Below are 243,793 nucleotides of genomic sequence, written 5' to 3'. Positions count from 1 at the left end.
GCATTAAAAACATAGACCTAGATATACATAATATGCTGTTTACAAAAAAACACCCTAAAACTGAAAAGTTGAAATTAAAAATGTAGAAAATATATACTGTGCAAACACTAACTAAACAAAAACTATTTAAGCCATATTAAAATATGTTTTCTTGTTTTGTTTTTTAAATTTTTAATTTTAAATATTGTTTTTACACTAGGTCCTTGTTGGTTATTTAGTTTAAATATAGCAAAATATCTGTTAAAGCAAAAAGAATGCTAGAAAAAAAGAGTTACTTCATAATGACAGCAGACTGAACTCTAATGAAAGATAAAACAATTCCAGATTTACCTAGTTACTTATATTCAAAATATATAAGGCAAAAATTGACAGCTCTACTAGAGAAAATAAACAAGTGCAAAAGCATAAAGAGATTTGGTACACTCAGCAATTGATGGAATCTGATCCTCTTACTCCTTCAATGAAGATGATGGATTTAACAATCGTGAGAGTAGTTTTGAGTTGCTTCATTTTTGCAAGTTCCGAGTGTGAGAAGCAGCTTCTAGGTTGGCTCCCAGTGATCCCCACCTCCTCTTCTTCACACACTTGTGTGACTCCCTCCCCTTTGGCGTGGGTTGGACCCAGTGACTTATTTCTAACAAATAGAACACAGCAAAAGTAGTGGATGTTACTTCTGAAATCAACCTATGAAACAGTGTGACATTCGCCTCACACACTTTGCTCTCTTTCTGTCCCTTCTTGCTCACTCAGGGGAAGCCAGGTGCCCTAAGGAGAGACCCGTGAGCCAAGGAACAGAAGGTGATTTCCCACCACAGCCAGTGAGGAGCTAGGCCCTCAGTCTAACAGCCTGAGAGGACCTAGATCTTGCTGGTGGCCCCATGAATGAGCTTAAAGGAAACCCTATCCCCAGGTGAGCCGCTAGATACTGCAGCCTGTGACTGACCCCTAGCCAAAAGGCCCAGCTAAGCCACACCTAGATTTCTGTCCTAAGAAAATGTGTTAGATAATAAATGCTCATTTTTTTCTTTTTATATAAATTTATTTATTTTTGTCTGCATTGGGTCTTTGTTGCTGTGTGTGGGCTTTCTCTAGTTGTGGTGAGTGGGGGCTACTCTTCATTGCAGTGCACAGGATTCTCATTGTGGTGGCTTCTCTTGTTGCAGAGCACAGGCTCTAGGCTCGCAGGCTTCAGTAGCTGTGGCTCCTGTGTTCTAGAGCACAGGCTCAGTAGTGTGGCCCACAGGCTCAGTTGCTCTGAGGCATGTGGAATCTTCCCATCCCAGGGCTTGAACCCGTGTCCCCTTCATTGGCAGGCAGATTCTTAACCACTGCACCACCAGAGAAGCCCAATGCTTGTATTTTAAACCACTCAATTTTGGGGTAATTTGTTATGCAACAGTAGCTAATTCATACACCTAGGATGGTCAGTTCACTATGGTATTTGATAAATGATAGATAGATAAGATGGATGGATGGATGGATAGACAGACAGAGAGATAGGTATATATATGGAGAGAGATAGCCTCTCAGTGAAATTTTTCATCTTAGCATCCTCTTACATGCTGGCAAAATAGTTTGAGCAGTGCATTTAAATGCAACTTTATGGAGCATTGAATAGATATATAACTTTGTAATGGGGAAGAACAAATCTGACTCCATATTAGATCTGTTCCTTTTCCTGTGCTTAGTCATGCTGGCTCTGCACCTTTCATAAAAGAATGTTGCCTATAGCCTGAAATACATAGGATAGCCCATTCTCAAGACTCTGACCTTTAAGGGCATTAACTCCTTTCCATTCATATAGAGATAAAAAGTTGCAGAACAGAGAATAACATTTGTCTTGTTAGAGGTTTACAGGAATATTGTGACCTGACCCACGTGGACAGCCGCAAGAACAAAGGATTACAACACCAAGAAATCTACAACAACAAACCACACCCCTCCCTCACCTTGCCTTTAAATGTGCTTTGCTGAAACCCTTCAAGGAGCTTGGGGTTTGGGGGACATAAGCCACCAGCTCCTTTCTTGGCCCTGCAATAAACCTTTCTCTGCTCCAAACTCCGAAACCTTTTGCTTCACAGAGCGTCACGCACATGGTTGTTCAGTAACAACTTTATGTCTACACGATGGAATTCTGTGTAACTCTTTAAAAAATGCAGGGAGTTCCCTGGTTGACTAGTGGTTAGGACTCCATGCTTTCACTGCTGTAACCCTGGTTCAATCCCTGGTCGGGGAAATGAGATCCTGCAAGCCACGTGGTGCAGCCCAAGGGGCGGAAAAAAAAAGATGCAATAATGATGATGATCCTGATGATCATTATAATGATGAACATTTATTCTCTCCTAAGTAAGAATCATTATTATCAGCTCCATTTTTCAGATGAGTAAACCAAGACTTTAAGAGGTGATATAGGGCTTCCCTGGTGCAGTGGTTGAGAGTCTACCTGCCGATGCAGGGGACAAGGCTTTGTGCCCCGATCTGGGAAGATCCCACATGCCGCGACGCGGCTGGGCCTGTGAGCCATAGCCACTGAGCCTGCGCATCCGGAGCCTGTGCTCTGCAACGGGAGAGGCCACACAGTGAGAGGCCCGCATAGCAAAAACAAAAAAACAAAAAAACAGGTGATATAATCTTTCTAAGGTTACTCTTTAGTAAGTGTTGGAACAGGGATTTGAAAGCAACCAAATCACACCCAAGATTGTCATTGTCTCCTGCATCATCCTTTGGGGTTTTTAGGTTTATAACACAGGAAGGGGGAAAGAGCTGTGAGTTTGGATCCTTGTCACTCTCCAAAATTATTAATAAATACTCAAGTATTAATAAAGTATTAATTAATTAGCAACTCAGAACTATACTTGATTTTGTGCAGAAGTATAAATAAATGTGAATGTATAGATTTCTAGGCAGTGACGTCTGCTCATAAAAGCGGAAGTCACTCCTCCTTTCTCCCCACCTCCCTTGGTAAACAACTAATTAGATAGAATTAAAGGAAAAAAAGTGCTGAGCACTCTAGGCCAAGGGACTCAGAGGGCTATCCAAATATATATCCACAAATAAACAAATAAGGCCTTGGTAAGGGCTGTGGATCCAAGGAGTCAGAGAACTTTCCCTCACTGGAGAGTTCTGACCTGGGCAGATACTCACAGGCAAGAAAGATTGTACAAGCCTAGCCTGCCTGGAGAGAGAGTCCAGCAGGCCACTGGCGTGGGACAGACAGATGGGGACATCAGGAGTGGGAGGACTATGCCAGAACGTCCCCCTTCCCAGGACAGTGCTGCCTGGGTGGCAGGAGCTGTGACCTCTCCCAACGAGAATGTGGAAAGTGGTAACCGCACAGCTACCCAGCTGTACAGGTCATGGTTGGAGAAACCTGTTTTTCTCCATCAGAACCCGGGTCTCCGAGGAGGGACCTCCATGACTGGGCGGTGGAAAGAGCAAGGAAAGAAAGCAGATAGGAATGCTAGAACATTATAGGAGCAGGTTCCTGTTGTCTGCTTCAGAAGTCAGCATGGGATCTGCCCACTAGGCTTGGATTACCCCACACCAGTGTCTGCCACCCGGGCTGCAGATGTCCCCAAAGCCTCACTGCTAACCCCACGCCTCCGCCGACTCTGATGCCAGCTTGTGTGTGCACCCCTAGTGCCTCCGTAGAGACGCATCCAGGAGACGGGGAGCTTGCTCAGAAAACAGGCTGCAATCAGTGGGCAAGGGAGAAACCACAAACTTGACTTACAGTGCCACCTTCTGGAATACAAAATAAATGTTTCTAATAGCCCACTTGGTCCATTGTAAGAACCAAAGTAAACATAAATCCTTACCTAAGAAGGGTGTCTGCTACTTCAAATGTGATAGCACAGTTGCATATATTTAAACACTATAAAAACCCAGGGAAATATGTTATCGCAAAGAGAAAATTCTCCAGCAACTGAACACAAAGGCATGGAATATTATGATCTAACTGATAAAGAATACAAAATACCTATTACGAAGAAATTCAACAAGCTACAAGAAAACTCAAAAAGGCAATTCAGTAAACCCGGTAATAAATATAAATGTAAGGAAAAGAAGGACTTCCTTACCAAAGATTTTGAAATTATAAAAATATTGTGGACTGAAAGACTCAATGAATGAATGAGATGAAGAATGCAATGGACAGCATGTGCGGCGAGGCAGACCAGGTGGAAGAATGGGTGACCTGGAGGATACAACCGTAGGAAGAATACAGTTAGAAGAGGAGTGGAACTAAGATTTCCTAAGAGTGAAGACAGCCTGAGAGAGCCATTGGTTTCCTTCAGAAAGGCGAATATCCAGCTAACTGGGATTCCAGAAGAAGAGATGAAGAAGGGGGCAGATAGTTTCTTTAAAGAAATAGTAGCTGAGGGAATTCCCTGGCAGTCCAGTGGTTAGGACTCGGTGCTTTCACTGCCGTGGTCCCGGGTTTCATCCTTAGTCAAGGAGCTAAGATTCCACAAGCCACATGGCATGGCCAAAAAAAGTAGCTGAAAACATTACAAACCTATAAATAGATTCTCTTTTTCAGATTCTTTTCCATTATAAGTTATTCTATGTTGAGCATATTTTCGTGTGCCTATTGGCCATATGTATGTCTTCTTTGGAGAATTGTCTATTTATGGCTTCTGCCCATGTTTCAATTGGGTTATTTGTTTTTTGTTATTGAATTGCAGGAGCTATTTGTATATTTTGGAAATTAATCCATTGTCGGTTGCATCATTTGCAAACGTTTTCTCCCAGTCCGTATATTGTCTTTTCTTTTTGTTAATGGTTTCCTTTGGTGTGAAAAAGCTTTTAAGTTTGATTGCCCATTTGTTTATTTTTGCCTTTATTTCTATTGCCTTGGTAGACTGGCCTAAGAAAACATTGTTACAATTTATTTCGGAGAATGTTTTGCCTATGTTCTCTTCTAAGAGTTTTATGGTATCATGACTTATACTTAAGTCTTTAAGCCATTTTGAGTTTATTTATGTGTATGGTGTGAGGGAGTGTTCTAACTTCATTGATTTGCATGTGGCTGTCCAGCTTTCCCAACTCCACTTGCTGAAGAGATTGTCTTTTCTCCATTTTACATTCTTGTCTCCTCTGTCAAAGATTAATTGACTGTAGGAGTGTGGGTTTATTTCTGGGCTCTCTATTCTGTTCCATTGAGCTATATGTCTGTTTTTGTGCCAATGCCATGCCATTTTGATTAATGTAGCTTTGTAGTATAGTCTGAAGTCTGGGAAGTTTATGCCTCCAGCTTTGTTCTTTTTCCTTAGGATTGCTTTGGCAATTCTGGGTTAAAATGGACTATTTTATCTATTAGATGTTTTATATAATTCACAAAATAACCACAAAGCAAAAAACTAGAGTAGATCCACAAAAGGCAAAGAAAGGGGAAACAGAGCGTACCACCAGGGAAATTAAGCAATTTATGAAGTAGGCTGAGAAAGACAGGGAAAGAAACTATGCAAATACAAAACAACAAGAAAGCAAGTCATAAACTGGCATTAGTAAATCCCTACATATCAATAATTACTCTAAATGTAACTGGATTGATTTCACCATTAAAAGTCCCAGAGTGGCTGAATGAATTTAAAATAATGACACCCAACTGTAAGAAAGACCCATTTCAGATTTAAGGACAAACATAGAATCAAAGTGAAAGGACAGAAAATTATATTCCATTCACCTGGAAACCAATACAAAGTGGGAAAAACTACACTTATATCTGACAAAATAGACTTTAAGTCAAAAATACTAACAAGCGACAAAGAAGGCGATTATAAAATGATAAAGTGGGCTTCCCTGGTGGCCCAGTGGTTTAGAATCCACCTGCCAATGCAGGGGACGTGGACTCGACCCCTGGTCTGGGAAGATCCCCCATGCAGTGGGTCAAGTAAGCTTGTGTGCCACAACTATTGAGCCTTCACTCTAGAGCCCACGAGGCACAACTACTGAGCCCATGTGCCACAACTACTGAAGCCCACACACCTAGAGCCTGTGATCTGCAACAAGAGAAGCCACCTTAATGAGAGGCCTGCGCACCGCAACGAAGAGTAGCCCCTGCTCACTGCAACTGAAAAGAAAGCCTGAGCACAGCAACTAAGACCTAATGAAGCCAAAAATAAATAAATTTATTAAAAAAGTAAAATGATAAAGTACTCAATCCATCAAAAAGATATAATAATAAACACATACACACCCAACGCTGGAACACCTAAATACATTAAGTAAATACTAACAGATATGAAGGGAGACATAGAAAGATTAACAGTAGGGTATTTCAGCATCCCACTTTCAACAATTGACAGATCATCCAGACCAAAAATCAGCAAGAAATGATGAACTTAAACCGTACATTAGACCAAGTGGATCTACCAGGCACCTATAGGACATTCCATCCAACAGCAGCAGAATATACATTCTTCTTAAGTGCACACTGCACATTTCTAAGGATTGATTATACGATAGGACATAAAACAACTCTTAGCAAGTTTAGGAAGATTGAAATCATACCAGGTATCCTTTCGAACCACAATAATTTAAACTAGAATCAACAACAAGGAGGAAAGCTGGAAAATCCACAAATAAAGGAAACTAAACAAAACATTCGTGAAAAAATCAATGGGTCAAAGAAGAAATCAAAGACAGTCTCAAAACAAATGACAATAGAAACATAACTTACCAACACCCCTAGCAGTCCACAGAGGGAGGTTTATAGAGAAATATTCATAGATTAACATTAGAAAAGCCTAAAATACACAACCTGGGGCTTCCCTGGTGGCACAATGGTTAAGAATCTGCCTGCCAATGCAGGGAACACTGGTTCGATCCCTGGTCTGGGAAGATTCCCACATGCTGCGGAGAAACTAAGCCCGTGTGCCACAACTACTGAGCCTGTACTCCACTCTAGAGCCCGCGAGCCACAGCTACTGAGCCCATGTGCCATAAGTACTGAAGTCCACATGCCTAGAGCCCATGCTCTGCAACAAGAGAAGCCACTGCAATGAGAAGCCCACACATCGCAACGAAGAGTAGCCCCCACTCACTGCCACTACAGAAAGCCTGAACGCAGCAATGAATACCCAATGCAGCCAAAAATAAATAAATAAAATAAATAAATTTATTAAAAATAAATAAATAAAAGAAAATACACAACCTAACTTTACACCTCAAGGAACTAGAAAAAGTAGAACAAAGTAAACCCAAATTTAGCAGAAGAAAACAAATAAAGCCCAGAGTGGAAATAATGAAAATAGAGAGCAGAAAACAATAGGAGGGATCTTTTATAAAAAATAAACAAAATTGAGAAAGCTTTAGCTACATTAACTAAGAAGAAAGAGAAAAGACAGAGTTAGAAATGAAAGAGGAGACATTAAACTGTTAATCCAGAAATACATAAGATCATGAGAAACTACTATGAAAATCTTTATGCCAACAAAAAATGACCTACAAGAAATGGGTAATTACCTAGAATCATACAACCTACCAAGACTGACTGAACCAGGAAAAAAATAGCAAGTCTGACAGACAAATAATGAGGAAGGTGATTGAATCAGTAATCTAAAACCTCTCAACACAGAAAACCTCAGGACCAGATGGCTTCACTGGTGAATTCTATCAAATGTCTAAGGAAAAATTAACACCAATCCTTCTTCAAGTCTTCCAAAATTTGAAGAGGAGGAAACATGTCCAAACTTTTTCTATGATGTAAACATTGCTCTGATACCAAAGCCAGATAAGGACAGCACGAGAAAAGAAAACTATAGGGACTTCCCTTGTGGCACAGTGGTTAAGACTCCACAATCCCAATGCAGGGGGCCCAGGTTCGGGATCCCTGGTCAGGGAACTAGATCCCACATGCATGCCGCAACTAAAGAGTTTGCATGCCACAACTAAAGAGTTCACATGCCACAACTAAGTAGCCAGCAAGCCACAGCTAAGACCTGGCACAACCAAATTAATTAATTAATTTAAAAGAAAACAACTATAGACCAATATCCCTGATAAACGTAGATACAAAAACTCTCAACAAAATACTCGCAAACCAAATCCAAGAACACATGAAAAGGATCATACACCATAACCAAGTGGGATTTATCCCTGGGATGCAAGGAGTGTTTGATGTATGCAAAATGTGATACCCCACATTAATAAAGTGAAAGACATGGGCTTACCTGGTGGCGCAGTGGTTGAGAGTCCACATGCTGATGCAGGGGACATGGGTTCGTGCCCCGGTCTGGGAAGATCCCACATGCCGTGGAGCGGCTAGGCCCATGAGCCATGGCCACTGAGACTGCGCGTCGGGAGCCTGTGCTCCGCAACGGGAGAGCCCACAACAGTGAGAGGTCCACGTACTGCAAAAAAAAAAAAAAAAGGAAAAATAAAGATTATACGATCATTTCAATAGACGCAGTAAAAGCTTTTAATAAAATACAACATCGCTTCATGATAAAAACCCCCAACAGACTGGAGATAGAAAGAACACACCTCAACATATTAAGGACATATACAACAAACACAGAGCTAACATCATACTCGGTGGAGAAAAATTGAAAGCTTTTCCTCTAAGATCAGGAATAAGATAAGAGTGCTGACTCTCTCTACTCTTATTCAACATAATTCTGGAAGTCCTAACTACAGAAATCAGCCAAGACAAAGAAATAAAAGACATATAAATTGGAAAAGAACAAGTAAATTTTTGCTATTTGGCTGATGCTTTGACCCTATATATTAAATATTCCAACACAACTAAAAATCTGTTGGATGTAATCAATGAATTCAATAAATTTGCAGGATATAAAATCAATGCACAGAAATCACTTGCTTTTCTATGAACTAACAATGAAGCATCTGAAAAAGAATTAAAGAAAACTCACAAAAAGATTCACAATAGCATCAAAGACAACAGAATACCTAGGAATAAATTTAACCATGAAAGTGAAAGATCTGTATAACCCAAACTACAAGAATTTCTGGAATCAAAGAAGACACAAATAAATGGAAAGACATCCATTTATTGGATGGGGACGGCAGCAGTACCCGGCAGGGAAGGAGACAGCCGCCACCGCTGGGGGTGACAAAAGGAGAAGGCGGAGCGGGAGACAAAAAGCCTACAGCACATGGTATTCTGAGGAGCTCTCCCATCCAGGAGGTCTACCCATCCAAGTACTAACAAGGCCTGACCCTGCTTAACTACCGAGATTCAAATGAGATCGGGCCCGTCTAGGCTGCTTTGGTAGTAGGTGTTGGTGGGTCGCGGGCTGCCTCTTGAGGCGAAGCTTAGCAGGCCCTTGCGCCTTACCGCAAGCCCAGCGTCCGGCCCACCCTGGCAGGGCCCCGCCACCAGCCTAGACAGAGGAACGGAGGTCTCGGGGACCGGGTGGTGGCGGAGGTGTTGGCGACCACCCAGGCCAGGGCGGGCGGGACCCAGCAAACTTTTCGGTGCTTGGCCTCCCACCCCAGATCCCGCAGATCGCTCACAGGGATGTGGCCCCGGAGGCTTCAGGGCCCGGGGCCTGCGGTCCCTTGAGCATCCCACCTGTCCGCCCACGCTACGCTAGGCGCAGCCCGGCCACAGAACGGGCCGGTCCTCCTGCCCGACAGCAGCTGGCCCGAAGCCAGTGGGAGCCACCATTGAGTTGGCAAAGCCCCTTAACCCAGCAACGCCACCCTAGCCCCTACACCACCGTCCGAACCCAGGACCCCGCCCCAGGTGGCCGGCAGGCCCGGGAAGCAGCCTGGGCCCTCGATCCTGCTCCGGCCCACAGCCGCGGCGAAACGGCGGAGGGGGTGCTTTTTCCGGATGGAGCTTTGGAGAGATACCCCGGAAGACAGGTGGCGGCGCCGGGGCTGGGCTCCAGTGGCTGCGGCCAGGTGCAGCTCGCGGGGCTCGCGGGCCGAACGGACGGCACCCAGGTCCGCGGCCATGTCTGGGTGACGACAGGCTGCCCCCGGAGCGTCTGGTGTGTCGCTGCCTTCCAGGGACGCCTTCTGGCCGCCTGGCCGCTCAGGAAGGTGGGGAGTGCCCCATCAGACGCTTGCTGTGGTGGGAGGGGCCTGAGGAGGTGGGGCCTGCAGCGGTACCTGGTACCCGGCGGGGGCGGAGATGGCCGCCGCCGCCGCCACCGCAGGTGAAAAAAGGAGAAAGCGGAGCGGGAGGCAAAAAGCCTACAGCACCCGGTATTCCCAGGAGCTCTCCCATCCAGGAGGTCTCCCATCCAAGTTCTAACCAGGCCCGACCCTTCTTAGCTTCCGAGATCCAGACTTGATCGGGCCCGTCTAGGCTGCTTTGGCTGTAGGTGTTGGTGGGTCGCGGGCTGCCTCTTGAGGCGCAGTTTAGCAGGCCATTGGGCCTTACCGCCAGCCCAGGGGCCCGCCCACCCTGGCAGGGCCCCGCCGCCCACCTAGGCAGAGGAACAGAGGTCCTGGGGACCGGTTGCTGGCGAGGTGTTGGCGACCACCCAGCCCAGGGCGGGCGGGACCAAGGAAACATTTCGGCGCTTGGCCTCCCACCCCAGATCCCGCAGGTCGCTCACAAGGATGTGGCCCCGGAGGCTTCAGGGCCTGGGGCCTGCGGTCCCTTGGGCATCTCACCTGCCTGCCCTCGCTGCGCTAGGCGCAGCCCTGTCGCAGACTGGGCCGGCCTTCCTGCCCGACAGCAGCTGGCCCGAAGCCAGTGGGAGCCACCGTTGAGTTGGCAAAGCCCCTTAGACCCAGCAACGCCACCCTTGCCCCCACAACACCGTCGAGCTCTGTACCCCGGCCCAGGTGGCCGGCAGGCACTTGGAAGCGGCCTGGGCCCTCTATCCCTCTCCGGCACCAAGCCGCGGCGAAACGGTGGAGGTGGTGCTTTTTCCGGATGGAGCTGTGGAGAGACACCCCCCGGCAGACAGGTGGCGGCGCCGGGGCTGGGCTCCAGTGGGGGCCGCCAGGTGCAGGTCGAGGGGCTCGCGGGCCGCTTGGACGGCACCCGGGTCTGCGGCCATGTCTGCTTCGCGTCAGGGGACCAACGGAGCATCTGGTGTGCCGCTGTCTTCCAGGGACGCCTTCTGGCCGCCTGGCCGCTCAGGCAGGCGGGGAGCGCCCCATCAGACGCTTGCTGTGGTGGGAGGGTCCTGAGGAGGTGGGGCCTGCAGCGGTACCCCGCGGGGGCGGAGACGGCCGCCGCCGCCACCGCCGCCGCCACCGCCGCCACCGCCGCCACCGCCACGACCGCCGCGGTCGACAAAATGAGAATGTGTGTAGCGGGAGGCAAAAAGCCTACAGCACCTGGCGTTCCCAGGAGCTCTCCCGTCCAGGAGGTCTGCCATCCAACTACTAACCAGGCCCAACCCTGCTTAGCTTCCGAGATCGAGTCGAGATCGGGCCCGTCTAGGGTGGTTTGGCCGTAGACACTGGGGGGGTCGCGGGCTTCCACTTGAGGTGCAGCTTAGCAGGCGCTTGGGCCTTACCGCCGGCCCAGTGGCCCGCCCGCCCCGGCAGGGCCCCGCTGCCCGCCTAGGCAGGGGAACGGAGGTCTCGGGGACCGGGCGGTGGCAGAGGAGTTGGCGACCACCCAGCCCAGGGCGGGAGGGACCCAGGAAACGTTTCGGCGCTTGGCCTCCCACCGCAGATCCCGCAGGTCGCTCACAGGGATGTTGCCCCGGAGGCTTCAGGGCCCGGGGTCGGCGGTGCCTTGGGCATCCCACCTGCGCGCCCACGCTGCGCTAGGTGCAGCCCAGAAGCAGACTGGTCCGACCCTCCTGTCCTACAGCAGCTGGCCCGAAGCCACTGGGAGCCACCATTGAGTTGGCACGGCCCCTTAGACACAGCAAGGCCACCCTTGTCCCGACGCCACCGTCCGAGCTCAGGACCCCGCCCCAGGTGGCCGGCAGGTCCGGGGAAGTGGCCTGGGCCCTCGATCCCGCTCCTGCCCACGGCCGCGGCGAAGGGGCAGAAGGGGTGCTTTTTCCGGATGGAGCTGTGGAGAGACACCCCGGAAGACAGGTGGCGGTGCCGGGGCTGGACTCCAGTGGCTGCGGCCAGGTGCGGCTCGCGGGGCTCGCGGGCCGAACGGACGGCACCCGGGTCCGCGGCCATGTCTGGGTGACGTCAGGCCGCCCCCTGGAGCGGCTGGTGTGTCGCTGCCTTCCAGGGACGCCTTCTGGCCGCCTGGCCGGTCAGGCAGGTGGGGAGTGCCCCATCAGACGCTTGCTGTGGTGGGAGGGGCCTGAGGAGGTGGGGCCTGCAGCGGTACCTGGTACCCGGCGGGGGCGTAGACGGCCGCCGCCGCCGCCACTGTGGGCGACAAAAGGAGAAAGCGGAGCGGAAGGCAAAAATCCTACAGCACCCGGTATTCCCAGGAGCTCTCCCATCCAGGAGGTCTCCCATCCAAGTTCGAACCAGGCCCGACCCTGCTTACCTTCCGAGATCCAGACTTGATCGGGCCCGTCTAGGTTGGTTTGACAGTAGGTGTCAGTGGGTCGCAGGCTGCCTCGTGAGGCGCAGCTTAGCAGGCCCATGGGACTTACCGCCAGCCCAGCGGCCCGCCCGCCTAGGCAGAGGAACGGAGGTCTCGGGGACCGGGTGGTGCCGGAGATTTTGGCGACCACCCAGCCCAGGGTGGGAGGGACCCAGGAAACGTTTCGGCGCTTGGCCTCCCACCCCAGATCCCGCAGGTCGCTCACAGGGATGTGGCCCCGGAGGCTTCAGGGCCCGGGGCCTGCGGTCCTTTGGGCATCCCACCTGCCCGCCCACGCTGCGCTAGGCGCAGCCCTGTCGCAGACCGGGCCGGCCTTCCTGCCCGACAGCAGCTGGCCCGAAGCCAGTGGGAGCCACCATTGAGTTGGCAAAGCCCCTTAAACCCAGCAACGCACCCTTGCCCCCACACCACCGTCCGAGCTCAGGACCCCGCCCCAGGTGGCCGGCAGTCCCGCGGAAGCCGCCTGGGCCCTCTATCCCTCTCCGGCACCCGGCCACGGTGAAACGGTGGAGGGGGGGCTTTTTCCGGATGGAGCTGTGGAGAGACACCCACCGGCAGACAGGTGGCGGCGCCGGGGCTGGGATCCAGTGGGGACCGCCAGGTGCAGGTCGAGGGGCTCGCGGGCCGCATGGACGGCACCCGGGTCCGTGGCCATGTCTGCTTCGAGTCAGGGGACCAACGGAGCATATGGTGTGCCGCTGCCTTCCAGGGACGCCTTCTGGCCGCCTGGCCGCTCAGGCAGGCGGGGAGCGCCCCATCAGACGCTTGCTGTGGTTGGAGGGGCCTGAGGAGGTGGGGCCTGCAGCGGTACCTGACAGGGGCGGAGACGGCCGCCTCCACCACCGCCGCCACCATCGCCGCCACCGCGAGCGACAAAAGGAGTAAGCGGAGCGGGAGGCAAAAGGCCGACAGCACCCGGTATTCCCAGGAGCTCTCCCAGCCGGGACGTCTCCCATCCAAGTTCGAAACAGGCCCGACCCTGCTTAGCTTCCGAGATCCAGACTTGATCGGGCCCGTCTAGGCTGCTTTGGTAGTAGGTGTCGGTGGGTCGTGGGCTGCCTCTTGAGGCGCAGCTTAGCAGGCCGTTGGGCCTTACCGCCAGCCTAGCGGCCCGCCCGCACTGGCAGGGCCCCGCCGCCCACCTTGGCAGAGGAACGGAGGTCTCGGTGATCGGGTGGTGGCGGAGGTGTTGGCGACCACCCAGCCCAGGGAGGGCAGGACCCAGCAAAAGTTTCGGCGCTTGGCCTCCCATCCCAGACCCCGCAGGTCGCTCACAGGGATGTGGCCCCAGAGGCTTCAGGGCCCGGGGCCTGCGGTCCCTTGGGCATCCCACCTGCCCGCCCACGCTGCGCTAGGCACAGCCCTTTCGCAGACCGGGCCAGCCTTCCTGCCCGACAGCAGCTGGCCCGAAGCCAGTGGGAGCCACCTTTGAGTTGGCAAAGCCCCTTACCCAGCAATGCCACCCTTGCCCCCACACCACCGTCCGAGCTCAGGACCCCGCCCCAGGTGTCCAGCAGGCCCGCGGAAGCGGCTTGGGCCCTCTATCCCTCTTCGGCACCCGGCCGCGGCGAAACGGTGGAGGGGGGGCTTTTTCCGGATGGAGCTTTGGAGAGACACCCCCCGGCAGACAGGTGGCGGCGCCGGGGCTGGGATCCAGTGGGGACCGCCAGGTGCAGGTCGAGGGGCTCGCGGGCCGCATGGACGGCACCCGGGTCCGCGGCCATGTCTGCTTCGAGTCAGGGGACCAACGGAGCATATGGTGTGCTGCTGCCTTCCAGGGATGCCTTTTGGCCGCCTGGCCGCTCAGGCAGGCGGGGAGCGCCCCATCAGACGCTTGCTGTGGTGGGAGGGGCCTGAGGAGGTGGGGCCTGCAGCGGTACCTGGTATCCGGCGGGGGCGGAGACGGCGGCCGCCGCCTCCGCCACCGCGGGCGACAAAAAGAGAAAGCGGAGCGGGAGGCAAAAAGCCTACAGCACCCGGTATTCCCAGGAGCTCTCCCATCCAGGAGGTCTCCCATCCAAGTTCTAACCAGGCCCGACCCTTCTTAGCTTCCGAGATCCAGACTTGATCGGGCCCGTCTAGGCTGCTTTGGCTGTAGGTGTTGGTGGGTCGCGGGCTGCCTCTTGAGGCGCAGTTTAGCAGGCCATTGGGCCTTACCGCCAGCCCAGGGGCCCGCCCACCCTGGCAGGGCCCCGCCGCCCACCTAGGCAGAGGAACAGAGGTCCTGGGGACCGGTTGCTGGCGAGGTGTTGGCGACCACCCAGCCCAGGGCGGGCGGGACCAAGGAAACATTTCGGCGCTTGGCCTCCCACCCCAGATCCCGCAGGTCGCTCACAAGGATGTGGCCCCGGAGGCTTCAGGGCCTGGGGCCTGCGGTCCCTTGGGCATCTCACCTGCCTGCCCTCGCTGCGCTAGGCGCAGCCCTGTCGCAGACTGGGCCGGCCTTCCTGCCCGACAGCAGCTGGCCCGAAGCCAGTGGGAGCCACCGTTGAGTTGGCAAAGCCCCTTAGACCCAGCAACGCCACCCTTGCCCCCACAACACCGTCGAGCTCTGTACCCCGGCCCAGGTGGCCGGCAGGCACTTGGAAGCGGCCTGGGCCCTCTATCCCTCTCCGGCACCAAGCCGCGGCGAAACGGTGGAGGTGGTGCTTTTTCCGGATGGAGCTGTGGAGAGACACCCCCCGGCAGACAGGTGGCGGCGCCGGGGCTGGGCTCCAGTGGGGGCCGCCAGGTGCAGGTCGAGGGGCTCGCGGGCCGCTTGGACGGCACCCGGGTCTGCGGCCATGTCTGCTTCGCGTCAGGGGACCAACGGAGCATCTGGTGTGCCGCTGTCTTCCAGGGACGCCTTCTGGCCGCCTGGCCGCTCAGGCAGGCGGGGAGCGCCCCATCAGACGCTTGCTGTGGTGGGAGGGTCCTGAGGAGGTGGGGCCTGCAGCGGTACCCCGCGGGGGCGGAGACGGCCGCCGCCGCCACCGCCGCCGCCACCGCCGCCACCGCCGCCACCGCCACGACCGCCGCGGTCGACAAAATGAGAATGTGTGTAGCGGGAGGCAAAAAGCCTACAGCACCTGGCGTTCCCAGGAGCTCTCCCGTCCAGGAGGTCTGCCATCCAACTACTAACCAGGCCCAACCCTGCTTAGCTTCCGAGATCGAGTCGAGATCGGGCCCGTCTAGGGTGGTTTGGCCGTAGACACTGGGGGGGTCGCGGGCTTCCACTTGAGGTGCAGCTTAGCAGGCGCTTGGGCCTTACCGCCGGCCCAGTGGCCCGCCCGCCCCGGCAGGGCCCCGCTGCCCGCCTAGGCAGGGGAACGGAGGTCTCGGGGACCGGGCGGTGGCAGAGGAGTTGGCGACCACCCAGCCCAGGGCGGGAGGGACCCAGGAAACGTTTCGGCGCTTGGCCTCCCACCGCAGATCCCGCAGGTCGCTCACAGGGATGTTGCCCCGGAGGCTTCAGGGCCCGGGGTCGGCGGTGCCTTGGGCATCCCACCTGCGCGCCCACGCTGCGCTAGGTGCAGCCCAGAAGCAGACTGGTCCGACCCTCCTGTCCTACAGCAGCTGGCCCGAAGCCACTGGGAGCCACCATTGAGTTGGCACGGCCCCTTAGACACAGCAAGGCCACCCTTGTCCCGACGCCACCGTCCGAGCTCAGGACCCCGCCCCAGGTGGCCGGCAGGTCCGGGGAAGTGGCCTGGGCCCTCGATCCCGCTCCTGCCCACGGCCGCGGCGAAGGGGCAGAAGGGGTGCTTTTTCCGGATGGAGCTGTGGAGAGACACCCCGGAAGACAGGTGGCGGTGCCGGGGCTGGACTCCAGTGGCTGCGGCCAGGTGCGGCTCGCGGGGCTCGCGGGCCGAACGGACGGCACCCGGGTCCGCGGCCATGTCTGGGTGACGTCAGGCCGCCCCCTGGAGCGGCTGGTGTGTCGCTGCCTTCCAGGGACGCCTTCTGGCCGCCTGGCCGGTCAGGCAGGTGGGGAGTGCCCCATCAGACGCTTGCTGTGGTGGGAGGGGCCTGAGGAGGTGGGGCCTGCAGCGGTACCTGGTACCCGGCGGGGGCGTAGACGGCCGCCGCCGCCGCCACTGTGGGCGACAAAAGGAGAAAGCGGAGCGGAAGGCAAAAATCCTACAGCACCCGGTATTCCCAGGAGCTCTCCCATCCAGGAGGTCTCCCATCCAAGTTCGAACCAGGCCCGACCCTGCTTACCTTCCGAGATCCAGACTTGATCGGGCCCGTCTAGGCTGGTTTGACAGTAGGTGTCAGTGGGTCGCAGGCTGCCTCGTGAGGCGCAGCTTAGCAGGCCCATGGGACTTACCGCCAGCCCAGCGGCCCGCCCGCCTAGGCAGAGGAACGGAGGTCTCGGGGACCGGGTGGTGCCGGAGATTTTGGCGACCACCCAGCCCAGGGTGGGAGGGACCCAGGAAACGTTTCGGCGCTTGGCCTCCCACCCCAGATCCCGCAGGTCGCTCACAGGGATGTGGCCCCGGAGGCTTCAGGGCCCGGGGCCTGCGGTCCTTTGGGCATCCCACCTGCCCGCCCACGCTGCGCTAGGCGCAGCCCTGTCGCAGACCGGGCCGGCCTTCCTGCCCGACAGCAGCTGGCCCGAAGCCAGTGGGAGCCACCATTGAGTTGGCAAAGCCCCTTAAACCCAGCAACGCACCCTTGCCCCCACACCACCGTCCGAGCTCAGGACCCCGCCCCAGGTGGCCGGCAGTCCCGCGGAAGCCGCCTGGGCCCTCTATCCCTCTCCGGCACCCGGCCACGGTGAAACGGTGGAGGGGGGGCTTTTTCCGGATGGAGCTGTGGAGAGACACCCACCGGCAGACAGGTGGCGGCGCCGGGGCTGGGATCCAGTGGGGACCGCCAGGTGCAGGTCGAGGGGCTCGCGGGCCGCATGGACGGCACCCGGGTCCGTGGCCATGTCTGCTTCGAGTCAGGGGACCAACGGAGCATATGGTGTGCCGCTGCCTTCCAGGGACGCCTTCTGGCCGCCTGGCCGCTCAGGCAGGCGGGGAGCGCCCCATCAGACGCTTGCTGTGGTTGGAGGGGCCTGAGGAGGTGGGGCCTGCAGCGGTACCTGACAGGGGCGGAGACGGCCGCCTCCACCACCGCCGCCACCATCGCCGCCACCGCGAGCGACAAAAGGAGTAAGCGGAGCGGGAGGCAAAAGGCCGACAGCACCCGGTATTCCCAGGAGCTCTCCCAGCCGGGACGTCTCCCATCCAAGTTCGAAACAGGCCCGACCCTGCTTAGCTTCCGAGATCCAGACTTGATCGGGCCCGTCTAGGCTGCTTTGGTAGTAGGTGTCGGTGGGTCGTGGGCTGCCTCTTGAGGCGCAGCTTAGCAGGCCGTTGGGCCTTACCGCCAGCCTAGCGGCCCGCCCGCACTGGCAGGGCCCCGCCGCCCACCTTGGCAGAGGAACGGAGGTCTCGGTGATCGGGTGGTGGCGGAGGTGTTGGCGACCACCCAGCCCAGGGAGGGCAGGACCCAGCAAAAGTTTCGGCGCTTGGCCTCCCATCCCAGACCCCGCAGGTCGCTCACAGGGATGTGGCCCCAGAGGCTTCAGGGCCCGGGGCCTGCGGTCCCTTGGGCATCCCACCTGCCCGCCCACGCTGCGCTAGGCACAGCCCTTTCGCAGACCGGGCCAGCCTTCCTGCCCGACAGCAGCTGGCCCGAAGCCAGTGGGAGCCACCTTTGAGTTGGCAAAGCCCCTTACCCAGCAATGCCACCCTTGCCCCCACACCACCGTCCGAGCTCAGGACCCCGCCCCAGGTGTCCAGCAGGCCCGCGGAAGCGGCTTGGGCCCTCTATCCCTCTTCGGCACCCGGCCGCGGCGAAACGGTGGAGGGGGGGCTTTTTCCGGATGGAGCTTTGGAGAGACACCCCCCGGCAGACAGGTGGCGGCGCCGGGGCTGGGATCCAGTGGGGACCGCCAGGTGCAGGTCGAGGGGCTCGCGGGCCGCATGGACGGCACCCGGGTCCGCGGCCATGTCTGCTTCGAGTCAGGGGACCAACGGAGCATATGGTGTGCTGCTGCCTTCCAGGGATGCCTTTTGGCCGCCTGGCCGCTCAGGCAGGCGGGGAGCGCCCCATCAGACGCTTGCTGTGGTGGGAGGGGCCTGAGGAGGTGGGGCCTGCAGCGGTACCTGGTATCCGGCGGGGGCGGAGACGGCGGCCGCCGCCTCCGCCACCGCGGGCGACAAAAAGAGAAAGCGGAGCGGGAGGCAAAAAGCCTACAGCACCCGGTATTCCCAGGAGCTCTCCCATCCAGGAGGTCTCCCATCCAAGTTCTAACCAGGCCCGACCCTTCTTAGCTTCCGAGATCCAGACTTGATCGGGCCCGTCTAGGCTGCTTTGGCTGTAGGTGTTGGTGGGTCGCGGGCTGCCTCTTGAGGCGCAGTTTAGCAGGCCATTGGGCCTTACCGCCAGCCCAGGGGCCCGCCCACCCTGGCAGGGCCCCGCCGCCCACCTAGGCAGAGGAACAGAGGTCCTGGGGACCGGTTGCTGGCGAGGTGTTGGCGACCACCCAGCCCAGGGCGGGCGGGACCAAGGAAACATTTCGGCGCTTGGCCTCCCACCCCAGATCCCGCAGGTCGCTCACAAGGATGTGGCCCCGGAGGCTTCAGGGCCTGGGGCCTGCGGTCCCTTGGGCATCTCACCTGCCTGCCCTCGCTGCGCTAGGCGCAGCCCTGTCGCAGACTGGGCCGGCCTTCCTGCCCGACAGCAGCTGGCCCGAAGCCAGTGGGAGCCACCGTTGAGTTGGCAAAGCCCCTTAGACCCAGCAACGCCACCCTTGCCCCCACAACACCGTCGAGCTCTGTACCCCGGCCCAGGTGGCCGGCAGGCACTTGGAAGCGGCCTGGGCCCTCTATCCCTCTCCGGCACCAAGCCGCGGCGAAACGGTGGAGGTGGTGCTTTTTCCGGATGGAGCTGTGGAGAGACACCCCCCGGCAGACAGGTGGCGGCGCCGGGGCTGGGCTCCAGTGGGGGCCGCCAGGTGCAGGTCGAGGGGCTCGCGGGCCGCTTGGACGGCACCCGGGTCTGCGGCCATGTCTGCTTCGCGTCAGGGGACCAACGGAGCATCTGGTGTGCCGCTGTCTTCCAGGGACGCCTTCTGGCCGCCTGGCCGCTCAGGCAGGCGGGGAGCGCCCCATCAGACGCTTGCTGTGGTGGGAGGGTCCTGAGGAGGTGGGGCCTGCAGCGGTACCCCGCGGGGGCGGAGACGGCCGCCGCCGCCACCGCCGCCGCCACCGCCGCCACCGCCGCCACCGCCACGACCGCCGCGGTCGACAAAATGAGAATGTGTGTAGCGGGAGGCAAAAAGCCTACAGCACCTGGCGTTCCCAGGAGCTCTCCCGTCCAGGAGGTCTGCCATCCAACTACTAACCAGGCCCAACCCTGCTTAGCTTCCGAGATCGAGTCGAGATCGGGCCCGTCTAGGGTGGTTTGGCCGTAGACACTGGGGGGGTCGCGGGCTTCCACTTGAGGTGCAGCTTAGCAGGCGCTTGGGCCTTACCGCCGGCCCAGTGGCCCGCCCGCCCCGGCAGGGCCCCGCTGCCCGCCTAGGCAGGGGAACGGAGGTCTCGGGGACCGGGCGGTGGCAGAGGAGTTGGCGACCACCCAGCCCAGGGCGGGAGGGACCCAGGAAACGTTTCGGCGCTTGGCCTCCCACCGCAGATCCCGCAGGTCGCTCACAGGGATGTTGCCCCGGAGGCTTCAGGGCCCGGGGTCGGCGGTGCCTTGGGCATCCCACCTGCGCGCCCACGCTGCGCTAGGTGCAGCCCAGAAGCAGACTGGTCCGACCCTCCTGTCCTACAGCAGCTGGCCCGAAGCCACTGGGAGCCACCATTGAGTTGGCACGGCCCCTTAGACACAGCAAGGCCACCCTTGTCCCGACGCCACCGTCCGAGCTCAGGACCCCGCCCCAGGTGGCCGGCAGGTCCGGGGAAGTGGCCTGGGCCCTCGATCCCGCTCCTGCCCACGGCCGCGGCGAAGGGGCAGAAGGGGTGCTTTTTCCGGATGGAGCTGTGGAGAGACACCCCGGAAGACAGGTGGCGGTGCCGGGGCTGGACTCCAGTGGCTGCGGCCAGGTGCGGCTCGCGGGGCTCGCGGGCCGAACGGACGGCACCCGGGTCCGCGGCCATGTCTGGGTGACGTCAGGCCGCCCCCTGGAGCGGCTGGTGTGTCGCTGCCTTCCAGGGACGCCTTCTGGCCGCCTGGCCGGTCAGGCAGGTGGGGAGTGCCCCATCAGACGCTTGCTGTGGTGGGAGGGGCCTGAGGAGGTGGGGCCTGCAGCGGTACCTGGTACCCGGCGGGGGCGTAGACGGCCGCCGCCGCCGCCACTGTGGGCGACAAAAGGAGAAAGCGGAGCGGAAGGCAAAAATCCTACAGCACCCGGTATTCCCAGGAGCTCTCCCATCCAGGAGGTCTCCCATCCAAGTTCGAACCAGGCCCGACCCTGCTTACCTTCCGAGATCCAGACTTGATCGGGCCCGTCTAGGCTGGTTTGACAGTAGGTGTCAGTGGGTCGCAGGCTGCCTCGTGAGGCGCAGCTTAGCAGGCCCATGGGACTTACCGCCAGCCCAGCGGCCCGCCCGCCTAGGCAGAGGAACGGAGGTCTCGGGGACCGGGTGGTGCCGGAGATTTTGGCGACCACCCAGCCCAGGGTGGGAGGGACCCAGGAAACGTTTCGGCGCTTGGCCTCCCACCCCAGATCCCGCAGGTCGCTCACAGGGATGTGGCCCCGGAGGCTTCAGGGCCCGGGGCCTGCGGTCCTTTGGGCATCCCACCTGCCCGCCCACGCTGCGCTAGGCGCAGCCCTGTCGCAGACCGGGCCGGCCTTCCTGCCCGACAGCAGCTGGCCCGAAGCCAGTGGGAGCCACCATTGAGTTGGCAAAGCCCCTTAAACCCAGCAACGCACCCTTGCCCCCACACCACCGTCCGAGCTCAGGACCCCGCCCCAGGTGGCCGGCAGTCCCGCGGAAGCCGCCTGGGCCCTCTATCCCTCTCCGGCACCCGGCCACGGTGAAACGGTGGAGGGGGGGCTTTTTCCGGATGGAGCTGTGGAGAGACACCCACCGGCAGACAGGTGGCGGCGCCGGGGCTGGGATCCAGTGGGGACCGCCAGGTGCAGGTCGAGGGGCTCGCGGGCCGCATGGACGGCACCCGGGTCCGTGGCCATGTCTGCTTCGAGTCAGGGGACCAACGGAGCATATGGTGTGCCGCTGCCTTCCAGGGACGCCTTCTGGCCGCCTGGCCGCTCAGGCAGGCGGGGAGCGCCCCATCAGACGCTTGCTGTGGTTGGAGGGGCCTGAGGAGGTGGGGCCTGCAGCGGTACCTGACAGGGGCGGAGACGGCCGCCTCCACCACCGCCGCCACCATCGCCGCCACCGCGAGCGACAAAAGGAGTAAGCGGAGCGGGAGGCAAAAGGCCGACAGCACCCGGTATTCCCAGGAGCTCTCCCAGCCGGGACGTCTCCCATCCAAGTTCGAAACAGGCCCGACCCTGCTTAGCTTCCGAGATCCAGACTTGATCGGGCCCGTCTAGGCTGCTTTGGTAGTAGGTGTCGGTGGGTCGTGGGCTGCCTCTTGAGGCGCAGCTTAGCAGGCCGTTGGGCCTTACCGCCAGCCTAGCGGCCCGCCCGCACTGGCAGGGCCCCGCCGCCCACCTTGGCAGAGGAACGGAGGTCTCGGTGATCGGGTGGTGGCGGAGGTGTTGGCGACCACCCAGCCCAGGGAGGGCAGGACCCAGCAAAAGTTTCGGCGCTTGGCCTCCCATCCCAGACCCCGCAGGTCGCTCACAGGGATGTGGCCCCAGAGGCTTCAGGGCCCGGGGCCTGCGGTCCCTTGGGCATCCCACCTGCCCGCCCACGCTGCGCTAGGCACAGCCCTTTCGCAGACCGGGCCAGCCTTCCTGCCCGACAGCAGCTGGCCCGAAGCCAGTGGGAGCCACCTTTGAGTTGGCAAAGCCCCTTACCCAGCAATGCCACCCTTGCCCCCACACCACCGTCCGAGCTCAGGACCCCGCCCCAGGTGTCCAGCAGGCCCGCGGAAGCGGCTTGGGCCCTCTATCCCTCTTCGGCACCCGGCCGCGGCGAAACGGTGGAGGGGGGGCTTTTTCCGGATGGAGCTTTGGAGAGACACCCCCCGGCAGACAGGTGGCGGCGCCGGGGCTGGGATCCAGTGGGGACCGCCAGGTGCAGGTCGAGGGGCTCGCGGGCCGCATGGACGGCACCCGGGTCCGCGGCCATGTCTGCTTCGAGTCAGGGGACCAACGGAGCATATGGTGTGCTGCTGCCTTCCAGGGATGCCTTTTGGCCGCCTGGCCGCTCAGGCAGGCGGGGAGCGCCCCATCAGACGCTTGCTGTGGTGGGAGGGGCCTGAGGAGGTGGGGCCTGCAGCGGTACCTGGTATCCGGCGGGGGCGGAGACGGCGGCCGCCGCCTCCGCCACCGCGGGCGACAAAAAGAGAAAGCGGAGCGGGAGGCAAAAAGCCTACAGCACCCGGTATTCCCAGGAGCTCTCCCATCCAGGAGGTCTCCCATCCAAGTTCTAACCAGGCCCGACCCTTCTTAGCTTCCGAGATCCAGACTTGATCGGGCCCGTCTAGGCTGCTTTGGCTGTAGGTGTTGGTGGGTCGCGGGCTGCCTCTTGAGGCGCAGTTTAGCAGGCCATTGGGCCTTACCGCCAGCCCAGGGGCCCGCCCACCCTGGCAGGGCCCCGCCGCCCACCTAGGCAGAGGAACAGAGGTCCTGGGGACCGGTTGCTGGCGAGGTGTTGGCGACCACCCAGCCCAGGGCGGGCGGGACCAAGGAAACATTTCGGCGCTTGGCCTCCCACCCCAGATCCCGCAGGTCGCTCACAAGGATGTGGCCCCGGAGGCTTCAGGGCCTGGGGCCTGCGGTCCCTTGGGCATCTCACCTGCCTGCCCTCGCTGCGCTAGGCGCAGCCCTGTCGCAGACTGGGCCGGCCTTCCTGCCCGACAGCAGCTGGCCCGAAGCCAGTGGGAGCCACCGTTGAGTTGGCAAAGCCCCTTAGACCCAGCAACGCCACCCTTGCCCCCACAACACCGTCGAGCTCTGTACCCCGGCCCAGGTGGCCGGCAGGCACTTGGAAGCGGCCTGGGCCCTCTATCCCTCTCCGGCACCAAGCCGCGGCGAAACGGTGGAGGTGGTGCTTTTTCCGGATGGAGCTGTGGAGAGACACCCCCCGGCAGACAGGTGGCGGCGCCGGGGCTGGGCTCCAGTGGGGGCCGCCAGGTGCAGGTCGAGGGGCTCGCGGGCCGCTTGGACGGCACCCGGGTCTGCGGCCATGTCTGCTTCGCGTCAGGGGACCAACGGAGCATCTGGTGTGCCGCTGTCTTCCAGGGACGCCTTCTGGCCGCCTGGCCGCTCAGGCAGGCGGGGAGCGCCCCATCAGACGCTTGCTGTGGTGGGAGGGTCCTGAGGAGGTGGGGCCTGCAGCGGTACCCCGCGGGGGCGGAGACGGCCGCCGCCGCCACCGCCGCCGCCACCGCCGCCACCGCCACGACCGCCGCGGTCGACAAAATGAGAATGTGTGTAGCGGGAGGCAAAAAGCCTACAGCACCTGGCGTTCCCAGGAGCTCTCCCGTCCAGGAGGTCTGCCATCCAACTACTAACCAGGCCCAACCCTGCTTAGCTTCCGAGATCGAGTCGAGATCGGGCCCGTCTAGGGTGGTTTGGCCGTAGACACTGGGGGGGTCGCGGGCTTCCACTTGAGGTGCAGCTTAGCAGGCGCTTGGGCCTTACCGCCGGCCCAGTGGCCCGCCCGCCCCGGCAGGGCCCCGCTGCCCGCCTAGGCAGGGGAACGGAGGTCTCGGGGACCGGGCGGTGGCAGAGGAGTTGGCGACCACCCAGCCCAGGGCGGGAGGGACCCAGGAAACGTTTCGGCGCTTGGCCTCCCACCGCAGATCCCGCAGGTCGCTCACAGGGATGTTGCCCCGGAGGCTTCAGGGCCCGGGGTCGGCGGTGCCTTGGGCATCCCACCTGCGCGCCCACGCTGCGCTAGGTGCAGCCCAGAAGCAGACTGGTCCGACCCTCCTGTCCTACAGCAGCTGGCCCGAAGCCACTGGGAGCCACCATTGAGTTGGCACGGCCCCTTAGACACAGCAAGGCCACCCTTGTCCCGACGCCACCGTCCGAGCTCAGGACCCCGCCCCAGGTGGCCGGCAGGTCCGGGGAAGTGGCCTGGGCCCTCGATCCCGCTCCTGCCCACGGCCGCGGCGAAGGGGCAGAAGGGGTGCTTTTTCCGGATGGAGCTGTGGAGAGACACCCCGGAAGACAGGTGGCGGTGCCGGGGCTGGACTCCAGTGGCTGCGGCCAGGTGCGGCTCGCGGGGCTCGCGGGCCGAACGGACGGCACCCGGGTCCGCGGCCATGTCTGGGTGACGTCAGGCCGCCCCCTGGAGCGGCTGGTGTGTCGCTGCCTTCCAGGGACGCCTTCTGGCCGCCTGGCCGGTCAGGCAGGTGGGGAGTGCCCCATCAGACGCTTGCTGTGGTGGGAGGGGCCTGAGGAGGTGGGGCCTGCAGCGGTACCTGGTACCCGGCGGGGGCGTAGACGGCCGCCGCCGCCGCCACTGTGGGCGACAAAAGGAGAAAGCGGAGCGGAAGGCAAAAATCCTACAGCACCCGGTATTCCCAGGAGCTCTCCCATCCAGGAGGTCTCCCATCCAAGTTCGAACCAGGCCCGACCCTGCTTACCTTCCGAGATCCAGACTTGATCGGGCCCGTCTAGGCTGGTTTGACAGTAGGTGTCAGTGGGTCGCAGGCTGCCTCGTGAGGCGCAGCTTAGCAGGCCCATGGGACTTACCGCCAGCCCAGCGGCCCGCCCGCCTAGGCAGAGGAACGGAGGTCTCGGGGACCGGGTGGTGCCGGAGATTTTGGCGACCACCCAGCCCAGGGTGGGAGGGACCCAGGAAACGTTTCGGCGCTTGGCCTCCCACCCCAGATCCCGCAGGTCGCTCACAGGGATGTGGCCCCGGAGGCTTCAGGGCCCGGGGCCTGCGGTCCTTTGGGCATCCCACCTGCCCGCCCACGCTGCGCTAGGCGCAGCCCTGTCGCAGACCGGGCCGGCCTTCCTGCCCGACAGCAGCTGGCCCGAAGCCAGTGGGAGCCACCATTGAGTTGGCAAAGCCCCTTAAACCCAGCAACGCACCCTTGCCCCCACACCACCGTCCGAGCTCAGGACCCCGCCCCAGGTGGCCGGCAGTCCCGCGGAAGCCGCCTGGGCCCTCTATCCCTCTCCGGCACCCGGCCACGGTGAAACGGTGGAGGGGGGGCTTTTTCCGGATGGAGCTGTGGAGAGACACCCACCGGCAGACAGGTGGCGGCGCCGGGGCTGGGATCCAGTGGGGACCGCCAGGTGCAGGTCGAGGGGCTCGCGGGCCGCATGGACGGCACCCGGGTCCGTGGCCATGTCTGCTTCGAGTCAGGGGACCAACGGAGCATATGGTGTGCCGCTGCCTTCCAGGGACGCCTTCTGGCCGCCTGGCCGCTCAGGCAGGCGGGGAGCGCCCCATCAGACGCTTGCTGTGGTTGGAGGGGCCTGAGGAGGTGGGGCCTGCAGCGGTACCTGACAGGGGCGGAGACGGCCGCCTCCACCACCGCCGCCACCATCGCCGCCACCGCGAGCGACAAAAGGAGTAAGCGGAGCGGGAGGCAAAAGGCCGACAGCACCCGGTATTCCCAGGAGCTCTCCCAGCCGGGACGTCTCCCATCCAAGTTCGAAACAGGCCCGACCCTGCTTAGCTTCCGAGATCCAGACTTGATCGGGCCCGTCTAGGCTGCTTTGGTAGTAGGTGTCGGTGGGTCGTGGGCTGCCTCTTGAGGCGCAGCTTAGCAGGCCGTTGGGCCTTACCGCCAGCCTAGCGGCCCGCCCGCACTGGCAGGGCCCCGCCGCCCACCTTGGCAGAGGAACGGAGGTCTCGGTGATCGGGTGGTGGCGGAGGTGTTGGCGACCACCCAGCCCAGGGAGGGCAGGACCCAGCAAAAGTTTCGGCGCTTGGCCTCCCATCCCAGACCCCGCAGGTCGCTCACAGGGATGTGGCCCCAGAGGCTTCAGGGCCCGGGGCCTGCGGTCCCTTGGGCATCCCACCTGCCCGCCCACGCTGCGCTAGGCACAGCCCTTTCGCAGACCGGGCCAGCCTTCCTGCCCGACAGCAGCTGGCCCGAAGCCAGTGGGAGCCACCTTTGAGTTGGCAAAGCCCCTTACCCAGCAATGCCACCCTTGCCCCCACACCACCGTCCGAGCTCAGGACCCCGCCCCAGGTGTCCAGCAGGCCCGCGGAAGCGGCTTGGGCCCTCTATCCCTCTTCGGCACCCGGCCGCGGCGAAACGGTGGAGGGGGGGCTTTTTCCGGATGGAGCTTTGGAGAGACACCCCCCGGCAGACAGGTGGCGGCGCCGGGGCTGGGATCCAGTGGGGACCGCCAGGTGCAGGTCGAGGGGCTCGCGGGCCGCATGGACGGCACCCGGGTCCGCGGCCATGTCTGCTTCGAGTCAGGGGACCAACGGAGCATATGGTGTGCTGCTGCCTTCCAGGGATGCCTTTTGGCCGCCTGGCCGCTCAGGCAGGCGGGGAGCGCCCCATCAGACGCTTGCTGTGGTGGGAGGGGCCTGAGGAGGTGGGGCCTGCAGCGGTACCTGGTATCCGGCGGGGGCGGAGACGGCGGCCGCCGCCTCCGCCACCGCGGGCGACAAAAAGAGAAAGCGGAGCGGGAGGCAAAAAGCCTACAGCACCCGGTATTCCCAGGAGCTCTCCCATCCAGGAGGTCTCCCATCCAAGTTCTAACCAGGCCCGACCCTTCTTAGCTTCCGAGATCCAGACTTGATCGGGCCCGTCTAGGCTGCTTTGGCTGTAGGTGTTGGTGGGTCGCGGGCTGCCTCTTGAGGCGCAGTTTAGCAGGCCATTGGGCCTTACCGCCAGCCCAGGGGCCCGCCCACCCTGGCAGGGCCCCGCCGCCCACCTAGGCAGAGGAACAGAGGTCCTGGGGACCGGTTGCTGGCGAGGTGTTGGCGACCACCCAGCCCAGGGCGGGCGGGACCAAGGAAACATTTCGGCGCTTGGCCTCCCACCCCAGATCCCGCAGGTCGCTCACAAGGATGTGGCCCCGGAGGCTTCAGGGCCTGGGGCCTGCGGTCCCTTGGGCATCTCACCTGCCTGCCCTCGCTGCGCTAGGCGCAGCCCTGTCGCAGACTGGGCCGGCCTTCCTGCCCGACAGCAGCTGGCCCGAAGCCAGTGGGAGCCACCGTTGAGTTGGCAAAGCCCCTTAGACCCAGCAACGCCACCCTTGCCCCCACAACACCGTCGAGCTCTGTACCCCGGCCCAGGTGGCCGGCAGGCACTTGGAAGCGGCCTGGGCCCTCTATCCCTCTCCGGCACCAAGCCGCGGCGAAACGGTGGAGGTGGTGCTTTTTCCGGATGGAGCTGTGGAGAGACACCCCCCGGCAGACAGGTGGCGGCGCCGGGGCTGGGCTCCAGTGGGGGCCGCCAGGTGCAGGTCGAGGGGCTCGCGGGCCGCTTGGACGGCACCCGGGTCTGCGGCCATGTCTGCTTCGCGTCAGGGGACCAACGGAGCATCTGGTGTGCCGCTGTCTTCCAGGGACGCCTTCTGGCCGCCTGGCCGCTCAGGCAGGCGGGGAGCGCCCCATCAGACGCTTGCTGTGGTGGGAGGGTCCTGAGGAGGTGGGGCCTGCAGCGGTACCCCGCGGGGGCGGAGACGGCCGCCGCCGCCACCGCCGCCGCCACCGCCGCCACCGCCGCCACCGCCACGACCGCCGCGGTCGACAAAATGAGAATGTGTGTAGCGGGAGGCAAAAAGCCTACAGCACCTGGCGTTCCCAGGAGCTCTCCCGTCCAGGAGGTCTGCCATCCAACTACTAACCAGGCCCAACCCTGCTTAGCTTCCGAGATCGAGTCGAGATCGGGCCCGTCTAGGGTGGTTTGGCCGTAGACACTGGGGGGGTCGCGGGCTTCCACTTGAGGTGCAGCTTAGCAGGCGCTTGGGCCTTACCGCCGGCCCAGTGGCCCGCCCGCCCCGGCAGGGCCCCGCTGCCCGCCTAGGCAGGGGAACGGAGGTCTCGGGGACCGGGCGGTGGCAGAGGAGTTGGCGACCACCCAGCCCAGGGCGGGAGGGACCCAGGAAACGTTTCGGCGCTTGGCCTCCCACCGCAGATCCCGCAGGTCGCTCACAGGGATGTTGCCCCGGAGGCTTCAGGGCCCGGGGTCGGCGGTGCCTTGGGCATCCCACCTGCGCGCCCACGCTGCGCTAGGTGCAGCCCAGAAGCAGACTGGTCCGACCCTCCTGTCCTACAGCAGCTGGCCCGAAGCCACTGGGAGCCACCATTGAGTTGGCACGGCCCCTTAGACACAGCAAGGCCACCCTTGTCCCGACGCCACCGTCCGAGCTCAGGACCCCGCCCCAGGTGGCCGGCAGGTCCGGGGAAGTGGCCTGGGCCCTCGATCCCGCTCCTGCCCACGGCCGCGGCGAAGGGGCAGAAGGGGTGCTTTTTCCGGATGGAGCTGTGGAGAGACACCCCGGAAGACAGGTGGCGGTGCCGGGGCTGGACTCCAGTGGCTGCGGCCAGGTGCGGCTCGCGGGGCTCGCGGGCCGAACGGACGGCACCCGGGTCCGCGGCCATGTCTGGGTGACGTCAGGCCGCCCCCTGGAGCGGCTGGTGTGTCGCTGCCTTCCAGGGACGCCTTCTGGCCGCCTGGCCGGTCAGGCAGGTGGGGAGTGCCCCATCAGACGCTTGCTGTGGTGGGAGGGGCCTGAGGAGGTGGGGCCTGCAGCGGTACCTGGTACCCGGCGGGGGCGTAGACGGCCGCCGCCGCCGCCACTGTGGGCGACAAAAGGAGAAAGCGGAGCGGAAGGCAAAAATCCTACAGCACCCGGTATTCCCAGGAGCTCTCCCATCCAGGAGGTCTCCCATCCAAGTTCGAACCAGGCCCGACCCTGCTTACCTTCCGAGATCCAGACTTGATCGGGCCCGTCTAGGCTGGTTTGACAGTAGGTGTCAGTGGGTCGCAGGCTGCCTCGTGAGGCGCAGCTTAGCAGGCCCATGGGACTTACCGCCAGCCCAGCGGCCCGCCCGCCTAGGCAGAGGAACGGAGGTCTCGGGGACCGGGTGGTGCCGGAGATTTTGGCGACCACCCAGCCCAGGGTGGGAGGGACCCAGGAAACGTTTCGGCGCTTGGCCTCCCACCCCAGATCCCGCAGGTCGCTCACAGGGATGTGGCCCCGGAGGCTTCAGGGCCCGGGGCCTGCGGTCCTTTGGGCATCCCACCTGCCCGCCCACGCTGCGCTAGGCGCAGCCCTGTCGCAGACCGGGCCGGCCTTCCTGCCCGACAGCAGCTGGCCCGAAGCCAGTGGGAGCCACCATTGAGTTGGCAAAGCCCCTTAAACCCAGCAACGCACCCTTGCCCCCACACCACCGTCCGAGCTCAGGACCCCGCCCCAGGTGGCCGGCAGTCCCGCGGAAGCCGCCTGGGCCCTCTATCCCTCTCCGGCACCCGGCCACGGTGAAACGGTGGAGGGGGGGCTTTTTCCGGATGGAGCTGTGGAGAGACACCCACCGGCAGACAGGTGGCGGCGCCGGGGCTGGGATCCAGTGGGGACCGCCAGGTGCAGGTCGAGGGGCTCGCGGGCCGCATGGACGGCACCCGGGTCCGTGGCCATGTCTGCTTCGAGTCAGGGGACCAACGGAGCATATGGTGTGCCGCTGCCTTCCAGGGACGCCTTCTGGCCGCCTGGCCGCTCAGGCAGGCGGGGAGCGCCCCATCAGACGCTTGCTGTGGTTGGAGGGGCCTGAGGAGGTGGGGCCTGCAGCGGTACCTGACAGGGGCGGAGACGGCCGCCTCCACCACCGCCGCCACCATCGCCGCCACCGCGAGCGACAAAAGGAGTAAGCGGAGCGGGAGGCAAAAGGCCGACAGCACCCGGTATTCCCAGGAGCTCTCCCAGCCGGGACGTCTCCCATCCAAGTTCGAAACAGGCCCGACCCTGCTTAGCTTCCGAGATCCAGACTTGATCGGGCCCGTCTAGGCTGCTTTGGTAGTAGGTGTCGGTGGGTCGTGGGCTGCCTCTTGAGGCGCAGCTTAGCAGGCCGTTGGGCCTTACCGCCAGCCTAGCGGCCCGCCCGCACTGGCAGGGCCCCGCCGCCCACCTTGGCAGAGGAACGGAGGTCTCGGTGATCGGGTGGTGGCGGAGGTGTTGGCGACCACCCAGCCCAGGGAGGGCAGGACCCAGCAAAAGTTTCGGCGCTTGGCCTCCCATCCCAGACCCCGCAGGTCGCTCACAGGGATGTGGCCCCAGAGGCTTCAGGGCCCGGGGCCTGCGGTCCCTTGGGCATCCCACCTGCCCGCCCACGCTGCGCTAGGCACAGCCCTTTCGCAGACCGGGCCAGCCTTCCTGCCCGACAGCAGCTGGCCCGAAGCCAGTGGGAGCCACCTTTGAGTTGGCAAAGCCCCTTACCCAGCAATGCCACCCTTGCCCCCACACCACCGTCCGAGCTCAGGACCCCGCCCCAGGTGTCCAGCAGGCCCGCGGAAGCGGCTTGGGCCCTCTATCCCTCTTCGGCACCCGGCCGCGGCGAAACGGTGGAGGGGGGGCTTTTTCCGGATGGAGCTTTGGAGAGACACCCCCCGGCAGACAGGTGGCGGCGCCGGGGCTGGGATCCAGTGGGGACCGCCAGGTGCAGGTCGAGGGGCTCGCGGGCCGCATGGACGGCACCCGGGTCCGCGGCCATGTCTGCTTCGAGTCAGGGGACCAACGGAGCATATGGTGTGCTGCTGCCTTCCAGGGATGCCTTTTGGCCGCCTGGCCGCTCAGGCAGGCGGGGAGCGCCCCATCAGACGCTTGCTGTGGTGGGAGGGGCCTGAGGAGGTGGGGCCTGCAGCGGTACCTGGTATCCGGCGGGGGCGGAGACGGCGGCCGCCGCCTCCGCCACCGCGGGCGACAAAAAGAGAAAGCGGAGCGGGAGGCAAAAAGCCTACAGCACCCGGTATTCCCAGGAGCTCTCCCATCCAGGAGGTCTCCCATCCAAGTTCTAACCAGGCCCGACCCTTCTTAGCTTCCGAGATCCAGACTTGATCGGGCCCGTCTAGGCTGCTTTGGCTGTAGGTGTTGGTGGGTCGCGGGCTGCCTCTTGAGGCGCAGTTTAGCAGGCCATTGGGCCTTACCGCCAGCCCAGGGGCCCGCCCACCCTGGCAGGGCCCCGCCGCCCACCTAGGCAGAGGAACAGAGGTCCTGGGGACCGGTTGCTGGCGAGGTGTTGGCGACCACCCAGCCCAGGGCGGGCGGGACCAAGGAAACATTTCGGCGCTTGGCCTCCCACCCCAGATCCCGCAGGTCGCTCACAAGGATGTGGCCCCGGAGGCTTCAGGGCCTGGGGCCTGCGGTCCCTTGGGCATCTCACCTGCCTGCCCTCGCTGCGCTAGGCGCAGCCCTGTCGCAGACTGGGCCGGCCTTCCTGCCCGACAGCAGCTGGCCCGAAGCCAGTGGGAGCCACCGTTGAGTTGGCAAAGCCCCTTAGACCCAGCAACGCCACCCTTGCCCCCACAACACCGTCGAGCTCTGTACCCCGGCCCAGGTGGCCGGCAGGCACTTGGAAGCGGCCTGGGCCCTCTATCCCTCTCCGGCACCAAGCCGCGGCGAAACGGTGGAGGTGGTGCTTTTTCCGGATGGAGCTGTGGAGAGACACCCCCCGGCAGACAGGTGGCGGCGCCGGGGCTGGGCTCCAGTGGGGGCCGCCAGGTGCAGGTCGAGGGGCTCGCGGGCCGCTTGGACGGCACCCGGGTCTGCGGCCATGTCTGCTTCGCGTCAGGGGACCAACGGAGCATCTGGTGTGCCGCTGTCTTCCAGGGACGCCTTCTGGCCGCCTGGCCGCTCAGGCAGGCGGGGAGCGCCCCATCAGACGCTTGCTGTGGTGGGAGGGTCCTGAGGAGGTGGGGCCTGCAGCGGTACCCCGCGGGGGCGGAGACGGCCGCCGCCGCCACCGCCGCCGCCACCGCCGCCACCGCCGCCACCGCCACGACCGCCGCGGTCGACAAAATGAGAATGTGTGTAGCGGGAGGCAAAAAGCCTACAGCACCTGGCGTTCCCAGGAGCTCTCCCGTCCAGGAGGTCTGCCATCCAACTACTAACCAGGCCCAACCCTGCTTAGCTTCCGAGATCGAGTCGAGATCGGGCCCGTCTAGGGTGGTTTGGCCGTAGACACTGGGGGGGTCGCGGGCTTCCACTTGAGGTGCAGCTTAGCAGGCGCTTGGGCCTTACCGCCGGCCCAGTGGCCCGCCCGCCCCGGCAGGGCCCCGCTGCCCGCCTAGGCAGGGGAACGGAGGTCTCGGGGACCGGGCGGTGGCAGAGGAGTTGGCGACCACCCAGCCCAGGGCGGGAGGGACCCAGGAAACGTTTCGGCGCTTGGCCTCCCACCGCAGATCCCGCAGGTCGCTCACAGGGATGTTGCCCCGGAGGCTTCAGGGCCCGGGGTCGGCGGTGCCTTGGGCATCCCACCTGCGCGCCCACGCTGCGCTAGGTGCAGCCCAGAAGCAGACTGGTCCGACCCTCCTGTCCTACAGCAGCTGGCCCGAAGCCACTGGGAGCCACCATTGAGTTGGCACGGCCCCTTAGACACAGCAAGGCCACCCTTGTCCCGACGCCACCGTCCGAGCTCAGGACCCCGCCCCAGGTGGCCGGCAGGTCCGGGGAAGTGGCCTGGGCCCTCGATCCCGCTCCTGCCCACGGCCGCGGCGAAGGGGCAGAAGGGGTGCTTTTTCCGGATGGAGCTGTGGAGAGACACCCCGGAAGACAGGTGGCGGTGCCGGGGCTGGACTCCAGTGGCTGCGGCCAGGTGCGGCTCGCGGGGCTCGCGGGCCGAACGGACGGCACCCGGGTCCGCGGCCATGTCTGGGTGACGTCAGGCCGCCCCCTGGAGCGGCTGGTGTGTCGCTGCCTTCCAGGGACGCCTTCTGGCCGCCTGGCCGGTCAGGCAGGTGGGGAGTGCCCCATCAGACGCTTGCTGTGGTGGGAGGGGCCTGAGGAGGTGGGGCCTGCAGCGGTACCTGGTACCCGGCGGGGGCGTAGACGGCCGCCGCCGCCGCCACTGTGGGCGACAAAAGGAGAAAGCGGAGCGGAAGGCAAAAATCCTACAGCACCCGGTATTCCCAGGAGCTCTCCCATCCAGGAGGTCTCCCATCCAAGTTCGAACCAGGCCCGACCCTGCTTACCTTCCGAGATCCAGACTTGATCGGGCCCGTCTAGGCTGGTTTGACAGTAGGTGTCAGTGGGTCGCAGGCTGCCTCGTGAGGCGCAGCTTAGCAGGCCCATGGGACTTACCGCCAGCCCAGCGGCCCGCCCGCCTAGGCAGAGGAACGGAGGTCTCGGGGACCGGGTGGTGCCGGAGATTTTGGCGACCACCCAGCCCAGGGTGGGAGGGACCCAGGAAACGTTTCGGCGCTTGGCCTCCCACCCCAGATCCCGCAGGTCGCTCACAGGGATGTGGCCCCGGAGGCTTCAGGGCCCGGGGCCTGCGGTCCTTTGGGCATCCCACCTGCCCGCCCACGCTGCGCTAGGCGCAGCCCTGTCGCAGACCGGGCCGGCCTTCCTGCCCGACAGCAGCTGGCCCGAAGCCAGTGGGAGCCACCATTGAGTTGGCAAAGCCCCTTAAACCCAGCAACGCACCCTTGCCCCCACACCACCGTCCGAGCTCAGGACCCCGCCCCAGGTGGCCGGCAGTCCCGCGGAAGCCGCCTGGGCCCTCTATCCCTCTCCGGCACCCGGCCACGGTGAAACGGTGGAGGGGGGGCTTTTTCCGGATGGAGCTGTGGAGAGACACCCACCGGCAGACAGGTGGCGGCGCCGGGGCTGGGATCCAGTGGGGACCGCCAGGTGCAGGTCGAGGGGCTCGCGGGCCGCATGGACGGCACCCGGGTCCGTGGCCATGTCTGCTTCGAGTCAGGGGACCAACGGAGCATATGGTGTGCCGCTGCCTTCCAGGGACGCCTTCTGGCCGCCTGGCCGCTCAGGCAGGCGGGGAGCGCCCCATCAGACGCTTGCTGTGGTTGGAGGGGCCTGAGGAGGTGGGGCCTGCAGCGGTACCTGACAGGGGCGGAGACGGCCGCCTCCACCACCGCCGCCACCATCGCCGCCACCGCGAGCGACAAAAGGAGTAAGCGGAGCGGGAGGCAAAAGGCCGACAGCACCCGGTATTCCCAGGAGCTCTCCCAGCCGGGACGTCTCCCATCCAAGTTCGAAACAGGCCCGACCCTGCTTAGCTTCCGAGATCCAGACTTGATCGGGCCCGTCTAGGCTGCTTTGGTAGTAGGTGTCGGTGGGTCGTGGGCTGCCTCTTGAGGCGCAGCTTAGCAGGCCGTTGGGCCTTACCGCCAGCCTAGCGGCCCGCCCGCACTGGCAGGGCCCCGCCGCCCACCTTGGCAGAGGAACGGAGGTCTCGGTGATCGGGTGGTGGCGGAGGTGTTGGCGACCACCCAGCCCAGGGAGGGCAGGACCCAGCAAAAGTTTCGGCGCTTGGCCTCCCATCCCAGACCCCGCAGGTCGCTCACAGGGATGTGGCCCCAGAGGCTTCAGGGCCCGGGGCCTGCGGTCCCTTGGGCATCCCACCTGCCCGCCCACGCTGCGCTAGGCACAGCCCTTTCGCAGACCGGGCCAGCCTTCCTGCCCGACAGCAGCTGGCCCGAAGCCAGTGGGAGCCACCTTTGAGTTGGCAAAGCCCCTTACCCAGCAATGCCACCCTTGCCCCCACACCACCGTCCGAGCTCAGGACCCCGCCCCAGGTGTCCAGCAGGCCCGCGGAAGCGGCTTGGGCCCTCTATCCCTCTTCGGCACCCGGCCGCGGCGAAACGGTGGAGGGGGGGCTTTTTCCGGATGGAGCTTTGGAGAGACACCCCCCGGCAGACAGGTGGCGGCGCCGGGGCTGGGATCCAGTGGGGACCGCCAGGTGCAGGTCGAGGGGCTCGCGGGCCGCATGGACGGCACCCGGGTCCGCGGCCATGTCTGCTTCGAGTCAGGGGACCAACGGAGCATATGGTGTGCTGCTGCCTTCCAGGGATGCCTTTTGGCCGCCTGGCCGCTCAGGCAGGCGGGGAGCGCCCCATCAGACGCTTGCTGTGGTGGGAGGGGCCTGAGGAGGTGGGGCCTGCAGCGGTACCTGGTATCCGGCGGGGGCGGAGACGGCGGCCGCCGTCTCCGCCACCGCGGGCGACAAAAAGAGAAAGCGGAGCGGGAGGCAAAAAGCCTACAGCACCCGGTATTCCCAGGAGCTCTCCCATCCAGGAGGTCTCCCATCCAAGTTCTAACCAGGCCCGACCCTTCTTAGCTTCCGAGATCCAGACTTGATCGGGCCCGTCTAGGCTGCTTTGGCTGTAGGTGTTGGTGGGTCGCGGGCTGCCTCTTGAGGCGCAGTTTCGCAGGCCATTGGGCCTTACCGCCAGCCCAGGGGCCCGCCCACCCTGGCAGGGCCCCGCCGCCCACCTAGGCAGAGGAACAGAGGTCCTGGGGACCGGTTGCTGGCGAGGTGTTGGCGACCACCCAGCCCAGGGCGGGCGGGACCAAGGAAACATTTCGGCGCTTGGCCTCCCACCCCAGATCCCGCAGGTCGCTCACAAGGATGTGGCCCCGGAGGCTTCAGGGCCTGGGGCCTGCGGTCCCTTGGGCATCTCACCTGCCTGCCCTCGCTGCGCTAGGCGCAGCCCTGTCGCAGACTGGGCCGGCCTTCCTGCCCGACAGCAGCTGGCCCGAAGCCAGTGGGAGCCACCGTTGAGTTGGCAAAGCCCCTTAGACCCAGCAACGCCACCCTTGCCCCCACAACACCGTCGAGCTCTGTACCCCGGCCCAGGTGGCCGGCAGGCACTTGGAAGCGGCCTGGGCCCTCTATCCCTCTCCGGCACCAAGCCGCGGCGAAACGGTGGAGGTGGTGCTTTTTCCGGATGGAGCTGTGGAGAGACACCCCCCGGCAGACAGGTGGCGGCGCCGGGGCTGGGCTCCAGTGGGGGCCGCCAGGTGCAGGTCGAGGGGCTCGCGGGCCGCTTGGACGGCACCCGGGTCTGCGGCCATGTCTGCTTCGCGTCAGGGGACCAACGGAGCATCTGGTGTGCCGCTGTCTTCCAGGGACGCCTTCTGGCCGCCTGGCCGCTCAGGCAGGCGGGGAGCGCCCCATCAGACGCTTGCTGTGGTGGGAGGGTCCTGAGGAGGTGGGGCCTGCAGCGGTACCCCGCGGGGGCGGAGACGGCCGCCGCCGCCACCGCCGCCGCCACCGCCGCCACCGCCGCCACCGCCACGACCGCCGCGGTCGACAAAATGAGAATGTGTGTAGCGGGAGGCAAAAAGCCTACAGCACCTGGCGTTCCCAGGAGCTCTCCCGTCCAGGAGGTCTGCCATCCAACTACTAACCAGGCCCAACCCTGCTTAGCTTCCGAGATCGAGTCGAGATCGGGCCCGTCTAGGGTGGTTTGGCCGTAGACACTGGGGGGGTCGCGGGCTTCCACTTGAGGTGCAGCTTAGCAGGCGCTTGGGCCTTACCGCCGGCCCAGTGGCCCGCCCGCCCCGGCAGGGCCCCGCTGCCCGCCTAGGCAGGGGAACGGAGGTCTCGGGGACCGGGCGGTGGCAGAGGAGTTGGCGACCACCCAGCCCAGGGCGGGAGGGACCCAGGAAACGTTTCGGCGCTTGGCCTCCCACCGCAGATCCCGCAGGTCGCTCACAGGGATGTTGCCCCGGAGGCTTCAGGGCCCGGGGTCGGCGGTGCCTTGGGCATCCCACCTGCGCGCCCACGCTGCGCTAGGTGCAGCCCAGAAGCAGACTGGTCCGACCCTCCTGTCCTACAGCAGCTGGCCCGAAGCCACTGGGAGCCACCATTGAGTTGGCACGGCCCCTTAGACACAGCAAGGCCACCCTTGTCCCGACGCCACCGTCCGAGCTCAGGACCCCGCCCCAGGTGGCCGGCAGGTCCGGGGAAGTGGCCTGGGCCCTCGATCCCGCTCCTGCCCACGGCCGCGGCGAAGGGGCAGAAGGGGTGCTTTTTCCGGATGGAGCTGTGGAGAGACACCCCGGAAGACAGGTGGCGGTGCCGGGGCTGGACTCCAGTGGCTGCGGCCAGGTGCGGCTCGCGGGGCTCGCGGGCCGAACGGACGGCACCCGGGTCCGCGGCCATGTCTGGGTGACGTCAGGCCGCCCCCTGGAGCGGCTGGTGTGTCGCTGCCTTCCAGGGACGCCTTCTGGCCGCCTGGCCGGTCAGGCAGGTGGGGAGTGCCCCATCAGACGCTTGCTGTGGTGGGAGGGGCCTGAGGAGGTGGGGCCTGCAGCGGTACCTGGTACCCGGCGGGGGCGTAGACGGCCGCCGCCGCCGCCACTGTGGGCGACAAAAGGAGAAAGCGGAGCGGAAGGCAAAAATCCTACAGCACCCGGTATTCCCAGGAGCTCTCCCATCCAGGAGGTCTCCCATCCAAGTTCGAACCAGGCCCGACCCTGCTTACCTTCCGAGATCCAGACTTGATCGGGCCCGTCTAGGCTGGTTTGACAGTAGGTGTCAGTGGGTCGCGGGCTGCCTCTTGAGGTGCAGCTTAGCAGGCCCTTGGGCCTTACCGCCAGCCCAGCGGCCCGCCGCCCTGGCAGGGCCCCGCCGCCCGCCTAGGCAGAGAAACGGAGGTCTCGGGGATCGGATGTTGGCGGAGGTGTTGGCGACCACCCAGCCCAGGGCGGGCGGGCCCAGCAAACGTTTCGGCGCTTAGCCTCCCATCCCAGATCCCGCAGGTCGCTCACAGGGATGTGGCCCCGGAGGCTTCAGGGCCCGGGGACTGCGGTCCCTTGGGCATCCCACCTGCCCGCCCACGCTGCGCTAGGCGCAGCCCTGTCGCAGACCGGGCCAGCCTTCCTGCCCGATAGCAGCTGGCCCGAAGCCAGTGGGAGCCACGTTTGAGTTAGCAAAGCCCCTTACCCAGCAACGCCCCCCTTGCCCAACACCACCGTCCCACCTCAAGTCCCCGCCCCTGGTGGCCGGCAGTCCCGCGGATGTGGCCTGGGCCCTCTATCCCTCTCCGGCACCCGGCCGCGGCGAAACGGTGGAGGGGGGGCTTTTTCCGGATGGAGCTGTGGAGAGACACCCCCTAGCAGACAGGTGGCGGCGCCGGGGCTGGGCTCCAGTGGGGGCCGCCAGGTGCAGGTCGAGGGGCTCGCGGGCCGCATGGATGGCAACCGGGTCCGCGGCCATGTCTTCATCACGTCATGGGACCAACGGAGCGTCTGATGTGCCGCTGCCTTCCAGGGACGCCTTCTGGCCGCCTGGCCGCTCAGGCAGGCGGGGAGCGCCCCATCAGACGCTTGCTGTGGTGGGAGGGTCCTGAGGAGGTGGGGCCTGCAGCGGTACCCCGCGGGGGCGGAGACGGCGGCCGCCGCCACCGCCGCCGCCACCGCCGCCACCGCCGCCACCGCCACGACCGCCGCGGTCGACAAAAGGAGAAGGTGTGTAGAGGGAGGCAAAAAGCGTACAGCACCTGGCGTTCCCAGGAGCTCTCCTGTCCGGGAGGTCTCCCATCCAACTACTAACCAGGCCCAACCCTGCTTAGCTTCCGAGATCGAGTCGAGATCGGGCCCGTCTAGGGTGGTTTGGCCGTAGACACTGGGGGGGTCGCGGTCTTCCACTTGAGGTGCAGCTTTGCAGGCGCTTGGGCCTTACCGCCGGCCCAGCGACCCGCCCCCCCCCCCGGCAGGGCCCCGCCGCCCGCCTAGGCAGGGGAACGGAGGTCTCGGGGACCGGTGGGTGGCGGAGGAGTTGGCGACCTCCCAGCCCAGGGCGGGTGGGACACAGCAAGCTTTTCGGCGCTTCGTGCCCCGCCCCAGATCCCACAGGCCGCTCTTAGGGATGTAGCCCCGGAGGCTTCAGGGCCCGGCGCCCGCGGTCCCTTGGGCATCCCACCTGCCTGCCCACGCTGTGCTAGGCGCAGCGCAGACGCAGACCGGCCCGGCCCTCCTGCCCCACAGCAAATGGCCCGAAGCCACTGGGAGCCACCATTGATTTGGCACGGCCCCTTAGACCCGCAACGCCACGCTTGCCCCCACAACACCGTCCGAGCTCAGGACTCCGCCCCAGGTGGCCTGCAGGCCCACGGAAACGGCCTCGGCCCTCTATCCCTCTCCGGCTCCTGGCGGCGGAGAAACGGTTGAGGGGGTGCTTTTTCCGGATGGAGCTGTGGAGAGACACTCCCCGGCAGACAGGTGGCGGCGCCAGGGCTGGGCTCCAGTGGTGGCGGCCAGTTGCAGGTTGAGGGGCTCACGAGCCTCTCGGAAGGCACCCGGGTCCGCGGCCATGTCTGGGTCCCGGCAGGCCACCCCCGGAGCGTCTGGTGTGCCACTGCCTTCTAGGGCCGCCTTCTGGCCTCCTGGCCGGCCAGGCCGGTGGGGAGCGCCCACTGCAGCACGCTGTGGTGTGAGGGGACTGAGGAGGTGGGGTCTGCAGCGGTGCCTTTTCTTGGCGGAGCCTGCGGCCACCGATGCAGGTGACTAAAGGAGAAGGTGGATCGGGACGTAAAAATCCTACAGCACCCGGGTGCATCACCTGGGTCTTCGAGGAGGGACCTCCATGACTGGGCGGTGGAAAGAGCAAGGAAAGGAAGCAGATAGGGATGTTAGAACATTTTAGGAGCAGGTTCCTGTTGTCTGCTTCAGAAGTCAGTATAGGATCTGCCCACTAGGCTTGGATTACCCCACACCAGAGTCTGCCACCCGGGCTGCAGATGTCCCCAAAGCCTCACTGCTAACCCCACGCCTCCGCCGACTCTGATGCCAGCTTGTGTGTGCACCCCTAGTGCCTCCGTAGAGACGCATCCAGGAGACGGGGAGCTTGCTCAGAAAACAGGCTGCAATCAGTGGGCAAGGGAGAAACCACAAACTTGACTTACAGTGCCGCCTTCTGGAATACAAAATAAATGTTTCTAATAGCCCACTTGGTCCATTGTAAGGACCAAAGTAAACATAAATCCTTACCTAACAAAGGTGCCTGCTACTTCAAATGTGAATGCACAGTTGCATATATTTAAACACTACGAAAACCCAGGGAAATATGTTATCGCAAAGAGAAAATTCTCCAGCAACTGAACACAAAGGCATGGAATATTATGATCTAACTGATAAAGAATTCAAAATACCTATTACGAAGAAATTCAACAAGCTACAAGAAAACTCAAAAAGGCAATTCAGTAAACCCGGTAATAAATATAAATGTAAGGAAAAGAAGGATTTCCTTAACAAAGATTTTGAAATTATAAAAATATTGTGGACTGAAAGACTCAATGAATGAATGAGATGAAGAATGCAATGGACAGCATGTGCGGCAAGGCAGACCAGGTGGAAGAATGGGTGACCTGGAGGATACAACCGTAGGAAGAATACAGTTAGAAGAGGAATAGAACTAAGGTTTCCTAAGAGTGAAGACAGCCTGAGAGAGCCATTGGTTTCCTTCAGAAAGGCAAATATCCAACTAACTGGGATTCCAGAAGAAGAGAGGAAGAAGGGGGCAGATAGTTTCTTTAAAGAAATAGTAGCTGAGGGAATTCCCTGGCAGTCAAGTGGTTAGGACTCGGTGCTTTCACTGCCGTGGTCCCGGGTTTCATCCTTAGTCAAGGAGCTAAGATTCCACAAGCCACATGGCATGGCCAAAAAAAGTAGCTGAAAACATTACAAACCTATAAATAGATTCTCTTTTTCAGATTCTTTTCCATTATAAGTTATTCTATGTTGAGCATATTTTCGTGTGGCTATTGGCCATATGTATGTCTTCTTTGGAGAATTGTCTAGTTATGTCTTCTGCCCATGTTTCAATTGGGTTATTTGTTTTTTGTTATTGAACTGTAGGAGCTATTTGTATATTTTGGAAATTAATCCCTTGTCGGTTGCATCATTTGCAAACGTTTTCTCCCAGTCCGTATATTGTCTTTCTTTTTGTTAATGGTTTCCTTTGGTGTGAAAAAGCTTTTAAGTTTGATTGCCCATTTGTTTATTTTTGCTTTTATTTCTATTGTCTTGGTAGGCTGCCCTAAGAAAACATTGCTACAATTTATATCAGAGAATGTTTTGCCTATGTTCCCTTCTAAGAGTTTTATGGTATCATGACTTATACTTAAGTCTTTAAGCCATTTTGAGTTTATTTATGTGTATGGTGTGAGGGAGTGTTCTAACTTCATTGATTTGCATGTGGCTGTCCAGCTTTCCCAACTCCACTTGCTGAAGAGATTGTCTTTTCTCCATTTTACATTCTTGTCTCCTTTGTCATAGATTAATTGACTGTAGGAGTGTGGATTTATTTCTGGGCTCTCTATTCTGTTCCATTGAGCTATATGTCTGTTTTTGTGCCAATGCCATGCCATTTTGATTAATGTAGCTTTGTAGTATAGTCTGAAGTCTGGGCAGTTTATGCCTCCAGCTTTGTTCTTTTTCCTTAGGATTGCTTTGGCAATTCTGGGTTAAAATGGACTATTTTATCTATTAGATGTTTTATATAATTCACAAAATATCCACAAAGCAAAAAACTAGAGTAGATCCACAAAAGGCAAAGAAAGGGGAAACAGAGCATACCACCAAGGAAATTAAGCAATTTATGAAGTAGGCTGAGAAAGACAGGGAAAGAAACTATGCAAATACAAAACAACAAGACAGCAACTCATAAATTGGCATTAGTAAATCCCTACATATCAATAATTACTCTAAATGTAACTGGATTGATTTCACCATTAAAAGTCCCAGAGTGGCTGAATGAATTTAAAATAATGACACCCAACTGTAAGAAAGACCCATTTCAGATTTAAGGACAAACATAGAATCAAAGTCAAAGGACAGAAAATTATATTCCATGCACCTGAATACCAATACAAAGTGGGAAAAACTACACTTATATCTGACAAAATAGACTTTAAGCCAAAAATACTAACAAGCGACAAAGAAGGCGATTATAAAATGATAAAGTGGGCTTCCCTGGTGGCCCAGTGGTTCAGAATCCACCTGCCAATGCAGGGGACGTGGGTTCGAGCCCTGGTCTGGGAAGATCCCCCATGCAGTGGGTCAACTAAGCCCGTGTGCCACAACTACTGAGCCTTCGCTCTAGAGCCCACGAGGCACAACTACTGAGCCCATGTGCCACAACTACTGAAGCCCGCACATCTAGAGCCTGTGATCCGCAACAAGAGAAGCCACCTTAATGAGAGGCCTGCGCACCGCAACGAAGAGTAGCCCCTGCTCACTGCAACTGAAAAGAAAGCCTGAGCACAGCAACTAAGACCTAATGAAGCCAAAAATAAATAAATTTATTTAAAAAGTAAAATGATAAAGTACTCAATCCATCAAAAAGATATAATAATAAACACATACACACCCAACACTGGAACACCTAAATACATTAAGTAAATACTAACAGATATGACGGGAGACATAGAAAGATTAATAGTAGGGTATTTCAGCATCCCACTTTCAACAATTGATAGATCATCCAGACCAAAAATCAGCAAGAAATGATGAACTTAAACCGTACATTAGACCAAGTGGATCTACCAGGCACCTATAGGACATTCCATCCAACAGCAGCAGAATATACATTCTTCTTAAGTGCACACTGCACATTTCTAAGGATTGATTATACGATAGGACATAAAACAACTCTTAGCAAGTTTAGGAAGATTGAAATCATACCAGGTATCCTTTCGAACCACAATAATTTAAACTAGAATCAACAACAAGGAGGAAAGCTGGAAAATCCACAACTAAAGGAAACTAAACAAAACATTCATGAAAAAAATCAATGGGTCAAAGAAGAAATCAAAGAAAGTCTCAAAACAAATGAAAAGAGGAACACAACTTACCAACACCCCTAGCAGTCCACAGAGGGAGGTTTATAGAGAAATATTCATAGATTAACATTAGAAAAGCCTAAAGTACACAACCTGGGGCTTCCCTGGTGGCACAGTGGTTAAGAATCTGCCTGCCAATGCAGGGAACACTGGTTCGATCCCTGGTCTGGGAAGATTCCCACATGCTGCGGAGAAACTAAGCCCGTGTGCCACAACTACTGAGCCTGCGCTCCACTCTAAAGCCTGTGAGCCACAGCTACTGAGCTCATGTGCCACAACTACTGAAGTCCACATGCCTAGAGCCCGTGCTCTGCAACAAGAGAAGCCACCGCAATGAGAAGCCCGCACATCGCAACGAAGAGTAGCCCCCCACTCGCCGCCACTACAGAAAGCCTGAACGCAGCAATGAATACCCAATGCAGCCAAAAATAAATAAATAAAATAAATAAATTTATTAAAAATAAATAAATAAAAGAAAATACACAACCTAACTTTACACCTCAAGGAACTAGAAAAAGTAGAACAAAGTAAACCCAAATTTAGCAGAAGAAAGGAAATAAAGCCCAGAGTGGAAATAATGAAAATAGAGAGCAGAAAACAATAGGAGGGATCTTTTATAAAAAATAAACAAAATTGAGAAAGCTTTAGCTACATTAAGAAGAAAGAGAAAAGACAAAGTTAGAAATGAAAGAGGAGACATTAAACTGTTAATCCAGAAATACATAAGATCATGAGAAACTACTATGAAAATCTTTATGCCAACAAAAAATGACCTACAAGAAATGGGTAATTACCTAGAATCATACAACCTACCAAGACTGACTGAACCAGGAAAAAAAAATAGCAAGTCTGACAGACAAATAATGAGGAAGGTGATTGAATCAGTAATCTAAAACCTCTCAACACAGAAAACCTCAGGACCAGATGGCTTCACTGGTGAATTCTATCAAATGTCTAAGGAAAAATTAACACCAATCCTTCTTAAAGTCTTCCAGAATTTGAAGAGGAGGAAACATGTCCAAACTTTTGCTATGATGCAAACATTGCTCTGATACCAAAGCCAGATAAGGACAGCACGAGAAAAGAAAACTATAGGGACTTCCCTTGTGGCACAGTGGTTAAGACTCTACAATCCCAATGCAGGGGGCCCAGGTTCGGGATCCCTGGTCAGGGAACTAGATCCCACATGCATGCCGCAACTAAAGAGTTTGCATGCCACAACTAAAGAGTTCACATGCCACAACTAAGTAGCCAGCAAGCCACAGCTAAGACCTGGCACAACCAAATTAATTAATTAATTTAAAAGAAAACAACTATAGACCAATATCCCTGATAAATGTAGATACAAAAACTCTCAACAAAATACTCGCAAACCAAATCCAAGAACACATGAAAAGGATCATACACCATAACCAAGTGGGATTTATCCCTGGGATGCAAGGAGTGTTTGATGTATGCAAAATGTGATACCCCACATTAATAAAGTGAAAGACATGGGCTTACCTGGTGGCGCAGTGGTTGAGACTCCTCCTCCCGATGCAGGGGACATGGGTTCGTGCCCCGGTCTGGGAAGATCCCACACGCCGTGGAGCGGCTAGGCCCGTGAGCCATGGCCGCTGAGACTGCGCGTCGGGAGCCTTTGCTCCGCAACGGGAGAGGCCACAACAGTGAGAGGCCCGTGTACTGCAAAAAAAAAAAAAAAAAAAGTGAAAGATAAAGATTATATGATCATTTCAATAGACGCAGTAAAAGCTTTTAATAAAATACAACATCGCTTCATGATAAAAACCCTCAACCGACTGGGGATAGAAAGAACACACCTCAACATATTAAGGACATATACAACAAACACAGAGCTAACATCATACTCGGTGGAGAAAAATTGAAAGCTTTTCCTCTAAGATCAGGAACAAGATAAGAGTGCTGACTCTCTCTACTCTTATTCAGCATAATTCTGGAAGTCCTAACTACAGAAATCAGCCAAGACAAAGAAATAAAAGACATATAAATTGGAAAAGAACTAGTAAATTTTTGCTATTTGGCTGATGCTATGATCTTATATATTAAAAATTCCAACTCAACTAAAAATCTGTTGGATGTAATCAATGAATTCTGTAAATTTGCAGGATATAAAATCAATGCACAGAAATTAATTGCTTTTCTATAAACTAACAATGAAACATCTGAAAAAGAATTAAAGAAAACTCACAGAAAGATTCACAATAGCATCAAACACAACAGAATACCTAGGAATAAATTTAACCATGAAAGTGAAAGATCTGTACGACCCAAACTACAAGACTTTATGGAAAGAAGTCAAAGAAGACACAAATAAATGGAAAGACATCCTGTGTTCATTATTTGAAAGAGTTAATTTTGTGAAAACATCAAATCAAACCTTATGAAAATTCCAGTGGCAATTTGTTTTGGAGGGGTTTGAGAGTTTAGTTTACCTTTGGGTTCACACAGTGCAACAGGGGTGGAGACAGGGTGCACAGGACTCCCAGGCCACTTCCCAGCAGAAGAGGGACGTGTCACTGGCTGCTGCACCTGCCACATGCTCCCGGTATGGGTGATCCAGGGGCATTTTTATAGAAATAGAAAAAACAATCCTAAAATTTGGATGAAATGACAAAAAAAAAAAATCCCACATGGCCAAAGTAATAGAGAAAGAAAAGCAACACCGTAAGCATGATGGTTTCTAATTTCAAACTATACTACAAAGCTATAGTAATTAATTAGGTAATAATACTGGCATAAAAATAGACCCATAGACTAATGGAACAGAGTGGAAAGCTCAGAATTAAAAACCTGCATATACATACAGCTAAAATCTAATAATGAAGGCAGAAACTTCCAGTGGGGACAGGACAGTCTCTTCAACAATGGTTTTGGGAAAACTGGAGAACCACATGCAGAAAAATGAAATTGGACTACTATCTTACACAACTCAGAAAATTAACTCAAAATGGATCAAACAGTTAAACCTAAGATCTGAAACCATAAAACTCCTAGAAGAAAACGTAGGGAAGACTGTCCTCAATATTGGCCTTGTCAATGATATTTTGGATGTGACATCAAAAGCACAAACAGCAACAACCTAATCAACAGATGGGACTACATCAAACTTAAAAGCTTCTGCACAGTAAAAGAAACAATCAACAAAGTGAAAAGGCAACCTACAGGATGGGAGAAACATTTTGCAAACTATATATCAGAATAGGGGTTAATATATAAAACATATAAAGAACTCATAAGACTCATAAAACAATCTGATTTAAAAATGAGCAGAGGAACTAAACAGACAGTTTTTCAAAGAAGACATACAAGTTACCAACAGGGACATGAACAGGTGCTCAACATCACTAATCATCAGGGAAATGCAAATCAAAACCATGATGTGGTCTCACCTCACATCTATTAGAACGTTGATCATCAAGAAGACAAAAATAACAAACGTTAATGAGAATATGGAGAAAAGGGAAACTTTGTGAACTGTTTGTGGGATTGTCAACTGGTGCCGCACTGTGGAGAACAGTATGGAAGTTCCTCAAAAATGAAAAGTAGAACCACCATGTGATGCAGCAGTCCCGCTCCTGGGTATAAACCCACAGGAAATGGAAACTGGTTACTGAAGAGACACTTGCACTCCCATGTTGATGGCAGCATTACTCACAACAGCCATGATATGGAAATAAATTAAATGACTATCAACAAATAAATTAACAAAGAAATTGTGGTATATTTATACAATAGAATACTATCCAACCATGAGAGAAAAGGAGGACTGTAAGAAGAAGAGCTTGTGAAGTGATTGGGGGCGTGCCAGTGGCAGCCTTGCCAGCTCTGAGGGCTGGGATGGACAAGGCTGTACAAGGGGAGGGAGCATGCGGGATGGGAAAGGGGAGACTAGGGTAGATGCTGCGGGTGGAGGAGGGATCATCTCCTGCTGAGTTCTCCTCTGCAGGGTGGACTTGAGCCCAGGCATTGAAAGAAAAATCTCAGAGACTTCATTTTGAGATTGGATTTCAATAACAGGTGTTCTTTTAAGTTCCTGATGACACTCAGGGGGAAAATGTTGATTATTCTCTTCTGTGAAAATTAAAATTTTTATTTTTATTTATGTTGATGTTTTACTTATATTTATGTTTGCATTGAAAGTTTCCATTGGTAACTGGTGTCTTTTCCTGGGCAATCACTTGAATGTCTTCAACTAACTCGGGCATATGTCCGCCTCTCAGGGATGGACCACCCATTTATTTGTTCATCCAAGAAAAGCTTGCCAAGGGCTGGGTCAAGCCTGGGAGTGTAAAGATTCACAAGCTATATGATCCATGCAATGGAATGCATTACTCCTTAAACAGGAAGGAAATTCTGACACAGGCTACAATAAGGAAGAACCTTGAAAACATTATGCTACATGAAATAGGCCAGAGACAACAGGACAAATAATGTATGATCCCACTTAGAACAGGCCAGTTCCTAGATAGAGAATGCAGAAGAGAGGTTATGGGGGCTGGGGGAGGGGAGATGGGGTGTTACCGTGTAATGGGTACAGGATGTCAATTTGGATTGATGAATAAGTCTTAGAAATGGACAGTGGAGACGGTTGTACCACATTATCAGTGTACTTAACACCGCTGAACTATACACTTAAAAAGGTCAAAATGGTAAATTTTGATATGTGTATTTTAACCACAATGTAAAAAAAAGGTTCACAAACTATAGACCCTGTCTGCTAGAGAGTCATTCTCCAGAGCAGGACAGGGTCATTGTATGCAGTGGGAAAGCCGCTACAGGGAGGAGAGCCTGGGGTGTGTGGAAGCACCTGACCCAGCAGGGGCGGTGGGGGGGGGTTGAGTCCTGAGCCAGCTCCGCATGAGTCAGCCAGGCTGAGTGTGTGCTGGGCGCCAAGCCTGAAGGCAAGCAGGGAAGAGGTTCTCATCGGGGAGAACGTAAGTGCCTGGTGTTTGAGGAACATTAAGAGACTTTTGGCCTGGAGACAGTGATGTGACAGACCCGGCTGGCCAGGTAGGCTGGGAGCGCCTCCTCCGACGCGTATTCTGGTGGGAGGGGCCTGAGGAGGTGGCGCCTGGAGCGGTTCCCGGCTGGGTTGCAGCCTGCGGCCGCCGCCGCGGACGACTAAAGGAGAAAGCGGAGCGGGAGGCAAAAAGCCTACAGTACCCGGTATTCCCAGGAGGTCTCCCATCCAGGAAGTCTCCCATCCATGTACTAAACAGGCCCGACCGTGCTTAGCCTTCTAGATCGAAACGAAATAGGACCCGTCTAGGGCGGTTTGGCCGTACGCATCAGTGGAGTCGCGAGCTGCCTCTTGAGGCGCAGCTTAGCAGGCCCTTGGGCCTTACCGCCAGCCCAGCGGCCCGCCCGCCCTGGCAGGGCCCCGCCGCCCGCCTAGGCAGGGGAACGGAGGTCTCGGGTACCGGGGGCTGGTGGAGGTGTTGGCGACCACCCAGCCCAGGGCGGGCGGGACCCAGCAAACTTTTCGGCGCTTGGCGCCCCGCCGCAGATCCCGCACGTCGCTCACAGGGACGTGGCGCCGGAGGCTTCAGGGCCCGGGGCCCGCGGTCCCTTGGGCATCCCACCTGCCCGCCCACGCTGCGCTAGGCGCAGCCCAGACGCAGACCGGACCGGCCCTCCTGCCTGACAGCAGCTGGCCCGAAGCCACTGGGAGCCACCATTGAGTTGGCACGGCCCCTAAGACCCAGCAACGCCACCCTTGCCCCCACGCCACTGTCGGAGCTCAAGACCCCGCCCCAGGTGGCCAGCAGGCCTGGGGAAGCGGCCTGGGCCCTCGATCCCGCTCCCGCCCCCGGCCGCGGCGAAACGGCAGAGTGGGGGGGGGGGGCTTTTCCCGGATGGAGCTGTGGAGAGACACCCACCGGCAGACAGGTGGCGGCGCCGGGGCTGGGCTCCAGTGGGGGCGGCCAGGTGCAGGTCGAGGGGCTCGCGGGCCGCACGGACGGCAACCGGGCCCGCAGCGGAGTCTGGGTCCGGGCCAGCCGCCCCGGAGCGTCTGGGGGTGCGGCTGCCTTCCAGGGCCGCCTTCTGGCCGCCAGGCCGGCCGGGTCGGCGGGGAGCGCCCCCTCCGTCGCGCGCTGTGGTGGGAGGGGCCTGAGGAGGTGGGGCCTGCAGCGGGGCCCGGCGCGGGCGGAGCCGGCGGCCACCGCCGCGGGCGAGTAAAGGAGAAGACGGAGCGGGAGGCAAAAAGCCTAGAGCACCCGGTCTTCCCTAGAGGTCTCCCATCCAAGTACTAAACAGGCCCGACCCTGCTTAAGCTTCCGAGATCGAGACGAGATCGGGCCCGTCTAGGCTGGTTTGGCAATAGACGTTGGTGGGGTCGCGGTCTGCCTCTTGAGGCGCAGCTTAGCAGGCGCTTGGACCTTACCGCCAGTCCAGCGGGCCCGCCCGCCCTGGCAGGGCCCCGTCGCCCGACCATGCAGGGGGAACGGAGATCTCGGGAATCGGGCGGTGGCGGAGAGCTTGGCGACCTCCCAGCCCAGGGCGGGCGTGACCCAGCAAACCCATTCGGCGCTTGGCGCCCCGCCCCAGATCCCGCACGTCGCTCACAGGGACGGACGTGGCCCCGGAGGCTTCAGGGCCCGGCGCCCGCGGTCCCTTGGGCATCCCACCTGCCCGCCCACGAGGCGCTAGGCGCAGCCCAGCCGCAGACCGGGCCGGCCCTCCTGCCCGACAGCAGCTGGCCCGAAGCCACTGGCAGCCACCTTTGAGTCGCCACGGCCCCTTAGCGCCAGCAAGGCCACCGTTGCCCGCACGCCACACGCCGAGCTCAGGACCCCGCCCCTGGTGGCCGGCAGGCCCGGGGAAGCGGCCCCTGCCCTCGATCCCGCTCCTGCCCCCGGCCGCGGCGACACGGCGGAGGGGGGTGCTTGTGCCGGAGGGAGCTGTGGAGGGACACACCGGTACACAGGTGGCGGCGCCGGGGCTGGGCGCCAGTGGGGGGCGGCCAGGTGCAGGTCAAGGGGCTCGCGGGCCGCATGGACGGCAACCGGGCCCGCAGCGGAGTCTGGGTCCGGGCCAGCCGCCCCGGGAGCGTCTGGGGGTGCGGCTGCCTTCCAGGGCCGCCTTCTGGCCGCCTTCTGGCCGCCAGGCCGGCCGGGCCGGCGGGGAGCGCCCTCTCCGTCGCGCGCTGTGGTGGGAGGGGCCTGAGGAGGTGGGGCCTGCAGCGGGGCCCGGCGCGGCAGAGCCGGCGGCCACCGCCGCGGGCGAGTAAAGGAGAAGGCGGAGCAGGAGGCAAAAAGCCTACAGCACCTGGTATTCCCAGGCGGTCTCCCATCCAGTCACGAAGCTGCCCCAAACAAGGTATCGTTTAGAGGGCTGAGGCACTCGTGTTTCCTACTTTTCGTCGCTTTTGCATCCTAGGACTTGAGGGATTTTCCAGGTGGTTCCGTGCTTGACACTTTACCATACATACTGATTGCGTCTCAGATCGTAGTGGTTCTCTGCCATTGGGTGTGGATCAATATTTGTTGCTCCTTTCGTGGTGTCTGTAAAGTGATGGATGAATGAAGTGTTGGAAGCCTTTGAAACTAGCAGCTCTTGTTTGAATGAGACTCACCCACACTCCTGTGATCTGTCACCCACCCAGCACACCATCCATCTTGAGATTCCGTTTCTCATGACCAGAGGTCCACTCTTGTGTCTTTAGTAACTTGAGATTTTTCTTTGTTCATTTTGCAGTTCTGAAATGCTCTCCGGCAGTAGGAAATGTTTGAACTGTCCGTGTTGCAGGTAGTTTCTTTGCAGTCACAGTGAAATAAACTTTTGACAGGAGGTTGTAATCGATTCATATGTGTAATTGCTTCAAATGTTACTGTTCATTTGACACAGTTTCAGATGCCAGTATTGAAGCTCTGACCACATTCTGGGAACAGGTGTTCATTGAAGTGTGATGTAAGAGTAAATAATTGCAAAAAGTCTCATACATCATTAAAGAATCCTGGAAGCCCAGGGCAAGGGATTAGTAACTACCTGGGGTGTCAGGAAGTTTGCAAGGATTTAACATTGATGAAAGAGTTTGAAAGGTGAATAAATAGGCTGGAGGAAGAAAAGGCCTTCTTTCCAAAGTGGCATTGAGTCTTGGAAACATTTACATCCAGGCAGAAGCATTCAGGGGCTGTGGTCGTTAGCCTCCACACGAGGCCTTTGTCCTGGCCTTGTGAGCCCGTCTTGGGTCTTCTGGCTTTTGACTCACGTGCAGTGCTTGCTCCAGGCCTCTGCTCTGGCCTGGGCCTTGCCTCTTCCCTCCAAGTTTGACTTATTTCTCTGAAGTTGACCTGTGTTTTCACTGATCACATATTATATTCCCCTTATCAGTACTATTTTTAGTAAAACAAGTGTCATGGAACCATTTACCCACGTGACTTTGTTTTGTCACTTAAAAATAGTTCCGATTAAATGATAACAGAGTACTCAAAGATCATTATTATGAGACACATCCCGATTTCAGAGATACTAAATTATAAAAACAGATTTGTCTTAGAATCCATGAAATGCATCACATCTCAGTGGCTGCACCTCCATATTTGCCCAGCATCTGGGTTGCTTATTTCTTTTCTTTCTTTCTTAAATTTAGGTATAGTTGATTTACAATATTATATGTTTCAAGTGTACAATAATGATTCAAAATTTTAATAGATTATACTCCATTTGAAGTTATTATACACCTCAGTGTTCATTGCAGCACTATTTACAATAGCCTGGACATGGAAGCAACCTAAATGACCATCAACATAGGAATGGATAAAGAAGATGTGCTATATGTATACAATGGAATATTACTCAGAAATAAAAGAAAGAATGAAATAATGCCATGTCCAGCAACATGCATGGACCTGGAGGTTGCCATACTGAGTGAAGTAAGTCAGACAGAGAGAGACAACTGTCATATGATATCACTTATATGTGGTAGCTAAAAAAAAGGAAGGTACAAATGAACTTATTTACAAAAGAGAAGCAGAGGCACGCATGCAGAAGACTAACTTATGGTTACCAGTGGATCAGGGTTGGGGGAGGGATAAATTGGGAAATTGGGACTGACATATACACACACTGCTATATATAGAATAGATAACTAATAAGAACCTGCTGTATAGCACAGGGAACTCCACTCAGTACTCTCTAATGACCTATATGGGAAAAGAATCTGGAAAAAAAAAAGGTGGATATATGTATATGTACAACTGATTCATTTTGCTGTAGACCTGAAATTAACACAAATTGTAAATCAAATATACTGCAATAAATTTTTTTAAAAGTTAGTATAAAACACTGGCTTTATTACCTGGGTTGTATAATGGATCCTTGTAGCTTATCTATTTTATACATACATAGTGGTTTGTACCTATGAATCTCCTACCCTTATCTTGCCCCTCCCCCTCCCCTCTCCCCACTGGTTAACACTAGTTTGCTCTCTGGATCTGTGGGTTGCTCATTCCTGCTCTGACTAAGCTTGACCTCCCTGATTTCTCTCCCAGCCTCTGCCTAAGCCTGGAAGCCACCAGCACAGGATCACCTGTTTCCTCTTCTGCCTTTCTGTCCTATTCTCAAACATGACAAGGTCAGGGAACCTCAGGAAACTATGTTTCTCCTACAATGGACTTGAACCTCAGAGATCATAACTGCAGGCACCCTGGCCCCCACCCCTGGCTGTTCCCACACAGCAGGACCCACGGCTGCTTCAACACTTGCAGGTGTAGCTGTTATGGATGCTACATGAGCGGTTCAGGACCAGAGTAGGACCAGTGGCTTCCTCCCTCTTCTTGTCCTGGCCTCTTAGGTGCTGTCCTCAGTGACACAGGGAAGGGCCAGCGTGAGCATCTCAGCCCAGAAAGTCTTTGTGGTCTGTGTTTCTTTCATTAAAAGCCTCTGTGCTTTTTAAAGACAGAATGTTTAACTTGGAAAACAAAAGCTCTCACCTAATTTTCTTTCTGAGAGCCAGCACAATTGAACCTCTGAGCATTCTTCCTGCAGGCTGTGCAGAGAGACAGAGGCTGTCCACCAGCTTTCGTTGGGCCATGTCTCTGGTTCAGAACTTTGGAACTTGTGAAAAGTTATTGCTACAGTAGAACTAAAAGGCCTTACCTTGTTTGAGTAAGATTTTAACTTAGATTGACTCTTTCCGTTGTTAGACTTATATTTTATCATGTCTACCTTACAGATATTTTTCCTGAAGCTGATAATATGGCATGACTGTGCAGTGGGGGGAAGGGTATAAGGTCCTAAACGTTAAGGACATTTCAGCCACTTAATTATGAAATGTATTTCTACCCAGAATTCTCTCAGAGTCATGCTGATGCCTAAAAGATGTGATCCACTCTTGTGTCCTTAAAACTGAAAATCAAAAGGGTACTGAGGCGTTTGATTAAATAATGTCTCCAGAGTGTTAGCATGAGGTTTATGAATGTATGTGCTTTCAAAAACCTCCCGTCAGTGCACAGCAGGCATCTGGTCAAATATGAGCCCCTCCTGGGGCCCAGCACCCTCTTGGCAATGGGGGTAAACAAAGTCTCTGCTTCTGAGGATGTCAGCAGGTCAGTGAGTAGACAATGTCGCAAGACTGGGGCGACAGAGTTGGAATTGAAGAATGTGGGAGAAGGACGTGGCACCCTCTCTGAAGACCTGGTGCTTAAGTTAAAACCTGAATAAAGATCCTTATCAAAAATTTGACCCAACTGGCAACAAGTAACACCACGCTGTATCCTCAGCAAAGCTGGATGAAGAGGGGGGTCTCTTCCCCAGCTGGGGAGTTGTCCAGACCACTGGTGAATAAGAGGAATGAAACATCACTGGAGGAATTCAGCAAAGTATAAATGGGTCCTTCTGACAAAGTTGAGAGAACTTCCCAGTGGAAATAGAAACTGCTGGTCAGGGCAGAGCCATCTCTGTGCAGGACTTAACACAGTCAATATTGTCTCTCCCAGCAGCTTGAAAGTGGGCGCACAAGGCTGTTTACAGGGAAGGAGAGATCTATTTTGCCTAAACATTAACCCCTTTAATAAGACTCTCAAGAAAGTCATTGTTTCAGAGGAATTAGAAAGGAGAACCCAAGAGAGAACATGAACTCTTACCTCCTAGGGTGTCTCCTTTAGGATGGGCTCCATTTTAGGAAAAAGCTGATGCAAAAACTGGCTCACAGGACAAGAGGGCCTGCTCCTCATGGGCCAGCTCCACATCCTTCTGGAACAGTCTATGATGACTTAATCGCACGGGATCCTTCTCCATCCCCAGCATAGACGTCTTTCTCTTAAGAAACGAAGAGGTGGTAAGTTTTATTGTTATTTTTCAACGTGGAACGTGAATTTAAAAATATGACAACCAAGAGAGAAGGATAGACAGAAAAAGGCACTTGAAACTCCCTATTTTCAACTTTGGCACAGTGATTACTAACCGGTGGACACTAGGAAACTGTTCATCTCCGAGTGACTTTACATATCTGTGTTTCAACTTTTCCAAAGAATATAGATTTTGTGATTAAATATGAATTTGTTTAATTATATAACTGAGCTCTTTCCTTGTCAGTTCTTTGCAGTGAATGTACGCCAAAGGCTAAACCACCACCATGAGGGAGTCAGTCAACATAAGTAAACACATGTGTGTGCACACACATCGAAGGAGGTCCTTAAACTCAAGCCAGCGGCAAGGGCGAAGCTTGCTCACATACTCGCACTCAATGCTCTTCTAGAAAACAAATGCAGAACTCTAGGGCCTTCTTTGGCCGTGCTGCGTGGCTTGTAGGATCTTAGTTCCCCGACCAGGGATCCGAACCCGCCCTCGGCAGTGAAAGCGCGGTGTCCTAACCACTGGACCGCGAGGGAATTCCCGTAGTCACTTTTCATTTAAAGAATAAATTTTATTAGCACAAATTTAACCTTATAACAAACATTAGGACTAGATTGAGATTGTGTCAGACTGACCTCTGTAGGTAAATCAAAAGCTACCAATAAAAACATGAGAACAAGATGTGTTCCCTGCAGGAAGATGGTGCATGTACCCAGGGTTTACAGTGCACGTGGGAAGAAAAGAAATTAATATAAACCACCCGGATACACTGCTTTCATAAATAACCCCTGCCAACACCTCAGGAGGCTGGAATTTTTACCCGGTAGTATGACCCAGATTTTTCATTCTCACACTATCCAAGCCTTTCTCAGTGGTCTGTCTTCACAGGGTTGCTACAGTTTCCCTCCGACCAGCACTATGGGTACTAAGGACCCCAGCAAATGGACTGTCCTTCACTCCCGGGGGAGCAGCAGCCTGATTTCCACCTGGTCACCAGGATCATTCACCATGGCTTAGTCTCTGCTTGTTTTAGTGACACAGAGAATTCCAAATGGCCGGGGCAGTCTCAGCTTCCAATTTTTTTTTTTTTATGCGGTACGCGGGCCTCTCACTGCTGTGGTCTCTCCCGTTGCGGAGCACAGGCTCCGGGCGCGCAGCCTCAGCGGCCATGGCTCACGGGCACAGCGGCTCCGCGGCATGTGGGATCTTCGCGGACCGGGGCACAGAACCCGTGTCCCCTGCATCGGCAGGCGGACTCTCAACCACTGCGCCACCAGGGACGCCCTCAGCTTCCAATTTTATTTTCACCTGATAAAAAAAATTTGTATCGAAATACACAAAAATTCTAAGTGTAGAGATGTCAAATTGGCACGATGCCATGCCCTGTACCCACCACCCAGATGGACAAACAGAACGCCCCCTCCTGAGTACCTGCCCACGGGAAACCACGAATCTGTCTTCTGAAACCTTAGATTAGTTTTGTCTTGTCTTGAACGTTGTGTAAATGGAATCACACAGCACGGGCCCCTTTGCGACTGCTTTCTTTAGCTCAACATTATATTGGTGAGGTTCATTCATGTTTTGTAGTGGTAAGTGTTGACCTTAGGAAAAAATAACAGCCAGTTATTTTGCCAACAAAATGAGTGTATTCAAGAATAGAAGAGGAATTGCAATTTGGGACATGCAACCCGTGGCAAACCATAGGCAAGTCCGAGGAGACAAAGAGAATGTCAGCGTTTATTAGGTTTAAGGAGGAAATTGGGCTGGGTCAGAAGGAAATCTTTCTTCCTCTGTCTGTAAACTGCAGTGAGTGATACGTGGGTGAGAGCGCCGCCTTCAGGGCTTCCAACTCCGTTTTAGAATGAGTTTCCTTTATTTTCACAAGTCAGTTCACTTTCATTTCTATAGGACTACATCTCAGTTAATGTATCCATCCCACTGTTGATGGACATAGGGGTGTTTCCAGCGTTGTGCTGTTTCACACGCTACTGCCCAGACATCCTGCAGGTCTCGGGGCATATGCACAAACATCTCTTTTGTGCGTGTCTGAGGCTCCGATCCTGCACCTGAGGGAATCTGAATGTTCTACCTTCATTCATCCTTCCAAATCATTTGTCCAAAGTGGTTGTACCAGTTCACACCCCTGCCAGAAGCATATGAGAATTTTAATTTTTCCACATGCTTGCCAACACTCGCTTTTGGAAGTATGATGCCTTTAACTTGCATTTTTCAGTAACAATTGAGAATGAACACCTTTTCAGACACTTGGCCATTTGAATATCTTTTGTGAAGTGATGTATTTTGCCCATTTTTCTATTACTTTGTCTTTTCTCATTGAGTCTTCCTTTGTTAAATATGCAATTTTTATAATTCTTTCTTGTCTCAATTCTTTTAATGCTGTGTTTTTATGTTCAGATATTCCTAATTCTAATTTAGTCCAATTTATAAACCTTTCCCTTAGTGGTTAGTGCCTTTTGTATCCTTTAAGAGATGATTTCCTGTCCCAAAGTCATGAAGATAGTTTCCTATATTATATTCTAAAAACCCTTACTGTTTTACTTTTCACATTTAATTCTGTAATTCACCAGGAATGAGGCTTCCATATGATTTAAGTAGGGATCATGTTCCATTTGTCCCCGGATTACTACATAATTGAACCAGTGCTGCTTAATACAAAAAAAAATTGTCCTTTCTTGATGTTCTGCAGTGCCTCCAATCATAGATCAAATGTCTAAGAGACCATGGGTCTGGCTCTGGAATCTCTAGTCTTTTCCAACAGTTTGTCTACCCTTGCTTATACTGATACCACAGTGTCATACTTGCTGTGTCTTTATAATAAATCTCTATTTTGTTCGTGCTAGTTCTCCAACTATGTTTTCATAGCTGTCGTTTTTTACATTTCCATAAGTTTTAGAATTGGCTTTTAAATTTACACACACACACAAACTATTGGGATTTTAACTGAGATTGCTTTGAATCTATAAATAAATTTGGTCTGTACCATATTGACTCTTTCAAATCTTGGACATAGTTCATTACCTCTCATCCCATTTATTAAGTTTTCTTTAATTCCTCTTGATACTGTTTTATATTTTTTTGGTTGGAGGTCTTTTACATTTTTCTTAAATTTATTTTTAGGTATTTGAAGGGTTTTTTTTAAGTTTTTTTTTATTTTATTTTTTATACTGCACCAAGAAGTCTGCAACAACCAACCACACCTCTCCCGCTTTAGTGTAAAAGAAGCCTGAATTCTAACTCAGGTAAGATGGTTCTTTGGGGGTATTAGTCAACCAACTTCTCGATTTGCTGACTTTCCAAATTAAGTCACTATTACTTGCCCCAGCACGCTGTCTCTTGATTTATCATCCTGCCATGCAACAAGCAGTACGAGCTTGGATTGGTAACATTTCTGTTTTGTATACAGACAGAATAATCCAGCATGTGTTTTTTGCAGTCTGGCTTCTTTCATTCAGTGTTATGTTTGTAGGAGGCTTTAAGACCCAGTGCACAATTCTTCATGTTCTCTTTGCCATGATACGTGCTTGTGGGAGCATGCGTTGAGATGGAGACTCTGTCCCCCCAGGTCTCTGACTGACTAAATTGAGCAGGTCCCCCAGGTAGGACATGTAACATGATGAAGAAACATGTTTTCACTGTATTAAGCCAATGAGATTCTAGGATTGTTAGTTACCACAGTAGAGCCCAAGCTGTCCTGACAGAACCTGGTACCAGAAGTTTGGAGCTGCTGTAACAAAATCTAAATTATGTGTCTTTATCTTAGGGGTCAGATAGTGAGCAATGAGAACACTGCTATTAGAGCCTAGAAAAGTAGTCATCCATGCTATTTAGTGATGAAATATTTTATAATATTGCCAAATATTACTGTGAGGAGGGACTATGTACCTGAAGAAATGGTAGTTCTAGAGGAGAGGCTGAAATACAGAACATTTGTAGTATATGTTGATTTTGGTTTTAAATAGCTCATAAATGATGACTTACTTACAAGTGCAAGAAAAGGGAATAGAGGGCCCCTGAATCCAGGCTCTTGCAGGGTTAGAAGAAACAATCACTTTTAATCCCATTCTCTTCCTAACTGTGCCTCCACCCCACCAAAACAGAGCAGGCTTTTGAGCAAGAGAAGATATAAAAACCTGCCTTTCTGCAGGGCCAAATCAAGGGTATGGCCATCATACCTACTGTTCAACCTTGGAATGCATTAAGATATTTCAGATTAGGGTCCAACTAAGGACCTAAACCCTAGAAAATCATTTCATTAGAAGACAATGGGTCTTCCCCGGTGGTGCAGTGTGTTAAGAATCTGCCTGCCAATGCAAGGGACTCAAGTTCGAGCCCTGGACCAGAAAGATCCCACATGCTGCGGAGCAACTAAGGCTGTGTGCCACAATTACTGAGCCTGAGGTCTAGAGCCCACAAGACACAACTACTGAGCCCACATGCCGCAACTACTGAAGCCTGCACGCCTAGAGCCTGCGCTCCACAACAAGTGAAGCCACGACAATAAGAAGCCCGTGCACAGCAACGAAGACGCAACACAGCCAAAAATAAAAAAAGAAAGAAAGAAAAGAAAACAACGTGCCACTAACACGACACTGTAAGTCAACTATAGTCCAATAAAAATTAATTTAAGGAAGAAAGAAAGAAAACAACGACCCAGTGAAGGGAGACTAAAGTTATGGCACCTGAAAGAAAGCCCATAGGCCGAAGTTACCTATAATTAAGTTGAGAAAGAGGGGAGGAGGGAGACACATGGATGAGAAAGCAAGACAATTTTGCAAATCTGAGAGGTATGTGCAGAAAAACTGTGGGTGTGTGTATCAGTTACCTGTTGTGGTGGAATGCGTTACCACAAAGCTTAGTGGTTCTTTGTTATTTCACAGAATCTGGCCACTGCTTAGCTGGGTTTTCCTCCTTAGGGTCTCCATCAAGGCTGCAATCAACATGTCAGCTGGCTGGTTGACTGGGGAAGACTCCACCCCCAGGCTCACTCAGTGCTTGTTGATAGGACTTACTTCCTTACGAGCTGTGGGACTGAGGACCTCAGTTACTCACTGGCAGTTGGCTTGAGGCTGCCTTGTCACATGGACCTCTCCAAATGACAGCTTCATTAATTAATGTGTCCGAGCTGAGAAGGCAATGGACTCTGCTAGCAACACAAATGTCTGCAAACTAATCTTGGAGGTAATATCCCATCACCTTTGCCATATACCATTGGTCAGAAATCAATCACTTGGCCCAGCCCACACTCAATGGGAGGGAATCCTGCAAAGTCATTACACAAAGTTGTTATGGGCTGAATTCTGTCCCCCTAGAATTCATACGTTACAGCTCTAACCACCAACACCCCCAGAAGATGCCTTTAGTTGGAGATAAAGCCTTTAAAGAGACAATTACATTAAAATTAGGCTGTTAGGATGGGCTCTAATCCAATCTGACTGGTGTCCTTATAAGAAGAGAAAATTGGACACACAAAGAGATACGAGATGCACATGTGCACAGATGGAAGCCCATCAACAAGGTAAGGAGAGGGGCCTCAGAAGAAACCAACCCTGCTGACACCTCGATCTCAGACTTCCACCTGCCAGCACTGTGAGAAAACAAACTCCAGTTGTTTAAGCCAGTCTATGGCATTTTGCAGTGGCAGCCCAAGCAAACAAATGCAAGTGTGGATTCCAGGAGATGGGGAGCCCTGGAGCCATTGTAGAAGGCTGACTATCAGAGTGTGATTGTTGCCACAAATCACTGGCTGAACTCAAACTGATAAAAGCTAAGTTTTTGAGAGAGCTGCACACCCAAAGGGATGAATAAAGATACTCAAAATGAATCCTTAGGCCTCCATATCTCTCTATGGATGGGCAGTGGGCTGAGAGATCCCATGTGTCTGAAAGGTGAACAACATCAATGATTAACCCTCTGGATCACTGTGTAGTACTGACACTTCCACATAGAATGGGGAAATTTCAGAACACCCCAAGCAAGGGGAACACTTTAAAATCTTGTGGAGAGAAAAAGCATACTAACTATAAAGGCATAAAAATAAGATGGAAATTAGACTTCTCACCAGCAACATTAGGTACCAGAAAACAGGATCAAAAATGTCAAAATTCCTGTTGGAAGTAATTTAGACTTAGAATTCTAGAATTTTCTAAATATATAACCAAACTATCATTTAAGTGAGAGAGTTAAAAAAAAAAGACATTTCCAAGCTTGCAAGGACACAGAAAGTATAATACCCACAACCCTCCCCCCCACCATCAAATTATTTCTAGATGACATACTCTAGGAAGAAAAATGGACTCAAGGGACCTCCCTGGCGGTTCATTGGTTAAGACTCTGGACTTCCAACGCAGGGGGCGAAGGTTAGATCCCTGGTTGGGGAAGTAAGATCCCACATGCTGCACAGCATGGCCAAAAAATTAAAAAAAAAAAGTGGACCCAAGAGAAAAAGATGGGATAAAAGAAGCAATGGTGAATCACAAGAAAAAAAAAACCCATAATATATAAACAGAAAACCAAACTTATCACTATTACCATATAAGTAAAACTTATTTATAATGCTAAAAGGAGTGTGGGGAAGGGGTTGGATATCATAAAAATCTGAAACCAAAATCCCAGCTGATACACACAGAGGTTGAATCAAAGCCATGGAGATGTGGGAGATGGTAGACAAAAGTCACCGCATGGTGCTATTTCTTCTCTCAAGGACAGAAGGCAGCTCCAGAAGCCCTGTATTGTACATCTTCTGGAAGTTTATGTTCAGTCGGAGAGGGTGTGACTGTCTCTTGACCCATAAATCCAGCAAAAGAATCACTGCATCTTCTTGGGCCTTGTTGGGTTAGTTGCCCAAGAGGAGATGGTTTGAGTCCCATTCTGGTCCTTGGAGTCTAGGATGGAGTCAACTCCACCAGAAGCACATTGTATCAGTTAAAATTTGAACTTGGATCTGAGTCAAGGGGAGGCACTCCCCAGTATCAGCAGAGGCTTCCTTCCTCTTATCTTTCCTCATGACCTTTATCTTCTGGACAAGGCAGGGGCTTCACCTCTATCATCCTGTTTGTGCTCTGGAGAGGGAGAAGGAGATAAAGGTATAGTGGGTTGCCTTATTGTAGGAATATCCAAATAGATCAAGGAACTGAATCAGGAGGCAGGGTCAGGTAGATATTTTGCATAAGACACAGGTGGAATAAATGATCCAATCAATGATGTTGGAATGACTAATTTTCCATTTTTAAAAATATTTGAACACTTTATTATATACATTATATCACAATTAATTTATAAAAATCAAGAACTTGGGTGCAGCCCATTGTCTTCAGCCGCCAAAGAATGAGCAGGATGCAGTACCCATTTTCTTTTCATCCAAGGTCACCACTGAAACAAGGTTGCTATAGTGCTCCAGCATCACATCCCCTTACAGGTTCCTTTGAGCAGAGTCCAGCTGCTGCCACTTCTCCTGAGTGAAGTCCACAGTCACATCTTTGAATGACACAAACCCCTGAGACTTGGTCATTTTCTGTTGCTTTCAGAAGCAGCAGATATCGCTATAAACACTCAGTCGTTGATCAAACATGACACCCTAACTCCCAACACGGCAGCCAGTGACTGAAACCTTTTCTGAGAACCGGACTCCTCAACTTCCTGCCTCTTCTCCCTGACCCTCAGCTGAAAATTACAACCCACCCCTTCCAGTGCTGGGGCTGATGGACTCTCAGTGCTCCTAATTTTTCATTTTGGAAGATTAAAGTTAGAACCAAATATACTGGTATGATAACAGAAAAGTGTTTTTGAATTCTTCATTTAATGAATGCCTACTTAAATAAGAAGGAAAAAAAGCAGAACCCATAAAGGAAAGGTTGATAAATTTGACAACAGCAAGGTTTAAAAACTTTCCTATAGCAAAGACACTCTTAACAAACTGTAATCTAGCAATAGATAGGTGAAAATATTTTCAGCATATGTAACAAAGAGTGATATTTAGAATATATAAGACTTTCCTAGAAATCAACAAGAAAAAGACAAGTAACCTAGTTTTAAAAAAGGGTAAAGGATAAGAACAAGAAATTTACAAAAGAAGAAATACATATAGCTAATAAACATGAAAAGCTATCTGACCTGACTTAAGTTAAAAAACAAAATTCAAATGAGTACATTTGCAGATCTAATTGGGTCTATCAAACAATTCATGAATTGGGCAGCATATCATCTTGAAGCAGAGAGATACTCCAAGGGGTTATAAAAACTGGAAGGCTGTTATACAAAGGAGGGTGGGACAAGGAAGTCACCAGCAAGAGAAAAGTGAATGATCATTGGAGGAAAGTGAGAGTTCAGGTTTCTCATTGGCTGAGTTGTGGCATTTTCATTAGCTGAGCTAGTTGCTGGGCCGGAAGAAAATCTTCCTTCCTCTTGAAGGCATGAAAGCTCCCTCTACAGGCCTTCTCGACTCCAATTTTAGTTGAGGTTTCCTTTGACTACTTTTCATACTTAATATAATCAGGGAAATACAAATTTAAAAATGGTATACCAGGGACTTCCTGGTGGTCCAGTGGTTAAGAATACGCCTGCCAATGCAGGGGACATCGGTTCGATTCCTGGTCTGGGAAGATCCCACATGCCAGTGACCAACTGAGCCCATGCGCCACAACTACTGAGCCTGTGAGCCACAACTACTGAAACCCCCATGCTCTGGGGCCCACGTGCAGTAGCTACTGAGCCAGCGTGCTGCAACTACTGAAGCCTGCTGGCTTAGGGCCCTGATCCTCAACAAGGGAGAAGCCACCACAATGAGAGGACCAGGCACCACAACGAAGAGCAGCCTCTGCTCGTTGCAACTAGAGAAAGCCCGTGTGCAGCAATGAAGACCCAGCGCAGCCAAAAAAAAAAAAAAAGTATACCACTTTGAATCCTTTAAAACTAGAGAATTCTCACCACTGCTGCATTCAGTTAGGCAAAGACAGACTGAGCCAGCTCAGATCGTGGGGCAGGAGAGCAAGCTATCACTCTTGATGGGGGGCAGGGGGAGGAAGGGTCTGCTCCCACAAGCAGGGGAGAAGTTAGGGCTTTTGTTGGAGATGGGCTACCACAACTCGATTGGAGATTTCAAGGGTGGCTTTTGAAGGATGTGACGATTGAGCTGAACTCTGAAGGTCAAGTAACCCTTACTTAGGGGAAGAGGAAAGCTTATGTGAAGCTCCTTTGCTAGGACAGGAAGTCTTGAGGCATGTGGTTGGGGAGGCATAGAGGGGCCAGCCCTTCTGAGCATCTTGGCTGCCTTAAGGATGTTGGATTTTATATAAGAGCTGTGGAGATCCATAGAAGAACTGTAAGTAGGAGGTGGGGTGGGAGAGATGGGTCTCACCAGACTGACATTTTAAAAGATGAGCGTTTCTGGCTGCCTGTGCAGTGTGGAGTGGAGGGTAAGTGTTGGCATCCATCCACAAGGACCAGCAACTTAGGAGGCGTGGGAATGACTGAGGCGAGACCTGATGGAGACTTGACGTTGGTGGTAGCCGTGGGCACAGACAAAAACAAGGACTTATGCAGTAGGAAATCATACAATCCCCATGCAAGCCTGTGGTGCTGGCATAATTATTAATATTACCCTTTATACTCTTAAAAAGTGTTCTCATTTGGAGGCTAGACTGTGTTCCTGCCCCGTATGTGGCAGGAATGACAAGCCAGGTGTGGTGAGAGGGTAGCTGTGGGGTCAGGGAGATGATGTGCCAGGATGACTCTTTCTGGCTTGCAGACCAGGATGGAAGGTGGTCCCATTGCTGAGCCACTGTGAACCCTGGGTTAGGGACAGCTGGGGAGATGTCACAGGATCAGACAGAACATATACAGATCTGGAGCTCAGACTAGCAATCTGGCTGGGGAGAGAAATTTGTGAACGAGTTATTGATGAATAGTTGGTAACTGAAACTGTTTCTGAACCCAAGTTCATATGCCCGATGCACTGTGAGGCCAAGCAAACCGAATCATCAGAGTCTGGAGCAGAGAAAGATTTACTGAAGGGCTAAGCAAGGAGAATGTGCAGCTTGTGCTCCAAATACCTGAACTTTCCGATGGTTTGGGGGGAAGAATTTCTATAGGCAAAATTTGGGGGGAGGGCTGGCAGGTGTGTGACCCTCCTCTGATTGTTTGGTGGGGAGATAACCAGTTGGGGCTCCAGGAATCTCCATCATCAGCCTTGTGGTTCCAACCAGTCTGAAGCCCCTGTGCTTGTACTCAGCCTGAAGTCACCATCCTCCACTGGGCGGGGGTCCCAGTTCCTGTAGAACAGCTCAGAGATCTGTGTCAGGTTGCTACGTATCCTTTGTTTCTGCATTCCTTCACTCTTCTAATTAGTAACTGTTTGAATCTGCCCTTTGGAACTCAGGGAAAGTCTAGGAGGCTGAAACTTTTTTCTCACAAAAAAGAAACAGGGACACAAAGGATTTTGTACCCGGGATGGGCCCTACAGGTTCCTGATCGGTTTCAATCACTCCTTTTCTTTGATTCTCTTCAATCTTGAGGGGACAGGTGTTGAACAAGAAAAGGAATAATGTTTTGGATAGAGAGATTAATCATATACTTGGCAGATTAACTCAGTTTTAGGCAGACTCGGTTTCAGCACTATTGAAAGCATGGGTTAAATCCACTTCATCTGCTTTCAGCAATGAAGGTCAATTTAAGACCTGCAGGTCCTTCAAGCCGCATGGAGCCTAAACAATAAGATGTTTGCTTGAGTTGTTTTCCAGGAACTTGGAGTCAGCTGCATCTAGTTTGAGCTAAGCTGGTTAAGACTGGATGGGACCATTGACCCTTCACTTGGGCCTGTGCGAGTGTCTGCTAAGCGACCTTTTCAAAGTGCAGAGGCCTGTAGCTTAGTGACACTTGCCCAGAATCAGGGTGACCACACCTTTTCCCAATGACCTTTCCCCACACTCCGCACACCTCACACCTTCCTGCTTCTTTATTCTTTATCCCATAAAGACCCCTGCCCTGTGGGGAGGAAGATTTGAGACTTGCTCTCCAGTCTCCTCGCTTGGCTGCCTTGTGAATAAACCCTCTCTTTGCCGCAAACCTGGGCATCTCAGCGTTTTGACGTGCTGTGCTTCAGGCAAAGCGAACCACGTTCTATAAAGGAAAGCAAGCAAGCAAACAAAAGATTTTTAAAAAGGACCTGGTTCTGTAACACTCTGAGTAAGACATTGTCTAGGAGGAGCAAATGCTGCAAAGAGAAAAGACAAAAGAAGAGATGAGGGCAAAGCAGGCTGGAAATGCAAAGGTGGAAGCAAACTGAATGTCATTCTAAGGAGGATCCCCTTATTTCTGTCAACCATTAAAATGGAAATCCATTGAAGGTTTCCAGTTGAGGAGCAATGGGATACTGTTCTGAGAGTCTACAGAGGAATTTAAGAGTTTTAGAAGATAACTATTCAGAGACTCATGACACGAGTGTGGGAATTCCAAGTAAAATTAAACAATTTTTTAAATCAAATATAATCTTCTTGACATATATTCTAATTCAAAAAGCCACTTTGTTCTTCTTTTGTGAAGTTCTTAACTACCAGCATTTGACACGTAGGGGCTGTCTCTGTATCTACTCCTTTCTCTTCGAGAATTAATCTAGTATAAGCCTCAATTACTCCCCAGAGCTATTATTAAAAGAATCTTTGAGTGGAAACATTTGAAAAGCCAAGAAGTTTAATCATTTCATGCTGATCAGAGTTTTTAAGATCAGAGCTTTTACATTTTGGTGTCTTATTGTATAAAGATAAAATTTAATTATTATGAGAACACACAATATAAATTAATGATCAAACTTCTGTATGAGTCCATTGACCTCAAAATCTCTCGTTTACAGTGTTGTGTAGATGTACCGAAGTTTTAATTATGATTCTATGACTTATTAGATTTAGAGGAATTAGTTAAATCTCCCTTATCCTCGAGTTTTTAATCAATAAAATAAAAATAAAAATACCTACCTCATGGGGTTCCTGTGAAGTTTAAATGAGACAACATCTATATACTCTTAGCACTTTGTAGTTACTTGAATGAATTTTACTAGTTAATATTACAATACAAAGTTTCTGTTTGGGATAATGAAAAAATTTGGAAATAGTGGTGATAGTTGCACAATATTATGAATGTACTTAATGCCTTAAAATGTACTTAATGTACTTAAAATGACTAAAATGGTAACTTTTATGTTTTATATATATGTGTGTATATATATATATATATATACACACACACACATACACACACACGTTTACCAAAATAAAAACAAAAAACAACAATTATGTATTTGCGGTTTATAATATATTTAGCAATATGTTTCTGAAGTTCCATTTCAGAGCTGCAGTGGAAGCTTTACTCCTACGTTATGTGACAGCTGTAATGTTTAGTAACCCAAGCCACGCTGAGCATGTGTTCATTTTCAGCCAGCGGTGCTGTGAAGTCTGTAGCCCGGGACCTGTGAGAATGGCGCCCTCTAATGGCGAGCATGTGGCATTGCAACCACGTCTGCATTATCAAAGCGGGCATTTGGCAGCAGGATCTTCTTTTAAAAATCCCAAGTTCCCAATTTTTTATGCCTTGATCATTAGAATTTTTAAAAAGATGAATTTAAGAAATGATAGTGAGCTGACTAGTAAAAGAGAGTGCACGTAACTCCATTTCTGTTATTTAAGTGAGCCATTGTTTGCTCATCAGGAAGCAGGGAAGCCCAGGAGGGGGGAAATCCGAGGGGGATCTTCACGCTCTCTGGCTCCATGGACCCGAGAGGTGAAAGAGGACATGACTTACGTCAGTCACTTGTAAAAGTCTGGTTGTGAAGGAAGCTAAACTTACTGTGAGGATTCAGGCTATAATTAAAAAAAAAAAAAGACGATTTTTAAGAGCAGTTTCAGGTTCTCAGCAAAACTGAGCAGAAAGTAACAGGCTCACCTCACTAACCAGTAAATGCAGAGAATGGCAAGTGTAAGAGCTGTGCCCAACCCCTACCAGCCAGCCCCTCCTCCAGGTTACTTAATGCACAGCCACAAGTTGCCATGCAGCAGCCTGCTGTTCATGTACAAGGTCAGGAGCTTTTGACTGCTTCCATGTTGGCATATGCCCCTCCTCAAGAGCAGAAGCAAATGTTGGGTGAATGGCTCTTCCACCTAATTCAACCCAGGCACCCTACTCTTGCTGGTAAAATCACTGGCATGTTGTTGGAGATTGAAAATTCAGAATTTCTTCATATGCTTGAGTCTCCAGAGTCTCTCCATTCTAAAGTTGATGAAGCTGTAGCTGTACTACAAGCCCACCAAGCAAAAGAGGCTGCCCAGAAAGCAGTTAACAGTTCCACTGGGGTTCCAACTCTTTAAAATGATCAGGGACCATGAAAAGAAACTCGTGCTTCACTGAAGAAAAATACCTAAACATTGAAAAACTTAAATATTATGGAAAAAAATTGCAAAATATAAAATAAATTTTAAAAGGAAAGGAAACTTTGAACCTTAGGTACCAAGAAAATGCCAGGTCTAGCAAACGTAACACTAGTCCTAGATTACTTACTGATTTAAAAACAACAACAACAACAGCAAAGAACAGAAAAATATAGTAAAATATAAAAACAAATTAATGTTTTATGCCCCCCGTCCCCACACATGCATGGCCTCCCTCACTATCAATATCTCCCACCAGGTGGGACATCTGTTACCGTGGATGAACCGACACTGACACAGCATCATCACCCAGAGTCCAGAGTTTACATTACGTTCATTCTTGGTGTTGGGCACTCTACGGGGTTGCTGAGTGGATGACATATATCCACCGTGATCGTATCACACACACATTATCATTGCCCTAACATCCTGCGCTCTGCCTTTTCACCCCTTCCTCCCCTTAACCCCTGGCAACGACTGCTCTTTTTACTGTCTCCATAGTTTTGCCTTTTCCAGAATGAGATATAGTTGGAATCATAGAGTGTGTAGCCTTTTCAGATTGACTTTTTTAATCTGATCACATGCATTTAGGTTCCTTGATGTCTTCTTATGGCTCAATAGTTCATTTCTTTTTAGCGTTGAATAATAGCCCATTGTCTGGATTGACCACTTTATCCATTCACCTACTGAAAGACACCTTGGCTGCTTCCAAATGTTGGCAATTATGAATAAAGCTGCTGTAAACATCCACGTGCAGGTTTTTGTGTGGAAGTACATTTTCTAGGCTATAATCTTTTATCTTTAGTCCTCCGTATCTGAGAACAGAGGCTGTAAAATTGGACCCAAGCAGTGCAGCTATCAATCTAGTTCCTGCTATGCCTCCTTACCAAGGCAACCATCCCAGATGCTAGCAAAGTCAATACAAATGTTGAAAGAACCATGGCGGAAGTATTTAATCATATTACCCAGAGTGTATTGTACTTGGGATGATTAGACCACGAGTATGCAGTCACTACAGATTAAAAGCAATTACAAACTTCCTCCTGATTTCATGAGACCTTCAAACATGCCATGGTTGCTTTTGACCATAAAAAGTGTAGATTGTAATTATGGAGGAGCAATGTGTAAATGGCTCACACAGCACTTTATAAAGATTATGACAGCTGGGCCGTGTGGTGCCCAATATGTACTTAATTCAGATCCTGGAGACAAGTGAGCCCTGAAGGCTTGACATTAGTAGGTGAATAGAACTGAAGCCCACAGATTGCCAGAGAAGAAAATCCAACATGTGTTTCAATGAAATATATAAATTCTTTACAAAAACACCCTACAATGGTTATTATTTTGTTATTTTTAGAGAATTATGAAGTGTTTAAGAATTTTTTATTTTTCTTCCAGGTTTTGGGATTCTTTTTTTATTGAGGTAATATTGGTTTATAACATCATATGTTTCACATGTACAACATTGTATTTCGACTTCTGTACTGTATACCCTACAGCATGCTCACCACCAAAAGTTTAGTTTCCATCTGGCACCATACAGTTGACCCCCTTTACCCATTTTCCCTCAACCCCACACATTCTCCTCTGGTAACCACCAATCTGTTCTCTATATCTATGTGTTTGTTTTTGTTTTGTTTTGTCTGTTCATTTATTATTATTATTTTTAAAAACATTCCACATATGAGTGAAATTGTGCAGTATTTGTCTTTCTCCATCTGACTTATTTCACTTAGCATAATACTCTCAAGGTCCATCCATGCTGTTGCAAATGGCAATATTTCATTTTTTATGGTTGAGTAATATTCCATTCTATCTATCTATCTATCTATCTATCTATCTATCTATCTATCTCACATCTTCTTTATCCATTCATCCATTGATGGACACAGGTTGCTTCCACATCTTGCTATTGTGAACAATACTGTGATGAACATAGGGGTGTGTATATCCTTTCAAATTAGTGTTTTTGTATTTTGGGGTAAATACCCAGAACTGGAATGGCTAGGTCATAGGCAGTTCTATTCTTAATTTTTTGAGGAATCGCCATAGTGTTTTCCACAGTGACTGCATCAATTTACATTCCCACTAACAGCACATGAGGGTTCCCTTTTCTTCACATCCTCACCAACACTTATTTGTTGTCTTTTTGATGATGGTCATTCTAACGGATGTGAGGTGGTATCTCATTGTGGTTCAGTTTGCATTTCCCTGATGATCAGTGATGTTGAGCATCTTTTCATGTATCTGTTGGCCATCTGAATGTCTTCTTTGGAAAACTGTCTGTTCAGATCCTCTGCCCTTATAAATATCAGGTTGTTTGGGGTTTTTCTGTTGTTGAGTTGTATGAGCTGTTTATATATTTTAGGTATTAGCCCCTTGTCAGATATACAATTGGCAAATATCTTCCCCCATTTGGTTGGTTGTCGTTTCATTTTCTTGATGGTTTCCTTTGCCATGCGGAAGCTTTTTAGTTTGATGTAGTCCCATTTGTTTATTTTGGCCTTTGTTTCCCTGGCCTGAGGAGACATATCTAGAAAGATGTTGCTAAGACCAGTGTCAAAGAATGTACTGCTTATGTTTTCTTGTAGAAGTTTTGTGGTTTCAGGTCTTACATCCAAGTCTTTAACCCATTTTGAATTAATTTTGTGGTTTTCTATGATGTTTTCCTCAGTTTCTTTTCTGTTTTTTAAGAAGAAATCTATTTTTTAATAAATTTATTTATTTCTGGCTGCGTTGGGTCTTCGTTGCTGCGTGGCTTTCTCTAGTTGCGGCGAGCGGGGGCCACACTTCATTGCGGTGCGCGGGCTTCTCACGCAGTGGCTTTGCTTATTGCCACCCCTCAGCTTTTGAACTCCCTCAGCTTTTGTTTGTCTGGGAGAGCCGTTATTTCTCCTTCGTATCTGAAGGATAACTTTGCTGGATAGAGTATTCTTGGCTGACAGTTTTTATTTTTTAATATTTGAGTATGTCATTCCACTCTCTTGTAGAGTTTCTGCTCAGAAATCTGCTGACAGCCTAATAGTGGTTCGTTTCTAGGTTACTTTCTTTTTTCCTGGCTGCCTTTAAAATTCTTTTTTAAATTGTGAATTTTAAAAATATATATTTATTTATTTATGGCTGCGGTGGGTCTTTGTTGCTGTGTGTGGGCTTTCTCCAGGTGCAGTGAGCGGGGGCTACTCTTTGTTTCAGTGTGTGGGCTTCTCATTGTGGTGGTTTCTCTTGTCATGGAGCACAAGTGGCTTCTCTTGTCCGCTGCATTGGCAGGCAGATTCTTAACCACTTCGTCACCAGGGAAGTCCCCAAGTCCCCTAAATTGTGACTTTTGACAGTTTTAATATAACGTGTCTTGGAAAAGGTCTTTTTGCATTGAGGTAACTAGGAGTTCTCTTAGCTTCATGGACTTGTGTATCCAGTTCCTTCCCCAGTTTGGGAAGTTCTCAGCTATTAATTCTTTAAATAATCTCTCTGCTTCTCCCTCTCTCCTCATTCTGGGATACCCATTATCCTTATGTTGCCTTTTCTGATGGAGTCAAATAGTTCTTGTAGAATTTCTTCATTAAAAAAATATATATATCTTCAGGACTTCCCTTGTGGTGCAGTGCTTAAGAAGCCGCCTGCCAATGTAGGGGACACAGGTTCGATCCCTGGTCTGGGAAGATCCCACGGGCTGCGGAGCAACTAAGCCCGTGCGTCACAACTACTGAGCCTGCGCTCTAGAGCCCATGAGCCACAACTACTGAAGTCCACGCGCCTAGAGCCTGTGCTCCGCAACAAGAGAAGCCACCGCAATGAAAAGCCTGCGCACTGCAATGAAGAGTAGCCCCTGCTTGCCACAACTATAGAAAGCCCACGTGCAGCAATGAAGACAGAACACAGCCAAAAATAAATAAATAAGTTAAAAAAAAGAGAAATCTTCATTCTCTCTCCTCTTCTACCTGAATCATTTCTAGATTTCTATCTTCGAGCTCATGAATTCTCTCTTCCACGTGGTCTGCTCTATTTCCAGTACTTTCTTATGCATTCCTCATCTCCTTTATTGAGTTCTTTAGCTCCAGAATGTATATTTGGTTCTTTTTAAAGTTTCAATCTCTTCGGTAAAGTATTCCTTCTATTCATTAATTTTACTCCTGAGCTCCATGAACTGCCTGAGTTTTCTTGTAGCTTGTTAAGTTTCTTCATGACAGCTATTTTGCATTCTCTATCAGTGAGATCACAAACTCCTGTGACTCTGTTTGGTTTCGGGATAATTGTCATTTTCTTTTTGTGATATCGTGTTACCATGGTTTTTCATGGTGCTGGATGAGTTGTTCCTTCGCGAGTGCATTTGAAGTAGCCAACACCTTTCCTATTTAAGTAAATCTTTTTTAATGTTCATTCTCACGATTTAACAGGTTCTTAATTCGAGTCTTTTTTGGTTTCCCAGTAGGTGGCGCTGGAGCACAAGATTTTGGTTTCACTACCTGCTCTGCCTCTGGTAATATTTGAGAATTGGCACTTTCCAGCCTCCCTGGCCTCTGCCACAGGGGATGCAGGTGCCCTTGTTGCTGCTGATGCCTCCAGGGTCGCTGGTGCCCTGCTGCTGCGGGTGTCACTGCTGTCACTGGTGTCGCTGCTGGGGGCACTGCGGTGGCGGGTGCCTCTGCGACGTGTGGGGTGGCTGGGGGCAGGCACAACCACCACCGCATGGGGAGTGAAAGGGGGAACTGGGGTTGCAGGTGACTTCTCCTTGGGTGGGGGACTGGGTTGGCGGGTGCTGCTGAAGCTGGAGGGACTGGGGTTGTGGGCTCTGCCACCACCACTGCCCAGTTCCCTGTGGCCATGGGTGCCGCTGTGGCTGGCGGCAGGCGTGGTGGGCACCACCTCCGTTGTTCCCGCGGTTCTGCCCTCTCTGTGTGTCCCGTCCACCCGCCTTCAGGTGCACAGATGTGTGGAGCTCTCCAGAGTCCCAGTGTGCCGGGAAGAGGCGCATTTGCCGAGTTGTGGATGTTTTACTAGTTGTAGGGTGAAGGAGAGAGACAAAGGGAGCTTCTCATGCAGCCGTGATGCTGACCCCTCTGTCACAGTGATCCATTATTAAAGGTTAAAAAATTTTAAACTACTCAAGGGCTTTATGAAATCTTTTATTTTCTAATTATCCACGTTATTCTTATATGCTACCATGCCCTGTCTCCACCTCTACCCCAGCTCAAAAATCACAGAAGACCCTGCCTTTCACCTGCCACCTGCCACCTACACCCTCCCCTCCCCTCCCCTCCCCTCCCCAGTATGTAAGGAAGACTCTGCCTAGGCACAGAGAATAGAGATTTTTTTTTCTTTTTTTAAACAGGAGTCCTATTTTATTTCATTTATTTTTTAAATTAATTTATTTTTGGCTGCATTGGGTCTTCCTTGCTGTGCGTGGGCTTTACGGCGAGCAGGGGGCTACTCTTCGCTGTGATGTGTGGACTCATTGTGGTGGCTTCTCTTGTTGTGGAGCATGGGCTCTTAGGTGCGTGGGCTTCAGTAGTTGTGGCATGAGGGCTCAGTAGTTGTGGCTCGCGGGCTCTAGAGCACAGGCTCAGCAGTTGTGGCGTACGGGGTTAGTTGCTCTGCGGCATGTGGTATCTTCCTGAACCAGGGTTCAAACCCTTGTCTCCCGCATTGGCAGGCAGATTCTTAACCACTGTACCACCAGGGAAGTCCAGATCTTTGTTTCTTGATTAGAGTCTTTTGTTTCTTGTTCTTTTGTCCTCTGTTGTTTTATTTTGTTTTTTTTCCCCTAGTGATTCTGAAATCAGTTTTTACAACATTTGTGGATGTAAGAAAATCAGATATCTGTAAAAATCAGACCTTCAAAAGAAAAATAATTAGGGGAAGAGTATAAGAGAAGAGTGTTGTTAAAGTTTTCACTGAACAGCTCCTTTAAGTTATCAAGCTCTCCGAACACATAATATATAACTGAATTTGCAAAACTTGGATTTGTGTATAACTTTTCAGGAGCACCCATAGCCCACGTCTAGCAGTGCCCCTGACTACTCATGTAAGTTTCACTCAGCGTCCAGTAAGGAGGGTCCAGGCTTTTTTAAATAGAGAAAGTTGAATAAGATAAACCATCATTCCCTTCAGTAATAATTAACCCTATGAGTTATTAGTCCATGTGTTAATAAAAACAATAAATCAAAGCTTTTCAATAACAACAATCATTATGAAAATAGGTTTAAGTGAAGGTGTTTTTGTTTACAATACAATTTGTATTCATACCTGACCTGGGTTACGTGGCTTGGTGGTGCTCACTCATCGTGAACTGGTCTTAGCCCATCCATCTGCCATCAACAGTAGGTTTCCAGGCTGGTAAACTTCAAGCACTTAAGAATTTAAATTTGATCTGATCCCCAGATAAGATTTAATTGGCTTGAAGTGTGTTAAAGGAAAATATTAAAAGATATTCAAGGAAAAGGACATTTATATTCAGCTCAGCTGTAGAAGTCACATCATCAAGTTAATAATTAATTTGAGGCTAATTGACAACTGTGTAGCTAAACAAAGCTGATTTTTTAAATATTTATTTTTTATTGAGATGTAATTGACCTATGGCACTGTATTAGTTTCAGATGTACAGCATAAGGATTTGATATTTGTATACATTGAGAAATGACCACCACAGTAAGTGTAGTTAATATCCTTCACCATACATAGTTACAAAATTTTTTGCTCCTGATGAGAACTTTAAAGAGCTATTCTCTCAGCAACTTTCAAATATGCAAAACAGTATAATTAACTGTAGTCATCATGCTGTACATCACACCCCCAGGACTTATTTACTTTATAGCTAGCAGTTAGGAATTCCCTGGCAGTTAGGATGGGTGCTTTCACTGCCCAAGGACTGGGGTTCGATCCCTGGAAGGGGAATTAAGATCCTGCAAGTCTGGTCGTGGCCAAAAAAAAAAAATGTATTTAGTATCTTTGGACAACATTCCCACATTTTATTCACCCCCACCATCTCCACTTCTAGCAGCCACCAATCTGTTCTGTGCATCTACGAGCTCACTTTTTTGTTTTAAAAATATTCCACACATAAGTGAGATCATAAAATAAGACTTTTTAATTTATTTTCTTTTATTTTTTTAAATTGAAGTATAGTTAATTTACAATGTGTTAATTTTGAGTGTACAGCAAAGTGATTCAGTTTTGTGTGTGTGTGTGTGTGTGTGTATGTATGTGTGTGTGTGTGTGTGTGTGTGTGTGTGTGTGTGTATTCTTTTTCAGGTTCTTTTCCATTATAGTTTATTACAAGGTATTGAGTATAGTTCCCTGTGCTATACAGTAGGTTCTTGTTGTTTACCAAAGATGATTTTTAAAGTTAACATTACCTATTACCAAGGTAATATTCTTTTTTCCTCCAAGGATTGGTGACAAATGCAATGAAAGCATTAGAATAATAGGATTTTAGAGCTGAAGGAAACAATTTTTCTACATGAAAGTTCAAAGGTTTCTCCCATATATTGTCTGTGTTTCACAAATCAGTTTAGGCTAGACCATAAATCTACTCAGTGCCAGACCATATCTCAGAATTTGCAGTTCCGTGTTTTTTCCATCGCTCCACACCCATTTCAGATTGCCCAGGATGGATGTTTCCTTCCAGAAACTGTTTGCTCAGCTCTGGTGTCAGCTGGGAGGATGCCCTCTCCTCAGCCGTGCTGGATCTCTTCCCACAAGCTGATTTCAGCAACTGAGTAGATATTGTTACCACCAGCTTCAGTAACCAGGCCAAGGTTTCTGGACCTACATGTGGATACAAGAGACCATTTTATTACTGATCTGTTTTATGACTAGGAGAGTGGCCTGTTTTTTGTCTTACTTCCTTAGTGCAGCCTTATAAAAATTATTCTGCACCTCAGTTTCTCAAGATATGAATAGAAGCAAAAGGAGTAATAGAGGTTGTAATAAATTAAAGCAAAGGAATGTGGCAAGAGCAGACATTTGGAATTTAGGAAAATAGAGAGTAATCAAAAAGCCTGTTTTGAAAAAGCTTACAGTAGTTTTGTTAGAAGTTGCAATGTAGGTTAATTTTTTCCCCTGCTTTTCTTTATTTTTCAAAATTTCTGCATTATTTCATGTATTTTATATGAAAACTATAAAACATGTTTTTAAAAACACTGTCCCTTAGGAACATTTACTCTGAGGCTGCTTCTCACCTAAGGAAATTAACTTGTGCTCAGCAGAGAGTTCCAATTATTAGATCCTGTGTCTTTTTTTCTATTTCTTATTCATTAGCAGAAGAATTAAACTGAAAAGAAAATTTCTATTACGTGTTTTTTCTCTCCTCTTGGAAGAAAGGTGTTTTGTGATTCATTATTTTTTTATATCTGAAAATTCACTTTAACTTGGCTTGTCTTTTCTTCTATTTCTTTCCCTTCTTTTCTTTTCTTTACTTCCTGTCTTTCTTTTCTTAAAAGTTTACTGTCTGACACACATACAGGTTTTTAGATTTTATCTTTTATCATTCTCATGCTGAAAGTAATGACTGACATTATTGATGAGGTTAATAAATAGGGGAAGTTGGCAAAAAAGAAATAATAACACTTTTTTATAAAGTTTATTTATTTATTTTAGTTGAAGCATAGTTGATTTACAATGTTGTGTTAGCTTTAGGTGTACAGCAAAGTGATTCAGTTATACATATATATATTCTTTTCCATATTCTTTTCCATTATGATTTATCACAGAATATTGAATATAGTTCTGTATATAGTCGGACCTTGTTGTTTTCCCATCCTATATACAATGGTTTGCATCTGCTAACCCAAACCTCCCAATCCACCCCTCCCCCACCTCCCTCCTCTTTGGCAACCACAAGTCTGTCCTCTATGTCTGTGAGTCTGTTTATGTTTCTTAAATAAGTTCATTTGTGTCATATTTTAGATTCCACATGTAAATGATATCATATGATATTTGTCTTTCTCTTTATGACTTATTTCACTTAGTATGATAATCTCTAGGTCCATCCATGTAGCTGCAAATGACATTATTTCATTCTTTTTTATGGCTGAGTAATATTCCATTATATCTATATCTATATCTATCTATCTATCTATATATATATCACATCTTCTTTATCCATTCATCTGCCAATGGACACTTAGGTTGTTTCCATGACCTGGCTATTGTAAATAGTGCTGCTATGAACATTGGGGTGCATGTATCTTTTCAAATTGTGGTTTTCTTGGGATATATGCCCAGGAATGGGATTGCAAGATCATATGGTAACTCTATTTTTAGTTTTTTAAGGAAACTCCATACTGTTCTCCATAGTGGCTGCACCAATTTACCTTCCCACCAAGAAATAATAACTCTTAGGAAATAAGGAGGGGTCATAAATGCCCTTGAAGTTTTAATTCTGTGTTCTACATATTCTTGCCAAATCTGACTGATAGTGTAATGACCCGAGCTGCCTCAGGACCACACTGCCAGGCCTGAACCCATGGGCATCACTGAAAACACAGCCCAGACAGATGCAGTAAAAATAAAAGTGGTTAGCACTTGGTGCTCTCACTGCCAGGGGCCTGGGTTCGATCCCTGGTCGGGGAACTAAGATCCCACAAGATGCAGAGCCAAAAAAAAAAAAAGTGTTAAAAAAAGATAAGCATTTCACCTGTCTCCTGCCTGCTGAGCACTCTATGTCCTTGTCTTTCAAAAAGCAGAGCAGCTGTGATCAAGCCTGTGGAAAACACAGAGATGTGTCAGCACCTTCATGTTTATCGTAGGACTCAATCCTCCCCCAGGAAAAGCAAGCTGCACATCCTATTATGAAATTTTATCTTGCGTAAGGCACAAACCCCCTCAGTGTCCTTTCCCTTTGACTCTTTTTCTGCAGAGAGACAGGCATGGAGACTCAGGCGAAGGCTTGGCCTGCCGGTCAGCCAGGTCTCTGGAGCCAGCCCAGGGAGAAGTGGGGGCGGGTGGAGGGGACATGTAGTTTGGATTATCAGGGGGAGGTTTAGCAGCTGTTTGCTTGGGTGACCAACAGTCAGCAAGGCTAAGATGCCATGACTTCCCAGGAAGGAACCAGAAGGCCAGGGAGATAGATGTGCTGAAATAGGTTTATCATGGAGATCTCCGCCCTCCTTACCACACCTCCTTGGAGAGCCAGAGGGCAGACCTTCACTGACACATTGGGAAATTTGTCAACAGTTTGTTGGGAGGCAGAGAAGAGCTCTGTGGTTGCTGTCCTCTGGGGCCAGGGTTGGTGGGAGATGCTGCCATTGAGCTGTGCTCCCTGATTTCAGAGAGGAGGCAGGATCCCAGGGAGGAGGACAGGTCCTAGGGAGGAGGACAGGATCCCAGGGAGGAGGACAGGATCCCAGGGAGAAGGACAGGATCCCAGGGAGGAGGAGGCAGGATCCCAGGGAGGAGGCAGGATCCCAGGGAAGAGGACAGATCCCAGGGAGGAGGATAGGATCCCAGGGAGAAGAACAGGATCCCAGGGAGAAGGACAGGATCCCAGGGAGGAGGCAGGATCCCAGGGAGGAGGACAGGATCCCAGAGAGGAGGCAGGATCCCAGGGAGGAGGACAGGATCCCAGGGAGGAGGATAGGATCCCAGGGAGGAGGCAGGATCCCAGGGAGGAGGACAGGATCCCAGGGAGGAGGCAGGATCCCAGGGAGGAGGCAGGATCCCAGGGAGGAGGATAGGATCCCAGGGAGGAGGCAGGATCCCAGGGAGGAGGACAGGATCCCAGGGAGGAGGCAGGATCCCAGGGAGGAGGCAGGATCCCAGGGAGGAGGACAGGATCCCAGGGAGGAGGCAGGATCCCAGGGAGGAGGACAGGATCCCCGGGAGGAGGACAGGATCCCCAGGAGGAGGCAGGATCCCAAGGAGGAAGAGGCAGGATCCAGGGAGGAGGACAGGATCCCAGGGAGTAGGACATGATTCCAGGGAGGAGGCAGGATCCCAAGGAGGAGGAGGCAAGATCCAGGGAGGAGGACAGGATTCCAGGGAGGAGGCAGGATCCCAGAGAGGAGGCAGGATCCCAGGGAGGAGGACAGGATCCCAGGGAGGAGGATAGGATCCCAGGGAGGAGGCAGGATCCCAGGGAGGAGGACAGGATCCCAGGGAGGAGGACAGGATCCCAGGGAGGAGGCAGGATCCCAGGGAGGAGGCAGGATCCCAGGGAGGAGGACAGGATCCCAGGGAGGAGGCAGGATCCCAGGGAGGAGGACAGGATCCCCGGGAGGAGGACAGGATCCCCGGGAGGAGGCAGGATCCCAAGGAGGAGGAGGCAGGATCCAGGGAGGAGGACAGGATCCCAGGGAGTAGGACATGATTCCAGGGAGGAGGCAGGATCCCAAGGAGGAGGAGGCAAGATCCAGGGAGGAGGACAGGATTCCAGGGAGGAGGCAGGATCCCAGGGAGGAAGACAGGTTTGCAGGAAGGAGGCAGGATCCCAGAAGCACTATGAAACCAGCAAAAGACCGGTTGGACCAGTGACTTTTATGGGTGGTTGGGACTAAGTAGTCATCAGTATCTTGAACTGTAAGATATTTGAGGGATGCTAATGGGTCACAGTATCCTTAGGAATGAAATAGGTGGGCAATCTATACTTGATCTATATAACAGCAACAATTCTAGTTTTGTTTGTTTGTTTTTTGTGTGTGTGTAATGTCCCCTTTTTATGAAACGTGGAGAATAGACAAATCCTTAGAGACAAAAAGTAGATTAGTTGTAACCTGGGCTGAGGGTGGAGTGGGGATTGTGGCTAAGCGGGACTAGGTGAATCAGGGGGCTGGACCATTGTATGGACCAGCAGGCTTACCTCTGTAGATGTGTGTATGTTTTGCATAGGGTTGAAGAAACCAGAACAAAGGCCTGCAGAAAAGCACCTGACAGCTTCGAGCTCCAGGACACCAAGCCTGGGATCCGCCTCCACCCGGAAGCCTGCCCTCCAGGGACAGGCAAACCCCATCCAGATTCAAACCCGGTCTTGCAGGCCTGGGCCTGTTGGAGATGGAGAGATGGCTTGGAATACAGGTCCAACCTTATCTATCCCCTGGCACCTGGAAGAAGCGGCCGCCCCATCTGCCCATCTCCGTGCAGCTCATCTCGATCCTGAGCTCCTGATGTTCTGCCCCTGATGCGCAATTCTTCTTTTCTTTTTCTTTAAAAAATTTTTTTTTGGCTGTGTTGGGTTTTGGTTGCAGTATGTGGGCTTTCGGCAAGCAGGGGCTACTCTCCGTTGTGGTGTGTGGACTTCTCATTGCCGTGGCTTCTCTTGTTGTGGAACACGGGCTCTAGGCACACGGGCTTCAGTAGTTGCAGCACGCAGGCTCAGTGGTTGCGGCACACCAGCCCTAGGGCCCACGGGCTTCAGTAGTTGTGACACACGGGCTTAGCTGCTCCACGGCATGTGGGATCTTCCCAGACCAGGGCTCGAACCTATGTCCCCTGCATTAGCAGGTGGATTCTTAACCACTGAGCCACCAGGGAAGTCCCCTGAAGTGCAATTCTAGGTCTTCTTACAAATCATCTCAAATCATAGTACTTTAAAACAATCATTCATCATTATCTTTCGTAATTCTGCGCATGATTCTTTTTTATTGTGGTAAAATATATATAACATGAAATTTACCATTTTAACCATTTTTAATTGTACAGTTCAGTGGCATTAAGTACAATCGCATTGTTGTGTAACCGTCGCCACCATCCACGGAACACTTTACCTTCCCAAATAGAAACTCTGTCCCCATTAAGCACTGACTCCCCACCCCCCTCCCTCAGCCCCTGACGACCACTGTCTACTTTGTGTCTCTGTGCACCCGACAACTCTGGGTACCTCATCTAAGTGGAATCCTACAGCATTTATTCTTTTGTGACTGGATTATTTCTGCTAGTATAATGCCTTCAAGATTCATCCACGCTCTAGCCAGTGTCAGAATTTCCTTCCCCTTTGAGGCTAAATAATATTCCATTTATAGATGGGCCACATTTTGTGCATCGATTTGTCTATTGATAGGCATTTGGGTTGTTTCCATCTTCTGACTATTGTGAATAATTGTGCGGTGCGCGCTGGTGTACAAATATCTATTGGAGTCCTTGCTGCTTCCAATTCCTTTGGGTAATAAATACCCAGGAGTGGATTTACTGGAGCATATGGTAGTTCTGTGTTCAATATTTTGAGAACTCACCATACTGTTTTCCACAGTAGCTGCACCATTCTACCTTCCCATCAGCAATGCACAAGGGTTCCAATTCCTCCACATTCTACCGAAACTATTGTTCACTGTTTTTATTTTCTTTGATGGTAGCCTTCCTGATGGGTGTGAATGTGGTGGTTCTTGCTTGGGGTCTCTCAGGGAGCTGCAGTCAGATGGGGACCAGGGCCAGGGGTCATCGGCAGCTCCCTCACGTGTCTGCTACAAGGTTGAGGTAGGGGCCACAGCTGGGGCAGTGAGCAGAGTTCCCTGCAAGCAGCTCCTCCGCATGGCTGGTTTGGGCTCTCTCATAGCATGATGGCCTCTGGCTTCCCCAGAAAGTGTCCCAGAAACAGGAAGTGGAAGCTGCCAGTGTCTGAACTCTGGGCCTGGATTCTGACATGTGGTCCCCTCCTCCGTGTTCTTTAGTCAAGCACTTAGCAGTCGGGCCGGTTTCAAAGGGCGGTAACATGGATTACCATGTATCATGGAGCCTCCCTCCAAGGTGGAGGAATGTCCAAAGGTGTGAGGCCATTGTCAGCCTGCCAGACCTGGCTGACCACAGGGGAGCGGTGGCCTCTCAGTCAGTCAAAGGCAGTCAAAGCCCTGAGGTGTCCCTGAAAGAGGGGCCCAGAGTCCCCAGAGGAGGTCCCTGTAATGCCTCACGTGTAAACTGCCGTCTCCTTCCAAGTCTCCCCTAAAGCAACAGGGACCGTCTGCTAAGGAGGCTGTGCTCTGGAGAAAGGAAGCTATTCTCCTTTCAGGGCTGGCTAGATGCTGGATTCTGAGTTAACACACACCTGGGTCTTCAAAGTGGCCTTGTATCTGCAGCTAAAGTGTGGGCTTCTGGGGGTCACAGGGCTAAAGGGGTTGTGACCGTTGTGACCTGAGTTCTCACAGGGGGCCCAGCGGGTCTGCAGACACACCGTGGTCCTGCCCTGTTCCTAAATGTGTGACTGAAAAGACACCCCCAGCAAACTGCTCCACTATGGCTGGGTAAACCCAAAGCCCCTTCCCACCCTGAAGGGAAGAAGGACTTGGAAGATGAGAGGGGATCCTGATCACATGCCCCCACATCCCCTAAACAACTTCGCCTGTTTAACCTGTGAAAGTGACTGGGCCTCAGAGGAATCACTGTGGATTCATGATAACCGGGCTGTGGTTCCAGTTGCAGTGGCCATTGTATTAATTGTGGCATCTTTACTGGGGCAACTGAAGGCAGCTCCTGGCACCTGGGATTCAACTACTATCTAGAAAGTGCTTTTTATCCGTGGCAGTTTGCAAAGAGCCGGCCCACGTCATCTCTTCAGCTCTGTGCACAGCCTTGCAGAGAAACTGGTCTTTTTTTTTTATTTCAAATTGAAGTATAATTGATTTACAATGTTGTGTTAACTTCTGCTGTAGGGCAAAATGAGTCAGTTATATATTATACATATATATATATACTTTTTCATATTCTTTTCCATGATGGTTTGTCACAGGATACTGAATATAGTTCCCTGTGCTGTACAGTAGGACCTTGTTGTTTATCCATTCTATATGTACTAGAGAAACGGGTCGCCTTGACCTCCCACAGAATGTCACCTGGTCCTTTGCAGAGGTGGCATGGTGCTCAGGGGGCCCGATGAGGGGGAAGGGGAAAGTACTGTAGCTACAGTTGAGTATTCGGGGGACTGTGACGAGACTTTTAAGCTAAAGCATGAGACTTGAGGGACTTCTCCCCCCCACGGGGCAGTTCTCTTGTCTTCACAGCAGTAGCTCCTGCCAGGGACGCACCCTCCCCCGGAGGCCCCTCCTTATTTTCCTCTACACATCAATCCTCCCTGTAGCGGCTATATATTGGGGTTTCCTAAGGCTTAGTCCTAAACCTTCTAGTCAGAGAACTGGTCTTTGTCACATGCAGTTCCAGCAGCGGCAGGACCCGTGACCCCAGCAGCACCGCCGGGCTCGGGAGGGCAGGGGAGAAAGGCCGCCTCCAGGCCCTGGGGAGCTTGTGGGGGTGGTGGTGTCCTCCTGGCCATCTCTGCTGTTTCAGGGTGTGTGGCTCCTTCCTGAGCCCTCTTGAGCTCCTGGTGATACCCCAAATCCTTGAAAAGAATTCCTTTCTGCTTAAATTAGCTAGATTTTCTTTCTGTTGCTTGGCTGTAAAAACTTGACTAATATGATTCCCAGAGGTATATCCACTCCTGGCTTCTTTGAGATTCAGACCTGCAGATGCAACCTATTTAGCACTTGAACTTAGAGGTCTGAATGGTACCCTGGATACCCAAGTCTGTGGCTGACGTCATGCTCTCCCTCAACTCTTCTCCCTTTGAGGGTAACTTGTGTCATCAAAGGCCATCTGTGTTATCACCCTGGACCCCCAGAGCCCCAAAGGGTGCCTGCCACCCGGCCAGAGCCTATCACACCCTGATGGCTGAGCAGATAGAAGTTTGTAAGCATCCTCACTTCTTCACACCCTCATCTCTTGCTGTTTGAATTTTAAAGCTTGCCAACCTGCTGAGTGCCAAAGTGATCTCATTTAACTCCTTTCCCTGATCATGGGTGAGGCCAATAACATGTTCATTGTTACAGGCCACTGTGATTTTTACTCCTCAATAATTCATTCCTTTACCAGTTTTTCTAACTTGTTGTTGATCTTTTTCTTATCAATTCGATCAAGTTCTTAATATATTCTGGACACTATTTTTTTTAATAAACTTTGCAAATATTTTCTTGCTGTCTGTGATTTGGCTTTTTACATTGTTTGTGGTGTCACTTTTTTTAAATGCAAAGCTTTAAAATTTGATGCTGTCGAAACTCTCAGTTCTGTCCGTTCTGATTTATGCTTTCTGTATCTTAAGAAATATGTCCACACTTGTGAGCTCATAAACCTTCTTTTCTTCTAAAGGTTAAAGACTGTCTTTTCAATTTATATATATATATATTTTTTTTTCTTTCTTTTTTTTTGCAGTACGCGGGCCTCTCCCATTGTGGAGCACAGGCTGCAGACGCGCAGGCTCAGCGGCCATGGCTCACGGGCCCAGCCACTCCGCGGCATGTGGGATCTTCCCGGACCGGGGAACGAACCCGTGTCCCCTGCATTGGCAGGCGGACTCTCAACCACTGCACCACCAGGTAATCCCTATATCTGGAATTTTTAAAGATGTTTTATGGAATGAGATAATAGAGAGAATGGGATGGGAACTTGACAAATTCTATTTCTGGAAGTTTTCCGTGACTGGTCCAGGAGGCTGTTGGTGAGCACGAGCCCCAGCACCATGTATGGCAAGTTCTTGCTCTAAGGTTTCTCTCCTTTCTTTGACACTCCCTGGCTCACCTTGTCCCTACAGACACTCCCCACAAAGAGAACAAGCATGCAGGTGTAGGATGCAGGTGTAGACACTCGCCACAAAGAGAACAAGCATGAAGGTGTAGGTGTAGCACGAGCCCCAGCACCATGTATGGCAAGTTCTTGCTCTAAGGTTTCTCTCCTTTCTTTGACACTCCCTGGCTCACCTTGTCCCTACAGACACTCCCCACAAAGAGAACAAGCATGCAGGTGTAGGAACAAGCATGCACACTCCCCACAAAGAGAACAAGCATTCCGTGCCACAAGGAAGGCACGGAAACAGGATTGTGGTCACGAGGAATAAAGGTACCGGGTGAAGTTGGTAGGCAAGGTCGTGCTGCTAACAGCTCCCATAGACAAGCAGACAGAGATATTTCCTCCAATTCAGCCCTGGCTTTTTGAGAACTTGAAACTCCAGCACAGCAGTCCTATCTCTGACCCCACTACCTTTGCAGTCTGGGTGATACCTAGTGTAGTCTGGCCTCCCTCCCAGGCTGGGGCTGAGCAAGGGGAGACGGTATTAAGGTCACTGAGAGCCAGGTGCACCAAGGTTATGTCCCCATGGTTCAGGTAAAGAGCAAATCTCACCCGACGCAAATTTTCTACAGACCTGGAGTCTGGGCGTAACCCATTAAGAAGAGAGAGAGCTGTTTTCTGCATTTGTTCTTTCCTTCTGGCTCCCGCACTGCAAGGTACAGGCCGGATGTGTAAACTACTTGGGACCCCAAAGCCAGATGGTAGACCACGTATATGTGGAAGAATCATTTCCTCCTTATTTTGTTTAAATAATAGGAAAAAAAATAGTCTGATTAGAAATATTATCTTACAAGTAAGAACTGTGAAGTTCAGCTAGTTCTTGGGGGTAGGTTTTGTGGTCACATGAAAATTTGTTTCTGAGATGAGTAAACAGGGGGGCAGAGAGAGTCTGTTTAATACATTTCATGTTTTTCAAATTTTAAATGAGAAAATGTCATATGTATACAAGGATCTATAAAGGTAAATGAGTAGTTTAAAGAGCATAATAAACTGAGCATCTGTATCTAAGGATTCAGATTAAGATCACAAGCATCTCAGAAGTTCCTTACATGCTCCTGTTAAGGGTCTCCCCTTACCCCCCCCCCACAAGGGGTAACTGCATCCTGATCCTGTACTAATAATTTGCTTGTTTTTTCATAATGCTTTACCATTCATGTATGAGCCCTCAGTAATAAATGGTTTAGTTTTGAAAAACCAAATTGTGAGCTCAATCCTACCTATGCCAGGAGAGGGTGGCATTACCCCTATTATATGAAGGATCCTAGGAGACGAAAAGCTGAACAAGGTCTCTGAGTCATAATCAGGCTCTTCATTTTCTAGTTTCTTAAAGTGGAAGCTTAGATATGTTAGTTTTCTACCATAGGTGTTTAAATTTCTCTATAAAAATGCTATAGGGAACTCCCTGGCGGTCCAGTGGTTAGGACTTGGTGCTTTCACTGCAGGGACCTGATTTCGATCCCTGGTCGGAAAACTAAGGTTTCTGCAAGCTGTGTGGCCAAAAACAAAAACAAACAAACAAAAAAAAGCTATAAATTTCTCTCAAAGTGTTGCTTTTTATGCATCCTACAGATTTTGATATGGTGTTTTCATTTTTGTTTAGTTCAAAATATTTTCTACTTTTTCATGAGACTTGGACTCATGGATTACTAAGAAGTGAGCTGTTTAATTTTCAGATAATTGGGGTATTTTCTAGATCTTTCTATTATTGACTTCTAATTTAATTCATTATGGTCAGAGAACGAACACACTGAACTGTGATTTCAATTCTTTTAAATTTGGTAGAGTTTATTTTATGGCCCAGAATATGGCCTATCCTGTTGAATATTTTATGTTCACTTGAAAAGAATGTATTCTGCTGGTGTTGAGTGGAATATTCCATAAATGTCAATTAGATCCAGTTGGTTGATGGGTGTCATTCATTTTTTTCTACATCTTTGCTGATTTTCTGTCTACTTGTTCTATCAATTACTGAGAGAAAAGAATTGAAATATCAATTATAATTGATATCAAGTGTATAATCAATATATTGTATAATATCAAGTACAATTGTGGAACTGTCCATGTTTTCCTTTCAGTTTTATTAGTTTTTTCCTCTTTTTCTTTCTATTAGTATTTTGGAATGCTTTAATTAGGTGCATTAATGTATCTTCTTGGTGAGACAATACTTTTATCATTATGTACTGTTCCTTTTTATCCATGGTAATTTTCCTTGTTCTGAAGTCGACTTTGATGTTAATTTAGCTGCTCTGGCTTTCTTTTGATTAGTGGTTTGATGAATGTTTACATGATATACCTTTTTCCACCCTTTTATGTGTCTCTCAGTATAGTTTTCAGTTTGCATTTCTCTTATGATTGGTGAGGTTAAACATCTTTTTGTATATTTAAGGACTATATTTACATCTTCGTGTGCATTGCTGAACTCATGTTGTTTGTCTATTTTTTTCAGGTTTTTCATCTTTTGTTCTTTCCATTTTTAAACAGTGTTTTGCATATGAGGAAGATTCGCTCTTTAGCTGTGATATATATTACAAATATTTTCTCCCAGTTTGCTAGTTGTATTTTAACTTTGTTTATGCTTTGGGGGTTTCATTTCCACGTTAAGATTTTTATTTATTTATTTTATATAGTTACATTTGTCATTCTTGTTTTGTTATTGCATCTGGGTTTTGAATCATAGTTAGAAAGCCTTTTTACATTAGCTTAAGGACATATATTCCAAATATTGTGTTCAAAAGTTACTTGGGTTAATACTCTCCTCTTTTTTATATATATATATATATATATATATATATATATATATATATATATATATATATATATCCAGATTAAAAAGGACCATGTTTTCTTCTAGTATTTGTATGGTTTCCTAAATCTATGATTCAGTAGGAATTTATTCTTTTTTTTTTACATCTTTATTGGAGTAAAATTGCTTTACAATGGTGTGTTAGTTTCTGCTTTATAACAAAGTGAATCAGTTATACATATACATATGTTCCCATATCTGTTCCCTTTTGCATCTCCCTCCCTCCCACCGTCCCTATCCCACCCCTCTAGGTGGTCACAAAGCACCGAGTTGATCTCCCTGTGCTATGTGGCTGCTTCCCACTAGCTATCTATTTTACATTTGGTAGTGTATATATGTCCATGCCACTCTCTCACTTTGTCCCAGCTTACCCTCCCCCCTCCCCATATCCTCAAGTCCATTCTCTAGTAGGTCTGTGTCTTTATTCCTGTCTTACCCCTAGGTTCTTCATGACATGTTTTTTTTTTCTTAGATTCCATATATATGTGTTAGCATACGGTATTTGTCTTTCTCTTTCTCTTTCTGACTTACTTCACTCTGTATGACAGACTCTAGGTCCATCCACCTCACTACAAATAACTCAATTTCATTGCTTTTTATGGCTGAGTAATATTCCATTGTACATATGGGCCACATCTTCTTTATCCATTCATCTGATGATGGACACTTAGGTTGTTTCCATCTTCTGGCTATTGTAAATAGAGCTGCAATGAACATTTTGGTACATGACTCTTTTTGAATTATGGTTTTCTCAGGGTATATGCCCAGTAGTGGGATTGCTGGGTCGTATGGTAGTTCTATTTGTAGTTTTTTAAGGAACCTCCATACTGCTCTCCATAGTGGCTGTATCAATTCACATTCCCACCAGCAGTGCAAGAGTGTTCCCTTTTCTCCACACCCTCTCCAGCATTTATTGTTTCTAGATTTTTTGATGATGGCCATTCTGAGCGGTGTGAGATGATATCTCATTGTCGTTTTGATTTGCATTTCTCTAATGATTAATGATGTTGAGAATTCTTTCACGTGTTTGTTGGCACTCTGTATATCTTCTTTGGAGAAATGTCTATTTAGGTCTTCTGCCCATTTTTGGATTGGGTTGTTTGTTTTTTTGTTATTGAGCTGCATGAGCTGCTTGTAAATTTTGGAGATGAATCCTTTGTCAGTTGCTTCATTGGCAAATATTTTCTCCCGTTCTGAGGGTTGTCTTTTGGTCTTGTTTATGGATTCCTTTGCTGTGCAAAAGCTTTGAAGTTTCATTAGGTCCCATTTGCTTATTTTTGTTTTTATTTCCATTTCTCTAGGAGGTGGGTCAGAAAGGATCTTGCTGTGATTTATGTCATAGAGTGTTCTGCCTATGTTTTCCTCTAAGAGTTTGATAGTTTCTGGCCTTACATTTAGGTCTTTAATCCATTTTGAGCTTATTTTTGTGTATGGTGCTAGGGAGTGTTCTAATCTCATACTTTAAAATGTAGCTGTCCAGTTTTCCCAGCACCACTTATTGAAGAGGCTGTCCTTTCTCCACTGTACATTCCTGCCTCCTTTATCAAAGATAAGGTGACCATATGTGCATGGGTTTATCTCTGGGCTTTCTATCCTGTTCCATTGATGTATATTTCTGTTTTTGTGCCAGTACCATCCTGTCTTGATTACTGTAGTTTTGTAGTATGGTCTGAAGTCAGGGAGCCTGATTCCTCCAGCTCTGTTTTTCGTTCTCAAGATTGCTTTGGCTATTCGGGGTCTTTTGTGTTTCCATACAAATTGTGAATTTTTTTGTTCTAGTTCTGTGAAAAATGCCAGTGGTGGTTTGATAGGGATTGCACTGAATCTGTAGATTGCTTTGGGTAGTAGAGTCATTTTCACAATGTTGATTCTTCCTATCCAGGAACATGGTATATCTCTCCATCTATTTGTATCATCTTTAATTTCTTTCATCAGTGTCTTATAATTTTCTGCATACAGGTCTTTTGTCTCCTTAGGTAGGCTTATTCCTATATATTTTATTCTTTTTGTTGCAATGGTAAATGGGAGTGTTTTCTTGATTTCACTTTCAGATATTTCATCATTAGTGTATAGGAATGCCAGAGATTTTTGTGCATTAATTTTGTATCCTGCTACTTTACAAAATTCATTGATTAGCTCTAGTAGTTTTCTGGTAGCATCTTTAGGATTCTCTATGTATACTATCATGTCATCTGCAAACAGTGACAGCTTTATTTCTTCTTTTCCGATTTGGATTCCTTTTATTTCCTTTTCTTCTCTGACTGCTGTGGCTAAAACTTCCAAAACTATGTTGTGTAAGAGTGGTGAGAATGGGAACCTTGTCTTGTTCCTGATCTTAGTGGAAATGGTTTCAGTTTTTCACCATTGAGGACGATGTTGGCTGTGGGTTTTTCATATATGGCCTTTATTATGTTGTGGAAAGTTCCCTCTATGCCTACTTTCTGGAGTGTTTTTATCATAAAAGGGTGTTGAATTTTACTGAAAACTTTCTCTGCATTTATTGAGATGACCATATGTTTTTTCTCCTTCAATTTGTTAATATGGTGTATCACATTGATTGATTTGCGTATACTGAAGAATCCTTGCATTCCTGGAATAAACCCCACCTGATCGTGGTGTATGATCCTCTTAATGTGCTGTTGGATTCTGTTTGCTAGTATTTTGTTGAGGATTTTTGCATCTATGTTCATCAGTGATATTGGCCTGTAGTTTTCTTTCTTTGTGACATCCTTGTCTGGTTTTGGTATCAGAGTGATGGTGGCCTTGTAGAATGAGTACCTCCCTCTGCTATATTTTGGAAGAGTTTGAGAAGGATAGGTGTTAGCTCTTCTCTAAATGTTTGATAGAATTCGCCTGTGAAGCCACCTGGTCCTGAACTTTTGTTTGTTGGAAGATTTTTAATCACAGTTTCAATTTCAGTGCTTGTGATTGGTCTGTTCATATTTTCTATTTCTTCCTGATTCAGTCTTGGCAGGTTGTGCATTTCTAAGAATTTGTCCATTTTTTCCAGGTTGTCCATTTTATTGGCATAGAGTTGCTTGTAGTAATCTCTCATGATCTTTTGTATTTCTGCAGTGTCAGTTGTTACTTCTCCTTTTTCATTTCTAATTCTATTGATTTGAGTCTTCTCCCTTTTTTTCTTGGTGAGTCTGGCTAATGGTTTAGCAATTTTGTTTATCTTCTCAAATAACCAGCTTTTAGTTTTATTGATCTTTGCTATCATTTCCTTCATTTCTTTTTCACTTATTTCTGAACTGATCTTTATGATTTCTTTCCTTCTGCTAACTTTGGGGCTTTTTGTTCTTCCTTCTCTAATTGCTTTAGGTGCAAGGTTAGGTTGTTTTTCCGAGATGTTTCCTGTTTCTTAAGGTAGGACTGTATTGCTATAAACTTCCCTTTTAGAACTGCTTTTGCTGCATCACATATGTTTTGGGTTGTCGTGTCTCCATTGTCATTTATTTCTAGGTATTGTTTTGATTTCCTCTTTGATTTCTTCAGTGATCACTTCATTATTAAGTAGTGTATTGTTTAGCCTCCATGTGTTTGTATTTTTTACAGATTTTTTCCTGTAATTGATATCTAGTCTCATAGCATTGTGGTTGGAAGGATACTTGATACCATTTCAATTTTCTTAAATTTACCAAGCTTGATTTGTGACCCAAGATATGATCTATCGTGGAGAATGTTCCGTGAGCACTTGAGAAAAATGTGTATTCTGTTGTTTTTGGATGGAATGTCCTATAAATATCAATTAAGTCCATCTTGTTTAATGTATCATTTAAAGCTTGTGTTTCCTTATTTATTTTCATTTTGGATGATCTGTCCATTGGTGAAAGTGGGATGTTAAAGCCCCCTACTATGAATGTGTTACTGTCGATTTCCCCTTTTATGGCTGTTAGTATTTGCCTTATGTATTAGGTGCTCCTAGGTTGGGTGCATAAATATTTACAATTTTTATATCTTCTTCTTGGATTGACCCCTTGATCATTATGTAGTGTCATTCTTTTTCTCTTCTAATAGTCTTTATTTTAAAGTTTATTTTGTCTGATATGAGAATTGCTACTCCAGCTTTATTTTGGTTTCCCTTTGCATGGAATATCTTTTTCCATCCCCTCACTTTCAGTCTGTATGTGTCTCTAGGTCTGAAGTGGGTCTCTTGTAGACAGCATATATATGGGTCTTGTTTTTGTATCCATTCAGCCAGTCTGTGTCTTTTGGTGGGAGCATTTAATCCATTTACATTTATGGTAATTATTGATATGTATGTTCCTATTCCCATTTTCTTAATTGTTTTGGGTTCGTTATTGTAGGTCTTTTCCTTCTCTTGTGTTTCTTGCCCAGAGAAGGTCCTTTAGCATTTGTTGTAAAGCTGGTTTGGCGGTGCTGAATTCTCTTAGCTTTTGCTTGTCTGTAAAGGTTTTAATTTCTCCATCAAATCTGAATGAGATCCTTGCTGGGTAGAGTAATCTTGGTTGTAGGTTTTTCTCCTTCATCACTTTATATATGTCCTGCCACTCCCTTCTGGCTTGCAGAGTTTCTGCTGAAAGATCAGCTGTTAACCTTATGGGGATTCCCTTGTGTGTTATTTGTTGTCTTTCCCTTGCTGCTTTTAATATGTTTTCTTTGTATTTAATTTTTGACATTTTGATTAATATGTGTCTTGGCGTGTTTCTCCTTTGATTTACCCTGTATGGGACTCTCTGTGCTTCCTGGACTTGATTAACTATTTCCTTTCCCATATTAGGGAAGTTTTCAACTATAATCTCTTCAAATATTTTCTCAGTCCCTTTCTTTTTCTCTTCTTCTTCTGGAACCCCTATGATTCGATTGTTGGTGCATTTAATGTTGTCCCAGATGTCTCTGAGACTGTCCTCAGTTCTTTTCATTCTTTTTTCTTTATTCTGCTCTGCAGTAGTTATTTCCACTATTTTATCTTCCAGGTCACTTATCGTTCTTCTGCTTCAGTTATTCTGCTATTCATTCCATCTAGAGTATTTTTAATTTCATTTATTGTATTGTTCATCGTTGTTTGTTTCATCTTTAGTTCTTCTAGGTCCTTGTTAAATGTTTCTTGCATTTTGTCTATTCTATTTCCAAGATTTGGGATCATCCTTACTATCATTATTCTGAATTCTTTTTCAGGTAGACTGCCTATTTGCTCTTCATTTGTTAGGTCTGGTGGGTTTTTATCTTGCTCCTTCATCTGCTGTGTGTTTTTCTTTCTTCTCATTTTGCTTATCTTACTGTGTTCGGGGTCTCCTTTTTGCAGGCTGCAGGTTCGTAGTTCCCATTGTTTCTGGTATCTGTCCCCAGTGGCTAAGGTTGGTTCAGTGGGTTGTGTTGGCTTCCTGGTGGAGGGGACTAGTGCCTGTGTTCTGGTGGATGAGGCTGGATCTTGCCTTTCTGGTGGGCAGATCCACGTCTGGTGGTGTGTTTTGGGGTGTCTGTGGACTTATTATGATTTTAGGCAGCCTCTCTGCTAATGGGTGGGGCTGTGTTCCTGTCTTGCTAGTTGTTTGGCATAGGGTGTCCAGCACTGTAGCTTGCTGGTCGTTGAGTGAAGCTGGGTGTTTGTGTTGAGATGGAGATCCCTGGGAGATTTTCACCGTTTGATATTATGTGGAGCTGGGAGGTCTCTTGTGGACCAGTGTCCTGAAGTTGGCTCTCCCACCTCAGAGGCACAGCACTGACTCCTGGCTGCAGCACCAAGAGCCTTTCATTCACACAGCTCAGAATAAAAGGGAGAAAAAGTTGAAAGAAAGAAAGAGGATAAAAGAAAATAAGATAAAGTAAGATAAAATAAAATCAAGTTATTAAAATAAAAAATAATTATTAAGAAAAATTTTTTTAAAAAGTAAAAATAATAATAATAACGGACGGATAGAACCCTAGAACAAATGGTGAAAGCAAAGCTATACAGACAAAATCTCACACAGAAGCATACACATACACACTCACAAAAAATAGGAAAAAATCATAAATCTTGCTCTCAAAGTCCACCTCCTCAATTTGGGATGATTCGTTGTCTATTCAGGTATTCCACAGATGCAGGGAACATCAAGTTGATTATGGAGCTTTAATCCGCTGCTCCTGAGGCTGCTGGGAGAGATATCCCTTTCTCTTCTTTGTTCGCACAGCTCCCGGGGTTCAGCTTTGGATTTGGCCCCACCTCTGCGTGTAGGTCGCCTGAGGGCGTCTGTTCTTCGCTCAGACAGGACGGGGTTAAAGGAGCCGCTGATTCGGGGGCTCTGGCTCACTCAGGCCAGGGGGGAGGGAGGGGCACGATGCGGGGCGGGCCTGCGGCGGCAGAGGCCAGCATGATGTTGCACCAGCCTGGGGCACGCCGTGCGTTCTCCCGGGGAAGTTGTCCCTGGATCCCGGGACCCTGGCAGTGGCGGGCTGCACAGGCTCCCCAGAAGTGGGGTGTGGATAGTGACCCGTGCTCGCACACAGGCTTCTTGGTGGCGGCAGCAGCAGCCTTAGAGTCTCATGCCTGTCTCTGGGGTCTGCGCTGTTAGCCGCGGCTCGCGCCCGTCTCTGGAGCTCCTTTAAGCAGCACTCTTAATCCCCTCTCCTCGTGCCCCAGGAAACAAAGAGGGAAGAAAAAGTCTCTTGCCTCTTCGGCAGGTCCAGACTTTTCCCCGGACTCCCTCCCGGCCAGCCATGGCGCACTAACCCCCTGAAGGCTGTGTTCACGCTGCCAACCCCAGTCCTCTCCCTGCGCTCCGACCTAAGCCCAAGCCTCAACTCCCAGCCCCGCCCGCCCCGGCGGGTGAGCAGAGAAGCCTCTCGGGCTGGTGAGTGCCGGTCGGCCCTGATCCTCTGTGCGGGAATCTCTCCGCTTTGCCCCCCGCACCCCTGTTATTGCGCTCTCTTCCGCGTCTCCGAAGCTGTCCCCCTCCACCACCCGCAGTCTCCGCCCGCGAAGGGGCTTCTAGTGTGTGGAAACCTTTCCTCCTTCACGGCTCCCTCCCACTGGTGCAGGTCCCGTCCCTATCCTTTTGTCTCTGTTTATTCTTTTTTCTTTTGCCCTACCCAGGTACGTGGGGAGTTTCTTGCCTTTTGGGAGGTCTGAGGTCTTCTTCCAGCATTCAGTAGGTGTTCTGTAGGAGTTGTTCCACGTGTAGATGTATTTCTGATGTATCTGTGGGGAGGAAGGTGATCTCCGCATCTTACTCTTCCACCATCTTCCCCGCCGTCCTGCAAGATCAGGAATTTATTCTTGTGTATGGTATAAGATATGAACCTAATTTTATCTTTTTCCAAATGACTATCAAATCTTAGCACGGGGACTTCCCTGGTGGTGCAGTGGTTGAGAGTCCGCCTGCCGATGCAGGGGACGCGGGTTCGTGCCCCAGTCCGGGAAGATCCCACATGCCGCGGAGCAGCTGGGCCCATGAGCCATGGCTGCTGAGCCTGCGCATCCGGAGCCTGTGCTCCCCAGCGGGAGAGGCCACAACAGTGAGAGGCCCACGTACCGCCAAAAAAAAAAAAAAACTTGTTAGTATTTTTTTTTCATTGAGGCATAGTTGATTTACTATATTATATCAGTTTCAGGTGTACAACATAGTGATTCACAAATTTAAAGGTTATACTCCATTTATGGTTATTATAAAACATTGCTTATATTCCCGGTGCTGTACAATATATCCTTGTCACTTATTTATTTTATACATAGTAGTTTGTACCTCTAAAACCCCTACCCCATCTTGCCCCTCCCTTCCTCCTCTCCCCACTGGCAACCAATGGTTTGTTCTCTGTATCTGTGAGTCTGTTTCTTTTTTGTTACATTCCCTAGTTTTTCTTTTTTAGATTCCATGTATAAGTGATATCATACAGTATTTGTCTTTCTCCATCTGCCTTATTTCACTAAGCATAATACCCTCTGAGTCCATCCATATTGTACCTTGTTAGTATTTTTATTGGTATTGCCTTACCAAAAAATTGCTTTACAAAAATATTTTCTCTTTATCAATAGAGAGACTTGAGGGAATTCCCTGGTGGTCCAGTGGTGAGGACTCAGCCTTCTCACTGCCTGGGCCCGGGTTCAATCCCTGGTGGGGAAAGTAAGATACAGCAAGCCACACAGCGTGACCAAAGGGGGGAAAATTAAGAGACTTGGGAAGAAGTTTATGAAGTGGAATCATCTTACTGAAGAACAAGTAATGTCTTTTTATTTGTTCAAGTCAACTTTTGTGTTTTTAAGAAGTTTAAAAAGTCTTTCCCATATAGATTTTGTACATTTATTGGATCAATTCATTCCTAGGATATTTTACCTTCGTTGTTGCTATTGTAGATGAGATTTTTCCTTTCATTTCATCAGCTAACTTTTTAGGAAAGCTAATGATTTCTGCATGTTAGTGTTATAACTTGTTACTTTACTGAATTCTTTTGTTTTAGTTTTATCATTGATTATCTTGAGTTTTACAGTTATGTGATCAGATCCTCTGCAAATAGAAATGGTTTTGTTTCTTTTCAGTTCTTACCTGTCCAATCTGTCATTGCTTTCTCTTGCCTAATTGCATTGCTTAATACCTCCAGTACAGTGTGGCAAGTGGTGGTGATAATGGACACACTTGCCTTGTTCCTAATCCTAGCAGAAGTGCTGTTTGTGCACTGGTGCTTTCCCATTAGCAGGATGCTGGCTTTAGGGCTTTAGGACTAAGGTATGTATAGTTTTAAGTATCTATCTATGATTAAGAAGGTGTCAATTAATTCCTATTTTAATTTGTTTTTACCAGGAATGAATGTTGCATTTTATAAAAGGTTTTGCAGCAGCGATGCAGGCAGTCATATGATTTTTCTCATAGATCTATTACTAGGTTTTATTATATTAATGAATTTCTTAATAGTGACCCCATCTTGAATTCCTTTAATAATTCCCACTCTTTTTAAAAGCCCATTTTACTTTTTTCCTGGAATGCTTTTCTGCATCCCACCCACTTCATGTGAATGATTCCTGTGCATCTTCCCTCTCGGTGTTTACATGTCCTGCCTTTCCCTGACTTCCCACACTTTGTCTCTTTGTTATAATATCTCATGATAAGTCTATAAATTCATCAAATCATTCTATACATGTTAGCTTCCTCCTACGTGCCAGGCAGGATTCTAGGTATTGGGGAAGGAGTTGTGAACAAGGAAGCAAAGAACTGCCCTCAGGCAGCTCACAGACACCATTTATTTATTTATTTTCCTAACATTCAACACAATTCATAGTTTAACACTGCCTGTCTGTTACTGTCTGTAAGCGTCATGAGAAAAAGACCGCGTTTGTCTTGTTCACTGTTGATACACCAGGTAGGTACAGTGGTAAGTATATATTAGATGAATCTATAGATCTATGTTTATTTTTATATTTTACATATTTTGTATTCCAGGCTAGGAGAAACTCGTCACAATTACACAGACATACTTCTTTTTTTTTTTCAGTTCAACTATAAATTTTTCTCACCCGTATGTAGTTGAAACCTCTCATGAAGAAATGTCACTGAGGGACAGTCTGGGCTTCATTTTCTATTCAGCAGACATTCCTCTCACTTTTGCCTTTGAATAAATGAGTTCATTTAAATTTTATTAAGCAAGGACTAGACGCCTGGAACGAGCTGGCCCTCCTGTGGGCCTCCCAGAATGGATGGGCTGTGGTCCACGAGGAGGATGTGCTGTTCTGGTGGGTAACAGAGCTGGAAGAAACTGAAGCCAGGAGTCAGCCTTTCAAGCCACCAAAACCAAAGCGTTGTCTTTCACAGGAGGGTTTTAGAAGAACAAAGAGTTTCAGATCTATAAAACCAAAATGATGCCTTTTGGACAGGTCTACATTGAAAGGATACCTGGTCTGTGATGACGCTGTGTGGCTGCCAGAAGCACAGAGCACCATATAGTAGACAGCCAGCAAGGCTCGGGACACAAACAATTCTTGAACAACAGTGTTCCCAGAACTGGAGTGACCTCCCTCCCATGATATGTTTGTATCACTTTAGAGCAGGGATTCTCAGATGTCAGGGAGGATACCCAAGTCACTGTGAACTGCAAACCCCCTTAGAATGTATTTAGTTCTACCGTGGAGGGTGGGTGAGACGGGGAGCAGACAGAGCTATCACCCACCACCCGGGACCATCAGTGTGGAAACCGCTGCTGGGGCGAGTGGCTGCTGCAGAGCTGGGTGGATGCATGCACAATGGCATCTTGGTGCGGAAAAAGTTGAGGACTAGCTTTAGTGAAATGATCTTGTCAGAGATGACACGTGATTGGTTAGTGAGAGTGGTGTTCTTGTCCTTCTCAATACATCCAATTCTGTGTTCTTGGACCAAACCCAGCCCCCTTGAATCTAGCCAGCCATTTAGAAGTTTATTCAGGATCAGAAGAAGATACAAGTGAAAGGATCTGGGTGACTCCATTCCCCTCATTAGCACATGTGACTCACAAGATGTGTCATGTCTATATATAGTACAGGACACACATACAGATGGTTTCTTCATTTGGGAAAAGTATGTCTGTTCTTATTCTGTATATAGAACATAGAACATAGACTCTATACTATAGTAAAGATAATTTGAGATTAAGAAGTAGGATTCCAGAAGACCTTTCCTCGGGGGACACTGAAATGAGAAATCATCGGGAGGATCTGGGGAAGGATGACACCTGTATCCCTTCACCCTCCACAAAAACCACTTCTCTACCCATTGGTTCCTAGTGGATGTGCTGAGAGGGAAGAGGTCTTTTAAACAGGAAAGGCAGGAGTTGCTTCTAGACATGAGGGAAAGATGTTAGGATGATGCAAATAAGCTTCAAGGACAGAGAAATCCACTCTCAAGGTTCTGGGTGCTTACGAGGTTTATTAGCTATCTATGGCCACCTAGCAGATGAACACAGGACGTAGTGGCCTAAAACAACATTGGTTATCTTCCAGTTTATGTGGGCAGGAATTAGGGAGCAGCTTAGCTGGGTGGTTCTGGCTTATGAGGTTGCGATCAAGGTATTGGCTGGACTGCAGTCTTCTGAGGGCTTGACTTCAAGAAGGCGTGCTTACAGGGCTTTTGTTGGGAGGACTCAGTTCTGTGCCAGGTGGGCTGCTCCAGAGGTCTGCTTGAGTGTTCTCGTGACACAGTGGCTGGCTTTGTAAGAGAGAGAAGTCACACTCGGTCATTTCTGCAATATCCTATGGGTGGGTGATATGCGTCACCCCTACTCAGTATGAGGGTGCAGATGCCTGGAGGTGGGGTCACTGGGGGACAGCCACCACACGAGATCATGCCTGATGCCAGCCTGAAAGGATGCCGAAAACTTGTAATTCATTAAAGGTAAGAACTGCCTCATCAACTGGTTAAAGAAATGGATTGGGACAAGTACTGAGCAAGCAGGGGCCCAGAATCTCAGGGAGCTTTGGGAAAGGAGGGAAAGGAAGAATATGCAAAGTAGTTACAAGGTGGTTTCGAGCTCAGATATAGACTGCTTGGAAAGACGCTAGAAAACTGTCTTTCTCATCTAGAAACCTGGGGACTAAGGTGTGAACTGAGAAGATTGGGATGGTGATGGAGTGATGTGGACATCTGTACCCAGGACATGACCTGGGGAACTTCCGCTCTGCAGGTGGCCTGGGATGCTGACTGTGGGGGGATTTTGAGAGCCAGGGAAGATCCCACCAGTCCTGCTGGCAGCGCCAAACCAAACAGCCTCGGCTACATGCTTGATGGAGCAAGAGGCAGCATGGCTTTAAAGCAGAAATATAATCTATATTTAGATTATAATAATCTATAATCTATCTATCTATCTATATATTTGGGTGCCCCACTCAGCTTGTGGGATCTTAGTTCCCAGACCAGGAATGGAGCCCACACCCTCTGCAATGAAACCTCAGAGTCTTAACAACTGCAGCGCCCAGGAATTCCCAGAACTATAATATTTAATAGCAGCTACGCCACAACACCTACCTTGAGGGAGTAGCCAGCATACGAGTAGGAGTGAGATTTCCTGTCAGCTTTACCAGCCAAGTCAATATTTGGCTGGAGCTTAGACCAAGTGAGACTCAAAAATATGTCCTCATACGTTCCTGTATCATTTTGCTTTCCCATCCATCCGTCCATCCGTCCGTCCGTCCATCCATCCATCCATCCATCCCATGTTTATTGGTCATTTACTTTGTGCTTTGATTTGCTAGAGAAAAACACAATTGTTGAATTTTCAATTCATAAAATTGTGTTTTCCCCAGATCATGACCACAGTATTGTCTCTGGAGCATGTTACCACACTAATCATATTTGTTGAGGGTGAAAGTCACACAATTAACAAATGGCAAAACTGAAACTAGATTCAGGTTAGCCAGTCTGTCTATACCCTTTTGGAGCACATCACCTAAAATGATTTATTTTTTCCTGGCTCAGGATCTCTCTCTCCTGACCCTCATTGGTTGTTGCTTCTTTTGAGAAGACTCCTTTCTCCCAAGCATACCTGAAAACTCCAAAGAAAATTACATGACAATATCTCCATACCTTAAAAAATGTTAGACGTAAGTACCCTTTTGTAAACATCTATATTGGTCTCACCTTATAATCGTAAGAATTCCTATTAGATTATGGGAAACCAAGCAAAATTTTTTTGTGTACAGAAATAAACATTTAGAAACAGAACTTTGATTAACAGATAATATGTATTATTATGTATACGTAATACTCAATATATAACATAAGCATAATATAATACTCTCTACAAGTAGTATTATCCACATTATTATGGGCTGAATTCTGTCCCCTAAATTCATGTACTGAAGCTCTGACCCTCATACCTCATTTGGAGATGGGACCCTTAAAGAAGTTGAAACGAGGTATTAGGGTGCGCCCACATCCAAAAGACTAGTGTCCGTCTAAGAGGAGATTAGGGTACAGACAAGCACAGAGGGAAGGTCGTGGGAGGATCACGTGAAGACACAGGGAGAAGGTGGCCATCGACAAGCCAAGGACAGAGAACTCGGAGGAACCACTCTGCCGACACCTTGACCTTGGACTTCCAGCCTCCAGAACTGTGAGAAATAAATGTCTGTTGTTTAAGCTGCCCACTCTGCTATTTTGTTATAGCAGCCTCAGCAAACTAATACACACATTTTACAGATAAGGGGATTCGAGGGGGTCAAGAAGTGAAATGATGCACAGGTAAGAGGCCCTCTCAGGCGCACACACGGGCCTACCCCGCCCAGAAGCCATGTCCTGGACCCCACCCCCAAGAGAGCACGCTCCAGGGAAGTAATAAATACTAGTCAGCGTTTTCCTCGAATGAAGTCACTTTTACACGGCTCCCTGGGCCCTCTCCCCAGCCCTTTTCACAGTCCTTTTCAGGTTTGCAGAGCAGACCACCGGGGCCTCCGTGTGTGTCTCTTCTGGCTGGACTCCCACCATGAACCTTGAGAATTCAACTGTCACCTTGACTTTCAAAACAGTAACTATAAGAGCTTCTCAAATAATTCAGAGGATCAGAGAGAACATTTTTCTTCCTAAGACGTGCTTGTCATAAACAAGATATTTTACTACTTTAAAGAGGAAATTGACGGCTGGAGCTTCCTTATTAGTCACAGCAGAGCCTGAGGACCCCTGTGGCCGGCCTTCAGGCCTGGTGAGCTTGGAACACACTTGGGCTTTATCTGGCAAAACCAGCTTCAGGCAGGTCTGTTTACTGACCTGACAGGCTCAACGTCCAGACCCAGCGGGTGAGCTGCACAAAGAAAACCAGCCTGTTGGGTTCAGGGCTGTGCCGAGGACACACCTCCAGCCTCCCCTGATTTCTTTTGCTGTAACCTCCGTCACCCCCTCCTTCACTGAAATTCAACCCGGCACCAGAAACTAATGAAGCAACCCGTTTGCACACAGGGCGGCCACAGCGCCACGTCGGGTTGATTATTGGCCATCTTGTAAACAGAGGAGCAGAGGACTGTTTCCAGTTCCAAAGGGGCCCGGTGCCTAAGTGTGCAGCCGGGCAGCTGGCGGCTGTGCAGACAAGCTCTCACTCAGGCGCTGCCCTGGGCAGGCACATAGTCACTGCTCCCTTCCCAGCTTCTGATATTTGACCTTACTTAATATTTCTAGCTTTTAAAAAAATTTATTTTATTCAAGTATAGTTGATTTACAAGGTTGTGTTAGTTTCTGCTCTACAGCAAAGTGATTCAGTTATACATTCATACATTCTTTTTCATATTCCTTTCCATTATGGTCTATCACAGGATATTGAATATAGTTCCCTGTAATATTTCCAGCTTTTTAATGTCTGTCCTTTTATTTGTCACTGGAGTCCTGGAGTTCAGCCCTTGGACTCTCCTCTTCCTGGGTGAGCTGACGCCCTGTTACCCTTCACCCTTCATGTGCCGAGGAAATGCCACCTCCATCTCCGGCCAGCACCTCTGTCTGAACTCCGGACATACATTCAACCGTCTACTCAATGTTTCCTCTTAGACTGCTCAGAGGCAGCTCAGACTTCACATGTATAGACTGAATTCCTAACCTTTCCCCCAGAACTTCCACTTGCTGGAATTTTCCTCCTCTCAGTCAATGACACCTTTGGTTTGTCAGGCTGTGATCCCTGGACGTTTCCTGCCTTCCGTGGACCCTCAAACCCGGGACCCGATGTGCCAGGTGGCTGGTGCTAGCTCCACCCTCAAGGCATGTCCAAAGCCAGCCTCCACTCATCCCCACCTCTGCCACTCCTGGTCAAGTCCCCACCCTCTCTGCCCCAGAACTTCCTCTTTAACTGGCCTCCAGGACCCCTGACCCCTGACAGGTGCTTTTCCTCTGCAGCCCAAGGGATCCTGGGAGCAGAGTCAGACGATGCTACCTACCACCCAACCCAATCCCAGCAGCTCCCGGCTCACCTAGAATGGATGCCTTCTCCACGGCTGCCTACACTCATGTTCTTTTCTTCATTTCTTCTATGACCTCATGCCCCTCTTGCTAACTTTTCCCAAGCCCCACGAGGCTCCTTGCTGCTTGTCTGACCTTCAGACACAGTCCCTGCCATCAGGGCTTCTGTCTTGCTGTCCGCTTGCCTGGAAGACTCCCTCCTGACACCCACAGCACTCAGGCCCCTCCCGCCTTCAAAGTCTTTGCTCCAGCGTAACCCGCGAGAGGCCCTCCCTGACCACCGATTAAAGCATACCCTGGCCCGTTCCCCTCTCTGCTTTACCTCCTCTGTGGAGCTTGGCATCCTCTGACAAGGTCCACATTCACTTATTCTGGTTACAGTCTGTCTCTGCCCCTGGAACGTTTGCTCCACAAGGAGTGCTTTCCACCCCTTGTGTTCATCGACAGAGCCCAACCGTTGATGAACTACAGGGCTCGATGCAGTGGATGCTTAATAAGTATTTGCTGAGTGAGTGAATTAATGGCATTTCTCCTACACAACTGCCTCTGTTTAGATGGAATAGTCCCACTGTCTGAGGAGGAAGGGCAAACGCATGGTGGCTCGAGCCGGTTACCTTTGAATTACTCCAAACCTGGTGGATATTGTTTTTGGAGTTCTCCCCCATGGCAAGGGCTGTTTTAACTTACATTAATTCTGTGTGACGCAGGGTCCTTCCTCTCTCATTATGTCCATCTCACCCTGGTCATTAAATACCCGCCTTGATGCACAGAGGCGTTCAACAGATAAGGGCTGCAGCGTGTCAGCTCAAACCGGGCAGCTTCAACTCCTTTCCTGGAACAGAGCAGAGTCGCCCATGCTGCTAGGTTGTCCTTGAGTCCTTTCTTGTTGGACAGTCTTTTTTCTCTGCCTTTTCTTTTATTCTATTAAAAAAAAACTCCGGACTCCTGTTACAGGGATTAAAAGAAAAGAAAACTAATATTGTTAGCATCACAAAACCCTTCTTGCTGCCGTTTTCACCTTCTACAACGTTGGGTTATTTCAGATTAATGAATTTGAAGGAGTTCCTTTGGCGTATGCGGCAGGACTGCATTCTACACACTCCAGTCCCAAAGGGCAGAGCTCAAAATTTACGGAAACTAGATCCCAATGGCTACTAGGCTCAGTTTATATTGTTGGAGAGGAATAGTCCAGAAGAACTCAGCCCGTAGTTCAGACATCTGGTTCCCTGCCATGTTTGGGAAGTCCAGAGCCCAAGGGTCAGTCCCAGACCTGAGTGGTTGTAGTAACCTGGGGGTCATTGCTAAGAGGTCTGCCTAGAAACTGTGCATCTCTCTTCACCCCAGCAGAGCCCAGGGGAGCTGGGAGGAGGGGCAGTGTCCAAGGGTCTGAGCAGCGCAGGCAGGACTCCTCCCAGGGTGGAGAGCACAGAGGGCAAGTGATGGCAGTACCTTTAGCTGGACCAACAAAGACCCTTGTGATTTAGTTTGGTAAAGGCGATGGAAAGGACTCTCCAGACAGTGATTGCACTATGAAATGTTTTCTAATGCAACTTAAAACTTTCCAATTTTTGCTGATTAATGAACTTTTAGAATTATAGACAAAAATTTTAAACATAAAGATTGGATCATAAACGAGTCCTTATGTTGACAAAGGGACTCAGTCAGTTTATGGAATTGATTTAATGAACAGATAAACTGATTTTAGATTCGTGATGTGTAGGAATGAGGATGATATTTCAGTGGGACATATATGGATTCTGTTTCTAACTACATAAGCCTTCTCTCTACAATCCTCTTAATATCTTAATAAACATAAAAAATAGCTACTAAGAGGATAATTTTACCTCAGCCTTTAAAAAAACCTGCCAGATTGTTGTGAATTGTCTCTCTCTTTTTTTCTTCCTAAATTCTCAGGTTTTATTATTTATGCACATCTGTATTCTTCTCCCCTTGATAGCACAAGACGTCGAGGCCTGTTTCTCCTGTCTTTCCTGCATGATCAGGGCCTGGGTAGTCTGTGTACCTCAGACGGAATCAGGGATCAAGGGAGTTGCCCCATCGCTCTGTTCTGTGACATGCTGCTAAAGGTTTGCTTCTTTTTTGTTTTTCTAAAAAAGAAAGCATTGTTATTAAAATAACCCCATTGCTTTGTCATCTTTTGATGGTGAGGTTATAGGCTACAGTGAAAACCTCTCCCTCTTGAGAGTCACCAGTGGGGTGACCTTGGGTCCCTCTGAGCTGCTGTTTCCTAATCTATAAAGTTGGGGGGCAATAATGGTACATGTTTAGATTTTGTGTGTATTAAATATGACACTGCATACAAAATGCTTAGGACATCATGAGCCTCACCGGTGTGGCTGTAATTGGTTGAAGCTTTGTGATGGGGGAATGGGGAGAGTCTCTCTGGTCTCAGAGGACGGGTGTTTGCATTTCCCCATCCAGAAGCTCGTCCTCAGGCACCCCTGACTTTCTGTTGCACTTTGCACGTCCCATTACCCCCACTACACCCCGCCTTGCACTCTAGTTATTTCACAGATATTTTCTCTCTTACTGGGATTGTAAACTCCTTGAGGTCCAGACGCTCTAAGCGCATCTGTACAGACTGCCACTGTTCTCTTTGGTCATACTAAGTTCACGAGTGGAATCCCTCCATGCAATGACGTAGCTAACAACCGTACCCCTTTCCCTCCAAAAATCAAACCAATGGCACAATCCCGTGTGCAGAGGCAGTATCCGCCTTCTAATACATTCTCGATGCGCATGACAGAGAAAGCGGACTGCCTGCTACAGTCTCTCTTCTCAAAGACAGACTTGGGCAGCTTTGTAGGGTGTTTGGATGTGCACACATTCATTCAAAGCATTACACAGGGGCTTCCCTGGTGGCGCAGTGGTTGAGAGTACGCCTGCCGATGCAGGCGACACGGGTTCGTGCCCCGGTCCAGGAAGATCCCACATGCCGCGGGGTGGCTGGGCCCGTGAGCCATGGCCGCTGAGCCTGCGTGTCCAGAGCCTGTGCTCCACAACGGGAGAGGCCACAACAGAGAGGCCCGCGTACCGCAAACAAACAAACAAAACACAAAGCATTACACAGCCGTTGCAAACCCAGAAGTGGATTGTGAGCCCTATTTGAATGTATGAAAATTCCTTTCTCTTCCCTGTTGTAGGATTGTGGGAGTTTCCTTGCCCTCAACCGGGAAGATCTAGAAAAGACAGATGGTTGCAGTTTCTGGAAGTGAGGAAGATAATTCTACCACTTCAGAATCACCAGCCCAAGTGATTACAGTTGTTGGGAAATGATTGCATGGCGAGTCCTTATCTTCAATGGTGGCTGAAAAATTAGAGGACATCAAGGTTTTGCAATAGCTAAGAGGGGTTTCTGAAGAGTTCTTATCATCTGCGAGGATTCAGGCAGCTGGGAAATGTCTGGCCTGGGGAGTTTCTGTGATGTGTGTTCGGGGAGGGAATTTGGAAACATATCATTTGCCGCAAGGGTCCGGGGAAGAAGCTTTTTTATGGGAAGGGTCAGAACAGCTGGGAGGGCAATTCAGAGGCTGCAGCAGGTTTAAGGGAATGGAAATGGGGGCATTTCCCTGCAGGGGAGATCAGCAACAGCTGGGAAGACCAGAGCAGGGTGGGAGGGGGGTGGTTCAGGGGGAAAATAAACAAAGACTGAGGGCAGAAAGGGGCCTGCAGTGTCGCTCAGCCTTGCGTGGTACCTGCCCTCGGCATTTGCAGTGGTTCCAACCTTTCTGCCCCGGCGAGCTCCCAGTGCAAATTTACCTGCCATCCTTCCAACAGCCCTCCCGGGGGCTTTCATTTTTCTCCAGGAACTTATGTATGTAAATCATCATTCACCTCTATTGTAATAATCTTGCAGGATCAGTTCAGCTTGTTAAAAATATTAAAATACCTATCAATAACACTTGGGCAGGATGATACCCTTATTAAAAATAAATATTAGAGATGTAAAAAATGCAGTCATACTTCATGACATGTGTTCCTGAGAAAGTTCTGTAGAAATAGGATTTGGGCCAATAAAGTCACATTTAAGTTTTACTCTAAAGTTTGTTACTTAACTTGAAAGGTGCACCCAGGTCATCAGCACCGTGCTATGTTTTAGCAAATAGCTCTTTAAGATGCAAATAACCACGAGTCCCATGTGATACAACTTATAGGTTTGACAGTTTTTAATCATGATAATTTTGAAATATAATGCAATTCATAAAAATGAATAAAACAAATACATGGTAAAATGAATTAGTACAAAACAAGCGCCTATGTAACCACCATTCAGATCAAGAAACAGAACATCTCAACATGAGAAGCCCTGTATGGCCCCTCTCCTTTCCAATGTATAAATTATCCTCGATTACTTTGGCATCTAACACTGTTTAGTTCTGTCCATTTCTTTAGAAATGCTTTCACTATATATACGTCAAATTTGATAGTTTACACCTTTTTTTGTGTCTGGCTTCTTTCACTCCTCATTCTGTTCATGAGATTCATTACTGTCGTGGTATTTATCTGTAGCTCACTCATTTTCTTTACTAAATAGTATAACATAAATTCCCAAATTTACTCATGCATTTTACTGTTTTTGACGTTTAGACTGTTTCCAGTTTTGAGCTCTTATAAGACTGCTCTTGCACGCATGATGCGTGCACAGAAGCACGTGGGCACACATACAGAAATGCATGGCATGTATACAGAGCTGTGAGCAGAAGTCATTTCAAAGATGAAGCATTTCATAGTTGGTGGATGACCCTCCACACTCTCTTTCCTGGAAACCATGTGTCCTGGGCTGCATGGTTACCAGATGCAAGCAGCCTGGATCCCCGAGTCACCACTTGGAAGGGCGCTGCCTCAGACAGTCATTTGACCTGCAGTGGATTTTGCATGACCAAAGAATCACTCCTATGTTTCTAGACATTAAGATTTTGAGTTTATTTATCACTGTAGTGCAGCCTAGCCTAATCTGACCAGTAAAAACAATATAAACATTTTCTTTTCAGAAGTATTTTTTACAATCAATATTAATGATTGATTTTTCACATCTGAAAGTTTCATCATGTCAATGGGAGCTCTTTTTGAGTAAAAAAAAAAAAATATTCATTCTAGTTACCAACAGGCAAGAGACAAAAGGACATCTATAGACAGGGCCCCAATTTCAACATGTTGGATAATGTCCATATGACCCCTCACCATAATGCTAACTGATGGGAGAGTCTGGGGTCTGCAATTACTGACAAGGACCCACTGGTGGGCCAGCTGGTGGTCTGGTGACATTTATATGATCCTCCCATCTTCTCTAGTGAAAAATGCCGACATTATTTTCCTTGTCAATTTTTTTTTTTCCTAGGCTGGCATCCCTGGTGGTAAAAAAGGACAAAGGAAGGGTATGGTCAGGGCTCAGTTAGGAAAACAGCCTCTCCAAGGCACAGGGGCAAGGAAGGGAAGCTTTCATGAGGTTGGGAGTTGCAGGGAAGAGGGACACAGTCACTAAGCCTGTCCAGCTGAATCTGGTACAGGGCTCCAGTTGAAGCTTTTGAGAAAACCCAGTAGCCCTGCGGACATGGCCACCAGCCAGGCCATGAAAGGGAGCGCAAGGTGTGCTTTGTGGGGGGCTGCAGCCTCTGTGGGTCCAGTGAACTCAGGCTGCTGTGAAGACGATGAGGTGGGCACAGAGCAGGAGGAGAGTAAAGGTGTGTCGGGCCCTGTGAGTCTGTCCGCCATCACGTGTAGCCATATGACAGTCCTCTACTTCCCAATCCCCAGGGAGCTCCTCTCAGTGGACAGCCATAACCTGGAACACACAGAGAAGGATGCTTTGGGGAACAGCAGCCCAGCCTCAGATCCTAGTTCCCCGACCAGGGATCGAACCCAGGCCCTTGGCAGTGAAAGTGAATAGTCTCAACCACTGGACCACCAGGGAATTCCTGAGAAGTAATTTTCTAACTGGTGGTCTCTCACAGGACATTTAAAAACCAAGGCACCGCTAAAGAAAAGAAGTTTCCTTCAGAGATGAATGTGTCCAAGATAAAGGGTGATGGCTTGAAGAAAGAACAAACACTCATAGCTACACGACCCGTTGACACGAAAGATCCAGAAACCAACCACTTCTGATTTGGTTCCCTGCTGTTACTTATTTATGGAAGATGGGTAAATAGTGAAATGTTATAAATAGTAAAAAAGAAAAAAAAAAGCTTTGTATTGAATTTGATGATGGAAATTACACCCTGGCAAAGAATGTATTAATCAGAAAATTATTTTAGCGTCTTTCTTGAATATGTCAAAAGATAGAAAAGTGAAAGGTACACAGTATAAAGTCTATTGTCATGGTTTTTACTATATTAGTTCCAAAGTATAAATTCATGATAATTAGTGCATTTGAAAATTAGATACTCTTTGCTAGTAGAACAGGTAAAAGAGCTTTACGGAAAAAATATACTAGAAAACGTGCTGGGGATAGAGAGTTTGGTGAAGCAAGGGTCATGCTTTTTTTTAGGAGATTAAGAGCAAGTGTCAGTAGGTTATTTTAACAAAGTGCTATGATAGTGATTAGGCATACGTTCATCAGTGTAAGGGCTCGGGTCCGGTGGGGGAATGTTCACAGCTGGGCTGGAGAGCCACGGAGGCACCAGAACTTAAGAGTGGAAGATTGCTTTTTGCCCACGTAAATGCCAGCATTTCCCAAATTTACCAAACCCAAGACACAAAGGAGACATTGCACCAACTATGCCATCCTGGTGGATATAGATGGGGAGTACAGGAGGGGTAAGGCATTCTCAGAGAACAAAGGAATGGTCTTTCTTGTTAATTGCTGCAGGACTCATGTGCTCTAAAAATACTTTATAAAAGCAGAAAACAGAAAACAGCGACCTACTACTTTCCCCACATGATGTAAAGTGTCGGGTATGAGAATGAACAAAATAAAGTCCCTGACCTCATGGGGCTTGAACGGGGAGACAGACAGCAAACAAACAAGAGAACGCATCATATGATTTACTGATCTATTGTAAGATTTACCGATTGACCTTACAGTTGGAGGGGCGTCCACAGCCCCGGCCTTGGTCAGCACTGAGTTCCAGGCCATCTCCCTGCCTCTGGACTTGTGTATCACGGGCTGTAGAAAAGTCTTCTCGTAGTGGGCAGTTAGTTCTGTGGCTTTTAAATAAGGCTGCAGGGGGTTGATTAAATTGGATCTAGAAAGATGGGCCAAAACGAGTGGAGTGGGACAATATTCGACATAAAAAAGGGAGCAAAGCAAAGCCGGGGGCTCCAGGATACAAAAACTACTATATGGCTAGAGGTCGGGGGAGACCCACATTTTGTAGGGCCTGAAGCTGATCACATTTGGAGGCCTTCTGTAAGAGAAAGGATAAAAATTTAAGGATAGGAAATTAGGTACAAAAATATTGATTTAAAATGAGACATGCATCACAATAAGCTATGCAATTTAAAAGGCCGACAAACACCATAAACTTCAAGAATAGCCACAAGAAAACATTTAATAAACCACCTGACACACCTCAATCATACTATTTTCCCCACATCTTTTCGCTGCATACCCTCCCCCGGCTCTACTGAGGTCTAGTTGACAATGAAAAATTGTGCATATTTAAGGTGTACAACTTGATGATTTGATATATGGATATATTGTGAAATATTCAAGTGTGTGTGTGTGTTTTGCGAACACTCAAGATCCAGCTTAGCAGATACAAGCATACAATGTTGTTAACTCTAGTCACGTGGGTGTGCATTAGCTCTCCAGAATGTATTTATCTTGCATAACTGAAACTTTGTGTCTCTTGAACACAACCTCCCCCATACCCCTAGCTGCATGCCCTTTGACTACTTTTTCAATTTTGTAACGTGTTTTCTAGAGAAGAATGGAAATGTACTTCACATACAGGTGAACTTGCTGTTTGTGGTACTGCGACAGGTTTGTGTCCTCAAAAACGCAAGAATTCACATCAATTCTATTTCCCGTAAAAATGTATAGTGCATTTATAATCGTATATGCTGCAGTTAGAGTATATTCCTGAGGGGAGAGAACTTCCATTTTGACCAGGTGTAGGTGAGAGAGCCGACCCCCATCTAACAATACTATGTGTTTTATGATGGAAAGAATAGCCACGAACTACCGTCTGGCTTCAGGAAGCTATATCTAAACTCTGTGACTGCTTTGCTACTGGAACCTTCCGGTGCTGGGGAGAGTGGGAAAGTTCAGATGGATACCAGCAGTATACTGCAGAGTAGGCACGTGACTGGCGGCCATTCCTACACCTGGGTGGCTAGAAATAAGGTAACTATATGTGGGAACTGAAAACCACACAGATACATCCCATCAGGGTCAAGGCTCATTCTTTGGGTCAGGCAAGTGCAAGTTTGGCCCCTTAAACTTTGCTCCCTTGTCTCCTTCCTTCCCTCACCTTGGTCCTGGCTCTGTATCCATTAAACGCAAACGAAATGTCTCCCCAACTTTACTTTACTTTGGCTTGATCCTCAGAATGTCCACTGCCACATCACAGCTTCTCCGTATGAGAAGTTAGAGTTGAAAGAGATAGTGGGATTAATTGGTGGTGGTTAAAATATATGATTTTGAAAAATTTACAAAAACATAACCATGTGTTCACACTGCTAGGGGCCCCAGAGCCTTGGAGAGGTTCTCTGCAAATGAGGGGCCATGGATTCAAGGCTCCAGCGTCTTGGTAAATCCACCTCTGCATTCCAACTACAGCCACACTTCCAAGGCTGAGTTTATCACTCTGTCTTATTTTTGCTTTCAAGGACACTGGGTAAGAACTCAGGCTCTGGAGCCAGACTACTTGAATCCTGGCACTGCCAATTCCTCGCTTGTGGGACCTCAGCATTTTATCTAATATCTCTGTGCCTCGGATTTTCTCATCCTATACCCATAAGATGGGTATAAGTAATGATAAGATGACAGGAACTAGCTCATGCTGAGTGCTTACCAGTGTCTGGCACGTAAGAAAGGATCGATGTTTATTAGCTACTGTAACTTTTATTATTAGTATCACCATTCGTGTTCACAGTATGTGCCTCTTCTCACACCACAGTGCAAACCCCGAGGAGCCTTTGCGTCCGGACTAGGCCCAGAAAGGCTTCCCTGTCTTTCCGGATGGACTGCTGACTAGATGTAGAGGAAGGAGTCACAGATAAACGGATTCCCCACCACCACCATAATACTAACGTCACCACATTACATTTAAGCAAATGTAGGAATTGGGGCTATAAAGACATTTGCTGGTTCAGGGCACGCCAAAGAGAAAGTCACACGAGCATTAACAAAGGACCTGACGTTCTTTTGCTCTCAAACGACAGAATACATTACTTTGGAAGAAGAAAAATCACACGACGGGCAGCGGCTAGACATTAAACGAAAAGTTGGCTGTTAATTCAGCCTCCTTCCGACGACTGTCCCCCAGGCATTTCACTGCCCCCCTCGGGTGCAGCGCTGTGGCCGAGGAGGCCGGGACCGCGTGGAGAAGGGGGCGAGGGGCGCAGGGCCCGGAGGAGCCTGGCCGCCGGCCGCGTGGACGGAGGCGGCGGGACCGCGGGCCTCTAGGCGGTGGCGTCAGTGTCGGCGCCGGGAGGAGCTGCCCTCTGCCGGCCCGGCTCCTCGGCGCCGCCCCAATCGGGCGTCCGGCGGCCCCCCGGCGGCTGTCTGGGTCCCCCGCCCGCGGCCGCGGTCCCGCCCCCCGCGCGCCCGGCTCCGGCTCCGGCTCGAGCGCAGAGCGCGGCGCGCAGGCGGGGGCGCTGTGGGCCCGGCGCGGTGAACGAACGGCCGCCCCGCCTCCTCCCCGCGCCCGCCCCCAGCGCGCCTGGCCGCCGGGAAGCGGGAGGAGACAGCGCGGGGCTCCGCGCCGCTCGGCCCGCAGTCCTCGGCCGCGGAACGGAGCCGGCGCCGCGCGAGCCCGAGTCCAGCCCGAGCCGCCCGGCCGCCTTTGTCTGCACCTCGCGCCTGGGTCGGGGACAGCTCCCCCCGCGGCGGGCGCGGGCCGATGCCCCCGCAGCAGGGGGACCCCGCGTTCCCGGGCCGCTGCGAGGCGCCGCCCGTGCCGCCCCGCCGGGAGCGTGGGGGGCGCGGGCCCGGGGCGCCGGGGGGCCGGGGGCGCGCGGGCGGCGCGGAGGGGCGCGGCGTCAAGTGCGTGCTAGTCGGCGACGGCGCGGTGGGCAAGACCAGCCTGGTGGTGAGCTACACCACCAACGGCTACCCCACCGAGTACATCCCCACCGCCTTCGACAACTTCTCAGGTGAGCGGGGCCGGGGCCGGGGGCCTGCGGGGGGCGTGGGGCCGCGGGGACCGGGAGCCTTAACCCTGGCGCGGGGAGCGGCGGTCGCCTCGCCATTCAGGGGCAGGCGGTGGGGTCTAACAGGTCGCGCCCAGGTGGCCTGGTCAGTTTCCTGGGTAGAGAAGTTGCGTCAGGTCGACGTTGCTGGCGCTGCTGCCGGGTTTCGATCGGAAGGTGACGCGCAGGTGCCATTACCTGTGGCCCGAGGGTCCGTCCTTTCCTGTTGGTGGCTCCCCTCCCGAGGGCGTCTCCACTTTTAAAGAGCCGCGGAGACGGGGGAAGAGAGTGGATTTAGTGGAAATGGCACTAGAAGCACTAGGGAGGACCGAGGTTTGGATTAAACCTGGAGAGTAAACACAGCTTCTTCCCTCCGAGCACCAACGCTTCCCCTGCCCCCGCTTCCACCGCCCCCATGGGCTCTGTTTCTGAGTCTTAGTATCTTTTCAGTATCTCTTTAAGCTACTGAAAGCTCTGATGTGTACAGTGCTATATCATTTGGTTTGGTAGCTATCAAGATAAAGGAGTCCTTATTCTTGATTTTTCAAGTCTTTTTGAAATTTAAGAAAAAGTTAAAATCCATGGAAGCTAGGGTGAAACACTTTCTCTGTTTTTTTTTTTTTTTAAAGCACACACACACACACACACACACACACACACACACACAGTCACACACAAGCTTCTCGATCTTTTGGAAAGTCATGGTGGCAAGGACTTGCTTTCTTCCACCTGGAAGGCACCCTAGGTAAAACAGTGCTGTGCTACTGGGTTTCCCACCTAAACGATATTGTTTTTTTCCTTTTTTTCCCTCCTCCCAACTGAGTAGTGTAAACATGTATAAACAATTTAGAAAGTTGTATTGAGACAAAACGGAGTACTTCATTCAAATAGAAACCTCAGAGCAGCGCCCTGATGCAGGCCCCTCCCCAGATACCCCTTCCCAGTGGAAAGGTGGGAATGGTTTTCTTTCCTTTCCTTTTCTCTTTTAATCCGCTCTTTGAGCTGACATGGAGAGATAAGCTGTGCCCTCTTTTATAAGCAGGACAATGCGGGCAGCCTGTGTTTGCACGTGTTCTCAAAACAAGCCACACTTTTATGATAAACCCCAAAGTCACCGAACGTTTCCCAAGGGAAAGCAGAATTATTTGTGAGATTTTTCCACTGACTTAAAGCTGCAAGGTTGGTTCCCACTTACCCCCCAGTGTTGTTTTTGGGTTTTTTGAAACAAGAGTGACAGGAAAATAAACCTTCTGGGGCTGGGAGAAGAGCGCAGGCCCTTCTGGGTGCCGTCAAAGCTTCTGGCCTCCTGCCTTCTCTGGGGCATGGAGCGAATTGCCCGCCCTGCAGGTTTGGGTGCAGAAATGCCTCACGGGCCTCTTTGTTTTAGGCAAGTCTTGAATTCACTGGGGACCCAGAATAGGAGCTGAAGGGTTTGGAGTGAGAATGGTCATACAAATTAAAACTATCATTCTTCTGGAAAAGGTTAAAAGAGACCCCCCTGACAGTCCTTTTGGTCTTATTTTTAAGCTGTGGTTTCCGTGGATGGGCGGCCCGTGAGACTCCAGCTCTGTGACACTGCAGGACAGGTCAGTATCACATCGCTGCTCAGTGCTGGGCGAGGACAGGGCCTTTTAAAGCCCTTCACCCCCGCCCCAGCTGGGCCATTCTAGAGCCCCACCCCCACGTATGGCCCCTCACAGAGGGTGGTGGTGGGGACACAGAGCTCCGTGCCAATAAAACAGGGTTTGGCCCGGCTCTGTGTGGGCAGGACAGGGGAAACAGGGTCAAGAGACGTTCTTATCTTCTGGGAATTTCGGATCTTATTTACTTTCTGGTTTTTATTAAAAATTATCAATGTTGCTTTGTGCTCATTTCTCAAAGTAAGTTGGCCGTAGCTTACGATCATTTTATTAAAGGTCAGCAAGCCAAATACTTAATAAACTTACTCAAGAAGAAGATGGAGTTCACGTCAGTAAGTGTTAACGTTTCCCTTCCTGAGCATGGTTGGACTTGCTGGGGTTGCTCCCATCCCTTGAAGCAGAGATACAGCGGCCCAGGCTGTCCTGAGCTGGAGGAATGAATGAGCCGGGACCTGATCCTTCCGAATCGCGAACATTTATTCCTGTCTTGGCCAGGCACTTGGACAAGACAGCCAGGGAGCTGGTGGGAAGACCCGGTGTGAGGTCCCCTTTGGGGTGTCCCTGAAGAGCTCCAGGGACCCCGGTCCCCCCGAATGGTGTTCACGTCACTGAGTTCTCACCGTGCTCTGTGAAGGCCCAGGGTGCCGTCTCTTGAGTTAGCCAAAGTGACAAGTTACTAAGCATGTAGTCTCCCCAGCACTTGAGAAAGTGCTGGGGTACTTTGTCGGCAGGTAAAAGTGCCCACTTCACTTCTGAGGTGTCACACGACCATATACATTGAAGAAGAAGCTGGCTTTCCAGTGTCCCCAAGAACCTCCTCCACACCAGGGCTTCTCAGTTACTCACCCACTTGGGACAGCAAATCCAGTCAGGGCTTTGTTTTTCAAACCTCGATGTGACACAAAGACTGGGCAGCCTTGATCCCCAGCAGAACGCTGGTTTGGCGGTGGCCACGGTGGCACACGTCATAGCCAAACCTCTTCTGCTCTGTCCTTACCCTTCCACTGGGGCTTCCCAGTTCCCCCTTTATGGGGAGCAGAAAAAACCAACCGGTCTGCATTTTCTTGCCTGTGGAAAAGAAAAATCAAAGAACACAGGCTCTTCTAATATTTAATCTTTCTGGACGCCCTGCTGCTATTTATAATGAAAGCTTAATTGCTTTGTATAAAGATGTTTTTCCTACCTTGGGTCAGATTTTCTGATGTTTAAAATGAAGGCCGGGACTTCCCTGGAGGTCCAGTGGTTGAGACTCTGGGCTTCCAACGTGGGGAGCGTGGGTTCGATCCCTGGTCGGGGAACTAGGATCCCGCATGCCGTACAGCACAGCCAAAAAATAAAATAAAATGAGGGTCGAGTAGTGCCTCCGTAAACAGAGGCCTCCCTTTTGTAGCAAGATGTGGCGGCTGAACAGCCCGAGAATAAGACAGAAGGCGGGAGAACTCAAGACACCAAAGGGTGTGCTTATCTGGGACCCTTTAGGGAGGAGCAGGCAGCCCGGTGCAGGCAGCTGCCCACCACTGGCTCGCCTGTCAGGTGTTGGTTCTGCTGGCAGACATGGCTTCCCGGGCTGGGGTTCCCTGCCTCATGCCTTCTTAGTGCCTGGTACAGAGTGGGGCTTCTTCACGGTTTGTAGAGTGGATCAATCAATAAATGGAGTGCTGGGTCCTGGGGGAGGCAAACTTTAAGTCATGGGCTTGCCGCTCAACAGACTTACAGTCTACCTGTTAGTAGAACTTGTGAAAGAAACCAGTGAGGTTACAGGAGGAGGACAGCAAAGTCAGCTCAAGGGGCAGGATGAGTAGACCCAGGAGGAAAATCTCTGAGCAATTTTGAAAGAGGAATAGGTCTTTTACCAGGAACACTATGTAGAAATGATCCTGAATTATCAAGAAAGAATTTAATTTTTTCCTTAATAGGGTCTGTTTCAAAGTCAGGGCATCAAGAGAATCATTCTAGACGTATGTTCATGGAAAAGGTTCATAATTCGGGAAATGAAAAGGTTTTGGTGCAAGTTGGTAAGCTTTGGTTTATTTGGAAATTATCCTTCTGCTCTCCCAGCAGTTATTCTTGTTTGTTTGTTTGTTTTTTGAATAGATCCATTGTTTTATTTATTTACTTATTTTTGGCTGCGTTGGGTCTTCATTGCTGGGCGCAGGCTTTCTCCAATTGCGGCCAGCGGGGGCTGCTCTCCGTTGCGCTGCGCGAGCTTCCCATGGCGGTGGCTTCTCTTGTTGCGGAGCGCGGGCTCTAGGCACGCGGGCTTCAGTAGCTGTGGCACGTGAGCTCAGTAGTTGTGGCTCACGGGCTCTAGAGCGCAGGCTCAGTAGTTGTGGTTCACGGGCTCAGTAGTTGTGGCTCGTGGGCTCTAGAGCGCAGGCTCAGTAGCTGTGGCGCACGGGCCTAGTTGCTCCGTGGCATAGCTGGATCTTCCCGGACCAGGGCTCGAACCTGGGACCCCTGCATTGGCAGGCGGATTCTTAACCACTGTGCCACCAGGGAAGCCCTCCCAGCAGTTTTTTTGGTTGAGATTCACAGTATTTCTTACCTGATTAGTAAGTATGTCTAATTGTGTAAGGAATGAGGCCAACCGTCTACAGATTTGTAGAAAACCAGCTTCAAAAACTATTTGCGAAAAATACACAGCTGGTGAGATAAAGTCAGTTTTTTCCCGCTCCCCAAGGATCAGTATTTGCTTTGACCATAAGCAAAGCTGGGTAAGGTGGTAGTCCTTTCCTACCCTCCCTACTCCAGATCTGATAAACTACCTTTTAAGGGACTTGATTTGACACGTGCCGTATTCCCTTCGTGTTGTCCCAGCCCGTGGCACTGCGCCCACCCCCCCAGGCAGTTGTCATGGTAGCTTCCTGAGGACACAGCGACTCCAGCGACCTCTTTTGCAAAGTCCCAGAGAATGTGAGCACCGGTGGCCGTCGCCTAGGGACCAAACGCAGGTTTCACATAGCAGCTGAGAGCTGGGTAAATAACTAGAAATCGCTTCTTGTGCCTTGGAGTTTTCTTGTTGGGGGCTCAGTGAGCATGTAAGATGTTAAAAGGAGTTTTTAATGCTGTGGAAATTTCACTGTGATCAATTTCACACCACGTGAAATTGATCAGACTGAAAGAGCGTGACCAATAGCAGGTGAAAACTCTTCAGCCTTCTGAACCATGAGGCACTTGGGGAAATCTTTATACTTAAAAAAAAGAAGAAATCCGACTGCAGCTTGACTAGCACTGCTGTCCAGCGGCCTGTCAATCCCACCCGGCCTGCCCTGCCCTGCATCCCAGGCACATCTCTGGGCCTCAGAACATGTTTCCTTGAGGGTCCATTACAGTTGGCCTTATCACACGTATGTGTGCTGCATTTATTTCAGCAGATAGCTAAGATTTCTGGTCAGCAGGATTTAATTTCTGCCTTGCTTCCCGAGTCCCTCAGCCAGAACCTCAGAGGTCTGGGAGCCAGATTGCCAAAGCCCGGTCACGAGGCCTGGGCCTGTGCTCACCTTTCTTTTTATTGGTAACGCAACCCCAGATCCAGGGCCCAGCAGGTGCAGTGACTGCCAGCAGCGCGGGCAACGCCTCCGTCCTGTGCTTCTTCCTTGCAGGCCTCCGAGAACAGAGGGAATGTTTCATTAAAAGATCCTCGTGGCTGGGCCGTGGGCCACCTGGATGGGTTTCTGTGTTTCTTCTTTCAGCACAGAGTTGGCACTAAGAAATCCAAGGCTTTTTTTCTTCTTTCTTTCTCTTTAACTTTTGCATGTAGAAGTCGGAGAAGTGGCAGTGACACGGAGAGAGGCCGTATTCCTTCCTGAGGAAGGACTTTAATACTGGTTGACTTTAATATTGTTACTTGGGTGTTGCCCCACAAACTGAAATACGGAGCCTCAGATGAGGAAAGTGAACTCAAATAAAAAGATCCAGGCTTCCCTTATCCCTAGAAAAAGGCCACAGATGCAGCATAACATGCACGTAAATAATAGCTCGTAAATAATCATATGTGTCAACTGAGCGGCAGAAACCTGGGTGACGTTTACCTTTTCCTTGCTGCTGGGAATCTGTTTGTCACCTTATGCCGGAGGATGGTTGGCACCCACATATAGAAATTTCAAATAGAAATGAGATGATGTAAATGTTTTCCTAGAAGAGAGATGAGTGAAAGCTTTCAGTTAGCTAAATATGGTGCTGCAGGGAACTCTAGGGTGTTTGATATAAAGAAACACTGATTTGGAGACAGATGTCCCTACAAGGGCTGAGGCCATGTCTGTCTGTCCCCAGCCAAATCCCCTGGAGTCTGGTGTCTGATGCGTGGTGCCTGGAGTCCCACATGCATCTCTGTTAGTGAGTGAGTGCGGCACGGCCTTCAGCAGCATGGTGGGTGGTTGGTTTATATAATCAGCTCTAACTTGTTCCATCCAGTTCTCTATCCCTCAGAAGTTGGGTGGGTACACCCTTTCTCTGGTTCTTTATCCTCCCAAAGCTTCGTGCGTGGGGGCCTCTGGGATTCATGGAGAGAAAAGAAGGGAGGGAAAGTAAAAGAAAAGGAGGGAGGGAGAAAAAGATAAATCGAGAAGTGTTATATCCAGCAAGTGTGAGACTGTATTCACCAGTGTTGTATGTGACATTGAGAGGCACACATTCTCTGGGTCCCTAATGAGAGTGGCCAAGTCTGGGTCCTCAACTCCAGACCTGTGTCTGATTCCCATGATTCTGCACCGCGTGTGCCCTGAATGTGCCCTGGGTGTGCCCAGCGCAGATGGGATGGAACAGGCATGGCTCATCGCTGCTGTGAGGATGGGCAGGGATGGGTCCTTACAGAGGCGCTGGGTTCACAGACTGGGGTTCCCTGGAGTCAGGGTGGAGCCCCGAGGATCAGCGTGGGTACTGTGTTCGTTTTAAGAGCCTGACTAAGTACCAGAGTTGAAGGAGTGGGTCTGAGTTACTCTGTGCTGAAGCCTAGAGAAAGTAAATTTTATTTTGAAAATCCATCTAATTTAAGGACCTTTCCTATGGTAAATTGCAAGTAGGTCTAGAGCATCAAGGAAAACGTTGAGCACGTCGGGCAGGTTTCCAGGGGCTGGGAGCATTGCCCCACTTGGCAACAGGGGCCTTTTGAGGACTCTCGCTCTTCCTTCCATCCCTCGTGGGCTTTCTGTTACCTGCCAGACCCTCTCCAGAAAAACGGTCTTTGTGCTGATGAGAACTGATGTAAAAGATAACGTGTGGGTGCTTGGCTCGCTTGCAGGATGAGTTCGACAAGCTCCGGCCTCTGTGCTACACCAGCGCCGACATCTTCCTCCTGTGCTTCAGTGTCGTGGGCCCCTCCTCCTTCCAGAACGTCAGTGAGAAATGGGTGCCGGAGATTCGCTGCCACTGTCCCAAAGCCCCCATCATCCTCGTGGGGACGCAGTCGGATCTCAGAGAAGACGTCAAAGTCCTCATCGAGCTGGACAAATGCAAAGAGAAACCCGTGCCCGAGGAGGCGGCCAGGTTGTGTGCTGAGGAGATCAAAGCTGCCTCCTACATCGAGTGCTCGGCCTTGACTCAGAAGAACCTCAAAGAGGTCTTTGATGCAGCCATCGTCGCCGGAATCCAGTACTCGGACTCTCAGCAGCAGCCCAGGAAGTCCAAGAGCAGGACTCCGGACAAGATGAAGACCCTGTCCAAGTCCTGGTGGAAGAAGTACTGCTGTTTCGTATGATGCTGGTGGGGCCCCGACGGGCTGTGTTCCGACGAACTCCGCACTAGAGGCTATATTAGCTGAAACAACTCCTTTGACCATGTAGAACCTGTATAGAGAATGCGCGTGTATATGGATTATAGGAGATGCTCCAATGTATGTATCCTTTCTTGCCTTTGACCTTCTCGTTTGTTTGAGCCGAGGGATGAGATACTTATGCAAGAGATTTTTGAAGTAAGTTAAGCGTTTGTCATGACTCTGGGAATTTAGAGCTCTAGACCTTTGGATTAATTTATATCTAATATGAAAAGGCACCTCAGATCTGGGCGTCCAGAGTGAAATTTTGCCACGAGATAATGCACAGAAGAACAAAGAGGAAATGGCATGGTTAGCTGTCCCTTGATTGAGGGCCAGCTATGGTCAGAGTAACTCTTAGCTTTGAAACCTCATACTTTTCCCCCTTTTTTTTAAGGAGCAAAAATCTGAGAAAAAAAAAGAGAGAGACCTTTGCCTATAAAACCTCAAATCAGTCACTTTGGTTGTATTCTTATACCTGGTTGCTTAAGATTTAAAAGCAACCAACAAAAAAACATGCCACTAACTATGGTGCTGTGTAGACCAAAAAGGAAAAGTTGTTGATGGGAGTTTTTCATCCTGAGACCGTATCAACAGCCAAAATGCCATGAGGAGTGTAGCAAGTGATAGCTCTGTTTTCTTTAGGGAGTGATTCACGTTGAGCTCACAGCATGGTATTTGCTGTCATACACATGAGCCAAACTGCCTGAACCTCTGGGATGACAGCGCTCAGGAGACCTGTCGGGGTTGTTTCTTACCTTCTAGCCTTCCCTTGCCCCATCTTCAGGGGGCGTGAACCCTCTTGCAAGGCCTGTAGCAGGCGGATGTTTGGGGGACACAAAATGTCCTTATTTTCCTGAAGTCAGCGTAAAGGTACTTCTTTGTGTACGCACGCAAACACGGATATAGAGGTGGCCATTCTTGCTTCTGATTCAGACTTTTAAACAGTTAATGGGAAAAAATGTGGCCCCAGAAACAGCTGTGAGGGAAGCCTGGCTTCCTCTTTTAACACTTTCTGGAACAGATCTCTTTTTGATGATGCCTTGAGATGTGATTCTAGGTGTATCTTCACACATTTTGGAGCCCATGTTAAAACATGAGCGTCTCTTAGAACCTATTTTAATATGAATGTCTCTTGAAACCTATTAAAACAGCCAGTGAAATCCACACATGCCTTTCAGGGAGCTGGTGATAGAGACAGCGCCTCGTGTGGGATCGGTGGTGGCAGGGACCGCAGCACCCTTGCTCAGCTGTCTCCTCACTGTGGAACAGTCAGAAAACCACAGATTGGTGACATGTTTGTGTTCTTCCAGGTGGCGGTTTTTAGGGCTTCATGTTCTGGAGGGGAAAAGTGCCCAAAGTGCCAGAGAGCAGTTTTACTCTGGGATGGGGCTGCTTCTGAGATGCCGAGAAGTAGCTGAATGCATCAGATTGTCACGTCAGGCTTGCAGTGGTGATGCAGATCTACCAAAATCAGTCAGTAACTGGGGAAATCTCTGTAATGCCAGCAGGTAGAGGAGTTTATCTTTCTGTGGGTCTTGTCCTTTTTATGTTAAAAAAAAAAATCCAATTTGTGTTTCTTTTTACAGAAAGTAAATGATCAGACTATAGGTTAGAGGCTTCTTTTATTTCTATTAGTAAATAAAATTAACTAATATCCTTGTTTAAAAACTGAAAAACATGCTGTTTATTATTTATTTTTCAATACATTGAAATTGATATCACTGCTTCCTGAAGCGTTTAGTTTACATCCTGAGTGAATAAAATTACTTCATTTGTGGAAATGCCCCAAATGGACCTAATGAAATGTGTTCGAAGCTTGGTGCCTGGCTCACCTACCCGTGAGCTTCCCAGACGGGGCTCTGCCTGCCCTGGTGTGGAGCGGGTGAGGAAGGGTTATTTGACTGGCAAGTGATTTCAAACAGTATTTTTATAGTAAAGCAAATGTCATGGAGTAAAATGCAAGTTAATTTTTAAGACTGAACACGACACTTGAAAGAAATTTTATGCCTGTGACAGCATATGGGGCTCTTCTTGGTCCCCCGGTGGAGGGGGGAACCTTTGCCACCCTCTGCCTTTAGGGCCAGCGGTTGGTGAGGAACACCTCTGTGGTCCAGTTCCAGAGCTTCACTCGTGTTTCATTTTCAGCCCCGCTTGATGCAGCCTGTACTATTAGTGTGAAAAACCCAGAAGGTTGACACTGAGATGCAACAGGTTTTAATATGTTGCCAAATTTATAGAAGAGTAAATGCACAATTGTACTCGAGGTTTTCCTCCATTTTTACTTCTTGGGGAAAATAAAGATTTGGGCAGAAAAGTTTTTAAAAGTATGTGCTCGAGTTAAATATAAATTTGATTCACTTCAGAGCTCAGACGTTGTTAAACTTACAGCTTGGTATCGAGGAGGACGTTTTATCAGAGTTGTGCTTTGGGAAATACCCTAGCATAAGTCCTGCGGTGTAGGCCCGTCATAATTTAACAATACAGGGTCCTCTACAACTGTCATCTCTTTTCACCATGTGTGTAGAAATGAACCTTTTGTAATGTTGATCTCTGTGCTTGACACACTTATGAGAAACCACCCACCTCTTACACAAGCCCAGAGGAGGGCAGGTCTTCTCCCCAGTTTTCTAAAAGGAACAGCAGGTGCAAAGGCCCTGAGGCAGGTTACCTGGTGCCTTACCAAGTCATACTTTTCTGTTTTTCCATCATGTGGCACGCGGGATCTTAGTTCCCCAACCAGGGATCAAACCCACACCCCCTCCAGTGGAAGCGCAGAGTCTTAACCACTGGACCACTGGTGAAGTTCCCATACTTTTCTGTTTTTAAGCGTAAATGACGTTGAGCAGAACGCTCTCTTTGAAGATGCTCTCCAGGAGGTGGTAGGAGATAAATTCTGACCTGTGGCTCTAACGGCACCTGTATTTTCTACCAAAGAATTTCTTTGGGAGTGAAGAGAAGTTCAGGGGTGTGGAGAGGCAGGCCCCTGAGGTGTGGTGGGAATGCGTCTGTTCAGGGTGGGGTTTGAGAATTCCGAGTTCCATCTGAGATGAGCACCCTGTGGGTCTGTGTCTGTGATGGGCTGTGTGCTGACCTCCCTGTCTGTTCTAGGAGCCCAAGTCCAGGCCCAGAGCAGCAGTGAGCATGGGGTGACGCTGAGGTCACAGATACGCCTGGGCTTCCTCCTGTGGGGACAGGGCTGCCCTTCTCACAGGCCGTTGGTGTCCTGGGTGAGAGCACAGGTGCGCACATGGGGTAAACGTCTGCAGTGGCCCCGGGAGGAACCTGGGCTCCACCAGCTTCCCAGTGAAGGCCAGCAGGGTTCCCCATCTGCAGGGGGTGGACAGCCTTCCTGGTCCTCTAGTGAAGGACAGGCCTGTCTCCTTCCTTCCCCACATCACCTTCCATGTCAAGGCTACGACTCTTTTGTATCCACTGACCAGTCAACCACAGTGGACTAGAAAACTGGGCAGAGAGCCACTAGAACCACTGCCCACCCACATGTGTCCTGGAGTGCCGAAAGCCAGCCAGCCAGCCAGCCTCCTGGCCTCCACTGGCCTCCGAGAGCAGCCTGACCCTTGCCCAGAGGCACCTGGAAGTTCCTCCTCACCCGGCCCCAGTCCGACCTCCCTTATCTGGGTCAGGCCTTCCCGGGGTACAAGGACAGAGCTCCCAGTCCCTTTAGAGGAGTTCGGGGCATCTTCACAGAGATGTTCACATGACCTGAAAGGAGATGAGGGGAGAAAAGTTTTCTAAAAGGAACAGCAGGTGCAAAGACCCTGAGGCAGAGGAATGTCTGGCATGTTCTTGAGGCCGGTGTGGGTGTGGACAGGACAGAAGGAGTGCAGGGAGGGGAGGGGGAGGGGGAGGGGGGAGAGGGGAGGGGAGGGGGACAGGGGAGGGGGGAGGGGAGGGGAGAGGGGAGGGGGAGAGGGGAGGGGAGGGGGAGAGGGGAGGGGAGGGGGAGAGGGGAGGGGAGGGGGAGAGGGGAGGGGAGGGGAGAGGGGAGGGGAGGGGGAGAGGGGAGAGGAGGGGGAGGGGAGGGGAGGGGAGGGGAGGGGGAGGGGGAGAGGTTGGGAGGGGGAGGGGGAGAGGTTAGGAGGAAGCCATGACATCAGGGAGAGGCAATGGGCTGGGCCCAGCAGGCAGGCTGTTTGGGCTTGAATCCTGGCTCTGCCGCTTACTGGTTGTGGTTCCTTAAGCAGCGTAACCTCTTAATGTCTCTGTGCCTAAACTTTGGAATCTGTAAAGGGGACAGGCATGGCACCTGCCCCAATGGGCCCATGGAGTTATGAGTATGAAGGGCTGGTGCCCTGTAAGCCTCAGGAAATGTCCACTCTGACCGGACTTTTTGGTAACATCTTCCTGGCAGGACGCCCAGTTGATCAACTTACACCTGGCCCCTGAAGGCTTTCTTCTTCATCTTTGTTAAATTTTATGAGGCTTACGCCTTTTATGCCTAATAGCACATTCATTTTTCAGTTTCCACTCGTTTTTATAGAAGAGAGAAATCCTTCAATTATGCCAGGCCTGGCACGGGCCGAGGGGGTGAGGGGTGCGCGTGCCAACTCTCCACCCCCGGCTGGAAAATGGGAAGACCAAGACAGAGCCCTGAGGCGGCCTGGAGCGTTGGGCGTTGGGCGAGGCTGCAGGTGAATGGGGGGCCCGGGGCCCTGCATTCCTGCCAGGGCTGGGCCTCCCTCCACCCCCTTCACACGGGGAGGCCTTGCTCTCGTTTTTGTGAACTGGAGCCATTTTTAGAGCCCCTGTTTATCAGAGTCACCAACTGCAATGTCCCCTGTCACCCCAGGCAGCACCCACCCCTAACAGTAAAACCAGGATCTGCACATGACAGAGTCCTGTGGGTGGGGTCGATGCTCATCCCTAAAAGGAGACACATTTCTGGGCAGCATCTCTGCTCAGTCCCTCCTAATGTCCCACGTGCACTTCAGAGCTAACTTGCTGTGTTAGCTTCCTGTCACTGCTATAGCGAAAGACTGTAAACTTAGTGCCTTAGGACAACACAGATTTCTCACTACGGTCCTGGAGGTGGAATTCTGAAACGGGTCTCCCAGGCTGAAGTTGAGGTGTGGCCGGGGCCGAGTTCCTCTGTGGAGGCCCTGGGGACCCATCCTCTCGCCTCTCGCAGCTCTGGGCGCTCCATGGCTCAGGGGCTTCCTCCACCTTCAGAGCAGTGGTGGTCTATTAAGTCTTCCTCAAGTGGAATCCCGCTGACACTGACCCTCCTACCTCCTCTTCCACATCTCAGGGCCCTTATTTTGGTGTCGGGCTGACCCAGAGGGTCCAGGGTGATCTCATCTCAGGGTCAGGGGGTGGGAGATCCTAATTCCATCTGCATCCTTAATCCGCCTTTGCTGTGTAATCCACGTGTTCACAGGATCCAAGGCTAAGGGGGTGGACATCTCTGGCGGCCATTCTGCTGACCACACTCATCTCCCGGAGGTCGGCTCACGGCTCCCCGACACCCTCCTTTGTGTGCCCCTGTGCTCACAATCTACTGCCATGGATGCCACTGTCCAGACTAGAAATCGGTCATCAGCCCAGACTCCCTTTCCTGCACATCCACATCTGATTGGCCACCAGGTCCTGTCTGTTGGGTATCATCGTCATCGTCCTCCCCTTTCTGCCACAAGGGTTCTGTCCCCTCCTCCAGTCTGGCCTGTCCGGCCTCTCTCCATGGCACCCGCAGGCCAGCAGGATTCCCCCCTCCCTTTTTAAAAAAATTAATTAATTAATTTTATTTTTATTTTTGGCTGCGTTGGGTCTTCATTGCTGCACGTGACAAAAGCTTTCTCTAGTTGCAGCGAGCGGGGGCTACGCTTCCTTGTGGTGCACGGGCTTCTCATTGCGGTGGCTTCTCTTGTGGAGCATGGGCTCGAGGCACCGTGGGCTTCAGTAGCTGTGGCACATGGGCTCAGTAGTTGTGGCTTGCAGGTTCTAGAGCACATGCTCAGTAGTTGTGGTGCACGGGCTTCAGTAGTTGTGGCACACAGGCTTAGTAGTTGTGGCTCGCGTGCTCTAGAGCACAGGCTCAGTAGTTGTGGTGCACGGGCTTAGTTGCTCTGTGGTATGTGGGATCTTCCCAGACCAGGGCTCAAACCCGTGTCCCCTGCATTGGCAGGCAGATTCTTAACCACTGTGCCACCAGGGAAGTCCTTTTTCCCCCTTTTTAAAATAAGCAAATCTTTTCATGGCGCTTCACTTCTAAGAAATGTTCGGTGGTTCTCCATTGCCTATAGCACTGATCTCCAAACATTTTATTATGCCTCCAAATTTTGCAGACCGCACATGATAATAGTTGTACTTTTACTATTTCTACCAAAATGATAAATGATAAAAAGCCCATGTCATTATACTTTCCAAAGCCTTTGTGAATTCAAAAATGATTTTCATTTGATTTTATGTCTGGTAATACTTTCAGCTGATACTAAGTTAATCACAAAAGCATCGATATGTAATTGCAAAGCAGTTCATATGTGTGCAACGTTATGCTGCATGCAAGGCTCCATATACCTGTGGATCCTTCCATCCCGTCATTAACGCCATAGCTTCTCCGGGCTTTGTGGCCCTCAGGTGGGGAACCACAGGTCTGCAAAGATTCTCCTGCTCTGGATCTCACCTCCTGTCCACGTTGTGTGCCCTGCCCCTGCCCCACCTGGTTCACACCCCGGGGCCCCTGGATGAGCCCTGCACTCTCCTGTGCCTGGACTCTGGTGCACTTCACTCCCAGGGCGTGGAAGCCCCCTGTGCACGTGTCTGCATAACCAGCCCCTCCTTGGTCTCAGGATTAATGCCACGTTCTCTGATGAGTATTCTGATGCCCCCTGCAAGCTTGCTTCTACTCTCTCTTGGCAAAGAGAGCATACTTTTTCTAAAAAACAGCAATTACAGCTTGTTCCAGCCTTCTCTGACCCCTAACTCCGGAGAGGGTGCCCTCCACCTGCTTTTACTACTCAGGAGAGGGCCCAGGACACCGGCCACATGGCTCTTCTTCTTCCTTTGCCTTCTTCTCTCTGCTAATTTGCACATGGACAGCATCTGCTTTCTTTCTGCTGAACGTAGTCACAAGAGTAAGACAAAACCAGGGCTTCCCTGGTGGCGCAGTGGTTGAGAGTCCGCCTGCCGATGCAGGGGACGCGGGTTCGTGCCCCGGTCCGGGAAGATCCCACATGCCGCGGAGCGGCTGGGCCCGTGAGCCATGGCCGCTGGGCCTGTGCGTCCGGAGCCTGTGCTCCGCAACGGGAGAGGCCACGGCGGTGAGAGGCCCGCGTACCGCAAAAAGAGTAAGACAAAACCAAAACCCGATAAAGGACAGTTGTGTGTGTGTGCGTGTGTGTGTGTGTTCAGGTGTTAGGGATGCTATGATCTCCTGTCACTGATAGTTGAAGGCTAAGGTGAAGATGGTCCCCAAGGATGTGATGGGCAGGGCCTTCAGAGTGTCACCTTCACACAAAAGTGAATTATTACATGAACACAAAGTGGAACTAAGCAGAGAGACCAGCTCCATGGCCAGCAGAGCTTGGAGACCACCTGCCTACCTCAGCCACGTGGAGAGGGTTCCAGGCAGGGTCGGCTGCAGTCTTGGTCAGAGGTGGGCAATGTGGGCCGCGCCCTCCTTGGCTTCACTGGCTGACCAGGGACAGACATGCCAGGTCCTCCCCAGTGGGGTGAGAGCTGCTGGGGGGAGCAGTCACTGACTGTGAGTATTTCTGGCCCCATTGACAAAAGCATCTCTACTGGGAAATGGATGAAATCTTGTCCTTTCTTGATATCATTAAGCGTCTCCCCTTATTCTTCAGGACACCATAAGCAGCTTTACTGTGACCTGGCATCTCAGGGAGGTCTCCAAAGTGGGGGACTGCACCCATCATGCCAACTGCCAAGTTTCTCTTCCCAAGACCCTAGTAGAGTGACTTCTGACCTGAACTGGGGAGAAAAAACGTACTAAAAATGCTGATGTAAATATTTTACATCTTTGCCTGATTTTACAGAAGGTGCAGGAACATTCTCTACAGGACCGTTTCTAGCATTTCCTCTCAACCAAACAGCTGGACATGTAACACTCATTTAGCAGCTGGTGGTGTTGCTACGGAAAGCATCCCCGAGGGCACGTATTCTTCTTGTCCTGCTGCTTTGGAGCCTTTAAACTTCTGGCAAAAAGAGAACTTAGACGCTCGCGTGGACCCCTCAGCACACGAGTGTCCTAGTAGCATGTGCATCAGTCACACTTTGCCGTGTGCTGGGTAACGGTTGGTTCAGGTTTTTTTTTTTTTTTTTTTTGTGGTACGCAGGGCTCTCACTGCTGTGGCCTCTCCCGTTGCGGAGCACAGGCTCCGGACGCGCAGGCCCAACGGCCATGGCTCATGGGCCCAGCCGCTCTGCAGCACATGGGATCTTCCCGGATCGGGGCACGAACCCGTGTCCCCTGCATCGGCAGGCGGACTCTCAACCACTGCACCACCAGGGAAGCCCTGGTTCAGGTTTTAACTTTAAGGCGAGAACCAATATTGTACCTGGCTGTCGGAAGGAGACTGTGCTGCTTTGGGAGCTAATGTCACACCTGATGTCCTACCACGGAAATCAGGAAGCCTGATGCTATTTGATTTAGACTTCACCAGCCTCTGCTGGCTGGGCCCGGGTTCCAGTTCGAGTTGACTCAAATATCCAGAGAGGCACTTGTTAGGAATTTAGAACTCTGCTGTCTAAAACGTCACCAACCATAGCAATGACAACGGAAACAGTTTGGCTTGCGTTTATTCATCAAAGGTTTAATTGGTGAAAATCACACACACACAATCACTCAGAACCCCCAGACTGCCCCCTCCACTCTGATCCTCTCTCCACCCCCCATCCCTTCCCTCTCCCCGTCTTCCTGGTTTCCTGCTTTTCATTCTGGACGAAATCTCAGGCCAGACCACAGAGGCAGGAGGGCTGTACACGGGCTTGTATTACTCATTAGTGATGGAAACCAGACCCGGCCACTGATAAGTGGGTTTTCAAAGCATTTATTTGATCAACACAGTTTACCTCCTTTGTCACTTTATTTCAGGATCTGAGGGAAGAGGATGGGTGAGGCGGGACTGCCTTTGGGACAACCTCCCGTGATCGGTCCTCACCCAGTTTAGATAGTCTCCATGTCAGCAGGAGCCAGGCCCTCGTCTGCAGCACCTCACCTTAGCCCCCCAAATTCATCAGTGCTGCTACACGTCAAGTGTGTCTATTTCAAAATGGAAAGAGTAGAAAGGGGTCAATTATTGATTAGCTGAACAACCATTTAGGTAAAACAATTGAATTTTTTCTTGTAAAATGTAGGTAGAGGAGACCAGGGAACAGAGAGGTTTGATAAGAGGAGAAAATGTTTCGGATCATAATATCTGAAATTTATGAAGCACATTCATTTCCTGAGCATGAAGAATGTTTTACTTATTTCTGTAACCTGTCTAAATCTTCTCTTGATCAAGCTATGATATATATGAATACAGACATACAATGTCTCTCCTAACTTCACTCCACCCATGATGGGCACGCATTAGATTGGTTGCTATTATTTTTATATTATTTTATTAAAAAAAAATTATTGGGGCTTCCCTGGTGGCACAGTGGTTGAGAGTCCGCCTGCCGATGCAGGGGACACGGGTTCGTGCCCCGGTCCGGGAAGATCCCACATGCCGCAGAGCGGCTGGGCCCGTGAGCCATGGCCGCTGGGCCTGCGCGTCCGGAGCCTGTGCTCCGCAACGGGAGAGGCCACAACAGTGAGAGGCCCGCGTACCACCAAAAAAAAAAAAAAAAAATTATTGGAGTATAGTTGATTTAAAATGTTGTGTTAGTTTCTGCTGTACAGCAAAGTGATTCAGTTATACATATATATGTATCCACTCTTTTTTAAGTTCTTTTCCCATATAGGTCATTACAGGGTATTGAGTAGAGTTCCCTATGCTGTACAGTAGGTCCTTATTTGTTATCCATTTTATATACAGTAGTGTGTATGTGTCAATCCCAATCTCCCAATTTATCCCTCCCCCCATTCTCCCTTGGTAACCATAAGTTTGTTTTCTACATCTGTGACTCTATTTCTGTTTTGTAAATAGGTTCATTTGTACCATTTTTTTAGATTCCACATATAAGCGACATCATAATATTTGTCTTTCTCTGTCTGACTTACTTCACTCAGTATGACAATCTCTAGGTCCATCCATGTTGCTGCAAATGGCAGTATTCCACTGTATATATGCACCACATCTTCTTTACCCATTCCTCTGTTGATGGACATTTAGGTTGCGTCCATGTCCTGGCTATTATTGTAAATAGTGCTGCAATGAACATTGGGGTGCATGTATTTTTTCAAATTATGGTTTTCTCTGGATATATGCCCAGGAGTGGGATTGCTGGATCATATGGGAGCTCTATTTTTAGTTTTTTAAGGAACCTCCATACTGTTCTCCATAGTGGCTGCACCAGTTTACACTCCCACCAACAGTAGAGTGTTCTGGTTGCTACTATTTTTAGAGAAAGAAACAAAAAGGCCAATTTTCTAAGGAAGGGACTGCATGAGTTAGTGGTAGAACACTTACTCAGCAAGGGTATTTTAAGCCTGAGTTTCCTTTTTCCCTTTCTGCCCTTGTATAGAAGATACAGAGGGGCCTTTAAAAACCCCCGTAGGGATGTACTGATTCAAGGATCTATTTCTGTATAACAAGCTGCCCCCTCACTTGGCTTAGGGGCTTCAAACAATAGCTGCTTATTTGTTCTTGGGATCCAGTGGGTTGACTGGGCACAGCTGGGCAGTTCTGCTGGGGTCACGTGCAGTTGTGAGCTCCCCCGGGGAGACGGTCTCTCTGTGCCCTCCCATCTTCCATCCCGAGTTACTTTGCAGTGTGGAGACTGACTTCCACAAATGAGTGTGCAAGGGTTTATCAAGCCTGTTTGCACTGTGCTTGTTAACGTCCATGGGTCCAAGCAAGTCCCAAGGCCAAGTCCAGAGGCAATGTGGGTGGGAGGGGCAGGGGTTGCACAAGTACAGGACCACTGGGAGGGGGTTTCCTTGGGGCCCACCAAGTGGACTGATGTGGGAAAAGGAGGCTCTGAGGCTGCCAGGCCTGGTGCAGCCCATCGCTCACGTCTATCCTGGGTGAAGTGTGGTGGAGAATCCAGCTGGTCCGGCAGCTAGGACTTCTGCTGATAAAAGGTGTACTTGTCACCCATGTTGTTTTCATTGGGGTCAATTCAAATGGGTGACACAGTATGTTGCCTTAACTCTATACTGAATCTTCTTCCTCTGAGGGGAGAACACCTGCTTAAAATGGGTGAAAATTGGCCCCTGGCCCAGTGTGTGGACAGCTGGATGAGAGAGAGTGTGGATGTTTCCACTGTTTCCATCTGCCCCCTTTTGCAGCCAAAGTGACAGATTTCAGCTGCATTGGGACAAGTAGAATAATGTAGAGCACAGGGTAAATGAAGCCCTTTAAAAAACCTTATATTAAGACTATCTCCATGGGGGGACTTCCCTGGTGGCACAGTGGATAAGATTCTCCGCTCCCAATGCAGGGGACCCAGGTTCGATCCCTGGTCAGGGAACTAGATCCCACATGCACGCCGCAAGTAAGAGTTCACCTGCCACAACTAAGGAGCCTGCCTGCCGCAACTAAGACCCCGGGCAATAACAACAACAAGAAGAACCTATCACCATGATGAGCATGATTGACAGTAGTAGATTCCAGACAGAACTGAGACCACCCTGTCCCCTGTCCCAGGGCAGCAGGGCCGGGTTCTGGGTGAGCTGCTCCGCTACCTCCCTTCCCACAGTGCCGTCATTGGTGGTCGTGCCTGCGGTCCTGTGTGGGACTCTCTGATCTGTCTATCGTTATTCTCCTGCCATGCCCTGTCCACACTTCTGAGACATTAGTTTGCTTTTCCCTCGTAAGCAGTTCATAATATGCCCCCATTTGGGGTTAAAAGGAGAGCAAAGCCCTGGGGGAGGGGCTGTGGCAGTGCCATCGGAGGGGCTGCAGGGCACAGAGCCAGGGCCGGGGCCGGGGGTTGGAGCAATGCCCAGTGTGACCAGGCTTCCTGGGGCCTCGTCCTGCCTTGGCTGCTGACCAGCTCTTGATGTTTAATTTCTCTGAGCTTTAATTTCTTCAACTTCACCGGGAACTGAAGCTACGGAATCTCCATTGTCCCTTTTCTGTATAATTTTAAGATAATCACACTCCTTTTCAGCCTTGATCTCCATAGGCTTAAGAGTTGCCATCTTAAGCAAAATCAGTGTCAAGAAATCATTGATTGTCACCAAACTCCAAGTACAGAAAATGATGTCTTAAGACTGTTGGGGTCAGCAGGCCAGGTGCTGGTGGGCAGAGGCCTTCTGCACAGAGACTTGGAGGGAAGAGGCAGCTGTGCTTCTTACGAGCACAGCAGGCTGAGTCCTGGGGAAATACAAGTTTTCCCAGGAAGACAGAAAATCTCTCACTTTCTGATGCATGAACTGATCAGTGAGTTAATCTTCACTAATCAAAACTTGTGAAAAGTTAAAGGAAAAGAAGGAAAAAAAAAAGAGGAAAAGGGAGAAGATTCAAATAGTACAAAATAGAGAGAATGGTGAAGTTAACTAAAGTGAGCTTATGCCATGGGGGTTTGTTGGTTGTTCTCTCCAGCAAGAAAAGAATTTCTCAGGCACCCGTCTGTGCCACCCACGTGATGTCGAGCGCACAAAATCCTTGCCCTTTAAGAACTCACTCTGCTGGACTCGGAAAGTCATGTAGAGAGAAATATGCTCCCTCTTTGATCTGTTCTCGCTGCGATTTCCCAAGTTAATTAGTCTCTTTTGGGAAGACGGAGTTATCTCTTATTGACTCAATAACAATTAACTTTTAACAGTTAACCATGGCTTTCAACCACAAATATGCTATAATTTAAACAATATCATCATGTCCTTAACGGACAAAGATGGGAAAGTCCTTAAGGACTTATTAATCGTGGACCTTTATCCCCAAAGGCCGCGTTGAGCGTAGGTCTGCCAGGCCTCCAAGAGTGTCAGGATTTAATGCATAACGAGGGCTGGCGGTCAGTCGTCCTGCACTGTGGCTGTGACCACTGTGCCCCAGGGGGTAGGGAACAGGTGACGGGAACTGTGTGCTGAGGGAGAACTTACCTTTGGAAACTACTGTTAACAACTGTTTATTTTAATACTTTTTGAATCATAAAATTAAAATATTCTCTGTGCTCTACAGTAGGACCTTGTTGTTTATCTATTCTCTGTATAATAGCTTACGTCTGCCAACCCTAACCTCCCACTCCATCCCTCCCCCACCTCAGCCCCTTTGCAATCTCCAACCATAATGGAAAAGAATATAGCAAAAAGAATATATATATATATATATATATACACACACATAACTGAGTCACTTTTGCTGTACAGCAGAAATTAACACAACATAGTAAATCAACTATACTTCAAATAAAAAAAAATTAAAAAAGATTCTTATTGTAAGAATATTGGAAAAACTAGAAAGGAGAAGCACAGTTCCACCCCCCAGTATTTTGGCACTTTCGTTCCAGCCTTTTCTCTCAGGCACTGCGCTTTCTCCTCACTGCGTGTCCTCGTCCCCGACGCATCATCAGGCATTTCTGTCCGTCTTACCAGAGACAGCCGGTCGGCCTGCGCTTATGGCTTTGAACCGACCAGCTTAAACTCCATTCCTACATTGATAGGAGGTGGGAAAACTCCTCGGGGCCTCTGCCTCAGATGGCTCACTTCTGCTGAAATGTCAGTTTTGAGTTTTGTCTTGTGAATGTTCTTTAATCTTTCACACTAGTTTGATCCAGGCGAGGGACACACACAGCCCCCTCAGTTTCCTCTGTATGTGAACATCCTGCCGGCTGCCAAGCCCATCCGTGCTGGGGCCCCGGGATTTCTCACCTAAGCTGCGCCCCCTGATAGGAGGGGTTCTCCACACCTGCCTGAACCCCCGCTCCCTTGTTCATGACAGGTGTCGATCGTACTGTACAAACCATTGGCAAGCATCCGATGTTTTATCTCCATTCTCAGGCACCATGACAAGGAAGTTCACGTCCAGGCTGGCTCAGCACAGAAGCTGGGAGCCTACATTGCCCCGAGGGTGGCTGGCTTTCCGGAGACTCCTCTCCAGGCTAAGCTTCCTCTGGGCGCCCGTCACAGAGAGGACAAGAGGGCCCCCCCAGATGCAGACAGAACGCACATTTGGGAAGAGCTGTTGTTACCCTCCCCTGCCCCACCCCCAAGGCTCTGTGACTTCTTAGATGTGGTCCTGCTGAGAACAAAACACAGCCTTGATTCTGTGTGGACCTGGCAGGATATTCAGGAAGTACAGATTTTCCAAGAACCAAGAAAATTTTGTGACTGCCACGGGGCCTGGCTGCCTGGGGGCAGCAGCAGTCAGTGCTCCAGTCCTGGAGATCTGGATGGCTGGATGCAGAACGTCCTGTAACAGCTGAGGGTGGGCAGCTGGCGGGCACACCACAGTCCGCCGGGCAGCGGTGGCAGCACAGGCATCGGCAAAGAGCATCTCCATTGGTCTGTCAAGTCATGGGATGATTCGGGCCCAACTTTTTCTGCAGATCCGTTGAAGAGGGATGTGCCAGTCAGGAGGTGGGTGTCTCTGCAGGTTTACAAGATCAGAAGGCGATACGGCCGTGTGATGCCCACAGAGGCCACACGTGACGCAGCCCATGGCGGCCCCGCTAGGGACGTGCAGTCTTTGAAGTGACAGGTTCAAGTCTGTGACTCGATCAATGTACAATAGTTTTGTACGGAAATTGCTCACTTCCAAATTGGTTTTGAGAAGGTGGTAGGGAGAGGGATAAATTAAGAGTTTGGGATTAATATACACACGTGACTATATATAAAATAGATAAGCAACAAGGGCCTGCTGTACAGCACGGGGAGCTCTAGTCAATACTCTGTAATAACCTGTATGGGAAAAGAATCTGAAAAAGAAAAGATATATATATATATATATATATATATATATAACTGAATCACTTTGCTGTACACCTGAAACTAACACAACATTGTAACTCAACGATACTCCGATATAAAACAACAATTTAAAAAACAAACAAACAACAAACAAAAATTGGTTTTGGTTTAACTGAAGGAGAAGGCCTTGTTCCCACTGTTCTGAGACTTGATTAAGCGTCTGAAGAGCCACAGTGTAGCGGGCTTAGAGGTCGGACAGACCAGCTCTGAAGTCCGGGGCTCTGCCCTCCGTAACTGCAGAACTGTAAGTGCTACCTTTCTCTGCCTTAGTTTCTTCAGTTAAGAAAAAATGTCCTCTGGACTTCCCTGGTAGCGCAGTGGTTAAGAATCCGCCTGCCACTGCGGGGGACACGGGTTCGAGCCCTGGGCTGGGAAGATCCCACATGTCGCGGAGCAACTAAGCCCGTGAGCCACAACTACCGAAGCCCATGCACCTAGAGCCCGTGCTCCGCAGCAAGAGAAACCACCACAATGAGAAGCCCGTGCACCTCAACGAAGAGCAGGCTCCTGCGTGTCGTTCAGGTCCTCCGGGAAGCAGACCATGAGATGGGGTTGAGGGTGTGAGAAGTTTATCGGGGGAGTGACGTCTGTGGCAGATGGAGGAGAGGAAGCAGGCTGGACTGGGTGCCCACAGACAGAGATGTAGGTGGGACAGTTAGTCAATCCAAGGGGAAGCCCTGGGCCCCTGGTGCCCTTCACAGTAGCCCCACCTTGGGCAGGCGTAGCCGGGCCCTGGGACCCTCCCTGCTTGGTCAGCTGGGGCTGCCTGGGTCTTCCTGGGCTGCAGGCTCCTTCCGGTGGGGACAGGAGCCATGGCCTGTGGCTGCCGCCCCGACCGAGTGGACTCAGACCTCAGCGGTCCGTGTGCTCGTAGCTTGGTGGTGCTGACAGTGACCGTGTTGGCCTCTAGTACGTGCTTGACAGCGTTTTAAATGATTGTATGTAAACTTCAAAACAACCATGAGTTCATTTGTATTTTCTGCATTTGAAAGTTGAGAATTGATCTCAGAAAGCTTAAGCAACTTGTCCAAGGTCAATAGCTAGAAAATACCAGAGCCAAGGGATCTGAGTGCAAAAAATGATATTATCAGTGCAGGGTAGAAACCTGGCTTATGTTCTTACAAATATAGAAGATGTGCCTTCAGCTCATCTGGAGAGTATAGGGATTTCGTCCAGGTCGTAGAAGGACTGCCTCCTGCCTCCAGAATACTGGGCTGAAAAACCCAGGAACTCAGCATTCGGAAAGTGAGCACAGAGGAACAGCATGTAATTGGGAGGAGGTGGGGGAGGGAGTAGAGGATTGCCTTTTAGAAAAATGGACCACATTTAGAAAGAAAACTGGCAAAATTAGTTGCACCTGTAGAGTCAACAGTGATAAATACATTGCTCAGAATTCGAGCCCAAACTTTGAACAATATTGGGTGGCAGAAACTAGCTTCCCTAGGTGCCTTATGTAATTTGGATTTGCTGATACACTCAGTGACTTCTACCCTGTTTGTTGGGGCAGATCTCCACGGATGATGAAGAGGGAAGCACTGAGTCCCCGCAGGTCATCGGAACACCTGCCTCCGTTCTCCGTCCTGGTGGACAAGCCCCATTCTGCCTCTGAGGTGTCGTTGTACTCGGGCTTTCAGAAAACGATAAGAAATTTATCATCTACTTTGAGTCTGATAACATTCCAGGGAGCATCTTCCGAATTCCATCTCACTAACCTGGACGAGGCCTTTCCGAGGCCCGACTGTCCTTATCAAACCAGGAACTGGCTTCATTCATCCATTCACAGAGCAAATGGAGCCCACTGAATTTCATCCAAATTCCGCTGACAAGCAATGGGAGAGGAAGCCTCCCTCTCCTGACATCCAAGGAGGAATTATGATGGACCCTCAGAGAGCAAATGGGGGCCGTGAGCATGTGAATCCCTTCCCTCTGTTTCACACAGCTCACCCTCCTCTCCCCACATGTCCAACACTGAGGATAGACACCAGGATTCCTATGCTGAGGGTTCTAGTGAAGGCAAAATGGCTGCTTTACTCCCAGTGTGGGGATCTGTCCAAACATCCCTTCTGGGGGAGCAGAGCTGCTGTACCTGGGCTCAGGTCCGGGGCCTGCACCGGGGAAGGGGAGGCCGTGGTGGCAGATGGGCCGGCCTGGATGTGACGCTAACTCGAGACGTGGCCTCCAAACAAGGGTTGCCATGCAATAGTCGGGACATACTTCTACTAAAAATTCTTTGTTGTCTGTCTGAAATTCAATTGTTTTTCTTTTTTTGGTCATGCTTTATGGCTTGCAGGATCTTAGTTTCCTGACCAGGGATTGAATCTGCGCCCTCGGCAGTGAAAGCTCGGAGTCTTAACCCCCGGACGGCCAAGCAATTCCCTGAAATTCAAAATTTTTGACTTTTTTTTTTGGTATTTTATCTGAATATTATCTGTATTTATGTGTTTTAAAGTCCTGTGTTTTATCTGGCAGCCCGACTCTAATCACAATCTGTGAAACTGAGGAACAGACCCAAAGTGTCGGCCCAAAGGGATGGACAGGAAGGTGGATTCTGGTAACCGGGCAGTGGGGTCAATTAGAGGTTGCAGCTCGAAGCAAGAGCTTGTGAGTTGTTGGAATCAATAGAAGTTATTGGCTGATGGAAAATGCCAAGTGGGAGGTCACAGTATTTGATGAAGCCAGGGCAGTCGCTACAAAGGCATGTCTAAGGGGCAGGTCCTATCATTGCCCTTGAGTTACAGCCGAGGAAACCGAGGGTCCTGGAGTACAGGTGACCTTCCCTGGGAAACAACAAGTGATGGCATTGGGACTGGAACCAAAGGAGTCTGTCTCCTGAGGCCACGCCTTACACACCTTGGTACTCTGTTGAGAGAGCTTTGCTCTGTCATTTATTTATAAAAAGAGGTGCTTGAAGACATCAGAAACTCCCCCCTGAAGACAACTCTTCTCTGAGTGGGTTAGGGACGGGTTAGTGGAGGGAAAATTGCTTATCTGATCCTCTTTAATACTCACTGATTAATAAAAGAAAGACATTGTTTTAAGAGTTTGAAATAACGTTAATATGTGATGCATTGCTTGTTTTTAAAAAAACCAAGATCGCGAGTATTTTCCTGGGAGTTACAACCAGAACATTTCCGGAACACCTCACTTCTAACCTATTCAAGGATTCAGTAAGTAGGATGGTGCGACTCATGGTGTGTCAAGCTCCACCTGAGACACGGTCTGAAAAGATGAGCGAGCGCGTCCCTGCCCTCGGGGGCCTAGCTTCCCTTACTGCCTTCCGCGAGGGGCTGAGTTTTCTCCCGACCACCCATCTGGACCATTGTCACCTGGATCTCTTCATCCCCTCACCTTCGGCTGATGGTGGGCACTGGGTGGGTGGGAGTGGGAGAGGTTGAGGGTTTCCTGCCTGGCTCCCTCCCCAGGAGACCGTCCCCACAGACACGCTGAGTTCTGACCAGGGCTCCCCGCTGGACTCTCCGGGAGTGTTAGTGCTAGGGTCAGGGTTGGGGTTAGGATTAGGGTTAGGGCTCTGCTGGTCACTGATCTCTGGGCTTTACCGTGGCTGGTTGGTCTCCTTCATCCTGTTCTGCTTTTTCTAGACAGCCTGCCACTGAGGTCTCCTCCACCTTTTGAAGGTGTCATCTCTGTCCTGCTGGGACACTGATTGACACAAGCTTCATAATCTCTCCTGAGATGACTGCTTTTCAGGTTGTCCATAACATCTGATGAAAAAAATGCGAACCCAAGACAAAAACGTTGAAGGGAAGGAATACACTGGGAGAAAGTAATACTACAGTGGCCGGCATGCTGACGATGCCCCGGGGGTGCAGAGGGCCTAGGGAGGCTGGTGTGTTGTTTGCCTGGTACCGACCAACCAAGGTCCACTGTGAAAGAACTTGTCATGTACATATCATCCATGTCAGTATTGTGTACTTGGACAGCCACATGCAGAATATCCATCCCAAACTACGCAGTGACAAACTTCCGTAAACATAGATTTTATATAATATACATATATACGTCTCATCTAAAGAAGCCCTTACATAATTGATTAGATTTTACAAGGAAGAAAGGAAACCACCCAGGGCAAACGACTGCTACCTTTCCTTAAACATATTTTGAGCTGCCCTAAGACATATCAGAAAAAACCAAGGAGGTTGTTCCAGGGAAGAAAACCTTACTTCTGTATGAGGGAAAACTTTGTAACAGTGTAAGATCCAAAAAGAATGTACCGTTTAGCTCTTTATAGTTTGTAAGACTCACTTGGCTTTGGTTTTTGGTCATGTAACCTATTTTGGCCCTTAAAAGAAAATCTCATGAGTTCAATGACATAAACAGATTAAAAAAAAAAAAAAGTTTACTAGGCCGTGCCTGGTAGCCTCTCTTAACGTAGGGCTTGCTCTTTTTTTTTTTTCTCCTTGTATGCAAGGAACTGAATTTTCTTTTTTTCTTTTTCTTTTTTTTTTTTTTGTCGGTGATACAGATACGATTTTAATACAGTTGACAATATGACCACATCTCTCTTTGAGCTTTGAGGAATGAAGAAGACAAAAACAATCAAGCCAATATCCATTATTATTTTCCTATATCCCTGTGCATCCCTTTAACATCAAAATCCCTTGCTAATGTCATGTCTCTCTTTCTGGTCCCTTTTCAAGGTCTGCAGTTTAACCCCACTGTAGTCCCAGACCATCACAATGACACCTGGCCCTCCTTTGTTCTAAGGAACTTCTCCACCAGATTAAGTGGTTTGTGGGCTCTTGGTAAATGTTGTTGAATAAAAACATCCCTTTTCTTACCATTTCTCTCACAGCCAATCTTACCTACCAATCTTGCTCTTCTCTGCCCGTTACTGGCATCTCCAACCATCCTAGTGTCTTGGTTTCATCCAGGCTGTTTGGTAGATTTCTATGATTATCCATTGCCAGAGTGCCCTTTCCAGTACCTTTGGTCTATTACAGGTACTTGACCATTTGCAGTTTATCAGGCTTTCTTCTCTCTATTCTCCACTCCCTTCTGCAGACATACAGACACCAACACTTTGTCTCCTAATTCCGTAGCGTGCAGTCAACAGTAGTATACAACAGCCCTGGCTTTGAATTTTAAAGAGCCTTAAGGAAAAATGGATTCTTGCCAGAAATAATTAGGAGTTAGTAGTCGTTTGCATTTTGGAGTGTGTGATATCAGAGAAAAAAAACCTCACCATGTGTTAATACATGCTAAGCGGTTAGAACGTTGCCGGGCTCATAGTAAGTGCTGGATGAGGGCCCACCAACATCACCGTTAATATTTGACTTTGGCAACGTCTTTTCACGCCGCGCTTCCAGGTCCTGCAGAACTCTGCTCCAACAGCGGGCGCTGCTTCATGTCCCACCTGCATAACCACCCCCTCCCCGCAGCTGGCCCCCCTGCCACCTGCACACCCGTGGGAAGTTACACCGGGTCTCTGCTTGTGCACATGCCCCATAGGGGTTGAAGAGGGAGACCAGGGCCTTGCTGTGCAGGCTGCAGCCCAGGAGGTGCTCCTGGGCTTGCTTTCTTCTCACAAACTGGGCTCGCGCACTGGTTTCCAGCAGGCTCCACCACCCTGGCCATGATATAACACCAGCAGCCACAGGGTGGTCACACACTGTCTTCCCATAGACTCCAGGACAGGAGATGGAAATGAGACTGAGGGAAAATGAACACAGTTTCTACATTAAAAAGTGTGACTCTTTGCAATTGTAGTCTATGCTTGCACTCGCCCAACAGCCAGTTACAAATAGTCACCAATTACCAGAAACTAGTCCTGGATGTTCATGCTATAGATTAGCTATTTAAACTTAATTATGCAATAATTAAATGGAACCCTTCTCTTTTGCACTTTTTATGTCCTCAAAATAGTTCAAGTCTTCGTAAGATTCTAGTTAACTTGCCATTTTCACAGAGTATGAGGCTTAGTTTTATTTCTGGTTCCCGTAAAAAGGTAACTAGTATTAATTCATCCTTGCAGTTAGAATTTTTAAATACACAACTCATTGCAATGGAGAAGACCCATGAAACGTCTTAATAGAAGAAAACTCAGAAGCAGCCATTTCTTCCAACACTGTACAAACATTGCCTCTTTTTAGATATGAATCTGTATTTTTATTGGTTTAACAGCAAAATAAAATGTAATTGCTCACCCATGAGCTGACTTTAACAAGGAAACTGTTCCTTATTGAAGTCTGATGAAAGGTCACCAGCAGCAAGAACCTCTGCAAGAGGGGACATACAATATCAAGTTATTTGAGCTCAATTCAGTGAGTGTTTTTTGATCAATCATCATATTGTAGACACTATTCCAGGCATTGTAAATTCAGAGTTGATGAAGGTGCTGTGTCCTTAAGAAGCTCACAATTTATTCCTGGGACAGGAAGCTAGCACATTGTGAGTAGTTCTGTAGATGGACCCCGATGGGGTGCCCAAGGCTGGCAGTTCCTTCCTGGATAGTGTGTCTGTCCCCTCTTGTAGGCCAGCTACTGCTGGAGGACAAGGAGGATGTCTTCTTTCTGCTCTATCCCTACCAAAAGTTCAGGGCTCAGCTTATTTTTTTAAAGAAAAATATAAAGAAAAGTGAGGAAGGGATGGAGGAAAGTAGGGAAGAAGTTAGAAAAGGAGAGAGAAGTGTTAATAAAAGAGGGGATTCTTTTTTTTTTTTTTTTTTTTTTGCGGTACGCAGGCCTCTCACTGCTGTGGCCTCTCCCGTTGTGGAGCACAGGCTCTGGATGCGCAGGCTCAGCGGCCATGGCTCACGGGCCCAGCCGCTCCACAGCATGTGGGATCTTCCCGGACCAGGGCACGAACCCATGTTCCCTGCATCAGCAGGTGGACTCTCAACCACTGTCCCACCAGGGAAGCCCAAGAGGGGATTCTTGAATCAAACATCAAAGGATGAGTATGATTTTTCTAAATTGGAAAAGGAAGAGGAAACGATTAGTTCTGCCTGGAATAGGAAGAGTCAGAAAACATTTTGTAGAAGAGAAGACGTTTGAGCCAAGACTTAAAGGGCACCAGAATTTGCCCCGTGGAGAGGGAACAAAAGTGTAAGTCATAACAGGCGGAGTGACACATCTATAAAGAAACATAAGTCCTTGGAAATTGGATCCATCAGGCGTGTTGGACGTGTAGGCTGGTAGGGGAGAACTAAGGAGAGATGAGGTGACTGCCGATGGTGAGACCAAGAAGCAGTTCACACGGTAGAAATAATTGATCTGGTCTTTGATGTAGAGACATACCTGGACCGGAAGGAGGGAGGAGTGAAGAGAGACCAGGCAATTAATGGGGGCCCTTCACAGTGGTCCAGAGAGGAGGTGATGAGGGTCTGAGTCAGAGAAGGCTGAGGGTCAGTGTAACACTGTGGGGTATAACCTCTAGAAATGATTGACCGTGGAAGAAGCTGCATTCAACAACAGTAAGGTTTCAAAACGGAAGTCTTGAAGGGAAGATGACTACACCACACACAGAAATACCAAGTCAGGAGGAGGAGTCGGTGATGGGTTGGGGGCAGATAATGATTTGATTACGTTGCAGGATTAGGAGAGATCCGGAAGGGAAGGCTGCACCTGCTGGCCAGCAGGGTTTTAGCACCATCTGCCCCAAGCAGCGTCATCCACATGATGTCAGAGCCGACCCCCAGTGTCCTGGCCTGTTTGCACCTCAGACTTACACCGCTAAGGGTGCAGCCTCTGCACAGCCCAAGCTTCCTGACTCCTGCCCTGTTGAACACGACCTCGCTTTACCCTTCCCTGAAGAAGGATCGGCTTGGTGGTGGTGCCGTAACACACCCCCCAAACCTCAACGCCTCACAGCAATAAAGGCTCATCTCCTGTTCACATTACATGTTGCTGCAGGTCAGCTGGGCTCCTGGCTCCGTGTCATCACTGTCCTCCCTCTGGGTCCAGGCTGATGGAACCACCGTTGAATAGTCCTCATGGCAGTGGGAAGAGAGAACATGACAAAACCTGCACCGGCTCCTAAAACTTCCATGACAGCCGCAAAGGGACAAGGGACCAACCTCTTGCCTCCTGGGGAAGAATTCCAAATAATGTATATAAATGCTCCTCCCCAGCCCCCAGTGTGTGCTGGGCTCCGTGCTCCTTCCCAAGGGCACGGAATAGGGGGAAAAAGTAACTTGACGGTGCAGGGGCCTGGCAAACACCCCGCTGGCCAGATGATCAGGGAGAAGTCACACTGGTAGCCCATGGCCTTGATACAATGTCATGAGAAGGCACTAGGCTCTGGGTCTCCCTCCTGAAAACCTACAATTCCAGGCTAATCATGAGAAAAGCACCAGACAAACCCAAATTGAAGCACATTCTACAAAATCCCTGACTGGACTCCTCAATACCGTCAAGGTCGCCAAAACAAGGAAAGTCTGCGAAACCGTCACAGCCCGGAAGAGGCAAACGAGACGTGACAACCAGATGTGATGTGGTATTTTTTAAAATTTTAATTAATTAATTAATCATTAATTAATTTTTGGCTGCGTTGGGTCTTCATGGCTCCACGCGGGCTTTCTCTAGTTGCGGCAAGCGGGGGCTACTCTTTGTTGTGATGTATGGGCTTCTCATTGCTGTGACTTCCCTTGTTGCGCAGCACAGGTTCTAGGCACGCCAGCTCAGTAGTTGTGGCGCATGGGCTTAGTTGCTCCTCGGCATGTGGGATCTTCCTGGACCAGGGCTCAAACCTGTGTCTCCTGCATTGACAGGCAGATTCTTAACCACTGCGCCACCAGGAAAGTCTGTGATATGGTATTTTGGATGGGACCCTGGAACAGAAAAAGGATATTAGGGGAAAACTAGTGAAATCCCAAGAATGTGTGGATTTAGTTAATAGCAATGCACAAGGTTGGCTCCTTAGTTACGGCAGATGTGGCATCTTCATGTGAGATGTTAATGATAGAAGGAAGCAGGGCAGATTTATGTGGAAAATCTGTGTATCATCTCTGCACCTTTTCCATAAATCAAAAAATATTCTAGGGCTTCCCTGGTGGCGCAGTGGTTGAGAGTCCGCCTGCCGATGCAGGGGACACGGGTTCATGCCCCTGTCCGGGAAGATCCCACATGCCGCAGAGCGGCTGGGCCCGTGAGCCATGGCCGCTGAGCCTGTGCTCCACAACGGGAGAGGCCACAACAGTGAGAGGCCCGTGTACTGCAAAAAAAAAAAAAAAAAAAAAGTATTCTAAAGTAAAAATTTTATTTCTATTAAACAAAAAGAGGCACATGCCATTTCCAACCACAAAACTGACCCAAGAACTCAGAGCTACCTGCTCACACTGGACTCTGCCTCTCCGATCCTGTCACTCAATATCATTATAAGATTATGAAAATAAATAAAGTCTGCATTTCCCTGGTAAATGGCTTGTGTCCAGGAGTGACCAAATACCAAATAAATTTATCTGCAGCTGCAGTCAGTGGGGGAGAGGAAATCAAGTCAAGTGGCATTTGCTCATGTTCTGTAAAACAAAGCAAAACAGCAAAGGGAAATCCAGTGTTCAGAATCGTCGCTTCACTCATATTTCATTGGCCGATGCTGGTCTGCTGGCCACACCTAACCCACAGCGTGTCTGGGGTATTTACCTCCTTCTACCCTTTGAAGCTGAAGCTTAGTGCTACTTCCAGGGCTCCTGTGGCTCCGGGCTCCCGGGTAGCAAGGATTTGGGGTTTTTCCCTGCCCACCCTGGATGGACACCTCCCTTGCTCCCAGCTGGTTCCCACAACATAAAGTCTCTCCTTGTGCAGAATGTTCCTGCCGAGCCGGCCCTGCCCCAGCAGTGCGCTGAGCAGAGGTAATGATATCTGGGTTGCAGGGTGAAAGGGCATCTGAATTCCACAGAATCGAGTGGGAGGGAGAGCAGACGTGACCACACCCAGGACCAGGTGGCGGCCCGGGCGGGTTGTGCCGGCAGGCTCTGCTGCGGGGAGTGGGGTACAGTGGCAGGGCGGTGGTGCGGGGCTTGCCCTTCTGGGTAGAGAGAACCACAGAAGGAGAGTGGGGCGGAGGTCGTTCTGGGAGATGAGTCTGAGGATAGTGCCCAGAAAAGATGGTGGCAGACGTTCCGTCAGAAACCGTAATCGCAGAGAGGCTACGCATCTTTCATTCAAATTACCAGGAGCGTTCTGGAACAGAAAACAATAAAAAGAAGTTCAAAGGTGTAAGCGAGATGGAAGTTGTCTGTTTTAGCTCCAAAATGTTTGTGTGTATTCTATACTGTCTGCTCTTGGCATTTGCGAAAAAGCCATTTCCCAGAGGCTCACACGGAGATGACTTGTTTGTACCAAACTGCTCCAGGAGAGCTCTTTTCTCTCTTTGTCATCTGATTTTTCTGTAGCCCTCTCTAGCCCTTGTTTCCACTTCTGCTCCTCTCAAAGTAACCTGCGTCTTTGAGTGGCTCACAGGGTCACTGCTGCCTCCGATGAATCAGCCTCTGGGCTGGGAGCCAAGTTCGTGCAATTTCGTGTTTACAAATGGCCTTGTTGCATCTGCCGGCCTCCGTCACGGTTGGTGGGCCGGTGGCCACACTGGCTCTGGACGTGCCCTCGGGAGAGTGTCTTGTGTTTTCTACTGTCCCTTCTCTAATCAGGGTCATTATGTTCTCATTTCCTCGAAGGCTGCCACTGATTGAGACTTCTGTCTCATGAAAGAAAGTAATTGAGTTGGTGTCTTTACCATGAGTGTGCATCGACTTCTAGAGCAGCTGCTATGAAAGGAGAGTGGAGCTGGGGTGCAGTGAGCAGGCTTGGGGGTGGGGGCGGGGGGTGCCCTGAGCCTTCTTCCCGCTGCATCCTCGCGGTGCCTGGAAAGTGTGTTCAGCAGGCTGCCTCTGCTCTGCTGAAAAACTGCCTGCTTGTTTCAAGATCTGCTGTTTAGTTGATAATTTCATTGCTGTCCTGGGCACTTGACTCCTTCACAGAGATTTTTACGGTGTCTGTGGGGTCCCTTCTCTAACGGAGAGCAGGACTGCGTACAGCAGTCAGCACGATGCGTCATACCCAGGTGGAGAGAAAGGATGCTGGCCGCTTGCTGTTAAGTTTCCAAATCTCCTGTTTCTTTTCGCCCTGGTTTGATTTTTCTTTGTTTCAGGAAACATTAGTATATAAAATTCAATTTGACTTTCCTCCTTCCTCGATTAGAAGTTAATGAATTTTATTGGTATTTGATCTGACCACAGGCTACTTCGTTAGCTGCATAAAAGTTTCATTAATTTTAGTGATCTCATAATTAAAGCAGATGGTAGACTCTGGTGTGAGCAGATAGTAACACTGTCCTCATGCAGTTTCATCTTCTGGATTTCCCCTCGAGATGGGCAGTGTGGTCCTGACGATTTACATAACTGCTTAAATATGGGTTGCAAAGCAGCATCGAAAATCGGATGCTGTCATTGTTCTCTGGTTAATCAAAGGCTGCTTCTTCGTGGGGAGGGTCTGCCTCCAGAAGGGGGGCCCCTGGGGCCTTGTGGGAATGGGACAGGTGAGAAGACACTCAGACAAATACCACTGGGCACCTGGAGAACTTGACAGGCTCTGATGACACAGGCAAATCATGGTTCCCTTGGCATTTCTTTTTCATAAAAGAAAGGATTTTAGATCCATTATATGAATATGTTTAAAATACAAATAATGCTTTGCTCCTGCTGGTAGCTTTTAAGATAAGTAGAAGAAATGATTATACTAAATGGCATTTGAATTGTACAGCTAAAACCTAAGTCCATCTATTGCTTTACAGTTTAAAAACATTCAGAGTGACAACGATACACACAGTGTGCGTGGGTCTCACAAATGTTATGTTGAGCGAAAGAAGCCACATCGAGAAATTCTATCCTGTAGGATTCTGTTCACATAACGATTACTTATATAAAAGGAGGCAAAAATAATCTGTGGTGTTAGGAGACCAGAGTGGTTATCACTGGGGTTGTGATGGGGGTGGGGCATGAAGGAGGCACCTGGGGGGCAGGTCATGCTCTGCTTCTGATCCTGGTCACGTGACTCTATTCACTCTGAATTAGGTCATTGCAGGTTGTGTACGTTTTTGTAAATAGGCTGCGTTTCAATTAAAAAAATCAATAAAAGGCACCTATGTGGGAAAAAAATTTTAAAAAGAACGGATATATGTATAACTGAGTCACTTAGCTGGACACCTGAAACTGACACAACACTACAAATCAATTATACTCCAATATAAAATAAAAATTAAATTTAAAAAGTCAATAAAAGGAAATAACTTCCCACCGAGAGAGAGAGAGGATTCACATAAATTATGTCATTACTTCCTATGAAGGAAGGGTGTTGGGCCCCTGCCCTAGGGGTGATTTGGGCCTTGCAGGACCACTCTCTTGAAGGAGGGCCTGGCCCTCCATCGTCTGAGGGGGTCCAGCATGTTCCCTCCCCTGGTCCCCTCACTGGTGGGCTCATCAGTTGGGAATGTGCCAGTGGAAGCACGGTGGATGGGAGGAAGGCGGGGAGCCCTCCTGACACTATGATACAGAGGAGAAGCAGAAGGCATGCAGGTCCCACACTTCGATGCGTAAGAAGAAAACTGAGACGTGAAACGCAGTTTCAAAGCCAGCTGGACCCTGGCTGTGAGTCTGCTCTGCAGGTGGCAATGGCCTTTGTCTCTCTTCCCACCCCTGCACTTGGGCGCTGTCACAGCTGGAAGTGTCCGCGTGTGTGGGGAAGGAGATCGGAGAGGGCAGGTCATCCAGGAGGTTGTTTCCTCTCCAGGGCTGAGTGACCGTGTCTTTCTCTTTGGGAGAAGCCCGTCACCTCTTCTATCATAACCTGCCAATGAGGGTCTCCTCTGACTGTCTGTGTGCGGGTGAGCCTTCTTCTCACCAGCACAGGCATTGTAGGCCTGTCATCGTTTTCTCCTCTACTCAGAGCTGGCCAGCACCAAACAAGGACATCTCAGCATATCTGCTCTGGGGACTGACTCTCAGCAGCCTCCAAAATAAAAGGGCAGGTTAAGGTGGGAAGGTCTTTCTTTTTTATTTGCAGTGCCTTCCAATGAAGGGATTGAACTAGGTCACTTCCACTTGAATGTTCTATGTTTTTGACTCAAACTTCTCTAAGACTTCCAGTTACACATAGAGGCTTGAACCCATGCTCCCTTCCAAACCCCAAAAAATGACAGTGAATGAGTGAATGAGTGAATGGGATAAACCCATGAGGACAAGGAAAGAAGTAGTGCTGAGTCTGGAAGACAGGGGGCATCAGCAAAGTTTGGGCAGATGAGAGTGGGTCAGCGATTGGTAACTGAGCAACAGGACAGAAAGAACGCACACAAGAGGCAAGGCGATACTGCTGCAGGGCCCCAGGGGGGCCGGAGACCCCCAGGACCTGGCTGAAATGTGTCCACTGAGCAACTGGGTGCGTCCCTCTCCACTCCCTAGTCTTCCTCCTCCAATAACACACAGCTGGGAGAAGGAGAGTTTATTCTGCAGAGGAACCAAATCAAACTTGGGACTTAGTGATGCAAGCAAAGATAGGGATGAGGCACCCTACTAAAAAGAGGGAGAATAAGTGAAATCCTGCCTTCTAAGGGGGTGCCACACAAGAGAATGATGTAGAGGTAAGAACATGTGAGGATTTCCTGAGGAAACAATGGGGCAAGACAGCCTACCATCGTGTATGGTAGAGTCCATCAGATGCCAGGTTCTATCTGATTTTTAGCGCCTCACTTCTAGCAGACAGAGGATGCCACCAGACACCTCAGGAGAGGTTTTACCATGAAAGGCAAGAACCAAAACTGTTTAAAACAGGAACATTGAAGGAAACAAGAGAACATTGAAGGAAACCAGAGACAATGCCAGAAGAAAAGAAAACTGTAGTGCATATCATCAAGAGATGAGATAGGGTTTTGTATTCATGAAACAAGATGAGTATGCTATTAAAAAACCTTTGGAGAACAAGAAAGAAAGAGCTCTTGAAAATTAAAAATATAATAGCAGAAATACAAGTTCAAAAGAACGGTGTTGCTTTTTATCACAATAAAAGTGTGAAGATCACCACTAAAACTAAACCCAAGGCCAAAAGAACTCACATCAGTAACCAAATTGTTAGACAGATTGAGGCATGTCAATTTCTCCTGGCTGCCTGATTTCAGATGGAGTGGAGTCAGCAAGAGAACTTGTGGGTGGTCCACTGCTCTGTAAAGAGACTCTTCAAACACAACTGGGTCATGAATGAACTAAAGATTAAGTAGGAACATGGATCCCACTATTGTCTCCTTGTAGGTGTCTGAAAGCAGCAAGTTCAAGGTGACCACCACTGATGACTACTGTGTGAGTTTCTTCTTGCTGCTATAACAAATAACCACAAACTTAATGGCTTAAAACAACACAAATGTATTATTTTAAATGTGTTGGGACATGGGCATGGATCTCACTGGGCTAAAATCAAGGTGTCAGCAAGGCTGCTCTCCTTTCTGGAGGCTCAAGGGAAAATCTATTCTCCTGAGCATTCAGGTTGTTGGTAGACTTCAGTTCCCTGTGACTGTAGCTCCGAAGTCCCCATTTCCGTGCTGGCTGTCAGTCAAGGACCAACCCCAGCATCTAGAAGCTGCCACCTTCCTCCACCTTCAAGCCAGCAATGGTGGGCTGAGCCCCACTCATGCTTCAAGTCTCTCGACCTCCTCTCCATCCTCTCCTCTCTCTGCCATCAGCTGGGTTCTCTGCTGTTACGAGCACAGGCGGTTAGATTGTGCCTCCCAGATAACCTGGGATAATCTCTCCATCTTTAGAATCCCCCTTTGCCACGTGATGTATTGTAGTCACGGGTCCCAGGGGTGAGGACGTGACATCTTTGGGGTCCATTACTCGTCCTACCACACCTGAGAACGTCTACCAAAAATACGATCAGACTCACATCTCAAAGCTGACTACCCTGACTGCTGGCGTCCTGTAGGTGAATTCGTGGCTGACGACTCAAAGAATAAATGCGGGAGATAGAAGGAAGTCACTAAAGACATCAGATGTACATTTCAAAGGCTGTACAATAGGCACTTAATACATGTTGGGATGAATGAGTAGCTTATTTATGGGGAAATCATTCTTTCTCAGCAGCAGAAAATCACCTACTTATGCCAGCAAGCAGCTTGTGTTTGGAAGCCAGAAACTGTGGAGAGCAGGGTCCTAGGGCACAAAGGGCCCAGAGCTCCTCTTATCAAAACTGCTGAGGACACACTGCGGATGACTTTGAACTGCACTTTTGTCTGCTTTTCACTTCTGTACTGTTGCAAGCTTCCTGAAACCTGGCCTGCTCTGCACATCTAGCCCTGTGTGTTCTCGAACTTCAGTAGATATAAGACACACCTGGGGAGATTGTAAAAGTGCAGGTTCCTCGGCTGCATCCCCAAGGGGTCCTGACTCAGGAAGTCTGGGATGTGACCCAGGAATCTGCATTTCCACAATTAAGAACCTGCAGAACCACAAGAACATTCAAGAACCTGGTGCTTTGTTCTATGATACTCACTATGGAATGAACATTCTACTCTGGGTGAGTTCTGGAAAATTCGCTTGCTAGATTGAATCATGTGTTTCCAGAGACCACCTTGCACCTCTGTAGGTGGAGGGTCAGAAGTGGCTGGTGTGCAATGATGTGCCGAGTCCCCAAGGGCTCCAGTCCAGGGAGGCCCGCTTTAAGGAGTAAGACAGAAAGTAGGAGCCACCAGGACATGGCAGTAGGTGAGTTGCACGGTGAACAGTTAATGACCAGAAAGGAAGCAAGTCAATTTATGCAGTTGCAGAGCCACATCCTGCACGTGGAAGGACCAAGGCAGAGCCAGTAACACAGGGGACCAAGCATGAATGTCTGCTGCCCACAGCTCAGGATGTCTTAGAAAGAAGGGCAGGACACAGGGCCACCGGACACCGGTGCAGGCTGTGCCTGCATGATGCTGGACCTTGATCCTGGGCCCCACGTCCGCATCATGTGGCACAGGGCCCTGCCCTTGGTGGAGCTCACAAAAAGTGTCTTCTTCTTTTTTTATTTTTATATTTATTTATTTATTTATATATTTTTGGCTGCGTTGTGTCTTCGTTGCTGCGCGCGGGCGTTCACCAGCTGCGGCGAGCGGGGGCTACTCTTCGTTGTGGTGCGTGGGTTTCTCATGGCGGTGGCTTCTCTTGTTGCGGAGCATGGGTTCTAGGCACGTGGGCTCAGTAGTTGTGTCTCACAGGCTCTAGAGCGCAGGCTCAGTAGTTGTGGCGCACCGGCTTAGTTGTTCTGGGGCACGTGGGATCTTCCTGGACCAGGGCTCGAACCGATGTCCCCTGCATTGGCAGGTGGATTCTTAACCACTGTGCCACCGGAGAAGTCCCAAGCGTCTTCTTAACTGGAAAGGGTGGTAGGCAGCAGCCAGGCGGTTATGAGCCCTGAATCTGATGCTGTAATTCACAACAGGAGGATTTTCCACGGCAAATAAATAAGGGAGTTGTCAACATTGACAACATTGACAAAATAGTCCGGGCAAAAGTCAGCTGCTCTCTGAGGCCATGTGCAGAATTAAACAAAAACAAAAACCAAATTAGAGTCAAATCACACAGAACAAAAAGGCTCTTTGTCTCAGTCGAAAGCCTATTGCATCTCAGAAGTAAAATAACCTGGATGTCAGCTCACTGGGGAGGCAGCCACCAAGGGCAGGGCAGGGCAGGGCACAGCCCGGCTGAGTAAGACCCTAGCTGCTCCTGAGACCCCAGCAACTGCAGGGTAAGAATGTGCTTAAACAGACGCGGTGAAATAGACGAGAATCCTCATGAGAACGGCTGTCTCTCAGTGTGCTTCTCTGTTGTGATTTAAGCAGCACAGATGGGAAGGAAAGGAGATTTAGGTCCATTGCATTGTTTTTTCATCATCTTTTGTTCTGATAGGGACGCGCGTCACTTGCTCCACCCGCCCCCCCCACCACAACACACACACACACCGTGCTGCTTATTCCCTGTACTTTTGGAGAATTTAGCTCCATCGGAATGTTACGTGTTAGTGCCAGTGGCCAGGGACATCCGTTTCAGGGGTGGGCGCAGCTCATCTGACAGTTGCCTGAAGACCAGAGCTTTTGTTTCAGAGACAGACGCCAGGCCCTCCCAGGGACTAGAAGTCTTCTTATCCCATTTATGATTTTTCCCAGAATTCTTTAGGGGAGTGTGTGTGTGTGTGTGTGTGTGTGTGTGTGTGTGTGCACGTGTGTGTGTTTAGAGAGACCGACAGAGACAGAGAGAGACGTTTTGGAAGGTCACCTCCACAGGAATGATGGATGTACTGTCATTCATTTCAGAGCTCAAAAGTTCAACAAATTAGCCTTCAGCCAGCACCTTAGACTATGACTGTCCTACAGCCCAGATGAGTCATCCAGGATAGAGCTCCGTAAGAAGCCCTGTAAGCACCTAATTCCTAAGAGGTGAGGTAGCCTGCTCTGTCCTGTCCCAGGGATGAGGGTGGGGATGGAGGCGAGGATAAGATGACAGTTTCTCCCACTCCTTTTACCCCTAGGCGGGAGGGAAGGTGCATGGCCTTTGGCTCCTGTGTCTGTTTTCTTGCCTGTCCCGGTGGCTGAGGTCTCCCCTCTCTCGTGACTCACAACTCCGCACTGATCGCCTGGCCCACATGGAACGGGGCCACCGCAGGCAGGAGCACAGTCTCTGGCAGCAGAGTGCACGGGTCCAAGGTCTGATTCTGCTGCAGGGGCTGAAGAGGTCATCGAACTCCTCCTCTGTCAGGTGGGCTGGATCACACCCATCCCGATGCCCAGCATGGGGATGAGGCTTTGCGCCTGGACAGGTGGTGTGGTGGCTGGTACCACAGCCACGGCCACCTCCCCAGCTGCTGTTGGACGGTCGACCAGTTAGACACGGACAAGACCATCACACGTGGACGAGTAATGGGCACGTGGGACCTGACAGCCCGTCCGAGGGTCTGGATCTCGGTCGGCGTCCAGTCTAGTGGGGGAAGAGACCGCCTTTGGGCCTCGCTCTGATCCAGCCCTACTGGAAGTCACACCCTCCGCCGCGAGCTCAGCATGTCCCGTGCTGAGGCTGGGGTGACCTCACCTCTGGAGCCTGCTTTTCTAGGGCCTTCTGTCTGCCCCCAGCACCTCCACTTTCCCGACCACTCTGCCCCAGTGACCCTTCCTCCCCTTCGCACCCTCCCTCTGTCAGGAGGCCCTGGGCTTCCCCTCCGGCCTGTCCCTGCCGTCCTGCAGCCACCGCCCTGCGCCAACCTGAGGCCCCAGCCGTGGAAGGCCAGAGGCGCCCAGAGGTCTTGCAGCCCCTCACATGCCAGGTGGTCCCGGCTGAGACATTGCTTTTAATAAACCCCTTGCTGCTCCAGACCCCTGCAAGCGGCCTCTGGTTCTCCCCCAGGCTCCCCTCCTCCGGTCCCCGCCTGCTGTCCCAACCTCATCTCCCGCTCATCCGCAAAGGAGTCCCCATCCAGCGGGGATTCTGCGCTCCCATCACCCGAACCTGCCCTTGTCCTTCTCTGGTTCTTGTCTCTGACTTGTTTTTCTTCCCTGAGTCCCTCTTCCCCCCCCCCACAGATGTGGGCCTGGCCAGTCTCGCTTTTATGAGAGGAATGAAGAGGATGCTCCTGACAGGATGGCCGGCAGCAGCTCGGCATCAAGCCACTCGGCCCCGACCTGGCGGCCCAGATCCATCCGTGGGCTGCACCTGCATTTCTGAGACCAGTCTTGCACTTTGTTTCATAGCCCAGCACCAGGTCCTCCCTTTACAGTCTTCTAGAGTCTAGAATCTGGACAGGACTTCAGGCCACTTAAAGCCTGCCCTCCATCCATCCCCCCCACTTCCCACAGGTCATCATAGGGCACTGGGTGGCCTTCATTCTGTAGCCTCCCTCCCCCCATGGCATCAGTCCAGGCCCCTGGGGACTCTTCTTTGAAGGTCCAGAGAGGCCTGTAACTTGGCCTTGAGAACCACCTGCCTCACCATCCATTCCCGTCCCAGCTCAGCCACGTCTCAGGATTACGTCCTGAGCACCCTTGTCCCTGGCTCCCCTCTGGGCCTCTCCCCGCTCTGCTGCCTGGTCCTCCCCAGCTCCCCGAGTCCTTCCCCATTTGAGGCACTGCCAGGCACAGTCCAGATTCTGAAGTCCCCTTGCTGTGGGCTGAGGCAGGCTTCTCCCACTTTGCAAATGAGGGTCCCTTTTACTAAGCCTGAGACCTTCTGGGGCCCCCGCCCTGCCCCACCATGAAAACCAGCCTCGCCCACTTCCCTGGCAGGCTCAGCCCCGTCGCTCCTCCACAAGCCCCTGCTTCCCAAGAGCCTGGCCAGCACTGCCCCTCTTTGGGGCCCTCTTTAGTAGCATTTATCACAATGGTGCTTAAATGGTCATGATCAATCGTTGACTAACTTGTGATGAGTGGTTGGATGTATGTCTGCAGCGCCGTCAGGTAAGCTCCATAAAGCAAGGGCGCAGAACTTCAGGATTTTTGACCTTTGTACCCCCAGCATCCAGCACAGCTGCTCTGAGCAAATCCCGGTTCCCTGAAAACACCGCCACAGGACCTGCTGGGGGCCGAGTCCACTGCTGACGTGGTCGGGGCAGCATGGCCTTGGCAGTTTGAATAGCATCTCAGAGAGGGGAGTCAGAGTCTGGGTATTTACGAGGATTTGGGGGTGGTTTAAGAGCATCTGTCAATGCTGGGGCGGGGGGTTCGTCTGGATTAGGTAAAGTTCATGATATCAGAGTTAGGATTGGAACACAGATAGCAATGTGAGGGCTTTGAGGCAAGAGGTTCAAAGAATCTTGGGTGTAAATAGTCGTTAATGTCCTCTATTGAAAAGTCTAATAGTTTTATGTTCCTTTGAATGGATTTTGCCAGGGATTCCTTGAAACACAGTTATTTGGGACTTTTACTTTGCCGGGCAGGGGTTTCCTGAGAGAACGAAGTCATGGTCACGATGACGGTAAGGTGTGAGGTCAGGTGATTTGGGTTTTCAGAATGAAGTATTCCTGATGTCCCCAAATCCCCCAGCCTTCTACGGTCACACATGAAACACACATGATGGCTAATGCCGGCCCTGTGCTGCAGTATATATGAGAGGTCCCAGGGACGCTGGTTTTCGGGGGGGATCCCATTCCCTCCGTTCAAGAGGCGGTCTGTGCAGGGTGCCTCTGGAGCATCCCCACCCCCGCCCCCTGCCGCAGCAGTCCCCGGCCCAGCCTGCAGGGCCTTTTCTCTTCTCCGGCAGAGAAAATGAAATTCCTGTTTGAGACAACAGAATAAAACAGAACAAAACAGAAAAAAGCTTTAGAAGGTCATAATTTGATTAAGCAGAGCAATTTTCGCTCCCTCTAGCTTTCTGCCATCTGTCATCTTTTGCAAATGCCCATGAAGGGATTTCCCCAAAGAAAAGAGGGTTCCCTCCCGAAGAGGGATTCTACTGTTACCTTCGCAAACAAATCTTCCTCCCAACCCATCTACATAAATAGGAATTCCATCGGTGGTTGAAGATACTAGGTTGAACCAGAAGAAACTGTCATTGTGTAGGTCAGAATGATCAAATAGTGACAATTTCATGTTTCCCAACATGAAGATAGGTAAAATGCTAAGATGACGAATTAATTTGAATTACTGTTGGGAATTAATTTTCTTCCTATGACTAAACACAAAGAATTCTAGCAAGAAGTTTGAAAACAGTGCTTATCACTGTCAGCATAAACTGTAAGGATAAGAAACCATTTCAGGACCCTAACGTCGGGGGGACAAGTAGAGCCGGGGCATGGAGCAGGCTGGCTCCATCTCACTGACCCACATCTCACGCCCTAGAGCTTAAAACTGCTCTCAGGTATCTACCAAAGCAGGTTCTTTTGCAGGTTGGAAAGGTGGGCAGGGACTGGGTTGAAGCTGCAGCTGGGGGAGAACAGAAAACCTGGCCTCTGGGTGGGTGGGAGGGTGAGAGAGCCCAGCACAGACCCAGCCTTCCTGGGACCCTGCATGGGTGGCTCGAGATGCATCGGGTAGTAACACCATGAGGAACCTGGGAGCAGGCCCGGGATGGGTGGGCTGCTGGGAGCACGTGGTCCCCACAAGCCCAGGCCCGGGCTCCTGGGCACTTGAGCCGTGTGCTCTGCTCTTTCCCGAGAACGCAGGCACTGGCTCCTGGGTGGAGGGGATGGTGTGGAAGGAGAGGGGGTCAGCATCAGGGAAAGAAACAGGGTAAACAAAGTCACCCCCAGTCAAGTCAACAGCCTGGCCGATGGGACGCCCCACACTCGCCTGTGGGCACAGATGGAGCTGCTGAGCTCTCCATCACATCGTGGGGAGCCTGCGTGCCCCCAGCTCTGTCTGGGGTGGGTGGGTCCCACCCTTTGGGAGCACCGGGCCAGGCTACCCTCAGCTTGTTCACAGAATTACGCAACCTGGTTTTGCTCGGGTGTGTTTCACCTTGAGGCGTGATCTTCCCTCTGCTGGAGGCTGCTCTCTGCCCGCACACGACCCCATCATGGTCCCATCACTGCTGCGGAACACGGGAGCCAGAGGCTGGCTGTGTGCTCACCGCGCCTCTCCCCTCCACTGCCCGTCTCCAACGGAGAGCCCCCTACCCCATCTTGGACCAGACACCCCCCCACCCCACCCCCACTCACCTGCCTGTTGTAAGAGCCTCCCAACTGGTCTGTCTCTTGCTCTGCTCCCTTCAGATCCGTCTTCCAGTTATCCAAGGGATGGCTGTGTCTTAATGAAAATCTGCCAAGTGACTCCCTTGCTCAAAGCCTTAAAATTGCTCCTCAGCAAACATTTTACCCTGGCCTCCAAGGCCCTCCCGCCCGACCCTGAGTCCCCTCACCTGTTCTCCTCGACGGCATGGGACCTGCTGCCCTGTGTCCTCGTGCCTCCTTGTCTGCTCTGTTTGGCTGAGTCCTCGGGGCCCTCATCCAGAGAGGTTCTCCCTGGCCACTCAGAGGGGTGGCCCTGGGCAGCCTCGCCCAGCTCCTAGGTCTCCTGTCCCAAAGCTCTGTTCACTTGGACACGGGAGACAAACACCAACGGAGCAGGGGACCTTATCTTGCACCTCCTCGCATCCCCCAGACTCTGGGGGCCTATGGACCCTCCCTCCCCATGGACCAAGCCGTGCCGAGGTGAACTGGGGCCCTGGCAAGTCACACGGTCCTGTGAGCCTCATCGTTCTCGCATCAGGAGGGGATGACGACCCCCCAGGCTGTCAGGAGGGCCAGGCCCCCCGTAGGCGTGGGAGCCTGTCAGTGTGGACAGAGTCGCCCCTTCCAGCGACTGGAGCAGCTTTGTCCTCCCAGGTCCTCATCTTCTCTCTCACCTTCTTTTAAAACTCAGTGAATTGAGGTTCCCCTGCTCCTGGGACAAAGGTTGCCCCAGCTGCTGAAGGGGGTGGACTTCTACATCATGGGGGCCCGGGGGCTCAGAGTGTGTGCTGCAATCCATGCCATGCAGGGAGAGCCCCTGGCTCCCTCCCCTCCTGAGAGACATGGTGAGGTCTGATGAAGGGGGCCAGGTGGCACCACCCGTGTCCACATTAGTACTGACCCTGAGGACAGTGTAGTCCTCCCCTGGGACCTTAACCTGCCTGGGGAAGCTTCTGGAAGCATCCATGTAGAGCTGGTTCCAGGGTGGACTCTGCGGCACGGACACTGCTTGGGAGGCTTGTTGCCATCTCCATCTCTCTGTTCTAGAGTGGAAAAGAGAAGGACGCCCGTGTCCAGGCTGTGCACCTAGCTACATGCACACATAGCCTCTGTCACCTCTTTTACTCGTCAGTGAAATAGCTCTCCATGGGTCTCAGCGTCTTCCGAGAGGCCTTGGTGCCTAGACTGTCCTCTGTGGGCATCAAACTCTGCATGGTCTCCTCACCTCCCTGGGGGCGGGGCCAACAGGGGAGGGTAAGGGATGGACCCGAGAGCAAAGGCAGATGACCAGCTCCCAGGGCCGGTTGGCTGCTGTCTTAGGGAAGCTCTTCCCTGTTAACCCCTCCTCCCCATAATGGAAAAAGGAAACACAATGAACCCGGGAATTGTAAGCTAAGCCAAGGCGAAGGTGGTGCTGTCCATTGTTGGAGAGGTGTCATTGTTTCAAGGCAAAGTTAGGGAACCTGAGAGAAAACACGGGTGGGGGAGGGGAAAGGATGCTTCCAGATGAAATCCGGTCGACAGGGGTGAGGTGACAGGGCAAGTCTGGTCAGGAGAACTGGAACTGGAAGAGGAACAAGGAAAAATACCACTAACGGACAGGATGAGAGGTGCTGCTCCAAACCGGCGGCGCTGGTTACCCATAAGACGGCCTCAGGCTTTCAGATGCCAGAGCAGGCCTGCAGTGGGGACACTGCGTGACCGTGCGTGTACCAAGGGTGTACTGAGGGTGCGTGGAGTGGTGGGAAGGGACTAAAGGATGGAGAAGTGTGCCCCCTTCCTCTGGAGCTCTTCATCCAGTGGAAGAGACAGATAAATGCTTGTTTATGGAATACACACATGCAAATGCTCTTTATAAATCAACACAAACAATGAGCTCTAGGTGTCCTTGAGGAATAAATGTCTACTGAGGAGAGGAAAGCTGTCTGGAGTGCTTTGGTTTCAATTGACTTAGCTTTCCTTCTGGCTCCATCCACTCCCCTCTCCCACTGCTACTTTCCTAACTTCTGTCCACCTGCTTTGGGATAAACACACCCGTCACTTCATTGCGTCAGTCACGTGGCTCCTCTGGACCTTGGTCTCTCAGCTGTGCATGAAGATGAGACCCAGCTCTGCATTTGGAGAACACACTCATGTTTCCATCAGGCTTTGTCAGTTTCTCGGACCTCCTCCCTAAGGTCCAGCCCCAGAAAAAGCACAGGGACTGTTCACTCCCTGACCTCTTGTCCTGCTCCTGGGACAAGCTAAGAAAACTTTCCTCCCTGAGGTGGATGCCTAGTCAATGGGAGCTCTTGGGGAGTGCAATGGACCACATGCTTGTGTCCCTCCAAATTCAAGTGTTGAAACCCTAACCCCCAAAGTGATGGTATTAGGAGGTGGGCCTTTGGGAGGTGATTAGGTCGTGAGGGCAGAGCCCCCACAAATGGAATTAGTGCCCTCATTACAGAGACCCCAGAGAGCTCTCTGCCCCTATCAACACACGAGGACACAGTGAGAAGACGGCCGTCTGTGAGGAAGCAGCCTCACCAGACACAGAATCTGCTGCCACCTTGATTTTGGACTTCCAGCCTTCACAACTGGAACAACTCTCTGTTCTTCACTAGCCGTCGGCATATGGTGTTTTGTAATAGCAGCCCAAGTGGACTAAGAAAGCGAAGTATGGAGTCACTGGGACCTGTCTTACAGGCATGTTTTCTTCCTTTCTGTCCTGAGTTATCACCTTTGCTTACATCCTATTCACTCATTTCACAAATACTGAAGTGTCTGCAATGTGCTGGGTTCCAAGCTACTCTAGGAATATGAAAGTTTATAAGAAGTTATCTTGGGATTTCCCTGGTGGTGCAGTGGTTAAGAATCTGCCTGCCAATGCAGGGGACATGGGTTTGATCCCTGGTCTGGGAAGATCCCACGTGCCGCAGAGCAACTAAGCCTGTGCACCACCACTACTGAGCCTGCACTCTAGAGCCTGCGAGCCACAACTACCGAGCCCTCATGCCACAACGACTGAAGCCTGCACGCCTAGAACCCGTGCTCCGCCATGGTCCACAACAAGAGAAGCCACCACAATGAGAAGCATGCGTACTGCAATGAAGAGTAGCCCCTGCTCACCACAACTAGAGAAAGTCCGCGCGCAGCAACGAAGACCCAACACAGCCAAAAATAAAATGAATAAGTAAATTAATTAATTTAAAAAAAGAAGTTATCTTTGGATTCACGAAGCTTGCTTTAGTGAGGTGTATGGTTATGGAAACAAATATCCCAGAATAGTGTGATAAGTGGCGCAGGAGGTGAGCGTGAGGCATCACAGAGCCCAGAAAATGGGGACCTGCCCGAAGGCACAGGGTCAGGGGATGGGAACAGAAGGGCACTGGGGTAGAATTCCTGAAGATGAGCCAGAATTTGCAGGCAGAAGAGGCAAGGGAGCCTGGGAAAGACGGGGTTTAAGGTGAGAGGGGCTTGGCAGCAGGCAAGGCTGAGGAGGGGCAGGGCTGCGTGGGTGAAGGATTCAGGCGTCCTGCTTAGGAGTTCAGATTTCACCCTGGAGGCAGGAAGAGAGTAGATTTTAAGGCAAATTTGGATTTTGGCAAGTTGGGAGTGATGGGTGTGGGAAGAGAGCTTCATTTGGTTCCAGCTGGAGACAAGAAGAGGTGTGGGGATGAGGGGAGATCCTCAGGGATGCCTTCCACAGAACCTGCTCGCTGCTGCAGGTTAGAGGCAAGACGAGGACGAGTATGACTTTGAGGCTTCTAGCTGGACAGCTGAGTGGAAGGAAAGAGGAGATGCAGGAGGGGTGGCTGTCATTCACAGTGACATCTTAAAATGCCCCTGAGAAGCCTCTGGGGTCCTTGCTTCTGCAGAGTGCTTCCACATGCTGGGTCCCTCCTGGAAGCCCCTTCCCACTGGCCTGTTTTGGTGTCTTGGTTGGGGTCTCCGTTGAGCCCTTTGGAAGAGAAGCTTCCTTTGAAATTTCCCACGGACAGTGACCTTGGACGTCCTTGACTGCACAGCCCCCAGCCTGCCTGGCTCTACCCTGCTCTTTCCTAGGTCCTGCTTCAGCTTCTAGAATCCTAGCCCAGGGGCCCTGCTAGTCCAGCTTCATAGGCAGGAAAGACGAGAAGAAAATAATTTTTGACGTTAGGCTCAATGTGCCTGGGGGACATCTGTGCAGAAATTTCTAGTGGGAAAGAGTCCAGAGGAGGCAGGGCACTATGTTTGGAAGCCAGCAGCACGGGGGGGGGGGGCCCAAATCACTCAGAAAGAGTGTTGGTGTGTGGGGGGAAAGAAGGAGGACTGAAGATCAACCTCTAAGCAAGTGAGGTGGGCAGGGCGTGAAGGCCAGTGAAGAAGGATGAGGAAAGATGATCAGTGGGTCCCAGGGGACCGAGGGAGAAGGTGTGCCAGAAGCTAAAAGAGGCAAGTTTGAAGGAGGCCGTGAGCGTCAGTATAAAACTGTTGCACAGAAGCAACTTTATTTAAATAGGGAAACATTTGCCAGCCTTCCACTCTATGACACACACTGTGCTAAGAACAGAGGGCTTTCAGTCCCTGCCTTTTAAGGACCTTACAGTTTAGCAGAAGACACATAATTAGAAAAATGGGCAAGTTGTAGGATACACGGGGAACTTAGAACCAAATACCCTGAACAGGTGGAGCAGATGGTTGAGGCTTCAGACAGCAGATGATTTTCAAGGTGAGACAGGAGCTGTGTGCAGACCTTCTCCAGGTGGGCAGAGCAGGGGCAGTGGGAGCTCTTAGGCTGTCAGCATGAGCATGGGGGTTGGGGGGTGAGGCATGAAGGGGGAGGCAGAGAGAGATGAGTCTGAAGGATACCCAGACTCCAGACTGCTGAGGGCTTTATGGTTTAGAGCAACAGGGTTTTGGTCAATGTCTGTTTCCTGCAGCTGCCATAAGAAATCACAGGCCAGGTGGCTTAAAACAAAATAAACACATTCTCTCACAGTTCTTGAGGCCACAAGTCCAAAGCCAAAGTGTTGGCAGCACCTCACACCCCCCAGAAGCTCGGGGGAGGGTCCTTGCTTGCCCTCCCCAGCCTTTGGAGGCTGCTGGTGCTCCTGGCTGTGGACCACAGCACTCCAGTCTCTGCCTCTGTAACTGTGCTGCCCCTCCTCTCCCTCTGTCCCCCTCTTACGAGGACGCCTGTGATTGCACTTGTGGGGTGCATCTGTTTATACAGGATCATCTCCCCATCTCAGGATCTTTCACTTTAATCACATCTGCAGAGACCTTGTTTCCATATAAGGTCATATCACAGGGGCCAAGGATCACAGCACTTGTATATCTTTGGGGACCGTTATTCAGCCTATTACAGCCAAGAAGATGAAGCGATAGGGCTGGAAGTTGGGTAGATGGTCTTCCTGGAAGAGGACAGAATGGATTGGAGAGGCCCATGCTGGAATCAGTGTCGTCCATCACGTTAGAGATTACTGGTGAAGTATTGGTAAGAGGTGACCAAGGCCTGATCCCCGTGAGACTGGCAGCTGGGATGGGAGTATGATCCCAGCTGGAAAGTGTAAGTCGTGCTGGGCGGTTCTTAATATCTTTAGGTTCTGGGGACAGAAGCCCAACCACATGGGCTGAAAGTGACAGGAGATGATTTCATTTCTTCTTTATTATCTGCTGGACGCTGAGCTAATTGTCAAGGACAGTTATGAGCCTGCATGTGTCTGGTAGTGTGGGCTGGAGCCCAGGATATGGTGTCAGAAAGGAAAAGGAGGTGGAGAAACATAGCAGCTTTGACAGAATCAGTGCCACGTTGAGGCATCTTTTCTCTGTCTCACTGCAACTGGAAACCATCGAGCAGGTAAAAGGTATTTGTTAGCTAAGAATCCTTTAGAATTTTGAGCCTTAAAAAAATTCCGTCTAAGAAATTTGCTTAGCAATAGGCCTTGAAATAAGAGATCTGGATTCCAAACAAAATGACTTGCAAGGTGGAATTGGGAGAAGCAAGCTGCTGGCCCGACTCTCCGTGTTCGGGAGACAAAGACCCACCAGGCCACCAGCCATCAACGGTTCTGCCCCAGCCAGTGACCCAGGCCAGGACCCAGCTGCCAGGACTCCTTCCCCTCCAGACCCCCTAGGGGTCCAGTGATCCCTGGAGGATGCAGGAGCAGGAATCCTGAACTTCCAGCTTCAAGAGGCCCAAGCAGTAACCATTTCATTTGCACCTAAAATCATGTAGAATTGCAGCTCATTACTCGCAGGAACAAAATAGCTGAGTTTCTACAGGCTGGTGGCCTTCTGGGTACCAGAGGGGTTCCCATGAAAGATGTAAGTTCTGGAAGGATCTGGTCCCATCTGGCGCCGGTCTTCCACATTGCCGTCTTCCAGCAATGTGCCTCCTGGGAGCTGTCTTCCTGGTCCCAGCTGCAGACTGGCCAGCTGCTCAGCGTGTCTGCTGTCCTCCGGGGCGCTGCCGGCTTCAGCCCTCGGGTGCCAGGGTTGGGCTGTGTGTCACGTGGTGCCTCCCCTCTCGGCCTGCAGCCCTTCTCACCGTGGGCTCAGACCTACGCCCCGGGCACAGGGCAGGAAGACCAGCGTCTGGGACAGACATCAGGCTTCCACCCCATCCCAGGCACCTGACTGTCGTTAGGGGGTGCAAGCCCCTCTTTCCTCCATCTCAACATCCCCCTCCTTCACTCCCTCCAGCAGAGAAAAGCCTCCTGGTCAGATTGGTTCCCGTCAGACCTTCCTCAGTTTGGGTCGATTCTGAGGCCAGCACGATTCATTACATATTTTAGGGCCTTTTATTGAGCTCTTCCTATTTGTCAGGCAACGCACTGGGTGCTGGGCGCACATAGGTTGACAAAACAGACATGAAGCACAGGAAACATGCCCTGGATGTTCCATAGGCACCTGCATCAACGAGCTGATAGATTCATGGGCACGCCTGCTGCTACGCTGGCGGCAGGACATTAAAAAGTCCTTCTAAAAAGGAGTAATTCTAATTTCTCCCTGTGGCTCTTTCCTTAGGAACTAAAGTGCTCAACTGGGACCTTGTTTTCTCTAGTTCTCTTTGTTCTTTTTTTTATTCTTTTGTATTTCATTTCTTTAAAAAAAATTTATTGAAGTATGGTTGATTTACAATGATGCAGTAATTTCTGCTGTACAGCAAAGTGATTCAGATATATATACACACACACACACACACACACACACACATTCTTTTTCATATTCTTTTCCATTATGGTTTATCACAGGATACTGAATAGAGTTCCCTGGGCTATATGGTAGGGCTTTGTTGTTTATACATCCTATAAGTACTAGTTTGCATCTGCTAACCCCAAAGTCCCCATCCTTCCCTACCCCAGCCCCACTTTGCTCTTTTTTGAAAGTAAGATAGGACACCTACCCTGCCATCAACTAGGAAGGGAGCTTTGTTGCAATATCATTTTTAAGATGTTATCATTTTTATTGTAAAATATAAAAATTATCAAGTAAGTTTTAAGCTTTCTTTTGCCATAAATACAAATACATACACACAGACACATTAAAAAAAATCATAAACCTGTATGGTGGGCAATTAGAGCTGGGCCTGACCGCTGGGCCCAGCGTGCTGGTCTGACAGTGACCAGTACTGGGCACATTGTGGGAGGGGACTCCAGGCACCCGGTGAGTGTGTGTTCGTGGACACAGGTGTACCCGTGCATGAAGTCGCCGCCACCTGGGCAGTGTTCTGGTACGGAGCCGGCGGCGGCGGGGGAGTCCTATTTTGTGAAACTACTAGCTTTATAGACACAGCTCCAAGAGGGACATCTGTCAGCTGAGGGCTGTGCATGGCGTGTGGCTGCAGCAGCCCTTGTGACAGACCAGACAGACCTGGAAAGGTGAGGGCACCAGCTGAAGTCCCTCTCTGAGAACAAGGAACAAAAGGTGGAAAGTCAAAGGGGTCACTGATGGGCATTTTATTTCCCTGAGAGCTAGCAAGGATTAAGATGAGACATCGACCTCAACAGCAAGGAGGAGGGAAGCCTTTCTGGGAAGGCAGCTGGAGGCCAGCCTGCCGGGCCCAGGATGGCCAGGGAGAAGCCCAGCTCCAGGCCGGGCATCTCGGTTCTCCCAGCTGGGGTGACTACAGCACGCCTAACAGTTTTCTTTAAACGAGAACCCAGCGGAGGACTTCTAGGATGGGTGTCCATTCTACCGTATCGCACAGATTTCTGAGATTCTATTTTACTATGAGGCTGTGCTTTTTTAAAAAAAATAATATTTGGCCATAAAAAGCCAAAGACACCAACTCTCCCTGGTCAGTGTTGCCTTGGCTGCCACCTAAGGAATTACGGGGCACCGGCCTCTTTATTTTTTTGGCCACACTTCTCGGCCTGTGGGATCTTAGTTCCCCTATGAGGGATCGAACCCGGGGCCTCAGCAGTGAAAGTGTGGAGTCCTCACCACTGGACCACCAGGGAATCCCCCGGCCTCTTTACACATGCATGTGGCACCAGGTTCTGCCTCTCTAGCTTCCCTGGCCTGTTCCCTCTTCTCCTGTATCAAAGGATCCAAAACACACCCGAGCCCACTGCTTAAAGGCCAGCTCTGTTTAGCATCCGCTAACACTTTATATAAAGTCCAGGGAGTAAATGTTTCAGGCTTCACGGGCTGTGTGGTCTGTCTCAGCAGCTCAGCTCTGCTATTGGAACAGGAAAGCAGTCGCAGACAAGAGGCGAACCCATAGGCCTGGCTGTGTTCCAATAAAACTTCCCTTAAGGATGCCGGAATTTAGAGTCCATATAATTTTCACGTGTCTCGAAGTATTATTCTTTCTTTGATTTTTTTTTTCAACCACTAAAAATGTAAAAACTGTTTTTAGCTGATGGGTCATACAAAAACAGGAGGCAGGTCGGCTTTGGCCCATGGGGCGTGGGTTTTCAACCCTCACCCTACTGTACCCCGGGGCGAGGAACCCCCAGATGATAGCTCCTGTGGAGCGGGCAAGTTTTAGGTACATGACTCTGGACCACTCAGCCTAACAGGTAACTTCGAATTCTCACTGTAACTTCTTTCTTATTCTTTCTGTTTTCTTCCTTTCACTTCTTCCCTTCCTTCCTTTTCTCCCGAATATTCCAAATCTGTGCTCTCCTCTTCCGGAAGCCCTTTCTTGCTCTGTCTCCAGGCAGGCAGTCTGGGTGGCATCCCCCCCGGCCCCGACGCCAGCCCAGCCGGGGACAGTGGCATCTTCTCACGTCCCTCAGCGCCCCTCACGAGCTCTGGCACCTCTGCCCCTGTCCTTCCACCACCTCACGGTTCCATTTGCCGTGGGTGAGCGCTGGGCTCACTGTGGAATTCTGTTGGCAAATCTCCCATTTTGTTGAGGGCATCTCCCAACAGTTTGCATACTTTTGGTTTGATTTTGGAGGATTAAATGGGGAGACTCAGAGATAGGAGGCATGGGAAATAACAGTGTTAGATATTGGACTGAACGGAGTACCCTGAATGGCCTTTTGATTTACTTGGTCTAGATAACGTCACAGGATGGGGTGGGACTGTCCAGCCACGGCTCCTGATATCAAAATAACGCCAGGAGTCCCAGGAGAGGTGGAAAGTTCCAGGGTTTTATCGTGCCCCCTGCCTAATAATCCCATCCTCTCCCAGTGAAGCCTGTTTAGCCAGTGACCCACCCACACAGCTGTGGGAGCCCCAGGCATCCCAGCCTCCCCCTTCACAGTGGTTGGTCCTATGAATTAGTGGGTGTCCAGGACACCCAGGGTGTCCCTGAGCCACTGCTCCTGGGAAAACACAAGGGAGGCCCTCCAGGCACAGCGTTTGGTCAAATGGGACCCTGTCTTGGAGCTGGCGCCGTTGAGACACTTGATGTGTGCTGTGGACCCGCTGGTGTCGGGCAGCGTGGTGGCAGCACTGACTCAGGCCTGGACCAACAAAGCTCCTCTAACACTGTCACTCTGTGAACTTGTCTTCACAGCCCTACACACAGGTACTGTTATTACCTCTTTTCTTCAAATGCAGGAATGTGGACTGAGCATGTTTAGTAAGTTGCTCAAAGTCACATCCAAGCAGGAGACAAGAGGTGGAGCCCAGACTCAGATGTGAGGTGCTGCCTCCCAGGTCCCGGGCCCGTCCTCGGGGGTAGCCACCATCCAGCAGATCAAGGCGTCTGGTTTGACCCAAACCTCCACGGTGTTTGCTTGACGTCAGAGTCCCCGAACATCATGGAAATGCAATATTCCAGAGAACAGAGTTCTCTGTGGTCTTTGGGGCTGTGAAGGAACCCCTCCCCACGCCTCCCCAGTGCTGTGGCTCCATTTGAGAGCATCAGATCCAGAGAAAAGCATTCAGCTGGGACTTGGTGTATCACCGGGGCTGCTGAGCTTGGACATTAGGCCTCGTGATCTCACACATCATAAGGGAAAACTTCAGAGGTGACGGGGCAAAGGATGGTGGCTGCCTGCCACCCAACTTGGGAATCATGCTCTAAACCTGACGTTTTGTCTCCTCATAGGAAGAAATGTCACATCTGCCGATAAAGCATGAATCAATTTTTGGAGGGGAAAGCGGCTCTCAGGCGCTCTCACATCCCTGCCAGCCTCTGGGCCTCAGGCCAAGGTCCAAAGGGACAGCAGGAGCCTCCTGGCCACACAGAGAGGGTGTGGCTCTGGCTTGGAAATGGAGAAACCCGCCCCCCCCAACGAGACACGGATCCAGTGGAGCCGGGCTGAGCCCCCGCCTGCTCTGAGGAATTCAAGCCGATTGAGAAATGCGGCCCTGTTTCTTACAGGGAGAAGCCCGTCAAGAAGCCGCTTTGAAGCCTTTTCCTCTATCAGTGCCGGGCAGCTTTGCAACAGGAGGTTATCATAGCGGCCGCCCAGCAGCCCCTCTCGGCCACACAGCATGGAACGCTTTGAACTGTGTTGGCCTCACGTCCACTCACGCCCAGATCCTCGGGGGTCCCTGGTTTTGGACCTGAGCCCCTCTGATAAGGGTGCAGGGCCTGCCTCTCTGCTCCCATCCCCAAGGGCTGCTGCCACCAACACGGTTTTCTATAGCTGAGTTAGAAGACACAAAAGGCGGGTAAAATACAACTTGCAGTGTCACTTATACGTGGAATCGAAACAGATGATACAAATGAGCTTATTTACAATGGGGAAATAGATCCACAGACATGGAAAGCAAATTCATGGTTATTGAAGGGGAAGGGGGGGGTAAATTAGGAGGTTGGGATTAACAGATACACACTACTGTGTATAAAATAAACAACCAGGCCCTGCTGTATAGCACAGGGAACTCTACTCAATATCTTATAATAACCGATGATGGAAAAGAATCTGAAACAGAATAGATAAAGATGTATATGTATAACTGAGTCACTTTGCTGTACACCTAAAACTAACACAACATTGTTAATCAACTATACTTCAATTAAAAATAAGCAAATAAATACAAACAAAATCCTAAGCTTGAAACATGCAGTATTGGGAAGAATTAAAAAGATGAAGTGATGAGTTGCTGGAGAGGAGAAATGATTCATGTTTATACTGACCCCTCCCCTCTCCAGTTACTGCACAGACCCTTGTGAACACACGGGGCTGGGGTGAAGGGACCGTGCCCGACACCGTGGCCCTGGCTGACCGCCCCGTATGACACGGTGACCCCTCCCTCCTGTGGTTTGGTTGGAGCTGCTGGGCCTGTTGTCAGCAGACGGTCACTGCGCACAAGCTGTCCACGGGCCTTCAGAACTTCAACTCTTCCCAAAAGCAGGACAGTGCACTTTGACACAGGAAAACAAAAGTCCCTTAGAGCTGAGAAGCGGGTGGCTTTCCCAGGCCTCCTCCTGTCTCAGCTTGAGGAGGCCGCCCTGCGGTGCCCGCCCCCGGGTGGGAGCTGGGAGAGGCTTCTGCTCCCGGGCTCCCTCCAATACCTGAGTTCACCCTCCCACTCTCACCTGATACCTGCTGTGGATGCCCAGGTCCCGCCTGGGTCCATCTTCATCCCTCAGTGTCCCCACTAATGCCGCCGGCGGCAGCTGAACCAGACCCACGGCTGGTCAGTTTCTCTGGGTCTCGGGGGGTAGGAGAGGGGGCTGGGCAGGAGCTGGACGCCGGGCTTCACTACGGAAACACGTACTGGGCTTTAGGGGAATCTCTGTTTTTCTTCCTAAGCCCGTCCTGGTGAGCCAAGAGTCTTAACCATGGCTACGTGGGGTACACAGGGGACTGAACCCCATGCCTCAGTTTCTCTGCTTGTAAAACCAGAAGCAGGAGGCTAAGTCTCTCAGCAAGCGGCCTGGTGTCTGCATGGGGGTTGTGGTCATGAATCAGAGCCCCAGGCCACTGGAGAGAGAGATAGAGAGACAGAGACAGAGAAAGAGAGAAAGAGAAGGAGAGAGAGGGAGAGGGAGAGGGAGACCGAGGGAGAGAGAAAGAGACAGGGAAACAGGGAGAGAGAGAGAGAGAGAGAAGAGAGAGAGAAAGAGAGAGAGAGAGAGAGAGAGAGAGAGGGAGGGAGATGTTGCTTCCTGGAAGGATCAGCACAAGTTGTTAAAACGCTAAACGACCAGGCAGACAGCAATGTCCCTTTGGTCTCATTTATGCCTTTTACTGGAAAGCTCAGGCATGAAGTGTTCCCTGAAACAATAAAAAAGATAATTTATCAACCGGATTGGTCTCCACCTTAACTCTCTGCTTTTTCAGGATGCTGTCCATTCCCAGAACTCCAAGAGCCCCTTTTCCTCTTTTTGTTTATTTTCTTGGCTTGACTGCCTTTCTCTTACTTGCTGTGTCCTTTTCCTTTTGATGACTGACTTTTAGCATCTTTTCACTGTCTGTAACCACATGAGCGGAGCCTCTGGGTCCCTCACTGTAATTCTAAATCTTACCGTAAATACCAATGCATTGTGTCCACAGATTGGACTGAGCAACTGTAAAGCCCAAACAAGCCTTAGGCTTTGCTTTCAAGCCAGGCATTTATCCGTGGTCTTCTGCACATAGCGGGCACCGTGCCAGCCGATGGAGGCACAAAAGATGCGAAGTGCAGCAGGGAGATAACGAAGAGTGGTTTTGGAGGGACAAAAACAGGTATTGTTGAGTGTGGATTCAACTGAGACGAGGGGCAGTGAATTTACAGAGGCCTTGCATCACCCATCAGGAATGTATTAGACCTAGTTTTTGTTTGTTTGTTTGTTGTGTGGCCGCACCATGTGGCATGCAGGATCTTGGTGTCCCAACCAGGAATCGAACCTCTGCCCCCTGCAGTGGAAGCGCAGAATCTTAACCACTGCACCGCCAGGGAAGTCCCAGGAGTGTACTAGACTTAGGAAAGTGGGAAGTGTGACTGAGGCAGGCTCTGTGTTGGGTTCAGAGGCTCAGGGATGTCAGGGCAGCATCTGGGCCTGGCTCTCAGCCTCACTCCATGGTCAGAAGGTGCTGCCTCCGTGCAGCCTCATATCTGGGTTCAAGGTGGGAAAGGGGTGCAGGCAGGTGAGGGACTAACAACAGGGGCTGGGTTGGTCCACGCTTGCCGCGGGCTGCCCTGGACCAAAGGATGGGAGCCTGAGGTGGAGCTGTTTGCAGCGAATGGCTGAAAGATGGAGGGGACCAGACGATGCACAGATGACAGCAACAGGGGATTTGGGGGCAGCCGCGTCCAACAGCAACCACCGCAGAGGAGCAGTGGTTTAGGAAACGGTGGATGCGAGAGAGCAGAGGCCCAGTGAGTCCCAGGCTCACAGGACAAAACGCAGTCCCTGAGCAAACGTGGGAGAGGTGGTTGCAGGGATTTGGGGAAGAGGCACCAGACCTCTCGGGCCGCAGCTGTGGAGACGAGTCCATAGTCCAGGCTGCGGCGTCATCTTGCAATGAGGCGTTTAGAAGTTCTGAAATTCTGGAGGCGCCTGTTCCTGGGGACAGGCATTCCCTCCGAGCAGCCCTGGTCTTCTTGGTCACCTAGAAGGGAAGCCTGACTTTACCTTTTTCCCTCTGCCTCAGGCCCTTGCTGATGCGCTTCGGGCAGGAGGACGGATGCAAGAGCATCCCTGTGCGGGCCCATCCGCTCAGCCTCTGCTTAAACGGACCAGAGCCAGACTCTCTGACCCGCACACTCAAAGTGAAGGAACCACTCTTTTGTTTTTCCTGCTTTGCTAAGAGACACTTGGCCCAAAATGTCACCCCTCTCTCTAGACTCTGTAAATCAAAGCCAGCAGTACTTGTTATCTGTGCCTCAGAAAAGTGTGTTCAAGATCAAGGTTATTGCAGCCAGCCGCCTGGAGGAAAGTGGGCCAGCTTGTAATTGGCTCCTTCTGGGTGCGCTGGGCGTCACGCTGGGCGGGGGGAGTCATTTCCCTGGATGAGCAGCAAACCCCACAGTCACCCTTGTCCTGGGTGGGTCCTTCCCCCACCAGACCAGGCAGTGGGATGGGTGGTGTCTGAGGTCCCTGGGGATTCCAGAGTGAGATGGGATGTCTACATCTGGTGTGGGTCATAGCTGTACCAGGTGGGGCAGGGGACACAGCACGAACACAGACAGTCAAGACAGGAGTGAGATGAGAGGTAGGGTGATGCTGGACCCTCCTCTCCAAAGCACCTGGAGCCTCGAGGCTGGGGTGCAACAGTGCAGGGTGGAGGCTGGGACAGGGGATGTCACCTGGTCACTGTGAGAGTGTTTTCCTGTCAACAACTTCTTATTTGCATGTGTCATTGTTTAAAAGCCTTTTTTAAGAGTTTGTGCTAACCTATGGCTAGGTTAACTCATCAGTTTATTATTATTAGCAAAACAGTAAAATAACATTAGGAAGTTTGGAAAATAAAGAAAAAAAATCACCTACAATCCTACCACCCTACTGCAACTTGATAGAAGATTGCTTTATTTAGAACAGAGGAAATCTGTTTGTTTTCTTTCCCCCCATGCATTTTTTCTTTGGTGTTCAAACGTCTGAGATTTGAACAGTGACACAGGTCACAAAATATCCAGGGCCCTCCATCTTCAGGTTCTTTCTCCTTCTGTTACTTTCTTATTCTCTTGTGCGGTATCACTTAAAACTATTTTCCTAATTGAACATTGTTGCCAGTGGACTCAAATTTTTTGTTACTTTTATGAAGTGTCCTCATCTTAGGTTCCATATTTCTTTAAATGTACTGTCCCCTTAATGTGACAGCCATGGACATTTCAGGCCACAGAAATTTCAGAACCCAAAGTCACCATGGAAGAGGCACAGTGAGCTGACTCATGTGCACCCCAGGCTGGAAGTCTCTGAAGGCCCGTCTGTACCCTGTGTTTGGGAAACTTTCTTGAGGAAGGTTATTATTTACTCATTCCCACTCATCTTTAAAGAAAAACATTGAGTTAATGGTCCACAATATTGACCTGAACTGTCTGGAACTTAACACACCCCGTTTCAGGCAAAAGGCTCCTGGGGAGTTCCACTCCTAATGACCGAAGCTGATCACAGGATGAGATACAGAGCCGCAGACCCAGGCTCCTCCCTGAGGCTGGGAGACCCCTTTGTCCCCTGCGGTCCCTGATGGGAGCTGGGGCCGTGTTGTCATCAGCATTTGAAGCTCTCCACTTGTATAAAGGGGGTTTTTGATGACCCTTGGCGGGATGTTACATCCTTGGACTTCTGGATGAGATGATGATGCTAGTGGCAACTTGCCCACATTAACATGGCCTCTACTTTTGTATCTCGGTATAAGTTTTGCCTCCTGAAAAGGAGTTACATTTCACCCTTGTTTCTTTCCCCCAGTCCCTCCTCCGTCATTTATACTGCCTTCCCGGGAGTCTGGGCAGTTATTGAGCTCTGTGGGGTGCATTTTGTTCCCGTCCTGTTCAAACATTAGGGCCACATGAGTATCGTAGGGACCCTTGGAGGGTGAGCCCTGTCCCTGGACATAGGTCATGTCAAGATGCCTCGGGCTGTGGAAGTGCTGAAACCACAGAATCAACCAAATTAACCTGTGAGGAACACTCTGGATTTTTATAACTCATAACACGTGATTTTAATTGAAGAGACCAATTATGTATTCTACACATGTGTATGTAAGAATCATCCTTAACTTTTAGAAAGCCATCCAAGTTTTGTGAGAATTATCATCTATGGAAGGAATCAGTCCAGTGCTGGAATGAGCACTTTCTTTTTCTTTTCCAGTTATAGTGAAAGGTAACTGACATACAGCACTGCATAAGTTTAATGTGCACAGCATAATAACGATTTGACTTACATATATTGTGAAATGATTATCACAATAAGTTTAGTTAACATCCATCATCTTATATAGGCACAAACAAAAATAAAAAGCAAAAAATGTTTTTTCCCTTGTGATGAGAACCCTTGGCATCTACTCTCTTCACATACATGATATATTTCAAATATACTGTATAGCAGTGTTAACTGTAGTGAACTTGTACATGATATCCCCAGTACTTATTTATCTCATGACTGGAGATTTGTACCCTTTGGCCATCTTCCTTCAACCCACCCAACTCTCACCCCCAGCCTCTGGTAACCACAAATCTGATCTCTTTTTTTTCTATGAATTTGTTTTCAGATTTCACAGAAGTGAGATCATATCATGTAGTATTTGTCTGTCTCTGTCTGACTTATTTCACTTAGTCTAATGTCCTCAAGACATGCTGTCACAAATGACAGAACTTCCTTTGTTTTTTTGTTGTTGTTGTTTGTTTTTTGCGTTATGTGGGCCTCTCACTGTTGTGGCCTCTCCCGTTGCGGAGCACAGGCTCCGGACACACAGGCTCAGCGGCCATGGCTCACGGGCCCAGCCGCTCCACGACATGTGGGATCTTCCCGGACCGGGGCATGAACCCGTGTCCCCGGACCGGGGCATGAACCCGTGTCCCCTGCATCGGCAGGCGGACTCCCAACCACTGCGCCACCAGGGAAGCCCGAGAAGATGTATTCTTGATGACTCAGAATTTGGAGGAGGAGAGAGCTGTGCAGTGAGGACGCATCCTGCAGAAATGTGGGGAGAGAGCTGAGCTCGTGGCCTGGTGGCAGGGAGCCTCACAGACATGCTCACATTAGTGTGAGTCTTAATGAATAAGAAGGATTCTTAGGGGGAAAAGGTGAGAAAGGGCTCTCCAGGCCAAAGGAACAGTGTCTACAAGGACATGTAGGGATGTGGATCAGGGACCACACCAGGAAGTGTGAGCAATTTGCTTTGATAATAGTGTGTGATACTGTGTTTGGAAGGGCACCGAAAAAGCAGTGGCCACAGCAAGGAAAGCCCTGTTGCTTGTTATTCAGGTTTTTTCATACTTGCTAATGAACAACTTACTATGGCTTTATAGACAATAGAAGCAAATAAATTACTGTAACAAAACTTTGTGGCAGGGATGCAGAAAATCCAAGTGAATTTTCCTAGGCAGGAATTCTCCTCCCTTGAATTCTCCAAGGCATTAAACATTAAAAAGAAAAAAGGTAGACAAATAAGATGAAAAGGCAGACAAATGCGTTCACCACGATCTTAACTGAATTGGAGAAATGATAAAGGCAAGAGGTAGAGGGGGCCTGTTCCAGATGGCAGAAGTGGTGTCTGTTAATTAATCATCAGTGTAGTTAATTAAACATTTGGAAGAACATAATGAAAGAACATTTGAGAATCTCAGCTGAAAAGTTAGTTAAAGCTAACCTCAGCTAAGAGAGTTGGCTTTGTTCCATATAATGTGCTATAGTCAGAGAAAGTGATAGTATACTTTTCACCTTTCATTATGATTGATTGCTATTTTGGAAAACTTGACAAAGAAGAATAACCTCACCAGACAAAGCTCCTGTTTTGTTTCTCAATTACAAACATTTCTTCTAGAAATTCATAAAAGAAGGATTATAGTCAGTGAACAAGTACATGAAGAGGTGATCAACCTCACTTCCAACCAAAGCCATGCAAACTGAAATATCAGGGAAGAATCACTTTAAGCCTATTAATTGCCAAAGACATGGTTTGTACTTTTGTATACAGTAGTAAAATAGTATACTATTACTTTTGTAATAGCAACAGTTAGCAAGATCAGTGGTGGCAAGTATTAGAAAGTATTCATTCAACAAAGTTCTGATGGCCAAATTCTGTATATCAGACACTAAGAAAGACACTAACACATGGAATAACAGAAGCTTTTATTTCCTTTCATTAGTAACAATGCTTAAGAAATATCCCAGGAAAAATCTTCACCCCTACTCTACTCCAAAGAAAACCGTGCACTAAGTGTATTACATAAACAAAGACAGTCATTGCAGCATCTTTAATTATAAACAACTGAAAATCCGGAAGTCACATAATCGCCCAAGGATCTAAAAATGTGTATTAAATCATGACATCGTAGTTCATTACTGCATTTGTCAGATAGAACAGGTTATCGTCACAATAACAATTCCATAAGTTACAGTCACATAACACACCAAAGGCTTGTCTCTTGCTCATGTGATGCCCAATGTATGTAAGATGAACAACTCACCAGAGACTCTCTCCTCGAAGCAGTGACTCAGGGACCCAGGCCCCTGCACGATGGGAGGCACCATCTCAACACATGGCTTCCCAGAAGGGGAAGAGAGAAAACATGAGAAACGCACACCACCTCTTACATAGTGTGACTGGCAGTGATGTATCACTTCTCAGAGCCCTTTAAGTAAAACTAGTCACATGGCCTCAGCCTAGCTGCTCACTGTGTTTTGCCCATTTTCTGACTGAATTGTTTGTTTTCTACTGTGGAGTTTAAAAAAATATATTCTGGTTATTAGTCCTTTGTCAGATAGATGGTTCAAAAATATTACATTCCACTCTGTGGCTGTCTTTTCATCCTCTGAACAGGGTCTTTTGTAGAGCAAAAGTTTTAAATTTTGAAGAAGTCCGATTCATCAATTGTTCCTTTTCTAGATCAGGCTTTTGATGTAAAAGTCTAAGGGCTCTTTGCCTCACGCTAGTTCTCAAAGAATTTCTGTTACATTTTTCTTTTCCTGAAAGTTTTATAGTTTTATGTTTTACATTTAAGTCTATGATCAGTTTTGAGTTAACTTCTGTATACAGTGAGACCTAAGTTGATGTTCTTTTATTTGCCTATGGATGTCCGGTTGCTCTAGGACGGTTTTCTGAGAAAGTTATCATTCCTCCATTGAATTGCTTTCATGCCTTTGTCACAATCAGGTGAGCACATTTCTGTGGGTCCATGTCTGAGCTCTCTGCCCTGATTCATTGACGTATGTGACTACTCCTCCATCAAAATGTCACAGCTGTAAAATTCGGTAAACTGATTCCTCCCACTTTATTCATTTTCAAAATCGTTTAGCTAGTCTAGTGCCTTTGCCTTTCCATATAAATTTTAGAATAATTTTATCTATAGCTACAAAAAATCTTGGTGGGTTTTCAATAGTAATTATGTTAAGCCCGTGTATTAATTTGAGGAGAACTCACACCTTTATCATGTTGTCTTCCAATCTATGAACATGGTATATGTCTCTTTATTTAGGTTTTTTATTTCTTTTATCAGCTTTGTGCAGTTTCCAGTATACAAGTCCTGCATATGTTTTGTTAGATTTACACCTGTGTTTCATTTTTGAGTGATATAAATGGTATCCTGTTTTTAGTTTCAGTCTCTTGTGTTCATTGCTACTATACAGAAATACGGCAGACTTTTGATCTTGTATTCTGTGACTTTCCTGAACTCAATTATTCTAGAAGTTTTCTTTTTTTCAGGTTCCTTGGGATTTTCTATATAAATCATGACATCATCTGCAAGTAGACGTTATTTGATTTCTTTCTTTTTGTACTGTATGACTTTTACTTCCTTTGCTTACCTCAATGCACTGGCTAGAACTTCCAGGACTATATGAAGTAGGGGTGGTGGGTGTGTACATCTATCTCTGCTTTATTCTCAGTCTTAGAGGGAGATCATTCATTCTTTCACCGTTAAGTATGTTAGCTGTAGGCTTTTTGTAGGTTCTCTTTACCGAGTTGAGGAAGTTCTCTCTATTCCTATTTTTCTGAGGAGGGGTATTGAACTTTGTCAAATTATTTTTCTGCATCAATATATATGATCATGCGCAATACTCCAATGCAATTCCAATGCTAATTCCCTAAAGTTAGTGTAGATGCCAGTCCCCAACCAGGCTGCCCTCATTTCGATGCCAACAACGAATTCTGGTTTTTTCAGGCCACCCAAACTTCTGACCAGCTGGCTACAAGTTCAGCCAGAACTGAACTCAGGAAAGCCCTACATTTACCATTACATTTTTATGATAAAAGATAACAAATTAGGAGCAGCCAAAAGAAGGGACCCAAAGGGCACGGTCTGGAAGGGTCCCCAGTGCAGAGGTTCTGTGTCCTCTTCCGAGGGAATCAGGATGTCTCACCCTCTAAGCACATCAATGTGTTCACCAACCAGGAAGCTCAACCAAGTTCGGTGCCCAGAGTTTTTACTGGGGTTTAATTACAAAGGCATGATGGCTTGAATCACTGATCACATGGTTGAATTCAATCTCCAGCCCACTCCCTTCCCTGGACACTGGGAATTTGGGCTGATATCATGTAGTTCAAAGCCCCAACCCTTTAAAGGCAAGGTTGGTCCTTCTGGCATAGCCAGTCCCCATTCCCAAACTATCTAGGGGCCCATCATGAGTTACTGAATTAGCATAACTCAGGCATGGTCCCAGGGCCCACAATGAATGACCAAGACACTCTTGTCACGGGGCAATTCCAAGGGTTATAGAAGCTCCTTCTCAGAAACCAGGGACAAAGACCAGACAAATTCTTTATTATGTGACATCATGTGACTTTCTTCTTAGCCAGTTAATATGATTATGTTAATATCGAATGATTTTTTGAATACTGAAATACGTTTGCATCCCTAGAATAAAGACCACTTGGTTATGTATAATTTTAAAATATATTGCTAAATTCTATTTGTTAATATTTTGTTAAGGATTTTTGTTTCTATATTCATGAGGGATATTGGTATGTAGTTTTCTTTTTTTTTCACTATCTTTGTCTGAATTTGAAATCAGGGTAATACCAGCTTCATAAAATCAATTAAGTAGTGTTCCTTCTTCTATTTTCTAGAAGAGATTGTGTAGAATTGGTGTTAATTTTCTGTAAATCTTTAGTATAAATCTCCACAGAAACTATCTGTACCTAGAGATTTTTTTCTCTGGGAGGTTTTAAATTATGAATTCAATTTCCATAATATTTATAGGGCCATTTAAATGATCTGTTTTATATTGGATGAGTTGTGGTTTGTATCTTTTGAGAAACTAGTCCATTTCATTAAGTTGTCAAATTTATATGTGTAGGGTTGTTTATAATATTTCCTTATTATATTTTTGCTGCCTGCAGGGTCTGTACTGATATCTCCTGTTTTATTCTTGAAAGCAGTAATTTGTGGCTTCACTCTTTTTCTTTGTCAGTTTTGCTAGAGGTTTGTCAATTTTATTGATTTTTTTTCAAAGAACTATCTCTGTTTTATTTATTTTTCCTATTTTTCTTCTGTTTTTAATTTCATTGATTTCTGTTCTTTGTTGTTTTCCTTTTCTGTTGGCTTTGGGTTTATTTTGCTCTTCTGTTTTTAGTATTTTAAGATGAGAGCTTAGATTATTAATTTGAGAATTTTCCCATTTTCTGATGTATACATTTTAGTGCTATAAATTTCCTTCCTGGCACGGCTTTAGTTGTGTTCCACAAATTTTAATGTGCTGTACTTTCATTTGCATTCATTTCAATGAATTAAAAAAATTCCTTGAGACTTCCTCTTTGAAGTATGGATTATCTAGAAGAGTGTTGTTTAGTTTCCATGTGTTTGGAGATTTTCTTATTATGTTTCTATTTCCAATTTGATTCCATTGTGATAGGAAAACACACTCTGTGTGACTGAGATTCTTTTCAGTTGTTTGAGGCTTGTTTTATGGCTCAGGACATAGTTTATCTTGGATATGCCAAGGGCACTCAGTCTCAGGAGCACTGAGAACAATGTGTAACCTGACGTTGTTGGATAGGGTGTTCTATAAGTGCCAACTCGATCCTGTTGATTGATGGTGTGGTTGAGTTCTTCTGTACCCTTGCTGATTTTCTGTCAAACTGTTCTATCACTGGCTAAGAGTGGGATGTTAAAGCTCAGCTGTAATTGCATATTTGTCTAGATCTCTTTTCAGTTCTACCAGTTTTTGCTTCTTGATTATTTTGCAGCTTTGCTGTTTTGGTGCATGTACATTTAGGACCACTATGTTTTCTTGGTGGATTGACCTTTTAAATTATTATATAATGTCCCTCTCTGTCACGGGTAATTTTATTTGCTCTGTGATCTGCTTTATCTGATATTAATATACACTCCTGATTTCCTTTAATTGTTGATTATCTTTTCTCAATCTTTAGCTTTCAACCTGCTTATGTAGTTATAGTAGAAGTGAATTTTTTTATTGGAGTATAGCTGCTTTACACTGCTCTGTCAGTTTCTGCTGTACAGCAAAGTGAATCAGCCATACATACACATATATCCCCTCTTTTTTGGATTTCCTTCCCATTTAGGTCACCACAGAGCACCGAGTAGAGTTCCCTGTGCTATACAGTAGGTTCTCATTAGTTAACTATTTTATACATAGTAGTGTATATCTGTCAATCCCAATCTCCCAATTCATCTTACCCCCCTTTCCCCCTTGGTATCTATATATTTTTCTCTACATCTGTGTCCCTAGTTCTGCTTTGCAAATAAGATCATCTATACTATTTTTCTAGATTCCACATATATGCATTAATATATTGTACAATATTTGTTTTTCTCTTTCTGACTTACCTCACTCTGTATGACAGTCTCTAGGTCCATCCACATCTCTGCAAATGACACAATTTCATTCCTTTTTACGGCTGAGTAATATTCCATTGTATATGTGTACCACATCTTCTTTGTCCATTCATCTGTCAGTGGACACTTAGGTTGCTTCTATGTCTTGGCTATTGTAAATAGAGCTGCCATGAACATTGTGGTACATGACTCTTTTTGAATTTTTGTTTTCTCAGGGTATATGCCCAGTAGTGGGATTGCTGGGTCATATGGTAGTTCTATTTTCAGTTTTTTAAGGAAACTCCATACTGTTCTCCATAGTGGATGTATCAATTTACATTCCCACCAACAGTGTAAGAGAGTTCCCCTTTCTCCACACCCTCTCCAGCATTTGTTGTTTGTAGATTTTTTGATGATGGCCATTCTGACCAGTGTGAGATGATATCTCATTGTAGTTTTGATTTGCATTTCTCTAATAATTAGTGATGTTGAGCATCTTTTCATGTGTTTGTTGGATATCTGTATGTCTTATTTGGAGAAATGTCTATTTAGGTCTTCCACCCATTTTTTGATTGGGTTGTTTGTTTTAAATTTGTTTATTTATTTTTGGCTGCATTGGGTCTTCATTGCTGCGCATGGGCTTTCTCTCATTGCGGTGAGCGGGGGCTACTCTTCGTTGCAGTGTGTGGGCTTCTCACTGTGGTGGCTTCTCTTGTTGCGGGGCATGGGTTCTAGGTGCGTGGGCTTCAGTAGTTGTGGCTCGTGGGCTCTAGAGTGCAGGCTCAGTAGTTGTGGCACTCAGGCTTGGTTGCTCCGTGGCATGTGGGGTCTTCCCAGACCAGGGCTCAAACCCGTGTCCCCTGCATTGGCAGGTGGATTCTTAACCACTGCACCACCAGGGAAGCCCTGTTTGTTTGTTTTTTAAAAGATTTAATTTTATTTATTTTTGGCTGTGTTGGGTCTTTGTTGCTGCACACAGACTCTCTAGTTGTGGTGAGTGGGGCCTATTCTTCCTTGCGATGCATGGGTTTCTCTTTGCTGTGGCTTCTCTTGTTGTGCAGCATGATCTCTAGGTGTGAGGGCTTCAGTAGTTGTGGCACGTGGGCTCAGTAGTTGTAGCACATGTGGTCTAGAGCACAGGCTCAGCAGTTGTGGCGCATGGGCTTAGTTGCTCTATACCATGTGGGATCTTCCCAGACCAGGGATTGAAGCCATGTCCCTTGCATTGGCAGGTGGATTCCTATCCACTGTGCCTCCTGGGAAGTCCTGGGTTGTTTGTTTTTTGATATTGAGCTGCATGAGCTGTTTGTATATTTGGAGATTAATCCCTTGTCAGTTGCTTCATTTGCAAATCTTTTCTCCCATTCTGAATGTTGTCTTTTTGTCTTGTTTATGGTTTCCTTTGCTATACAAAAGCTTTTAAGTTTAATTAGGTCCCATTTGTTTATTTTTGTTTTTATTTTCATTATTCTAGTAGGTGGGTCTTGATCTTGCAATCATAAATTGCAGATCTTGCTGCGATTTATGTCAGAGTGTCCTGCCTGTGTTCAGCCCTGCCCTCTTTCTCCTTTCCTTCCAGGACCCTAATGACGTGAGTATCAGGTACTTTGTTATAATCCCACAAGTCCCCAAGGGTCTGTTTTTTTCCCCCCCGCATTTTCTTTCTTGTAAAGATTGAGGACTTTGTATTATTCTATCTTCCAGTTCACTGATTCTTTCTTCTGTCCCATCCTACTTTGAGCCTAGCTACTGAGCTTTCCATTTTGGTTATTGTATTTTCAGTTTTAAAATTTCCATTTGGTTCTTCTTTATATCTTTTGTTGCTGAGGCTTGTTCTCTTTAAATTTGTTCCAAGAAAGCTCATAATTGCTTGATGAAGTGTTAAAAACTTTCTTAATTGTGCCAAAATACGTATAACATAAAACTTACTATCTTAACCATTTTAAAGTGTACAGTGCAGTGACATTAAGTACATTTACTTTGTAATGCATTATTGAAACAACTTATCATGGTTGCTTAAAAATCCTTGTCAGATTTTTCTAACATTTCTCTCTTCTTAGTGTTGGATCTGTTGATTGTTTTTTTTTTTTTCATTTATTTTGAGGTCTTCCTGGTTCTTGGTATGATGAGTGATTTTCAGTGAACCATTACATTTTCATATTCTGTTTTGAGATGGTGGATCTTATTTAAACATCTGTTTTAACTGGCTTTCTCTGACACTGCTCTGGCAGAAGAAGGGGTCCATGCCTCCGCACTGCCAGGTGGAGATGGAAGCTTTTGTGTCCCCACATGGTCTCCACTGGCACTGTGGGGAATGAGGCTTCCTACCAGCCAGTGGGGATGAGTAGACCTGGCTCCTTATTGGTCTGCTCTGACAGCACCCCAAAGTGGTGCTGGGCATTTTGTTATACTATAATGAGGATAGAAGTCTAGGCTCAGGCTTTGCTAGTGTGGGTGGGGCTGAGGTCACAGTTCTTCTGTGGTGTTGCCTGGAGAAGAACAGTTATTGTCTAAAAGTTTTCTGTCTTGCTAGGCTGCCCTTCCTGGCCTGTTGGCTGGAAACAGCAGGCTTCTGCTGGGACTTTTTTGGTCTTTGCCCATTGTCATATCTGAGTTGCCAGCTTCTCAGCTCAAGTGATGGGTTATAGATGGTGAACAAACCAAAACCAATAAACAAACCTAGAGAACTTATCACTATGTCACTTGTCAGGTACCGAGGTCCCTGCCTTCTTCTCTCCACCTTTTGGAGTCTTTGAGGTTTGTTTCATATACACTGTCCAGGGCTTTTAGTTGTGCTCAGCAGGTATAAGAGCTTGATGGAGGTCTACGTCATCTTCCTGGGCTGTCTGCTTACTTCTTACCTTCTGCTCTGCCTAGCCTCAGGTTTTGAGAAATTTCTGGAGGGAAAGCCTGGCAGAGTGACAGATCTACTTCTCTGCCCTTTCATTCTCATTGAACTAATTGATCCTTCAAGTATGCATGACAAAATCTCAATGCTCTGCTTATCCTCTGCCCCAGCAGCACCTCTGCCTCAACAGAGCCCAGCATCTCTGCCCTTGACCTGTCCTCAGACTCAGCAACTATCCCAAGGGTTAATGTAGCTGCACAAAGCTGGCTCACTCATCCATGCTTCTTCCCTCTCTGGAATCCTGGACCCTCCAGTCCTCTCTGATTCAGTGGCTCTCTGATGTGTGGAAAATGATTTTTAAAATGTTTAATCCAGCTTTTAAAGTTATTTTTGGCAGGAACATTAATCTGCTGCAAGGTACCCACTCATAACTGAAAGTGGAAGTCTGTTTCTCAGAAGTCATGTGATAGCATCGTACGTGAATGGCTTCATGTCAAAAGCAGTTTTCCATTGGCTAATATACTCCAAGTAGTAAAGGGTAGCATCACAGACAGTGGCTAGAAATGTGGGGTCCTGAGTGGGAGGGCCTGGCCTTGAACACGGGCCCACTTACTAAACTTGGTCATTTTTCAGACTTCTTAAGCCTTGGTTTTCTCATCTGTAAAATGAAGGTGATAAAATATCCATCTTAAGTTGTCATTGTAAGGATGAGATAATGCAAGTAAAGGACTTAGCGTGCTCCTTACCATGTGATAAAGGAAGGCAAAATTGTTAGCTATTATTGAATACCAGTGTTCAAAATGATAGATTTGTATCAGTCAATACAATTTTATTTATCCTACAAATACATGGGTCAGTTAGCTATTTTCTTACTTGTGACTCCTCTTTATGACTTTTATTCGGACAAGGAAAATACTCCAGATATTAGGTCCACACCTCTCCTTATCCTAGAGCTGGGAGACAGCCCATCCTGTGGTCAGCATAAACAGACACAGAATAGAATAGGATTCTGTCCTGCAGACAGGATGAAGTAGACAGGACAAAGCAGGCCAAATATCACTTGTCATTCTATGAACCAAGTGTAATATTATGTGGAAAGGCATAGCTACTTAAACAAAATTAAATAGACTGGAGAAGAGAGGAGGAACTGTGTGGGTCAGAAGATCCACACAACTCCTGGCTTGATGGCAGTGGAGAATATTTGGATCCGGAGAACAGGAGAGAAGAAGAGCGTATTTCATCCGAAAGTTCTTGCAGTTCTCTGGATTGTGCTTGTGACATTTACAGCTTCGTTCATAGAAAACAGATCAATGATAAAGGGGTAGGTCAGTGCTTGGGAAAGAACTGTAACGTTTGCAAAAAGCAGAGTGTTTTCCTTCTATCTTCTCTATCGGTGAGGATGATCTCAAAAACAGGAAAGAGTACAAGGATGATTAAGAGCAAATGAAGCCCCAGGACAGGCAGAGATCCACCAAGGCAACATTAGCTGCAGTGTGTGAATCTAGGATAAACCAAGTGAGCTGCAAGAATTTATGCTTTCAAAGTCAGTGTTTGGAAACTTTAAAAAACCACAAAAGCAGGAAAGTATAATTGTTAGGAGCTTGGTTTTGGTATGACAACGTGCCTGGAAGTCCTAGCTCTATCACTTATTAGCTGAATAATGCAGGAAAAGGAAATTTTCTCTGGGCTTTATTTCTTTGTCTCTAAAATGAGGAAGGTCTGAAATTTTTCTAAATTTTTTTTTAAAAAAGAAAATATTAAAATGGGGAAAGTCTATGAAGTCATAATGATCATCAAAAAAGAGCGACGGAGAAGTCCTCCATCATTTTCTCGTTTTCACTATTCGTTGCAGCAAAGAATCGACTTATCAACTTCTTATCGACATCTTATCTTATCTTAGTATAACTGTTGTTCATCTTACCCGACACGCTGGCCAAGTGGCTTCAGTTGGTAAAGGAAAGCTTTATTTTACAGAAAATGGCAGGCAATAAATGTAGAAGGGAAGATAGAAAATCATTGATTTGAAATTTCTAATGAAATTATTATCCAATAGTGCCCCAAAAGGGAAAAGTAAGAAAGGAATACATCAATCGTCTTGGCATTAATTTCCTTCTAAACTCCAAACTGTGTCATGAGTTCTTAATTTTAGGAGACGACGATAAATGAAGGTGTTCAGAGCAGGTAAACGAAGTGGTGACGATTCTATGTGGGAAACAGAATTTCTATGGCTGAAGATAGAGCCGGCTTGGAGAGGAGATTGAACGTCTTCAAGTCCACGGGTCCACTCCCGTGGCAGACAGGGTAAGTTTACCGCTGGGTGGTTTCTGAAGGCAGGACGAAGGATGCCCTTGTTACCAACCTGGGTTCTTGGACTCTTTGATCAACAAAAACTGATAAAAGGCCAACAAGGAATTCAGGTGAGGCTTTACTGGGACTCATGCTGCATCACGAGGGGGCAAGAACAAGTAGAGGTGCCCTTGGTTGCTCCTAGAGGGGGTGAGCGGGTTTGCCCCTTAAATGCGGCGAGGATGGGAACAGATGGGTGGGTTGGGCTGGAGGGGTGGCTTAGGGGTCCTGCGCACCCTCTCGGTGCTGCTTTGTGCAGGGATCATGAGCAGGACCCCGCTTTGGCTCCAGGCGCCTCAGAAGTGGCTGTTGGGCTTGTGGCCTTTCTGTATCTTGTCATCCATAATTTGCCCCAACTGTACGGGCACGCAGTTATTTTTAGCCCTTTCTAGTTTCTTTGCAGCCATTGCTCGAGGGGATGTTTGTCCAGGTGCAAGCCCTGCAGCAAAGGGTCCCAGGTCCCAGGTTCCAGGTCCCAACCCATCTCATTCTGGGGAGTCAGAAAGGAAAGCTTCTGTTAGTGTTGAGGAGAGAAGCAGAGGTGGAGGGAGGCATGTGCTGGCTGAAAAAAAGGAGACTGAGTCACCAACACCAAGTCCTGGGACCATGTCCTCAGACACGGAGCGGGGGCCTGACAGCCAGTCCAGGGCCCTCGGGGCTGCGGTTGCAGGGGTCTGGCCTCGATCCCTGAACACCTCAGCTGGCTGTGCGCACCAGTTTCTGCTGACTTGCATGGTTGGTCTCTGTCTTCTTCTGTGAAATCGTGTGGGCTTGTTGGCCAGGAGGGAGGGCCCTGTGGTGACACCAGGCATGGTGTGCCCACCTCCGACTGCTTCCAGGGTACTACGATCTCCCAGTCAGATGGCAGAATAAACACAGACTGAACCCAAGAGCTATGCCGTTTCTTGGTATTGGTATCATTAGGGTACACTTTTATCTTTATCCCTCTTTCTGATTCTAATCTTACTGTGCCATTAAGACTCTTGTTTGTCTTAATAAATTTTTATTTTAGAACAGTTTTAGATTTATAGAAAAGTTACATAAGTAGTACAGAATCCCCATATGCCCCCAACAGTTTACTCTGTTATTAGTAAAGTACTAATGAACTTACTAAGTGAAGTCTATGTTCTGTTCAGATTCCTTAGTTTCTATCCAGTGGCCTCACCGTGTCCCAGTGGGCCACCCAGGACACCACACTGCATTTAGTTCTCATGTCCCCTCAGGCTCCTTTGGCTGTGACAGTTTCTCAAACTTTTCTTGAGTTTGATGATCTTGCCTTTTTTTTTTAATAGTGGTAAAAAAAACAATCATTAAGACCATTTTAAGGTTTGTTTTTGAAATGGCTGAAATGCCCCCCAATATTGCCAACTGCTGTGAAGGTTTAGGAGCAACTGGGGGAATTTGGACTCTTCTTTTGAGCTCTGGCTCCCATAGGTCTTGTATATGGAGGTTACTTAGACCTGGGTCGGATGAGAGGATACAGATGTGCCCCATCTCGGCCCGTTCAGTGCTCCTCTGTTGAGAACACCTCTCCTTTTCCTGTGTATATTTCACGGAAGGTTCACCTTGGTGTGCCTGTCGGAGGGGCATCGTGGCTCCCGGGCATCCGCCTCTTTTCTGAATTCCTACAACATTTATAACAACAGTTTGTGCTGTGCTGCCCTGTGTCACTCAGCATCTCAGTCTGCCCTTGAAATCTCTCAGTTTGGCTTCCCAACCGGACCGAAAGGTCCTTGACATCAGTCATCATGCTTTTCACAACAGTGTTATTATATTATAGACTGGGCGAGTGGGAGGAAAGGTGAAGTGGCTTGGTTGAGGCTGCATGGAAGATCCACTGACATCAAGCCTGGTGACGCTGAGGGACATCATCTCCAGGGTCCTGGGGCCAGAGCTGGGGGGGCAGGGGAGGCACCCACCTCCCGTGTAAAATTTAAGGGGGCACTGGAGAGCTCAGTCCTCAAGCAGAATAATATTTTAATGCAATATTTTAAAATGAATGCAAAACATCCATGATGAGCAAAATCAAAATTTTAAATAAACACATGATGTTGTCAGTCTCATGACCTGTGTTAATGTGCAGTAAAGCAGTGGTTTCCAGTCGGCCCTTGCACCCCAGGCCTGCGGTAAAAAGCCCCTCCCCCCAGGTAATGGACAAAGTTGCTCTATGGCAACACCGGCAGGAGATGGAGTCATGTTTTTGATGGTAGAGCTTTAATTAACTTTTTACCTTTGGTTCAAGATACCTGAGGGTATCTCCATAGGTGCACATACGGCTACATATTTTTCTTTTCTCTTTTCCCTTGGCTCCTACATGACTCTTATGGCAGTATAATTTACAAAGAGCTTTAGCATCATCATTTCATTTAACCCTCAAAAAAAAAAAAAAAAGTCCTGGGTAGATGGTGTTATCTTGATTTTAGAGAAAAAGAAACTAGGCCTCAGATTAAGTTCCTAACCAATGATACTGTGCTGGCTGGTGGTGGAGCTGGGACTCTGAGGTCCCCTGACTTGGGCAGGTGGCCTTTGCAATCACAACACAGCCTCTGCTTCCCCTTCTCAGCTGTGCACTCACATCCAGGGGGTGTGTGCCTGCGTGTGTGAGCATGTGGGTACACATATGTGTGAGCGTTCAGAGTGTGAGAAGATGGGACACCGAAAATGGAAGATGTCCAAAGGAGGACCAAGGATCCTGTGGCCAGACTGGCCTCATGCCTCACAGTTGGCAAGCTGGCCCTTGCCTTAAGAGCTCAGAGAAGATTTTACTTCCTCGTCCATCCTCAGGAACCATTGCCAGAGCCGGTGGCAGGGCAATGGTCTGCCTCCCGTCTCAGGCTTTAGGGAGAATGCTCAGAATCTTGGTGGGTGATGCAGAAGAAGTTGCCGACTCCGTAGTTATAAGAATAAAAATAGTGTGTGATCTGGGAGAACCTCGGTTTGCCTTTTCCAAAGTGAGTGCCTGAAAGACTCTTGCAAACATGCAGCCCAGCTTCTGGGGTGTGGGTGCAGTACTGGGGTTTTTCTTGGGAGGCATCAGGAATTGTTCCACATCAGGTAAACATCTCTGAAATACCCTCTCCCTCCCAAACCTGAGCCCAGCATCATAACCTGAGAAATCACGGTTAGCCCATGGCTCTGATACAGGGAGGACCACACACGGGCAGCATTCCACAGTTTCCCAGCTAAATATTGTTCTGCCCTGTGTTCATTTGCACCGGGTTAGTCATGGAGTCCTGATAGAAAAGTCTCAGGACCCCTGTAGGCTGGACAGCTTATTAAAATACTGTTTTATTTTCTTGCAGTTTGTAAGTTCCTGGAGCCCTGGGAGAGAGGTTAAGTGTATCACCTCTCGGCCAGCCTGTTCCAGAACATGCAGCCAGAAGGAGGAGAGCAGCTGAGTGTCTGAAGATGCTCCTTTAGGAAGGGAGGTGAGGCTGTCTCCCCGCGTGGCAGGCCCAGGCACATGGCTGGGCCCCAGCTGTGCTGTGGGCTTAGCTGGTGGGTTCGGGGCCTGCGGGGAGCAGAGGGACCCATAGGTAAGCACAGCTGTGGTGCAGGGAGTCTGTGAGGGGCCAGCTGGTTAGAGCTTTGGCAAGGCAGTCTGGTGCTGTGGACCATGGCGCACGTGGCTCCTCTGAAAGCTGGCGGCCTGGATCCCAACACCAGGGGGACAGTCCCATCACCAGTGGCTCTGCACTGCTTCAGGTATAGGACCTGAAGGAGGAGTGGCTGGTGGCTGAGGCAGGATCTCAGACCATCGGGAGAAGTGTTACTGGTTTTGGATTCTATCGTGTCTGGGGTGTTAGTGTACAGATTTTATTGATTTGATGGAAAAATAATAGCTTTCATCAACTAATATAAATGAATACCCACCACGTTGTCATTTTTATTGCAGCAGGCTATGTGCCTTCTTCTGACTTTTTAGGCTGGATTTAAAAGATCACAAAAGAATGAAGCCAATATTATACTGGTTTTGTGTCATTTATTTATTTTTTTCTAATTAAAACTATCCTAAGACTTGCTGTTTTATGTGTTATCACTCCCAGCCTCTGTTGTCATAGAAATATTTGCTCACATGGTCTCAAAGTTCCCCTCTTCAGATGCAGTTCTGAACCTGTGGTTGGCCCATTCCTGACCACCTGTCAGAGCTGCCCCACTTCTCAGCTGAAGGCGGACTCGGGACGGGCCACTGGATGCCAGGCCTCAGTCAGTGTGCTCAGTGGACAGACTGCCTGGGAGCCACAGTCTACATGGACACGATCTTCCATGAGGCTCCCTTCCACTCACTCCATCCCCAGAAGCCTGATGGTCCCAAGAGTCACACTGGAGAATAGGCCTTGTTGACTGGGATGTCCAGAATCTGACCTTTTATGAGCTTACGAGGGGATGGATTCACTACTTCACAGAGCTTTCCCTGAGTCACCTGGCCTAACGTTCATCGATCCCATATCCCACTGGGCATATTACTCACCCTGGTGAGTGTGCATTTCTTTATGTATGTTACTGCCTGTTACCTTTTTATGTGAATTTTGCTTGTCTCTTCCTTTGAAGGAAGATACCTTGGGGGGCAGGAATGCAGTCCTTCATTTCTTCTACACCTCCTTACGGGCTCTAAGAGTGTCTGCAGCTCAAAGATCCTTGGCAAACAGGGTGACTAGAGCATTTGAATGAACGGGAGCACAGATGAAGGCTGTACCAGCAAAGGGCTAAAATACCCTGAGAATCAGGCTTGCATTCATTCCTCAGGTTTCAGTATGTTTATAGGGCAGTGAACCTGGCAGTTTGGGATGATCTGTTCAAGTTACGCCACGTCCAGCAGGATAAGGTGCTGACGGCCATCACTCAGCCATGTCAGACAGGGTGACTGGACATAAGGTGTTTGATTTGGTGGCGGTGGGGTGGGGGCAAGCTGTTCCTGTTTTTATTTGTTTTTAATAGGGTTGTGTATGTCAGGAACACACAGAAGCTTCCTCTGCTGGAAGAAAGATGTTGAGCCTGCCTTTCCAGGCCCATGTTTATTACATGTTCATTACATGTTTATGTTTACTACATGTATTATGTACTACATGGATGGTAGAAGCAGCATCAACGACTGTAAGAAAAAAGTGAAGACTGGCATACACCCCATAATTTAACCCTCAAGAGAACACGCTCTAAATTGCTTGGTTTTGCAATTGCATTTGTTGTTTTTTTCTTTTTTTTTTTGAATTAAAACGAATTTGGAGAGAGCAGACAACAGAAGCAAGAAGAACGACAATCCTGCAGCCTGTGGAACAAAAACCACATTCACAGAAAGATAGACAAGATGAAAAGGCAGAGGGCTATGTACCAGATGAAGGAACAAGATAAAACCCCAGAAAAACAACTAAATGAAGTGGAGATAGGCAGCCTTCAAGAAAAAGAATTCAGAATAATGACAGTGAAGATGATCCAGGACCTCGGAAAAAGAATGGAGGCAAAGATTGAGAAGATGCAAGAAATGCTTAACAAAGACCTAGAAAAATTAAAGAACAAACAAACAGATAAACAATACAATAACTGAAACGAAAAATACACTATAAGGAATCAATAGCAGAATAACTGAGGCAGAAGAATGGATAAGTGACCTGGAAGACAGAATGGTGGAATTCACTGCTGTGGAACAGAATAAAGAAAAAAGAATGAAAAGAAATGAAGATACCTTAAGAGACCTCTGGGACAACATTAAATGCAATAACATTCACATTATAGGGGTCCCAGAAGGAGAAGAGAGAGAGAAAGGACCCAAGAATATATTTGAAGAGATTAAAGTTGAAAACTTCCCTAACATGGGAAAGGAAATAGCCACCCGAGTCCAGGAAGTGCAGAGAGTCCCATACAGGATAAACCCAAGGAGAAACATGCTAAGACACATAGTAATCAAATTGGCAAAAATTAAAGACAAAGAAAAATTATTGAAAGCAGCAAGGGAAAAATGACAAATAACATACAAGGGAACTCCCATAAGGTTAACAGCTGACTTCTCAGCAGAAACTCTACAAGCCAGAAGGGAGTGGCATGACATACTTACTTACAGTGATGAAAGGGAAGAACCTACAACCAAGATTACTCTACCCTGGCAAGGATCTCATTCAGATTCGATGGAGAAATCAAAAGCTTTACAGATAAGCAAAAGCTAAGAGAATTCAGCACCACCAAACCAGCTCTAGAACAAATGCTAAAGGAACTTCTCTAAGTGGGAAACACAAAAGAAAAGGGCCAACAAAAACAAATCTGAAACAATTAAGAAAATGATAATAGGAACATACATATCGATAATTACCTTAAACGTGAATGGATTAAATGCTCCACCCAAAAGACACAGGCTTGCTGAATGGATACAAAAACAAGACCCATATATATGCTGTCTACAAGAGACCCACTTCAGACCTAGGGACACATACAGACTGAAAGTGAGGGGATGGAAAAAGATATTCCATGCAAATGGAAATCAAAAGAAACCTGGAGTAGCAATACTCATATCAGATAAAATAGACTTTAAAATAAAGAATGTTACAGGAGACAAGGAAGGACACTACATAATGATTAAGAGATCAATCCAAGAAGAAGATATAACAATTATAAATATATATGCACCCAACATAGGAGCACATCAATACATAAGGCAATTGCTAACAGCTATAAAAGAGGAAATCGACAGTAACACAATAGTAGTGGGGGACTTTAACACCTCACTTACACCAATGGACAGATCATCCAAACAGAAAATTAATAAGGAAACACAAGCTTTAAATGACACGATAGACCAGATAGATTTAATTGATATTTATAGGACATTCCATCCAAAAACAGCAGATTACACTTTCTTCTCAAGTGTGCACAGAACATTCTCCAGAATAATCACACCTTGGGTCACAAATCAAGCCTCAGTAAATTTAAGAAAATTGAAATCATATCAAGCATCTTTTCTAACCACAATGCTATGAGATTAGAAGTCAATTACAGGGGAAAAAAATGTAAAAAACACAAACACATGGAGGCTAAACAATACATCAATAAATAACCAAGAGATCACTGAAGAACTCAAAGAGGAAATAAAAATATATAGAAACAAATGACAATGAAAACACGATGACCCAAAACCTATGGAATGAAGCAAAAGCAGTTCTAAGAGGGAAGTTTCTAACAATACAATCCTACCTCAAGAAACAAGAAAAATCTCAAATAAACAATATAACCTTACAGCTAAAGGAACTAGAGAAAGAAGGACAAACAAAACCCAAAGTTAGTAGAAGGAAAGAAATCATAAAGATCAGAGCAGAAATGAATGAAATAGAAACAAAGAAAACAATAGCAAAGATCAATAAAACTAAAGGCTGGTTCTTTGAGAAGATAAACAAAATTGATAAACTATTAGCCAGACTCATCAAGAAAAAGAGGGAGAGGACTCAAATCAATAAAATTAGAAATGAAAAAGGAGAAGTTAGAAGGGACACCGCAGAAATACAAAGCATCATAAGAGACTACTACAAACAACTCTATGCAAATAAAATGGACAACCTGGAAGAAATAGACAAATTCTGAGAAAGGTATAGCCTTACAAGACTGAACCAGGAAGAAATAGAAAATATGAGCAGACCAATCACAAGTAATGAAATTGAAACTGTGATTAAAAATCTTCCAACAAACAAAAGTCCAGGACCAGATGGCTTCACAGGTGAATTCTATCAAACATTTAGAGGGAAGAGCTAACACCCATCCTTCTCAAACACTTCCAAAAAGCTGCAGAGGAAGGAACACTCCCAAACTCATTTTATGAGGCCACCATCACCCTGATACCAAAACCAGACAAAGATACTACAAAAAAAAGAAAATTACAGACCAATATCACTCATGAATGTAGATGTAAAGTCCTCAACAAAATACTGGCAAACAGAATCCAACAACACATTAAAAGGATCATACACCATGATCAAGTGGCATTTAACCCACGGATGCAAGGATTCTTCAATATATGCAAATCAATCAATGTGATATACCATATTAACAAATTGAAGAATAAAAACCATATGATCATCTCAGTAGACGCAGAAAAAGCTTTTGACAAAATTCAACACCCACTTACGATAAAAACTCTCCAGAAAGTGGGCATAGAGGGAACCTACCTCAACATAAGAAAGGCCATATACAACAAACCCAGAGCAAACATCATTCTCAATGGTGAAAAACTGAAAGCATTTCCTCTAAGATCAGGAACAAGACAAGGATGTCCACTCTCACCACTAGTATTCAACATAGTTTTGGAAGTCCTAGCCATGGCAATCAGAGAAGAAAAAGAAATAAAAGAAATACAAATTGGAAAAGAAGAAGTAAAACTGTCACTGTTTGCAGATGACATGATACTATACACAGAGAATCCTAAAAATGCCACCAGAAAACTACTAGAGCTAATCAATGAATTTGGTAAAGTTGCAGGATACAAAATTAATGCACAGAAATCTCTTGCATTCCTATACACTAATGATGAAAAATCTGAAAGAGAAACTAAAGAAACACTCCCATTTACCACTGCAACAAAAAGAATAAAATACCTAGGAATAAACCTACCTAGGGAGACAAAAGATCTGTATGCAGAAAACTATAAGAAACTGATGAAAGAAATTAAAGATGATACCAACAGATGGAGAGTATACCATGTTCTTGGATTGGAAGAATGAATATTGTGAAAATGACTATACTACTCAAAGCAATCTACAGATTCAATGCAATCCCTATCAAATTACCAATGGCATTTTTTACAGAACTAGAACAAAAAATCTTAAAATTTGTATGGAGACACAAAAGACCCTGAAGAGCTAAAGCAGTCTTGAGGGAAAAAAACGGAGCTGGAGGAATCAGACACCCTGACTTCAGACTATAGTACAAAGCTACAGTAACCAAGACAATATGGTACTGGCACAAAAACAGAAATATAGATCAAAGGAACAGGATAGAAAGCCCAGAGATGAACCCACACACCAATGGTCAATTAATCTATGACAAAGGAGGCAAGGATATACAATGGAGAAAAGATAGTCTCTTCAATAAGTGGTGCTGGGAAAACTGGACAGCTACATGTTAAAGAATGAAATTAGAACACTCCCTAACACCATACACAAAAATAAACTCAAAATGGATTAAAGACCTAAATGTAAGACCAAACACTATAAAACTCTTAGAGGAAAACATAGGAAGAACATTCTTTGACACAAATCACAGCAAGATCTTTTTTGATATACCTCCTAGAGTAATGGAAAGAAAAACAAAAGTAAACAAATGGGACCTTATGAAATTTAAAAGCTTTTGCACAGCAAAGGAAACTATAAACAAGATGAAAAGACAACCCTCAGAATGGGAGAAAATATTTTCAAACTAATCAACGGACAAAGGAGTAATCTCCAAAATATATAAACAGCTCATGCAGCTCAGTATTCAAAAAACAAACAACTCAATTCAAAAATAAGCAGAAGACCTAAATAGACATTTCTCCAAAGAAGACATACAGATGGCCAAGAAGCACATGAAAAGCTGCTCAACATCACTAATTATTAGAGAAATGCAAATCAAAACTACAATGAGGTATCACCTCACACCAGTTAGAATGGGCATCGTCAGAAAATCTACAAACAACAAATGCTGGAGAGGGTGTGGAGAAAAGGGAATCCTCTTGCACTGTTGGTGGGAATGTAAATTGATACAGCCACTATGGAGAACAGTATGGAGGTTACTTAAAGAACTAAAAATAGAACTATGATATGATCCAACAATCCCACTACTGAGCATATACCCAGAGAAAACCATAATTCAAAAAAGACACATGCACCCCAATGTTCATTGCAGCACTATCTACAATAGCCAGGACATGGAAGCAACCTAAATGCCCATTGACAGATGAATGGATAAAGAAGAAGTGGTACATATATACAAAGGAATATTAGTCAGCCATAAAAGGAAGGAAATTGGGTCATTTGTAGAGACGTGGATGAATCCAGAGACTATCATACAGAGTGAAGTAAGTCAGAAAGAGAAAAACAAATATCGTATATTAACGCATATATGTGGAACCTAGAAAAATGATACAGATAAACCGGTTTGCAGGGCAGAAACTGAGACACAGATGTAGAGATCAAACATATGGACACCAAGGGGGGAAAGTGGCGGGGGGGGGGTGGTGGTGGTGGTGGTGATGGGATGAATTGGGAGATTGGGATTGACATGTATACACTGATGTGTATAAAATTGATGACTAATAAGAACCTGCTGTATAAAAAAATTAATAAAATTAAATTCAAAAAACCCCACAAAAAACGCTTTTGGAACCTATGAACACTTCGTACTACAGGAGGTCTCTGATGAGAGACTGCATTTCTGAATTATGCGTCGTTTCTGATCGTCTTGTCATGGTGTCAAGGATATGTTAAAATGTGTGAATTTCCATCAATCCTCTTATCAAAAATAAGCAAACAGCAACACCTCTTGCGCTTTTTGTGCTGCTCCCAGAACGAGGCCGAGCTGGGTCATTTGTTCACTGTTCCGTGGGGCACTGGCTGTGGCCCATCGGGCGTCCCTGCAGCTTGTGGTCCTCCTCAAGACGCCTGCAGCGGAGCCCCACGGGCAGCCCGAGGGGGAGTGGCAGAGGTGCCCCCGCAGCAGGGGAAGCGGCGCACATGGCTTCCTTCTGCAGCGCGGTAGGATCTGGGGGCTCAGCAGCAGGCCAGGCGCCAGCCCGCTCTGACCCGGAGCCTCTCACGTGTACTGTGGGATCCCCTCCCATTTTACACACAAGCAGATGGAGGCTCCAGGAGGTTCGGGGAGACCTGGGTCAGGGTGCTGGCCTCCGCCTCGGGGTCTGGGGGCTTCTGTCCTTCCGTGGGCACCAGCCTGCCCCCCGACGGCACATTCACCCAGGACGGCTGGGTCTGCGGCTGCAGCCTGTTAACCTTCGCTGGGTGTGGACAGACCCTCCTGGGCTCGGGGGCTTCCGTTACAGAACCAGCTTCCACAGGTACAGAGGCCAGTGCCGGGAAGCTGACTGGGAGAAGGTTTTAACGCCTATTCTAGGTCCCACCTGTTCTGAGTTCCGCTAAGGAATAAGCCCAGAGAGGATTATCCCCAGTGGGAGACATAAGAGGACGGAAAAGAAGAGGTGGGGCCGCAGCTGGACGCACGGATACCTTCTGCCCATCGCCTCGTCAAGCGCGTTCCTCTGCCCGGAGGCCGTGCTGCCGGGCTGCCCTGGACCACTCGAGTGAGCCAGGGCCGCGCAGGCGCAGACGGGCCAGTGCAATCTGGATATGCGCTCGCGGCTGCGCTCAGCATCTCAGCTTTTGTTGTTTCTTTTCTCTTCTCAGCTGTATCTGCAGATCAGGCCTCTATTTGCTTTGAGTTGGAGCCAAAATGACCTCAGAGGTCAGAGGCTCATGCTACTGGCTCGTGAACGGTACCAGGTGACCCTTATGTAAGGCATTTTGCCACCGAGGGAAGGGACGGCTGGGTTGCTCTCCGTTAGAAGTGCTCGTGTGGTTTTGTTTGGTGATGTGTCCCCTGCGCTCAGTGTTCTAGGATTCTGTGCAGGAAGAAAACTTTCATTCAAGAGTTTAAAAGATTCTGAGTGGTAACTAAACTCTAACTGGACAAAAGAGCTAATTCCACCCCCCTCACCCCCCAGCCCTGACTCCCGCGCAACACACACACACCCGTCTTGGCCTTGGGAGGTCACCCTTAAGGAAGGCCCCAGACCTGGGCTTGGCTCCCTGGGCCAAACTTTGGTGGTTGTCTTATTTGTTTAAATCCAGTCACACTGCTGTGGTCTGAATGTTTGTGTCCCCTTCTAATTTCTATGTTGGAATCTTCACCCCCAAAGATGCTGGTATGTGGAGGCAGGGCCTTGGGAGGTGCTGAGGTCAGGAGGGGAGCCCTCAGGATGGGATTAGTGCCTCACCCCTTCCACTGTGTGAAGACAGGGAGAAGGCACCAGTGATGACCCAGGAAGAGGCCCTGGCCTGAACATGCTGGCACCTTGATCTTGGACTCCCAGCCTCCAGAACAGTGAGGAATACATTTCTGTTGTTTATAAACCAGACTGTGGGATTTTGTCATAGCAGCCCAACTGGATTAAGACACCCACAGCAGCCACGCAAGTAGACACTTCCCATGGAAAAAATACCTTGGGAAAGAGGTGCTCTCAGCTTGTATCTGACTTTCTTCTGGGTGCGGGGCTGGGCATTGCTCTAAATTCTCTCCCCTGGCCCAGCAGGGATGAGGCAGCCAGGCTCCTGTGGGTGCCGGTGCTGTCTGCCAGCCTCGCCCCATCTCCCCTCACGCCTAGGCTTTTGTATGTTGATTTACCTCTCAACAACCAGGCCCCTTAGACAACATTATCAGTCCCAATTTACAGATGAGTAAACTGAGGCTCAGGGAGGCTAAATCGCTTGATCAAGATTAGGATTCTGCCAAGTAGCTGAGACTTAAGTGCATCTAGCCTCTCACACACATCAGCCCCCCACATCTGCTGTTTAGTTTTTCAATGGTCAGGAACTCAGCTAAGATGCTGCGGCAGTGGGGTGGTGGAAGAGAGCCTACTCTTTCCAGAGAGCTTGTGGGGCAGAGGAAGACAGCTAAGCCCACCTTGTGTGGAGGAACTAGCTCAGTCGAGAGTGGTGCAGCACCCAGGGTTGGCAGGGGCCGTATGGTGTGGCCTCTGACCATCACGGAGGGGTGTGGGACTAGGGAACGAGGACAAGGGAGAGAGGGCATTTGAGAGCATCTTAGCCAAGCGTTTGTTCAGTTGGCCGTAACTGGGAGGGGAGGGACCAAATTACAGATGAGAAGCAGCTGATCCAAAGCCCTGTTGGGACTGCTGCTGACAAGGCCCCCGGCCCTCACTCTGTGCGGACGTCGAGGCGTGAATGCTCACACACACACAGAGTTTTGTTTTGCCATGTTTTGTTTTCACCACCGCCAAACATTTATTCTTCCATTAAATAAGACTATAGTGTGCTGAACTGTCTACCAGTAGCTGCAATTCTGCCTAAGACTTACGCTACTTTTTAAGATTTTCTTTTTTCTCGTATCGAAACTGAGAAGACTGAAAATTTCACTCAAGGAAAAATCTTTTAACACTTTCCAAAATAATGGCAAGTTCATTCTGAACTCCATCGTCCTTATCACAATTGGAGTGAATGAGCTGCGTGATTGATTCGTTTGATGTCTGATTCTCCTGCAGACTGTCAGCTTCCAAGGCTGGGAGCAAGCCTGTCATTATTTCATTCGACAGATATTTATGGAGCCTGCCTGTGCCAGATACTGGTCCTTATGGTGGGGATAAAAGAGGGAATGAAACACCAAGGACTCTGGAGTGGCTTTCTCCGCTGGTTCTGTGTCCCCAGCCCCTGGGAGTCCCTGGCCCACAGCAGGGGCTTTACTGGTACCTCCTGGGAAAGAGTGAACACATTTCGTCCTCTTGGGGAAGACTTGGGGCCTCCCCCGTCCTCCTGGATGAACCTCTGCCAGCCAGCACCTCCCTGCTCCCTCGGCACACAGATCTGTACTGTAGGCCTGGGGTCAAGGCCTCTCTACCCACCCTAAGCACCGTTGGCAGACAGATGGGGAAAAGGGACACGGGCTGTCCCAGCGGGAGGAGGGAAGAGCAGAGAGGGCTGACCCACTTTTCTGGTCTAACCGGGAACTCCCAGCTGGGCCCTGGGGCTCCGGGGATTGGACAGCCTGGATAGCCGCCCTGACCCTGCTCTGTGTTGCATTATTCGCAGGACGGTGACGTGCGTCAGTGCAGCGGGTGAGGGTGAGTCACCAACGGAGCTGCTGTCAGCGGCTGGAGAAAGAAGGCGCCGGGAGATCAGAATCCCACGGGCTCAGATCACGGCTCAGGTCAGCCTGTTTGTTAGCCTGAAGACAGAGGCTACAGAGGCCGTGGTGCCACTGGGCTCCTCCCCTTGTCCCCAGGCTCTGGCCAGATCCCCAAACCTTCCCTCTGTGAGGGAGCGGAGAGAACCTGGGCTTTAGTGAGGGACAGATGTGCCTGCCGGCCCTGGAGCCGCCCCTGCCTGGAGCGACAACTTCTCTCCAATTCTCTAAACCTCAGTTTTCGTAGCTGGAGATGGGTTGATAATATCTACCCCAAGGAATTGTTGAAAGATTGGAAATGTCATATGCACAGCATCTGGTACTCAAGAAATGGTGGGCGTCATTTCCCAGGCCCCTGGGTTGGGACTTGACGCGATGTTGTGCTAGCGATAAGTGCACGTCACAAATCACAGTCCCACGCCTGCCCCTCCCTGCCAGTGACCTACGACGGAGGGGTGACCCGCCCCAGCCGCCTCTCGCCCTCTCTGGGGAGAAGCATGTGCGCTGTGCTCTGCTGGTGATGGGCGAGGACCCGCGAGCCCATCCTCTGAGCACAGCCAGCCCCTCGGCCGCCGGGTCATTTCCCACCCTTTCTCCACAGTCCTCACTCTCACCCCAACTCCCTCAATTTCCTTTTCTGCCCTTGGAAATGCAACGTCTTGGAATCTTCCCGAGTACTCCTTGGTTACTCTCCTTTTCCTTCTTGGCCTGGAGCAAGGGATGCCCGTCTTCACAATCAGACGCCCTCCCACGCGCCCCTCCTTCTACTGGTCCCTGCCCACCCACTCTCCTGCCTCCCTTCGGTTCCTTCCAAACTTCCAAATGCTGTGCTTTGGGGCAAGGTGAGTTAATTTCTGTACTGGGAGCTTTCTGTACAGTTTCTTTATCTGGGAAATTCAAGACCAGAACTTCCTTCCTCACAGCTTGGCCATAGGATGCCCTGACTGTGCCTCTTCCCTTCCCCTCTCGTGCGCACCAAGTGTCCAGCCCCAGCGTTGGCTCTTCCTGTTCTGAGATCCCTAGTTGTCTTTGGGCAGCTCCTTCTCAGCCCTCTCACCTCCTCTCTCAGCTCATCTGTGTCACCTTCAGAATCTTGCCTCTAAGCAGGTGGTGCTCAACTTCTTAATACCAACACTGACTTCTCACTTCAGTTCATTTCTGAATTTCTTTTGACTATTATCTTAGTTTGTAGAGTTTTCTTTCTTAGTTATTTATGCTTTTTCTTCTTCCAAACAGGGTTCGGAGGGGCTCAGGCCTGGCTTTCAAGGTGTCTGCTGGGGGGTTGCCTCAGAGCTTCTTGCATTCTGCTGACCTGAAACACATAGATGGTCAGATGTTTCTCCAGCAAAGATGGATTTACTCAAGATCAACAGAGAATTGCAGTTTGGGGTCTGCATCCATGGTGAGCCATGGGCTGGTCCCCACACAGCAAGGGAAGGATACACTTTATAGGAGGGAAAGGAGGTAGAAAGGTCTACAGTAAACAAAGAGTCCATGGCTTCTCACCGGCTGAATCCTTGCCAGGAAAAGGAGGAATCGTTCATTCTTCTTCCTGTTGGGCTCTGGTGTCAGCTCAGGGCTTGAGAGCTTCCCCTTCTGGTCACTCTATTTAACTGAGGTTTCTGTTCATTCTTTTACAATTCCAAGTTCATTTCATGAGCCACACTTTCCCACGCGCACTTCTGCCTCTTTTCGGTTTTGTCTTTCAGCCTGGTACCAGCAACCTCTCCGCAGTCACTCGGGTTGGAAACGCCACAGCTACGACCTCCTCTTTCTCTGTCGCATCCAGCCAAGTGCAAAGTCCTCCACAGCATCCCAGTTCAGTGTCTCTCCAAGGCCCGGCCCTGCCTTCCCTGGGGCCCTCAGCAGCCTTGGCCAGGTGCCTACATCTCCTCTCCGATTCCGCTGTGATTCTTGCCCTTCCACGTCTCCGTGTGCCCACCACACCGCTTCCCTGATCAAATCCCCTATGGCACCTAGAGCTTCTTAGAAGAATAGAGGCAGCTCTCCAGGTTCTGTCTATAAAATTTTTTTGTTTGTTTTCTATTTGTAAGATTATTTTGTTCAAATGTGTTTTAAAGTGATCGTGAAAGAAAAGGGCTCATCCCTCTGAAGGAAGTTTGTTGACCTGATGGGAAAATGCAAAGGGGAGCAAAATATCCTTTCTTTGTACGTGTCTGCCTTTAAGGAATCAAGGCAGTTTCAGGGGATGGAGGTCTGGAGGGGAAGAAGTCGCTGCTCCCCCGACCCACTGGTCTCAGAACGACCTCCAGAGGGAGGACTTGCCTGGGACACAAAGGACCATCAGAAGAGCGAGGAAGGCAGTGAATAGGGCACCCAGAGTAAGGAAGAGCGAATGAACTAAAACCTTGTGCGTATTAAAGAATGACAGGTGACAGGTGAAGATTGGCAGGGGCAAATTTCTATTAATAACACCATCTATTAATAGTGTGGCCACAGACTGAGTTTATTATTGGCCAGGTCCTGTACTAAACATGCAAAGGGCACTATTTCATTGCATCGTTGCTGCAGGCCAAGGGGGAGGGGCTGCAGGGCTCCCAGGTATCAGAGGGGAAAATTTCTCTGGGTGTGAAGTAGTTCTCCTGGTCCTCTCGCTGGGGAGCCTGTGTGTTTCCTGTGTTGTGAGGCTGCTTTTCTGTAAAGCTGGGAAGATATCACTTAGTCCACGGTGAGAGAATGTTCTGGCGGAGGAAGAGAATCTTTTTCTAATCGCCCCAGAACTAGGGAGGATGCTCCCAGCTCATACTGCAGCACCTCCAGTTTCCCTCCTTCTCACTCCCTTTTCCAACTGTGCCTCCTGGGGTCTCCCAGGAATGAGACACCAGTGTTTTACGGGGTCCCACAATTCTTAAGGGGTTTTCCCAAAGACACGGTCGCCAAAGCTTTGAAATGACTGGCTCACCTCTTGCCTGAAACCAATTACATTTTTTTTAGACAAGAAACACTTCCTCCTGAGTAGGTGTCAGCGTGGTGGTGGAGTATTTCCATTTTCCCATTGCATTTAGACCCTTGAGGTGTGCGTTGAGTGTAAGACACAAGAAAGGTCTTAGGCGTTGCTGTTCTAGCTACATACATTCTTGTTTTAATAAAATTGCACTTTCCTGGGGAAAGCATCTTATGGCGTTTATATTCACTGGCTCAGGTTCTGGTTATTCTCAGGAAAACCTGGACAGTTGGCTCCTTCTACCAGAGCCGAGATGGCCTTGTTTACCTGAACCGCAGGATGTGAACACACTGAAGCAGGATTGGGATAAAAGCTGCTCAAGCCCTTCTCACAGGGTGATGCCCACCTGTGGCCTCATCCCTCTGGGCCAAACCACCAACTGCAAGTCTTTTCTTGGTGGGTCTATTGTCCTTTGTAACCATCAGTCAAAAGCTCACTATTTCATCCTCTCCAGTCAGCGCAGTCCTTTAAAGATACGATCTCCAGTAAGGGCTACACCAAGTAGCCGTATTAGTTTGCAAAATTGGGGTTCCTGTGATTTTACTGTTTACGGATATTTTGTAAATAGACTCTATTTAAATGCAGCAGAGGAACTTTCTATTTCAGTGAGCTCCTCCGGAATCCCTTTGTAAAGCAAAGAACCTTTGCGATGTTGAAAGTGGGAATTGATCTGTTTTGTACCCATAGATTTTGTATACAGGTTTTCTTACAGTGGCCATAGGTGCAGCGATTGGGGAGCATTACAGTAACAATATGAGGGGACATCCGGCTGGCTGTCTCCAGCTTGGTTCCTGCAGGAAGAGACACCTCCTCCCCCCCTCCTACCCCAGGCAGCCGGGTTTGGATGTGAAGAATAGAATTTGCCTTCTGACAGCCCACCGCTAATTTAAAAGATTTCTTCTTAGGATTTTAAGTCCTTTGGGGAGTTCTTTTTAACCCTCTTATACAAGGAATGCTGCTCTTGACTCAATTAACCCAGAGGAGGATTTAAAGCTACAGTTTCCCAGACAGGGCTTAGCTGTGTGAAGACAACATTGGGTCCCATGAGGTTCGATATGGTTTACACGGTAATCACGTATTTTCAGGAAGTGTTATTAAGCCAAAGTGGATTGTTAGCTGCGTATTTTATAACTCTTTCCTCATTTTGGTATTTGATACTTTTCTGCCTTAACCATCAGGGAAGCCACAATTCTCCTGAACAGTTGTTAAGTGATAGATGCCCCATCCCCCACTCCCCACCCCCACCTTGCCCTTCAGCCAGGACAACCAGAGATGACGCTGGGGACATGGGCATTAGCCAGGCTTGTCCACACCTGTGTGAGACAAGGCTCCTCAAGGAGAGGAGTGTGCGAAGAGGCCTTGGGATACAGCCCCACCACACACAGGCACACAGAACAGTACACACACCGAAACACACCCACACCAGCACACGTTCACACATCCACGCTCACATGGACTTTGCAACATACACTCACATCCACACATCGCAACACAGACATACAGACCAACACACATTCACACACACAGCCTCCACCACACACCCACACACTGCAAGCACTGTCAGATACCCTACCCAGGCAACCTGGAGCGTTTCCTTGCCTGGGGTCATGATAGTATTAAATTAATTAAACAAAGAGGCTGTTAGACTAAGGGGTCTCTAATGCCCTGGCGCCTGTACAGGCAAACCCAAATCTAAGCCTGTAAATGCCTCAAGGTTACGGCCAATCACAAAGAGCTGACTAGGCTTTAAGTCACAGCCAATCAGTAACTTTCTCCCTCTGCTTCCACACCTTCTCTGTGTAAGTCTCTCCCTAGCTCCTCTGGGCAGAGTCTCCTAGGCATGTCTGGTTTGGCGAGATTTGCACTGATTTTTGCTCCAATTAAATTAAAATAAGAATTTAAATATACTTCAGTTTATCTTATTTTCAATTTAATTTAATTTTTATTTTATATTGGAGTATAGTTGATTTACAATGTTGTGTTAGTTTCAGGTGTACTGTAAAGTGATTCAGTTATACATGTACATATATCCATTCTTTTTCAGATTCTTCTCCCGTATAGGTTATCACAGAATATTGGGTAGAGTTCTCTGTGATATACAGTAGGTCCTTGTTGGTTATCTATTTTATATATAGTAGTGTTAATCTGTTAATCTCAGACTCCTAATTTATCCTTCCCCCCACCTTTCCCCTTTGTAACCATACGTTGGTTAACTGGACTAAATGCAAGTCCAGTCCTGGTGGGGTCAGGCCTACACTGCTTGGTCATTTGCTGGGTCAAGAATGATTCTAGGTCAATGGCCTTCAAATGCTTTGCTCACGTACTTCCTAACGTTTTTCTTCCATAAAGTTATGTACCCCTCATATATTTCCTCAAAGAGGAATTTTCAACGTATTTTAAATATTGACATTTTAAAATAAAACGGCTATATCATTCTTTTAAAGAACTCCAGTGAAATCATAATAATTTGATAACCAACAATACCCATTTTTATGGATAAATAACCAAATTACTCTTTAGTTGTTGGAAATTTCACATGTTCCCTTTTCTATTTGAATACCTGTTTCCATTTTATTCCCCTCAGTTCTAATCTAATTCTATCCCTAAAATTCTAATCTAATCACAAAATTATTCTCTTTTGTTGATCATCGCATCTTAGTTCTCTGCCAATATATTTAAATTGAAACTTAAAGATTTTAACATTCCGGTGACCATGAAGCTCTATTTATTAAACTTATTTTTTCTGGGTTGCATTTTCATTATGATTGATCAAAACAATAATATAGCATACAATTCAACAAATTTAAATGAAAGATGAAATTAAGATTTAATTCAAAATATTTTTCTTTTTTCTTTTTTTTTTTTGGCCGTACTCGGGCCTTTCACTGTTGTGGCCTCTCCCGTTGCGGAGCACTGGCTCCGAACGCACAGGCCCAGCAGCCATGGCTCACAGGCCCAGCCGCTCCGTGGCATGTGGGATTCTCCCGGGCCGGGGCACGAACCTGTGTCCCCTGCATTGGGAGGCGGACTCCCAACCACTGTGCCACCAGGGAAGCCCCAAAATACGTTTCTTAATGAAAGAATAGATATTCTAAAATTATTAGTACAGACAATCCCTACGGTAGTGTGAGACAGCACAGCATTGATTCTATTCCTATTTTTCCTCTTTATACAAGTAAAGAATAACAAGCATTGTTCATAGAGATGCATGGGAATGAAAGGAATTGCAAATTTCCCTCAATTCTTTGAACTCCTGCTGAGTTACATGCCCATGGTAATAAAATAATTTGACACATCAAAAATTATTTGTAATGGGCTTCCCTGGTGGCGCAGTGGTTGAGAGTCTGCCTGCCAATGCAGGGGACACGGGTTCGTGCCCTGGTCCGGGAAGATCCCACATGCCGCAGAGCGGCTGGGCCCGTGAGCCATGGCTGCTGAGCCTGCGCATCTGGAGCCTGTGCTCCGCAACGGGAGAGGCCACAGCAGTGAGAGGACCGCGCACCACACACACACACACACACACACAAATCCATTCTGCCAATCTCTTTCTTTTGATTGGAGAATTTAATCTGTATACAGTTAAAGTAATTACTGATAAAGAGGAGCTTACTTTGGTTATTTTGCTATTTGTTTTCTATATGCCTCATAGCTTTTTTGTCCCTCATTTCTTGCATTACTGTCTCCTTTTGTGTTTAGTGCTTTTTAATTTTTTTGGTAGCAAAACATCTTAATTCCCTTCTCATTTTCTTTTGTTTAAACTCTATAGCTATTTTCTTTATGGCTATCGTGGCAATTACATTTAACATCATAAAGTTATAGCACTGTAATTGAATTTATACCAGTTTAATTCAGTAACATAAAAAAAATCTGCTCCTGTACAGCTCTGACCTCATTCATTTCAGTTATTGATGTCACAAAATCGCACCTTTTTGCATCTTCTGTCCAAAAAGAGACTAATCATTGTTTTTTATGCATAGTCTCTTAAGCCGTGTAGAAAACAAAAGTGAAGTTACAAACCAAAGTTACAATAATACTAGTTTTTATAATTGCTCATGTATTTACCTTTACCAGAGATCTTCATTTTTTTCGTACAACTTCAAGTTACATCTAGTGTTCTGCAGCCTGAAGGACTCCCTTTATCATTTCTTTCAGGGCAGGTCTAGAGGTAACAAATTCTCTCACCTCTTATTTATCTGGGAATGTTTTAATTTCCTCCTCATTTTTGAAGAACAGTTTTGTTGGATACAGGATTCTTAGTTGACAGTTTGTTTCCTTCAGCACTTTGAACACATCAACTCACTATCTTCTGGCCTCCAAAGTTTCTGATGAGAAATAGGCTGATAATATCATGGGGATCTTTGCATGTGATGAGTTGCTTCTCTCTGGCTGCTTTCAAGATTCTCTCTTTGCCTTTTGCTTTTAAAAGTTTGATTATAAAGTACATGTGGGTCTCTTTGCATTTATCTTGCCTGGAGTTTGTTGAGTTTCTTGGGTGTTTGTACTCATGTCTTTCAACACATTTGGGAAGGTTTTGGTCATTATTTCTTCAAATAATCTCGCTGCCCCTTCCCCTCTTTCTCCTCCTCTGGGCCTCCCACAGTGTAAATACTGATCATTCTTGATGGTGCCCCTCAGGTCCCATAGGCTCTGTTCACTTTCTTTGATCTTTTTCTTTCTGTTCCTCAGATTCAATAATTTCAATTGTTCTACCTTCAGGTTCGTTGATTCTTTCTTCTTTTTGTCAAATCTGCTTTTGAATCACTCTAGTGAATTTTTCACTTTGGTTATTGCAGTTTTCAGCCCCAGGATTTCTTTTTGGTTCCTTTTAAAATATTTTCTATCTGTTGATATTTCCATTTTGTTCTTAGGTCATTTTCTTGACTTTGTGCATGTCTTCTCTTAGTTCTTTGAGCATTTTTCAGACAGCTGTTTTGGAGTCTTTGTCTAGTAAATTCACCATATGGTCTTTCTCAGGGACATTTTCTGTTGACTAATTTTTTCCTTTGAACGGACCATATTGGGTTTGTTTTTTGGCATGCCTTGTGACTTTTTTGGTTGAAAACCGGACATTTGAATCTTATAATGTGGTGACTCTAGAGATCCAATTCCCCCCCTTCCCCAGGGTTTGCTCTTTGTTGTTGTTGCTGTTATAGGCTGTCTCTCTGCCAGGGATCAGCCTGAGGTGTAAACTTAAGGTCTTCTCAGGTCTTTTCTGAGCTTATATTTTCCCCTGGGCTTGCTCAATGACTTTATAAAATTTTCCCTTATACGTGGTTGCTTTTGGATATCCTAATCCTTAAATGTCTAGCTCCCAAAAAGGGAGAAGAGAAAAATGAATGGAAAAAAGGTCTCCAGGCCATTAAGTCCCCTTGAAGTCACTTTGGCCAGATAAGGAGGGGCTTGCAACAGTCCCTGCCTACTTCTCTGTCTGAATCTCCACAATCAGAGATGACAACTCATGATCAGAGCAAATTCTTGTCATTTGGAGAACAGGGTCCTTAGTGCCCACGAGCTCCCACAAGCTGTGTATAAGCTGCTCCTGGAATGCATGCACAGCTGCTTGTTCTGGGGCTGGAGGTTGGAGGACGGGTGTCTGTTACTGTGCTTAGAGGTGAAATTGACCAAAATTAACTGTGATTCACTGTTCAAGTCTTTCCCTGGAAGTTGCAAACCTTCAGTAGTCTCTTGTTATAGACTGAATTATGTTCTCCCAAAATTCATATGTTGAAGTCCTAACCCTCTTTGTGACTGTCTTTGGAGACAGGGTTTTTAGGGAAATAATTAAAGTTAAATGAAGTCATAAGTATATGGCCTTAAACCAATAGGACTAGTGTCCTTATAGGAAGAGAAAGAGACACAAGGGTTCTCTCTCTCCTCTCCCCTCCCTGCACAGAGAAGAGGCCACATGAGAACTGCCATCTGCAAGCCAGAAAGAACAGTCTCACCAGAAACCAGACCTGATGGCAACTGGATCTAGGACTTCTAGCCTCATAACTGTGAGGAAATAATTTTCTCTTCTTTAAGCAACCAACTCTGTGGTATTCTGTTATGGCAGCCCAAGCTGACTAATACACCTCCAGAATTCCAAATAGTTACATCAGACAGATTCTGCCAATGCAGGTGCTGTCAAGGTGGGGAGATGGATTCCTGGTGCTTCCTGCCCCACCATCTTCCCTCTAGAAAGAACTTTTCAATGGATTGGAAAGATTCCTGTTTGTCTTCAGCAGAAGTCACGTGTTACCTGGGACACACCCTTGTGAGTTTTCTGATTCTGTGCAGTTTGCACCTTGCATTGAATTTGAGCTATTTTACAACTCTGTAAATTGTAGGTAACTGCAGCAAAGTAAATGATTCTTATCGCTAGGCATGCAGATAAATTCTATTGATTTTCTCCTTACATATGTTTCAGGATTAACGTATGTTGTATCTCAAGATTTTTTTCTCTATACAAATTATGTTCATTCATTATAAATCAGACTTAACTTTCACTGAATTCCTTGAAAATAAGTATAATCATTTTTCTTAAAAACATTTTGTCTAAAATTTTTTCTTTGGAATGGCTCTATTTTCTTTGCTTTGTATGCAGAGAAACAACCACATTTTTTGGTCAGATGCATTATTATTATTACAAACTCTCACCAGACCTTCTATTTTTAAAAATTATCAGTAATAAATTAACCATAGTTGTTAAGTCTTTGTCATGTATGGATAGTTTTTTATTATACTTTGAGGCTTGCCTGAGGCTCTGTAATAACGTTTAGAGTGATAGTATCTTCAATAAACACTATCTCGCTGACTCATGGAAAAGAAGTGTACCAGGTAATTCAGACTACTGACATTTCAAAGAATGGATGGTATAGGCTTTTGAGCTGACATCGCTTAGACAACTTTTAGACTATGCCAGCAGTCTGAGTCTGGATTTCTAGAACTTTCTAGTTGAGACGCATATGACTTCATGAGAGTAACAGCCCAAGATTCTGCAAAGCAGTAATAATTTCATAGGACTGAATGAATTAATGAGGGAAATTTTATTGTGGTTATCTCTTTGGTATGTTGTGGATTTGTTTTAAAGTTCTGCTTTCTAGACATACAAGTATATTCCTTCTCTTTCTTCTTAAGCTATCCTTAATCCACAGCAATTCAGTAAATTCCCTTTCTGCAAAGTAAAATAAAACTTTAAAAAATGATACTAGATTTTCACTGATCTCATGGAATTCAGAAACTTACTAAGTCTCTTTACTACTCTTGGAAATAGAATTATTTGCATAGGCCCAGTAAGAAACTGTTTTCCTCTGCACCAGGATACAATTAAACAAATTGATGGTACCATCAAGGTTTATCTGGAGTGTCATATTTGAGAACAATGCTCACTACATCAGGTATGACAAACCACTTCTAAGGTATAAAGTTCTACTGTACTTTTGAAGACAATATCTGTAAAATACTTTAAGGAAAACTGACCTGGGGGCTGGCTTGAGGGGGCCAGCCTTTCTAGCAGGTCAAGAACTTTAGGATAATTGAGAAGCCTTCAGAAAAGAAGAATTCATCCACATTTATAGGACTGCAGGGCAAATCTGGTGGAGAGAGTTTCTTGGGCTTGGTTTCCTAGCCTCAGGATAGGAGATAATAGAAGCTCTTACAATCCAATCTGATCCCTTATGCAAACTCCAGATAGAAGGCAGTTGTGGGCGGGATGTTTCAAAGCTCTGCTGGGGAGGCCTTGGGGGTTGTTAGTTCTCTTGCTGTGCCCATGGAGATAACCAAGCCAAACCTCATGAAAGCCTTATTTTGTGGTCAAAAATTATCTTTCTTTGAGATTGTTATGATTGCAAAGGAGAGACAGTGTCAGGGGAAAAAAGTGAAAGAATTTTAAATGACCGGAAAGATTCCTGGGTGTCCTCCATGGAAAACTTCTGAGTTATCTGATTCCATGGGGTTGATACCTTTTATCGCCTCTGAGCTAGTTTTCAACTCTGAAACCTGTGGGTAAAGGACAGCAAAGCAAATTATCCTTGTCTGGTGGAAGACAGTTCCACTCTCATGGAAAAAGGCAGTTCTGTATCTATTTGATTTGTAAGTTCACTTCACGGCCTCTATTTCTGCTCCTGGAACTAGTGTAATGTCTTATTCCCTAACAAGTTAAATACTATCTTTGAACTGTGTTAAGTTTATATTTGTATGAGAGTAATGTTTTTGCCTTTAAAAGAATTATCCATAACACGACTACTACTTCTACTACTATTATTTAGTCAACATTCCACAAGCATTCGCTAGATGCGAGACACTGGGAATATCTAATTAGTCTGCTGTCTTCTTCCCAAGGAGCCTGTGATTTAGGAAAAGAGAAGGTAAACCACAGCTGCTGTGCTGTGTTTCAGGTCTGTGGTTGAAGAGGCTGCACAGGGTCTAGGAGCCTGGGGTTGAGTCAGGATGTGCGGTGGTGTGGCTGGAGGGGAGGGTAGTCAGGACACAGCCACCGGGCTGTGGCACGTCAAGGGCTCCCACCGGCCACTTGGAACAGCTGCTCGCTCTCTCCTGAGAGACTCTGGCTGCTCTGAAAATTGCAGGGATAATGTCTTCGTGACTCCTCACTGACCGGTGCCCAAGGACATAGGCCGCTGTGATGGCTGATTTTATGGGTCAACTTGTCTGGGCCGTGGGGCACCCTGTCGTTCAGTTAAACATTACTCTGGTGTGTCTGTGAGGGTGTTTTTGGATGAGGTGAACATCTGAATCGGCAGACTGAGTAAAGCAGACGCTCTCCCCAATGGGGGCAGGTTTCATCCAATCCACTCAAGGCCTGAATAGAACAAAAAGGCTGACCCTTCTGCTAATAAGAGGGAACTTCTGCCTGGCTGCTTGGAGCTAGGACAAGAGCATTTCCGGCCTTTGGGATCAAACTGAAACATCAGTTCTTCCTGCGTCTTGAGCCTGCTGGCCTTCAGAGAGCTATAACATCAGCTCTCCTGGGCCTCCAGCTGGCCGACCGGAGAGCTTGGGGCCCTGCAGGCTTTATAATTGTGTGAATCAACTCCTTATAATAAATCTCTTTATATATAAATATATAAGTATTATATATATAAGTATATACATATATACACACATACATACCTACCTACATACGTATATATGCACACACACATGCATACATATACACATACACGTGCACACACACATACATACACGCGTGCATGCATACATGTATACACACCTATGCGCATACATGCACACAATGCATGTGTGCATATGTACACGCAGTGCATATATACACACATGTGCATGCATATATGCACACACATACACACGTGCATGCATATATATACACACGTGCATACCTATATATATCTTATAGGTTCTGTTTTTCTGGAGAATCTTAACTAACACAGCTGCCCTGGTCCTGACCGGCTGCCTCTTTTCTCTCCTTCCAGTCCTGGAAAATAAATAGCTCTCTTGCTCTTCCATTTGACAGCACTGTTTCCTGACTGACTGTAGAATAAACCCAAATGACAAGTTCTTGTCACTAGAACGAACTCAAAGTCCCAGGAACAGCTCTGCTCCCAGACCTCATTCACATGTACTTTGGATCTAGCTGCACCATGTTCTGGCATGCCAAGTCACCGTCTAGTCACTCCAGGCTAAGTCACACCCTTGGGGTCACCTGTCTGCCAGGTGGGGGTGATGGGCCACCACTGACCGGCAGAGGAAAGCTGGCACTTGGTGTCACAGCACCAGGCAGAGTGGCAGCAGGGCCTTGCTTCTGTGAACACATTCAGTAGCAAATAAAAACTACCCTGACAGGTTGAGAGAGACCGTGGGAGAAAGGAAAATGCTTTGTATTTTAGTACATTAGGGGAACTTTTATCTCGCTTTTTCAATCAAGGGGTCCTGCTGTTTCATCTCGCTCTGGGGCAGGTCACAGGGTGTCCTGACAGTCAGGCACACAGGACAAGTCAGCCCTGTGCCTGGGGGGCCTCGAACGCCTCTCAGCTTATTTGCCCCCTGCCCCCCCACCCCAGCTTCCCTTTCATAATTCATTCTTTAAACAAAGTGATGGGCTGTTTCTGCAGGTCCACGAGGCAGGAAAGCTTCATGCGTCAGTAACGGTAATGGATATTCCCAGAGCAGATGGCCTGTCGGGGAGAAAAGATTGACAAGAGGAAAAACCAGTGAGGGATGAATGTAGTTCACACAGTAAATCAGCATGGGTGATGCTTGTGAGTCTTACAGGAAAAAACAGACTTCAGAGAAGAGCGATCTTTAGAGGCAGAGTCAGCTAGCTTATCAATCTTTATTGTTGCTGTGGAAATAGCTTAATCCAATTCAAATCTTTCATTTGAACTGGAGTGTTACATAGCCTGTTTTGAATCTAATCAAAGCATGCACAGTGTTAGCGGAATAACAAAGGTGAAAACTGCTGGTGGTTAGACGTCTAGACAGGGTCCTCCCAGCCCCTCGTCCTTTCCCTTTTTGGTCCTCTGTGAGTGCCATGAAGAGTCACATGGAGACCTCAGCGGTCAGTGGGCCAGGGGGCAGCAGGGTCACACCAAGGACCAGGGGTTCCTTCCCTTTCCTAAGTCTGCACTGAATAGAGGGGGTGAGGCGAATCTAAGGGTCCCCCGTGGCCCCACCGTTTAGGAGTGCGGGTGGGAGAGGAGAGCGCACCCAGAGCAGCCCTGCAGCACGGCAGAAGCTCACATGTCAGATCTCATTTGGCCCACGAAGCAGGGAGGTTATGGCTGCACTTTTCTTCCTTTTAAAGAACCTGGGAAAGGGACTTCCCTGGTGGTCCAGGGGCTAAGACTCCGCTCGCTCCCAATGCAGGGGGCCTGGGTTCCACCCCCGGTCAGGAAACTAGATCCTGCATGCTACAGCTAAGATCCTGCATGCCCCACCTAAGACCCAGAGCAGCCAAATAAATAACTATTACTAAATAAATAAAATGTTATTTAAAAAAAGAACCTGGGAAAGAAATGTGTGCAGAGAGGAATTTTTGTTGTAGAGAAGAACAGATGTGTCCCGGCTGCTGGCCTGGCCAGCTCTAACCTGACTATTGACCTGAACCTGCGCTGCACACGGGCAGCGTGTGCTACCCAGTGGTGGCTGACGCCCTCGGTCCCGGGCATGGGGCATCTCCCTGCAGGACTTTCTGATACACAGGGCGAGTCTGTAGTCAGAGCAGCAACAAAAGCCTCTCCAGCGAATTGGATTCATCCCCATCACCCTGGCTGCTTGTCTGGATTGACCAGGCAGGGCAGGCCCAGGACGGCCTTCTTGCTGTGGCTCCAGCTGGGGCTGCAGGGCCCCGGGAGCCTGACCACTTGGCCTTGGCCGGCTCTCCTGCTCTGGCCTGTGCCTGCTGGAGCTCTGGGCGTCCCCCAGGGCCTCCCCGTCACAGCATCCCTGCAGCCCCGAAGCTCCCCATCCCGAGGCCATCTGTCCACAATCCTATCACAATCATGTCATCAGAGCAGACCCAAGGGGCAGGGACAAGGCTGGATTTTGAGACGCAAGACTATGCAGAAAGAAGAAGATGACTGAAAGGGCTTTTCTCACCTTGGTGGGCCTGAGAGCCGCCTTAGATGGACAGCGGGCATCCCAGGGAGGGGAGAGCTGTGAGAACGAGAGAAAGGGCACACTTTTGGGAATGGATGCGACGTGAGAGCCAGGTTAGAGCTCAGAGTCGTGCCGTCCAGTTAATTAACTATTAATTAAAATTTAAAAAGTAATCAACTTAATTAAAAATTAGGCCCTCTGTTGCACTAGCTACTTTTCAAATTCACACGTGGCAAGCAGTCACTGTGGACAGCCCAGATCTAGAACGGTTCCCTCACCTGGAAAGTGCTTCTGTCAGGGTGGGGAAACTGAGGGCTGATGGACTGGGGCTTGGACTGCAAGCTAAGTGCTCTGATCAGCTTATCATTCAAAGCCTCCAGCAGACAAGGGTTCACACTGCACTTTCAGCAGCAGGAAGATGGCTGTAGTGAACGTGTTCCCCGTGGTTTTGGAGGAAAAGGGTCTCTAAGTTCTTGAGATGATTGAGTGGGTTTTCTGAAAGCTGATGGAAAAGGGAAGCTGTTAGTTTTTTTTTTTTTTTTTTTTTTTTTTACGACAGTCACTATCTGAGGACGGAGGGCAAGCTCAGAGGGCACCCGGCTTGGGCCTGCAGAGGTGCTGGTCAGAGGGTCTGAGCCCAGGAGAGGCTGGGACTTTGACAGGCACTGATTGCCTCCTGGCATGCAGGTCCCACCATCCTGTTTGTCATGTCTGCTCTGTGCTGACCCTTCCTTCCTTCTCCCATCACCCAAACACCCACTTCCGCTTCCTGAAACGCACACACCCACACCCCAAACAAGGGTGCACACCTTCCTGTGGCTCCCCCACTCTCCCACTGAACCCTGGCTTCATTGGGGGTTCCCTCTGCCTGAACCTCTGAAACCAGCTGCCTGAGGAGTATACCTGGGCTCCCCAACACTCCCCGCCCATACTTCCCAGAGATTGTCCCAGCTGTTAGGGTCTCAGAGAAACAGTGGCTGTAAGTCATTCAAATACTGGAGGAACCAGAACAGGTGAGTGATGCACACCTCCCCTGCTTGCTGTGGACCAGCTTCTGTCCAGCCCCTGCTCCCAAGGACCTCCTCTCTTGGCCAAGGAGAGAGACGTGAGGGCACAGACTCCAGCTTGCTGTGATGGGCTACGTGTGCAAACCACCCACTCATCTCTCTCTGCAGCTGTTACCTCCTGAGCTCCTGCTGTGTGCCCACCACTACGCCAGGGCCTGGGGCTTTGCTTTTTAGTAAGACCTGCTTCCTTCTTTAAGGAGCTTGCATCTAAGAGGGAAGCAGACAGTATCCAGGCAATTACCCCACGGTTTCATGACTGGGGCAAGCACAGGGGCTACGGGGATCATGGGAGGCTCAGATGTGCCCAAGACACAGCGGTGACCCAAAGGGAGATCGGTGCTGCCTGGGAAGGGGGCCAGAGCCGAGTCCTGGAGGATAAAGAAAGGTTCTTCAGGCAGACAGATTTAAAAGGAGCAGAACACACAGGGGCAAGGATGGGAAAACCAGCGTGAAAGGTGTTTGGGTGGGTGAAGTGGGGGTGGGTTTGGAGGGACAGGAAGGTATTAGATTGTGGGCTGAATGTTTGCATCCCCCCAAAATTCATATGTTGAAGCCCTAAACTTCGGTGCATTTGGAGGGGGTACTTTGGGGAGGTAATTAGGTTTAGATGAGGTCATGAGGGTGGAGCCCATATGATGGCATTAGTGGCCTTGTAAGAAGAGGAAGAGATATTCACTCTGCCACGTGAGGACACAGGGTGAAGACAGCCACTCTTGAGCCAGGAAGAGCCCTCACCAAGAACTGAATCTGCCTGCACTTGATCTTGGACTTCCAGCCTCCAGATCTAAGTGTCTGTTGTTAAGCCCCAACTTGTGGTGTTTTGTTACAGAAGCTTCAGCAGACAGAGACTGAGACTCATGCTCTGCTGAGGATTTTAATTCAACTCAGGAAACACCGAGAGGCTTAAGGCATGAGAGTAGCTCTATGGAACCTGTACTTGCAAGCATGCAAAAGGCCTGTGAAGAAGGGGAGGATGCCCTGGCTGAGGATCTGTGGCCAGAGCCCAGGATGCTTGGACAGAGAGCTCTCCAGGGGCCCAGGCCTGGCGCTGGGCACTGCCTGGATTTGGTGGTGAGGGTGAGAGGGTGGAGAAGGATGCTAGGAGTCTTACCTGGGGCTGGTGCATGAGTGATAGTATAGGAGATGCTGGAGGTCCTGGTGAGGAGGCCACATCCATGCAGGCAGGACCACGTCTTTGGGAGCAGGGGGTACTGCACTCTCATCCAGGATAATTTCTATGAACTATTTGTTTAATAAACCTCCCCTCCCCTCTCATTTTCCTTCTAACCTCAGGGGCGGAGGATTGAGTGACTCACATTCCTGAGACCACCCCTTTCATCTTCACCTCCCGTTCCCTCGCCCTCCTCCCGCAGGGCAGGCAGCCACACTTCCTTTGCACGTGGCTTGTGAAATAGATGCCTTTTATTTCAAATGCACTTACAGCTGGTGCCGTTGCATCCTGGTGGAGAGCTCACCCATTTCTTGCCTTTCACTCTGCGTCCCTGTGGCTCAGGGTGATACTCATCTGTGCTGATTCCGACGTCCCCATCTCCTGGGCCCACGGCTGGTGCTGCAGGAGGCTCGTCCCCTTCCCCTAGCCCCCACATGCAGCAGGGGCCCTCGCCCCCACCACAGACTGGGCACCATCCACCTTCTCGGCCTGCCCGCGTGTGTGCTGACATGTGTGCAGTGGACACACGTCACTGTGTGTGTGTGTGAGTCTGAACACTCAGCATGTGCTGGGTATCGTTTTGTGTTTTCTTTTCTGCACATTACTTATTCATCTTGGGTTCTTGCTTCTTTTTATTTATTCAAAATTATAGGGGCTTTTGCATATTCTAGATATTCGTTCTTTGTCAATTTTAGCCGTTAGAAAAAAAATATTATCTCTCAGTCTGTCACTGATCTCTTAACTTTGTACGTGGTGCCTTTTGTTAGACAGAAATTTTAATTTTCATGTAATTAAATTAATTTTCTTTTTACCTTATGGTTTTTACTTTTAAAGTTTTATTTCAGAAGTCTTTCCTCACTGGTAGGTAACAAGGCCATCTTTATATATAACTTTATAGGTTCCCTATTAACTTTATAGTTTTACTGTTTACAGGACCATCTTTAATCCGTTGGGAATCTAGTCATCATCATCATAGCCAACAACTATGAAGTACTTACGATGTTTCAGGCATTGTTTTAAATGCTTTAAATTATTATTATTTTGGCTAAACTTTATGAGACAATTTTAATTTTTTTTAATTTTTTTATTGAGGTATAGTCGATGTACCATATTATGTAAGTTTCAGGTGTACAACATAGTGATTCAAAAATTTTAAAAATTATACTCCATTTATAGTTATTATAAAGTATTGGTTATATTCCCCGTGTTGTACAATATACTCTTATAGCTTATTTATTTTATACATAGTAATTTGTACCTCTTAAGCCCTTCCCCCTTCCCTCTAGCTGCTGGTAACTACTAGTTTGTTCTTTATATCTATGTCTGTTTCCATTCTGTTATATTCACTAGTTTGTTTTATTTTTTAGATTCCATATATAAGTGATATCTTACAGTATTTGTCTTTCTCTGTCTGAATTATTTCACTTAGCATAATGCCCTCCACGTCCATCCATGTTGTTGCAAATGGCAAAATTTATTGAAAATTGCCAAGCTATGGAAGCAACCTAAGTGCCCATCAATAGACAAATGGATACAGAAGATGTATATATATATATATATATATATATATATATATACACAATGGAATACTACTCAGCCATAAATACTTTTAACTACTGGTGGGTGGGAGGCTCTTACAGGCTCGGAATGGAGGGCCCCTCTCCTTATCTTCCCTGCAACACCACTTGCATATTTCAATGAGCAATTCAAAGAAACACCAAGATTAGAGGAGTGCTAAGTTTTCCAACATTCCCTCAGTAAACGCTCTCTGTGACTTTTACAGGGGAGAAATGGGGAGAAACAGTGAGATGCCCTCACCTCGCACTTTAAAGTCGAGGAAACTGAGACCCAGAAGTCCGAGGGCCTGGCTTGAAGCACAGTCTCCTCAGTGGCTGCATCCACCGCATCAGCCCCGTTGGCTTCATCCCACCAGCCCCACCCACCAGCCCCCCCCCCCCCGCCCCCGCCAGCCCCCACCTCCGCCAGCCCCACCCCCCGCCAGCCGCACCCAACAGTCCTCCCACATTAGCTCCCCAGCGCTCCTGCTCTTCCAGGGCCACCAAGGAGCCAGAGGGATATGCCACGGACGACAATGAAAACAGATTCACTTTCCAAAATATTTTCCAATGAGTCTTCTTTCCCCCTCGGGGTTTCGGATGTGAAGGGAACCCCTCCTGCTGGCTGAGGCGAGGTGCGGTGGCCCTTTCTCCTGCCTCTGCTTGGCACCCACTGCGACTTCAGGTGAATCGTAGCCCCCTGGGCTCCGTCTTACCCCCGCCCCCGCCTGCTGCGGCAGCCACGCGGGCCCACATCGGTGCTGGAGTCCTTTACAGAAAAGGACAGGGGCCCCAGCCGCGTCCTAACAGCAGCCTCTGCACCGGCTCACGTGCTCAAGCTCTAACCCAAACTGATTTTGGTAGGACATCTCACAAAGGAAAAGAGAAAATGTCAGGAGGAGAGGATGAAAAGTAGAGGACGACCCCTCCCCCCGCCCAGGGAAACCTGTGGGAACATCTGGGCCCGCGCTAACCCTTGCCCGCCCAGGTGTTTACACCAGGTGTTTACATTCGCCTTCGCCGGCGCTGGTATCCCGACAGACTGTTTTTTGTTTGTTTGTTTGTTTTACATCTTTATTGGAGTATAATTGCTTTACAATGGTGGGTTAGTTTCTGCTTTATAACAAAGTGAATCAGTTATACATATACATATGTTCCCATATCTCTTCCCTCTTGCGTCTCCCTCCCTCCCACCCTCCCTATCCCACCCCTCTAGGCGGTCACAAAGCACCGAGCTGATCTCCCTGTGCTATGCGGCTGCTTCCCACTAGCTATCTATTTTACGTTTGGTAGTGTATATATGTCCATGCCACTCTCTCGCTTTGTCACAGCTCACCCTTCCCCCTCCCCATGTCCTCAAGTCCATTCTCTAGTAGGTCTGTGTCTTTATTCCCGTCTTGCCCCTAGGTTCTTCATGACATTTTTTCCCATAGATTCCATATAGATGCGTTAGCACACGGTATCTATCTCTCTCTTTCTGACTTACTTCACTCTGTGTGACAGACTCCAGGTCCATCCACCTCACTACAAATACCTCAATTTCGTTTCTTTTTATGGCTGAGTAATATTACTCAGCCGACAGATTGTTTTGCCCGCAGGGTCTCAGCAACATTTTGTAGGTGGTCTTGGAAAGGAAAGCAAACAAGTGAGGCTTTCCCCTTCCCTCTCCCTGATTGTTTACATGGGGAGAGAGGTACCACTTGCTCCTGATAAGAAGGGGCGGAGCCGGGTGGGCAGCCGTCCAGCACGTGCGCGCGGGGTGGCTCTGACCCGCCGGCCGGGGGAGGGGCCCCGAGCAGCGGGGAAACAAACCCCAAGTCGATGGCTTCCAGGCCGGGACATCTGGGGGAAATATCTATGACATCATGTATGTCCCAGCTGTCTCTATATGCACCTGTTTAGGGAATCAGGATTTGACAGGCGGCACGAATACATACACTTTGCATCTCTAAGGATGCTTATATGATTAAATGTAAGTGGTTTGCATATTTGTATTCAACATGCCTTGAAGCAGAGAAGCTGACCATGTTGTAAGTTTACATATATGGCCATCATCATAGGAAACATCTATTGAGCACTTAGGAGGAGTTCAATGAGTTACTGTACAAAGGGCATGGCCCTTTTTAGGAATTTATGATCCAGGGAAAACAGTGTTACCTGCAAGGAGATTAAAGACCAGAACATCTGTAGTAACACCTGAGACTTGTATATGGTTTTACAAGGTACAAAGTCCTCTCACGTTATGTCACATGATCTTCACCAAGTCCTATGAAGGTAAGTGTCCCACTCAAGGTCACACGGCTGCTGAGCGAGTGGACCCGTTCTCTGCTGCCAGACACTGATGTCTTGGGGTGTAGCTGGGGGGATGTGAGAGCAGAGGCCTTGCTGTGAGTTGTTGAGGGGCTCGTGGGTTTCTGTGTGCGGCAAGGGTGGGTGCGGGGAGGACGGTGGGCTCTCGCTAGATGGAGGAGGCTGTGTGTAGGGGGCTCACCTCCAGGCCCACGCCTGCCAGAGCAGGGGCCCAAGTCCACCCAAGTGCGTGATTCCGGAGGGAGGGTGGTGCTGGGCAGTTCCCTGTGGGGGTGGTCCCTGGGGGGCTGTGGAGGAGGAGAGCCTGGCAGGAGGATGGGCAGAGGGTACCCGCCACCTTCAGGCCCAGGCCCAGGCCCAGGACCAGGCCTGAACACCAGACTCACTTCACTCACGTGTCCAACGAGGGACGCTTTATTGCCCCAGCTCCACTGTTGAGGGGACAGACGGGCAGAGAGGCTGAGATCACGTGCAAGTCCACGCGGTTTCTCATCTGTAAAATGGGATAACAGCAAAACCTTTTTTATGGTATTATAAAGATAAAATCAGATAATGTATCTTAAAGTACTCTGTAAACCACGAACTGTTAAACAGATGTAGTTTTCTTAGTTTAACACTGGAAAGTTCATTTCGGTATTTGATATAATTTAAATGTTTCAAGAGACTTAAGGGACTACCTCATACACATTAGGATGACTACAGAAAAAAAAAAAGAAGGAAAATAACGTGATGACAGGATGTGGAGAAATTGGAACCCTGGTGCGTTGCTGGTAGGAATGTAAAAGGGTGCAGCTACTGTGGAAAACAGTGCGGTGAGTCCTCAGAAAATAAACATAAAATTACCATAAGATCCAGCGATACCATTTCTGGGTATAGACCCAAAAGAATTGAAAGCAGTGTCTGGAGATATTTGTACACCCATGTTCATACCAGCATTATTCACAAGAGTCAAAAGGTGGAAGTGTCCATTGATAGATCAATGGACCAGCAAAATGTGGTCTTATCCATACGATGGAGTATTATTCAGCCTTAAAAGGAAGGAAATGCTGACACCTGCTACAACATGGATGAACCTTGAGGACGTTATGCTAAGAGAAATAAGCTGGTCACTAAAGAACACAAACTGTATGAGTCCACTTATCCGAGGTCCCTAGAGGAGTCAAATTCATAGAGACAGAAAGCAGAGGGACGGCTGCCAGGGGGCAGGGAGGGAGGAAGGGGGAGTTTTTGTTAAATCGGGACAGAGTTTCAGTTTTACAAGATGAAAAGGGTCTTGGGGATGGATGGTGGCGACGGTTGCAAAACACGTACTTAATACCACTGAACCGCACACTTAAAAAGGGTTAAGATGGTAAATTTTATGTTATGTGTATTGTACCACAATTAAAAAAAAAAAAAAAAACCGAGGCTGATGGGAGCCACCTGGAGGCTCACAGAACAGAGGCCACAAGAGCGCCTTCTGTGCTGGACTTGGGAATGGCCACGATGCTTGGGGACCCAACCGATTCTCGGCAGAGTCCGAATCCTTTCCTGTGATGGGTTTGCCATCAAAGGGGACAGAGTGGCTGGAGACTCAGTCCCTGAGCAGGTTCTCCCACGCTGGCGGTGCCCCAGTGCAAGTGCGGGACCGGTCCCATGCCTGTGTGTGCAGCCTCAGAAATCGCAGTGCCTAGAGTGAAGTGTCAGGGCTTTCTTGCTTCCCTGGGATTCTGGGAATGGCCACTGTGCTCAGGGATTTACTGGAACTTTTCAGAAAGAGCCGTATTTTGTGCTTTTTTTTTTTTAAACCATTAGCAGCTGCCTTGACGCCTGGCTTTGACGCCTGTCCCTGGTTAGTTCTTAGCTAATTTTTGTTTGTCTTGGCCGAGAGGCTTGTGGGATCTTAGTTCCGCGACCAGAGATTGAACGTGGGGCACCGGCAGTGAGAGCGCTGAGTCCTAACCACTGGACTGCCAGGGAATTCCTTATTTTGTGCTCTTTTAAAGAATACTTTGTGTATAGAAGGTCACCAACTGGGTTTGGGGCAGAAATCTGCCTTATGTGCATCTCTTTCAGGCTCAAACTGGGGGCCTCTGTGGCGTTGCAGAGGATGGGAGGGCATGCAGGGGGCCCCTTGGGGGGTCTTCCCACAGGAGGAAGCCCCAGGAAACCCGGCTGCAGCCACCAAGCCCTGGATGTGTCAGGGGAGGGGCAGTGCAGGGACCCAGGCAGCTGGGTCCCAAAAGAGAGGGTTCCTAAGCCCCCCGGGGAGACGGGCTGCGAGGACAGCTGTTCTGAAGATGCTCCTGGAGGCTGGCCTGGAGCTTCTCGGAAGCAGGTCTGGACTGGATAGTTCTGGAAGAGCACATAGGGCCCAAGTTCATGAAACTCTGCGGGCCGGGGCTGCTCTGGGCCCCATTCGGCCTCCCGCCAGTACTCTGCTGTTTGCTTGGACTGAAGGGCCCCGAGGGCGGTGGCTGAGGACAGACAGGAGGCCTCCTCCAGCAAGGCGGCCAGGGCCTTTCTCTCCAAGGAGCAGCTGCCCCCCAAACTGTGTCCCTCCAGCTGCCCCTCCTCCTGTCAGTCCTCAGCCACTGTGGCCACCTGCTGCTCCCTGCTGATTCCAGGCCCTCTGAAGGTCGGGAAACAGCTTTGCCAAACCACACACCAGGAGTCACGTGCCTTCCCCCGGCCATCTGCATCGAAGATGGCTTTGGCTCCTTTCTGGAGGGACATGCTGGTCTGTTCCCTTCAAGGAGGGGCAGAGGAGGCCCACGGCTCAGCACGGAGGCTGGGGGCGGGGAGGGAGGGAGCGTCTGGATTCCTGTGCAGAGGGTTAAGCTCACTCCGCAGAGATCTCTGTGGGTCATGTGGGGTGGGGACAGGAGATGGAGGGTCCCACGGAAACAGAAAACAAGTCCTGCTCACAAGGAATTCGCCCGGGAAGGCAGAGATGACAAACAGAAGGGAAGAAATGAGTGAATGAGTAGGTAAGGATTTCCTTCTCCCACAGAAGACCTGATCCTTGCCTAGGGCTTCAGCACGTTCCAATGCATGGCTGATTTCATCTCCACAGCCTTTGGGGGAGCTCCCTGGGTCTGCATGTACATAGGGGAACGCTGAGGCTCAAGTTCATGTAGGCAGAGCTGTGGGCGACCGAGCCCCCCTGGAAATCCAGCGAGAGAGCCTGCTACCTCTGTCCTGCGGGGCGGAGGCCGGCTGACTGAGGCCGGGAAGCGGTCCTCTGAGGGCTCACTGCCCCCACTGGGGGCTGTGGCCGGTGGGCCCCTGCTGGGCACCGGCCAGAACAACCTCAGGTGGCCTCTCTGAGTGGCACTGGCTCCTTACATCATGATGGCTGGGCTCCAGGGATGGGAACTGCCTTAGGCCTGGGCCTGGAAACTGCAGCAGCATCACCTCAGCAATACTCCAGTGGCCAAGGGGTCTTACAGAACCCAGGTTCAAAGGGGGACCCCTCCTCTCAGTGGGAAAACAGCTGAAGAATGTTGGACCATGTTTTAAAATTGCCACAGTGGTTTCTCTCCCAGTCATGGAATCAGAGTTTACTGCATGGAAGTCGCCACATTTTGCAGGAATCTTGTGTATGGCATACTCGGCCTCGCTTCTCTCTGCATCATGAAGCCATCCCACCCCAAGGAGGACGCTGAGACCTCGAGAATGTAAGCAGGAACATGAGAAAAGCTCTTCCATGCAAGACCCTTAGCCCCCGTCCGGGTCCCTAGCAGGCCCACCCAGAGTAGGCCTCACCTACCCGTGCCCTTCAGGTGACCCAGGGACAGAGGGGGCGCTCTTAGCGGTGTAGCCACAGGAGCCTGGAGAGTGCATTCTGCATAAGTGGTAGTGCCTTAGAATTTGTCATCACCATCATCACTGTCATCGTCATCTTCATAGCACTTCTCTACACAGCTGCACTTCTTAGCACTTCCCACTTGACATCTTTGTTCTGTGGGTGCACATATGTGTGTATGTGAATATGAAATCCATCTCCCCCACCAGAAAGTAAGCTTCATGAGAACCAAGGCTTTGGATGCTTTGCTCATCATTGGTACCCACTTCCAGAACCGTGTCTGGACTCCAGAGGCATCCAATAAATAGTTGCGAGGGAATAAAGGAATCTCCACCATCAATTTCATCTCCTCATGACTCTCTGTTGATCACCAGCCTTCAGTGTTTCTTGAATCTTATACTTTCTTTTAATCTTTTTTTTCTTCCTGCTAAAGAGACAGAAGTTGCTGAAATGGTTGATAAGCAGTTAGCTGGGAATGTGCTTCTCTTTTTTCTGCCAAACAAACAAGTGATGAGACACTCCCCTGTTCTTGGCTTTGATGGGAAGGAGTGTTGGATTAGCTGTTCTCTCTAAGTTTACTTCTAGTTCTGAAATATGAACATATAAACCCAAGATGATTGCAGCTTTGGCTATCTATGCCAAAAATTCCCTTTGCAAATTCTGATGACTTAATCAGTGTGCATTAGTTACAGCAGGCTTAAGAATGAGAGAAAACTGTGTTCTTTATGGGCCTTTAGTTTAGAACCACAACCTAGTAGGATGTGAATTTCTTAAAACCAACATGTTTTCCTCTTGAAATGAAGCCATTGCTAAGCTTAAATTATGATGAGGAAAAAATAGAAGGAAAGAGAAATTCCGTTTCTTATGAATTAACACTTAGACTCTCCCCTCTTTGGCTTCTTTGAGTGTTCATCACTCTCCCAGTGCTGTCACTTCTGTCTTCAGGAAGCCGCTTGCCTGCTGTGTCTGTCCCCAGTGACATCACGGAGCTGCACATGTGAGAGCATATCAGGCTCCAGTGTCTGCCTGTTCCATGCACCCTCCACCCCATGACTGGGATTGGAAGGTGTCTCGCTGAGGTTGGTGGTGCTGGAAGAGTCCACGGGCGTCCGTCCCCAGCCCACAGGCTACGGCTCCACGTGGCACCAACTTTATTTCCCTCGACTCACACAGCCACACTGGTTTCCTCTCTTAAATCCTCCGAGAGCATCCCTGTGCCTCAGCCCTGAGCCACCACATTTCCTTTGGGATGAAAACCTTCCTTTGTTATTTAACTAATATGTATCCTGGGGAGTACTGTGGGCACGGAGAGCTGACAGGAAGACAAATTGTAGAGTGATATGTGCAAACTCAAGTGACCACATCTTTCTCTAGTGGTTTATTAGACCAGCTCTGTGGTGGGACGGGAGTCCTGTCCATTTCTAGCACTGAGTGATTTGGAGTCAGTGACTCAAGCCTATTTTTGCCTCAATCTCCCCATTAGTGAAACGAGGTAATAATAAACACTTGTCAAATTCTTGCTAAGAACCAGGCACCATTCCAAACGCCCAGTGGTGTCACATTTACTCATCACGGCCGCCTCCTGACAAGGGTTCTGCTGTTATTCCCGTGTCCTGCATGAGGACACGGAAGGACCAGGGAAGCTACCAAGTTACTCACTGATGGTCACTCACGGTGACTCAGGTGGCTGTGCTCTTCCCCACAACCAGGTGCTGCCTCTTGAGGAGGAAACTCCTATTGCACGTGGAGACCGTGGAACAGCGCGCGGCCCAGAGTGAGTGCCAGGAGCTGTGGGCCACTGATGCCCGTCCCATGCTCCCTTCCAGCCCTGCTCAGGTTTGCCTGCTCCCCGAAGCTGTCCCTTAGCCCCAGAAATGGTGACATCACATCTACCAAATCCCTTGAGCTCTGACTTTCTGAACTCTTCTTTGCATCTTAGGTCATTTCCTTTTATTCTTAGTTATCTTCATATACTCATGACTTATCTCTCCATCCAGAATTCAAGCTGCAACTGTTTAAAAATACAGTGTATAAGTAGAAAACTTGAGCCATAATAAGGCCTGCAGAGCAGGAGACAATGGCCACTGAAGAGAGAGCCCATTACTCAGAGTTCCCAAAAGGAGGGGGGCAGGCCATGCGGTAAGGGTCCAGGGGCATGGGGAAGCTGGTGTGTCGGGGTAATTTCCCCGGAAGAGTTTGCTTATACTGGCAATGTTCTAGAAGGGTGGATTGCCTACTTCCAAAGTTCAATCCATTTATTCCCTTTAAATGTTCAGAAGGGACCTCAGTGGAGGGACTTCAGGACTTAGTGCTGTATTTGGGGCACCGTTCCTGGATATGTGGCCTGTGGCATGAGTCTTTGACTCTCTCAGGGGTTCTATGAGCCACCCACGAACCTTTGATAAACCTGCAACGGCCCAGACTGATACACCTCCAATGAGCCAGTTACTGAGAGATTACCAAGTGGATTCCACCCAATTGGAGACTCACCCAAATGCAACTTTCCTTGTGACTTTGAACACAGCTCCTATCCTCTCCATGCCTCGGTTTTGCCCCTTTGGTGCCCTAGAGTGGAACCTGTACTTGTTTCGAAGAGTCCCACCCAATTCCTTGGAATGAGGGTTGCTGAGAAAGTTTAATGCTGGGTGGTGAAGAACTCATCATTGTATTACTTGTAAGCAGAAGTCATCATTGTATAACATGTAATATCCCCTTTTCTCCCGAACTGTTCTGAATTCCCGCCCTTTTTTGTGCTAGCCTGGGTGTGTCCAATTCAGGTCAGACTGCAGCCCAGACCCACCATTCACGTGCAAATGATGGGGGTAAGAAGTTGAAGGCATCCGGGTGTGTAAGAATAAAGTCAGAAGACAATGGAGAAACTCCTCCCTCATCACTGTAACCCCAGGGCCGTCCTCAGTGTGACAGTAGATGCCAGCCCTAAGTCCAAATTTTAATATTAAAATCAGCAGCTCAGCTCATATTAAACTTGAGAAGTCTGTGGCTTTTCTGGCTCCGTTCAAAGCAAATGAGCATTTTCCTTTCCATCTTGTTTAGACAGTTGTATAAATGGATCTGTCAGTCGATGGTACAAAACATACAGCCCTTTTCCTCTAGATGATGGTGAGGATGGTAAGAACGATCATGATGATTGATGGCCCTGAGCTGCCTCCTCTGGGCGGCTCCTGCCGAGCGTTGCTAGGGGTTTTTCAGAGGAACATTCCTTTTCCTTTGGGAGGGAGGAGCCGGGCTCATTAAGTATGAGGGAGACACGATTTGAAGAGTTCTACTTGGTCTCCTGGGAGTTCCCCCCCCACACACACACACACCCCCACACACCACCATGAGGTAAAGCTGGAGTTGGTGATCTGGCCCAGAAACATCACCCACATTCTCGGGGATACCACGGTGGGTCCCACCACTTGGCATCTCGGGGCTGCCGAGGAGGACACAGGGCTGGTCAGATGCAGAACCAGGTTGTGACGTGGGTGTGATGGGTATGCCCAGGAGTCCGGAGCTGCACATCACTCTAAACCGTAGACTTCCTCCACTGTGTGTCTTCCCCATCCTGTTCCACTCAGGGCACGTGCGAACACCAAAGGAAACACGCTATGAAACACCAAGTCACCAGGGAAGTGTTAAGTATTTTAAGCTTTCTCCAGGGATGCAGTGCACTATTTTCTCATCAAAAACTGAAACTGAGAGGCGGTGGCTGACTTGAGTTGATGGGGGTGGCCAGGCAGAAAGCACTCCCATGACCCTGATGGCTATGGTACCTTCTCACCGGCACTTGTCCTCACTGCTGTGACCTTGACCTTCTTCCTCCCTTGGGGAGCGCTGACCGGCTGGGACTCCTGGGTCTGGGCCAACACTGCCCTGTCCTTGTATTTTACATGTGTGCTCTCTCTTCTCTCCAATTAAATCATAAGCCACGCAAAGGACAGGGTGTCTGTCTTAGGGTCTCCGTCCCTCAGGAAGTGCCGCTGCTGCTGGACACCAGGCTCAGAGCAGCAGCTGGAAGGGCCCTTGGAAACCTCGAGTTGAAGCCAGGTAGGGAAATCCACCAAAGAGGACAGAGAGTTCAAGGCCTGTGGCAATGCTGCTGAGCTGTTCTTGGGGCCAAGGCTGCGATCGCCCTGACCAGACGGCTCAGGGCCTTTCCCAGTGGCTGGGAGTCACTGTGATCAAAGAAAAAGCATATTTTCCAGGCAGAGCTTCTTAGATTTCACTGGGCCTGGTGACGTGTGGCCTGTGTTGGTTTTTTCATTTGGGGGTTTAATTTCCAGGCATGGCTGAGGGCAAGAGTACAATGTGCCCGCTAACTAAACCCCGGGATTCAGGTCCTTCTCAGCCAGTCACAGACCCCACGAGGCCAGGCCCTGAAGGCAGATTTGTTAGGTTCAAACCTCAGCTCTACCAGCTCCTACTGCTGTGTTAACTGTGCTCGGGGCCAGAACCAAGTCCCACAGGCTGGGGGGCTTGAAAACGGAAATGTATGTCCTCACAGCCCTGGGGACTGGAAGTCTGAGGTCAAGGTGTGGGCAGGGCCATTTCCTCCTGAGGCCTCTCTCCTTGGCGTGTCGATGGCCGTCTTCTCCCTGTGTCCTCACACTGTCCTCCTTCTGTGTGTGTCTGAGTCTTAACCTCTTCTTATAAGGACACCAGTCAGATTGGATCAGGGTTCACCCCAGTGGCCTCATTTTACCTTAGTTACCTCTCTAAAGACCCTGTTTCCAAATGTAGAGTCCCATTCTGAGGTCCTGGGGTTAGGATGACAACACATGAATTTGAGGGGGACAATTCAGCCATAACAAGTGCCTTCTCTAGGCCTGTGTTCTCATCTGTAAATGGAGATTGCCTAGAGGCTGCCTCGAGAGGCTGCCCTATTTCCTTATGGGATAGTGTCTGTCATGACACCTGGCCCTGCCCTGCATGCCCTTGGGCTGGTGGGGAGGTGTCGCCCCCTTTCTCTGTGCAGCCCTGGCCCTGCAGGCAGGCTGCTCTGGAGAATTCTCTGGGATCCTTCCAGCTGAGTGGCTACAACATTAGGAGGCAGGTCCCACTATTTACTTTTTTGGCTCTAAGGGAAACTCAGAGATTGCATTTGCCTTCCTGGGGTGAAGGGCTGTTACCCTGGTGGCTCCCCTTCCTGTGGCCAAGGCATCCCCACAGGACCACTGCCTCAGTCTGCCTCACGCGACAAAGAACTGGTGCTGCTGGCGACCCGAGGTCCTGGCTCTTTCCCCTTTTCCTACAAATGCTTATCTCTAAGGTGAAGGGATTTTCGAGGTTGAAGAGAAGCAGTGGGAGTATTGTAGTTACAAGAGGGAGACAGAATGACTAAGAAAGAGGATAATCCCACCACATCTGTCAGGCGTTAAGAGTGCAGTTTCAAAAGGGGAGAGATAAAGGAGTCCTCTGAACCCAATTCTGATGTAGATTCTCTACTGCAGATCAGAGAATATCACGCACACTCATTTAATCGATCTTGGTTTCGTAAGAAAGTGTGAGCGTGGAGGGTACATTCTATTGCTCTAAGAAAAAAAGCATAATTTGCTGTCTTTAGATATTTCTTTTAGACCCTGGATAAAATATTTGAATGAGGATATTCTCTCAATCAGAGAACATGATTCATGCATTTATTTATTTACTATTTTATGGAACTGCTTTATGCAGGAAATAGAACTAGTCCTGTGAATGATGTAAAACTGAATAAGAATTTCTGCCTTCAACAAGGTTAAGTGTGATGAGGGAGACAGAACACACACATTAACATGAGCGTTTGTAGGTGAAACGCCGAGGAACCTCAGAGGAAGGTGCAGGCTCCGTGGAAAGGCTCCTGGAGGTGGGCCCAGAGGAGTGGCAGACTTGCAGCAGACAGAGCCTGGCAACCCGGCCAGGCTGTAGGCACAGGCGCAGGGACAGCTGGGGTCGGGTGACGGGCAAGCCCAGCAGAGTGCAGGACGGGAAGGCGCTGGGAGGCCGCCCAACTCAGGACCCAGTCTTGGAGGGTGAGAAGTTCTGATTTCCCTGTGTGGACGGGAACCACAGAAACACACTCATCAGTGGAGTTACCCAGTGGGCACTTCCCTTGCAGGAGGATTGATCTGAAGGGCTCACTGGGGCGGGTCAAGGTTGAAGATGGAGTCCACGGCAGTATTTTAGCCAAGATGGAGGGAGGGCCTGAACCAGGGACTGACTAAGAGAATGCAGAAGCACTGTCAGGATAAATAAAAACCTTTTAGAAAAAATAACCTTTCATCATTATAAAAGCCTGGTCCATAAACCAGTTCTTTGAAAAACTCTTTCTCTCTCATCCCCTTCTGCTTCCACCTGGGAGGCCTTGTGTCAGGGCCGGTGGTTTCCCAAGGTGATAGGAGCCAGATCTCTGAACAGCTGTGGATAGCAGACCACCTCCCCACAACTTCCAACCACAGTGTTTCTCATATAAACCACTGTGTGTGTGCCTTGTAAGGAATAAGTTTTTAAAAGTTAAAAATAAGATAAAAATAATGTATCCTTTTAATAGATACCACACTTTTAATAGATTAGACATATCATCCTGGCTCTTTAATGTATGTACATGTACACACACATATTATTTATATATATGTATATATACCAAAATAAGACTATATATATGCATGTATATACTGTCAACCTAAGTAAAGGAGGTAAGCTGAGGCAAGCTCAAATGACCAGAAATTGAGTTTATTGGGGAAATAGCAGAGGACTTGCAATTCAGGAAATCGGTTGAGGGTTCGGGGCAGCTCTGTTTATGGGCAAGGAGTGAAAAGATGGGGCGTCCAGTCAGAGTCCAGGCAGTGAGTTCATTGGCTTGAAGATGGGGAGGGATTCTTGGCCGGTGTTCACTGGTCAGGAGACAGGTTTCCGTCTTCTGTAAACCAGGCACTTAGGGGAAATCAGTCTCTCGGTTCCTCAGTTTGTTTCCTGGGGGTGCATGCGTGAGAGTCTCCAGTTCCATTTCAGATGGAGATCCTTTCACGCTATGTAGGTAGTAGATATATGCATATATACACATTACCTGTATGGTTTTCTTTTTACCAAAGTGAGATTTTACTGTAGTCCTATCTATCTATACACACACACACGCAGCACATGTATATATGTATCTTTAAACAAAATGAGATTAAACTCTATGTCCCGTATTGTAATTTTTTTTTAGTCAAAGATCTCCACTTCTCCATTTTAGTAAATTTTGAACTCATATAGAATAACCACCATATTCAATTTTTTCCAATTAACCAAATTTTTAATTTACTGCTGCTTTATCTTAACAGTGTGCAACCCACTGTTGATTGTGACAGCAATTTGTTTTTATGTCCCTTAAGACTCCTTTATTTTAGAAAGGTCCCTCTTAGAATTACACTGATTTGTTGATGGGACTAGCCAGCTGCCTGCAGGATACCACATTTTCTGGGTTTTTCTGGTGACTGTCTCCTATATTTCATGGAACTTATATCTAAACATGGTTACCTATAATACGTCACAGCTGGTCAGAAGACACATAACATTTGTTTGGCCCGTGATCGATTAGGATGATCAAAGCCTGATCTCTATTTTACAGTTATATTTTCCCCTTGTGACTATATTCATGTGATATTCCTGAAGGTGCAGTTATTTCTCCATCAACTATTCACATAATGGTTTTAAACATCAATTGAGAAAATCTAAAGCTTATGAAATGATTTTAAAAATAATTCTATCATGAATTCCACATTTACTATCTCATCAACTGAGGCTACTTGAATATCCCCAAATACCCATTTTCAAAGTGAGACAGCATTTTAATAGCTACTTCAAATGGTGATAAATGAGTTTTTCTGACTTTATATATTTTTTAAAATATCATTGGGAATTCACAGATTTTCATTGATCCAAAGTATTTCAATCCATCATAACCATTATGCACTTTGATATTTAAATTGTCATGACTTTGGCAAGCTGTCTCCTCTGTTCTTTATATATGACCTCATTAATATTGAAAGTTTTCTTTCAATACAGCAATGTGTCCCAGACTCATCCTGGACCCAATTCCGATGGAAATTAGCCATGTCTCCAAGGACTCTTGATTCCTTCAGTGGAAATGGTGATAGAGACCATGTTCTGGTCTTTTAAAATCAACTTTATTTATGACATCATTTATATATTATAAAATGCATTCATTTTTTAACAAATGTATACACCCATGTACTCATCACTACGATCAAGACTGTACCTTTTCAGAACATTTCCATCACCCCCAGAAGTTCCCTCCTGCCACTTTGCAGTCAGTCTCCTCCCCATCCCCTCCCCAAGCAAGCAATGATCTGTTTTCTGTCATTATCGATTACTTCTTAATGTTCCAGAATTTAATATAAATGGAATCATATAGTAACTGCTCTTTTGCATCTAGCATGTTTTCTCTCAGAAAAAGTTTTCCCTTTGGGGTGGGGATAATTAAAAATAAAAATAGGGCTTCCCTGGTGGCGCAGTGGTTGACAGTCCGCCTGCCCATGCAGGGGACACGGGTTCGTGCCACGGTCCGGGAAGATCCCACATGCCGCGGAGCAGCTAGGCCTGTGAGCCACGTCCGCTGAGCCTGCGCGTCCGGAGCCTGTGCTCCCCAACGGGAGAGGCCACAACAGTGAGAGGCCCGCGTACCGCAAAAAATAATAATAATAAATAAATAAATAAAAATAAACAAAAACTTACACAAAAGTTGCAAGTATAGTCTAAGAAACATTTTTATTCTGAATCATTTCAGATTACACTGCCAACATGATACCATTACTCTGAATACTTTAGTGTGTATTTCCTATGCTACACCATGAAAATCAGGGTATTAATATTGATACATTACTACCATCTAATCCTTGGGTTCCATTGAGTTCCAGTGCTGTCTCAAAGTCAAAACAATATAAAACAGAATTATACGTTCCATTTAGTTATCATATGTGTTAGGTCTCCTTTATTCTGGAAGAGTTTCTCAATCTTTGACTACAGTATTTTAGGATTACAGGCTACTTATTTTATACAATAACCCTCAGTGTGTATTTCTTTGGCATTGCTTTACCTCTGGATTCAGATTATGCAACTCTGGCAAGAATATCATAGAAGCAACATGTATTCTTTCCTATTTTTAAAATTATTTATTTATTTATTGGCCGGGTCAGCTCTTGCAGCATGTGGGATCTTTCATTGCAGCGCATGGGCTTCTCTCTAGTTGCAGGGTGAGGGCTTAGTTGCCCCATGGCATGTGGGATGTTAGTTCCTCCGCCAAGGATCAAACCAGTGTTCCCTGTATTGCAAGACCTATTCTTAACCACTGGACCACCAGGGAAGTCCTGCAACACTCATTCTTATTTTGTCCTGTATCAAGTAGCATAGGATCTCTATTTACACCACCACTGAAGTCTAGTTGATTCATGTGGGCTCTGCTAAGTTTCTCCACTGTGAAATTATTTTTAACAGAGTGATAATAAAAATACAATGTATCAAAATCTGTGGCAAGCAGCTAAAGTTTATAGGGAAGTGTGTAGCTTTAGGTGTTTATATACGAAAAGTAAAAAGGTCTAAATCACTGAGATTAAGAAGCTTAAAAGGGGAGGGGCAAATTATACTCAATGTAAGTAAAGGAAATATTAAGAACTCAACACAAGGGGAATAAAACAACTAAATAATCAATGAGACCGAAATGTCGGTTCTTTGAAATGACTAATACACCTCTTGTTCGGCTGATTAAGAATAAAGAGAAAACAGATGACCAATATCGAGAATGCGAGAGGCCACATCACAACTGACCCTACAGACATTAAAAGGAAACTAAGAATGGTATGAACTACTTTATGACCACATATTCACCCACTTAGATGAAATAAACAAATGCCATGAAAGACATATTTCCACAACAGTCAAAAGAAAAACTAGAAACACCCCTATATCTATTAAAGAAATTGAATTCAGAATTAAAACCTTTCCCATAAAGAAAACTTTAGGCCCAGAAATCTTCTGCACTGAATTTCATTAAACCTTCAAGGATGGAGTGATACCAAGCCTATACACATTCCTTCCAAAAATGAAGGAGGAGAAAACATTGTCAGCCTAGCATCACCCTGATACCAACATTTGACAAAGACTTTACAAGAACAGAAAACTACAAGCTATTTTCCCTCATGAATATAGATGTAAAATCCTTACCAACATATTAGCACCACGCTATGGGGAAGACCATGTGATTATCTCAATAGATGCAGAAAAAGCAACTGGAAAGACTTAGCCTTCCAGGGTTCAACAATGTTTAACAAACTTCTCCACCCTTTCTGGTTGGGGCTTGAATATGTTGTTGACTTGTGTGAGCTCAGCTTACAGCATCCTTATGGTTCTTTGCCCTGTTCATGGAGGTGTTTTAATATTTGCTCTGATTAGTATTCAGTAATGAACTCAAGGAGGCCCCTAGGCAAATAGATGGGCGCTTTCTCTTCCTGGCTCCTCCAGTCTCTCCTCCCTGCCTGCATGACTTTCAGAAAGCCAACCCTCGTCCTGGCCTCATCTCCAAGGCCTCATCTCTGCTTAACCCTTTCCAGCTGTGGCAGAAAACTGGGGGGACTGGTGGCCTCACATTTCTCAGGGATCCACAGCCCTACCGCCATTGGCCAATGTCTGAAAACAGCTGTTTCATATATTTTTCTCGGGTTCCTGTTTGTTTACTCTGAGATGGTCAGAAGTGAGATTCTTGGCAAGGGGTTTTGAAGGTGGTTTCACAATGACAGTTGAGTAAGGATTCACGAGAACTTGGTGATATGTTCCTTCAGAACACAGAAGGAACACAATATCCCTTCCGAGTAAAGGAAGGAGATTTCTTTTAAGTGCCAAGCGTTTGAGATGGATGCCTGGAGGAGAAATGCTGAATAGTGACTGAGGCACGTACAAGAAACGTTCAAACGGTCAGAAATGCAGCCTCTGACCTGGGAGAGATATCCAGCCCAGAGGGGACCACTCGGGATGGGCCCACAGCTGTGAGAGGAGAAACTGTTGGAATGGATAAAATTGCCAAGGAGATAGAAGAAAAGAGGGGGAGGGAAAGAGGACGGAGGACAGGATCTTGGGAAGAACTATCATTGTATTGAAGTAGGAGCCAGTGAAGATGCAGAGGATAGAACTTAATGGGGAAGCCAAGGGGTGAGCATTAAAAATTGCACCTGGCACTGAAAAGGTCAACTGCTGAAAGAAGAGTTCCAGTCAATAATGGGGCGTGACCTTGACAGCAATGGGTCAATGGGGAGGGGTGTCGAGGAAGTGAAGGCAGGGACAGAGCATGTGAGGGGAGAGACGTGAGCTCAGGGCAGCTGGAGGGTGGTGAGTAGGTGCCCTTCATTTAGGGGAGACCTAAGCAAGCCTTTTGGCAAAGGGAGTCATTGTTCCTGAAGTTCTGCGTTAAATCTAACTTGCCGGTGGTGTGGGTGTTTGGATAATAGAAATTCCATTTCTGTTTATTCATGGACAGGTGTTCCTTACTTTATTACCCTTTGCAGATAGTCCATTTTTTACAGATTGAAGGTTTGTGGCAGCCCTGTGTTGAGCAAGTCTATTGGCACAATTTTTCCAACACCATTTGCTCACATCGTGTCTCTGTGTCACATTTTGGTAATTCGAGCAATATTTCAAACTTTTTCCAATAGGACTGTATTTGTTATGGTGATCTGTGATCCGTGATCTTTAATGTTACTGTGATTATTTTGGGGTGCCATAAATGGTGCCCATATAAGACGGCAAAAGCTTAATTGATAAACGTGTGTGTTCTGACTGCTCCACTGGTCCTTACCCCATCTCTCTCCCTCTCCTTGGGCCTCCCTATTCCCTGGGACACAATAATATTGAAATTAGGTCAATCAATAACCCTACAATGGCTCTAGGAGTTGAAGTGAAAGAAAGAATCGCACATTTTTCACTTTCAATCGAAAGCTGGAAATGATTAAGCTTAGTGAGGAAGGTAGGTCAAAAGCCCAGATGGGCAGAAAACTAGGCCTCTTGTACCGAACAGTAAAAACAGTAAAAGTGCTACTCCAGTGTACACATGAATGATAAGAAAGCAAAACGGCCTTATTGCTGATGTGGAGAAAGTTTTAGTGAGCTGGATAGAAGATCAAACCAACCACAACATTCCCTTCAGACAAAGCCTAATCCAGAGAAAGGCCCAACTCTCTTAGATTCCATGAAGGCTGAACGGGTGAGGAAGCTGCAGAAGAAAAGTTGAAGCTAGCAGAGTTTGATTCATGAGGTTTAAGGAAAGAAGCCTTATCCATAATATAAAAGTACAAGGTACAGCAAGTGCTGATGTAGAAGCTGAAGCAATTTATCTGGAAGATCTAGCTGAGATCATTCATGAATGTGGCTACACTAAACAGCAGATTTTCAAGGTAGAAGAAATAACCTTCTATTGGAAGAAGATGCCATCTAGGACTTTCATAGCTGGAGAGGAGAAGTCAATGGCTGGCTTCAATGCAGAGGCCAACTCTCCTGTTAGGGACTAATGCAGCTGTTGACTTTAAGTTGAAGCCAGTGCTCAACTTAAAAATCCTATGGCCCTTAAGAACTATACTAAATCTTCCCTGTATGTGCTCCATGAATGGAACTACAAAGCCCTGATGACAACACATCTGTTTACAACATGGTTTACTGAATATTTTAAGCCCTGTTGTGATCTACTGTTCAGAAAAAAAGATTCCTTTCAAAATCTTACTGCTTATTTTGTGTGTGTGTGTGGTTTTTTTACATCTTTATTGGAGTATAATGGCTTTACAATGGTGTGTTAGTTTCTGCTTTATAACAAGGTGAATCAGTTATACATATACATATGTTCCCATATCTCTTCCCTCTTGCGTCTCCCTCCCTCCCACCGTCCCTATTCCACCCCTCTAGGTGGTCACAAACCACCGAGCTGATCTCCCTGTGCTATGCGGCTGCTTCCCACTAGCTATCTGTTTTACGTTTGGTAGTGTGTATATGTCCATGCCACTCTCTCGCTTTGTCAGAGCTTACCCTTCCCCCTCCCCATATCCTCAAGTCCATTCTCTAGTAGGTCTGTGTCTTTATTCCCGTCTTACCCCTAGGTTCTTCATGACATTTTTTTTTTCTTTTCTTACTGTTTATTGACAAGGCACCTGGTCACCCAAGAGCTCTGATGGAGATGAACCAGGAGATTAATTTTGTTTTCATGCCTGCTGACACAACATCCATTCTGCAGCCCATGGATCAAGAAGTCATTTTGAGGGCTTCCCTGGTGGAGCAGTGGTTGAGAGTCCGCCTGCCGATGGAGGGGACACGGGTTCGTGCCCCGGTCCGGGAAGATCCCACATGCCGTGGAGCGGCTGGGCCCGTGAGCCATGGCTGCTGAGCCTGTGCGTCCGGAGCCTGTGCTCCACAACAGGAGAGGCCACAACAGTGAGAGGCCCGTGTACCACAAAAAAAAAAAAAAAAAAGAAGTCATTTCGACTTTCCAGTCTAATTATTTAAGGAATATATTTTGTAAGGCTACAGCTGTCATAGACGGTGGTTCCTTTGATGCATCTGGGCAAAGTAAATCAAAAACCTTCTGGAAAGGATTCACCATTCTAGATGCCATTGAGAACATTCACGGTTCATGGAAAGAGATTAAAATATCATTGTTATGATACAAACGAACTTATTTACAAAACAGAAACAGACTCACAGACATAGAAAACAAACGTATGGTTACCAAAGGGGAAGCAGAGATACATTAAGAGTTTGGGATTAACAGATACAAACTACCATATGTAAAATAAACAACAAGGTCCTACTGTATAGCACAGGGAACTATATTCAGTATCTTGTAATAACCTACAGTGAAAAATAATATATAGGTATAACTGAATCACTTTGCTGTATACCTGAAACTAACACAACATTGTACATCAACTATACTTCAATAAATTTTTTTTAAAAATATCAACATTAACAGGAGTTTGGAAGAATTTGATTCCAGCCCTCACGGGTGACTTTGAGGATTCAAGACCTCTGTGGAGGAAGTAATGGCAGATGTGGTTGAAATAACAGAACTAGAACTAGAAGTGGAACCTGAAGATGTGACTGAATTGCTGCAACCTCAGGATACAACTTGAATGGATGAGGACTTCCTTCTTATGGGTGAACCAAGAAAGAGGTTTCTTGAGATGGAATCTACTCCTAGTGAAGATGCTGTGAAGATTGTTGAAATGAAAACAAGGAATTTAGGATATGATATAAACTTAGTTGATAAAGCAGTGGCAGGGTGTGAAGGGACTGATTCCAATTTTGAAAGCAGTTCTCCTGTGGATTAAATGCTATCAAATAGCGTCACATACCACAGAGAAATTGTCCATGAAAGGAAGAGTCAGCCAATGTGCTGTGTTACTTTAAGAAATTGCCATAGCCGCCCACTCCTCTGGTCAGTCAGCAGGCGTCAACATCCGGGCAAACCTTCCACCAGCAAAAGGATTACGACTGGCTGAAGGCTCAGATGATGGTTAGCATTTTACAGCAATCAAGTATTTTTAAAGTAAGGTGTGTACCTTGTTTTGGGGACATAATGCTAGTGCGCACTTAACAGACTACAGTACAGTGTAAACATAACTTTGATATGCACTGAGAAACCAAAGGCTTGTGTGACTCACTTTATTGCAACATTCGCTTTATTGCAACTAAGTCTGCGACATCTCTGAGGTCTGCCTGTGTGTATTTATTTACTGCCTGCCTTGTTCCAGAAGGGATCCAGTTGGCCTGGTTTCTGGTCTGTCATGGACCCCTAGAATCAGCCTCCCTTCTGTGCCTGTGTTTCGTGCTACGGAGGCTGGTGAAAGAAACTATGCCAGTTTCCAAAGTTAGCAAGGACCCCCAGAGCACGGGAGCCAGGGGGTGGTCACTGTAACACTCAGACACCACTTTCCATCTTGGGGAGGTCATCTCAGCAGATGGACTCCTTTTGGCTGAGCTGCTGCTACAGATCACTGGCCGGCCAGCTCCACACCCGGTCCAGCCCTGGGGTCCCTAAGGAGCCTCACAAGTGCTGGTCAATGCTATGTCCTGCTGCCCATGGCACCTCCGGCTGCGCTGGCCCCGGTGAGGGTCCCTGACATGCTGAGGGAGTCCAGCCCCCAAGGTGTTTCTCACTGTCTTTTTTTCTCCACTTTTATTTTTATTCAATATATTTAAACTAAAACCAAACCAAAAAGATGCACCCATTTCTCCAACTCCCTGGCAGCCCCCAGTCTGTGGAGACCACAGCTCTGCTCTGGTTTCACAGCTGAGGGCATTGCTGTCCCACCATGGGCCCTGTTTCACCTCGGCTGTCCTGTCAGGGCAGCACATGGGTGTCTGAAGGGGCTGTGGGGTCACCTCAGCAGACCCCAGGCCTCGTGAACAAATGCTACCCTTTAGGGCTTTTTTTTTTAAATTTTATTTATTTATTTATTATTTTTGGCTGCGTTGGGTTTTCATTGCTACTCTACGTTTTGCTGCATGGGCTTCTCACTGCAGTGCCTTCTCTTGTTGTGAAGCATGGGCTCCAGGCACATGGGCTTCAGTAGTTGTGGCACGCTAGCTCAGTAGTTGTGGAGCCCAGGCTTAGTTGCTCTGCGGCATGTGGGATCTTCCCGGACCACAGCTCGAACCCGTGTCTCCTGCATTGGCAGGCGGATTCTTAACCACTGTGCCACCAGGGAAGCCCCCTTTAGGGCTTTTTTATCCAGGAGACTTCCAGACCCCCAGGCAAGGCTCCCTGCCTTCCCGGCCTGCTGAGACAGCTTTAGGTCGGCTTTTCTGAAAAACACAGGCAGTTGCTAAGAGCTCCTTTGCTTTCGTCCAGTTGAACTGGCCTCCCTTCCTGTTCCCATTGTCAGAGGGGTCAGCTCAGCCCTGAGAGGTCAGATGACATGTCCACAGTCACAGGGACGCACTGTGATGGAGGAAGGGCTGGCGTCCAGCTTCACGCTGAATGCGATGCCCTTGCAGAGGACCTGTATCTCCCCAGAAGATGGCATGTTCCTTCCAAGTCACCAACGTGCTCTAGGTAAATATCCAGTATAACCCAAACACAGCCCCACAGCCCTGTGAGGCCTTGAGGAGAGTTTGGTCCACGTGAAGACGCCGAGGGGCTGAGTGTCAAGTCCACGGCCGAGCGCACAGCCCGCCTCCGCCTCAGTACACCCGAGCCTCGCAGCTCAGCCCGAGAGGGAGGCCTCGTTCCCTCGTTTTCCTGATGACGGAAACCGAGGAGCAGAGCACCCAGCCACCTCTCCCAGTCACACAGCTGCCAAGAGGAAGTCGGGACCCCTGCTCTGCAGCCCCTTCTGCCCGCCCCTTTCTAGCCCAGGTCCTGGAGCCACTGGCACAGCAGAGGAGATTCCAGCTTGTGGCCGGTCTGGTGAGAAGGGGTGTGACAGCAGTGCTATTTCTCCAGCACTGAGTACAAGACACGCTTTCCAAAAGCCATCGTGAGGGTCGTGGTTTCTCCTCTGTAAACAGAAGACGACTAGATGTGAAGTGGGGCCTGGGAACCGGGGCTGAGGCTGCCCCCGGGTTTCCAGGAGAGTCTGGGAATGCTATTGGGGACACCCTGGCACCTAATGACGATTAAGAAGGACCAACCAAAATGAGTGTCCTCCAGTGTTGCTGACTGCTCTGGGGAGTCCCAACGAATTACACGAGGTTTGCGTTACACACGGAGCCATGGGTTCCACGGGCACACACCAGGCCTGTGGGGAGGCGGGCAGGGAGGCCGGCGGAGCCAGTGGGGTGAATGAGAGGTGCCGTCAGGACTTCACCATTAATTTGCAGGATTTGGGAAATAGGGAAGTGATTCCCAGTGGTATCAACCTGGAGAAAGGCAAGCAAATCGCTAGTTTTGGTTTTTATTTTGCTGTTTTGTTTGGTTTCGTTTATCTTGGTTCATTTCAGCTGGAAATTTCAAGGAACCCACCTGTGGTGCATTTCTCATCAAACGCAGGATGTGAAAGCTGCGGGGACCTAAATGCTCAGAGAGCCCACACCTCGGCTGGGAGGAGAGCGGGCGCGAGGGGTGGTGGGTCAGCCCCTGGGGCACTTCTGGTGACTGGACCCTCTCCTCCACCGAGGAGACCCTCCCCTCCTGGTCAGCAGACCCCTGCCCTGGAGCTGGGCTCCTGACACTGTGCTATTCAGATGCTTTGTGTCGAGATCATCCAAGTGTCCTGCAGGTCACCTCAGGTCCTGAGATGGAGAATGCTACCTTAAGGACACACATGACCTCACAGGTCCCCCACGAGGATGAGCAGGCAGGCTGGTCAGGAAGGCCTGGCCATGAAAACAGACAGCCCGGAAGGTTCTTCCAGCTGTTCCGCCGGCCCTGCCCCCTCCTCCCCCTTTCCGGGGTTGGGGGGTGGGGACAGAGCAGACCATCATCACTTCATGCAGCAAGAGCAGGTGGGTGGCTCCCCCCGTGAGAAAGTGAGGCAGAGGTGGGCCCAGAGGCTAGGGTTCAACGCAAAGACGGAGACATTGTGTGACCGACACCCCCGGCGACCCCAAAGTGTGTCTCTGGGGGGCATGACGTGAGGGGAGGGGGTCTGCCCGTTATGTATGGCCATAAGCCCATTTTTTCTTTCCTGGGGAGAACATGCATAGTTTTTAATCACGTGCTCAAAGGGTTCCTGACCTAAACGCAGTTAAGAACTCTGACAACAGGCGTGGGGGAGGGGGGCAGGTGCTCTGACCAATGACACGTTTACTGATCTTCTTTTTCTGATTCAAAAAACAGTCGATGCTTACGTGGAAACAGGAAAAATAATGTAACAGAAGACTAGATGGAAAAGCAGAGGACACTGGTGTCTCTGCTCTGCAGAAATGGATCTTCACTGAGCGGAGGCCTGGTGGCTGAGGATACAAGGGTGGCGAAGAAAACAGATGCAGATCTCTTCCCTCTTGGAGGCCGCTGTCTGGGGGGGCGAGACAGAAACTGATGCAGCAAACCAGTTGGGTGAACTGTGGAGGATGCTGGGTGGTAGGTGCCGAGAGAGAAGTCGAAGGAGCTGGAGTAAGGGGTGGGTGTGGGGCAGTGGGAAGGCCTGGCTGCCAGGCCCATCAGCAGGGAGCCTGTGGGCACCTGGAGAGGCTGTGCGGGCAGGGAAAGGAGGGGAGGCAAGTGCAAAGGCCCTGAGGTAGGAGTCTGTAGCTGTGCTCCTGGGGGGTGAATGAGCCTGAGTGGACCAGCTCGCAAACTAGGACAGCAGCTCCCAGACATTCACCCTGGAGCCTGACAAAGGGCTGAGAGAAGGCGGGACCCTCAATGGGCTCACAGACTAAACGGGCCGGAAGTTGGTGTGTGCTGTCTGTCCCTCCTGGTGACCCACTCTGGGATCCTCCAGCAGCCTCCTGGCTCACACATGGCCCAAAACATGGGCAGATTCAGGGTGAAAAGAAAAGGGTCACACTCGTGGAAGATTTGGAAAACACACAGCAGTGAAAATAAGCAACGTGGCTCTTGGATACGCAGACTCACTTTTTCAGCTTCCGCCCAAGGGGCAAGTGGAGAAGTCCGGACCCAGGGCAACTGGCAACGAGCCCTGACCAAGCCTGGCTTCTTTCTGCTTACAAAACAGCTGCATCATGCCAGCCACCACTCTCCTTGACCTCACGAGCTATTGTGAAATGCAACCAGACACGTGATTTGAAAGAGGCTCTGCAGTCATTACTCTATGGTGTCATCGAAAAATACTCTGGGGGCCTCTGAGGGGGGTCTGGGGGGCTCCTTTCCCAAGATCGAGGCCTCTGAGGGCTCTGGTCCCTCGCAGCCCGCCTGTGTCCGATGGGGACTCGGGCTGTGTGCGTGGTGAAGATTCATCTCTGGCATTCTGGCAACTGGTCTGTTTTGACTTCAGATGTGTGAGATCATGATCTAACAGCAGGGCCCCAGGGGAGAGGGTTCTCCAGGTTCCTGATGTGATAAAAGACCTTTTTCTTGGCGAGAAACAAGTTAGCATAAAAGGGCTGCTTGCCTGTCACTGCGAACTAGAGTTCTGGCCAGCGTGTAACTGGGCCACAAAGAATGTGTGCGGGACCTGAAGCGAGCAGAGAGAGGGCGCCTCCTGTCCTCTGGGATGGGGGTTGTTTTGACTTTAAAGATCATTTTTGTGCTTGAATAAGCATTTCTTTATTTTCCTCCCCATATAAATGTGCTATAAAGAGGCCCAGGCAGGGGACTTCCCTCCTTGTCCAGTGGTTAAGAATCGGCCTTCCAAGGCAGGGGACATGGGTTTGATCCCTGGTCAGGGAACTAAGATCCCACATGCCGTGGGGCAACTAAGCCCGCACGCCACAACTACTGAGCCTGTGTGCCACAACTAGAGAGAAGTCCGCGCACCTCAAGGAAAGATCCTGTGTGGTGCAACTAAGACCTGACGCAGCCAATATAAATTAAATAAATAAATAAATATTTAAAAAAGAAAAGGAAAGAAAATGCACACTGGATTAAAAAAAAAAAAGAGGGCCAGGCATCAAGGTGACACACACCTTTACTGAAACGCAGCAATGGGCTGGTACAAGTGGGAGTGAGACTCTGTGCAGGATGCAGTTCTCCCCACCCTTTCCTTCCAGAAAAATCCCAAAACCCCAGAATAGTTGGTATTGGGAGTTACTCCTTGAAGGACATGAGGAAGGCCCTACTGTTTGCTCACGGAGCTGGTTCTTTTGCAAGTTCTGGACCTGGGCTTGGAAAAAGAATCATGAGATTTTATGCTAAGCATGGGTCACCAGCTCCTTCTGATTTGGGGCATGGCCTCTGAGTGGGCATGGGGCCCAGTGCCCCTGGCCGGGACCTCGCACGAGCCCCAGAGCCATGGTCAGAGCTGTGGGAAGAGGAGACACAGGCTGGGTGAAGTGGGTCATTTTCAGGAAGGTCTTCGGAGACTCTGGGAGGAGGCTACCTTGCATCGGGGCTCAGATGAGGAAGTGAGCCAGAGCTGGGAAGAGGACCTTCTCCTTACTTTTGCATGGGACACAGCATCCTCCAGGGGCGGTGAGACCAGAAGGGAATGTTGTGTCTGTAGGTGCCTTGGGGTTTCTTCGGCTTCGGGAACACTCAGAGGCAGGGCCCACAGGGCACTAGCCATGGGGGGAAATGACAGAGCATCCCGTGGGGTCCCTGAGGCCTTCAGCAGCTTCTGAGCCAGAGAAGGAAGGGAGAGGTCTAGTGGTGAGCATGCGTGCAATTGTTCAGCTCCCTGAGTGACGGTGCTGTGATATCTGTACATCTCTATCTCTATCTGTCATCTCTCTCTCTATCTATCTATTATCTATCAATCCATCATCTGTCTCTATATCATCTCTATCATATCTATCTATATCCATCTATATCTATCATTTGTTATATCTATCTATCTATCCATCCATCCGTCTTCTATCATCTGTCTTTGATCTTGTCCTGTGAGGTCACCTGAGGGTTTTGCTGTTAAGCATTTGGAAGCTAAAGGCAGCAAGACTCGGCTCGGGTTGCCAGCATGTCCTCTCCCGCTGGTCCCAGCCGGGGGTGAGGGCTGGGACCCTTCTGCAGCACTGGCAGACAGGCCTAAGCCCTGCCTGGCTGAGGAAGCCTGGGTCTCGCCGGGGGCTCTCAACCAGAGGAGGCCATTAGAAAAGCAAGCAAGAAAGGGCTGTTTCTCAGAGTCACTGCACTCTGAGTGATCAAGGCAGTAAGCTAGCAGCAGCAAACGGCAAGATGCCCAGATCTGGGCTTTCCGTGGCCTCTTTCTTCTCACGCCACGTGAGACTGTAGCTGAAGAGAGCCCGCTGGCACCGCTCCGCTGTTTACGTTTGGTCATTTATTCCCAATTCCCATGAGTCAACCAGAGAGCTCTGCCAGCACGGCCACCCTGCCGTGCTGTTTCCTCTGGATTAGTGCCACGGACTCTACGCTGATACATTTTCCCTGAAGGAAAAGATAG

General features: G+C 49.2%; 1 protein-coding gene, 3 long non-coding RNA genes and 9 pseudogenes across 4 annotated transcripts; 3 read left to right on the top strand and 10 right to left on the bottom strand.

Annotated features, from left to right (window-relative positions):
- Nucleotides 1-11,256: 11,256 nt before the first annotated feature.
- LOC132593683 (5S ribosomal RNA) lies at nucleotides 11,257-11,392 on the bottom strand (annotated as a pseudogene).
- A 4,124-nt stretch (nucleotides 11,393-15,516) lies between these two features.
- Nucleotides 15,517-15,652, bottom strand: LOC132593682 (5S ribosomal RNA; annotated as a pseudogene).
- Nucleotides 15,653-19,776: 4,124 nt separating this feature from the next.
- Nucleotides 19,777-19,912, bottom strand: LOC132593681 (5S ribosomal RNA; annotated as a pseudogene).
- A 4,115-nt stretch (nucleotides 19,913-24,027) lies between these two features.
- LOC132593688 (5S ribosomal RNA) lies at nucleotides 24,028-24,163 on the bottom strand (annotated as a pseudogene).
- Nucleotides 24,164-28,287: 4,124 nt separating this feature from the next.
- LOC132593687 (5S ribosomal RNA) lies at nucleotides 28,288-28,423 on the bottom strand (annotated as a pseudogene).
- Nucleotides 28,424-32,547: 4,124 nt separating this feature from the next.
- LOC132593686 (5S ribosomal RNA) lies at nucleotides 32,548-32,683 on the bottom strand (annotated as a pseudogene).
- A 4,124-nt stretch (nucleotides 32,684-36,807) lies between these two features.
- Nucleotides 36,808-36,943, bottom strand: LOC132593685 (5S ribosomal RNA; annotated as a pseudogene).
- A 2,013-nt stretch (nucleotides 36,944-38,956) lies between these two features.
- Nucleotides 38,957-39,092, bottom strand: LOC132593684 (5S ribosomal RNA; annotated as a pseudogene).
- A 9,125-nt stretch (nucleotides 39,093-48,217) lies between these two features.
- Nucleotides 48,218-105,835, top strand: LOC132593618 (uncharacterized). The gene is made up of 5 exons (XR_009559316.2): nucleotides 48,218-48,340; nucleotides 84,181-84,344; nucleotides 99,775-99,899; nucleotides 104,192-104,321; nucleotides 105,399-105,835. It is a non-coding gene; the product is annotated as an uncharacterized lncRNA (long non-coding RNA).
- Nucleotides 49,537-49,657, bottom strand: LOC115843542 (5S ribosomal RNA; annotated as a pseudogene).
- A 657-nt stretch (nucleotides 105,836-106,492) lies between the features above and the next one.
- LOC132593619 (uncharacterized) lies at nucleotides 106,493-112,871 on the bottom strand. Its single transcript, XR_009559317.1, has 3 exons — nucleotides 112,747-112,871; nucleotides 109,261-109,598; nucleotides 106,493-108,037 (listed from the first exon to the last, which is right to left on the bottom strand). It is a non-coding gene; the product is annotated as an uncharacterized lncRNA (long non-coding RNA).
- RHOU (ras homolog family member U) lies at nucleotides 112,089-122,245 on the top strand. Its single transcript, XM_030839478.3, has 3 exons — nucleotides 112,089-112,512; nucleotides 114,076-114,134; nucleotides 119,428-122,245. The coding sequence occupies exons 1-3, from the start codon at nucleotides 112,260-112,262 to the stop codon at nucleotides 119,881-119,883; spliced, it is 768 nt and encodes a 255-aa protein (XP_030695338.1). The 5' UTR covers nucleotides 112,089-112,259; the 3' UTR covers nucleotides 119,884-122,245.
- A 77,432-nt stretch (nucleotides 122,246-199,677) lies between these two features.
- Nucleotides 199,678-200,461, top strand: LOC132593602 (uncharacterized). The gene is made up of 2 exons (XR_009559261.1): nucleotides 199,678-199,817; nucleotides 200,125-200,461. It is a non-coding gene; the product is annotated as an uncharacterized lncRNA (long non-coding RNA).
- The last annotated feature ends 43,332 nt before the right edge of the window (nucleotides 200,462-243,793 follow it).

The sequence above is a fragment of the Globicephala melas genome, chromosome 16 (assembly GCF_963455315.2).
Source record: "Globicephala melas chromosome 16, mGloMel1.2, whole genome shotgun sequence".
In the NCBI taxonomy this organism is placed as follows: Eukaryota; Metazoa; Chordata; class Mammalia; order Artiodactyla; family Delphinidae; genus Globicephala; species Globicephala melas.
The sequence above is the reverse complement of the archived record's forward strand: the minus strand, read 5'-3'. Positions and strand labels throughout refer to the sequence as shown.

Coding starts and splice junctions, on each gene's coding strand:
- RHOU (XM_030839478.3), top strand. CDS start 112,260: ATGCCCCCGCAGCAGGGGGACCCCGCGTTCCCGGGCCGCTGCGAGGCG. Junction 112,513..114,075: donor CGCCTTCGACAACTTCTCAG/GTGAGCGGGGCC, acceptor CTTATTTTTAAG/CTGTGGTTTCCGTGGATGGG. Junction 114,135..119,427: donor TCTGTGACACTGCAGGACAG/GTCAGTATCACA, acceptor GCTCGCTTGCAG/GATGAGTTCGACAAGCTCCG.